This window comes from Ictidomys tridecemlineatus, chromosome 13 (assembly GCF_052094955.1).
Source record: "Ictidomys tridecemlineatus isolate mIctTri1 chromosome 13, mIctTri1.hap1, whole genome shotgun sequence".
NCBI lineage: Eukaryota > Metazoa > Chordata > Mammalia > Rodentia > Sciuridae > Ictidomys > Ictidomys tridecemlineatus.
The window spans coordinates 41,859,036-42,147,393 of NC_135489.1; the positions used below are offsets into that span (position 1 = coordinate 41,859,036).

Below are 288,358 nucleotides of genomic sequence, written 5' to 3' on the forward strand. Positions count from 1 at the left end.
AGGGAGATATGTTAGTCAGCTTTTCATTGCTGTGACCAAAATACCTGAAAATAACAGCTTAACGGAAGAGAAGTTTAGTTTAGGATCATAGTTTTAGAGGTTCAGTCCATGGTTGACCATCTATTGCTCATGAAGTTCATAAACTCAGAAAGGAAATGATTTAGGAAGAAAAAGATAAAGGGAGAGAGACAGATAGGAGCCAGGGACAAGAAACACTCCAAGTCACGCCCCCGGGGACTTACCTCCTTCCTCACACCCTAGCTGCCTACAGTTACCACACAGTAGTCCCTTAACATTATTAATCCATCAAATGGATTAATCCACTGATTGGGTCGCGACTCTCATAATTTAATCATTTCAACATTCTTGCATGTACACATGAGCTTTTCAGAGGACATTAAAGATCCAAATCGTATCAGAGGGATGCCTTTAAAATTGTAGCTAGGATCTTGGTTTAGCATTTCTACACTGTATGGATCAACCTGAAAGATTTCTTGTTCATTAGATCTGAGGAGGTTGCTTTTCTTCAGTGGAGGCGAAGAGAATTCATCATTTCTTCATCATTAGCTGCTGCCAAATACTTCAAGTTTAAAAATCTCACTGAAGCCCTCTAGCACTTGTGTTCTTGCTCACTAGGGTGCTCCCTCCACCTCCCTATGATTCCTTTCCCCATAATCCCTAGTCTTCAATAGCTGCTCTGAAGTCGGTTTGTCCTCCTTTTAGCTGAGGGTAAAAGAAAAAAATATGTGTCATTAGTCTCTTATTTCCTTCTCATTCTCAGATGAATTATCTAATTCCAATACCATCTTTTACAAGATTACCTCTTTATAAGAAAAAGTATTTTCAATATAAATATATAGACCTTTTACTCTTTTTAGTTACTAGTAAGTGGACAACCCATTCAATTTTACCATTATGTAAAACTGGAAATTCTAAGAAGTGAAGACACTTCTTGGGACAGATTGTTTAGAAATCTACTCTCTAGTAAAACAGTGACTAATTTCTACATATCTATTAAGTTGGTCCTGATATACGAATCTGTTGAATGAATCCTAGGACTTCAAATCTAAGTTTGAAATTATCCTGTGGATAAACTCTTTACAAATACCTGTAAGGTTCAGTAATGTTGTACTGCTGAATCAGATAACAAAATTCAACTTCATAAGACTTCAAATAAATAATAGAAGGTTTGTACTAAGTGAAAATGAAGAGAAATTAAATATTAAATTATGATTCTCAGGAGCAGGAGTGTTGGTGAGAAAAGCAGCAATAACCTTCCCTATTAAAGCATGTCAGAATATTTGGGGTAAAGTGTACAGTAAAAGCATCTATTGATCAACATCTATTAATAGAGTATACCCTCCCCAGTGAAAGATATTATTTCCAGGATAAATTAACATGTAAAGTAGGATAAGAACAATAATAACAAAAAACAACAAAGATAATTATATGAAATACTTTCCCATCTACTACAAGTGCCAGATTTATATTATTAATATTGTATATTTACATTTCTTGCTGCCTATTGGAAACGTGAATTTTGTCCATAAACAAGTATTTTATTCTGGATTTAGTTAATACAAGTTCTAGCCGAACATGGTAAGGAGAATATTCCCCCATGGATTGCTTCAACATGATATAAAATCTTGAAAATGGTCTAAATACTAACATTATGTAATGTTAAAAAAAAAAGCATTTAGAATCTTAAAAAGTTGAATCTTATAAGGGTTCAAATTACAATTTGGGACTAGGTAATTTGTACAGGTGACACAATTTCTCATAGAACATAAAATATGTAGGATCCTTAATCAACCTCTGGAGGGGCTGAGTCCAGTGAGATTCCTAAGCTAAAACCCCATCAAACTTCCAGTACTTAGAGGGCCTCTGTTGAGACTCATGTGCACATTTTTCTTGGGAAGGGGCGAATGATCAACTCAAACAGGGGAATCCAGAGAATTGAGGTAGGGCTTCTTCTTTCCTTTGTTAATGAATAAATCACAGATAATCTTGGCAGAGGTAAGCAAAGCCAGGCCAATCACAAACCGTGGTGTGGCTTCGGCTTGTCTCAGCTGAGAAAGTTCCTTAGACAATTTTGAGAGCAGGCACTAATCTTAGGTGCAGATGGATATGAGGCACCTAGTGTAAGTCAAAGAGTTGGTTCTATGACAAGGTAAGAAGGCAATCATTAGAAGAGGTTCCAAGTAAAAAGGCTCTTGAGAAGAAGAACCTATCTAGAGATAGGCTCTGAACTCAAATAAATTCAAATAAATTGAGGCTGATTGAAATGGAAATGCTAAATGAAATCCAGCATACTAAACACAATCTCCTCCCCAAGAAAACTCTGAACATACAAGAGACAAGAATACTGCAAGAAAAGCAAAAGAGGAAACTGAGATAAAGCAGTAAGCAGAAAAAAAAAATTCTGAACAATATACAGATGAGAGAATCTCTTACAATCATGAAACAAGAGCAAGAGTCTATAAGACAAACCTTTAGAAAGCCCCCAAAACTCTTGAAAATTAAAAAAAATGTATTAACAGAGTTTCAGAAAGTCTGGAAGATGAAACTAAAGAAATTTCCCTGAGAATTTACTTAAAAGAGAGAAAGAATGACACTGCGGTGTGTGTGTGTGTGGGGGGGGTAATTGTGGAATAAGAAAGAGAACAAAATTAAGATTCGATAATACTTTGTCAGGCGCAGTAATTCCAGAGGCTCAGGAGGCTGAGGCAGGAGGACTGCAAGTTCAAAGGTAGTCTCAGCAATTTAGTAAAGCCCTAAGCAACTTAGCAGGACCCTGTCTGTAAAACAAATATAAAAAGTGCTAGGAATGTGGCTCAATGGTTAGGAGGCCCTGCATACAATCCCCAGTACAAAAAGAAAGAAATCTGAGAATATGACTGTGCTTTTGGGCAAGAATTCTTAATATGATGTGAAATATTTTTAATAATAGTTGCTTCATCAAAACTGTCAGTATTAGATGTCTCTGGGAGAGTTTCACAGTCAATATTTTGACCTCTTAAGAATTGCTCTTTGGAAAGATGATGGAATAAAATATCAAAAAATGTTAAAAAAAATTCTCAATAAAACTGAATGTTCTGCTTCTAAAAAAGTCTGAGAATTCCAGAAAGTGACAGAAAACAAAAAAACCAAGGAATCCAATTTATATCATCTTCAGTTGAAGGTTATACTATCCCATTATCATATTGATTGTGCTTATTTTGACTGAAGGAAAAAAGAAGAGTACAAAATTAAAAAAAATCCTCTATATTTCCATCCTTACAAAAACAGCATATGAAAGGGATTTTTGAAGCTTTGGTATGTATGTAGTATTTGTTGGAGTAATAATTTGAGAGCTAGGAACAGTAGCATACGTCCCCAGCAAGCATCTTCTGAGAACCTTCTTACTGTCAATGATTTGCCCTTATTGAGCAATGTGTAAATTCTGGGAAAGAACAGGTGGAACCGCTTTGCATGAACTCTTACCTAGGAGTTGCCCCTGTCTTGTGGATCATCTTATCTATTCTGGATGATGAAAGACTGTTCTTAAGGTCTTGTCCAAATTCCACGTCCTGTTTTCCGGCTTGACTCATTCCAAAAAGCTGGGCCAATGATTTTTGAGCAATTACTAAGATCCTGACCTTACCTAAATCAAGTCGTTTGGCTGTAGTCCACATTCCAACTGCACCAGGAACCCCTCTGCTACTGTAGAGCACAAACCTCAAGTGCTTTTGTCCTTCTTGATCAGCAATTGTGACCATTTGTCCTGCCCTCTGCTCTCCTTTCCCTCACTGCACTGATGAGCTGCCTCTCAAAGACTTCTCCCCTCAAGCTGAGACCTCTCATGTCCCAGGGAGCTTGCAAGAATTTCATATTTCATCTAACTTGTACACATTATTTTTGCAATTCAAATACATGTTTATTATTGGCTGTGATAACAATTTTAGAAATGAGAATATTCCCATCTCTTGCAAAGGTAGCTTTGAAAAAAATTTTCTCTAGGATGACTCAAAAATAATAGACCTCCTGGAAAGAAAATGTTTATCTTTGACAATCACTCAGCTGGTTTGAGTTACTATGTAAAGAATGGATCACAGTGACATACATTACAAATTCTGTAACAAAGGGGAATAATGCTAATATTTTACATTTACTGTGTAAAAGGAAAGCTCAAGATCCTCTCTACTTAGCTAGTACTGAAATGTAAGGAAGAAGAAACATAATCTATGAATGATTATGGTGAATTTATTTTCTTAAATATCTGTGAATGTTGTCTTTGCCGTGTGGAAGATAAATATGTTATTTTAAAAATCTGTGGATAAGAGGGGGGAAATGAGATTTAATAAGTGCTTGGTGGCTTGATTGTGCCACATCATTAAAATGTGACTTAATTTTAGATGCCAGACCACCATACCATGTCTTTATCTGGAACTTCTCTCTAAAGAACTAAATAAATTTTACTGACACATTCTTAGTCCTGCCAGCCTTCCCACAAGAAAAGTGCCATCATTTCTGTCCTAAAAATAAGAAAACATGGAATAATTATGTGGCATGCTTAAAACTATTCAACCAGTCATGGATCTGCAAAGAGAATACTGGTCTCCTGAGTCCACATCAATACTTCATCAACCAATCTCAGAGTGTGTGTGTGTGTGTGTGTATGTATGTATGTATGTATATATGTATATGTGTGTGTGTGTATGTGTGTGTCGTAGATGGACACAATACCTTTATTTATTTTTATGTGGTGCTGAGGATCAAACCCAGTGCCTCACACGTCTTAGGCAAGTGCTCTACCAATGAGCTACAACCCCAGCCCCTCAACCTCAGTTTTCATTGAAGGATAGGGCACAGTCAGTGTAAGTTCAGATACTAAATATGTTTTACTATCCTCTAAACACTGACAGTTGTACTTCAGAACTTTCTGGAAGGCAGATCTTTGCTTTTAAAAGGACACAAGGGCAAAAGTTTGGCACATTACCAGTGATTTATTTCCTCAAGTTCCTTGAGAAACAGGCCTTCTGACTTGAAAGTTATCCAAAATGCCTGTGTTATCCCATAAATGCCCACTTTTCTTGTGCAGAAGGTATATTTCTTGGATATCATGCAAATTACGTTATCTCAAATATAGCTCATTTGGTAAGCAGGACTCCTGAGATTAAACTATGCAAACTAGACTCTGGGAGCACACAGACAGGAGGGAGTTAAAGGACTTTTTGTTTTTGTCAAACCTGGGGATCAAATTTGGGTATGAGGCACAGAAAGTTGTTCGAGAAACAATAAAAGTCAGGTTCACAAAAGACAGGTCCTAATAGTGCTAGTACTACTATGATTAATTGATGAGTAACTAAAAGTGAATGTTTTCCAATACATGTCAATAAACTGATCTTGAATATATTATTTTTTACAAATATTTTCACATGCCCAGACTTGTTTTTCTGCATGTCCCAAAGCCACCAAATTTTCATCTCTTCTGTCTGTAGATCATTTACTCAGCATTACTTTTTACATTAGAGATTTTGAGTTGTTCTATAAAGTTTGAACAACCCAAACAAAATTTTTTATTAAAAGCATTTTTAAAAAAAATTGCACACAGAACTGGGGTAAGTGGGAAAAAACCCTCACTGAGATTCCTGGGTAACCCCCCTTGAATCCTCTATGGAAATCAGTATATTTGATACATCAATTAAATGCTCAGGTTCAACTGGCTCCACTGTTTCCATGTCAGGCTTTTAAAAATACTGGTGTTAGTTGGGCATAGTGGCATAAGGCCTGGGATACCACTTGCTCAGGAGGCTGAGGCAGGAGGATCACAAATTTGCTAGGACAATCTGGGACAGAACTTGCCTAACATGCAAGAGACCCTGGGTTTAGTGGTCAATACAGAGGCAAAAGAAAAAAAAAGAAACAAACAAAGACAAAAACAAAACAAACAACAACAACAACAACAACAACAAAAAACCTCAAGCACCAAAATGAGTATTATTCGCATTTTGGAAATAAGGAAAAATATCCATGGAAATATTAAGAAACTTACTGAAGGCCATAAAGCTAGGTCTATTTTAATCCAAAGCCCTGTTTATCATATACTTCTGCCTTCCAGAAAGAAATTCCCGTTTTTTGTTTTTGTTTTTGTTTTCCTTTGTAGTCAGGTTCCTTGTAATGAATATAGGGGCTGCTTGTGAATTACCTCCCTCTGCTGACTTGCTCATCAGGCAAATTTATAACTTACTTAACCAAATGAACTTCAAGTTCCTTCCTTCCTTATTATCTTCCATGAAGACATGGAGTTTGATTTTCAAATAATGAGGAAAAAAAGGAAACTCAGAACAAGTGTGAATTAAAAAAAAAAATAGCCAGGTGTTTCTGGTAGTATTGGAATGAATCACTGCTGCTATGGTTGAGTATTAGATGAACTTGTGTTTTGCAGCCAGCCTATATCAAAAAGATGGATCTTCAAATACCAGAATCACACTAAATAAGGCGAGATGATCACACTAAGAAAGGCACATGAGAACTGAGACCAGGGGAAGGAAAAACATAGTTATGTCCCCAATTTCACACATACTTTGAACAAAATACTTGAGAAAATAGTGGATGATTCCTAACCTCTTTGCGATTTTCTTCTTCTTAACCTCCCTCTTGTCCTACATAATTGAATTCTTTTTAACATGAAAGGGGCTTCTTGGAATAGAGAAAGAATCTAGGTAAGACTGGGAGTAAGAGATCTTAGCTTCTATTCTACATTCCCTACCTGCCAGCCTGTAGCCTTCTGTGTGTTTTTAAGCCTTGGGTGCCCCTATCTGCCAAGTGAGGGGGTTGCATGGACCATCTTTAAAGCTTTACTTAGAACATTCAGTGACTCTATGAAAGAAATGTTACCCAAGGAAGGTCAGCTTTAAGGTACACTAAAATTAACTGGAGAGGAAAAAAAAAATAATTTCAGGGGACTTCCTAAGGAAGAACGGACAATCCTAGGTTTTCTTGGAGATTGAATGAAAAGAAGGAAGTCCTCATCAAGCATTTAGGAAGAACACTCTGCTAGGTGTCAGAAAAAAAAGGCAAATTTTGATCCTGACTTGGAGGTTTGTCTGCAGGGTGTGTGTAGAGGAAAGGAAGATACTGACTAGATTACTCCTGCTTGACCTTATTTTCCCCCAATGTGAAAAAGACCTCTTATACAAACACACATGAGGCCTTTGTACATTTAACATCTCCTGTCTGGAGCAAAAATTTATTAAGATTCTGTTTGGAAATGATGTTTTAAAGTGAATCCTGATGATATCTATATGAATATGAAGACTGGCCAGGTGTCCTGGAGCTACTCTTTTGGTTTGTCCACAATGCCTGATGTATATACACATCTGCAGACTTCTTATTGTAAATCAGTAGCAGCCTAGCGGACAGAAGTTAAGGATTAGATTAAATTTGCAGATCAGTCCAGCAAAATATATATATATTTTCTTGTCTTCCTGCACCCCACTCCCAAACTCAGCTGTTTTTTTTTTTTCTCTGAGTCACTAACAAATTCCTGCATCAGTGCAGTACTATGGGCTGATGGAAAACCAGTCTTCAGACAGGCAATACTTTGAGCAGATACTAACCTGCTCATGGCCCTGTCGAATGATGTTAAGCATGGTGTTGCAGAGGTAAAGCTGTGTTAGATGCTACTATCAACACTAGATCTACTTAATTTTTAGCATTAAATGGATGCACAAAATCTCCAACAACATGATTTTACATCAGACTATTCCTTCTTGCAATCAAAAGGTGATCAGCAAGATTTAGCTGACTAGGTGATCAGATTAAAAGCAGTCCTTATTCCAAAACAATTCATAACCATTGAAAAGTGACAGATATGCAAACTGAATTTTTAAAAAAATGCTCCAACTGCTCACCTGAATGATCAAAAACTGTTAGAATCAGAGAATTAGTTCAAGACAACTATTTCAAAGCAGATTTTGAACTCATAATTTAAAAGTTTAACTTATAGGGGACATGAAGTTTAAAGCTTCAAGCAAGTTCATTAGCAAGCAATAGATTTACTCAAGCTAAAATCTGTTCTACTTTAATCAGAATGGCAATAAACATCAGTGACTGCTGTTGGGAGAGTCAGGAGGTAAGTAAGCTCCCATGTCCAGGAACACAACTTAACTCTTAGGCATGGAGATGGGATGGATAAATCCCACTTCAGAATACAACAAACACATCCCCATATTCTACTGTTTTGTTATGCATGATTCTCTGAAATTGGAATTTAAAAGTATCCTGTCACAAGGGTAACTTTTAGGACTACTAGCAGTGGTGTGACAATAATATCTAACAAAAAAAGATAAAAGAATAAATAGAGATAACAAGTAATTCTGATTAGTATATCAGCAGAGCCCTTCATCTCATCTTTTAAATTTAATTAACATAACCTTTCTTATTTTTTTTTTGCTAAGAAAGAAAATCCAGGAAAAATTTTGAGTTTCATAAAATAAAGGCTTATAATATTATGTTTTAATTAAAGTTGAATAAGCCTCCCAATGAATATTAATTTTTTAAAAGCCTAACCAGCAATACTACATTATTAAAAGCTGCATCAGTTATGTCAAAGAAATTAGTACTTGATTTTTCAAGATTCATCACCATGTTCTTAAGTATCTTGAAACTCAAATTCAAATAACGTTAATGTAATGTTGCAGTAGCCCAAAGTCTAAGAGCAAGAACTAAAGGCAGATATGTTCATTAATTGCAAAGAAGTTCACCAACCTCCCAAGTGTTGAAATGCTGAGATAAGGTGTATTTACCTGTGAAAACCTAAAAAAATAGGGGGGAGTGTTCCTGAAAAAATTTATTATCTCACCAGAATCAACTGCTCTCCATCCCACTCTCCATTCTGTAAAGGTTTGTGACACAAACTCGTAAAGTCTCACTCTTTTGTGTTTTCTTTCAAGTTCATGTCTTAAAGGAAGGAAGCAAAAATCCTTTACTTGGTGCGAACTCCCTATCAGTCATTTTATCTTTTGGATAATCTCATTTTCACCGCGAGTTCTGGCTTTAGGTCTCTCTTAAATTGTTGTTGGGGGTGGTGCAGGGGGAGTCAAAGTCGTTAAAACTGTCCCCAAAATGCGAACAATACCACGAATTGATAAAAATATAAAACCAGAGATTTCAAATAAAACAGCACGCACTCGCACTCTCAAACTCCCAGAGGAAAACGAAACAAAACAAGAACACAAAAACTTGGACTGTTCCAGTACACCCGCAAGGGTGGGGGGACTGGAGAGGTGCGAGCGCCTGCGAAGAGCCTTGGCCTCCCCTTTCCCAGGCCAGCAGGTTGCTCTTGGCAAACGCCTCAGACAACAATGGCCAGGATGGGCTTTGCTTGCGTCGCTAGTTAGCTGCGTCTGCCCCTGCCCGGAAAAAATAACCTATCTCAAAAGAATGACAAAATAGAGAAGCATGCGTTAGGCTACCAAGGAAACATCCTTCCCTCCCCCCAATTCCAAACCTCCATCAGATTCCCCACCAGGGACCAAAGATGAACCCACCACCAATCAAGTTCCTGCGCAAGTTATTTTATTTCCCGCATCCCCTCCACCTGCCGGGGCGGTGCTCGGTGCACCCCAGGCATCCCTCCGGCGACCCCCCGCGGGCTGCAGCAAAAGCGGGGCGCTTCGACAGGGTGGGGGCGGGCGGCTGCCGCGGATCCGGCCGGCTACCGCCGCAGCTTGGTGGCCTCCCATTGGCCACGACGCGGGCGGGGAGACTCAACGGAGGAGGGAGGCGGGGGCGAGGGCGGGGGCGAGGGCGGCGGCGGCAGCAGCAGCAGCGGGAGGGGATAGGAGAGGGGAGCGGGCCGCGCAGCCAGGCAGCGCGTGCGGCGAGCGCGGGAGAGCGGTGGCGGCGGCGGCTCGCCCAGATCGCGCTGGCGGAGGCCGAGCGGGGTGCGCTGGCAGCGGCGGGGGGCGGCGCGCGCGAGTGAGCGGCGTTGGGAGTGGATCCGCGGGCGGGTGCCGGCGCACAGGCAGCAGGGGCGGCCGCAGCGACAGCTGCGCGGGACGGAGCCGCGGCGGTAGCAGCCGTGCCGGCTTTCGGCGTCACCCCTACGCGGCCGAGGCCGGAGAACAGTCTCCAACTCGCCAGGGGACGGGGAAGGGGAGCCAAAAAGCGGCCCTCGGTCTCCACGCAGAGGCAAGGGCAGCGGGATTGCTGCCCTTTGTGGGCAAAGAGCGCACGGCCCAGAGCGCCCTCCCCACGGCGCTCTCCCCCGCATCTTCGTCGCACTGAGCGGCCCTGGAGAGGAGACCCAGAGGAAGCAAAACCACGAGCCCGAAACCTCGCGTTGAGGAGCTCCTGGGGAGCGCCATCCGCTCCACTTCCACCTCCGCATCCAACACTGGCCAAGGTCCCCGCCGCTGCATCCCTAGCGGCTTCCGCTGTGCGCCGGGCCGAAGCAGAGCCGCCTGCGCTGCCACCGCGGCCGCCTACACACACACACACACACACACACACACACACACACACACTCATACACACTCACACGCACCCCCGCCCGCCCTTCTCCCCCGCCCCCTCCCCAGCTCCTTGATCTCTCGGTCTGTTTTATTACTCCTGGTGCGAGTCCCGCGGACTCCGCGGCCCGCTATTTGTCATCAGCTCGCTCTCCATTGGCGGGGAGAGGAGAGCAGCGGAGAAGGGGGTGGGGTGGGGAGGGGAAGGGAAGGGGGTGGAAACTGCCTGGAGCCGTCTCTCCGCGCCGCTGTTGGTGCTGCCGCTGCCTCCGCCGCCGCCTCCGGCTCCTCGCTCGGCCCCTCTCCGCCTCCATGTGCCGGATAGCGGGAGCGCCGCGGACCCTGCTGCCGCTGCTGGCGGCCCTGCTTCAGGTACACGGCGGTCCCCGCGGGTCGGGCTGCGGGCGGGGTGGGGAGGGCGGCGCCGGGTCCCTTTGTTCCCCGCGCCGCTGCGGGGCCGGGCTGCGCACCCGGGAAGGGAGGTGCCGCACCGCGCTGCCGGGAACTGCGCAGGCACGAGGCTCTGGCCGGGTGCAAGGGCAGAGCTGCTGCGGCCAGCTGTTCTTACGCGCTTTCTCAGGCAGGGCTGGCGGGGTTGATCGCGGGCCCCCTTTGCTTCTCCTTCGGGGCCCGGTGAGCTCGTGCGGGATGTCCCCAGGCAGCCCAAGCGAGAGGCAGGACAACTCCCAGGTTTTGCAGTCTTCTGTGCTTCTCGCCCCTCGCATTGCACTTTGCTACAAATCTTTCCCCTTAAGGGACGGGTTGCGAGTTTGCAATAGGAATTCTCACTCTGGTGTTTTAGTTACGGGACTTGCTTCCACCCCACCCCACCCTGGCACCCGTGCGCAGCCTGGTGCCCGAGGGCTCTGTTGTCCTATTGTCTTTACCCCAACCCAGAGTTGCCTCTTATTCTTTTTCTTCTTTTGCCCTCACAATTCCATGTGTTGGTCCACCTGGAAAGAAAGCCTCGCCCCCTACTCCCACGGAGTGTTTGCGGGCGGGTGCCTCAGCACCCACACTCTGAACCCCGCACACGGGTAGCGGGCGGAGCGGGGAGAAGTTCCGTTACTCGGGTACTATTTATCTATCTCTGTCCGGTTGCCTCTGCCTGGATAGTGTCCCCGGGGCGCAGAGCTTGGAGCTTTCCTCACTTTTCTTACTCTTGAGAGCGCCGGCGAGCATTTTCATTGACTCTGTATTAGGAGGCTTCATCGCGGCAGGAAACACCTGCTCCAGGCAGGTCTCAGGTTCCCTTGACTCTCCGCGCCGCTGGCCCCCAGCCCGGCCCTCTGCCCAACTTTCTTGAGGTGTCCGGCCGGATCGTGCCCCCCCAGCCCCTTCCAGCCGCCAGCCGGATCCCGGGAAGACATTCTTGCTTAGTCCTGGCCGCGACCACCGTGCATAGCAGGGGCTACGTTGGGGTCTCTTGTTTGCCCTCCTCTGCAGTGGACCCCAGAGGAGGCTGAAAGAAAGGGGTGTGTCCATCCTCGCCGCGGGGCAGGGAATGTGTCCTGGAGACCACTGCGCGCAGCTATCTGGGGGTGGGGTGGCCTAGCGGGTGGCAGCCCAGACAAGTGCGGGCGCGGCTCGGAAGTGCCACTGCTGGGGGGGGGGAGTGGGAGTGGAAGGTGGGGACAGATGGTGAGGATCGCCCCCTTCCATGGTCTTCTTCTTGGGTCAGGGGCTGGCGCGTCCCTGCCGCCAGGAGCTGTGGGCGTCGTGATGGGACTGGACCGGCGCCCGCGGTCTCTGGAGCTTTCTCCCGCCGCCCCCTAGAGGGGTGTGGGCCGCGGCCGCGCTGAGCCCTGTCCATGGTGCGCCATGGTGCGGCTCACCAGGCCCTGCCCCACTCTGCTCTCTGCTCTTGGAGTCTTGCTCTCTCACTTTGCAGCTCGGCTTTCCCTAGCGCCGCTCCTAGGCCGCAAGGTCCGGATCATTCCTTTCCCCAGTCTTGGGTTTCTCCTTTTGTTCTTTCGTCTCCTGCTGGTCTTTCTCTCTCCGCTTCCCCCACTCAAAGGTCTCCATTCCCCCTACCCCCCACTCTCCCTGACTCTGATATTTTAGAACTATTAGACTAGACATTTTTGGCCTCTGCAGTTTTGGGTAGTGGATGGAATTTTTTTTTTCTAACTTGGAGGAGGAGACCTGCCAGTCACTTGATAACAAAAGTACCTCCTGTTATAAAACCGCCCTTTATTCTTCCAGCGCACACTCCTCATTCTTTCACCTACTGTCACTTCATTTATTGTTTCTTCTTTAAAAAATGGGGGTTTTGAAAGAGGTTAAGCTGCAGGAGAAGAAAGAAAGAAGTGCTACTTCAGAATGTTTTAAGTTAAAGGGAAGGCAAGACAAAGTTAAGAATTCTATGTAGATCATATTTCTCTTTTAACAAAGGAGATGTCATAAATCAAGAAACGATTTTTCATACCTCGAGTGGTCTTACTTATTTACAAACGACAGACCTTGAGTGTGAATCCAGCAGTACATAGTTATTTTCCCAAAAGTTTCATCAAAAGTGTAGGTTCTAATTGAATACTGTGCGGTGAAGTTAGGGTAGGAGGAGGTATTTGTTGGTCGTTAATACCTAATACCGTGGAAAGTAAAAATGTAAAACAATCTCAATTCCTCTTTTATGTATCTGCCTTGATATCAGGAGTGAATTTTGGACATAATTTTTTAAGTATTTTAAAAATATTTTATATAAACATTAGAAAACAGTATATTCCCATGTATATTCTTTCTTGTTTTCTTCTGTACTGCTGTTGACTTTTATAAACCTTCACAAGGGAGGACATTGTAACTTGGTCATCAAGTCTCTTGTCAGTCTTCTATCATGAGTGCAGAGTGAGCAGTAACATTGAATGGCTTGAAAGGTCATTAAGAATGGAGGCAAGAGAGTTTATGTAAGGTGAGTTTGGGGGTTAAGTGCACCATGTGGTTTGTACAACTCAGATTAGAAATGACTTTAAGTGAACAGTCTGCTTTATAACGGAGCACTCTGCAGATCTATCTGCAAGGTGAAGGTGGCTCCTCTGCAGTCATCTGCTATTAAAGTCTACCTTTCTTCAGTCCAGACTAAGCAGCCAAATATTTTAGAAAAGAGAATGGGCAGGTTATTAATGTAGATAAAAAAAACAACCTTTTTTTTTTCTCAGACGAGTTAAACATACTTGAATGTTCAGAGACCTCTGTGCTTTTAATTCTAACGGAAGTGTCCATGATCTTTGATTCACTTTGAGAGATTCTTTATTAGTTTATTGTTAATCTAGATTTACATAATTCTAGTCAATTTTACATTTGATATTCAGCTTCAAGATTTCCTAGGCTTTTCCTCATTTTAACTTAAGATGTTACCATTGTCCTTTACATTAAAATTTTTTTGAACATTAAGCTTAACTGGTTACATGATAAAACTTTATCTGACAAAGTTATGCTTAGCTTTCTTTTAAAGTTATACAAGGGACTTTCAAATACTTACATAGGCTTATCATTAGAGAAAAAAATCAGTTTTATTTCTGCTACCAATTCAGTAATTAATATATTAGAAACTTGTTTTGTTTTTTTAGTTCACATCTTAGTTGCTTAGCCCATTGTTCTAGTCTAAACACACTTGAATGGGATGTGAGACAACTAGGACAATACAATGTTCATAGAAATTTTAGATTCTTAGTCTTATATAAACCTTGGTTTTGATTCTTGTGAGTACCCTAAAAAAGGAGATGCATAAATCATACCTATTTTTCACCTGTTATGTGCAGACTATAAAGTGATTGCTATATTAACACAGGGAACACATAAAAAAGAAAGAAGCTTTATTTTAGGATGTGAAAATATGGAATTCAGTAATCATTTGAAGTATAAAACATTTATTCATTCTCAGTGTTTATGTTTGTTGTTTGTTTTTCCATTTGTCTTTGTAACTTAAGAAGCATTAACTTAGTTTGTAGTCATAGTTTATTTTACTTATAGAATGTAGTTGTGTATATCTTGGTGCATGTCTTTATTCCTAATAGGTGGTCCAGTACAAATTCACTAGGTGTGATTTGAAAAATAATAATTAGCATACCCTAAAATGTATTATGGGCAGATGTTTAATAGATGAATATATACACACACAGTCTCCAAAAACAAGTTCAGAATATACAGAGTATACCTTTTCATTTTTGTACCTACATGGGAGTTTGCCCTGACCTTCTTCCAAAAACTCAAAATGAGACTTTATAAGAGGAAATTCTTTTTTAAATTTTCAATTTTTGCATATAGACAAGTCTTCCTGGAAGATTATTTTGGTGACAGTATATTGCACCAAACTATCTTTAATTTTCTTTTTCATTAAAAATTTTCAATTCTTAAATCTGTTGTGCCTCATTAAGCTTTAGGGTTATTAATCGGAAAATGTCAAGATTTAAAGCAACAGTTAATCTTGCTGTAAAATGCTGCTGCTTCTTTTTTCTTTCTAAATCCTAAGTGACTCAGATCTCCATCCTGTTTTCAAGGGGATATTTTCAAGTTAGAAGAGTGGATTTTTTTTCAGGGAAAATCAGAGCTGTTATTTGAGAAGTGTAGTGTTTGTGTATACATGCTACCATTTTTGCCCAAGTTAACATTATTCAAATTTGTTCTTTTGGCTCAAATACAGAAAGTAATCAAGTTTAAGCACTTCTTAGACTTGGCAGCGAATTTTATCAATCATTTAAAAGTATGATGAATTGGAAATTTGGATTTTGTTATTTGAATAAGTATTTTATATCTATCATCAGTCCACCTTTTAGAAATCAAATATACAAATATATTCAGGTTGGGTAAAAAACTACAAATTAAAACATAATTTGTAGCAACAAGTCACTATTTATGTGCCATGTATCTGTGTTTTTCCTAATAAAATTTTATTTTTAATATTTTTGAGAAATTGTATCTATTTAAGCAACTAATAATTTTATGTTTAGTGAGATATCAGGAAATGCTTTAATTAAACAACACTGTTTATGCTGGAAAAGAGGCATATGCCAATTAATATTTTATTAAGAGCCATATCTTCTATATATGTAAAGTGATAGAGCAGGCAAAATAAAGCAAATTCAGAAGATTAATGGGACCTTTTGAAAGATGGATTTAAAGATCATGACTTATGTTAAAGTTTGTTTTTCAAAAGAATTTAGTTTACACATAAGTAGTCTTGCTCAGTGTATTATTTTTTGTTACTCTTAAGTACTCATTCTACTTCCTTATGTGTGGTCCACTTCAGAATACACAGGCACCATGAGAATAGGTGAAATGACAGCATTCAGAGCCCTTGGTTTGCATGTGTATGTAGGTACGTTTCTCCCCCCCCCTTCTATATATATGTACACATATATTGAGGGATGGTAACTACAAATGTGTCTCCTGCAACATCCAGTACAGTTTGGCATGTGTCAATACTTGATTGATTATTTTGTGTGTGTAATGACAAATAGTTTGGACATCATGAATATAACTAGTGCAAATGAGCTGCTCTTATAGTATCAAGGGCAGGAGCTAGTGTTAAGGGTAGGAATCCTGGATTTCTAATCTGGTGCAGATGTGATCTCTTCTCTTAAACTCCTGTGACCTCATTTTCCTCAACAGTAAAATCTTGGTTCTGGTAAGATTAGTTGGTCCTTAATGGATTTTCCAGTTATGTGATTTTGGTGTTGTTTGAAAATATCTCAAATATCTCTTCAAAGATTTTGGAATGACTAATTTGCACCCAAAATATGTGAATTTTCAGAAACTTGGAGGAATAAAAAGTGATTTTTTTGAAGGCTTGGTAATAATTAACAGTGGTTTATCATACACAATGGGTTAAAAATCATCTGTATTTTTATTTTTTAATTAAAATTTTCTTTATTAACTAGGATGCTTTTATCAGTAAAAGTTAAACTATTTTGGGTAAGGGAGGTAGATTTAAAGAAAGTAGTGTTACTGAGAATAAAAATTACACATTTTATTGCTTTTAGGCTCTGTGTTTGGGAGAATATAGCCTCCATAGAGCCTAATGAATTGAGTGGTATGGCTCAGCAATAAAACTATCACCCTTTGTTCTAGTCCTTCTCAAGTTACTTTTCTACAGGTATTCCTGTAGGAAATATTTATTGAGGCATTATTTCTGATCACAAGATTGGATTAGTTGATTTCTGAATGTCCATCAGTTAGAAATGATTTGATAAAATATGGTGTAATGTCCATCCATATTTGAGAACTCCTACTGAATGGCACATTTAGACTTCCTACTTTGACTTCAAAAAGTTGCTCATTAAATCATCCCATGTTTGGAGAATAGCTGTGTACCTAGAAAAACAACACAGGAGGCCAGCCAAAATAATCAGGTTTCAGGCTTCTGAATGCCAACGAACTGGATGTAACTGAAGAATAGAAAATTGAAGAAGAATATAAATAAGCTCATGATGACCTAAACTATCATTAGAGCACTCTGAGGTTAAATTAGAAGAACTTGTAGTTGGCTGAACTCTAAGTAGGTCCAAAGGAAGATAGGCTACATAATGGATAAGTTTCCATGTTGGCCTCTTAGAAGGATCATATTGTACTCTCCATGCCTAGAGGGTTTTATTTTTTGGTTAAACCATTCCCCTGACTGATCATTTGGGAGAATATTAATTTTCCATCTATTCTCATGGTGGATGTGTAGTCTGAAATCGACCTTACTGGTATCTCTGGAAGTTGATGCATGAAAGAACGGTTAATATAGGAATTAGATATTCTAGTCTAGTGACTGCCTTGATTTTCAAGTTAACAATTCAACTTGGAATTTTCCAAGTAGAGAATTTGTTGTGTAAAATTTTTTAAAACAGCTTGAGTTACTTAAAAGGAAGTGCTATTATAAATATAATATGACATGCATAAAAAGTAACTTGGAGAGAGGCTTGATCCATGATCTGTTCTAGGGTTTTCATTCACAGAATATGCATGCACATGCTAAAAAGAAGGAAGGGAGGAAGGCAGACTGGCTGCTTAGTGCTGCACTTACATACTACTACATATTGTAATTATAATTTTAACATTAGAGTTGGTGCTAATTTTTAAAAAATATATGTGGCCTTCATAATTTAAGACATTTATACCCTGATTCCCTGCCCATTCCAATAAATTATTTAACATTTTGGTGAATGAAGGAATTAGTTAAAAAAAATTAAGAGGCATAACTTGGAATCTTTATTATTCCAAAAATTTGGGAACTGGAAATGCAAAATAACGATTTTTCCTCATTATTAAAATAAAATTTGAGTTTATTAAATTTTATTTTTCCTTTTTTGATGCCAGGGTCTTGCTGAGTTGTTTAGGACTTCATTAAGCTACCGAGACTGGCTTTGTACTTGTGATCCTCCTGCCTCAGCCTCTTGAGCCACTAGTATTACAGGCCTGTGCCACCAAGCTCAGCCTGACTATTCAACCTTCTTTTACATCAAATATTGGACTTTGATTTTATTACTTGTATGAAGGGTTGTAAGGATTGCCATTTTAATTTTTTCCCCACATCTGCAATTTTATGGCATTTCACAATATATTTTGTATTTAGTAGTTGACAGTAGGTCATTTGGGTAATTCAGAAGAACACATATATCAGAAAACTGTTAAAAGTTTAGATATTTGCTGCCACTTCAGAACTTTTTAAAAAAACTACTGTTAGTATTAAAGCTTAAAAATTAAATATATTTAATTTCATGTTATTTCAGTTCATCATTTCTATAACCCTCTGAGATAGATGGTTCTATTTCTGTCTTAGAGATGGTGAAACTGGAAATTAGACAGTTTAGAAATCCAAACTGTCATAGTAAAGTTGAACTCAACTCCAGAGCACAGAATTCTTCCCCTTCGTCATGCTACAACCTTTTTTATCTACTGCTTAGGGAATGGATATTACGTGAACAGTTTCAGTTCCTTTCTTCTGAGTTAGATGTTTTATTTTCTATAGGTAACTCTTGAGTTTCACTCTCTATTTAATCTTGACCTTAAATATTTTGCTTTCTTTTGGTGTTTGAAGCCAAAACGTAATGCTTAATGAAGATGTTTGTTCACCTTTTAAAAGTTCTCTTGGAGAAAAAAGAAGAAACTGAGCAAGACAACTCATAACCCATTTTTGAAAGTTTTCAAGTTGTGTTGATCAATAAATAACATGCTGAGAAATGCTCAGAAATTTATGTATTATATTTGTGCAGTACTGGGGATTGAACCCAGGGATACTCTTATCAATGAAGTACACCTCTAGCCCATTTATTATTTATAGACAAAGTCTCCCTAAGTTTCTGAGGCTGTCCTTGATCTTGAGATCCTCCTGCCTCAGCTTCCTGAGTAACTGGAATTACAGACACGTGCCAATGCACCCAGCTTCAAAAATAATATAAACATATATATTTTGGGGTGAATCCTCAAACTTAAGCTCCTAAACTCTTAGTCTATAGACTACACGTTTTTTTGAAAATCGTTTCACTGTGAAAATAAATTCAAGAGACTCCACCAATTTTTGAAGTGCGTTTATGTTGAATGGCACATTTTCCATGTTTGAATACTTTGAATTACCTTGTTTTCCCCCACAAATGAAGTTATTTGGTGTCTTTTAAAATACATATGTCTGCATCTCAACAGGATTTACTACAAATAATGAAAATTTCCTGTAAATATTCTGTGGAGTAACTAACAGATACTCATTTGTTTGCTGTTGAGAAAACCTAGAACTGTTTTATTTGTAACTTGACCTGTTGTGAGTGAATGGATATACTTGACGTGTCTGTAATTCTGTAATCTTGCACAAAATGTATATTAGTTGGTTGAGAAGCTATTAAGTGAAACTTAAATAAATTACTAAGAAACAATTCATTTATTAAGTTAAATAAGGATATAACCCATGCCTGCTTAACATAACTCTTTAAATAGAGATTGTGACCATTTAAAAATTTTTTTTTGGTCCTTTGTTGTCTTAATTGGTTAACACAAAGGTTCAAAGTCTGAAGTTCATTCTTTATAACTTCATGGTCCAGTAAATAAAGTTTGTTGTGTAAAGCCAGAATATGGCTTTTGTAGTTTTATGACATTCATCCCTGGTAGAAGCTATTTGGTATCAACTTCTCAAAGATTAGGTTCTAATATCTTGCAGCCTCATATTTAATGGAATTCAAAATTCAGATCATACACACACATACATGCATACATGCACACACACACATTTATTTTATGGAAACATCAAGTACATTTCAGGAAATTGCACATATAAATGAGCATTCTACTAAATGTTCCTAAACTGAACATAATGTTTTATCAGCATTGAATGAGAACAACTTTACCAGCCACCTAGAAGCACCCCCTTCCAACTTTAACCATCCCCCAATAGTAACTATTTACTTGATTTCTAACAACATAGATTATTGTTGTTTTATCTTGTAATTATGAAATCATACACCATATTGTTTTGTATTTGATATCTTCCAGGTAATGCATGAAATCATATATTTCTGTCATGTATACTTGTACAGTCTCGAAATTAAGAAAGATTCATGGGCACTCTAGAAATATCTGGGAGGTTAAGGAAGTTGAAAATTGATAATAAAAAAAGATTTGTTACATTGCAGCTAAAGGTCACTTGCACATTTGTGGTGTCAAGCCACTAACACCTTTTGTGTGTTTTCCTATTTCGGATGTCTTTTTCTGTAGTCTGGTAATTGGCCAATATTGCTGAAGCCGGGAACCAAAGACATTTGGAATTCTGTAAGTTGCAGCCTTTCTTGCTCTTCCTTTTATCAGAAAGAGACTAGAAGCAAAGAACTAAATATCTTTCTGACTGGAAGTTTCCATGCAGGAGACTTGGGTGTTAACAGATTCTAATCTATTTATGATGCTTCTTAATACCTTCTCTGAGCTTACTGGTGACCCAATTTTCAGCAAAGGCCTACACAGTGTTTTATTCATGTTTTTAATTTCATAAAGCTTCCACGAAGGGGCTTATAATGCCCGCACTGTTAGTTTTCTGGCTTTTCAGCATACATTTGGGTACAGTTGACCCTCTTTTGCATTTGTGTAGCATTTTTTTTTAAAAAAAGATCTGAGTTAGCAGAGCGAAATGGTGCACACCTATAATCCAGAGACATGGGAGGCTGAGGCAGGAGGATCACAAATTCCAGGCCATCCTCAGCAACAGAGTACCACCCTGTTTCAAAACAGAAAATTTAAAAAGACTGGTGATGTAGGTTATTGGTTAAACACTCCAAAGTTTAATCCCCAGTAGATCTGTGGGGTATGAGGGGGGTGGCAAAACAAGATTTGAGAAGCTGGGAGGATTGCAAAGTGCTCATCCTTGTCCAGAGATCTCTCTCTCTCTTTTTTTCTTTTCTTTTCTTTTTGTTTTGATATTGTGGATTGAACGCCGGGGGTACTTAACCACGGAGCCACACCCCCTTCCCTTTTTAGAGACAGGATCTTGCCAAATTGCTCAGGACCTGCATAAATTTCTGAGGCTGGCTTTGAACTTGCAATCCTCCTGCTTCAGCCTCCAGAGGTGCTGGGATTACAGGTGTGTACCACCATGCCTGGCAGAGATCCTTCTTTCTTGAGCCCTTTCTCTGTTTATAATGGGTCTATGTTAGGTCTACAGGGTAGATGGAGGAGTCTGTGCCCAGTGATGAAGAAATTAAATTCCATAGTTAGTTGCCCACCAGAGGTCTGTTTGCTTCAAGACAGCTCTAATTTATTTATCTTCTTACATGTGTGGACTTTATTTTACTATATTTAGGAAGATTGTACTCTTTTGTGGACTTAGCTTATTGATATATAGTTTTTATTTAAGCTTGCTTTAGCCTGTACACATTATTTATGATCTTTTAACTATAGAAGTAATTGTTTATATACAGCGTGTATATTTTCAGTATTAAATTTTATTTACAGTTTTATCTTCTCTGACAGGTAAATAAAAACCTTTGGGGACAAATGTCATAACCATTGATTTAATTTATAAATTGATTTCAGTACCTTGTAAATGAAACTGAGTTAAATGCATGGTTTGGTTTATGGTCTTTCCCTTTATTTGAGACCTTCTTGATGGGGCTTTGTTTTAAAGGGAAATTGTGGCATATTTAAATGTAGATAATAATGGATTACTCTGCACATTATTTACAATATTTTAGGATGAAATTAAAATAATTTTTGAAAATTGATTATGGTTTTTATTACTGTATTTGCATGTGTAATGGATATTGTCAAGATTTCAATTTCATATTTTACTTAATGTTGATTCTTCATCATTAAAATATAAATATATATATTATATATATATATAATGTTTTTCTGAAATACTATTCTAGTGGGAGAGCCAAGATATAAACTGACAACTTTCTGAAACTTCATGCTATATCAAATATTTATATTTTCACATTTAGATATTTTACTTCCCTGAAATTTATTTTTGTATGTGGTGTGAAGTAGGGGGTCTTGCTTTATTTTTTTCCCTAAGATTTTATATATCTATAAAATACATACACACAACAACACATTTTTCTCATTTATCAAATTAAATTTCTATTTTTTTAACTGAAAAGATTTCTTTATGAAGCATAAGATTTCTATGTGTTTTGGGATCACTGTCTTTGTTCTCTATTCAGTTAACCTGATCTGGGAGTCTAGAGAGGCAGTGTAGTATAGTGGTTAAGAAAGAGCACTCTGGAGCTAGAGGTCCGGCGTTGGTTCCCTGGCCCTGACATCTGTTTGTCTTGTGAATGTTGTCAACATATAAGACATTTCTGTCACTTAGTATGCCCATTTATGAAGTGGGGATAATCAGTATTACCATGGGGTTACAATGCAAGTAAATGGGTCTATGTGTGATAGAAAAGTACTTTAATGCAGTGAGTGACATGTTAGATCTTTGAAAATTTGGGGACCTGGTCAGTACCATTTGTTTTACACAAACACAGTCAAGGGAAATGTAATTATTTGGGTAAATTTAAGGACTTAATTGTGAAGGCTTTGTTCTATATTCAATATTATAGCTGGCTGACTTAAGCTTTGCATAGATGATCTATCACCAGTGTTCCTTGGACCACCCTTGGAAACCATAATTGAAAGGAACATATTTTAACAACCCTTCTTAAATTCTAACAGATGTTACCTAGGTTGATACAATGCCACCACCTATATAATTAGGGAAAAAGATTAATGTATATAGAGTGTTATTCTGCTAGTGATTTGATTTGGAAGTAGTAGGCAATTGGGCAGGAATTGTTCTGGTGTCTTCTCTAGCTCTCTTCCTTTTTTGATTTATTTCTTGAATATCCTGGCATGGACTCATGCATGCATGTACACATGTATATGTATGTTTGTATTGAGACTGGACTGGAACCGGAGTTATGCAATCTCTGAATACATTTAACATAACATTGAGGACCCCATAGAGGAGAGGGTTGAGTAGATGGTATCAGCACAGCATCTGCAAAAAGTGAAAGTGGAATCATTCTTCTCATAGATGCTGATTTGTTGGCAATTAAATACGGGAAATGTTGCTTTTAGCTTCATATAATTCCATCCTGATAATAGCTATTATTTTTGCCAAATTGCTATGTTCTAGGTACAGTTCTAAGCATGTAAACATGTATTAATTTATTTAATTTTCTAAAGCATTATACTCATTTTATATATGAGGACACCAAACATGGATTGGTTAGCTCATGTGTCCATGTTTCTTTTGCTCAGTGACAGTGCTGAAATTCACATGCAAGTAGACAGATGTCAGAGCTTGTCTTCCCAGGTTTAATATGTATTTGAATTCAAGTGAAAAAAAAATAAAGTAACTTGATTCCTATTTCTATTCTTTTTTGTATGTTCTAAGATAACCCTTTTTGAAAACTTTGATTTGAAATATATAAGGCACACATATACACTTGAGAATAAATTATATAAATATATTCATATTAACTACCAGCCAGGTTAAGAAATAGAATATTGCCCCTACCTTGGAAGTCCCCAGAATTCTGCTCCCATTTTCCTTCTTCCTCCCAGATATAACAATGATCCTGATTTTTCTAATATTAATTGCTTTCTTTTATAGCTTAGGCATCTATGTATATAATTCTTTAAATATGTATATATAGAGAAATGTTTTATATATGTATATATCTCATGCATAGATGTATAAATGTGTCAAGCTCATATGTGTGTGTGTGTATATATATGTACATAAAGTCATGTATTTTTCTGTGATTTGCTCTTTCTATTCAGCATTATGCCGGTAAGATTCATTCAGTTGAGTCCTGAAGCTATAATTTGTTCATTTCCTTAATGTAGAGCGAGCGTTGCTTGCTATAGATATGGTACAGCTTGCTTATTTGGTTTATTGTCGCTGGACCTAGGTGTGTAATTTCAGATTTTTGCTGCTATCAACATTCCTATACATGTCACCTGGGATACCAAGAATGCCCTGAATACTCTGGGGCTGTGTTTTTCAAACTTTAGCTTATGTTAGAATCATCAGGAAACTTACTAAAACAAACCTTTCCCCTTGAGCTTCTGATTCAGTAAGTCCACAGTATTCTGAGCATTCCTGTGTCTAGCCCCAGTGTGAGAGCACTGTTCTACTTTGTACCTGTACCTATGAGTAGAATTGCTGGATTGCAAGCCATGCACATATTCGTCTTTTTTTTTTGTATTTTTAGTTGTAGATGTATTTATTTATTTTTATTGGTGCAGAGGATCAAACCCAGTGCCTTACATATGCTAGGCAAATGCTCTACCACTGAGCCACAGTCCCAGCCCCATGTTTATCTTTACTAGCCAGAGCAAGAGTGTTTCCTGAATTGGTCCACCAGCACTTCATGCATACCTTTTACCCATAATTTTAGATACTCATTATAATCAAATTAATTTTTTATGGACTGTATAGTAGTAGCTCTTTTTGTTTGTTTGTTTGTTTGTATGTTTAATTTGAATTTTCCTGGTTATTGAGTTTGAAGATAGGTTTATGTTTGTTTTGGCTTTTTTTCCTTCAGTCAAGTGAACACTCGCCTCTTGGATAAAATTCATAGCTTCCCTGAAGCTTGGCCTTGCTGGCCATTCCCTTTGCCTAACATCTTCTTTCATGGCTTGTATGAAGGTGTTTTCAAGGATTAGGAGTCTTCTTGAAAGCTGATTGCATCTAGTATTTGCTCACTGTGTTTACTGTGTGCCAGAATAAGCCCTTCACCTGTATTGTTTCATGTAATCTAACCTCACCTATTTTTCCCTGCAGATAGGTAGGCATTGTTATAGATGGTCATTGTTGCCATTATCTGCTTCACAAACATCTGAACCAGAGCCAGGTTAGAACCACTCACCAAAACACACAGCTAGCAAAGAGGTGGCAGAGGGCTTGAACTGAGTTACACCTTTCTGGTAATTACTCAAGAAGTTTCACACACACACAAAAAAAAAAAAAGAAGAAGAAGGAGGAGGGGGAGGGGGAGGAGGAGGAGGAGGAAGAAGAAGAAGAAGATGAAGAAGAAGAAGAAGAAGAAGAAGAAGAAGTAGTAGTAGTAGTAGTAGTAGTAGTAGTAGTAGTAGTAGTAGTAGTTGTTCCTTGGAAATCTGCAAAACACTAAACCCAATGGAAGCAAAAGGATTTGGGCTTTTTTAGTTTTTGTGGTGCTGGGAATGGAAGCTAGGACCTCATGCATGCTAGATAAGTCCCCCACCACTCCCTCGCACTGGATTTGAACTTTACAATGAAGTCTTAAAGGATCTCAGTTTCTGGGAGAAAACTTTAACCTAATGAATGGGAAGATCTAACAGATTGAGTTCAGTGCAAGATAGATTACCACGGAAACAAGCGATTCCTGTGAATGGCCATATAGCTCTTTGGTGCTGACTTAAATAGACGCAAGTATCTAATTAATGGTTTGTGGTTCCTTCTATAAATTACTGTCCCTCCTGATCTTACAGTAGTTTGTCCCAGAACTGTATTCACTCAGTAATCCAGGAGTACATGTAACTTTCTGTTCTCAGCTCTTGGCTTCCCCAGGCTCTTATAAAGTCCTGGTTGTCTGCTCTCAGACCCTGAGCATCAAGCCAGCCTAAAGGGCTCATGGCCATGGCCTTGCTGGTGGCATAGCCATGCTATTTGGCATGATTTCCTTTAATCTTTTAGCCTGAGCCTTGGAGCACTAAGGAAGTTTGTGATTTTTTAGAATAATTTTGTTGTCTTTGAAAGCGTATAAAAATAGTACTTCTCATCCATCTAAATTCAAATGAAAACAAAAATATAACATTTTTTTTTTCTGATAAGGACAAGGCTGGGGAATGTGGGGTAGATGTTTCCAGTTACCCATTATCTTCCATTTTTGACAGTGCAGGATTTGGACCATTTCTACTGGGTTTGTTGCCCTTTAAGAACTGCAACTTAAACAATACTTGAACTGACTGGCTGTAGGCTGCTCCCGGCAGAAAAGAGCTGATGAAGAGACTTTATTCTGTATGCTGATTGTTTTATCCAAACTCACCAATGAGGTGATAGATAGAGCTCACAAGTATTGTTGCTAGTGTAATTTCTACTACATGTAGAGAATAAGGGTTCTATGCCATTGAACCAAGATTTTGAAATAGCCATTGAGCCCATGATTTTTAACCTGTGGGCTCATGCCAAAGCAAGATGACTGTTCCAAAGGTAGAGATGTCTGTCAAGATTGTCTTACTCTCAATTTCTTGCAATCGTCTTGCAACCTACAGAGTTAGAAGGCAAACCAGTACCTGCTCTTGGAAGAGTTAGAACACACAAAACTGGTTTCTGGAGCCTATGCTACATGTTTCAAAGATCTTAGTAGAAAGAGAGGCCATGCCTTCTGGGGGAAGGGCTGAGAATGGGCTGAGAAAATGTTCTCAGTTTCAGCCTTTCTTGGATGCTGGAAGGTCTAAGCATCAGAGAAGATGGGTACCATTGGTCATTTCTGAACCTTGAAATATGGTAGCAGTAACCCAAATGTCACCTTTCTGAAAGAGAATGGTGTGCACATGTGGATTCCCCCTTCCTCTCACCCAACCCAGGTGCTAAGCTTGACTTCCCACTGGATGTCTCTCCCAGTTGAGTTTCAGTTCACAACCAGCACATTCCGACCTCCTTTGCCTTCAAGCCGCTTGAGTCTGACAGCAGTGCTGGCACCAGTGTGGGCTCCATCTGTGGATGACTAGTGATAAGCTCTCTCTGGAGCAGGGTGTTTTCAATTTCTTGCCATACTGGCCCTTTCCATGCCGTTCATGGGCTTGTTTTGGCCAAAAGCAGGCCTTCTGCAAGACTAGACTTCTCTTTCATTTATAAAGGCCATCCAGACCACTTGGTGAGTGCTGGACCTTAAGCCTGTGGTCAAGCCGTGACAATTCAAGATGTGAGCTCCTTTTCCTGAATGCAGAGTGACATTTGAAGCTGAGGCAGGCCAATGCTTTGCAGCTCTCATAGACTTGTCAGAAATAATTTACATGAAAAAAATGGAGGAACTTTGATTGGGCAAAGGGGGCAGGAAAGATGGTGGAATGAGATGGACATCATTACCCTAGGTTCATGTGTGACTGCACGTATGATGCAACGCTACATCCTATACTACCAGAGAAATGAAATGTTGTGTTGCAATTGTGTACAGTGAATCAAAATGCATTCTGCTGTCATATATACCTAATTAGAATAAATAAATTAATTAATTAAAAAATTTCAAAAAAGAAATAATTTACAGTGAGATTATTGCTAGGGTTCTTGAGCTCATTATCATTTAAAATATTGTATATACTGTACTGCTCACTAGTCTTTAGGCAGTAGATATTGAAGTTACCTTGTTTTTCTGCCCCTGCTTAATGTGGTTGGGGGCAACTCCAGAAGTCTGAACTCCCTCAGATCCTTGTCAAGGCCAGGCTGCAGCAGCTCTTGCCCGGATGTGTATACCATTGGCTAAGGTTACTGTGCATCCTGACTCTTTTTTCGAGACCCTGTGGCCTATCCCAAAGTCCACTATTTTTGTTCTAGGTCCTACTTCTCTAACAGCCACTTTTCTGAAGAATAAACCACCCTAAGTTGTGGTCACACATAAAGATCAAAACACCCTGTGGTTTACGAATTAAAGTCTCTTGATGTTAAAAGCCACCTGCCCAACTGTAAAAACCAGCCGCAGTGCACAATCAAGGCTGCAAACCACCAAGTTGAAAAACATGCAGGGCCTGAGTCATGCACCCGTTTTCCTCTGCCAGAAGTCCCAGTCTTTCCTCCAATACTGGACTTCCTCTTCTCAATTCTATCCCCAGATAGTTCACCAAATGCTGGAGTCTTTTTGAAGGGGCCCATTGAATAGGACCTCTCCTCCCTGCCTGAGTTTTGGAGCAAGTGCAAAGAAGTCAGAAGAGTCAGGAGACAGGACAGGCAGATACCACCATGGTTTGGATAAGTGCAAGGCTGGAGGGAGTGGGCACTACCCTGTGGGCACATCTCCTTGCTGAAACTGAATCCCAGAATCCCAAATGCACCCTTCCCCCCAAACACTGTAGGGGATCTGCGAACTCCCAGCATGGAAAATGAGATCACCACACTTGTTTTCCTAGGGCCTGTGACTCCCAAGTGGGAGGTATAGGGGACAGGTTGGGCACCAGCTGTCCAGATTGTTCTTTCAGATGCAGCCTTCAGGCAAATTCAATCCATCCCTGTGTTCTCTAGCGCAGGAGTTCACAAACTGTTTAGTCTCCGGACTCTTACATTCTTAAAAATTATTGAATTCTCCAGTGAATTTTTATAATGTGGGTAATGTCTATCAATATCAATTTCTATAGAGAAATTATGATGCTTATTAATTCATTTAAAAATATTAAACCCGTTGCCTGTGTAATGTAAGTACTAATTTTTATGAAAAAAAAATGACTACACTGTCCAGAAATATAAAACTAGGAGGAAGAGGAGTAATGTTGTGCTTCTACATTTTTCAGTTTATTTATTGTCTGGCTAAATGTGAAGACAGAACTTATCTGCTTCTTCATTTATTGTGTTAAGGTAACACACGTCACATAGCCTCTGGAAAAGTCTACTTTACCCTTCTGAGAGAATGAGAGTGGAAAGTTAAAGTAACATTAGGATATTATGGAAGTAGTTTGGCCTTTGCAGATCCCCCGGAAGGATTTGGGGACTCCTGGAGGTACATACCTATATTTTGAGAACTGGCACTCAGAAATGTCAGACTTAAGTCATTCACGATATCCATGGATGGAAACTGCTAGTCCTTGGCCATTGGGTTGAAACTGGAGCTGAAGCCCTGAGCCCCACAGCCCCTCAGTTAGCATGCAGGGCTTGTGCATTTGCTTCTTATGGCTTGATCTATTAGAACTCCACTAGACAGGATGTTGCTTCTGGAGCAAGTTAAGGAATGATTTTGAACTCCAAGTTACTGACACTGCCCTCCTTTCACTGAAGTGCATTTTTGGAAGCTGTGCCATAAAAGATATTTTCTCATAAGAATAATGTTATAATTATGTTGTGTTTATCTTATCAAGGACCCAGAATTAAGTAAATCATCACTATGGCTAGCTATTCAAATTAAATCAGAGTTTTGGGGACTATAAACATCTGCAACTGTTTTTAAAAAAGTGAAACCATGCTCCAGGTTTTGTGAATCAGGCCTAATTACATGAATGTGAGGAACTCCAGAGTACAGAAAAGTATACAAGGAGTTTATCACAGACTGTAATTATTCCCTCATCCGAATTGCCACTGGAAATTAATACACTGGCCATGACAGATACTTGTAATTTTCCATGTGTACTTTTAGAGGAATCTCAGTGTAAGGAAACTTGGGCTTTGGGCTTTGATTTGGATCACTTAACAATGAAGCTGTTTTAGAAGTTTTGGTTCAGATCACCTTTTCACTTCAGTTCTTTCCATCATGAACATTGAAAGTATTTTGTTCTCATATATCCTGTGTTATGTGACATGACATATTGTATGTGATCATTGTATTCTGGGAACAGTTAATCATGGAAGAAGAAAGATTTTTCACTTGGTCTGATTTCACAAAGGATGATGACTAGCCCTCAGCCAATTAGGTATTAGGTGTCATTATTCATGGCTGCTTCCCTGGTGACATTTTTTGGTGGCTATGAAGGGTCAAAGGTGGTAGAGTTCTTTGGTGGTGGGTTGAATACCATCCCCAAGTTGACTAGCTAAAATGACTGAGGGCAATTTCCTCTGTTTGTTTCTTTGCCTGAAAAATGGCTCTACTAATTGTACCTACCTCATGGGGTTGTTAGAGGATTTGTTTAGGTTACCATGCATGGAAGGCATTGTAGATACCTTCATGCCATCACAAACACTCAATGAATATTGGCACTTATTGATATTCATTGTATTTAGTTGAAAGAATTCCCAAGTTGATCCTAAGTGCAGTCTAATGCCAAGTACTATTTGATGACATTTTGAATATTACATATAAGCATGTTGCAGTCTCTGGCGAGTGTAATGAGTTGATGGGACAGAATCAATCTAAGCGGGGTTTGACCATCTCTTCTGGAATTGCCATAGGCACTTCTAGAACTTTTAATGGAAGTTTAATAGCACAGCCGTCTGCACCACTATCTAATGATTGTGTCAAACTTTCATTGAAGCCAGCTGAATCTGTAGGTGCATTGTTGCTACCCGTTCCATTAATCGTCTGCTACTCTTCACGTTAAGCTTCTGTCTTTTAAGGCCCCTCCATGAAGCCTGGAAGCCTGGGAAGCCTTCCTTTACCTACACAGAGTAGGTATGGCATTGCACAGATCTCCCTGACCCGACCCACATTTAATGTAGGTTTACATATCGTTCTAAGCTTTAGTAAGCTCCACTGTAAACCACATTTTATATGTTGGACTCAGACTTCTGTCCATTGAGGTGTTGTAGTGCTGTCTACTGGCTGAGAGTTAATTTCTGCAGGGTTGTCATGTTCCTGTGCTAGCACCAATGCTGATTTGACTAGTCTCTTTGTTCCTACTTGAGTAAAAGAAATGGCAACCAGAAAAATAAAAAGTGGAATGCTTGAGATATCTGTGTACACATCTGAGTTATACAGTGGGAAGCAAAGTAAGAAATCTCTAGGTGGGTTTTTTATAGGTATTCTTTGCACCTGAACTTGTCTATAGAGTGCATCAGGAAGGCACAGTGTCAAAGAACCTGTGCAAAATGCTGTGCTCTCCCTCCAGAATCGTACATGACAAAACAAAAATATTGAAGTCGTTCAGGGTTAAGCTGTACATTTTAAGCGTGTTTTCAGGGATATGAAATTCAAAGTGTCATCAATGGCATTACTGACACAGAGGAAATCTTTAAAGAGTGACAGGAGCTCTTGAATAATCTTCTTAGCACAACCTCCAACATCATGGATGGAATCCTGTGAAATGTAGAGAATTCGGCAAGTGCAATTTTATGATGATAAATTGGATTAAAAAATAAAAAATTAGTCATGCGGAATTGGTCTTGAAAAGTTCCATTATTCTGTTGCCATGCACCCAACTAACCACTTTAACAGTGCCTTCCTTAATTGTTTACATTTGCCTACATCATCTGGAAGACATCCCTGCACAATAAAAGTACTGCCATGGTCATTTCCCCTCCCTTTGCCGCCCCCCAACTTTAACCCACAAATCACATATTATCAAAAGAATTTCACTTGTGCTTTTTTTTATTCAGGTTTGTGAACTGATTTTTTTACTTTCCCCCTTTGAACTTGATTTCTTTATAATCTTCCTGCTTTTCGTTTTGTTTTGTTTGGGCTACTAGGGATTGAACCCAGAGCTTTTTCATGCTAAGCATTGCTCTACCACTAAGCTACATACACTCCCAGTCCCCCTACCTTTTTTCTTTTAAAATATTTCTCAGGTACTTACAAAGCAAAGAGATAAGGACTCCACAACAAAAACAGTAGCAAAAACATGATAATAGTTATCCCTTGTTTTGCAGTGAATCAGGAATTATTTTTAAGCCCTTTATACTCTTTACAATAATCCTACAAAGCCTGCACCTTTTTTGTGTGTGTGTTTGTGTGGTGTTGGGGATTGAACTTAGGACTTTGTGCAAAGTTTGCACTTTTAACTATTATTTGTTATTATTCTTATTGTAGAGGAATAAGCCCAGGCATAGATAATGTTATATAGCTTGTCAAGGTCATACAGGTCATGGGCAGGGGCCTGAATTTAAACCTAAGCAGGTTTGCCGCACACCTCTCAGTCTTAACTCTGTGCCCATAGAACTGCCTTTCTTTTCATAAAGAGGAAGGGACAGCAAACACATTGAAATTGGCTTCAGCTTTGTTGCCTGCATTTGATCATCTGCTGCAGGATAATCTACTTGTTATTAGATTATGCCCATAGAATATCTGATAGGGAAAAAAGAAGAGAAGGATGCTTTTTGGAAAACCTGTGATGGATGAAGAGGTGTGATAACATAGTTTAGGCTTTAGTTAAGCAGTCATCCCGACTAGAAAGAAAAGATAATGATTCTCTTTGGGTGTGGGCTGACATTTTTTTTAGCCAATAGTCATAAACGATCTTGATCAAGAAGAAAGTGGAGAGGCAGGCGGACTGAAGAGCCAGTCCATTGTGGGCTTCACATGGAGTATTTAAGAGGTTGGATTTAGGAGTGACTTGGAGGAAACTGGGAAGCAAGATCCAGTGACCAAGGAGGAGTATAACAAAGAATAATCATAACAGGAACCTAAAAAAGTCATGGACTCAGGGCTTGAAAGCTCACAGGATCGAGGCAGTATGAAAAAAAAAAATTTAACAAGAACAAAAAAACCATGTCACTGCCAAGTTCAGAACTAGAGAGACTAATACCCACAGGCAAGCAGAACTCCTCAACTCCTATTACACTCCTGCCTTTTTAGACAAGGAGGTCGATCTTCAGCCCGGGAAGAGTAGAGCAAATACTTGTTAAGAGGAAATTGAAACTCAAGATAGGTGAGCTGATTGTGTAAGAGCAGGGAGCGGCACTAAATGAGTTCAGATCCTCTGACCAGCAGGAATTTCGCCCTGGTAGTCTGCGAGGACTTACCCACTGCTTGTCATTTTAAGGATGAATCACTTTAAGGATGGGCAATGATGGGGTGATGTCCCCGTTAAGAACAAAACCACACAATCAAAAGGCATCCTTTTCCAGTAACAGAATGGACAGAATGAGTAGTGGGGAGTGAATCCAGGGACACTTAACCACTGAATTGCATTCCCAGCCCTTTTTTGTTTTTGTTGTTTTTTTTAAAATCATGAGACAAGGTCTCACTAAATTGCTGAGACTGGACTTGAACTTGCAATCCTCCTGCCCCAGCCTCCCTAGTTGCTGGGATTACAAGTATGTGCCACTGTGCCCAGTAAGTCATTTTTTCTTTATTCCATTTTGTTGCCAAGTTATTAAGACTTGAAGACTGGATCTGAAATGTTGGAGCGCTGTCTCTGGAGTTTAGAAAGTTTTCTGGAGGTGGAGATGAGAGCTGGATGTGTGTTCCCGCACGCACAAGGACACTTGTTAAATGTTCAGGCTTATCTACCACATTCCTTGAGATTCTTTGGTAGTGAGTCTTGGGTTCCAAGAATCTGTATCTTAAACAAATGTCCCCAGTGGTGTGCTAGGGTACGTGACAGACATACCACAAGCCAGATCCTTGGTGTCCTAATGGTATTGGGACCACTGTGACTCATAGCTGATACTTTGAATGACCTGGCGCCAGGCACTCTTCTGAGAGCTTTACACGTGTTAACTCATGAATCCTCATAGCTGCCCTATGCCTAAGTGCTATCTTTCTTACACCTGTACAGTTGGGGGGAAGCATGGCTTTTCCAGGGTCTCATGGACAGTACTGATGGCTGGCATTCAGCATCAGGCAGTGGGAAATATTAGAAGTCCAAGCCTCAAACACTCCACTGTCCCTTCTCAGGCAGGCGCTCAGCATACAGCTCTGAGTCTGTCGGAAGTGTCACGTCTGGCACATGGTATACCCAGTCTTCAGTATCTGAGTTGCAGTTTTATGAAGACACTAGAGTGTCTCATTAGAGTTTCATGATGCAGAAAGCTGGGAGGAAGAACTTAAAAAAAAAAAAAGGCTAGAATTAGTAATTATTGAGGTCAAATTTCCAAGGGTTAAATGAAAATCATTGTTCCTAGAGACCCCAAATCAGCAGCGAATGAAGCGGCAACATGGGTGTTGTTCTGGTGAACAGCAAGCTCCACATAAATCAACAGGGGCTTTGTTCTGCTGTACCTTTTTGCCTGGGACACTCTTTTCAACTTCCTCTTCTTTCTCCTGGCAAATTTTTAATCATCTCTAAAGTCAGGGCCTAAATGTCACTTTAGCAATGGAGTCTCCTTTGACTTCCACGGGCAGATTTATCATCCCCTTCTTTCTGCTTCTTTAGCACTTTGTTCCTGGCATTATAATTTGGCGATTATCTTTTCTAGTTTGTTCACAGTCACTCAGCTGGAAATAGGGGGGAGGACATCATTTCCTCCCTCCCTCCCACTGCGACTCCCTGCTCTAAGCCCTATTGATTTTCATTGTCTGCATATTGATAAAAATCTGCCCCTTCTCCGTCCCTGCAGCCCCTGCCCTGATTTAAGTCTGTGTCCTAAGCTGTCTCCTGGCTGTCACTTGTCACCCACCCTGTTTCCCACAAAGCACTCAGAGGATTCTCTCTTGAATACAATCTGTCTGTACTCTCCTGGTTTCTTTTCCTCTCCCCATAACCAGGGGAATAACCCCAAGCCCCCAGCCATCTACCACCTAACCCCATCTAACTCTCCAGCTTCAACTCTTGACTTCCTGCCTTGCTTCTTGGACTCCAGCGACACTGAACTCATTATAATTCCCGGGCGCTATCCTGTTTCTTGCTGCCTCATTTTAACTTAAGCAGTGAGTGCCTGGTATGGCTTTCCTGCCCCCACCTCCTCCCCCACCTTGCTACACCAGGGCTCTGCTTGGGGTGCCCTGACCCTCTTCCCTGGGCCCTTCTTATAACCACCACCTCATTCAGCCTGATCTCCATAAGGACAGGGGCTGGGTCTTATTCGTTTTGCTGTGGCATGGACATTTAGTATGTTTCTGGAGAGAATCCTAATTATTTGTTGTACTTTGAAAGACTACAGAGTCCTTCCTCTTCCTCTTCTTGGATGTGAGGGTATCTGGCTGTGTGTGGGAACCTATTGGCTCATTTGTAAAATGCTGATGATTTTTCCCTCCTTAGGGGACTCTTGTGAGAATTAAGTGAGATTGCAACGTTGTATAAAATTTATACTATTCCAAGAATCTGTAACCTCTAGTCCTATGGCCTGTTTTGGTATGGTCAAGAATGATTTTCACATTTTTAAATGTTCAAATGGTATTTCAAAAAAAGGAGGAAAAAAAAAACAATTTTGACACTTCGCAATTAAGTGAAATTCAAGTTCCAGTGCTCTTAAATAAAATTTTATTGGAGCGAACATGGCCATGCGCACGTGTTTTCTGGTTGTCTAACGCTGCTTTTGCATTTCAGTAGTAAAGCTGGGCACTTTCAATAGGGATCCCCATGGCCTGCAAAGCCTAAAATATTTACTGCTTTATAGAAAATAGGAGATACTATTTATTATGTTTACAGCAAAAGCTAGGTGACCAGCTGCTCGGATATAGGGAAATGTGTGTTATTTACAACCTCTTCTTTATATCCACTGTGAACTTGCTGAGGGGAGAGATTTCCTCTTTTTTTCAATTTCTAGAGCTGCATCCTGGGCCTGGCAGAGTTGATCAGTTAATGTTGGAATAAACCACAGGGGCTGAGTTTTGGCTTTTGGGAAAGGAGGGTGTCCCAGCAAGAATTTTATGGGCTATTTGAAGAAATAGTGAGCTTCTCACCTATGCAGCTTGTTAAACGGTGAAATGAATGCTCCTTTTCCTTAAGTCACTGTATACAGTATTCCTTAACCTTGGCTGTATTGATATGTTAGGCTGGATTCTTCTTTGTTGTGGATCTTGTCTTGGGAATGGTATAAAGGTCGGCGGCATCCTTGATTTCCACCCAGCAGAAACCAGTTAGCACCCCATTCCAAAGCACATACCCAAGAATGTGTTTAGATACTGCCAGATGTTCCCTGGGGTCGACTCCCCTTCCCAGTTGAGAACTACTATTGTAGAGTATTTGAACTGTAGCTATTGGTTTGCCTCAAGAACCTTTCTGTATTGCAAAGCCAATTATCATCAGAAGCTTCGAGAGGGGATTTAACATTCCTGGATAGATTCTGCTTACCAGCTCTGTGATTCCTTGCCAATCTCAGACCTAGTACCAGTCCCAGCCTCAGGCTGGGAGAATTAAATGAGATATGGATTTACTAGCACAATGGTTGGCGTAAAGTGAGCTTTCCGTATCTCCAGTTTTTTTTTTTTTCAGTACCTCTACTCTTAAGAGTTTATTTATTTGAGTTCTTCCTGTTTGTTGAACATATTAGTTTTGTTACTTTGGACTGGGAAACTAAGAAGAGATACTATAAAAAAATAGTGGAGAGAAGTAAATATTTTAATGCTTCAGTGGAGACTGAATAATAGCATATTATCTTGTGGATCCATTTTTGTTTTGTTTTGAGGAAGAAGAATTAAGAAAAGTCTTTGGCTACATAAAATGATTATCAAAATCTCAAAGTAGTACAGAGCCTCCATGGGTCTTTATGGTGAGTAGATAAGATTTGTTAGAGATGTATTCTACAAATATTGTTTTGGTAGTTCTCATGGTCAACCTAGGCAGGTAGGTATCCTTTTGTATTGTGAGGAAAATGAGCGCAGAGAGGATAGGTAGCAGGTAACATGTTGATAGAAATTCCTTTTTATGAAAGTAGGGGGATATTGAGCATCAGAAGTGAACATCCACCTTATTCCTGATGCTCTTTCTGAGGCTGGAAATCCCCTTCCTGTGGGTTTGGACCAGAGTCCCCTTGCTGCTAATTCCTTCCTCGGGGCAGATCTGCTGGGAAGCTAGATAGATGCCAATCCTGTGGTTGAAGGGAAGCTTCAGGTCTTCCTTTTAGTCTTTACGTTTCATTGATCTCAATGCTTCCCTATAAAACAGCAGGCTGTCCCAATCTCATGCCCAGGTTGAAATGTGACCCCTCTTTGCAGTTTGCCTGCCGTTGTTTGCTTCGGGCAGTCTGCCCTGCCCAGCTCTGCTGTCACCTACTTCCTTGGGCTAGGCCTTGGCATATCTTTCCTCTTTGGGAGTACCCTGCTAGAGAAGAGGCAGACCCCTAATATGGCAGTAGAACACAGTTTTACAACCCATCTGTGAATGTAATGTGGCAAACTGGGGGCGTTCCCTTTATTGGATTTGTGTTGGTCAGCTAAGTGCAAAACTTTCCCTTATTGAGTGCCTGCTCTGTGCCAGGCTGGTGATCATGTCTGGTCATGTCCCCAACTTGATGGCACGGGAAGCCTCACCTGTTACTCCTCAATTGTTTCCTAATATTTTCTTTTTCGTGACGAAATATAGAGAACAAATAAGACATATACAGAGTAATATGATTTATAACCCTGTGCCTATGTAGACCTTCACACTTTACCTTGTTTGCTTCAGATTCTTTTTTGAAAAGAAATGAATTATTACAGGTAAATTTAAAGCTATCTGTAGAATCCTTCTGATGTTTTCTCTATTTTTCCCTTCCCAGGGGTAGCCATGATCACTGTCTTGTGTGTATTTATATTCTTTCTACATGTGTATGTGTCCATAACATTTTATTATCTTTTGTGTTTAAATTTTATATAAACAGAATCATTAATCATACTTTTTACTTTTTGGCAAGATTCCTACGCTGCATACTTGGTCTTCAGTTTGAATTTGGAATGTCACAGAAATAGGCTTTTGAACTTACTAAAAACAATAGGCATTCCTAGGTTGGTTTATAATTAAATTGCTCTTTCAGTTTTACCCAGAACTTTTAAAGGAACTTTTTTGTTTGTTTAGATTTGGTTTGTTTTTGAGAGGTAGCCCTGTGGATAAATGTAGCCCCAATTCTTCAATTTGAATGTTTTTGGATATTCCATGTTTTTGTCTTTGTGAAAATGTATTAGCACACTCTCCTGGTGATAGACATTTAGGTTCCTGGTGTTGAACATCCTGCACGTGTCTCCTGGAGTGCTCACCAGAGAGTTTCCCTAGGAGTTTGCCTACCATGTAGGATACACCCACGATCATGGTCACTGAAATTTGCCAAATTGTACTGAAGGGGCTATACCAGTTTCTGCTTACTCCTGTGTGTGGGGATTGGTTTCTCTGTATCCTTCACTTTTTATAATCTACGCTTGCACATTAACAGACTAAAATCTGCCCACGAATTTGATGGATCTGATCTAGTGCCTCATTTTCCACTATTGTATGATCTTTAATACAGTTGAAATTGATTGTCTTTATTTTTTCAGGTTGGAAAAGAACAATTTAACTATGAGAATAGTTTGGATTTTTTTTGTGACATATTTGCAAAACTTCACATGTATAATCCCAGTGTTCCTTTAATTATGAAGCTGTACTGTACGGCTTCATCCACACACCTGTTCTGAGTTATCTCTGTTTCTGAGGCTTCCCTTTCTTTTTGTCAATTTTCGATGCAGTGCACTGTTTGTAGTGCTGCCTATGAGGCCACTTCATGTGCTCTTCTCCTCCAGTGTTTGGAACTCCATCATTGCAGGGAAGTCCTTCCTGTAATTAATGTAAATGATTCTGGAGTTCTGCTGAAGCACATTGTCCTGTGCTCCAGTTAGTAGGGCCAGAAATAGTGACTTGGAGGGTTAGTACAATAGCACATGGTGAAATGCAGTTTTAAGTGCAGGGAGATTGCGTATGGTGGCAAGAGATTCTTGGTAACTTTCTAATTTCAAGTGTGAAAAGAGAAACACCAGTGCACTGATCTTTATTTATAATAGATATTGCTTGATAGGACCTTGTCCTTCAAACTAGAAGAACATAAACTTTTGATTGTTTGGTTTGACTTGGTATGTATCATAACCTATATCCTGCAGTAAGTCTAGTATAATTTTGTTTTTTAATGAAGGGGGCATGTTGAAACAGACTTCATTGAGAATTAGATGAGGATTTAAAAACCTGCATTCTTGAATGTACACATTTTTTTTTCATGAGAATTTCAGTTAGAAGTGGGGATATGTGGGGCCCCCAGGCTCTTTGGCCCTCCCCCAACTCCACTCCCACTTGCTAGTTCTTCAGTCACAATGGCCATTTTAATGGAAATGGTCAGTCCTTAGAAGAACCTGGAATGTGTATTATTTAGATTTGACTGGACTAGACAAGTGGGATTTGTTTCTTCTACTCCAGTTATCAAAAAGATTAACCCTTTGCCCTCTACATTCTAATTGTAACCCTTCAGAAACAAAGGGGCTGTTTGTACAAGATAGTTGAAAAAAATGAGGCTGGATGCCAAGTGGACTGTTTCTCAGTTGAAGGAGGTAGCAACATTTCTTTTTTTTCTTCTGTTGCAGGCATCTGTAGAGGCTTCTGGTGAAATCGCATTATGCAAGACTGGATTTCCTGAAGATGTTTACAGTGCCGTCTTATCGAAGGATGTGCATGAAGGACAACCTCTTCTCAATGGTACAATCTCAAAAGATATATTTGTACATACACTGTCCATGCTCTTGAAACAAATTAGCCATTAAAAAATGTCTGAATCATCTCCACTGTATAACAAGTATGAATTTTTTCACAATCACTATAATGAGACTGTAGGGACTTTATTTTAGGATTACAGAAGAGCTCATGTATCTCTTATGTACATAATTAGAAGGCTCCTGGTATCTTGAAAATTTCAGATTTCTTCCTTTTTCAGTTTACAGTAAGATCCATTATGCAACCTTCTTACAAATTTTCTGCATAGATTTTGCTTGTTTTGAAGAAAAATATTTAATCAGACATTTGGTTCCGATAGCTTTCAAAATTATTTGCAGCAAACATCTTCTTAGTATTTTGAATTAAAGAAAGGAAGTTATTATAATATTATCTTTAATAAAACATGTCAAACTTTATTATTCAGCTGAATTGTAATAAACAAATTTGAAAAGTAATGTCTCAGTGCAGGAGCATGAAATCTGTATTTTTGTTATGACATTGTTTATAGAAATTACTAGATAGCTAATTTAGTTGTAGCATATGTGAATTTCAAATATAGACTCATTTTCCGTGTAAATATGGATCCAGTTCATTATAGTTATCATATGAAAACTCTTGCCAACAAGTCTAGATAAAATCTGGAATAAAACTTGAGTATCAGAAGTAAAATTGAAAGTCCCTTCCTTTAGCTCCAATTGAAAGCAAATAAAATTTTGGTTAGTAGTATTTTCATGGACTTATTTATCATTGCACCAAATGTCATTGAAATGTGAAAGCAAGAAGAATTGATTAGTAAGTTGTATTTAAATTTTAATTCCTTGCAAATCTTGCATATCTCTGAGGCTGTTTTAGAGAGCCTCATTTAGAAAGTCTGTGTAACCTCAACTAATTAATTTACACAGAGCTCTACCACATAGCCTTAATTGAAGTGTCTCCATAGCACTGACAAATCTTAGTGGTACAATTCTTAAGAATGCAGTAGACAGAGGACTTTGCATTGCAAATGGCCTCTTAGCCACTGAAGTTCTTTGGAGGAACTTACATTTTATTTTAATTTCTGTTTACATCATGATGGGCTCACACCTATGTGATCTCTCTGAAGTTGGTTTTTAATTTTCTTAAAGGCCGCCTCCTGTCACTGCCTCATTACATGGTATTTTAATGAGTGAATGTTTGAGTTAGTCTGTCTAAACATGGAATTGCTATCTTATCTCTTGGGTAACGATCCACATGATGGTGGTTTAATTCAAATCACAGTGTGTAAAGTTTGTTTCATTTAATGTGAATCTTGAGGTTCTTCCTGCTTGTCATTTTCTTTAATTTTGTAAATTATAAGGAGGCCTCCTAGAACCTATAGGATGTGTAAATAGTGTTTGAATTGCAAAATATATTAATATGATTCTATGGAATAATTCAGGCAGATGAAAAATATTCAATGTAGTCTGTTGCATTTTGCAATACACATTTGGGATTCATTTTTGAGAGAGTAATTCCATTTTCTAAAAGCTTATAATTTGTTGATTACAAATAAACGTATGGTCTATCACTAGAAACCATTGACTTAGATTAATTTTGACTTTTGAATAGTTTTGAACGTGATAGCTTACATTCTAAGTTTTAGGCGTTGCTTGTGACAGTAGAAAGCAGGCATAGCTTCTTGCCAGTATCTATTTAGTATAACCTAGAAACTTAAGAGTTTTGCTGAAGTTGTAAATGTGATGGATTAAAAATACTTTTGACTTGAGCTCTAGCCATCACTGTAAGACGTGTGTATGATTGTATGGTAGCATTTCCAGATGACACACCATTACTTTTTTTAGTCATTCTCAGAAGATGTTAGAGGACACCAGTGTCTTAAAGCTTAAAACATTCTGTTTAAGAATATTGATTAGTAGGAGAAAAAAAAAAAACTTTGAAAGGAAGAAAATTTACTTCAGCTCTGGGGAACATCACTATTTCTCTTTCCAAGACTGTTGTCACCAGTTAAGGCTTCTTTTGGAGAACTGTGAGTTAAAAATGATTTTAGGTTTTATTAAAGTTTTATATATATTTTTTTGAAGTTTTCAGAGGGATGATAATCCAAAGCTGTCTCTGTACCCTAAAACTGAATACCATGCTATAATTATATCTATGAATTCTGTAAGTCATTTACCTATATACACTGTAGCAGAAAGATATATTGCCAAGTCAACCACAGTGATTACTTTTGTCCTTGGGTTAGTGACCTATAGTGTTTAAGGAAAGAATAAGAGGTACATGACAGTTTTCCAAGGCATTCACTTCATGGCATATTCAGCCCTATTAAGGTTGACTTTAGAGTCATTTTTTACCTTGAATTTTTCTTTTCTTTTTTCTCTTTTTGTAAATATGCCTCCTAACTCTTGCTGTTTCCTTTCATTCCCCCTTAATGACATTTGGGGAGAAGAGAACAAAGGCCCACCAATCCATATGGTATGGTTTCACAGGATACATCTGTGCGGAAGTTTATTATTTTGATGTGTATGCATGGATTCTGATCATTTTCCAAGCAAGTAGCAATCCTTTTGAAAGTACTTGGAAAAATGAAACTTCAGGTGAAGGTATAAGGTGATGTTAGTCATGTTAGGAAAATGACATAGAAGAAGCCTGAAAAGTGCATACAGAACACTAGTTCAGAGGGCATTTGTCCTCCTGGTGCCCTTTGAATTTTTTGCTGTTGTAATGAATTTTATAGAAATAACAAACCGGAAGAACTAGTTGTATCCCTCTAGGTTCTCCTCTGATTTTCACCTGTGTTTTTTGGGGGGAAATCACAAAGACAGTGAATGCATTTTGTGACCCACCTTTCCATCTCCTGTTATATCACATGAATACTTCTGCTGTTTGAAGATAGTCCAGCCTTTAAAAAAAAAAATGGCCATAGAGGCCCGTGTTCTATTTTGTTAGCAAAACCAGATTTCGCTTCACTGTGTCTCTATTTTTGAACATACAGGTTGTTTCCAATTTTCCCCTCATATGTATAGTGCTGCTATGGAGATTCTTTTTAGAGAACTTTGATTTTTCTTTAGGGATATTTTCATTGGCAATTTGTGTTCAGAAGTAGAGTTACTAGGTCAAAGGAAATATAGAGGTTGACAGTTGACAGTTGACAGTTTTAGTCCTATGTTCATAGGACTAAAATATGTCAGTTCTTTTGAGCATCTTCATCTCCATGTGATGTCATAATGTTTTTTTTTTTCACTTCTCTCTTTCTCTTTTGGAAAGATGCATTCCTGTTTTATCCTATGGCATCTCATCTGTTTACCTTTATAAGTTGGGATCAATTCTGTTGTGCTTAGGTAGTCATTTTTGCCTTGCCTTTTTCTATTCTGTTTTTAAAGCATTTATTGCCAACCCCCTCATTTTATAGACAAGCAAATTAGAGCTCAGAGAGATTATAGGCTTTCCCCATGATTATATAGCTCTTTAGATTGTTAGCTACAGACTGGAATTAGAACTCAGGTTTCCTGATACCTAATCTAGTTCTGATGATGGCGATGATAAAAACCATTATGATGTATAACACAGAGAAAGGTGAAGGCTGATGGGAGTTAGCCTAAAAGCCTAGGTGTCCCGTAGAAAGAGCTGGCCCTTCTTCCCCTTTTAACACCCTGACTCGCATGTTGCCACATATATTTGGGAGTTGGGGACTATCAAGTAAACAACAACCCCTATAATTAAATAAAACAAAACAAAAAACAACTTTAAGTTGTTTTCACTCATAGTATTTTGCACCTGCCTGCTAATAAATAGAAAAAAAATCTAGGGCTTTGGAAGTGATTGCTTAGTCCTTAATATTTAACTTAGACTCCACTAGGCTAGATATGGTAGCAGGTTATTTGGAAATAAAATAACTGCAATCATAAATTTCCATTCTGTCCCCAGCAGCGTATCTGACACTGAGAAATAACCACCACACTGTGACATTGCAGAGAAGATCTCAGGCTGCTTTGAGTGTGCTGGTTGAGTGATGCTCCTACATGTTTAGCATTGGTGGTCTGCATGCTCAGATACTAAGTAAACTCCTCCAAATCTGGTCAGCATAAATAGCAACTGGCAATTACCATGAATATTTTCAGTCATCCATTCATAGTCACCACCTCTGGGCAGCACATGATGATTATTTTCAACTAGAGGGAATTTGATTTAGATTAGTTTGCTTACTGATTGAGGCCTGACTGCATTAACGTAGGAGCTGCAGCCCAGCATCTTCAGAAAACAGTACTGAAACAGTTTTTATTACTTTAGTAGGATGATACGACTGTACAGCTGCACCATTTCTTAATAATATGAATATTTTTATATGGCAAATATTACTAAATCGGGAAAGAAGCTTGTATGAATCTTCATGAAGCCATGGGTTTTGGTTTATATTTTTTTGATAAGTGTTTGTTGCTATTGACTATGTAAATAGTTTACAATATTTGAAAGGTAGGTTTTATAAACATCTTGATCATAAAGCCAGGCAGGCCCCTGCACTTTACTGATTTCCAATTGATGGTGGGAAATGGTACTAAATAGGGAGATTGCTCTCTAGGATATTGATGACAAACTCCTAAGGAGGCACAAAGGAAATGCATCCAGGTATATATACTCTCAGCATTTGACATTTTAAAAACCTTATCATATGCAAAAGGTTTTTGTTGTTGTTGTTATTGCTTTAAGAAGAGTTAACTATATAATAAGATCAATAAAAGAACCAAGGACTTTCATCCTTATTTTTATTATGATCATTTGGACTTTATTTAATACGGGAAAGTTTTTCTATTTGTTTGGATGTGTTTTAGGTCCAGGTTTCTTAATGCACTGCTGCAAAGGCCAGTTTGAGTGGTCACTTCTTTTTAAGATCTTTTTGAAGTTGTTCCTACCTTTCAGGGACTGGGAGGAGCTGTGGTTTGCTCCTTTAAAAGCATGCAACCAGGAAACATGTGTTAAAAGAGAGCTATTCATGGTTCTACATCTACCATACTTAGAAACACTGGCAAGCAGGTACCCACGTGCTTTAAAGACTGTCCTTAAAAGATCCTTACTCTCTGTCCTTTTAGGTTCTCTGATCAACACCTAAGGGGAGTCAAAAATAAATATGAAAAATAAGTATAATGCATTGTGTGTTGGATGGTAATAAATAAAGCTAAGAAAGGAAATAAGGAAAATGTATTCTTCTACAATTTCAATAGGATGGTCGGATGAGACAATGTTGCATTAGGGATAATGATGTTGGTGTTGGTCCAAGAGCTGTAGCTATCTAGGGAGGAGCATTAAAAACAGAACAAACAGCAAGTGCAAGGGCCCTGAGGCAAAATAAAAAGGTATAGTATTCTTATACTTCAAGAATGTTGAAGAGTAGCCCAGAGCAGCAATGAGCCTGGTTGACCAGGGCAGAGAAAGGAAAAGGACAAGGTTGAGTTCAGAGCACCTGGTTCCTTCCTTTGGTTTCCAAGGACTTTGGCTTTGACAAGAAAGAGGTAAAGAGTTGTGGAGGGCTTTCAGCAGAGGAGGAACATGATCTTAGTTTCCAAACAGGATCTTTCTTGCTGTTGTGTTGAAAAAAGACTAATGAGACAAGAGAAGAAGGGAAGAACAATGAGGAGGCTGGTAGTAATCCAGGTGAGAGGAGGTGGTGATGTGGACCAAGGTGGTAGCAATGGAGGTAGGAGAAGGGGCTGGATGCTGAATTTTAACAAGTACTTTATCAAAGTGAAATTCACATGACATAAAATTCACCATTTTAAAGTGAGCAATATGGTGGCATTTAGTACATTGATAATGTTGCCCAACTACCAACTGTGTCCAAATCCATTGCCTTTATATCAAAGGAACGTCCTTTCTCCGTTAAGCTCTTTCTCCCTGGTCTCCCTTCCAGCTCCACAGTCCTTTGGTGCCCGGCTTCTTTCACTTAGCATAATGCTTCAGAGGTTCATCCATGGTCTACTTTGTATGGGTACCTCACTTCTTTTCATCGATGAATGATCATTCAGATACCATATAAATAAGTTTTATATATATATAATCCTTTCTCCATTCATCTGTTGATGGATATTTGCAATGTTTTCACCTTTTGCCTATTGAGAATAGTGTTGACATGAACATGCCCATACAATATATGTATTTAGGTATTTTTTTTGAGTATCTGTTTTTGAATTGAGAGGTTGTATAGTAATTCTGTATTTAACTTTTTGAGGACCTAGCAGATTGCTTTTCACAACACCTGAACCATTTAGTATTCTCCCTAGCAATGGTCAAGCATTCCAGTTTCTCCACATTTGCCAGCAGGTGCTATTTCACATTTATTTTGACTGTGACTATCCTAGTGGGTGTGAAGTGGTACCTCATTTATGGTTTTGGTTGGCATTTCCCTAGTGGCTGATGATGTTGAGTATTTTGTCCTAAGTATCCTTTGTGTATCTTTTTTTTTTTTTGAGAAATGTCTGTTCAAATCCATTTTCTGTTTTTAAGCTTAATTGCTTATCTTTTTATTTCTGAGTCCAAAGAAGCTTTTATCTATCTATCTATCTACCTATCTATCTATCTATCTATCTATCTATCTATCCTGAATACAAAGTCTTTATCAGCTATATGTTTTGAAAATACTTTCTTCTGTCTGTAAATTGTTGCCTTAGATTTTTAAGCTAATATAGCAAAATAAAATACCACAGATGGGGTTACAGAAATTCGTTTCCCACGGTTTTAAGGATTGGGAAGTTCAAGATCGAAGAGCTGACAGGTTTGGTGACTTGGGGTCTGATGAGGATCTGCTTCCTCTCTGAAGCCATCTTCTCCCTGCAGCTTCACATCACAGAAGGGGCAGGGAAGCTCTCTGGAGCCTCTGTTGTGAGGACACAAATTCCATGCCTAAGGATAAAGACCTCATGACCTTGATTTCCCAAAGGCTCCTCCTCCTAGTGTTATCACGTTGATGGTTAGGATTTCAGCATATTGTTTTCTTTAAATTTTTTATTGGTGGATTGTAATCATCCTAATAGTGGTATTCATCATGACCTATTCAAATGTGCATATAAGTAACAAAATTTGACCAATCTCATTCCCAGTGTCTTTCCTCTCACTTCTCTCCTCCGTCCCCCAATCTTCTTGGTCTACTCTACTTATCTCTCTTCTATTATTATTGTTTTAAGTGGTGCACCATGATTATATATAACATCGATTAATTGTGGTCTCTTCATATAGGGAAATAGCAGAATTTCATAGATTTAATTCCCTGGTACTTTCCCAGGCCCTCCCCTCCCCCCTCCCTCCCTTTGGATCTCCTTCCTCTACTCTGTTGGTCTCCCTTCTATTTTCATGAGATCCTCTTTTTAAAAATGTCCTTTCTTTTTTATCTCTAGCTTCCACATGTGATTAAAAAGAAAAACACTTGACTTTATGAATCTGGCTTATTTTACATAGCTTGGTGCTCTCCAGTTCCATTCGCGTGCCAGAAAATGTCATGATTTTGTTCTTCTTTGTGGCAGAATAAAATTCCACTCCATGAGTGTGTGTGTGTGTGTGTGTGTGTATCATTTTCTTATCCACTCATCTGTTCGTGGGCACCGAGGCTGGTTCTATAATTGAGGTATTGTGAATTATGCTGCTATGAACATTGGTATGCATGTATTTCTATAGTATATTGATTTTAGTTCTCTGGATAAATGGGATAGCTGGGTCATGTGGCAGTTCCATTCTTATAGTCTTTTGAGAAATTTCCATTCTTCTTTCCAGAGTGGTTGTACTAGTTTTCAGTCTGACCAACAATGTGTAAGTGTACCTTTTCCCCACATCCTCACCAGCAAGTTTTCTTATTTGTATTCTTGTTGTTGTTGCCATTCTCACTGGGGCACATGAATTTTGTTGGGGGCATGAACATCCAGAGGACAGTAGTTGACTTTTTACTCTCTCAATGATGCATTTTAATGCACTAAAATGTTTAGTTTTGGTGAAACATAAGCTTTTTTTTTTCTTTTGTTGATTTTATTGTTAATGTTATATCTAAGAATCCACTGAGGAATCAAAGGTCATGCAGATTTGCCCGTGTTTGCTTGTGAAAGTTTCTTGTTTTAAAACACTTTTATACTTAGTCATTGATCTGTTTTTAGTTTATTTTTGTGAATGATGTTAGATAGAGGCCTAACTTCTTTCTCTGAATATTGGAAGATAGAGCTGACTGGATGTGATAGGTTGGAGGCAGGGTGTGAGAGAAAGAAGAGTCAAGGAAGATCCTACGGTGTTTTGTTTCAGCACTGGGAAGGTTATCATTCACTGTGCCAGGGATGATCGGGAGCTCAGTTTGAATCTGTTGAGATGAAGGTCTGAGCCCTCAATGAGACATTCAGATGTGGGTCTGGGGTTCAGTGAAGAGGAGCAGGCTGCTGCAGAGTGGAGAATCCTGTGTGTACAAAGAGTAGGTAAACCATGGCAGAGAAATCGCTAAGGGTCTAGTGAAAGGAAAAGAAAAGAAAGAAAAGCAACTTAAATCTGGAGCTTTTGGGACCATTAAGAAATCAGAATGAAGAGCAGGAGGAGAACGAAAAAGACCCATGAGGTAGGAGAGACACCAGTAGGGGATGACGTCTTGGTGGGAGAGTGTTTCAGAGGGATGGAGTGCCCATCAGTGCCAGATGCTGCCCAGAGGTCAGCTCAGTTGCAGACTGAGAATGCATCCTTGCCTAAGGAGTCAGTATTGCGAAGTTGCTGGTGTCTTAGATAAGAACTCTCAGGAACAAGGATCAAAAGCTTGATTTGTGTGAGTTCAGCAGTCAGGTGGAGAAGGGAAGTTGGACACTGATTGAATTTTCCATTAAAAGGAAGAGAAATTGAGTGGTAGTTGGAGAGGGAAGGGAGGTCAACTGAGGATATTTTCTTTTTTTTTTCTTTTAAAGATGGGAGCTAATATGTTTGTGCCATGACGACAAAGAGCCCAATGAGGAGGGAAAAGGTGATGGTACAGAAGAGAGGAGGCAATTGCTTAGACAATACCGAGTAGGCTAGAGAAAGGAGATCAAGTGGGACTCAGAACTCGTGACATCGCCGCAGATGTTTTTATGTACCTACATTGGGGACCCACTGTAACACATGCTATTCAGTCTCTCCTCAAATGGTTAATAGTCCTTCATTTTGGCTTGCTGATTTTATGTCAGCAGAAGGTTTTTTTTTTTTCTATAGAAATGGCAGAGAGGATAAAAATGAAACCCTTGTGGTGTTCGATGATGTAAATAGTATTTTCATTGCTCTAGCATCCTTGACAGATGGTTATCCAGTTTCTGCAAGAATACTATTGCCACTCGCTTCCCCCAAAAGGAGAGGAGATCACTCCCTTACAGAGTCTGCTCCATCTCTGGAGAATTCTAACTGTTAAAAAGTGATTTCTTCAAAAGTTTAACCAAAGCATATGTTCTTAACATTTTTACCCACGGATGCCTTTGGCACCACACAAAGTGAGTCTAGTCTCTTCTGCTCTGAGACCATTCCTTTCATCCTTTGCTCATTCCAGCAAGCGTTGTCGTGGGACATTTGTCATGTGCCAGGCCCTTTTCAAGGAATTAGGTGGTGGTCCGCAGACAGGCAGGATCCCTGTAGTAGGAACCTACATGCTAGGCAGCCTTCAGATCTCTCAACTTCATCTCCTGGCCTCCTTAAATCTGCTTGGCCCCCACCCCGGCAGAACATCAAACAAGTTCTTTAGTGGTACTTGAGCATTCCAGTCCACTCTTCCAGACAGAGGAAACTGAGGTTCCCTCCACAAACGAACTTAATACCATGTGTGTCCTGATGCATGTGACAGAGGCCGTTCTTCTCGCCTTTGATGTGGATGTCGTGCTGCCAGGGCAGCCCAAGGTGGAATTGGCATTATTTACGGCCATATCATTCAGTTGGCTCCTGTAGCTAATGAAAACTCCTGGGTGTTTTTTTCAGACAAACTGCCTGCCGTCTTGCACTTGTGAAATTACTTTTTGTACCCAAACGTTAGACCTCTAGGTTGATTTTGTTAAAAAAAAAAAAAAAAAAAAACCAAACCAAAACAAAAAAACCCTCTTAACTCCAACACTATCTGGAGACCACACTGACAATCGAAAAGCATAGTAGTCCTAGGAAACAGCACCAGTACTTATTTTAATCCTCATTTGAACAGAGGGCTGTGCCATAAAATCTGCAAGTTTTAGGTGTCATAAGCTGTCAAACTGATGGAGTAAAACCTTCTCTCTGTCTCTGTGTCTTGTCTCTCTCACACACAAACTCACTCTTGAAATCCTCAAATGATCAAGAAGAGGTTGGTGAATTTCATCCTAGTGCAACTTCAAGAGCCGTGTTAAGACTACATTTCAATTCCTGGCCTGTGATTTTCTTAAAATAGAATTTCTTAATGTCAGGCAATGGAGGAAATGCCTATTGCAGATACATGAAGGCATAAATAACAGGGGATTTAGATCATCCTAGTTCTAACTATTTCAGATCCTGGAGGAAAAATGAACTTCATTTTTCTAACAAAAATTAAAAATTATTTTCAAGAATGTCTATATCTTATCAAAGCATATCCATAGAGACCAAAAGGTCTTCATTTCACCTTGCGGGGACTTTTTATGTCAATAGATAGTTATTCACTAAACTGACAGAACATGAGACAAAGATGACCTTACGGTGTTTGTTGATGTGAACACATTTTTTTTTTTTTTCTGTTTGGCCTTCAGTGTCACTTGGAGTGTTAACTATGTCTCTACTGGAGTCTAAAGTTTGCTTCTTGCACTGTTCATTGCTAAATCTTTTCTCTATCCCTCTTGTGAAAAGTGGACTTTGCTCACTTGTAAGGGGAGAGTCACTCTCACAGTGTGGAGAAGCTATCCCTGATGGCTGCTTCACTTTGTTGTTATTTCAAAACAAATGTCTTTCAGGCATCTTTCCAAATGGAGTCGTCTTTGATGCTGATATTCATTCTCTGTGTTGTATCCAGATTGATATCAAGAGTGCCAACCTCTTTTGAAGACAAGTGTGTTAACCCCTGGGCACACCTCTCCAGTCTTCCCTTTAGGGGCTAGTCATGCTTTCTGACAATGCCTAATTTTACCTCGGTTAACAATTTTCATTAGGATCAGGAAGTGTTCCTATAACAGATGTACTCATCAGCTTTTAATTGAAGTTCCTTTTAAAATTGAAACTTACATGATTCTGCCTTGTTCTAGTGATTTTGTTCTCTCCAGTTCAACTTTTGTTCTTGTTTTAACTTTTTTAAAATCCCCTAGCATTGCCTTTTGGATATCAGAGTGCTAGAGTTTCCTTGGGAGCTTGTGAAAGTGTAGCTTCCCTGATTCTGAGGTCGGGTACCCATATTGTGTATTGGAGTGACTTTCAAGTGATCCTGATAAAGGTGGTTACACCATTATCAGAATATATTTGGCCTGAGTGTGTGTTTCCATGACAGACCTCCAGATCACATTCATTTACATCTGCTCTTGTGTTTAGATAGACAGACTGTACCAGTCCAGATGGATTTTCGGAGGTGTTTTGGGAAGTTGCAGATGAACTCTTCTTTCCTGCCTTTTTATACACAAGCCTAATTTCTGTCTTTGTTTGGAAAGACATTATCAGCATCTCAACAGCTGTTGAAAACACCTTAGTTCATGTTAACCATGGATTGGAGCGTATCTTTTATTCATTATTATTACATTTTTGTTTGTTTTTAAGCATCTGAGCATTTATTTCAACAGATGCTCAAAGAAGGAGACTTGGATGTTCTAATATGAATGCTAAGTAAATTGAGGCTAAGGTTCTTCACTTACCTTATTAAAAAAAAAAAAAAAAGATTACAGCAAAGGAAATGGCCCTTCAGTTCTGTTTTTCTAATTCCAGGGCTGGAAACACCTCCTTCCTGGCCCCTCACTTACCTGCTGTTACTGTGGCTTGAGCCAGGATGTCCCTGGCAGAGGAGAAGCAGCTGAGAAGTTGCCTTTGTCTTTCTTGTGACATCAGCTGGCCTCTCTGCTGCTCTCCTCTCATACTTGACTTTACTTGATAGTTTGTTGGATCACATTTCCAAATCCTACTAATTTGGGGTGCCGGTTCATTATCTCTTTGTCTTTCACTGAAGTTACCTTTAAATTAAGTATTCTCAGATACAGCTTATATCATGAATTTAAGACAGCGTTGATAAGGAAGTTTCAGGGCCTAGGAACTCTGTATGTTCTGTACATTCCTTCAGCAAATATTTGTTTTCTGTTGTGTATAAGGGAGACAGTATACATTGTCCTGGAAAATGTCAGTGCCCAGCGAAGGCTAATTAGTTATGGTAGCAGGGGAAGAGAGTCATAATTTGTGGTATTCATTTAAATTACAAGTGTTTCTTTGTAGAATTTCTGCATGGTTTTAAAGGCCAAAAAATAATAGACCACCAGAATTAAATGATCAGAGAGAAGTCTCCACAGAGCTGAATATTTGTTCTCCTAATTTCTTTGTGAAATTAAATCCTGCCAATTTTCGCATTATGCATATATGTAATTATTCTTTCAGTTCAATCACTTAGATCTGCAGTGGCATCTTTTGTTGACTTGTCATCTATTCTAACGGTGCAAAAGACAGATTTATTAAAGCATCTCATTGCATTTATATTATAGGAAAAAGGTCTCTTCTGGGGTAATCGCACACTAACTATGCAAACTGATGAAGCCCCTGAATGGTTTCCTCAATCTGCTAATCATTAACCCATTAGCTCTCAGGTTTTCAATTCTGTGACTATTTCAATGAATTTGACCCAGGTACATTAAAATAGTTTAGAAATTATAACCTGGAGCTTACATATTATTGCATTAATTAATTAATAGTATAAATGATTGTGTTATAATTTTATTATTACTATGTACAGCTATCATATTATACATTGTATAATTATATTATATTATAATATAATATAATATAATATTTTATTATTTAAGTTTTTTTTCCTTGTGGTACTGGGGAGTGAACTCCGGGGTGCTCTATCACTGAGCTACGTCCTTAACCCTTTTTAATTTTGGGGACAGGATCTCACTAAGTTGCTGAGACTGGCCTTTTATCTCAGCATCCTCAATGACTGGGATTAAAGGTGTGCACCACTGTGCCTGATTTACATTTAATTTTTAAAAGTTTTCCACATCTGAGATGGTAGGGCAAAATAGATCAACAAATTAATAGACACCATGAATTCTCAATCTATATTAGTGTCTTCTCCAAGTTTTGGTAGTTTTATATTTAAATGTTCTCATTTTTAAGTCTTCTTAAATGATAATTATAATTTATCATTTTCCAAGCACCCATTTTTAAAAGCATTAAGGAATTAATAAGAACAGATGCATCCTTGGCTTAATTATTGATAGCTGATGTCTGCTGATCACACATGGACATTTCAGCAATTCAATCTTAAATTTTCTGAGAAATGCCTTCTGTCTGCATTCGGATTGATTATTTATAAACATACTATAGTTGCATGGCATTTTATACTTCATGAACAATTTCATACTTTTTATTTTAGCTGTCCCAGTCTCTGTGAGTCAGGTAGAACAGGGGGTATTTCTATTTTCACTTGATACTCAGTCCACAGATCTGCAGGGATTCAGTGGAATCATAAGATGAGTAAGTGGCTGAACATGGTCTGGCACTGTGTTCTGATTTCTGTTGGCTGTATGGAGTGCTTTCCCTCCAGCCAGTGACGTCAGTGTTTCTCAGGAAGGCTGGTAGAGAATTTTGAGGACCTTCCATTTTCTCCTGGCCCACTTGCCAGTACTCACTTGCTGGCCTGGGTTTTTAAACATCACGTTGCCACTCAAGGTGCACGTTCATTTTCCCATCCATGTTCCAAGAATGATCACAAAACCCTGTTCCATTTCCTTGAAATGTCAATGAGTGCACTCAAGGTTCTTCTCAGGATTTTGGTCCTGTTATTCTCTCTTTTTGAGCCCTGATGGGTTCTTAGCAACTCTTAGTTCTTTTGCAGGGAGAGTGAAGGAGAGAAGTAAGTAGTTTACATCATCTCCCCTCTACCCAGCATTGAAGCTATGAATGTTTTCTACTTAAATAGAAATTCATTTCTACAAAAGGTGATAAAAGACAGATGCACCCCTCATGAAATAGCATCTCAACTTTGTAGAATACACTGCAGTAAACTGGGCACAGATAAGGACATATATTCTTTTGTTTGCCCGAAAATACTTCTCAAGTGAAGATCTAGTATATGAGAGCACTAAAATATACAGAAATTGCATACCAACAAGCAAGAGATTGCACAGCACAGTGCAGTCATGAGTATAGATTTTACTTATTAAATTATTTATATGTGCTGAGTTCTTACTAGGAATTATCTTTACTCTTTAAAATGGTCTTGCAAAAGTGCTAATCCTGTGTTGCTGGTAAGGACACTCAGATATAAAGAGTTTGCAAGTTATTTACCAAAGGCATACCATTAGTAAGTAGTGGCAGTAGGATTTGGTCCCAGGCATGTGGGGCTTCCCCTCCTGTGGTCTTTCTGATGAGCATTACTGCCTCCATATAGGGTGGGCCTGAAAAGTCAGATAAGTGAGGGATCAGATCAGGCAGAGGTAACTTTTTGGTGAAGAACTTCAGTTTAAAGAAGGGCAATTTGGATAGATGAGAAGGAGAGATAAGAAATAAACTTCCTAAGGTCAGATTGACGTAGAAGAACCAATCTTATTGAAGACTTCTCCCCCAAACAAGGACCTAGTCCTGAAGGTGCTTGGGTGCCAGAATGAGGAACCCAAGTTGGCTGGTGTGGTGGGGTCATCTAGAGATGGGAAAGAGGATTATGGATTTTGGAGGTGGGCAGTATGGATGTAGCCAACATTAAAGAGTCCAAGTAGGTGAACAAGTTGTATGTGCAGTGCATTGCATAGGGGACATTTCCATGGTCTCCCCAGAGATCTACTCCTTGGGTTAGTGCTTGGGTGTTTCTCCCTGCTGTTTACATCCATGCATACCTTTAGAAGCCAGGTCTATGTCTGATATCTGGGGACGAGGTGAGGTACTGTAATCCTGTTCCTCTCACCAGGGTGGAACCATTTGGATCAGTGAGCTCAAGGTTAGGGAATATTGCTCCTTCTTTTACTGTCCACCTTTGTCTTTTGCCCCCTCACCTCCTTCCCTTTCCCTCTCTGTATTTCCCTCCTTTGATAGAGACAAGGAACAAATAATCTCAGGAATTCTTGTCAGCCATCCACTTCCAGACAGAGTGGAAAGAAATCTGTCCCTAAGTGAAATTACTGAACTGGCTGAATTAACATAATCCAGAAGCTTTTCCTGTCTCTGGGCCTCCAGTCATGTTAGCTGATAAGCTCCATCAATTGTGTAAGGCAGCGTGAGATGAGTTTTCTGTTACATGCAATGAGTTACATCCTGATGGACGTTGGGTGCCACTGAAGACCTCAATAAGGGTGTGGGCACAGGCTTCAGGGGAATGAGGGGCTGGGATATGTGGTAGAGCCAGAGAGGGGAGGCATCCTGTTGGATATATAAAAAGTGTTGCTGTTTTCTGGGGGTTTTGCATTACTATGCTTTTCTGCTCTGGGCCTGAGATAGTGGTCAGCTGTCTGCAATGGGGACTGTGTCACCTAATTACCCAGTACCCCTAGCACAGTGCCTGACAAATCCTGGCCTTTTGATATGATTTGATTGATTAAGGGGATCAAATGAAAGTTTGGAGATGGGCTGAAAAGCAGAAAAATGAGGTCAAGGAGAGTTATTTTTTTGCATGGAATGATATTGAAAAAAACTTTAAAGTGAGGTAGTTTAGTAATTTAGAAAGTTGGAAATGTGATGCTACTTTGTAAATTGGTGGCAAGTATTTGGGTAAAAGGAAATTTTAACTGAGCCGAAGGGGCACACTGTTTCAGGCCATAGAAAATGCTTTAGGTCCAATTTCTTCTCCACTTTATTCTTTAGTTTCTCACTCTCTCTAAATGGACCAATTTTTTTTTCTTAAATGTCTTCCAAAATACTTGGATTTTCTTATAAAATTATATTTTAAGATAGAGTGTACAGGAAAAAATCAAGGGCTTTTTCTAGGTCAAATCTTAATATAAAGCCAACATGGGAGTGATTGATGTGCTGTGTGAAGGTTCTATCAAGGGTTCCCTTGTAACTTGCCCAGATGGAGGGAAGGTAGTGTCATTAAGAGTCCACTGTGTGTTTATGCAGAGACTTTGCTGCCACTGCTTTTATTCCTGTGACTTCTTTTCTCACAAAATAGGGTGCAAAAGTGATTCAGAGTGCTAGATTCCTAAAAACAGACAGAAAATTTACTACCTGAGACTTTTTTTTTGATTCCTAGCAGAAAATGAAAGTATTCATATATTTTTTTAAAAATACATGATGTATTAAATGATCTTAAATTTGGGAAAAAGACAAAATAAAGAAAAATAGACAAAATAAAGTTGAAGTAACTCATCAAATAGACAAAATAAACTTTTAAGAAAATAATTTCAAACTCTGTAGAACTTAGGCTATCTTTTTTGAGCTTTTTCATGTAGGCTGTTTTATCAAGAAATTATGTGGTATTTATTGATCTTTCTCAGATTTTTGGAACTGTTTATTGGATGCGTGTCTGGCTAGCTGAGGAAATGGTATAAAAAGCTGTTCTGAAAAATTAAGATTCCAATTAATGGATGAGAGTGTGTTTGTCTATGTATCTGATTCTAAATTTTTAATGAACTTGATCTTTCAAAGGTGGCTCATCAAAACTCAGGATTACTTAAGGCTCAGCCTCCTATGTACACTTAATCCTTTTACTGTTCTGGACCACTTTAAAGGAAGGGTTATTCTTCTCACAATCCAGCTCCACTCGGAAAGTCTTGGCAACGTTACAGCTCACTGCGCCCCTGAGGAGGTAACACAATTTTCGACTTCAATCACTGGGGACAGAGCCCAAATCCTCTCCTGCAGGGCTCCCTGGAAGAGGCCTGCTCAGTGGCTATGTGCACATCTGGAAGGTCTCCATTTTCTCTGGACTTGAGCCAATTAATTCTGGCTTCTCTACCCTCACAAGGCTCTGTGTGGTTACTTTGCAGGTGTCTGATGTGGAATGCACATATACCTGTGCCTTTTAGAGCAGCATTGTTTTGTTGGAAATGCATTTGACATCATGACCCGGAACCTACATCTTTCTAGGGTGGAGGGAGTACTTGTCCTCAGAGTCGCTCAGAAGTGTTTCTGTCTGTCCAGCAGCAGTGTGGACCTCTGAGGACTTCCTTATGCCCATGGTCCTTGTTACTTCCCTATGCCCATGGTCCTTGTGTTAGTAACAATTCAATGACAAGATGATCATGATGATTGTTGAGTACTATGAACTGGATATGAAAATGTTTTGAGTGAATTTGTTCCTTTGTGCCTTATCATCACCTGTGAGATGTAGGCACTGTGACTATCTATTGTGCAAATGAAAACTGAGGCCAAAAGAGGTTCATTATTCTTCCAAGACAGTAGCAGAGCAGAGACACTATGCTTAATGTCACATCATTTCAGTGACTCTGCTTTGTTAGCCTAATATAACATTTTTATGCAGTTCTAGAGGTCCTAAAAATGAGTAATAAGAAAGACATAAATAATGATTGCTAAAAAACACATTCAGTTTTTATAATAATTTATATTTTCCAAGTTATAGCCAGGCCTAAAGTCTAACAGATAGTCATCAATTTTGCACATCATAAGCTAGACTCTCAAGAAAAATAAAGTTTTTTATATTTTATTTCTGTTTTATTTGACAAATATATCAAGGTAGACTTGTTTGAAATATTTTTTGACAACTATCACAATTAAAATATATTTAAGTTGCAAACAGATTTCTACATGTAAATGGTTGTGTTTATTTGCAAGTTTAAAATTTTTACAAGTGTGATTTAAATGTATTAAACTGAGGTAATAATATTTTCAGAGAAAAATAATTTAGTGCTGGCAATGCATCAACTTCTGACTCAGTGATATTTTGAAAGGCAAATGATAATTTTCAGTGGAATAACTATTAACCAGAAGATTATATGAAGGCATTTCTAAGATCTGTTTGCATATTGCAAGGGCAAGAATTACATACTACATGAACAACATACTGCATACTACATACTAGTTATTTTCAGTGGACTAAGACACATCTGATGTTATGGGTGTGGCTTGTCCATTGTTGTTTGTATCCAAAATTACTTTACAAATTGGGTTTGAAATGTAAGCAAAACAGCAATTCAAATAGGCTTTTGGTTTGTACCATTGGCATATCTGCCAGAACCAGATAATAGTGTAGCTGCTGGGTATGTGGCTGAGTTCATCCTACCTATGGTGTTTGTGTGTCCTTTTGTGTGACAGTAACCTCATTAATAATAGGCTTAATTTTGAATGCAGCCTTCACTTTTTAATTCATGGATTCCATGAAAGCATATTAAAACAAAACTTTAGATATTATAGCCAACCAGCCAAACTTCTTGGGTGGTAAGCACAGTGTGAGATAAAATACATCTGATATTTCATGTATACACTCATTATATTGTATCCATAGAGTTCTTGATGAATAATCTATGAGTTTATATAAGTGATAATATTATAAGGGTTACAATTAAAAAAGTTTTTCACAACCTAATTACATATCCTGGTGTAGCCTATTAATTTGCTCTTACTTTACATTTAATTGCAGAAAACAACATAACAATCAACTGTCATGTAATTTCAAGGCAAAAATTTAACAGGAACAGCAAAATTATGATAAAAATTTCTTAAAGAAAATCAGAAGAGTATCAAAAATTTTAATGACTTTGAAACTTTATCAAAAAACTTGTGCAGAATAGTGAAAGATGAAAATTTACAGAATAAATGAATGAAATGTCAATGTAAAAAAATTAAAGAATATCAAGGGGGTATCCATTTATCTGTTGGTGGTATACTGACGATCTAGTTAGTGGTCCTATAACTGTTTCCTTTAGGCACCTGTCCTGGCAAAGTGTGAGGTATCCTAGGATGGCAGCCAATTTTATATCAATTATTCATTTTATTCATTATCTAGACTATTTGTCATTAAACATTCTTTTAGGATTTCAAGTTAATATTTGATAGTTCAGTTTTGCAAAATATTTGCCCATGATCACCCTTGACCGGTATTATCTATACACTTTGATGCCTGTGCACATACAGTTTGACAGTATATGTGAAATTTAGTAGAATTTAGATGTATGTGTATTTAACATGAAAGAGGAGATGTCACATAATTTTATTCCCTTATGGGAGAATTATTTCTTATCGCATTTGTACTGAAATAGCCTTGTTGGACTTGTGTACATTGGAGCACCTCTACCTCCCACAAAAATAAACCCAACTTTTCCCCGATCTAGTTCTATTCATGTTTTTTTTTTTTTGCCTGATTCAAATTGCTATATTGTAGTCAGCCTTGGTGTTCTGTGAATAGGTTATTTGCCTTCTTAAAAAAGTGGAAAGGGCATTATTTTAATAATGTTAAATAAAATCTGAAGTGTATTTTTGAATAGGTAAATTGGTTTGACCATTGCTCACTAGGAAGAAGTCATTTTCCCGTTGCCCCAGGGCCTTTGGGCTGATGACTGCCTCTTAAATTTCAGATAGGGCTAGAATAACCTGTCACTATGGCTACCAGAATTTGAATTTGCTGTTATTAGAGGGAAGCTTATAAATTCCCAAACCACTCAGGCATTGAATCCATCAACTAAATCCGTAACTGCTCCTATGGGAACTAGAAGGAAAGCCCAGTAGATTTTAGTATTTCCCCCACTGTTTCAGGCTGGCAGATAAGATGACTTAACAGTTATTTTTTTTTTCCTACCAAAGAAGATAATTTCATGAGTAACATAATACTTACCTTTACAAACGTCATAATCCAATTCTTCATTGCATTATTGGAAGCTACTTTCCATCCTGCTGCTGGAATTCTTTATACAAAGCAGGTACCATGTCTATCTCCTACTTAAGCATCTACCTGTCTCCTCAGAGTGCCTTGCGAGTCCAGTTACCTGAGCTGAGAATGCAAGACCTTTGAATCTGGCCTTGAAACAACTGTGTAGCATATGGGTCCCACCTATAACACGTGGTCATATTGCCATATGGTTGCATGTGTTGATCTGTTCAGAGCCTGCTGGCTGTCTCTGTCTACCATTCAGTTCTTGGAAGTTGCCTTTTCTCCACCAGACTGGCAGTTCTGCTAGGATGGTTTGAGTTTCATTCACGTCTCTATCTCCTGTGCCTGCTGCATTCTCTCAATAAATGTTTGAAATAAAATGATGAATATCATTCACCCTCCTTTTTTAAGACATTAGAAAATAAGAACAATTTACCCCAAATTATGACTTTTCAAAAATAAGAGATCAAAAGCCTCCTGACTTTATTTGATATTTATATAACTTTACCAAATTTGCTTAAATCCACATATTGTGTTAGGGGCTTTTGATACATTAACTTAATAATTACTATAACCATTTGGGGTATATTTTATGCATGTTTTAAAGGAATCGAGTAAAGCTAATTCAGAAATACTAGGGATTTTACACATGCACCCAGCTAATAAATGGAAGGATCCATATCTTTCAAAGATCACACACCATCATTCTTAAGCTGGGGTATGCTATGTGCCATATTTAAAACAAATGATTTGGTTTGGATTTGGATTTGTAATGCAGCCATATTAACCTCCTCCCAATTATTACATTTAAATGTCATTTCATATATCCCCATAACTATATAGAGCAAACAGGAATGGGTATATAAGCTCCATTTGTCTCAGAATGATGGTAAACTTCAAAATAGTTTGTAGTTTTAATTATGCATTTGGTTATTCCTTATAGGATAAACCATACATGACCTTTCAACAATCTCATTTATTTTTTATTTGTTTTAATTAGTTGTACATGACAGTAGAATGCATTTATGCACTTTGATTTATCATGCATAGATAGGATATAATTTCTAATTTTTCTGAGTGTACATGTTGCAGAATCATATTGGTCATACAGTCATATATCTACATAAAGTAATAATGTCTGTTTCATTCTTTTCTGTTCCCGCATTCCCTTCCCTTCCCTCCCATCATTTCCCTCTATCTAATCTAAGGTAACACTATTCTTCTTTAGTGCCCCCCACATTATTGTGAATTTCAACAATCTCATTTTTAATTAAATATTTACTTTTTTTTTTAAGTGGGATCCATTGTCCTGTCAAGTTTGAGTATGTGAAAGTATTAGACAATGCACTGATCACAGCTTCTGTCTGTTTTCCTATGAAAATACCATACTCAAATTTTGTACTTCTCAATTTTCATTTCCAAATTTCGGAAAAATAAAAAAAAATATCGTGCATTTTTTATATTGTCAAATATTTCTTAAAGGCAAATATGTATTTTATAATCAGAAGTTGTGATCACTGGGTCATAAATGATATGAAATTTAACCCTTCAGGTTACGTTTTAAAAACTGAGAATACTAATACTTGAGGCAGAACTTAACATGACTAATATTCAATATTTACGAAATGCTTAGAGCCGCCATAGCATGTTGCTAATTTACATGTAATGTTTACAAATGTGCATGTTTACCTGAATATATTAGGATACGTCTTTTCCTTTACGTCTTACTCCTTTCCTTCTCCCATCTTCTTTGGAATCACTATGGAAGATACTAGTTCCCACTTTCAAAGTGTGAATGGAGCAGGAGTAGCTCCTTTATTTATTCTCAGCACTGTGTAAATATTGGTCAAGTGCATCAGGGATATACTGGGTTTTTGGCTTCTTGACCTTGAGAGGAAGGAACTTGAAGACTTTTCTCCTGCTTCAAACACTGGGACATAAATTGTGAAATAGAAGTCTGCTCCCTTTCCTGAAAAGTTCTAATATCTTTGTGATAGCTATAGTGTTTTCTGGTTAAATGGATGTAAAGATAGAATCTAAAGCCCAGACGATATTATGAATAACTCGTTTGAATCTAATGCTCTTTTTTAAAAATAATTCTCTTAAAATTTCATAGCTGACCCAGTGAGTGAGCAGGATATGCTCCATACTACTGAAACTGGGAGATAGAGCAATTTGCCAAAGGTGCTACGCTGTTCAACTATTTAGTGGCCAGACTAGTACTTGGATTGTGTTCAAGTTTGAATTTGGTTTCCAGACTGAAGTTTTCCTCCTCTGAACTAGCACCAATTCCTTTATATCTTTTCAACTGAAAATAATTAAGAGACAGCAATAAGATTAATGAAGTGATTCAATATAAAATCATTGCCTTCTTCTCTTTTAAATACCAGAATATTAGAGCAATCACATGAATAGTTATAGTAGATCAGAGTACTTAACCCCTTGAATTTGGAAAACAAGGAGGAAAGCCTTTGGGGGAAATGTTCTCTTGGCTGATGTTTGGAAAGACAAGTAGGCCTTCCTTTCTTTTTGTTTAAAATTCAAAACTCTTAGTGTAAAGATGAACACTAAAGAAATTCAGAAGCATGTGGTTGGCCTGAGTTCTGAAAACCAGGATATGGGGTGTGGTTTCCCATTTTTCCGAGATGAAAAACCCACTGTAAATTTTGGCAGCAATATTTTATTGTAATAAGATCAATTCACAGCTTATTCAGGCTTACTTTGAATGAGAATTGAGTTTGACTAAAGAAAATCATGTCCTTCCAAATGAAAATGAAAATCAGCAGATGTACAAAGTAAACCTCAGCATTAATCTTGGACTTGTCCCTCCCTGCATGCATCCTTCCAGTCACAGTGAGAGTGATGGGGGACGGAGGCGGGGGACAGAGGAGCACTGCATACAAATTTAAAAAAAAAAAACACTACAGACATATTTTGGGATTTGAAGGGATAACTGATGGAGAAAAACATTGCCCTTCTACTTAGAAATGTGCAAAGAAAATATTCGTCTTTTTAAAGTCATTTACCCTTAACTGAATATTGCATCATTTAAAAAACTGAGAAATCTTTGAATTTAACACGAGTTTTCTCTCCCTCCCTTGTTCTCTAACTGAATGCTGTCTATTATTTTAATCATGTTAATCTACTACTTAGTGTAAAATGCAGCTCTGTGGCTGCCTGGGAACAAAAGTGCTTTCTGTTCTTCCTTCCTCAGTGAACTGAGCTCCACATCATGCATGGTCTTGCAAACAGTTAGGGGTTTAGTCTGAGCTGATCAATACATTCAGAACCCTTTATTTAGTGAGATCGATACAGCGTAATGAAGTCTGTGCTCCAATTCCCTTCTAAGCATCACTGCTGGGGTAGGAAGGTGTCTGTTTTTCTGTTCTAAAGCAAAATCAAAATTATGTTTGAGGTTTTTTTCTTATTACCCTGGAGAGAGTAACACATTTGGTCCCCCTCCAAACAAATTCACTCTTGGGTTCATCCAAAGATATTTCCTTTATAATAATGAAGAACCAGTGAACCAAAATAATTTTAATTCAAGAAAGAAAAAATGAGTGTTAGCAAAATACTACTTCAGTTAATATCTATGACTTAATCCCTTAAGATGAATGCCACTAAATGGTTTTGAATAAAATTCTTCCTTTTATAAAAATATGCCCACAAGTTAGCACCATGCTTATGAAAAAAAGGGTATTGATAATCATACAAAGGTTTTTTGATATAAAACCTTTAATTAATTCCTGTGATGCCCATAACATCTGAGAGGTAATGTGTCAACTGTAATTTTAACATAGATGCATTTGTAATGCAGCATGAATAAAACAAATTGCAATACGTTATCTTTTCCTTCTGAGTTTATGTTTTGATCAGGGTTTTTTCTTGGACTTTTAAACAGTTCTTGGCTTTAAAAGTATTCATACGTTTGGTGTAGTAATTTAGAATATTTGATGTATCAGTTTTCTAACACTTCCATCAAGATAGGCCTAACTGAAGCCTGAAAATTGATCCCTTACATAAAGTGTTAAAACAATGTGTTACTTCTTGGCCACTGTATTTGAATGCATGTTTTACAAATTTTCATTATGACTTGAAGATGTCCTGAGGACTTTTTTTTGGGCAAAAATAATCTATCTTGATTATCTCTGTTCTAGTTATTAGTTATTTGGTTTGATATAAAACCTTTAATTAATTCCTGTGATGCCCATTGGAGAATTTCTATTCTCTAGTTTTTATTTTAGTAAGTGCTGTGAGGGAATAAATTAAAAGGTATTAAATGTTTATACTCTTAGTATTAAAAATGAAATGCATTCTAGTCTGCCATAAGAGTTGTGTTTATGAAAGTTTGGAGAAATTAACTTATAAGGTTATCAATCTAAGACAACTTATTTCTCTATTGTATAATCAGAAATCTCAGCCCTAATTTTTCTTCAACCATCTTTTATATGATTGAAAGCTGGTAGAGTTCTAGACTTGGAAAGAATTTTGCAGATTACCAAACCCCTCTTCCCTACCATAGAGTCCAAAAGCTAATAAAATAAGTAAAAAAAAAAAATGCAGCTTAGCTTAGTTTATGTTGACTTTGCTAATAGGTAAAATGAGATGGTTGTAATATTCTCCACATCAAGAGCTGGTGCAGTGGGGCTGGGGATGTGGCTCAAGCGGTAGCACGCTCACCTGGCATGCGTGCGGCCCGGGTTCGATCCTCAGCACCACATACCAACAAAGATGTTGTGTCCACCGAGAACTAAAAAATAAATATTAAAAATTCTCTCTCTGTCTCTCTCTCTCCTCTCTCACTCTCTCAAAAAAAAAAAAAAAGAGCTGGTGCAGTGATGAGTACCACAGCAAACAAGTACACAAGCAAACAAACAAAAAACCAAACTCTTCCTGGAGAAAAGATGGCACCTTTGAATACCTAGAGTGGAGTACAGATACTAAAGTGCAAATGTGAACAGAAATATTTTTTTCTATGCATTTTTTTCATCAAGTAATGGAGACATTTGATGCAAATGCAGTCACAGTATTAGGAGATCCTTGAAACAGGGACTGATTCCCCCAGAGGTGGAGGTTGGGAAGGGTTTCCAGGAGACATGACATAGGAATTAAGCCTTAAACATAAATTAAATGAAACTGGGATTTTTCTGCTTGGCATCTGTTGAGTGTGGGTCCCAGGAAGAAAAGGGGGTATAAGATCTTTAAGGCTGAACTATAAGTGATTTACAAGTTCTGGTACCACTATCTGACATAAGGAAGCATCAAGATCAAGCACAAAGAGTGAGACACAAATTTGGAGTTCGTTTTCCAGCACCTTCGCTACTTGCTCCCCATAATATGCCCTTGCCATTTCTACTCTCTCTGTACATCCTGGTTCCCATCTCTTAATTCTCATACTCTGGCCTTTCCATTCTGCCCTGCTAACTTCTCTGCTTGAGATTTTTACAAGACCTAGTCAGACTTTGTGCTCAGCTCATGTGGGGTAGTTGCTTACATGGCACCAGGTCAACTTTTGATTTAAAATATTACTGATGTGCCAGTGGTGGTGGTGCATGCCTGTAATCTCAGTGGCCTGGGAGGCTGAGGCAGGAGGATTGCGAATTGAAAGTGAGCTTCAGTAATTATTGAGGCCCTAAGCAACTCAAAGAGACCCTGTCTCAAAATAAAATATAAAAAAGGTCAGGTGCTGGGGATGTGGCTCAATGCTTAAGCACCCCTGAATTCAATCCCTGAAATCAGGATTGAAAAAAAAAAAAATCTCACTCATGTGAGTGTGGTTTTGTTTTATGGGACTAGAGTGACCTTATGTTTCTTGGCAACCCTGATCCCTAGCACTCAGTCAATACTCTGTAGATTTCTGTTGGATTAATGAAAGAGGATAATGAACATAAATTGTGGGAAAGAAAAGCAAGGGGACACTTACAACGATTAGGCTTGGGCCTAGAGATGGAGAAGTTTGAGAATCTATTGCAATAGAGATGGCGTAGTGAAGCCAGAATATAGAGACGTGGAAGGAATGCTGAGGACTGGATTGTGGGACACAAATGTGGAGCTGAGGAAGTTCAGGGAAGGAGTCTATAAACACAAACTAAGGACAAGGAAAATTTCAAGAATTAAAGGATGACCAAGGAATTAGAATGCTGCAATGAGGCCAAGGAAAATGAGACATAATGAAAAGGTTGCATCTGGTGAAGGGCAGCCTTCAAGGCCCTTGGTGAACAGTTGAAGGAAAGTGGTTAAGATGAAAATATGAGTTTCTTTATGAAAACATTCACATGTTTTCACATGCCATTGGTAATGATAAGTTGGACCATTTCGTTTATTTAGGTGTTTTCTGTTGACCCTTTGCCCCTGTGTAACCAGAAGGCTAAGGATTTCTTGTGGTTGTTTTTAGTTGATCGGAATACACTTTGTTGTTGGGTAAAGTGTATTCTAAGTACTGGGTTCTTATGTGAAACTTTACAGAATAACATTAGTGTTTTGCTGTGGTTTCCATGGATTTCTCTATTTGTTCTTGACTTGGAGCAAGCCTGTTAATGCTAAGCGATCACAGTTCCCGCGGGTAGAATCAGTTTACATAAGTAAAAGCTTATACCTGTAGCCAGTGGAGCTCTGTCTTCAAAAGGCTGAAACCTTTGCCAGAGAGTTTAATTTTCAAACCGGGAAATCGCTTTCAAAGGAAATTAAAACAATAGCAAAACAGTGACTTAATAGCAAGGGTAATATCTTTGTCTAGGGTGACCCCTATGTGTTTTGTCTGAGTATTTCTGCAAAACTGTTCTTTTGCTCTTCCGTGTACAATGTAAGATAGATGGAGTTGGTGAAGTACCATAGGCTTCTGACTTAGGCATTAATTGTACCTTCTTTGTATGTCTCTCTCTTTTATATTACTGCTCATATGTCGTCTTTATTATCACCATGTCATATTTCCTAAATACACAAGCTGTTCGGCCAAGTTGAATCAGTGGGTGAAATATTGATTTGGGTCATAGATAAGCATGTATTTGTTTTGTAACTCTGATATTGTTACAGCAAAATTTTGGAAGAAATCTAAGTACTTCTATTTCTCCGTAGATATTTATACATAGAATACATATGTACATGTGTTATCTACTTCTACTATTGAATAGTCTATACTTGCTTTTTCTTTTTCAAACTCTCAACTCATCAAAATTTTAAACAACCAATCCAGGGGAATGCCCTGGAGAGAGAGGATTTAAGAAATACTTTGGGGTTACTGTCATGACACATCATCTGAAAATGACCAGGTCCCAGGCACACATGTATATTTATGCAGCACATGTGTGATTCTTGCTCACGTCTATTTGTGTATAATTCTGATCATGATCTGGCCAGAGTACATGGGAATAATTTTTTTAAGTAGTCATTGTTCAGTTGGTTTATGATTAAAGTAGGATCTAGATTTGACTGTGTGAAACAAGAAATGGAAAAACCAAGTTCAACAAGGAAGTTTTATTCCTCTTACATGTAGCCATTAGGAGGTCAGCCTTCCAAAGATCAGATAATGAATTTGTTACATAAAATCACCCAGAGATCCAGGTTTCTTTGTTGTTTGTTTGCCTTCTAGAGCATTGCCCTCATTTGCACAATCCATCATGGCCAACAATGAAGTTCATAGTCAGTCCAAGCTACCAAAGAGAGTTCCTTCTTTTTAAAGCATAACCTGAAAGTTACACATATCACTTGTTCTTTTGTTCCATTGGCTATGCATGATGGAGGTAGAGAAATGCATTTTTTTTATTCTGAGTAACATTATGCCAAGCCAGAATTCCTCTTACTATATGGAATAAGGCAAGTATGAATATTGGGTTACACTTTTTGCCCTAGAGCACAATAGAGTTTGGTACATATATATAGCAGACATGTCATTGTCAGTATTTATGTTTTTATTGATCGTTTTGTAGAATGTGTACTCAATGTTACTGGATATTGTGGCATTATTGAGTGCTTTACAAATTATGCATACAAAATCTCCTTTATTTTGGAAAACCAATGATTTCAGATTCTAGAATTGAATAGTTGAGGAATCTGATGTGTGGTACAAGGCACTTGACTGCTAATGAAGATCCATTTGTTTTCTAGCAGGGTAGGATGGTCTGTTTCTGATTGTTTCTTGAATATTGTCGCTCTGCATGGAGTAAAACACAGACAGTAGCATTAAGGCTTTTATAGTTATATGTACTACATCCCTGTGCAGAACAGGCCTCGATGACAGTGTCTGTACCTGGTCAAAATCACAGGGAAAACTGATGAAAAGACTTGTCTACTCCTTCACTCAGATTCTGATTAGTGCCATAAAACCTGAACAAAACCAACTTAGGACTTGTTGCTATTGTGGGGAATTTTTTTTTTTTTTTTTTTAAGATTCAAGTTCTTTATGTTCCCTGAATTTTATTTTTTTAGTTTAGAATTTGCTAGTGGTTTATGACTTCACCACTAGTGTGGTCAGTTGAACATGTCAGAAAGTAAAGGGAAACAACTTGATTTATGTCTGTTTCCCCCCGCCCCCAGGATTTGGAAAGTTTTTTTAAACAGTAAAAAAAAAAAAAAATAGGTAGTAATTATATGTATGTTCTTTTTCATTAAACAATTCAGAATTAATATTTTCCCATTTAATCAGACTATAACATACGGATTTTTAGATTGTTATCTTAAGAAATAAATGCCTGGTTTTTATACAAAACTAACGGAATGCATCAGTAATCATTAAGGTATTCTGGCTAAGCTCCTTGCTACTCATCCTAAAGGGAACACACACACACACACACACACACACACACACACACACACACACTAAACTAGGGATAGAGAAGCAAACATTAATTAAACATTAAATGTGTTGTAAAACCACAGCAACAAAAAGCCCTTGGTTCACCTAGTTTGATCTTGCTTTTTTTTGGTCACTCTTCAATGAGAATTTCAGAATTTGTCTTTCTTTAACAGTTTTCTTTTGAAATCAGTTGATTATTTTCTTTGATTATCCAATTACATTAGAACAATGAAGATCGATATTGATGTCACTAAAAGCCATCCATAATAGAAGGTGGAGCACTTTGCCTGGCTGTGTCTGCACTGTACATTTGGGGCAGAATCAACATTTTTTCCTAATTCCATTTTTCCTGTAGCATTTCTATCCCTTCATTTCTTACTCTCCTTTTGGTCTCAATCTACTCTCTGTCCTTGAACCTAGATGTATGTGAAATTAAGTACCATATAGACACCTTTGGAAAAATTATATTTTATGTTATCGTTAGAATCATATGGTGTGGGGAACTCCAGAGGAAAACAGAACCAGAAAGTATATTTGTTGTCAACTGGGCTGGAAGGTAGAGAATATTTAAATAAAATGGATATTTCATATCATTGTTATTTGCTTTTATTTTTAATAAATTAAATCAGATGAAACTCTTAGATTCTGAGAGATGAAAGCTCTTAAGATTTCCCCCCAGGAGTGTGCATGTTGGACAATGGTAACCTAATGTACTAGGAAGAATAATAAGATAGGATTCAGGAAACTTGGGGTTTATGAGCTCTACTACTCTTTTTAGTGTAACCTTACCATGGCTTGTAGCATCTCTGGGTCTCTCTTTCCTCATCTGTAAAATGTAGGGCTTGCTCTACATGATGACTAAGATTCCTCTTAGGTCTGTTGATGCTCATTTACTTACTGGTCACTTTCATGAAATAAAACAAAAGCTTGGTATTTTAAAAAGTCCACGTTCTCAATGCAGGGTTTATACACACATCTGTGTAATTCATATGACATTAATCCTGCGTTACCTTCTTCATAGTTTAGCCTCTTCATGAATACGTTTTGTGACCTAGTGACTTTCAGCTCTGACTCTTAAATTGGGAACCTCTTTTTACCATATACTAGGAGAATTAAAAAAAAATTCAGAACTAGCTCACATGCAAAGCTTTCCTTGTGATCTCACTGTGGGCAGCCCCACTAGTTGAATATCCTCAACCAGTGCAGGGCCAGGTGGCCAGCCTAGGAGGGACGGCTGTGTCCTGCTGATTGTGAACATTTGTCACAGCCCTATATTTTTTCACTTAGCCATATTCTCCTTGGATCACATGTCTGCTCATATGGATTACTTTACTTAATTTGAGGTCGGTGTTTCTAGTCTCCAGTAATCCAATTTAGAGTAATTTGGTTTTTACCAGTAGGTGAATGGATTGCTCTTTGTGTGCCATTGCTTGCCATGTTGGAAGTTGCAATCAATTTTAATTTGAAGGGAATATGAAATATCAGGATAAAAAATGAGTATGATAAGCAAGCCTCTTCTCAACCTTCAAAAGTTAGAAGATTTATTTCAAATATGTTGTGATTTGTGAGGGAGGGAGAGTGCAAACCAGATTGCAGGCAGATTTGTGGGAGATGAGGCTGCTTAATGAACCCTACCCCGCCTACAAAATTTGAGTAATCTCGTTTTTAAAAAGATTAAATACTGATTCTTCTCCCTTCATTCCTAAGACAGGTACTTATTACATAAAACAAGCAGCTGTTACTTCAGAGTATACCAGTGTTAACTCCTTCAGGTAACCTAGTTGCCTTTAGCAATCCTAGTTCAGTTCACCAAGTCAAAAGTGCCTGCATTAAGACCTGGAGTGTTCAAACATCATTGTGTCACACTGATTCTGTGCTCAGGATCAAAGACAAACAAGGAAATGGCAGTTATTGATTGGTTTTATATAAAAACCTTGAATGTCAATGACCTCTGGTATCCTCTGGTTTATTCTGGCCTTCTGGGAGCTGTTTCAAAAATAGACACGTACATGGCCATTCAATCTCCACTTAAAAATCTTACAGTGATAAGTAACTGACTTCCTACTGAAAGAGTTATTTCCTTGAGAAGCGCTGCTCTGTGCTTAGCTATAATCCATGTAGCTTGACCCAAAGTGGTTCATAAAAGGGCATTCAAAATAATAAAGTTTGATCATAAATTGTGCTAAGGCATTCAGAAAAATTTAAAACACCATTGAAATATGGCATCTGTTATTATTCTTACTATTAATAGGTACTCTGGTTTCTAAGTTATCCAGTCCAAAATAATTTTTTTTGATTATTCAGTCCTGTCTTTATTACTTAGTGGTCTCCCTGCTAACAAATTGTCATTTTTAGCCTAGCCATGTCAAGCCAGGTGAATATTAAAAACAAGAAAAATTTTAAACAAATAGCTAATTAAGGCATAAATTGGTGTTTCTCAACTTCAGCACCACTGACATTTTTAAACAGGTAATTATTTAACATGTGAGGCTTGTCTTGTGCATTTTGGGTGTTTAGCAACACCCTTGACCTCTGTCCATTAGGTGCTCCAGTTTTGACAACCAAAAATATCTCCATTATTTACTAAATGTTACATAGAGGGCAAAATCACCCCTTGTTGAGAACCACTGCATTAAAAAACAAATAATGATTACCAATGTTTAACACCAAAAATGATAGATAGGATATCATCACAAAGTTAGGCTGACCTAATAAAAATGCATTATTAAAATTTTATGAGATTTATTGACTTGTTTTCTTGATACATGTTGGCAGATCTAGACCAGATAGTACAAGGTAAAGCAGAGTTCAGCTCCCTGCCTTGTTCTGTTAAAAAAGAAAAAGAAGAAGTAGTTGTAAAAACTCTAATTTATGTAGAATGTTTGTTTAAATGGAGGTGATAATTTTAGCATCAGTTCCTGACTCTGGAATATTCTGGGTGCATTTGAAAGCTGGTCTGTGATTGATCGGTTGTGGTGGTTCTGGTGTGGTTCTCTTGAGGTCTGCAGACATCTTCTTGCTTACCCTCAGGATTGTGCAGCTGAGGGCCCTCATATCAGGAATTTTTCTGAGAAAGATACCAGGAATCAGTGGGAACTTTGTCACCAGCCGGGAGACAACAGCTGCCCTGGCCTGTATTGAGCATCCCTTAGGAGGTGACTAGTTCGATTCTTCTTCCAAGTCACTGGTGGGGCATTGAAACGGTCAGTACTAGAAGGGCGGGGTGATTCATTCTGGGGACATTCCAGCATCTTCTTCCTGTTTGAAGGGTCTGATGAACCAGGCAAAAATTAAAAGGATATGACTCAGGGCCCCTTTCCACAGGCATTTCTCATGTAATAATTGCTGTGGCACCTTGTGGGTAGGGTAATATTTGTCAGAAATGTCTCCCATAAAATCCTTCAGCCATAACTTCCTCCCCAGGAGCCAACAGTGTGAGTGACTCTAGGTCTTTCCAGGGTCACTTAGATCACTGAGGTACCATTGAGCTGAATCCCCAGTCTTCCCCGTGGTTCTTGACTCAGAGAATTTCAGTAGACCAGCTATGATCTTCTTCCCATGGGAGGTCTCTGTCACTCTTAGGTATTTGCCATATCCCTTAGGTGGATTAGACAAGAAAATGGTTGAGAACCATTTGGTGTCTACAGAGCTAACCCTTGATACTATTCATCAGAAGGTATTTTTCTAAAATTTATTTTCCATTCTGAAACCAACCTACAATTAAGATCAAGTGTGGTACATTGTTTTTTTTGTTTTGTTTTGTTTTGTTTTTTTTAAGAAGATGAACAGGTCTAGCCAAGCGTTACAATGTGCCTAAGATCATGACATATTAATAACAGACCCAGAATTTGTAGACTGGATACCTAAAATCTCTCATGGCATAATAGCCTAAATATTCTACTGACACCAAATCCAGATAATGTTGACTCAGAGGTGTAGCTTGATATGTGAGTCGTTATGAAAAACCATCTTTGACAGCTCTATGGCATAGAATTTAAAGAATAACATAATGTAAATCAACCTAAAGCCCATCTTATTGTTCTTCAGTCTTCAGGTCATTTTGGGAATAAAGTCAAGTTAAAGTTTTAGTAACCCAGACATGAAATATCCAATTGAACATGTTCTTATTGAATATGTTTCTGTATCAATTATATGAGGACCAATGGAAAAAAATATTTGTAGTCTGTGTATAGAGGCTTGGAACAAACTGAAAATGTTTAAGGACCCAGTGCTTTTGCCTCCCCTAACATCTCACATGAAGAGGGTGCCATTACTGAACACTGTGACATTTAATTTCTTTACAAATAACTGTTCTTGTTGTAGTTTTCTTTCTTTCTCTTTTTCCAGGTACTGTCACTATTCCTTAGTATTTTTTAAAATATTTTTTTTAGTTGTTAATGGACTTTTAATATTTATTTATTTATATGTGGTGCTGAGAATCAAACCCAGGGCATCACATGTGCTAGGCCAGTGCTCTAAAACTGAGCCACAACCCCAGCCCGTCTTCAGTGTTTTTAAAAGTTAAAATGTATATCTTCATTCAGCTTTCTTGGAGTTTATATAAATTACTCATTCTTTTGTGGAGGAGTTGTCACTAAAAGCTTAAAGGAATATATAGCAGAGATATTACAATTCCCTGTTCTTTTTTCCAGAGGTAATTTTATGTTTTTTTTTTTTAATTCATGCTTATTTTATACAGTTTTTCAAAGAAAAGGACTCTGTACAGATCCCTACAGTAGAACTGTGTTAGTCTCATCAGCTCTGAAGTTCTATCTGTTGTCTAAGTCTAAATTATTTTATTTCATTTATATGTAATCCAACTTTCCCTTCTTAGGCCATGGGGAATTTTTGATCACCTTTGATGAACATAATCTTTTCTTTTTTTTTCATATTTTTTTCATTTCCTTGGCTAACCATAGTATTTCGATGCATCTGAATTCTGGATAATTAACTATGTAGATGTTTAAATGTTCTGTCCAATAGGGTATCCAGCAGCTACATGTGACTATGGATCATTTGCAGTGTGGCTAATTCCAGATTTTGAAGACCAAGTACCATGAAAGAAATTGTTTCCTTTTAGATTTTGATTACCTTGAAATGATACTATTTTGGATATGTTGAGTTAAATAAAATATGCCATTAAAATCAGTTTCACTTACATCTTTTACCTTTTTAGTCTGATTTCTTGAATATTTGAAATTACACATGCAGCTCACCTAATATTGCCACCGGGCAACTTTGCTCTGTTTCCCATATAGTTTCTTTGCACCTTAGCACCCACATTCAGTATTGAAGACCTGTTTCAGTTTAATTGAAAGAATACTTGCTATCATCATTTTCTGTGTATGCTTCTCACTACTGTACCTTTCTTAAATTTTAGCAAAAAAACAAACAAAACAAACAAACAAAAAACCCTTTTTATGTTTTTATTGTTTTTGTTCCACAAATTTCGTCTCTTGTTTGTTGTGATTGCCTTTCTTCCTTGAGAGAATTAGTGCATGCTCTTTCACTGGCCCTGGGCCTTGTTTGCTTGCCAGCCTATGCAGATAAGGGGCTTTGAATATGGGCTTTGATCTGTGTGTTTGAGTTTATAAATCATTTACTTTGTGGGCAGGGGTCCTCAGTAAATTTTTTTGCTTTTCCTTTTCTTTTGAAATAAAGCTTGAGTTACCAATTAAAGTGTATTTATAAGAGGCTACATATTTTTATTTCTTGGGAGTTAACAGTTATTGGATTTTCATAGATGACCAGAAGAATGCTATGATGTGGTTTCTAGAAACCATTTTTTTTTAAAACTAGCTTGTTAATTTTTTAAAACGTGATTGAAGTTTTAAGTGAAATTCACAGCCTTTTGTTGAATCCATCACCTTCATGCCTCCTTCAAAGGAATTTGGAATCCTGGCCTCTTGGCTAGCCATTTGGTACCATCTCAGCTGGAGCAGTCAGAATCCCTTTCTGCTTATTAAGATCACAATGTGGAATTCCACAGGCTGAGAGGCCACTCACCCATTTTGGGATGGTGAATGCAGAAAGTCAGAGGTTTTATTTTGGCTTAGGGAGTTTGTCTGTGACCGTGGAGCTGAAATATGAAACAAACCAGCTCTGGAGCCATAGAGTCTTGCATTTATAGTGGGAGTGATTAGATAAGTGGTCTGCTGGTGACATGGACATGATTCATTCTCTATCTACTGAGGACTGAACTTTCCAAATACTTTCAGTACACTGATAGTACATTTCTTAAATGCTAAATATATCTAACTGTTAACAGCTAATTGTCTGTCGGGCTCATTGTCTGTTACCCTTTAAGGCTAAGGTCAAACCGTCCTTCCAGTTTTGTAGATATAAGTATATAAATTAGTGGCAGAGGAAAGCAAAGAAAATCTATTTTTAAAACAGTGTACACTTTTAAATCTTGGGTACCTTAAAAAGTTGAAAGTAATCATCTCAACTACTGTTAAACTGCTTGCTATTCTTGTTGTTTAGTTTTTGGCTTTGGAATAGTAACATACAACTTTACATCTGGGGAGAAAATACCCTATAGATCATCTGCTCCATGCACTGGATCTTAACAGGTTGCGATTTTGTTTAAGGAAGTTGTGTGACTTTCAAGTCTCTGAAGCTAACACACTGATAGCATGAGTTAACCCGTGTTTGAATCTCTTATGGTTTTCCTTCTGTCAGAGTTTGTTTCTCCACTCAAAAAGATTCAGGATGAACAAAACATCCAAGAACTAACTACTTTTAATTTCAGAGAAACAACACCTGTCTCCCTGATCCCTAGTTGGTTTTCATTTATAAAATGATAGGTCTTAGATGATTTCTAAGATTCTTTTTTTGTTCACACAAATTATAGCATGAGGTCTTTCCTTTAAAAAAAGAAAAAACAACTGCAGGCAGTGTTATTACCTCAAATACATATGTTTTCAATCTTTTATAAAGGCACTTCAATTTTAAGGTTATGTTAAGGGACATTTAAAAAATCCAGATGAAATTCCCACTGCTTGGAGGTGGAGGTGGGGACACACGTGCGCGCGCGCGCGCACACACACACACACACACACACACACACCTGCAACATGGGCTCTGAGATCTTTCCATATAGGTCAACACACAGGCTCTAGGAGAGAGGCTGAGGTGGAGGCTAAGGCCAACTTGTCAAGGTTTTGAGCTTTGATAATAAAAGTCCTGCTCTGTTCTTTTCTTCCCTGGCAGCGTGTGTCTTGCCTGTTTCCAAGGCCTGTAAGTAGGCCAGAGAGCCACTGCAGGTCGGCCTTGGAAGATGATAAGAACTCTGTCCCTTGCAACAGTTAAGCAAGAAGGCTCCCCTTCTGTGACTTTGCACTGACCAGTCGCTGGGTGGGCGTGTTCCCTCTTTTTTTTTTGTCCTTTTTCATTTCTCTCCTGTGTTAACCTCATTCAGCTTGATTTACCCTAAGTCCTGCTTGGAAAGAGGGGGACATGGTGAAGAGAACCCACGATTTAGAGAATGGCAAATTGGGTTTCTAGAGCAGCTTTGTCCTGTTCTGCTGGAGACCCTTGGCCAAGTCTTGCCACCTCTTTCTGTCCTCAAATGCAGCCCTTGTAGGCCTGGGTACTTTTCTCCTTTGAACTTTCATTGCAGTAAATAACATATTTGCTCTAGAACAAAGTTATTCTTTCTTTCATGCTCTTTCCCTTCCTTCTCTTCATGGCAGAAAGGTGTGCTTACTGTACTTCCTCAAGAGCATGTATATTCCTTTGCCAACTCCTGATAAGGATAGTTGTTGCTTAGGTGCATCAGCCCACTAGTTTGCAGTACAAAATTTATTATTTTAGACTTGAGGGACAAAGGCCAAAGCTTTTGTGATGGGAAAATACCCTGGTGACTGTTGCTGTGAGCATTTGGCCTTGGTCAGCTGACTCTTTTCTTGGTTCTGTCCTTATTGTTCCCCTTTTCCTAAGTTTGATTCCGATTGACTTCCTGGCAGAAGTGGCTGCAGAAATTTCTCCCTGTTCCTGGCCCTAACTCAGCATCTCACAAAGGGGCCAGGTTAATTCTTAAGAAATAATTTATGCAGTCAGAGAGTCCCATGTAGGGAAACACTGTTTTGTGATGTTAGTTTTGGGCTTCAACTAAAACAAAGAAGAATTAATCCACAGGACAGTGCGCAACAGGGGAGGTAAGAGCAGAGGTCCCTGTGTGTGATTAGTACAGTGCCAGGGTATTTTCATTTCTGTTGCTAACATGGGCAGCACCAAGTTCTTCATTCAGAAAGGGAATAAACCCCTAAGTGTGTCAGGTTATTGCCTCTCATCTCAAGAAAGGACACCATATGGCCCTGTATTTGTATGCTCTTGCCATGACAATTCCTTCTGTCAAAAATGATTTTCTCCAGAAGTATGGTATGTAAATTCTTGGCTGATCATTCCAAAAAGGAAGGGAATAGCATTTGTTAACCAGCATTTTTGAAAATACTATTTTGGCATATGAAAGAGGAAGTAACAACCCTTAGAAGTGTTGACACTATTTATGTGCTTTTAGTTATAATAAGGATACATGATTTTATAAACAGTAAGAAAAGCTTTCTTCTTCATCTTCAGATTATCTGGATATGTCTCTTTTTTTGTTGTTTGTTTTTGTTTTTAAGTTTCATATTCTTGAGTAGCCTAGGAAAGCATCAAAGAGCTTTTGACATCAGTTATTTGTGAAATCACCTTGAAGCAAATAATTGGTTCTGGCTGGAACGATACTGAAATTTGCAAAAATAAATCATTCTTCAGTTCTTGAAAATAACAGTCCAAAGTGTTGTATAAAGTATGTTTGTCCCATATGTAGCTCCTCATATTGTCTGTTCATTTATTATTATAATACCTAAAAAGAGATTGGCCAAAGAATTCAGCTTTAAGTTTCCAATATGTTTAATGATGATCTTCCTCCTGAAATCGTTCCTGAACTGTGCAAGAAGGAGGAAATCATGAGTTTACTTCTAAATGTGTGGGGATATAGAAATCCACCAACTTACAGTAAGTAGGACCAACTTAAAGTAGGATGATGACATTTCTTTTTTGTTAATTGTATGTAAATTAGTAAAGTGCTTTTTCTTTCATAAGAGTATTGGATTCTTTTTTAAAAGAGAAAAGTTACCTAGGTCACCGGCTAGTCTACCTATTTATTTATTTTGTAGCAACAGGTATCTTGTTTCTATGGAAAATGTCATTAATTTGTATTGGAAAAATGAATATTTTTTTCTGCTCCTTATTAGCTTCAGTAGCATGAGTTTGTAGGTACAGTAGTTATATCATTAGCTGTCTAGTTATTCTGGCCATGGTTCAGAATCTGGTTTAATAAGATTAATCATAATGCTTTTAGTACTGGATAAGGTGCTATTGTTCTGTCAAAGTGTTATTTAACGGCTGATGTGAACAAAGCCCATTGAGGTATGACTGGACACAACTTTTCATTATTCTGCCTTTCTTGACTGGCCAGGTAAATGGAATTCTACAGAATAGGGGGATAGAAAAGGGAAGTGTATTTATTTGTTTAGATATTACTCCTTACAGGTCACGTTGAGAAAACTTGGGAAAAGCTGCTTTGTTCTGACTTGTTGTTTGTTTGCTTGTTAAAAAAGGACTTCAAGAGTTTTTGCAAAGCGAAGTTCACATGGACAGAGAATGGCTAGTTAAAACTCTCGGGTAGGTCATCTGATAAATGCAAAATATAGTGTCATAGGAAACAAAAACTAGAATTTTTAATTTTGTCATTAAAATTTGCATATATTATTGGGCAGGCACACATTGCACACATGTGCTTTGAAGACTCAGAATAAACTTGATTTTCTGAAATTCCTCTTTGGATGGCTTCTGTATTTGACTGTTAGAGGGACATGAATGTGTCTTTGAGCAGCTGTTTGATTAAAAACTGAGCCCCAGTCTGTCGGGGTGAGTTAGATTTGGCCAGGACCCAAGTGTATGTGATTGCATTTCATCTACTTCCTATCTTAACAGATGGATCTGTTTCTTTGACTATTCCTAGTCTGTCCTTTAGCAATACCTAGATATACCAATGTCTGTAGAGTGCATTGATCAAAAAGGAGTTAATGATGCTTTTCTGAGGAATGTTATGTTTCCCATAGCACTTTTTAAATTTATGGATCAAATAAGCAACTGAGAGTTTTCAGCACTTTTTCAGATCTTTGGAAGTTGTCTCCAAAGCCTGATCCAAAGAAAATGAGGCCATTTATCTTTCCAGGGGTTTCCATGCCCTCTCAACACCTATGTGTTAATGGGATAAGTAAGAGTGGTTTTCACTCCTTGAAACCTGCAGGCTATCAAATGGAGAGGAAAAAAAGTGGAAAGGTTACTTCTTCCTATGTCTACCAGGTTTTATTATGGAAACTGTTCAGCCAGATAATTGGGTTTAATTTGTTACAGAGGGGGAGATTTGTATTGTAAACAAGAAAGTTCTTTGAAGATAAATCTTGTCCATAGTTGTTAGAATAATGTTAGAGGAAGCTTGAACTTTTTTTTTTTTTTTTTAATTTTTTAATGGCCTGGAGTCAGAATCAGAAGGGCCTTTTCCTTTGCTTTCTTTCTTTTACAACCCTCTCCCTTTTTCTTTTTTCTTTTCTTTCTTTTTTTTTTTTTTTTTGCTAGAGCACAAGGTGTTAGTGAGGGCTAGATAGTGGTGCTAAGGTGTTAATTAATAGTTTTCACAGCTTCTTTCCTTCTTTCCTTTTTTTTTTTTTGCACACTAATTAAAATACACAAAAACCTTTAACTCCTTCCCCCAAAGGAAAACTTATTTCTTTTGACGTCTTCATTTTTTTGACTTTGGGCACCCTCTCCTGCTATCCTCTTTATCAAAGACTTCTTTATAAACTAAGAAGAGCCCTTAATATGTTTATTTGCAACTCTTAAACTATTTGGGAAATGAATTGTACTTGTAAAGTCAAGATTTGTTTTAATATGTATCAGTATGATAGCATGCATATTATGACACACCTATTAAGTCATTTATTCAGTTCTCCTCATGTGTTTCCCACATTGGACTCTTCATGGTTTAGTCCTTTGTCATTTTCAGTGACTAGGTAATATGTTTCTAGAGTCTTTTATATCATATCACCGATGGGACAGTTTCCAGTTTGAATATTCACATCATCTCATACTCTGCACCATCAGAGCAAAGATCCAGATTTTAAACACAATATCTATAGGTGTTAGATGTGAGATATTGTAAGTTTAGATTCGCTTTTTAACTTTAGGTGCTTTGCTTTAGAAAATGTGTTATTCTTTTATAAAGGAAATATTTCTTTACATTTATTTATTTATTTATTTACTTTTTCATTTACATTTCAAAAGTCCTTGAAATGATGAGCTTTTGATTTCGTGGTGTGGTGAGCTAGTATTTTTCTAAAACATTTCTATGATAAATGTACTAGAGTAGTACATTTTAGTTTGGCCTGCTTTTAATTGTCAAACTTGTAGAGTTTTTCTGCTTTGTTATTGTCAGTATTTATTTTCTCACAAAATATTTGTCATGGGACTGGTTAATAGATAACCAGTTTGGATGTGTACATGTGTTGAATGCTGGATTTAGTTTTCCCCTTGCATATAATTTTTACCTTTTTTTTTTTTTTGCTTATGTCCAGAGTAATGTTAACTCAACATTTGTGTAACTAGAAAAAGTATCTCACATTATCTTTGACATAAATTATACTGAATTAGAGATGCTTAACCAAAATTACAAATTATTTTAAAAGCTTTAATTGATTTTTAAGTGCTGATACATATTTATAATTATGTGATAAAAGAGTTTTCACTAATAGTTATAAAGTCAGAAGCAAGAGGCCACTAGAAGAGGCAGATGCCCTAAAACTTAGAAACAGACAAGTAGCTCATTTTGGGGGCTTCCTCACTGATGATCAATTACCTGTTACAGAACTTAATTTATTCTTTCATACCTAGAAGTTTGTGACTCTAGGAGGTGATTTTCCTTTTCTAATGAATACGTAAGGTCAAACCATCCCACTGGGAGGGAAACAAAACTAAGTAAGATGATGCTCAAAACATAAGATATTATACTTTCCTATCCCATATTTGCTAATGGTGATTGACTACTGGCAGGAAATTAAAATTTTTAATAATCTCATATTCACAATTTCAGGATAGAGAACTTATGAATAAACTATAGGAGTAAAGTCATATCATGAGAGGATATGAATGCATTCTATTCACTTCCCATTAATTATAATTTCTATTTTGGGGGTTTTATACTGAATTCTCAACTAACTAATCAACATGGTAGAGTGGTGTTTCCTGGCTAATTAAGTCATGTAGGGTTAACCAGAAACCTATTTTATTTTCTTATAAAGATTATTAAACATCTGTATGAAGCGTATTAGAATACTTTAGCTATTATGACAACTTAATGAATGGAATTATATTTTTAATTAAGGGACTGTGCATTAATTTGGGTGAATATTTTTCTAAATTTAAAATTTTCATTTTGAGGTTCTGTGATAGGCCGTAGCCTGGAAGTTAGGAGAGAATGAAAAATGACTGATAAAAATTTGTTTTGTTGTCATTTTGAGCATTTTCTCTGAATTTGGAATAAAAGAAATAATATTTAATTTGTATATAGTTAATGGATTCTGCTTAATTTAGGCTATATTTCTTTTCATGAAAAGCTTATTTTGAAAATGATAGCAGGAATTTGGAAGTATTCCAGAACTCTAACATTCATACTTAATAATTTGCTTCATTCAGATTTATTTTGATTGGCATGTGATGCCTATGTTGTGTTCTAAAAAATCTGAAATCACAACATCTTGATAGAGTCTGCTCTATTTTTGAATTGTTTTAAATAGTAACTTTAAAATTTGCATTAATTGAAAGGTATCTTGTCATAACATTTGCTTTGTGTCATGAAAGGTTATCTATATTTGGAAGTAACATTTTGGTAAAAGGAAGATTATGGAATATTTATGAACTTTCTCTCAGAGACTCACAGAACAGGATGGAACTTTAGAGCTTTTCAACCACAACCTTCTCAATTTGCAGCTGAAGAAAATGTATTGCAGAAAGATCAAATGACATGCCCAAGGACACATAGCTGAAAGTAGTGTAAGAGGAATTCTAACTCAAGACCCCTAGATATAGGTCAAGTCTTTTTAACCATGAAACCATTTATTCAACAAAACATGATATTTCTAAAAAATCCTGGTATAAAGCTAGAAGGTAGTGAATTTTATTTTAAATACACTTCATTAATATTTTATCACATGTATATACATATGTATAGGCTCAGATACATTTGCATCTCTGTATATGTTTAGCTTGTCAAATGCTTTTATCTTTTCACCTATTAAAATATGTTTGATTCTATTGGTAAATTAATCATGAGTGTGAATATAATTATATGAGGATAATTTTACTTATTCTTCTGATCCAATTTCAGGAGTATTGTACCTTAATAACAATTCCATAAGATAATGAATAGTGAAAAGAATTCTGTGTACAACAATTAAATTAAAAATTAAAATTAGAATGCTTAACGGTTTTTAAAATAATTAATTAAAGATTGTCTATGATTCTAATTTCAAGTAACGAATTTTTCTAATATAGAAAAAACACGTGCACTTTGAATTTATTTTGATTTAGTTAATTCTTTAGAAACAATGGCTCTGCAGAACCTCTTAATGAATATACGTGATAAAGGTTTTTATGGTTCCTATTTGGTAAGTGAAACAACAGAAACTTTTGATAACATTGTTTATGGTATTTCCTCATTATAAATCCATTTTTTATTAACAAAAATCAATATTATAACCAAGTAGAATTAATACTGATTGTGTTCCTGGACAAGCAGACAGGAAAAAGTCACAGCCAGTTGGCATCAAGAAGTGCTGCAAGAGCTTAATGCCCCTGTCCACAGCTGGTGGAAGTTGCCAGAAAAAGTGCTGCTCCAAATTTTCCTTGGCTTTTGGTGTTCATAGGGTGCAGCCTGATTTTGAATTTTAGAGCCTCTAATTTTTTAAACTACATTTAAAAAATCTTGTTGATTTCTTCTTCTTCTTCTTTTTTAACATATAAGTGTTTATTGTGCTTATCAGTTAGGTTTAAGACTCTTATATTATTTCATTTCTGACTGTTAACTGAATACCTGCCTACTGTGAAAATCTACTATTCAGTAACTAGTGGAAAATAGGGTGATTTTTCATAGGCAAATACCATTTTCTATTGTTAGTATCAGCTCTGATATATACATACATACATATGTGTGTGTGTGTGTGTGTGTGTGTGTGTGTATAGAGAGAGAGAGAGAGAGAGAGAGAGAACACTTTACCTGATTTCAGATTTATACCCTAAATTTTTTATGATCTGAGAACCAGGTTCAGTTGCAATGTTGAGGATTCTTGGATATGTACTATTGCTCACTCTGTATTAGAAGCTATTTTCATGCTTTGTTTCTTTTTAATTTCCATTTCATTTTCTCAGATAATTTTGAGCCATTCCCATACCCTTTGCCACCACTCCCACAAATAAGCCAAACAAATAAGGCTTACTCCAAAGCATAAGATAAGTTTGGGGATTTTCTATATTGAATTTACATTAAGTGCCTAAACCCTTGACTTTAAAACACAAGGGAATAATTTGCATATTCATTACAAAATAAATAATCTTCTTTGCAATTGCTCTTTCCAAAGGTACCAACTCCTGGTTTCTCACAGTTGGATACTCAGTATGGAAATGGGCCTTGTGTCCTGCATTCCAGTCAAAATCTTGACTTTTGGGCAGGATAGAAAGTACCAGAAAGTGAGGATATTGGTCTGTGTTACCACCCCTCTGTTTCCAGATGTTTTTAAAAAAGAAAGAAAAAAAAAACTTTAAGAAATAATTCTGCAAAAATGCATCATAATACTCTCCCCCCACAAACAGTGTTTGAAATTTTCATTTCTTAATTCTCTAGGTATTTTGCAGCAATCAATTCCAAACCCTTGGAATTTTTTTCTCCACTTAATTAAATTTTTTTTAGAAAGCCCCCCCCAACTAAAATTAATCCCTATTTTTCTGATTTATGACATATAGAGTCATTTTCTCCAAAGAGGGGAACTGCTCTCTTTTTTAATGGTAAAACCAGGACACAGGCAAATTCCATAATAGAAAAGTTTCCTACTTCTGATCAAGGTGAGTGGGTGTGAAATGTGCCCATTTCTTTATGGAAATCAGAACAGGTTTCCTTCCCTCTTGAGCAACTTGAGAAACAGGAAGAGACACAGGTAAAAATGGAGGGGGCAGAGAAAAACTGAAACAGGTGGACAAGTGGCTAATTTTGGCTCCAGAAGGATTTTCATTATGGCAAAAGTAGGACTTCTTGTAATGCAGAGTATTTTTTTTTCTTCCTTATATTAGAATCTTTAAGTAACATAATCAAGCAAATTAGAAACCCTTTTTTTTTCATGCTTAGGGGAGATTTTTGTAAATCTATTATGTGCTTCAAGCTATACAATTTCATTTTCTGAAAAAAAAGTTTATTTTGTACATCAATCAAATCTTCGTCTTTAAAAAACCCTGGATCCTCAAGAACCATTATTTCAGTCAAACATAGCATTTTACTCAGAGTAAATTGCACATGGGTATTAAATAAAGCTTGGTGAGATTAAATTCCCAAATGTGTTATGGTGTATTTGTTTATAAATCACAGGTGTGGTTACAGCCGAGTCTCCAGGTGGCTTTTGGAGAAATATAATTTAATAGGGTGCTGTTAAAGAAATGCATCCAGGTGCAGATGACTTTGAAAGGCAGGAAAATTCACCACTAACTTCATTATGGTACATGGAAATTAAGTTGTGTTTAGTCAGGAGAGTCATATAAATAGCAACAGGGGTCATAGGACACTGCTGGTAGGTGGGGGTGGGTGGGTAGAGGATATGTTTGTAGTTTAAAACTGGAACATCCGAAAGCTCTGGAATACCCTTGAACAATAGTTAGAATGTGTAAGCGGGAAGCAAACTGCTAAGTTATTGTAGACAAAAAGTAACTGGAAAGTTATTTAGACCATTGATATTAAGTTTGATCATTCCAAGTAGTTGTATGAGAGGATAACTCTTTGTTTTATGTTCACAAATCATCGTGTACTCTATGGTTGGTTTTAAACTGGAATGTTCTAGAATACATGTGTTGAGCAAATATGAAATATGACAAGAAATAAGATACTGATGCTTGTTGATAAGTTTTACAAAATTTCACTTTTTAAAAGCATATGTCTGAGTGGATTCTAGTCAATCCCTAACTTTATGGGGTTAGTCTTGCCTGCATTCAGACCTCACTCCGTGGGACAAAAAAAGTTTGAGCTGGCGAGTTAGTGCTCTTGTTTGGATATGGTTTGAGTGTGTCCCCCAAGGGTTCACAGGCTGGAAGCGTGGTCCCCAGTGTGGCAGTGTGAGAAGTGGTAGAATCTTGAAGAGGTGAGGCCTGGCTGGAACTGGTTAGGCTGTTAGGGGCACTGCTCTTGGAAGGGACTAATGCTAGTCTCACAAATTGAGTGAATTCTCCCAAGAGCAGATGGTTAAAGTGTGAATCCACTCCACGTGCTTGCCCCTTCTGTATGAAGCTAGTTCCCTTTCCACTTCACCACATTGTGACCCAGACAAGGAAACCCTCACTAAAGGCTGAAGAGATGAGGCTCTCTAATCTGTACCTTCAGCTTCTAAAACTGTGAAGTAGACTTCCTTTCTTCACAAATTCCTCAGGTATTTTCTGTTATAGAAACAGAAAATGAACTAATACACGTGTGCTCTATAAATATTATAGTGCTGTGTTCTGTAGTGTTCTCTAGTTCTGTGGTCTATCTTTTTAAATTTAGAGTAGTAACTGAAGATTCTAATAGTTGTAATTTTTAAAATTTCAAATAAAAACTTTTTAGATTTTTGCCAGAATTTTTAAAAACCGTGGGCCCAATATGTTTATGTGAACAACATTATATCATCTTGTGAAAACTCTGGTAGGGTACTGAAGACCACAGCTAAGTTGTTCTATATACCAGATTTAAGAAACTAGGCCCTTGTGACTTTTGTGTATACTGATAGGTTAGCATAGTATATTAATCCAGATCTTCCAGAAAAACAAAAGATTTTATATAAATATCAATATCCATCTATTATCTATCATCTATATATGTCTGTAAGGATTTATTGTAAGGAGTGGCTCATGTGATTATGGAATCTGCCAAGTATCAAGGCCTGAAGGTGAGTTGGCAAGCTGAAGACTCAAGAGATCTGATAGTGAAGTTCTAGTCCGAAGGCTAGCAGTCTCAAGACCGAGGAAGAACCTGTGTTCTTCAGGAGTTCAAGTCTGAAGGCGGGAAAAAGCTGATGTCCCTGGTCAAAGGCATCTAACAGGAGGACTCTCTATTGCTCAGAGAGGCTCAGCCTTTTGTACTTCTCAGACCTTCAACTGACTAGGGGAGGTTCGCCCACACTGGGAAGGCCAATCTGCTTTATTAAGTCTACTGACTTCAATGTGAGTCTCATCGGAATCCACTCTCATAGAAATACCTAGAATAAGGTTTGACCTAGTGCCTGGACATTACATGGCCCAGTCAAGTTGACACTTAAATTAACTACCACATGTAGCAGCCTCTGTCCAGTGCCCAGGACAGTGCATTACAAAGATCAGTGGTCAATAAATATTTAAATGGATGGATGGATGGATGGATGGATGAATAAATGAATAAATGTTCAACACAAAAGCTAAATGTAGATCTACAAATACATCTGATTTTGCTAATTAAAAATCCAAAATTTCACATGTATTTGAAATATAGTATTAGTTGATGTTTTTATTTATTTAACACCTGGGCCATGCTGAAGGTTATACCTGCCTTGAGATTTAAACATCTTTCTTCTGTTAAATTCAACATTTTTACTTGCTACTTTCTTCCATTATATATCACCCTGTCTCAATTTTTCTGTAACTTCCATGGCCTTGCTTTCATATGAACGTGTATTTAGTATTTATATTCAGTTTTTTATTTATCTTTATATATAATGTTTATCTTCTTTTCTCTAACTCATTTTAGTTTTGGTTATTGAACTTCTTTCTAGTAGCTTGTTGCCAATTATCTTTATTTACTGCATAGATAATAACTTTCACATTTTTATTGATATAAAAGTGTTCAGTGAAATCCTACAACTGGGAATGACTTTATTAATGTGACTACAAACAAAAAGTGAAGTACAACATCAATATTTTGAAAATGAATTATATATACTATATATATCTTGAATCTATTCTCTTCATGAGACCTTTTCACCATAGAATTATAAAGTCCTATTGATCTGCATTCTTTTAAGTTCTTACAGTGTAGATACTGCCAGTGTTAGGGGACATATTGATGTCCAATAACTTATAAACTAACAATGTAAGACACCAGAAAATATAATGGAAACACCATATTTTAAAGGATTTTCTTAGTAATAGTTTTCTTCCCATAACCAAAAAGTTAATACATGTTTTCTGTAGAAAATTAGAATAATCCTGTTATTTTTTAATTATAAAAGCATAATAAACTTACCTTTGAACAGCAGAGGTATACAATGAAGGTAATAAAGATCACCTGTAAACATAAACGTCACCCTGGATTTGTTAGGTTAGTTATAGCCATCCATTTCTTTACTACACCTGTAGTAGAGACCATCATTCAGCGTGGGCTCTGCGTTGGTGTATTCACTTACTCCCTAAGGTTTATTTGTAACCTCATTGAATACTAATGGTGCATTTTTCTTGGTTATTTGAGGACGTGTCATGTGCAGAGTGGCAGAACATTCCAGTTGTCCCACACATTTTCAAAGCTGAAGTTGAACGAGGTGACACTTGACCACCTTCTTTCAACTCTCAGCCTGTAAACAAGAGTCCTTTTTTTGCAATCTATCTAAAGCTGCATTTTAGTATTTTTATGCTTTTTGTTGGTGATTTTGATGTTTAAGATGGCCCCTGGACCTATGTAGTACTGAGGTGCTTTCTAGGATTTCTAAGTGCAGGAAGGCTATGTTGTACCTTGCTGAGAAAGTGTGTGTGCTGGATAAGTTTTACTCAGACAGAGTTATAATTATGTTGGCCATACACTTAGTGTCACAAATCCATGGTATGTATTAAATAAGATGTCTTTAAATAAAATGTACATGAAACACGGTATTCATTAGCTGACAAAATTATCATAATCAGAGGCTGGCAGGAACCTCTCCCTGTGTTTTCCCTGTTTGTAAATTCAGTGCTTTCACAATGTTACAGATTTCATAATGAGAATAACAAGAACACTTTAAATTTTTTTTCAAAAATTAAGTTCCACTGTAATTTATGCATTTTCCTTTTAATGGCATATTTGAATATTTTCTGGTGTCATTAAATATTTTAATATCATTTTAATGTCTGTGCAGCAATACAGCCTACAGAAGTGCTATTAGTTTATTTAATAAAAGTCCTTTTATAGATCATTTGCTAATCCCCCTGTCTAACTTTCTGCAATTCTGGAAGGAAAATTCTGTAGCTTAATCTTTACCACATCCATGATTTTTTTCCTTAGGATAATTTTTATGCAAATGAAATTTTTTAGACATAGCTTATGCAAATCAAAACTTGGCTGTTTGCAGTATTCCTTTGTGATCTTTCTAATATGCTCTATCCTGCATAGAAGAAAATTAACAAAGAGTCCCATTTTATCAAATTTTGAAAACTTATATAGGAATATGAAAAACATAAAAGTTATTTTTATCTCTTATTTCAGTGGCCATTTATAGTAAATTTGTTCTGATGTATGTAAGTTGCATTGTAGAGTCCTTTAGATATGGAGAGACTCATAGATTAGATATGAATGTGCCCGCAGAAACTGTTAGGATTTTTTAGTCCACCTCCTACTTTTTATTGAGAAGGTAGTAAACATTACCTGTAAACATAAACGTCAGACTGGTTGACTGCTTTATTTTGAATTGAATTTTTTAAAAGAACAAAACCACATAGCTTTATTTATTTTTTTAATATTATAACCAGGGATGTGCAGGAGGACTCAGACTGTCTATTGCCACACCCATACCCTCTTTGATTTGTTTTTTTTCTAGCTTTGTTTCAGACACCTACATTCAAGAAACACAAATGCACATCTATTCTTTGTAGGCGCAGGTGCAGAAATGAAGAAAGGGCACCCCTCCCTCTCATCCAGCAAGTCAGAGCAGGCACACCAATGCCCTCTTCTCTAAGGGAGATACTGATTAATGTCTCTGGGGGTACTCTGAAGTAGAATGCATTGGAAATACAGAGATTGGAGAAAATACTACTTTCTGCTCTGAGAATTGAGTAACTGAATAAAGTGGCATATGTTTTAGACATTGAATGATGACTTAGAAATTATCATTGGAAAAATTATCTAATGGTATAAATTTGCATACTTCTACTACATTGGCAGATTTTTAAATTTTGCATATGATCTTTCTCAAATAAGGCACTTGTTTAGCTTGTCATTATTTGAAGCACTGCTGCTGCAGAAAAGCAAATATTGATATTCCTGTATAACTCTTATTTTTTTTTATTGTTGGTCGTTCAAAACATTACATCTAATTTGATATATTTCACAGTTTGATTCAAAAGGGTTATGAACTCCCATTTTTACCCCGTATACAGATTGCTCTTATTTATGAAGGGTGTTTGGTATTTCACATTTTTTACATAGTCTCATAATAATTGTGTTAGGTTTTTTTGGTCACTGTGACCAAAATACCTGACAAACCAACTTAGAGGAGGGAAAGTTTATTGGGGGGCTCATGGTTTTAGAGGTTCAGTCCATGGATTTCCTACTGTCTTGCTCTGGGCTGGAAGAAGGTCAGAACATCATGGCGGAAAGGCATGGAGGAGGAAAGCTACTCAATTCAAGCAGAGAAATCCTGAGCAACAGTGACAGAATATAAACCCCAAGACATGTCTTCAGTGACCTACTTCCTCCAACTCTGTCCCAGTTACCACCCACGTTAGCCCATCCAAATTATTAATCTAGTAAATGGAGTAATCCATTGATCAGGTTGCAGTTCTCAGAATCTAATCATTTCACATCTGAAGATTCCTGCATTAACACAGGAGGTATGAGGGGACAACTCATATTCAGTCCTTAACAATAATTATTTTGGTTTGTTTATGTAGTCCTTTTGGATCATACATCATTTAGTATATAATTTTAGGTTGTATTGATATATTTTAAGTTTACACTCTTCTCTAATTTGATCAATTTGGATTTTGCTCCATGTTTTGATTATTATAGGTAATCACAAATGGATAATTAAATGCTTATATAGCTTGTGAAATATTTTTGAGCATACATTCCTCAGAGTGGAATTACATTAAACTACTTTATAGCTTTTGTCATGTATTTTCATAATGCTGTCCAAAAATGTTTGGCTGATTACTTGCATTCCTTTCCATGGTTATTCCATCATTGTATAATGTGTGCGTGTGTGTGTGTGTGTGTGTGTGTGTGTGTGTGTTTAAAAATCCTACTTTCTTAGCAACTGTAAAAATGGCATCTCATCTTTTTAAATGTTTATTTGTTTTACTACTAGCAAGTAGCAATCATTTTTCCTAACAATATTTGCTACCAAGATTATATCTTAGGTAAAATTGATTATAATTTTTGCCCAAAAACTTGCTTTGTAGAACCTTTCTTTGTCTCACTTAAGGTCATTCTGTTATTTATGGAGATATTCCAAATTAAATATTTTTGTGTATATAAAATTTGAAGTCCATAATGTGTACCTTTATATGTTGAGTGGTGTAGAGGGAATAGCACCTCATAGCACCTCGTATGATTGGGTTTCTCACTTAGCACAGATACTTTATGGAAGAAAAATATGTCTCAACAACCTTCATAATGACATGTAAAAGAAGCAGATGTTATACCAATAGTATAATTCTAAAATAGTTTATTTTCTATCATTGGAATGCATCTGTTCACCATAGTAATAATAGCCCATTCTGAGTCCTTCCTCTTTCTTTGTGCTGTTACTATACCTTGTGTATATTCTCCATTAGGGGAACTTAGTCACAGTACATTGTCATTAAGACTTTTTTATGTGTATATGTTCCCTCTTCTAGATGCTCCCTGAGGAGTAGAAACCCATAGTCAAACCCTTTCTTCCCTTAATTCCTGATGCTAACACATAGCCATGAAGTCACTCCTTAGTTTTTTCACTCATTTAGCAAGCATTTATTGGATGCCCAAGTGCTCTCCAGAGTTTTATTGGACATGGAGTCCATAAAGATGAAAAACCCTGGTCCCTGAAGTCTGGCCAGACTATTTCCACGGAGGAGAAACTTGAGTCCCTAGATAATTGACAGAGTGTGAAATCTGATTTTAGAGTTTAGTAAGGCCTTAAAGCACTAAAAAATATGAGTCAAGACACTTTATTAAAGCAGCAACTATCAGAACTTACTGGAAAAAGTATGTTATAACATGTTATAAATTCTTTACAGTTTGTTTTCCCAAACTTTATAGGTTTTTAGCTAAATTGGTCTGGACAACTCTGAGTCCCTACCCTCATTCATTAAAAATCCTAACTCATAGAGATGTACTATTTAGAACAGACTGGAACCTTAGCAATCTTCTATTTTAAATCCTTCTTTTTTACATTTGAGGAAATTAGACCCTAAAGCATTCATAACTTACCCCAGCCTGGTTGAGGCTTTTTTTCAGATCTTATTTCAATATTGTAGAAGACATATTTCTTATAAATATGATGAAGAACATTCTGTGCATCCTTGCACATTTGAGCCTAAGAGTTTTTAATCAGACACTAGAATCATTTAAATTCAGGCTCTTGTGGATGGTGGGCTGTCTGTTTCATGTAGACTCTACACACCACGTACCATCCCATTTCCCTTTGCTCTGTGTGTACCTCCAAAAACGCCACAGGAAACTGAGCTCTGTGATATTTCTTATATTTCTACAGTGTTTGCTGCTTAAAAAGAGATTGAAGTCTACTTTTAGAATTCAGTTGTGGTTCTTTGTGACAAAGATACGTACAAATTAGTACTTGGTTCTGAGCTTTAGTTTTTCAGTGTAATATATAATATGTAAAGGAAGGAGAGTACATCAAGGAGAATGTATAATGCAGTTGGCTCATGGCAGTAGAATTTTTCACAATGTTTTGTCTGTACCTTATAAAACAGCCAAGCACTTAGTTGTTTTTTGAGAACAATCCAATGTTTTGTTTTCTCTTTTACTTTGATTAGACTTTAGAAGATAAAGATGTGTCTATCTTAGTCACACCAGACCAAGCTCACATGGTAGCCTTCATATGAGATGAGTGTGGCAAAAAGGCAGAAAAAATCCTTTGGAACTGTATATTATTGATTAACAAAATTAAAGACGTTCACTTATCCCTTTATTACATGAAACAATCTTTCAGTTCAAATGAGAGCTCAGAAGCAAGAGACTTCACTTAACATCTTCTAACTTGGGGTTGGTTGGTTTGTTTGTTTTCAGATCTGAGTCAGAAGTTTTAATTTTAGAGTACTCTTTAGGACCATATTCCTGTTCCCTGAATTGCCAAATTGTGTGTGTGTTTTCCTAGAGAAGGATTCCTAGCATCATAACCGTATCCTCAAAGGAATTCTCAGATCAAAGATGAGGAAAACAATTGCTCCAAACTTTCACACAGTAACTGCTAGATTGTGGTAATTGGTGAAAAGAAAAGCAACTTCACTGTCGACATCCCTTTTCACAAGTTCTTCAGAGTGGCAGAGGTAATAGTCACTACTTGCATTTGTGATTTCTTTAATCACATGATAAAATTCCCAATTCATTGGTTGTGTTTGGAATGACCGTATACCTTCCATGTACAAGATGGCTTAGGCTGGAATATTGACTAATTCTATCTGGTTGTCAAAAAATACATATATATATATATATATATATATATATATATATATATATATATATATATATTATCTTCTTAATGGACTTCATCCTTCACTGTTAAAATGAGAGAGGTTAAGGTTTCTATAATTCCATCTTTCTCATGATCTTATTCATCTATGAAAGGTAAATGAACTTAGACATCACTATTAGAAATGTGATTTGATACCACCTCTGAATTAGGGACTTTTTCTTGCTGTGGTTTCTTCAAAGATTTTGTGTCTTACAATATATAATATTATATGTAAAAAGTTTTTCAACTACTATGCTTTAGTGGGGATTTTACTATTTTAAATTTTTTTCGTGCTCTTTCGTTTTCTCTTTTGATCAATATTTTGTTAATTCCTTGAAAGCTGTTGAAAGAATTATAAGAATTATATTGAGTACACTTTAATTACATTGGGCTTCTGAGGGGTGACGACTGAAATTTATATGTTCGACTATTCCTCTGACTTAGGTTTCATTTTATAAATAATCATTTCAGAGTTAAACATGATGGCAATCATTCCTTCTATAAAAGAGGCTCAGGTTAGACCACTACTCACACTAACTTGCTGATTTGGCATCATGATTAGTAATTACTCTGATTTTACCCCATGGTCTCCTTTCTTGGCCTTGAAACTAAGTAAGAAGAAATAAGACTGCTATTAAACATCAGGCTATGAAAATTAGACTTTATATAATCACTCACATATGAAAAGGCAGTTCTTGGTGAGTGAGGGTGTTATGGATTGAATTGTGCCTTCCTCCCCAATTCATGTTAAAATCCTTACCCATGTAGTTACCCCAGAAAGTAACTGCATTTGGAGACAGTGTCATCACAGAATCAAATGAAAATGAGTTCATGTGAGTGGACCCTAACTCCGGTGGACACCTGCCTGGTGTCCTTCTAAGAAGAAAGATTAGGACTTAGACATACTCAAGGGGAAGGCCACATGGAAAGTCAGGCCGAAGATGGCTATCCACAACTAAGAAACCAACCCCCTGAACACCTTCATCTCAGACTTCTGTCCTCTGGAGTTGTGAGAGAGACCACTCTGATGTTCAGCACCCTGGTAGTGGGACCTTGTTTTGGCAGCCTGAGAAAGCCAGTGCAGGGCTCTTGTTGCAGGGTTGCTTAAACCAGCTCTGTTAATCAAAGGAAAAGAGAAGCCCATCATTCTTCTTGGGAAGCAGAGGGTTTTATTCGAATTGCTTCCACATAACTCTATGACAGTGTCCTAAAGCCATTGGTATTTTGTTGATTAATTTCCCAGTGGTACCTCCTTCAAATAGATCAGTAGATCACCTCTAAAATACTTTTTTTTCCCTGTAAAGCTTCAGGAAACCTATATATTGAAAAATAATTTGTATTAATAAATAAGAATATCTGCTTCATTCCCATCAAAATGTTGTTTTATCCTCTTTAATGATAATAAAAATGAATATGGGTTTTTTTTAGAGGGGAGCGATGTGGGAGGAGTCTTGTCACTTTATAAAAACATATGAAAAGAATTGTAAAATATTTGCCAGACAGACTGAAGGACAAAGTTGACTTCGCTAAATGAACTAAAGGGAATTACGTTCAATTAGTTACAGACCAAGTAAAAGGTATTTATGTTTCAGAGGTTTTTTTTTTTTTCCCCCTATTCTCAGAGTAATTTAACATCAGGGAGGGAGTTGAAAATGGAGGAAACGGGAGGAAATACAATTTTATCCCCTCTGCTCTCAATTTGGTTGATAATCCCCAGTGTCTGTTTCTAGCAGGGGGACAAACCCACCTCTTTGCATTCATATAGATATTAGAGAAACCAGTACTCTTGAATTTACTTTCTTCTCAAGCTGCATATCAGAGTGTATCTCGATCCTTTCATTTTTACAACTTTGTCCTAGAAAATATGGTAAAGTCAGCCTTTGCAATTAAATGCAAAATCAATGTAAACTGCCCAGAGGACTAGGGTATTGGGTATTAGCTTGTAGAGACAAATGCTTTTCCATTCCTCTTGTGATTCAGCCACTATTGGATGTAGAAATTTAAGACTTAATCTCTATTATCTCAATGTTCCAGTTTTAGGCAGAGTGAGAAGGAATAAAAGGATTTTTTTTCCCCTTCCAAACCAGAGAGATACATATTATATTAGAAATACTGTACTGGTTTCTGGGTATTTTTAGGCCATGATAGATACAACATTCTGCACTACAATAAAAGAAAATTTGTCTTTTTCCCTGAAGTTATATTTTAGCTTTCATTAAGTTCTTATCTACTGTAAGTTTGGAAGAGGGTAAGCATTTATAGCACTGCCAAGAGTTTGCTAGAATACAGTAGAAAATACTCTAATAACGTAGGTGGATATTAATTTTGAATTTTGTAGCTGAAATTGTACTTTGTGGGGGGGATAGCACATAAGCAGATATTTGTAGCAACCCTAGTTGAAGCTTAGCCTTCCCTGTTTTGCTGACCGTATGACCTTGGGAAGATGGTTCATTCATTTCTGGCCTTCACGTGTACTTGAAGGGTGACATGATGGAGACAGATGAGATTTTAGGTTCTTGCCTTGAAGGGGCCTTACAATTATTGCTCAATACACAAATCCATATGTCAACCAGTACCGAACATTTGTTACTGTTCTTCAAATTAATTTCATTGTTATTGAGATTCATGTCATCCATGTGTATTTAAAAGCATATTGAATTCAGTGTACTTATTTCATTATGCAACATCTTAGATGACAGATGTGCAAAAGAACAAATTCCTAACATGTAGGGGATGCATATAGTTCTTTATTGTTACATGTTTCTGTCTGGTTTATACATTAAAAATTGGTTATTTCTATTCCAAAAAAAGAGGAGCGGGAAGATTCAGTGATCTTCAAGACTCTTCCAGCTAGGGCATCCAACAGTCTCTTGAAGTGTGCTAACTATACTATAGTTGCTCATTATTATAACCTTAAAGATTTACTAAGAGGATGTAATCAAAGAGTGCTTAACAGCACAATTTATGGTGAATATTGAATATTTTCAGTCTGTGGAGCTTGGATGTGAAGTGTAGAGAACTCCATTATGAGTCCCCACTTCAGTCCTCTTGGTTGGAGTTCAGGCTCTAGGGCTCTCCTCTGCTGGTCTGACTTGCTGGCAACTGCGCAGTTCTCGGGTCTCAGGAGTGGCCCTGCCTTCCTGGTTTCACTAGGCATTGATCTCATGGAGGTTCTCTGGTGGCTCCACTGTTGTGACCAGTCTTTTCCTGGGCCCAGCCATCTTGAACATCCTTTGAAATCTAGGTGGAGGAAGCCACCTCCCCATGGTTCTTGAATTCAGCACCAAGCAGACACTGCCAGTGGCTTGTGACTTGTGCTTCCAGAGTGGTGTGGACACACCAGGGTCTGCGTGAGCTGTGGCAGGGGTGACTGGGAAGTAGGGCAGGCATTGGAATTTGAGGAACCAGATCTAAAACCCTCTGGGCAGTGAGAACATGGAGGGTGTTCCAGACTCATCCCCCCCAACTCTTCTACCATCCTAGGGCTCTGGGCCTGTGATGGGAGGGGAAGCCTCCAAGATCTCTGAAATGTCTTTCTGTCATTCTCCGTTGTCTTCCTGATCCTCTCTATCCATCCTAATCCTCTGAGCCAAAGGTCACCCAGACACAACCTTGGTTTGGTCGCCAAAACTCGACTTTCATTCTTTAATGGCCAGGCTGATATTTTTTCCAAATCTTTCCCTTCTTGGTTCCCTTTTAATTACAAATGATTTGTCTTTAAATATCACCTCCCTTTTACTGTTTTACTGAAGTGTTTAAAATCAGCCACACAGTTTCTTCAATATTTTGTTTAGAAGTTTTTTACACCAGATATCTTAGTTCCAGGCTCTTAAATTCCATTTTCCATTAAAGCCTTCAGGCATGGACACAATTCACCAAAGTTCTTTGTAACTTTATAACAAGGTTGACCTTTACTCTGGTTTCCAATACCTTGTTCCTCATCTCCATTTGAGACCTCCACAGAATTGCCTTTGATTCCTACAGATATTCTAGTCATGACCACTTAAGTAATCTCCACTATTCAGACTTTGACTGCAGTTCTCCTCTTCATCTGAGTTCTTAACCAGGGTTGCCTAAGGCACCACGTTTATGGCAGTCTAGGCTTTCCCAACCTGCTCTTCCAGATTCTTCTGGCCTCTACCCATTACCCAGTTTCAAAGCTGCTTCCGTATTTTGAGGTACCTATTATAATAACAGCCTTACTTCTTGTTAGCATTTTGTGCTTCAATCCATCTGGTGCTACTATAACTGAATACTTGAGACTGGATGCTTTATAAACAATAGGGCTTTTTTGTCTCTTAGATCAGGAGACTGAGAATACCAAGAGCATGGTGCTAGCATCTGATGAAGGCCCTTGTGCTGTCATCCCATGGTGGAAAGCAGAAGGGTAAAAGAGCAAGAGTACAGAGAGGCCAAATTCACTTTAAAACCAGCAGGCTCGTGAGATAACTAATATACTCTCATGATAACAACATGAATCCATTCATGGGGCCATACTCTCATGACCCCAGCACCCATCTGGCCCCACCTCCAAACACTATTGACTTGCGGATTAAGTTTCCAACATATGAATTTAGGGAGAATATTCAGACCAGAGCACTAATTTTCAGTCAATCTATATACATCCTTTTTTGGAAATAAGATTATGAAAATTAGGATACCCCTGTATATAGACGGTACAATTACCTTTTTAAAATTCCCTTACATTTAGGAAATGCTACCAAAGATTATACAATTATAGTGTAAAAAAACTTATGTGTTTGGCTTTCCAAGTTGTAACTAAATATTTTTGGATGTTCTGGAGTTGTTATTCCCTGGAAGAATGTGGGTTGTGTTTCTGACTCCCCTATTTGGGTTTCTAAAATTTTTTTTTTTTTCCCAAAAAAAGGTGTCCCAGTGTGGCTTAGAGTCAGCAAGGTTGGTTTGGCATTGAGGTTTCCATGAAATATCTCTTGGAGCTGTTCTTCATCATGAAGCTGTCTCCTAAACATAGACAGGTTTAAATTGCTAGGGAAGAGGACACACTTCTGATGTGCTGTGCTGTGGACCTCTCTCTTTTCTGTTCCACTTATATTCAGTTATGAGAGAGAACAAATGATTAAAACTGGGTCTCACAAGTGTAAGTTTTAATTTCCTTGCCAATTAGAGTGGCTAATGCCTTTTAGAATGGCTATTTTGTATAAATTACATGTGAGTGTATTCATCTACCTATTCATTTTTTAAAGTCAAGTTTGATTTCCCTTTGAATTGCATTAGAGTCTTTACTTGACACCCAGTATAGAGTTTGCGTTTTTCTCTTGTTACAGGCAATGTCTGCTTCCTCTCCCTTTGCTCTTTTGTATCATGGCTCTCTTGTGTACAGACGGCCCCCAATTTGGAAACACTTGACTTGCTCTAAAAGTGGCTGCCATGTAATGTCCCCTGTCTGCACCTTGTGGGAGCTGTGGGTGCTGCAAGTCCTTAGGCCCCGTTCCCCAGATCCCTCTAGGTCAGACTTGCACCTAACACATGGAGAGTGTGAATGCCTTCAAGGATATGAGGCTGAACTGCAGGACTGTGAGCGGTTAATTCCCTGAGCTTCATTTTAGAAAGGGTATCTGACTAACTTGGAGGTGTCCAAATGATTTTCAAATTAGTCTGAATGAAAAGAATCTTGGTTCAAATGTCAGGTTTATAAATTAACATTCAGGCCATTTGCATGTTTGGGCTTCTTATGTATGTCTTGTTTTTCACATTAGATTTCCCTTCTCAAGATGCAGGGATAGTTGCTTTAAAGTGCCTGTTAGTGCTTTTTGTTTACATGCTCATCAACATAGTTGATTGTATGAGTGGTCAATATCTTCTTTCTCCTCTCCCCCCAAAAGAAAAAGAAATTATACTTTAATCTGATGTGAAACACTCTTTTTCTTTAACCTATTTTTGTCAACTTAATATAATAAATGATCTGCTTCTCACCCATTAAGCCTAATTAATCAAGGTAATATTTAATTTTCTCTGACTTACTGTCTGGTTTAATATTTTCATCCAGCAGCCTCATTACCGAAGGGTCATCTTTCCGTTTTGACAAACCAAGGGTATCTCTGGAGGAGCCAGTGTTTATAAATTTTCCATTCTACCTTCTTAAGCAGAGGAGGAGAGAAGAGAATGAGACAAACAATAAAAATCTGAGTTTGTGTAGCAGCGCCTGCCTGTCCCTCTGGGTAACAGAGCTGTAATTTCCCTGTCCCACGATTCCCATGATAGAAGTTTGGTCAGCCTTGTTTTTGTTTTGTTTTCTTTCTTGCTTTTTTTTTTTTTTCTTTATTTGACTGGCTGAGCCTGTAAAGATTGGAGCACAGGTGAATATGTAGTTTGGCACAGCAGGATTGATAGTCAAGTTGTCTGGCCACAGTCTTTTTTTGTAGTGTAACTATATTTGGGTTTTGAGGTATTGGATATGTAGAGGGGAGGATTGTTTTTTCTTCTTATCCCAATATAATGAAAAGCTTGGATGAAGACAGTCCCAGGAGCCTGTACCCCAGTGTGTCATAACTGGTGCTTGCAGGAGGGCAAGATGCCAGGGGAGCTCAGACGCTGCAGCTTGTTTGTGTTGGCATGTGGCATGTATAGAGGGCATTATAAATGCCCTGGCATGGGAGACAGCCAGAGGATGCATTTGGTCCTCTCACCCAGTTACTGTTTCTGTTGGAGCATTTGCCTTTGCTTTTCGTGAAGCAGGCTTGTTGTGTTGACATCATCACATCTTGGTCCTCCTCATGGTGCAGGGAGAAACCTTTTTGCTTTATCACACTGCTCTTCACACACGGGCACAGCCCCTTGTGCACTTGGCATCAAACTCCTCTTTTGTATCTTTTGCAAGGAAATTGATCTCATAAAGAATGCGATCAAATTCATCAACTGGCAAAAGATATCATTTCCAAGTCTAAGTAAGAGACATAAAAAAGGATGTATTCGTAAGCTTGACTATTTCAACAGTGCTACTTAGCAAAAAAAAAAAAAAAAAATTAAATAGGCCTGTCTGCCATTAAATCACTCCAGGCATAACCAGCCAAAGAATTTCACAATGTGGATAACCTCCAGCCCTCTGACTGTATGCAAAGCAGGAGGCCTGAATGAGAGCATTGTGTTTAAAACCTTAAGCTGGAGCAAGACTAAAAAGCCCAATCTTGCTGGTTATTTTGGACATTCAAATGCTGTCTAAGAGAAAAGAACTCATTATGACTCAGTTCCGTTAATTAGACGTAAATTACCATCTTTTGTCTGATACAAAAGAAGGTAAAGGGAACTCTGCAAGACCAGAGGATACAGAAATTCTAATGAGATGAGAGCATCGCTGGGAAACTGAGTGAATACAAGAAGCCATTCAGCGTGAGGCAACTCCTGGTGTGTCTTGTGCATGAGCAAAAGGCAAAAAACGTACACTTGGAACTGTCCAGATTCATAGACTGTGTAGAACCAGGGTCGATACTCCACAGAGCTCAGAGGCTCCTGATTTTGTCACAATGTGAGGCTGACCCAGGAAATATTCTCTCCTTTTCTCCCCCTGGTTTACACTGTGATTTTTGTTATGTACACAGTCTTTCTCAGTGGGAGACTAAAAGCCTCTAACTTGATTGAATGATAAGCAAGTGGACCTTTGACTCAAAAATCAAAGAAGGCTTAATAAGCAAAGGAAATTAGCACAGTTGGAGAAGGAAACTTAAGGAACTAAACAAGTTAGAGGAATTGTTTAATCATAGTGATAACCAAGGAGAGAGTTTCAAGATTGGGAAGGATCAACTCTATGTTAAGTCTAGAAATGAAAAGCTACTTAACTAGGGGGGGAAAAAAAAAGGGATGCTGTGAGCCCTTCTTTCAACTGTATAAATACATTTTCTTAATTCTGTCCATGTCTCAGGTGAAAACCAGATTGTTCTAGAGTAAATTTAATTGCACTGCTTCTGCCTGCTGGAAGGCCGAAGTTCTTCCTGATGTTCAGCAGAAATCAATGTGGGTCTCAGAGGTCCTATATTCTGGTCATTAAATGTCATTCGTTTTTTGAACAAGTTGGGCATTCTGTGGTGAACATGATTCGGGATGGATGATATTTCAATTCCTTTTTTAGGGAGATGGGTGCAGTGGGAGTTTATAACTTGGATCCTATGACATCTTTGTGTTTTTAGTTCACAGAACCCAAGCGCTAATTTTGTAGGGAGTCACAATAACCATACTACAAAGAATTAAAACAGCTCATTCACTCAACACATTCAGCTATTATGCACAGAGATTCGGGGATTACTATGGCCCAGTGATGGGAAAAAGGATTAGAGAGGCAGGAGAAAGCTGAAGATTCCCGTCAGAAGTTTGACATGGAGATGCCCACAGCCATGGCAACATCAGTCAGTGCAAAGCAGATATTTGGGCATGATTTTCTGGGATGAAGGTCTAGACCTAAGTGTCAGCAGCAGGGATTTGTTTTCTGTATACCATGTAGTATTAAATGAAATCATACAAGGAAGGTGACTAGAGTCCTGGCTATGATGTGCTAGGTAATTAGGATTTGAGGAACAGGTGGTAGATTAAGAGACCGAGGGTAGAAAATTAATCCCTTTCAGAGAAGCAAGAGCAGGTAGAATGAGGTATTGGTAGTTCTGTGGCTTCTAGGTTAGGCAGTGTCTGTTCTCAATGTTTTGAGCCGTAGGATATATGTGGGGTTGGGGGAAGAAGGGAGGAGAGACTGCCAATTGGAGAGCAAAATGACCCATTCTAAACAAGTTCATGACTTGTGTTCAAGAACAGTTTAAAAAGAGAAGTTGGGAAACAGAAGAGGCTGAGCATAGCCTATGCCTCCAGATGCAGGCAGGGTAAAGGATAAAACTGGAGAGGTTTGTCCCCAACAGAAGTAGGGCTTCCTCCAACCAACCAGAGTATTGGCATTAGGTTTGGGTGTGGAGGTTGATTCTTTGAACAGAAGAGAAGGGAGTTGAAGTTTGACCATGACTGATAGCCTTCATCTTCCCATGAGAGTAAGATATGATCACCTGTAAGTTGAGCCAGAACCTCATGAAAGACCAGAACAGTCCCAGAGGGTACTGGAGAAAACTGTAACAAGGACAGAAAAAAAAAAAATGTTTTCCATGGTTACAGGTTCCTCACCTAGGACTCAGGCAGCACTGGAAAAATGCACAGTAAAAAGATTTTTCTCCAGAAGTTTTCAGCATCCTACATCTGAATGAGAAATGGGACTTTCCTATATTGATCCCAGTTTGGGGTTTTGCTGAGTGGATGGATTGAAGGAATAAATAGAATAGGAGCGACAGTTGTTTAGCTGGCCTGTATACTTAGTAAGGGGGGCTGGGGACTCAGATATGTTACATATGTTGGTTGGCCAGGAACTAGGTGAGAGAGAGAGAGTGTGTGTGTGTGTGTGTGTGTGTGTGTGTGTGTGTGTGTGTGTGTTTTCTCTTCTGCCTTTTTAAATTTTTCACTGACATATTGTTCCTGACACTGTTCCTTTTCTACTCCTATATGCAATAGTGTTGAAACTGGCCTTTCTCATGTGCCTTAGAGAAACAGGGAAGGAACAGATTGTATAGCTGTATCTCAAATGCCTGATTACCGATGAAGACACAAAAAAACAACCCTGAAAATATTGGCTATTATTAATTATAATCATTATTATTATTATTTTGTGCTCTTGAGTCTTCTCATGAGAACAAAACAGCAAAGAGACAATAACAAATGACACGAGAATTTGCTTTCTCTGTTGTGTTAGAGATCACTGGCTTTTTTTTTTTTTTCCTGACAGCATTGGAGTTTTGTCTTCAAGATTGCTAGCTAGCTCTCAAGCAACATAAAAATGGTAGGTCCTGCATTTGAGTGATATTTGTGAAAGCTCAGAGGCTAATATACATACAGAGCATTAAATGTATCGGATTCATGTAGGCCAGCTCCTAGCACTGAGTCTTGCATTGCTGGTATTTGATCATTTGAATTTGTCAGACAAAAGTCTTCATGGCTGATTTGCTTACTGTCTACCCAGGACAGGCTTCAGATTCTGTGTGAGTGAAGCCGGACACAGCTCTTTAAACTCAGCGAAATTGCTCTCTGCTGAATTCAGCAAGGCAGAGAGGTAGGACTCACTAAACCAAAATACTTAGCCTCCCAATGCCCCCATGTGAAAATGTAAAAGTGAGGAGTTGCTCAGAGCCACTATAGTGTGGCACCAGATACCATATTTAGGACAGTGATTGCCAATCCTGACTTGTGCTTTTCTCTGCCTACGTCCATTTGTCTCAGCAAACCTGTTTTGGTTCATTTGACTACTATGTATTCATATTTTGCAGTCAGCCTTAAAATTCATTAGACCTTTTATGAATGAGAGAACATATTCAAATCAAATTTCATTGAAGAATAAGGACCTGGTACAGTAAATCTTGGCCTTCAGACAAGAAAACTCTTGAGTGCTAGTTTTCATTCAACTTTGCGACCTTGAGTGAGACCTCTTACCTCTGAGGTCTTCATTTCCTCGTACATAAAATAATCATTACGGTCTTTTCCAGCTCTTAATAAATCGTGATTTTTTTTTAAAACAATTTACTTTGATTGCTATATTCTACCCAATTCTGGATGCTCCTCCTTTTCTTGGTATAACAGTTCTATGATCAGATTTTATAGTAGATGCTCCATGTTTCTGTTGTATCAAAGCCCTGCTCTTCCTTCTTAGCCTTCTATTTACCAAGTCACTTTATTTGCCTATTCATTAGTACCTCCAGCATCGGGTAGACTGGGGACAATAAAATATGAAATTCCAGCAAGGTACTACTCTAATCTTGGTTCTGATGTTCAGAATGAGTTTCTTGGGGGGTGTTATCTTTAGTTACTTAATTAGGCTATCCCTGTCTCCAGGAGCTAATTGAGGAAATGGCTCTGCAAACAGATCAACAGCAACACACATGTTTTACCAGGCCTTCTCCCCTAGGAAGTCCAGAGGCAGAAAATTTAATATCAGCATTCTTTTCTGCTCAGTTGGCATAAATTGTTACTGGCTTTTAGGCAGCTCACAAGGTATTTTTAGACCATTAGATTAGTTCTCTGTGAAGAAGTTCAACTGACCCTAACCCTGTGGTCATAGATTAGGGAAGAAAAGAACATTCTGCTTGGCACAGTCCAGTCCTCAGCTGGTGCTGAAATATTCCCTGTCTGTAGATATTGACAGTATTTTTTCTTTTTTTTTCCCCCTTGTGTACTAAATAATGGTTTCTTGTTTGTTTATTTGTGCTAGGGATTGAGCCCAGAGCCGCACACATGCTAAGCATGGGTTCTACCACTGATTACACCCCCAGCCACTAAGTAAAATTTTTAAAAGTGTATTTCTCATTGTATGCAAGAAACTAAAGCTTAAGTACAATTAAAACAACAACCATTTAAGGAACAGCTGTGTGGTCATAAAACAACATGTGTAATGCACCATTTTATCATCTAATATAAAATAGAATTAATGAGATGATAAGAATTGCTTTGTGAATCTTTGAGCAATTTGTAGGAAAAAAATGTAAATTAATTTTTCGATGGGGGTGCCTATTAAAAATCTCTGATGTGACAAAAATACTTAAGAACTTAATCTACTTAGTCTGAATCAACCTTTGTTATGATGTCTTCAGTAAAGAAATCAACTATGCTTCTAAGTGTTATGTGGCCATTTATAAAACTTAAGAAATTCTAAATTGGTTATGATCCTTAAAATATGTAGAAAATAACTAGGTCAGTCATTTAGTCACAATAAGCTTGTCAGTAATATGTGGCAAGGTTTTCTAAGGCTATGAACTTAATCTTGGATTTGATTAGATAAAAAGTATACTGAAAAAGATGGTATTAGAGAAAAGACATGGAAGAAAGTAGCAAACTCTTACTTGCTTTTGTTTATACTGTGTATTTTGATCAAATGAAATACCTCAGGTTAAAATATTTTACCTTTGGCCAGCATTTATTCACTTTTATTTCATTTCCTAATGCTATGTTACATACAAGGTTCAGCAGCCTCTGAGCTAACCACATAACTGTTGTAGACTGTGCTAATGTTTGTAAAATAGAAAATAATCAAATTTATAAGTGTACTGTTATTGTTATTCAGCATAGTCTTATGAGCCATGTGAAGCCAGGGGATTATTTCCTCATGCATCATTATTACACATGATAAGTGAAATTGCACAATAATATTGTCCTTACATAATTCAGAAAATTTACTTTTGCCGAAAGATCTAAGAACTTAAAATTTATATTCTCACACCTTATAATACATTATCAGATAAAATATTATGAGTTTTTAAAAGACTTTCAAAATCACCTGTTTATGGGGGAGTTCTTATAATTTCAAAACATTTTTTAAGCATTGATATTAATATATAGCTTTGTTACTTGCCTCAAAAAAAAAAAAAAAGACTTTTCCCAATACAATTTCTACACCTGTAATTCTAGTTGGAGGCTAAGGCAACAGGATCATAAGTTCGATGCCAGCTTAGGCAATTCAGTGAGACTCTGTTTTTAAACAAAAAATAAATAGGGCTGGGGATGGAGCTCAGTGATACAGTGCCCCTGTGTTCAATCCCCTGTGTAGGAGTTGAGGGACAACAAAATGAAACAGTAAAGGAATCAGTGAATATTTGCTTTGGCTAGTATTTTCCATGTATAAAATGGAATCTGTCATCTGTCCTAAGGGTGTGAAGTATAGCTAGGGAGAATTACTATCATAACTAAACAATTAAAAAGTAATTAAATACTAAACTGGTAGACATAAAGGAATCCAGAAAAGGAGAGCATATCCTGACCCAGATGAACCAGTAGCATCTTGAACTAGGTCTAGAATTATGAGACTATGTAGAACTCATCTCTGGGGTGCACAGGAAATCATGCTCAACCCTTGGCCTCTGATTGACACTCAAGCAGCCATTTCTCAGATCAGGAAGGCCAGGCTTAGATTTAGGCCCTGACTCTTGATGGTATAGCTGCTCTGGGTCTGCTGCTTCTGGAGAGTTGTCTTTCACAGTGGAAGCAGTGTTTGAAGACAAGCATCAATGGCTGGGTGGGGGGCACCCTTAATCCCACCCGTGGAGGAAGATCAGTGCCAAGTGAGAGCCCCTTCTCAAAATAAAAAGGCTGAGGATGTAGCTCAGTGGCAGAGTGTCCTTGGGTTCAATCTCATCTCAGGAAGGGGATGGGGCACCCACATGGGCACACCTGTGCTTCCTAGAAGTTACTAGATGGAAAGTGCAGAGGAAGTCTGTACTTCACAGGAATTGTGCAGTAGATATGCCACATGGGCCTTTGGATGGAGCATTAGATGTCTTTCCTCACGATATCTTGCGTGGATTATCCCAGGTGTTGGGTGGTCATGAGCTGATTGAGCGAGGGAGAATTGCATCTTTCCTAATTTCCTGTATAATGCTAAATTTAGGATGGTCATCCATGAGCCTGATTTCACAAATAAACTGTAAACTTTATACAAACAAAATGCTTAAACTTGATTAAGATTTATGATAATCTGTTTCAGCGTTTTTTTGATAATCAAAGGTTTTAGGGGTTTTTTTTTTAAAAGCATCTCCTTTTCCTCTATTATCTCTTCTTTTGGTAATTTTTGAAAGACCTAATTATTGTATTTATGTGCTATCATCTCACAACTTCACAATTTAGAAGGTGAGGCATCTTTAGAGCAGAAACCAATTAGAACTGTTGAACTTGTGTTTCAGCATACTTTCTTTGGAATTTTAATTTCTTTTTTGATGAGGAATAGGAATATTTCAAGTTTTCTTATTGAGTGAGAAATGAAAACATAGATTTCTGTTTAATGGTATTGTTTTAGTTTTCATAAAGTCCCTGGGAGGCTTTGTGTTAGACTTAAGTGAACTTGCCTGTTTACTGCTAATTCTCTCTTTGGCCTTAGAATCAATGTTTTGTTTTGTTTTTTTCTTTTTCTTTTTTTTTTTTTTTTTTTTTTTTTTGTTGTTGTTGTTGTTTTGGCTTCCCCCTAAAGCTCTTGTCTTTCATCCACCTGCAGGTACATTAATACCAGTACATTTTTGTTTCTCTTGCATATCAGCCCTGCATCCTCATGCTGAGGAATCTGCCATTAATCACTGAAAGTTCCTCAGGTTCTCTGAATCATATTCTGGTAAAGCCATACCAGAGATTTTCAATTTATGTGTTAGATATAAAAAGACATTTTTCTCCCTTATATTTCCTCTTTGCTAAAATATATATATATTTTTTTGCTTTCTATTGCTTATGTAAGAACAAGCCAGTTTTTAAAGAATCAGTTACGTCCTTATGATCATATGACACATTTTCTCCGCTTAAAAAAAAAAATCACTTTTCAAAAAGATAAGAGTTTCCATCAGATGTATCACCATGGCAATGCAGGTCTGTAGTTTCAGGAGCATCCTCTTTGACAGAGTTCTCCCCATCTTAAGAACTTGTTATCTTGCCTCTGATATGATAGCAGGACTGGAATTGGGAATTTTTGCTACTTTGAACAGTTCCAAAATGTTCTTTCTTTGATTTGCTTTTTTTTTTTTAAGTAAGTTTATCCTACAAAGGGAAAAGCATTCAATAGATTTATGAAACAAACCTATGATCCCTTAAAAAGCAGATTGCATCAAGGGAAAGCAAACAGCTATAAAATAACAAATCGCTGGGCAGACCCAAATACATCTGATTGTCTTTTCTCATTCAAGACAGGATGGAAAGCATGCAGATTTTCCACAGTGCCTCCATTGTGAAATACTGCTTTTTCCATATATTATATGTTTTAAAAATCAATGAAAAATTAAAGAAATAATAGAAAAAAAGATCAAAGATGTTTATAATCAGGAAAGATGAATGTAAAACACTATTGATGAAGATAGGGTTACTGTTTAACTGCAACATTGAGAAATTCAGCTAAAGACAGGAAGGAATTGTAGGCAATTTGGATAGCTAAATATTAGGCTGTTTTACTTTTTTATTTAGCAAATATTTGTTGAGCACTTGCTAATTTGTAAGATGCAGAGATAAATAAGAAACATTCCTAAAGGCTTAGGGAACTAAAAGAATCCATTAGTAAAACAAGGTAAGCAAATAATTGCAGTTGAAGGTAGGTTCTCCTGATTAGTGTGCACAGAAATGACATTATTAGTGTGGAGGAAAAGTCCTTTTCTGAGTGATCAGGAATTTGATTGTTCAACCCGATGTGAAATAAGCTGCTCTCAATGCAAGTGTGAGCAATGTGGTTCAGATGCATAAAAGACTGGGATTAAGCTGCTGGGGGGAAGGGCATAGAAAGCTTTTGAGATGTGGAAATGCTTTCCTAGGGTCTTGAAACTTAGGTAGTTTCTTTTTTCTTTCTTTCTTTCTTTTTCTTTTTAGCTATAGAAGGGCATTTCAGGCAGAAAAATTCCATGTGTGAATGCCTGGGTGCTTGAAAGACAATGTATTGGAAAGGGGGATATAGTGGGGGAGACTGTGAAAGGTCAAGGAGAGGAAGGTGGGGGACTGGGGTGGGGAGGTAGGGGATGAGGCCTGCAGGTAAGGTCTGGAAGAGTTTGCCCTGCCATTCAAAGGAATCTGTGCCTTTATCCTGAAGTCACAGAATCATTTGCTTCCTTGCCCCAGTATCCCACTTAGTCATCAACTATGGCCTGTAGTTTCTAGATTTACCTTTAATTAAGGGCTAACCCAACACTCTTACCTTCGCCATCTCTAAAGATCAGATACCCCCTTTTTTTTTCTCAAGACATTGAGGTTAATGAATCTCCATTTTCATTTATATGAGTACTTTCCAAATTCAGTCTGTACAGTATAGTATTTGCCTAAAACATGATGCTCATCCTGCTGATCTGGAAAGATCTTTGCTTTGGAGAATGGCTTCAGTTAATGTGAAGAGTTCTGAGGTTTTGAAAAGCACATCATGAGATTTTTAACTTTGAACCTTTTTTTTTCATGTCAAACAGAAATGCAAAAGAAAGGTAATAACTCTTGCATGCAAGAAAATTTTGCAAGTAGTCAGAAATATGCTATGAGACAGATGTCTCCTTGTACAAAGTTTACATCCCACTTTGATGTTCTCCCAACAGAGAGTAATCAGCCTTGAACTTGATAACCACGGACTGGCTTTCTTGCTAGAGCCCCGGATTTGATTTCATGTCTAAAATTTTGCCAAGCTTCCACTTTATTAATGAAGGATAAATATTCGTGGCAAACACTGTTCATTTTCTTTTGGAACAAGATGAATATTTTGCAATTTCTTTGTATCTATTTTTTTCCTGTTGCATTTTGGATGATTTCTAGGATTAAAGAATAATGACATTTCCAGGTTTTCAGACAGCATTAAGACGATGTAGTAGTCTAATATAAGTAAGAAAGTTTGGTGATATCCTTTATTAAAATTTTTCTTTCAATATTGTTTGAATTTGTAATCTGATAGCAACTTCTTTTAAATGTTTTCAATTTGTAGATTCGTAAATCTTTATTATAATTCATTCATTCTACTCCAAAGATTATGACTTCAGCTATTGAATCAAACATAATAGTGTGCTGTTACTCACTTGTTGGATTTTTAGCAGTGAACCCTGTGACCAGTGTACCAGAAAAACAATAATTATTTAAAACGGTAAGTTAAAATTAACATGAGTTTGCCTATTTGATGCAAACTAGGTAGCACCCAGATTTTATTCCCATCTTCTACCCGTGATGATAACTGGTGATTAAGATAATGATGATAATGATAAAGGCAAACCTTTCTTGAAGGCAAGTGACAGACACCATATCAAGTACTCCCCATGTGTTATGTCACTTAGTTTTCACAGTTCTTTGCTTTTCCATCTATCCGTGATTGGCAAAGATGTTTGGGTATACTTTTGTAAGAGAGATCTGATAAATTAATCAACACATTTCCTGAATAACAGCATTTCTCAAGCTTGGGAAATTAAAGGTCCTCTTTCATTTAGGAGTTCAATTAGATCACATTAGTGATAAACATGCAAAATATAAAACTAATTAAACCTTCATTATAATATATGTTTCAGAAAGTAGTTTTAAACACACACCAAAACCTGAAGTAGACACTAAAATTGGGAATTGGAGTGTTAATGTAATGTCATGAGTAATAAAGATTTGTTAAGACTAACATTGTACTGCGATGTTAGTGGGTAACCAGTTTCATGTTTTCATGTGTCATATGAGGACTGAGTTTCCTTCTTGCTTTTCTTATTCATACTTGCTCAACACTTTGTTCATCATGGTATAGCATAATTTGACATTCATTTGACAAGAAGTGTCATTTGTTAAGGGTGGACCTGTGAATCCACCTTTACATTATTACTACTTTGCATTTCCTTCTCCATGTGAATACAAGGAGCCACTAAGTATTCTTGCAAACCTGAAAAATTATCCTATGGATATAAACAGAAAACTAATTTCAAAGGTTTTTTTTTTTGTAGAGAATTTGAAGTTTCAAAGTCCCTTGGTCACATCTCCCTATCTCCCATGTGCTCCTCCACCCCTGAGATGCTAATGGAATTGGTACAGTGAAATAACAAGATAATGAAGGGCTAGGCACTGTGTTAAGCTCTTCATGTGCATTATCTCATTGAATCTTGCAGCTACCTCACGAGCTAGATAGTCTTATTCTTCTTTTGCACATAAAGAACCTGGACCTTGGACATTTAAGTAAATCCCTCCTAAGGTCACGTGACTATAATGGAAACTCACACGGATTTTGAACCCCTGTGTTCTGACTCCAGTACCCTCCCCAGTAGCTTTGATTCCTTTGCCAATCCAATATATGTGAATAGTATCTGCTTCCTGTGCTCTGGGTACCAGACCAAATGCTTCTCATACATTATAATCCTCACAACTATCTCAGAAAACAGTGTATGCCTTTAGAAAACTAAGAAAAGCTCAAGGCTACCCTTAACCTAACACCACCTCCCCACTCCCCAAAGATGAAAAAAAAATATATAAAGCTTCATTACAAGGAACAGTCAGTCTTAAAAGCAGAATTGAAAATACTACCTTCATTTTCTAGAGTTTGATTTATAAATTTTCAAAGAAAAACAATCAACCAAGAGGTTGGGTGTTTACATTGATTTAAAAAATAAAATAAAATCTTTAAAAATGTCATTAGAAAATGTGCCTGTTACAGGCCTTCAGAGAATGTGAATCTTGACAAAAATATGACATAAAGGCCCGGTGAAATGAACTTCTCTACATTAAAAACATTTTTGGTCAGCAAATTTTGTGGCAATCTTATTGATGTAGTAAATATTTCATTTACTAATAGGGCTATTTGGGAGAAGATTTGTTTACACGAGAGAACTGAAGGAAATGTAATCCAAATTACAGGCATAATGATTCTCATTGATGTTCCTGGTGGACCCTCTGGCTTATGTGCATCTATAAAATTATGATTTTTTAAAATACTGTATGTCACCATATAAATAATTTACATGATGCTATTGACAATTTATATACCAATAGCTAAGGCAGTAATTGGAACTCGAGTAAGGAGTTTATGTGTGAGTACACATGAATGTGAATGTAGGTGTGCAGGGTAAATATTCCTTACCCAAAATGCTTGGGAACCAAAATGTTTCAGATTTTAGAGTTTTTCAAATTTGGAATATTTGCATATTTTTTACTGGTTTAGATCTCCCATCTGAAGATCCCAAATCCTAAATGCTCCAAAAAAAAAAAAAAAACAAAACATGAATATTATGCCAGTGTTAAAAAGTTTTAAGATGTGTTTAAGTGTTTCAGATTTTGGATTTTTAACTGAGGTATGTTCAACTGGTATAAATATGTACACATATGCATATGTATAATCCAGCTAGGGTTCATGTGCTTTTGAATATTGATGGATTTTTTTTTCATTTTGAATACATGGTACCACTCATTTTCAAATACTGACTTGCTTAAAGCAGAAAAGATTGCCTTGTAGGTGAACAACTATTTAAGGTCTTTTATCAATTAGTTTTATTTGAAGAATAATTCAGTTTACTAGAAGACATATCATAAAACTCAGAAAGCTGACCTGTGTTTCTCCCATAGAAAAGTTTTGTGAAACATTGTTGGTTCTGTTTTTAGTATCTACCGTTGGGATATGAGCTTCTAGACTGCTTTATTATTCAGAACTCTCGATTGGTTATTTGACAACTTCTAGATGAAAACAGTGGTTAACAAGAGGGACAGAGTCTCTGACCTGATGGAACTAGAACAACAATCAGCTGCTAATCAGTACGTGATCACAGGTTGTGGTAAAGATGGAGAAGATTCCAGTTGTTTCCTTCAAGGTTAAGAAAGACTTTATTGGGTGGAATGGGGGCATCAATGAGGAAAGAGAGTTACATGCTTGCAGCCACTCGGAAACAAGACAAGTGCAACGCTGCCTAGAAGTTGGAAGGCATGTGGTGTGGAGGTCACATAAGGCCAGTGTTGGGGACAGTAGATGATTAGCTTGGGCAGCAAAGGGCTCTTTATATCATTTAAAAGAGATTCAACAGGGAGCCTTGGCCCACACACCCATACTTCAGAGAGAGGAAAGAGACTGATCAAGAAAAGCCAGAAAGATAGTATTAGTGAGTGATAACCTGAGAGCTAGGGCTTGGAGAAGGGGCCGGCTTTCAAAGCAGAGAGAATAAGTGGGTCAGTGTCAAACATTGCTGTGTCTTTCAAGACAAGCATAGTACAGAATGATTGACTTTGGCAATTAAGGGGTCAGTAATGACCTGGTCAAGAACAATACCATTATCTTTATTATGTGTTGAATTTCATGAGGAATCCTATAATAAGAAAAATTTCTTAGTTTCCCCCCACTCCCTATTGAGTTTGGAACTATTGTAAGCATATTATTGTCACCTTTAGCATTACTCCAGCTACTTCAAGGAAACGGGCAATAGATATAGCCTCATCTAGAATATTTAAGTGACAGTATTTATCTCAAGTAGCTTACAACCAAAATTACTTGTGTTGCTGATTAAGAAGATGCATGCCAAGTCGTCAGAATGCCAGTAGATTGTTAATTATTTAGCGATAAAATAGGTTTAATTCTTTTCCTGCTTTCTGGCTAATGGGAAGATAAGAGACGGTGGGGGAAGGTCAGAGTCATACAGCCCCAGGAAGGCATATGTCTGCGTCCTGTCCTCAGTGCCGTGATGATGGGTGACAGTGATGGGCAGATTGTCCCTCCCACCTGCATTCTCTCTGCTTCTCGCAGTCACTCACTCTTTTCCTCCTTGACTTCCTGCTTCATCTCCAAGGAGCAGAAAGTGACCTTCCAGGATGTGCACACCTGCATTTTTGCTTAGTAGCATTTTTAGGCTGTCTCTTTTGGAACCAGCACATACATATATTCCCAACTTCTTCCTCTTACTTAAAGGAAGTGGGGAAAAGAGAGAGGGAGGAAGGGAGGGAGCAAAAATTGGCAGAAAACCCCTGGAAGAAAATGAGTTTGACAGATTTGTTCAGTTCTGGATTCCTGTCTTCCTATTTCCTAAATCTGTCAGAAAAAAGCTCAGACCCTGCCCCCACGATGAATAAAATCCCTAAGGCCACTGTCTGAAAAGAGGGGAGATACACATCATTTTCTTTCCAAATTATCAGAGGAAGATCCATCCATACAGGCAGAACCAAGACACAAATCATTATCTCCAAATTATTGGCGGGAAATCAAATTAATGCTTGGGGCTTTAAAACTGGGTGGGCTAATGTGGAGGAGGAAAAAAATAATAATTGAAAAACAGAATGTCTCCTGAATAATGAATAAGTCAAATCTAGTTGAAATTTAATCCAAATCCTACTACTAATGGATTGCGCTAGGTTCCTGATGTGCGTGTGTTTTCTACCATTTCCTGACATGCTCCCCCACGCAGCCTCCCCATCCCATCCACATTTGTCTTGTGATATTTTGCTGCTTCTTTGTACTTTGCTGTCTGGGATAAGCCATGATCTCTGCGAGGACTGGGACCATTACTGCATTCACAGTGCCCAACTCAGTAGGTATCCCAGAAGATTCCCACGTACGTTAGAGAAGTCAAGCTATTTTTCAATTGCAGAGGTTATCTGATCAAGAGAGGCTCCAGTCCTGGATTGGAGGCTAGACTAGTGATCTCTTCTTAGATGTTCTGACTGGGCATGGGGCTCTGCATTCTCCCCTTGGCTCTGTTTTGGGGCTGGTCAGTGAATAGTCTCAGGCTATAGGAGATGACATGGTGCTATGGAATGAGCTCCTGATTCGGAGTCAGGGACACCCCACTTTCACATTTTGCCAGTACTCTTAGCAAATTTCACTCATTTTCTCAAGCCTTAGCAGTTAAAATAGGGATAATTATACCTACCTCATGGGGTTGTAATTTGGCTCCAATGAGATAATAACTATAAAAGCACTTCATAAATTATAAAAGTGGTACTTGTATTTGTGCTTTTAAGATGATAGAACAATAGTTGAAAGGAGTACACTTTCTATGCAACTTTTACTCTTGACAAGGGGCCTCATAGAAAGAGAGGGTAGTTTACAAAGAAGTTTAGCATATGTTTTCCTGGCCTGCAGAATTCCAGTCTTTTTAAAAACAGGTTCTCAAACTACATCCTAAGTTTTACACCATCTGTGTTCTCCAAAGAAGGATTATCTGTATGATTGGTCTCCATAGTATCTGTTCTCTTCATTCACTTTTGCCTACAAGGCTTCTGGTGGGTATTGATACACTGGAGATCTTACGGTAGAGTTTCACTTTTTTTTTTTTTTTTTGACATTATTCTCTTTAGGGAGCTGCTTGAATTCATGGTGTTATATAAGCTAGGAAACAAGTTCCCAAATGCATCATCGAAATAAGTCGTAATGTTGGCACTTAATACAGCCCAGGGCCATTATGGAGGTAACTACACCTGACACATAAAATATGGCCAGTGCCTTCATATGCTTCACATTTGAGTGGGGCCACCCATTGTCCCTAATAACACAAGTATCACATTAGCCTCTGAAAGCCCAATGGCCAAGTCCTAAAAAAATCTAAGGTGAGATATCAAGTGCCACTTTTCATTTTCAAGATCTCAGTGTACAGTAAGGTACTCTGGAGAGTGGTGTAAAAGTGAGTTGGTTGTCACTGATACTTGGAATCTGGAAAATAGTTTTTTAAATGGAGCTAGTATTATAAAAAAAAAAAACAGTACACAATGAGGAGGGTAGTTCTTTTAGAAGACAGAAATCCATTTTCCATTGAGTGGGAGTGATATGGAGGTTCATAATAAAATATGTAATTTTTTCTCTACCCAAAGAATAATCATAAAGGCCTTTGGAGATTGTTGTCTCAAAGAAATTTTGAAGAAGCATGTCAAATTCTATATAAACAAGGCATGGAAAGGTTAGCATTACAGTACAATCAATTTTCCAAAATTTTTTTAAAAAATACTGTCACATAAAGAGATGTGTGAGACTGTGCAGGGATTTTGAAATAACATGCATCTCCCCAAGTTAAAAAAAAAATGTCAAGATTCTTATAATTTCACAGTGGTTCTAATGAATTAATTCTTGTGGTGGTTCTACTGCATATGCTAAACAGAGGTATTGTTAATCTTCTTTCAGTTTTAGTCTTGAATTAAGGGAGAGCTCCAGGATATGTTCCTTGTATAATATGTGACAATGTCATACCTTTCTATTCTCCAAGAATAAGGAGAGAGGAGAATAATGATGGTTTATTATATGGTAGGAATTGACTTGTCCTTTTTCTATTTAATCTAGATTTTCATGTTAATAAGTAGATTTGAGATTGAATAGCATAGCTTTCCACCAGCACTAGGCCTATGAGTTTGTGTCAAATTAGTCCCTAGTTAATGAAATAGCACGGGATCTGGTTCACCATGATGAGTTAGCTCCTGGCTCTGCAGCTCTTTAGCCAGAGGGCATTTCTTGTCAGCCTTATGAAGACCATGCTTACTCTTAAATCTGCTAGTACTGATTGATGGTAGCTAATGTTATTATCTTCATGTATGAACATCAGGTGTCACGATCTCGCCACAAGGCTTAATGGCTATTTTGGTCTTGCTGTTCACATTTCCACTTTTAATACCGAGTGTCTGCATTATCTGCTCTGTGAGTAAATTCAGTTTATTTTTAATTTGTTGATAAGTTTTATACTAGGTGGGAACATTTATCTGTGTGTTCCTGCTTAGAATGTTCAAAGCAGACTTGATAGTGGTGTTCTGAGTGTTTGTGTGTGTGTTTGTTGGTTTAAACTTGGGTGTGCTTTTGAAGTGCATACTGACTACTTAGGACTGGACTATCTAGAACACTCTTTGTACTTATAAATAACCATTGTGCTTGTTCATAAAGTTGAGACCTTATAACATTAGCAGCTCTGATACTTTTTATTTTCTCTCTTATTCTTCATTTTCAAAGTTTAAAATGTTTTTTCAAAATGGTTAGGGATCAGGGATCTGCTTCAGGAGGCTGACCTGTATGGAATCATCTGTGGGCTCCTTGGCCCTGTTTTTGGATGAATGTAGCCAACATGTTCTTTTACAGAAATTGTAGAGAGGAGAGGGGAATCAGGACATTCACTTTTCTGTTTCTCATCCTGTGGCATGATTTTAGACTACTGGTTACTATGCCAAATCTGGGGTTTTATTTCACTCTGTTTGGATAATTCTTCACATTACATTGTGAACATTAATTTCTAGATTTCTAAAATTTTTAAACCCCAGAAATCTTGCATTTCATCACAAATAGAGAACCTGTCATTTTATAAATGAGAAAATTGAGTCATAAAATGGTAGACCTTTCATATGAATATAGTCAGTTGACTCTTAGGGACAATTAATACTTTTGACCACAACTTTGGAATAGAAAGTAAATCACTTGATTCTGGGGAGAAAGAGTGCTTTACAGGACTTGATAGGACAAATATCTTTAGTGAAGAATGTAAAACTACATAAGAAATATTGTTTAAAAAAGGAAGTCAATTAGAAACAACCAAAGTGTCCATTCACTGATACATGGGTGCATAACATGTGGCATAGCCATTCAATGGAATATTATTTAACTGTAAAAATGAAGTACTGGTTTATCAGTGCTGATCATACTCCCCAGAGTTCTGAATGTTATAATCCTTAATGCTTAAGATCTGAAAGATTAAAATTCCTAAAGTGTAAAATCTCCATATCATAATCTCAAATTAAAAAAAAAGACTAAAATCTCTAAAAGCTCACATTCTGCAAATCATAATCCTAAAGATGCAAATTCCAAATGTTGAAAGACCAAGGGCCAAACACCATAATCTCCCCGCCTCCGGGGAGAGGCCACATAAGAGGGGTAGAAAGTCTAGGGAGGATTATCTACATGATCCAGTAACGGTGAAAACTTGAGTTTCAAACTGTGTCAGTTGTGTTCATTGGCATTCCTTCTAACCAACGAAATTCCAGGAGCTTTTCATGAATTGTGCACTGGAAAGTTTGGTGAGTGTCTTTCTACACCATTCTTCCCTTTTCCTGTCCCTCCTCCTTCCCCCTCAGTCTTCATCCTCTACTCCACTGATCTCTTTTCTGTTTTCATGGGATCTCACATAAAACTATAATACACTATTAAAAAAAAACCTAATCAATAATAAACAGAGAAAGATGGGTAAAGTAGAGGAAAGGGAACAGAGGAGGGAGGAAGAAGGAGTAAAAGGTAAAGTACTGGGGACTGAATTGGAGCAAATTATATTCCATGCTTGTATAATGATGTCAAAATGAGCCCCAATATTATGTATAACTAACAAAGAAAAAAAAAAAGACTACTACCCCCCCCTCCCCCAAGAGCTACATTTGCCTGCAGCGGCCAGTGAAATCATTAACTTGCTGGAAAATAATTATGTGCAAAGTGGGATGAGTAGACAGAACAGAGTTGCTGCTTGATCGCCACTATTATTTCTGCCAAATTTGTGGTCTGTGTATGAGCGCGTGCAGAATGGATTTTCCCATACCCAATACAATATAAAAGTATGGCAAAGAAGATGGGAAAATTGCATAGGCAATGCTCATGTCAAGTAGAATGTCAACACATTCTTCAAGAAGAGCCATGCCCTACAAAAACCTAAACACAGAGCAGCTATTCATCTTAATAAAAAGACTCCAAAGTGGACGTGACAGTTGGCCAGGTCTGAGGGACAATCACCATGCAATTGTCTATCTCTGCAATACACCTTCCACAAGTCAGTATTGCATTGTTGTTATTTTTTTAATGTTTTTGTAGTTGTTGAAGACCTTTATTTTACTTATTTATATGTGGTGCTGAGAATCAAACCAGTGCCTCAAACATGCTAGGCAAGTGCTCTACCACTGAGCCACAACTTCAGCCGTCAGCATTGCATTTTACAGTTCACTGTTATGCATTTCATTTTTGCATTATTTCTAATACTGGAAGTATGAATTGTGTAAAGACCTAGCTCTGATTTGTTTTATGCATTTGCTTGCAAATTTGACACCAAAAAATTACATTATCACAATATCAACTTTGTTTATAAGCTTTGTGCTTGTCCATGAAAACATTGAGACTTCCTCAATGAGGCAAGAGAGATCTTTTTTGTACTACTGTACTTTTAGAAGATAACATTGCTTCAGATCTTGGCTCTTTGGGCAACTGCATATGTGGTAGTGATCCATCACAATTTTTGTTTGTTCTTTGTAGTACTGAGGATTGAATGACTGGGCTACATCCCCAGCCGTTTTTTATTTTTTATTTTTCCAGGCCTTGAATTTACAGTCCTCTTGCCTCAGCCTCCCACGTTGATGGAAAGAGGGGTGGGCACCACTGTGCGGATTGATATCTCACTGTTTGAACCATCTCATTAAAAGACTTGTGTTGCCTGTGATGTATTTCAGGTGACTATGGTTATAAAGCTGGGTGCAGATAGTTACCAATCATGGTGACTACACATTTATGCATTTGGCTTTAGAATTTCTTTCTCTCTCTTTTTTTTTTTTTTTTTTTGTACTAAGGACTAAACATAGGGGTAATTAACCACCACATCACATTCCCAGCCCTTTTTATTTTTTTTATTTTGAGACAGGGTCTTGCTAAGGTGCATAGGACCTCGATAAGTTGTTGAGGCTGGCTTTGAATTTGTAATCTTCCACCCTCAGCCTCCAGAGCAGCTGGGATTATAGGCATGTTCCACCATGCCTGGCTATGAACTACTTTCTTACAAATATGGTTTGTTTTCTCTTAACCCATGTGAGTGTCTTTAGTATACCAGATTGTTTATGTTTGCAAAAATAGGTTTGTTATTGTAGCTTTTTTATTGTATAAGATGGTCTATGGCCTATTCTGTGATATGTTTACTTCTCGATTAAAAATCCTTTAAAAATGTACATAAACATATATTTAAAGAATTTTTAAATCATTTTCCCAGAATTATACTTTTGTGATTTTTTTTTCATCTTTCAGAATTTTAAATTCCAGAGACCTTGATTTTTTCTGATTCCAACATTTGGGATTGTGGTGTCTTTCAAGATTATAGTCCCAAATAACTAATAAATAATGTGCTAAATGGATGAACCTTGAAAATATTATGCTAAGTGAAACAAGCCAGTAGCAAAAGATCACATGTGGTATGATTTCATTTGTATGAAATATCTGGAGCAGTTAAATCTATAGATAGAAAATAGTTGATTAGTTGGCTAGAGTCTGTTGGTGGGGATTGGGGTAGAAGGGTACCAGGAGAAGGAGTGATGGCTATTAGGCCCTGTTTCTTTTAAAGTAAAGAAAATATTCTAAAATTGTGGCAATATGTGCACAACTGTGAAAGGCATTGGATTGTGTAATTGAAATGGCTGAATTTTATGATATGTGAATTATGTCTCAATGGTTAAATTAAAAATTAGTCAGTGACATTAGAAAATAGATTTAAAAAGCCACAAAATACCCATTCCACAATTAATATGAGTATACACATCTTTGCTTTAAGATTTTTGTGAAGATTTTATGAGTTGCTGATTTTTACCACTACCAGGAAGTATATAAATCCCAACAATCTGTTAGTATCTTTGTAGAGTTTGTTTCCCCCTCCATTTTATGAAGTTTTATTATTTTAGGTTCATTTGTTTATGAGGAGAAAGATCCAAGCAGAAAACTAAATTTCTAGCATGTTCTTTTTTTATGACTTTTATTTTGAGTTTTTACTTCAGATTTACTTTTGGTTTTTATGTTGTCTGAGTTTTGCCAGGTTTTTCCACATTGGAGGAGTATACCCGTAAATGCTGGAAGAGTGGAGACTTGTTCTGAATGCTAAATGTGTTCATATTGTGGATTTGAAATTCTGACAATAAACATTTTTGTAATTTACAGATTAAAATTTCTTTCTCTCCAATTCACTGGTAAAACTTATCCTTTCTACAATTCGGATTCTGCTTGACTATATAATAGAAATCATTATTCAAACAGTGGAGTACTACCAGCTTTTCAATGGCATCTAAACCAAAAAGAGAATTAGTAAAATGGTTTTAATTACATGCTTGTCTGTTTGATAGGCAGTAAGAAAGGAGAGTTTTGCCTTTGAAAAGTGAAAAGGGGTCTATTTGGAGAAGGGGGTTGTCAATACAATTCCATGCATTCCTATCAAGAATTATTCTCAAAATTCTTAATGCATTAAACATAAGAACCTTTGTTCGAACTCTTGCGCTAAAGGTGGCAACCTTAAAAATCTAAAAATACTCTATTAGAAACCCAAGTTGTGTTTTAATAATGTAAAATCAGTGTTTCTCCTTATAAAATATCTGAGTTTTGAAGTTCATCTGTAATTAATTTTGAAGGTAATGGTATGTTATATTTAATACTCGACTGGTTTGGCTAATCTTTTCTTTTTCTTGCAAATAATATGCCCTCCAGTTGGGTCCAGTTGAGTTAGTTTCTCAGTTTGACTTTCACAATAACTTTAAAAGCCTGTAGTGAGATACTTTTTAAATGGTTGTTATCAGAGAGATTTGTGCTATAAATTGACATTCATGTCCTAAAACATAGCAAACTCTTGACTATTTGCTAAACAAATAGAGAAAGCTAAGGAATGTAGGCTGTGCCTATCCTTAACTGGGAAGGCCCCAGGATGCTTTCTTTGTCCTGTTCCGTGCATGTCATTGTGGATAATCATCAAAGCCAGCAAGAATGCAATTTAATTTTGTGATCTCTGAACCTCTCTTATTTAAGCTTAGCATTACCTATATAAGAAAGAAGAGCAGAGATTGTCCTGTTTCCTGAATCAGTAATCACCTCCTAACCAAGGGGACTACTCAGATCTTTCTGTACCTCCCAGACATCCTCGGTTATGATCTTCTGCAGAATTTAATATTGAAGAATTAGACAGGATGATGGTAATGATGACAACCGAGCAGAACAGAATGATGTCATGTTATTCATAATGTCAGTACCCTAGGCAAACAAGAAGCCAATTCTACAGCTAGTGACCATGGATTTCCTTGCAAGTGGACAATGACTGGATTATCAGTGCAGCCGCATTCTTGGCACTTGAGCCAGTGTCTGAGAATGTCCAAAGAGAAATCCCTCTTCCATATTAGGAGATTCAGAATATATAGTTGAAAATAGCAGTGCTTTTGAAAGAACCCTCCACTACAATTGCTCTAGAATGCATTCTTTCTAGTGTATAATAACCCAAGTATCTTTTTTGATAAGATATCTCTAGTAATTAAATTTTTCTTGGATATTGGTTAAATTAGCCTACCATCCGCATCTGGAATTTGTAGTCAAGTTGTGAAGCGTGAGAGTGTTGGGACCCTGGTTTAGATCTTGGCTTAGATCTTGTCACCTCTGTGAATAAAGCAGTGTCAACAGGGAGATAAAACTCCTTGGTGATTGTGCTTCTGGCTCAGCTCCTAAGAGGGTTTTTTTTTTTTTTTTTTTAAATAAGAAAGACCAGAGTGTTGGTGTGAGCTACAAGTTGCAGTGGGCGCAGTGAATTCATAGTTTTTTAGTAGCCACTGAGCATAGCACCTGAGTTGTAGTACAGCTTCATTTGGGACATCCTTGGGTATGGGAAATCTTCCTTCTGGGGAAGGAAGTCAGCTGAAAATTCATGATTCTTGGAGAGGACAAGCTGAGAGAGTAGGAGAGAGCAGAGGCAAGTTTATAGTTAAGCTAAGGAAGATCAAGGTCCCAGGGCTCCTTGTTCCCAGGCCCTGAGTAGTGGAGTTTGCTGGGAGTTACTTTAGAGCATCTTCAGAGGAGAATAGAAGCCATCTTGTGATTCAGAGACTTTTCTGGCAAATGACCTAAAGAAATCTAGAAGAAAAGGACCCGAATCTCTCCAAGTTTTCAGTGACTTGCTCATTTAAGTAGAAACAATTTGCTTTATTTTATATTTGCTACTTCTGTGAAATAGGGCTCTAGGTTTGGTTTGTTTTTCTTTTCCTTCATATACTCCAGAACTGGAGATAGTAGCCAGCTCCACCAATCCCTTCCTCTCTGTTTTAGTCTGAGTATTTTCTTTCTTCACTTACTTTTTTTCTTTCTCCAGCCTCCTGTTTCCTTCTTAGGCATACCCTAGTGTATCTCCACATGCTCTGGCAGGAAAAAAAAATTAAGTTGAGGAAGCCAGTGAAAGAAAAGAGACAAGAAAACTCTCCTAATTTCCAGGGGTTGCTTTCATCCAGTGGCCATATTTGGAACAGCAAAGGAGAAAAACTCCCTTGGCCCTCATTCCACCATCCTTTGAGGAATTCGTAGTTTTCAGAGATCTCCAGATGTTTCTCATCCAGACATGTCTGGAGAAATAAATGAAGGACAGCATATATTTTAACATGTCTTGGTTGTTAGCGCCTCTCAGGCAGGCAGTAAATATTATATTACCTTTTCCTGTGCTTAAGTCCATCTTAATGATAGAATAAATTGGGCCTGGTTATGTGCAGTATACTGTGCTCCTGGTGATTTTTTTCCAATTGTAGAACAGAGAGGGTAACCAATAAGAATAGGAAGCTCCTTTAGGAAGAAAATGGGAGAAAAGCCCATTACTCCTTTCTGAAGCAGGAAAGAGGATACTTTAGTCTACAAATCCCAGGGCTGTGGAGCTTCAAGGGTGTGAAGTTTGGCATCCACAGTTCTGCTGTCAGTCTCATCCTAGCTAGTAAATGTGTCTCTGCAGACACCCTGCTGCTGATCATTACTGGGTTCAGTCTTTACTTTATGGCTTCCTGGAGCTGGAGGCCTCCTGCTGACATTTGGTTTTGCATGTAGATTAGAAAGGAGTCCCTGTGAAAAGTTTTTATGAGGATGTGTTAATGATGCTTTAGTGCTCTTTACAATGGGTTAGAGATCTGCTAAAGGAGTGACTGTGTGCCCCCATAAATAAATTGCCAGAATTCCCCATTTTTCCCTGCCCCAGATAAGAAAGATGGCCACAGTCTTCACTGAGCAGTAACTTCAAAGACCCTTCACTTCCCAGATCCCCCAACGAATGTGTTCTGTATCTTCCTTTAATCAACCTTCTTACACTATTGGTGGAAGTCAAATTGGTTGTTGATGTTCCTGCCCTCTTTGGCTTTTATTGATATTATTATTATTTATATATGACAGTGTAATGCAGTACAATTGTTATTTCACATCTAGAGCACAATTTTTCATATCTCTGGTTTTATACAAAGTATATTTATATCAATTTGTGTCTTTATACATGTACTTTGGATAATAATGTCCATCCCATTCCACCATCATTTCTAACCCCATACTCCCTCCCTTCCCCTCCAACCCCTCTACTCTCTAGTCCTCCCATGCTCCCTCTCCCTACCTCACTATGAATCAGCCTCCTTATATCAGAGAAAACATTCAGCATTTGGGTTTTTTTGGGGGGATTGGCTAACTTCACTTAGCCCACTTTGGCTTTTTTAAGACTCCAAATGGTAAATATTGTTTAGTAGTAATGAAATGTTCAGTAATATAGTTATGATTCAAGATGTGAAAAAAGGAATATAAACATTGTTGTCATCCTATAATAGTTTTGGGGTGTGTGATTTTTTTCCCCCAAATAGTTTTTAAGGAAACAAATAGGATTTTACAATGGTATATGCTTTCAAAAATTCACCATAACAATGACTTAAGAGGGTGTACACTGTTGCTTAAATCTTCTATTTAAATAGCAGCTTTTAATGCACTGATTATTTTTATGATATTATAATGTAGTCTTTATAATATAGTCTTAACAATTTGGACTCCTGTAAGGCTTTTATGAAATGTGACTTCCTCAATTGGTGATTTCCTCATTTTATTTTCTTTCTTTTTTAATACTTTTAGTTGTAGATGGACACAACACCTTTATTTATTTATTTATTTTTATGTGGTGCTGAGGCTCGAACCCACGGCCTCCCACTTGCCATGCAAGTGCTCTACCACTTTGCTACAGACCCAGCCCCTTATTTTATTTCCCTTGATGTTGTGTCCTTAAAATTTGGAAGGTTTTCATATATGCAACCCACGATTTCATGTTAATCTGATTAATATTTGAATCATGAGTTCAGTTGCACAATGTGGATTTCTTGATTTACAGTATTAGACTGTTGTAAACTTGATTTCATTATAAGAAAGCCTGGGAATAATAAGAGTCTTCATCTGTAGTACGCTATAACAAAAATGAAGACAGGAAAAACTGAGGCTCTGTTATTGACTCAAGTTGAATATTTTAGATTATCAGTTGTGGTTAATTAGTTTGAAAAGTTGTTTTTTTGTTTGTTTGTTTGTTTGTTTGTTTGTTTTTGTTTTTGTTTTTTTTTTCCTGATGGACAGATTGAGAGAGACTTTTATTTAGTGAACACATGGATGAATATTTTCCAGTAGTCTGTCTTATTGCATTATATCCTCTTCCTTTTGAAATACTTTTAGACACTTTTTAATTTTTAAAGGATAGTTGAATGGCTAGTAAAAATACTAGACATCTCAGAAGATTATTGTGAAAAAAAATCTGTTCACTGCTGCTGTTTATAAAATTCAGGGACCCAGAGAGGCCAAATGACTATGAAATATGGACTGGTTGAATACACTGTGGTCCATCTACCTAAGAAGGTGCTTTTTGAGTGACTGTCAAAGTATGTTATGCAGAGATCTCCAGCATGAAAGCACAGCAGAGGGTAATGCATTTAATATTCAGTTATTGCTTTATCTGACTTTGGAATTTTATATATTTGACTTTGGAAATAAGCATATTTTTACACAAGTATAAAATGGTCACTACAAATGAAATAAATAAACCTCTTTGTATATCTAGTTGCAGGTATGACCAATCACAGAGAAGAATCTTACCAAAAGCTGTTAAGACTCAAAATGTGATTATATATCCTTAGTGGGATGTATTCTGAGGTTAAAAGAAAAAAAGGAAAAAAAAAATCTTAAAGCTTTCTCATGGTCATGTTTGATGGTGGTGCTAGTCTTGGAAATTGTGAGTGTGTGTGTACGTGTGTGTGTGTGTGTGTGTGTGTATGCGCATAGTGGCACGAAGCAAGCAAATAAATGATTTTTTGCAGGAAGAAAGAAAGTAGAAATGTAAGACAAATGTGATGAAGTAAAAATGCTGAATTTCTGAACAAGAAATATCAAAATGACTCTATTTAAAGAAATAACAATTGAAAAGGTATAACATTTGAAAATAACTGAAAACAATGGCCATAGAAATAGCAGTGAATATTCTATACTGTTTCACAAGAAGGAGAAGAGGGCTTTTTGAAGATGTGATGAGTTCAGGTCTAGAGCAAAAAGTGCATAAGATCCCATTTTGCCAGGTAGCAAGGGACCGCCAACAACCATTATCTGTGTTGGAGGGGTCACAAGGCCAAGCCAAAGTCCCCATTAACAGAGTTAAAAACTGCAGTGTGGAAAGGCGGAGGTGCCCTACTTGATTTTGGTCACCGTTTTAAAAATTATCAAAGGGAAAGAACTCTGAGTATTTGCTTTTTTTTTTTTTTCTGTAAAGACTGTATTTCAAGGTAATCATACAGATAGGCAAATTCCTCAGAAGTATTGCAGCCAATGAGCCAAAAAGAATTACAGAAATTGATTGTCACCATTTTGCATCTCGTTGAAATAGTAGATCTGAGCAGTGATCACCAATGACTGAAAAACAGTCTGTTACCGTGTCCTTGTGAGGGAAAGGCACATGTCTGTCAACTTCTTTGCCAAAAAAGGAGGAAGAAGAAGGGGAGGGAGAAGGAATAATAATTATAATTTGAGACGGATCAAGCTTCTTGTTCTGTCAGCTTACAAGAATTCCAGTCAGCAAACTAGATTGCAGTTAAAGGCTAAAGAAAAAGGGGGTCCAGTTTCTTAAATAAACATTTGAAAGGAAGAGGAGACAGAGCATTCATAGATTAAAGGAGACCATGTTCATTGGCTTTTTGTTACTATGATACATACCTGAAAGAATGAACTTATAAAGAAAAAACTTATTTGGGCTCACGGTTTTGGAGTTTTGAGTTCAGTCCATTGTTGATTGGCCCTGTGGCTTGGGGGCCTGTAGTGAGAATGTACATGATGGTGGGAACCTATAAGTAGAAGAGAGAAAGAGTGAGAATGGGGTCCCATAATCCCTTTGAAGGCGACACCCCAAGTGACCTAAAGACCTCCCTCTAAGCTCCACCTCTTCAAGTTTCTGTTACCATCAACTACCAAGAAGAGGGAACCTTTAATACATGGGTGTTTGGGGGAACATTGAAGATCTAAACTATAGCAGAGACAAATCAACCAATCTCATTGGAATCTGATTCAAATAAATGTGTATGTGTATTTTTATGAAACGTATATATGCATTTATGTACATAGGTGATGGAAATAATGATATTTGATAATTTTAAAGAATTATAGTTTCTTGTTTGGGTATTATAGATATCATCTTTAAAAATATCTTTTAAAGTGTTTAAAACTTAGCTTTAAAATAAATAAGGTTGTACTAACTAACTAGTTATGGGTGAAGTCAGTGATGAGTTTTTAGATTGATGTTTTTCAGCATCCCATTGTTTCTTGGCTAGCTGGCCTACCATAACACAACACCTCAGGCTGGGAGGCTCACAGGACAGAAATGCCTTTCTTCACAGTTCTAGAGACTGGAAGTCACTCCAAGGTGTCGGGAGGCATCTTTCTTTACCATTCTTCTAGATGTGTTCTCACGTGGTCTTTCCTTTGTGCACAAGCCCGTCTGTGTCTTTCTTTAAAGGCAATATGTGAATATATTGTTACTCCTAATTATTATGTATCTATGACTTCAAGTGTGTATGAATTGTAGGGGGAAATAATTCAACCCACAATATGTGAAATATAATTTTTTGACAGACTGGAAGAGGAAAAATTAATGTTTTAAATTTCAAGAAGGAAGTCCGGGCATTTCAGTGAGTTCCTTCTTGACGTTGAGCAGTTGAATTGCACCCAGAGAATTTCTGGCCTCTTTGTCAGGACATATGTTTTCACTTTGAGGCCTTTGGCAGTTTCTGCTTTGTTCCCAGGCTGCTTGGCTTCTCTGTTCCTTAGCACCAATACTTTGATTGCATTTGCAACACTGAAGTTAAAGCATCATTTGATGACTTTGAAACATTTCTCTGCACTCTTTGAAATTTCTCTATCTTTCCAAACAAATATGAAAAAGACCTTGTAGAGGAACAAACTATTAGTTCATATTAGCTGTCCATTTAGCTCAAGTTCAAGAAAGGAAATACGTCAGAGCTTACTTCTGTGTACTTTATAATGACAAACTTTAAATTTAGTTTTGCATTTGTTCTTATTATAGCTCAAAAGTAAAATAAAATTCAATGCCTGGTGCAGTGGTGTACACCTGTAATCCTAACAGCTCAGGAAGTTGAGGTATGGAGGATTTTGAGTTCAAAGCCAGCATCAGCAACTTAGAGAGGCCTACTACCAAAAAATAAAATAAAATTCAAATAATGGTTTCTTTCCCTTTGTTTATTTAATTATAAGTTTGATATGCATAAGATCTCATGTCTTCTTTTTACAAATTCTACCTTCCTTACAAATTACATACCATCTACTTTTTTTTCATTTAAAAATTTTTTTTTCTTTTGGAAAAATATAGAGCTGGGAAACATGAATGATTTTCCTGATAAAACGTATTTTGGTGAGGGCTGGGGTTGTAGCTCCATGGTAGAGCACTTGCCTAGCATATGTGAGGCAATGGATTCGATCCTCAGCACCACATAAAAATATATAAATAAAATAAAGGTATATAACTAAAACAGTTTAAAAATTTTTTGGTAAGTGATTATTATTAATCCTGTTATGGCTTTATTGGCATTGTGTTTCTCGGAAGAAAGTGTTCACATTTTTAGAAATGCATGTCGATGGGATGGATTTGCTTTAAAATACGTAAGGAACTATAACGAGGGGCAGATGAAACATATGTGGCAAAATTCTGATAATTGTTCAACCTGGGTGATTGGTCTGAGGTACTGTTGTCTTTTAGTGTGTTTTGTAATCATTCCCACTAAAAAACTAATACAGTGACGTAACTGTCAGTACTACATAGTGATTTTGTGGGAAGAGATGTAATAGCAAACATTTACCACATTCAGGAGGTTGAGTCACATAGTTAGTTTCCCTACGGACATAGAGGTATTCCTAACAGTTCTGGGAAATTTATTTCAAAACAGTTTGTTTCTAGATGAGGGCAGTCTTACAACAGGCATTTATTGAGTATGATTCATTTGCATAAATGATCCAATTACTTAATTTTTATCAAAAATGTTGGTGCTTAGTTTTTACAAGCTAGTCATTCCTAATAGGGGTAAAAAATGATTCTGATATATTCTGTCATCTTACATTTTTATATATTTTTCATTATATATTGCACTTCTCAGGAGGAGCAGGCACTTTTAGTTGTGAGTCTAATATTACCGTAGAGATAACGTCATCCTATTAATTATGCAGGGGTTATTAGTGCCTTTGTTATTTTCCCAAGGTCATTGTTACTCCTAATTATTATATCTGGTTTGTGGTTTTGTCCCATCTTAAGTTTGGGAAGAACTTTTGCCTAATATCATTTTAGATTCCACTGTAGAATAGAGATAGCTCAACCATCCTAAGGTTTAGGAAATATGTCTGATAAAAACTTGTGTGAGCAACAGTTAGTTCTTAGTATGGATTCATTAGGCATAAGCCTGTCTAGGGAAATGTGTGTTTAAAAAAAAAAAAAAAGTTTTCCTTTGTGAAGTCCATATCAGGACTGAATCATCTTAATGATCACAGATGAAAAGAGAGAAATTCTTTTACAAGAATCTCTTGAGCCAAAACTTATGACTGTCCTAGGAATTTTCTAGACAGCACTTCTCCTTTGCAAGAAGAGAGCTTTCAGGTCTCCCCAGAGGCCTCTCCTTGTCAAGTGGACCATCTGGGGGTGGGAATGGGAGAGCTATTTCAGTACTAGATGAGTCCCCGCAGAGCAACAAAAGTGAAAAAGACATGATATCTCTTCTATGAAGCCCGCTTCTTCCATCTTTTTAAGCATTTTTAAATAGATTTAAAAAAAAAACTTACTGAAACAATGTAAGTATTAAGGAAGCACATTTCTGAAACTTAGAGTTGCAGCCTCTTTGCTCTGGGATTTGAGATAAGTTACTGAGAATCTCGATTTCCTCATATGGAAAGGAGGATGATATTTGCATTGCAGGAATTGTTTTTAACAATCTATTAAATAAAGTGACTGCTTTGCCTGAGACATATTATTGAATAAATTTAAGCTACTTATATAGATGTAGAAAAGTCAGGGGTACAACTGAGAAGGTCCAACTGAATTAAAACTTATAACTAAATTATATGCTGTCATCAATATGGAAACGTCTGTATTTTAGTCTTGCTTTACACCATATACTTAATGTGTAGGCAATATTTATGAGGCTCTAGTAATTTTATCACTATTTATATTGGTATCTTAGCTGTTGCCACAATGGTGCTCTATAACAAATCACTCCAAAACTTCATGGCTGTGAGTAATTATCACTGTACTTGTTTCTGCATGTGTGGGCTGAGTGGGGCCCAGCTGACCTCAGCTGAGCTTAGCTCAAGATGCAGATTCAGTCTAGATAGGCTCCACATGGCTTCTTCCTGTTAAACCTAGGGGTTGGCAGCCCATATGCCTTTGCATTGTGATACCATCCTTCAAGAAGACCAGCCCCACAGCAGAGCACATCTCAGGCCTTTCCTTATGTCATATCCACTCCCACCCCAGGAGCCAAATCAAGATATGTTGAAAGCCTGATAGCCTGAATTGAGAAAGTATGTTCTACTCATAGCAGGAGGAAGAGGGGAGTGAGTATTTATTTGCTGTACAATAATTCAACCTATTGAAATGATTCTCACCATTATAATTATTACTAATTGCATTCAGGCTACATTGTTTCAAATGTTTCTTTTTCACTTTTTTTCTTTTTTTTTTTTTTTAATTTGCCTTTCTTTCTTACTTCTTTCCTTTCCTGGATTAGGATTTGAACTCTGGGCATTTTATCACTGAGCTACATCGCTAGTCCTTTTTATTTTGAGACAGGGTTACACTAAAGTTGGGATGCTAGTCTTCAGCCCCCTGAGTTGCTGAGACTACAGGGTTCTAAGAGCAGTGACTGCAGGCTGTGGCTGATTGGCTTCTGTGGTGTTGGTGGTGCTTGGCTGATTTTTGGCCATGTGCACGTGGTCTTGTCATAGACCTTACTCAGTGATGAGTTAATCCTGTCAGTCTGCCCCCTCATGGTCAGTATGTCATCCCTGATAAACACATGCTCATGAAGAGCTTTAAAGCACATTGGTGCTTCTCTTGGAACCATTAATAATCTTGTCTAGCTGAGGGTGTTTTCCACCTGTTCTATCAATCTGCTTCATTAGGTCTAAATTCCCATCCGTCCCTTCACAGTGTATGTTTGTACTGCTCGCTTCATCTCTGCGTGAGAGTTTCATCTCTCACAGAAGGCAGAAAGTTCAGGAGCGTGTGCAGCATCGTGACAGGTGGATTGGAAATCCCTGCATCATACCTAGCGAATTGTTTTGATGAAAGTACTTTATGTCCAGGATACATTTTTGTGTAGTCATCAGAGGAAGCTCCTGAAATGCGTTCACCTCGCAGGTTGGACTTGCCACTCACCACCTTGAAGTGCTTATTTTTTTTGTCCGACTTTTCCTTTTTACCTCCATATGACCCCAAACAAATCAATCAGAAGCCCTCTGGTTGAAAAGTTTTCCAATGCATGATGTGACACAAACAGAATCTTTAAAAAAACAAACAAAAAAAATCTGTGTATTCCTCTGAATGTACAACAACTGGGAGTCTCACTGAGGTTCCAGCAAGGAAATCCAGTTTGAGCAGGCATGTGGGCTGCCCTGGCTTTTGTGCTAGAGGGCAGCAAGTGGACTGACAAGGTTTGCCCTCCTCCTTGCATGCAGACGGCATTGTCTATTTTATTTTATTTTTTTCATGCAGAAGTGGGAGGAGAGGTCCGTTTCAGCTGCCATTGATGAAAATCAAACTCCCAATGTCTGATGGCAGGCTGCTATTTCACGCTCTGCCGTTTCTGTTTCAACAGAAATTCAGTTTGTTGTTTTTGCTGGCAGGGCTTGCCTGTTGTGAAGTAGAGAGACGGCTGCATTTAGCGAGGGCCTCCGCATTCTTTGCTTACATTCAAATTCGTGTCATGGTTATGGTGCTTCAGATTTATTAAATAGAAACACCTTCACGTAGGCTGGGAAATAGAATCATGAATAACATCGGAGCCTTGAAGAAATGCCAGCCAACTTTAATGCCGGTCTCTAGGTACCCACTTTGTATGCTTTGGGAGCTCTTGACCCACATTACATATCAAATACAGTTATTCTTTATAACAGCCAGGATCATTGTTTATCAGCCCCATGTGAAGCATGCTTTTCTTCAGGTTTCTTTCTATGTATACATTTAAGAGAATGAAATCTCTCCCCATAATTTTAATTGAAAAGCAGATAGGTATAGGTGAAGCAAAAATGTCCTGGAAAAGTTTACTTCGGGCTCCCCTCCCTTTTATTTATTTATTTATTTATTTATGTTTTACCAGGAAACACTAAACAGTGTCATAATTCAAACTTTCACGGCCTTATTCTTCCCATGGGAGTGATCTTTTTAAAGTCAGTGTGCAAACGCCTAAGACCCAAACTTGAATAATGTGATGAAAACTTTCTTTTTTCCTTTCCTGATACTTAAGGAACTCAATGAAATCTAGCATGACTTTAGAAGGCAAATCGTTCCCTGTATTTTAAATGGGTAAAATCATAACGGCTGCAGTCATACCCTCTGGTATTAAAACATCTCGAGATGGAAAATGAAGAGGTTTTTGATATGTTTTCTTGCTCAGTCATGAATATAGAGGGGCCAAAACTTTGTGATAGATATCTGACTTTTATGAGTTTCTCATTTCTTCTTGGCTTCTAGCAAGCTTCGAGGTATTTAAATCACTTAGTGCTGTTTTGTAACTTAGACGCTTCTCCTACAGCTAAGAATGCGCTTCCTATGGAAGTGATGGCAATTTGTTTGTGAACTGCCTGGAGCCTGGCAGATCACAAGGCCATGGGAGATTTGAAGTGTAGAGGCAGCCCTCCAGGAATCAAATGAAATACAATCATTGGGTTTCTAGCACATCTCAGTAATGCCTGATTCTTGAAATTCATAGCCTTTCCTACTCTCCACTAGATTTCAAAGGTAATGTTGTGTACCTGCCTTAAGGCTGCTGCAAAAGGAGAAATTTACTTCTACTTAATCAGTCATGACCCCTGTCACTTTTTCCCATGACTCCAATTCAACACATGTGAAACCTTAAAACACAAAATTGTGATTTTTTTTCCCCCAATGAATTATGAAAGCTCATTGGAAAGTGTATCACTTTTTAAAAAGATGTATATAAGAGTTTGAAGGAGTAGCACACCTGTAAATATATCAAAATGCCCATTCATAAGCCTTTATTTTATTTTATTTTTTAATTGACTGGGCTGGGTCTTGGTAGACTGCATCAGTTTTGTTACCTAGGTGCATTGCGTGAATGTGCAGAGCACACTCAGTGCTGAGTCTTGTATTTATAATGTCTCAAGTCATCACTTAAGAAGCAGTAGCCGTCTTGTGAGAAGGAAGGCTTGCTTCAATCCCTTTTGAAACGGCGTGTCAGCTTTATTACATTCTTGGTCACCTGAAATAAGGCATCCTGTGCAGCTGTGATGGAGTATTTGCTTAATAAGTAAAACTCATGATGATGAACAGCTATCCTGTTTTGTTTCCTTGTGGGTCCTGTAGGAGACACTGAGCCAAATGTCTAGACTCCAGAACATACTCTCCACTTGGCTTCAAATTATTAAATTTCCTCAATTGCCCTTTTCTGTTTTTTATTTTCATTCATTCATTCAGCAGGCTTTTTTCTTTTCTTCTTCTCTTTTTGCTACTGGGGCTTGAACCCAGGAGTGCTTTACCACTGAGCGACAGCCCCGTACCCTTTTATTTTTTTGAGACAGGGTCTCACCAAGTTCAGCAGCATGTTTTAAGGACCTGTTCTGTACCAGGCCTGAGCTAAGATCCAGAGCCTCCACAGGAATAAGGCCCATTTCTGCCCTTCAGCTTGGAAACATAGGTAAAAGGCACGTGAGAGTCACGATTGAGTGTTGTGATAGGAGTATTTAAAGGGTGCTGGTGGGCCATTAACACAGGGAAGGGCCTTATCTGTGGGGGCTCAGTGAAGGAAGGGATCCTTGAAAGATGCGTGGCTACTTGCAGGACAAGTGTAAGTCAGGATGTTGTACTCAGACCAGCCTGGACAAGAGGTCCGAGGCAGTCAGATATGCTCCTGGTTGTGTAAGCAATTGAATATGATTGGAATAGAGCTCGCTAGCCAGGCAGGATGAGAAAAGCAACTGTAGGACAGGGTCACGTTGCTGCAGGACACGTGTAACTGTCCAAAGAGTAGATCTTCATTTTCTAATCAGTGGGGAGCTGTCGATAGATTTGAACCTGATGGGCTTTGGGTTTTACAAAAACTTAGTCATTAGCTATTGGGAGGGTGAAGTAGGTGAGTGTAACAAGGGCCAAGTGCTATCAGGTAGGAAGCTGTTACTGGAGATTTCCTGTGGTGTGGAACACCCATGTGCCTTGGAGAAGTGGAGGAGGTAGATCCAAGAGCTGTTCATAGAGGAAAGTCTACAGGGCCTGGAGAGCAGCTGGATCCAGACACTTGTGGCTGGGTGACTGGTGGAGCAGTGGTGTTTGTTATTCTTCAAGGTAAAGGACAGAGAATTGTAGATGTTAATTTTCCTTTTTGAATTTGAAATCTTGAGGTCTGTTCATATGAAAGAGTTATACAGGCATTGAGATCTGTGACTTTGAATCATATATATATATCTCCAGATATACACACATATACAAACACATATATATGATCTATATGATATAAATATATATAATGTGTGTGTATTTCCTCTCCCACACAGGGTCTTGCTATTTTGCCCAGTTGCTTTCAAATTCTTGGACTACAGTGATCCTCCTGCCTCAGCCTCCCTAGTGCTGAGATTATAGGCACACACCACTGGGCCCTTGCCCCTACCCTATGGCTCTGAATCTTAAAAAAGAGTTCTGTGTTAGAGATAGATTTAAGCCAAAATGAAATGATCATGGCTCTCATTTATTGAAAGCATTCTATGTACCAGGTCCTATTTATTTTGCGCGCGCGGACGCACACACACGAAGCTTGAGTATCCCCTTTCCAAAATGTTTGGGACCATAGGCGGTTTGAATTTCGGGTACTTTTTTAAGTTTGGAATATTAGCATATAGGGATCTCTTGGGGAATTAGACCCAAGTCTAAAACATGACATTCATTTATGTTTCATGTGCACCTTACACACATAGCCTGAAGGTAACTTCATGCAATATTTTCAGTGCGCCTGCATTTTGACTGCAATCTGTCGCATGAGATCAGGTGTGGGATTTTCCATTTGAGGTGCCATGTCAGTGCTCAAAAAGTTTCAGATTTTGGAGCATTTTGGATTTTCAGAGTAGGGATGCTCAATCTGTATAATATGGTATACATATAATCTTCTACTAATCTTCAGTATAATTCAAAGAACAAGATATTATCTTTCTTTTTTTAACATGTAACTAAAGTTTAGAGAGATTTAAAATCCTGTGCCCACTTCTACATCTCATAATAAGTCAAGCATTTGATTCCAATAATATTATTAAAATAATATATAATATATAAAAGCAAGGTTGGTATGCACTTTGTATGACAGCAACTCAGAAGTCAGACCTGAATTTGAAAGCTTATGGGGGTGTCATGACAAAATGTATGTTGGAAATTTGGTAATTTTGGTTTTATTTTATTGAAAGTAGGAAACATTGAAATTTTTTAAAGAGAATACTTAGAAAAGGGGAAATGAATTCAAATGAGCCATATACCATGCCAGCAGGAGGAAATGTGATTTTAATATTCTTTCAGTTGCAAGGAACAGAACCCAACTAAGCAAAGGGGATTGTTTATTGGTAGAATATCAGGACAATTTTCAGAAGAAGAAAGTAAAAAGTTAATAGTCAAGAACTGGAGCAGTTTGTACAATTTCCCCTCCAGGGTAAAACTGGCAAATTAACAGAGCTACCAACAGGTTGCTGTCTTTGATTATCTCTGTTCAAAAGTCCAAGAGGCTGAGAAAGATGAGGCTGAGATTCGAAGCCAGCCCAGAGAAGGAGTGCACCTGGAGGAGACCGTTCCTGGATGCACCAGGCAGTTGTGATTGTTCACTTGTGTCTGATGGTGCTGACTGCAAGCTCCTATCCAGCTGTGGACCTTAGGAAAACCCTTTCTTCTATCTTTACTTGTTAACTTGGGATGAAAATTATATTTTCGAAAGTGATGATGATAAGAATGGTGCTGGTGGTGTGCTTCTCTCGTGAGGAAAAGCCATTAAGTTTGGAGTGAATGAGAATGATGAATTCTCTGTCCTTAACCACTGAAGAGCCAAGGTGCCCCTCGTCCTCACGCATCCCATCTATCAGCTCTTTGGCACCCTGGAGCCAAGTTATCCACAACTTGTCTCCTTAGGAAGGAGCTCTGTTCTTCCTGTGTCAAGCCAAGTTTCCTTCTATAAGCAGTTACTCTTGGGTGTTATTATTTTTTTAATGGCTTACAATGAAGTCCCTTCATTTTATAAATTGAAGAAAGACTCACACTCTACTTCACAGAAGGACAACACTGTCCTTTCAAATCCTTGCTTACCTGTGACGATTTGTTTTGTCACTGCAAATACTGCTCCTACTTTTAAAAAACATTTTTATGCAGCTATTTATTTTTCTGCTTACTACTGCATCCCTGTTGATTGTAACAGTGCCTGGCATGTCGTAGATTCTGAATGTGTCATTGTTGAGTGAATCGATGATTTCATGTTTTCAAGTAGGGTGGCTTGTCTCCTTATTTTCAACATAAAAAAAAAATGGAACAGAAGTTAGCAAAGTTTACTCACTATAAATGATCTGGGAGTGTAATGGTAGATCCTCAGTATACATATGCTGGTTGTAATACCAGTACATAAAGAGTGGTTTTCAGTATCAAATAGAGCACCTTAAACGTCATCTCAGGCAGGTTAATCATGGAATTACCAAGGAACCTCTCTAACCCAGAATGATCTTATAGTAAATTAAGAAAGTACCCTTCTAGTAATTCCTATGCTCTATTATTGGTTATTATAAAAGCAGAAAACGCTCTCTGGGTTTAAATAGAAAAAAAATTGTTCTAACTATAATATCATCCAATTTTGTTCCAATATCCATAAAAAAATTTCAAAAATAAAATAATGTAATAGTAAAATATAAAAAATACATACACTAATGGAAAATACTTATTAGTGGTTTAGTATTTCAAATATTCTAATTACAACTCTCTTATTGCCGTTTTCAGGGTGTTGATTGTCCTCCTAGTATTTAGCAATTTCTCAGTTTAATGACAAAAAAAGGACACAATAAAAATTAGCAAAGCTATTCAGGAATAAACGTATTTCTTACTGTTAATTCGTTTCTTTCCTCAAGAAATTGTATTGAAATGAAATCAAAGTAAAAATCCTTCCTGTAATTAGAAACATTTCATTGGAATGGTTTGCTTCTGCATATTCATTCTTAGCATGCAAATTTATATTTTTACTCATTCGTGTGTTACTGGGAACTTTTTTATAAGTTGTTTCTGAAATTCAAAGAAGTGTTTAAAGTGTTGGATTGTTGAATAGCATCAGCACTGGGAACACAAGCCACCCATCAGTGCAGGAACAGGTATAAAAAGTGATGTGGAGGCAGTTCCATGCTTCCTGCAATGCCTCCTCATTCTGCTCAGAATGAGTCTGTAAGAAGGAAGGGAAAGAGGAGATTGATCGCTAGGCTAATTCTATTCCTAGTCTCTTTGAGTCTGCTAACAGTGTTGCTCGCACTGCTGTGGCATTCTTTTCCTGTTGTCATGGACACTTAACCATTGAAAACACATGGATGCCTGCTCCCTGTCCATCTTTTTGCCCCTTGCCTGGTGAGACTTGAGTCTCAGGCTTTGATGAAAGTAGAAATTTTTCAATAGAGATTCATCCTCCATATTTGAGAGGAAACTCTATGCGTGACTTCACCATGAAATTAAATGAATTCTGATTTTATTTTTTAAGAAAAGTCAAATACTGTTATGTAGCCCAAGTGCATCAAGCTATCTTATTTAAAGTAAAATGGACAGGTATTTTTTTTGCTTCAGAAAACCTCTTTTTACAAGAATGCCAATTAAAAGAGATTATTGCAAGAATGTGTCCAATGATCAAGATTTCATCATTTTGTAAACTTTTAATCTAGTGCTATTCCTAAAGAAAAAAATATTTTTATTCATAAAGATATTAATCCATGGCTCATCTTTTTTTTTTCTCCATTGGTACGTGTTCTGAACTTTTCTCGCAATAACTGAAAGGCAGCATAAATTTTTTAAAAAGAAGCATGTCAAGTTTTGGAATCACACCACTATATTTTAATATAAGTTCTACCACTGTGTAACTTTGGGCCAGGTACTTTATCTCCAGTGACTCTGGGGGTTTTCATGTCTAAATACTATCTATCTTTTAGAGTGGTTCTCAGGATTATATGAAATCATGTGTCTGATGCCTTTTACTGTGTGAATAATGAACTATAGAATCCTTGGCATATATTGTCCTGTCACTACCCTGAGTCTCTGGCAGGCTAAGACTGGAGTTACCCATTTTGGTATTGTGTTTTTAATATTATTGCACTCACTAGGGCAATATTTGCTGAGAAGGGTTTGCAGCATTTTACATCAAAGCTTAGCTGAACTTTGCTCAACTTCTATTTGATGTCGCTTTCCCTGCTCTCTGGTTGTTGCCACTTTTTAGTACCTGTGGATAATTTTGATCCCAGTTACTTCTGTTAACAGGAGGTAAACCTTAGAATTTTTGTGTCAAATCAGATTATGGGAGTTTAATTTTTATTCAAAACACTGACCTGAGAAAATGAACACTGTCTGCTCATCATGGAATTTTCGTGACTTGGACATGTGTTAGTCACTTTGCCAGTGTCGTGGACATCCCTGCGATGACATAGAGTTTTTGGAGTATTGCCATGTCAGGAATCATAGTTTGCCTCTGCTTTGTGAAGCAGTTTTCTGTGAAAGTGCTACATAGCTGTAAAATAGAGGTACTATTCCTATCTTGATTGGACAGTAAAGCTGGGATAATTTCCTCACTAAAGTGCAGTATCTTAGTTGTAAAGCATGCCACACACTGGCTTGCATGCTTAATCTCTGACCCTGTGCACAAATGTTGGGTCAGCCACACAGAACTCTGAATTTTGTGGAATTGCCTAACTCTACAACTGGGAAAATTGGAAAAAAAAATATTATCCTTATAAATTGGTGGTGAGGTAAACTTGACAACAAAGCACATGATGTAGACTATGAAATCCTGACGTGGCACTAGTAGAGCAGAAAATAAGTAATTATAATAAGCCATAAACTGAATGTAAGCTAGGAACCTATCATTATTTTTAGTTCATTTGGTCCCTAATAATGGCAGTTTGTTCTGTGTGACATTTGTGGGACCTAGGGCAAGTGGCTTAATCTCCCTGAGCCATAATTAATTCATTTCTGAAGTGGAAATCTGAGTTGCTGCCTACTCAGGCTGGAGTTGGAAGGATCAAATATGATCGCGCATGTGAAATCATTGTGATACAAATCCAGCCTCCTACATCCAGGAGCAGATTGGAAGACGTGCAGGAGGATGCATCCACACAAACTGTGCTGATGAGCCAGTGCTGGACCCCAACATCGGTTACCCATGCCTTGCATGTCTCAGTACTGCTTGATGTGCCAGGATCCTCAGGTGTCAGAAATGTGGATTCACATAAGAGACCAGGGAATTTAGGTTATAGGCTTTCTAGTAAACAGCTTTCCATGGCTGTGGAAAGGAAAGAAATGATTGGACACTGCATGACATTAGACCCAGTCTGGAAGCATTCAAGGTTGAAAGTCTAAAGGAAGACACACAGAGTCCACTGTTGTCTGTTCAACTCCAGATATGGAGTGTGGATCATTCAGTTATTATTGATACATCCAAAGATGTTTAAGCTCACAAGAAATTGCCATGTCTTCATAAGAGTCACAAATGTTGAAAAGTATTTTGCATTCTGTAGGTGCTCAAATGTTGGGATAGCAATAATATACACTAGCATTAAAATTTTTAGTCTTGTGGGAATTGCCTAACCCTACAACTAGTAAGTTGGGGAGAAAAAAACATTATCCTTACAAATTAGTGGTGAGATAAACTTGACCAAAAGGTCATAGCACATTAGAATACCAGGCAGAGGCATGGAACAAATCATCAAAGGCTTGGGAGGAAAGAAACTAATAAATTCAATAAAGACAAAAAGCAAATCAAAGGCTGACATAAGTATACTTTTGATACTTTTTGAAGCAAAGTCTGCATATAAGATGGCTATCAGATGTTTTCTGTCAGTAAAACAACTAAACAAGATAATTTCAGCAGGAAAATGTTACATTAGACATGACTTTCTCTCTCAGAGATTTCACCTCCTTCATGGGACTTCAACTACACAAATAATTTGTGCATCTGTTCTATATTCTGACTGCTAAAAGCTCCTGCAGAGAAAGGCCTATGATCATTAATGAGTCCTCTCTACCTAGCTTCATGTCAAGCATTCAGAATATACACATTTCACATGTATTTTAATACTAATTAAATCAGCAGTTTTGAAAAGCAGTCCTCCATACAACTATTCCCCCCCACACATCAAATTTAACCTAATTCTGTTTATCTTTCAACCAATCAACTAGACTCCAAATATCTGAATCCTTTTTGAATGCTTTACTTGCCTTTTATAACCATTCTCCATGCCCACAACTAGTTACGGATTCCTCTCCATTCTTTCTTCATTACCTCTTTGTGTATGTTTTCTTCTTTATAGAGATTCTGTTCCTATGATTCTGGCTCAGATATTTCATTCATGTTCAAACACTAACTAACCTCTTTGGTGTGTTATGAGTCTCCATATTTTCATTCACAATTTCAGACCATATTTTACCTTAGGTCATCATTCCAAGACACTATTTTCATTTTCTCTGTCCAAAAACATTTCGACACTTGTCTCCAAGTTTTTGCAAGTTGCCCTAAGATTCAGTATTGCCTGAAATATTTCTGAAACTTTCTCACCGCTTCCCGCAGTATTCCTAAGCTGTTCTAAACAACTTAACCTATGGTCTGAGCCAGAAAATTGATTGGTGACAGGGGGGATACAAGCTATCCTGCAGGCCATTGTTACAAGTAGTTCTACTTGCAGACGAACAGCCCATCCTATAACCTGGTAAAGTTTCAGTGTGTTAATGTCAGTAAAAGAAAAGGCACTCTTTAAAAATGTTGTATGTACCCATTTACAAAATTATGGGGGGGGTGAGATACAAGGCTTGCATTTGGAGTAGCTTCCATTTTACAAAGAGTACATTTTTTAACTATGAAATTTTGTATTTAACATGTAGCGAATACAACTTTTTTGACATTAATCTTGGATTCATTTCCCCATTTAAGGTATAAAACCAATGACTTCTTACCAATTTTAATTATCTCTTAAGCACTTGGAGCGCTGATAGATACACAAAACACATCTATTATTGACTTTTCACCCAAATTATTTCTTTAGAGAAATCTAAGAGAACTATAAATGTTCTTACTTCGATAACTCAATGACAAGTGACAGATAGTTACTAGCTAAAGAAACTAGATAGAACAGGCGGGTAAGATAACCAAAAGGGAGAGATTTGTCCAAACGTAAATGCTGTTTCACCCCCCCTAAAAGTTTATTCTTACATTGTGTTTTGTTTTGCAAACCGACAAAAGAACTGGCAGGGCTCAGGAAGGTTTTGTGTTGTGCCCAAGGTTGGGGGCAAGAATTTGAAAGGGATCAGTGAATCAGATGTAATATGGGCTCTGTTGGAGCCACCCAATCCGTTTTGCTGACGGTCAGTATTTCCACTTATAAAAAGCTGCATCGGCATTTCCGTCAGCTCAAAAGAACTTTATCCCTGTTTTCATTCTGACATACCTATTATGACTTTGTTCACTAAGCAGAAGGAATTATGGGAAATGGAAACTCGATGGCATGTTTTTATTAAGGAGCCATGAGTATATCTTCAGTGAGAAACTAAAGAAACAAGCAGAGTTGTATGTTTTCCTTTCAGGTGGGAAAGGAAAAAAATAAAAAAGGCCTCATTCATTCCATCTAATACTGAGATTTAGTTAACTTGGAAAACAAAGCGTAAAATGAGAAAGGCTTATGTCCAAAATAGATTTTTATATTTTAAACAAGGAATGCAATGATTTTATGAATTTAACAACAACAACAGGAAAAATCAAAAAAAAAAAAAAAAAAAAAAACCTCTGCAGATTTATTCTGTGAAGGCATGGGGAGAGGAAAGTCCTGTTAAGAAAGGAATGTTAAAAAGTTGGATTTTTTTTTTTTTTTTGCCTTCTTTAGAGTTGTAAGTTGAGAGAGTCGAATGTTTGTATTTCAAAACAAGGTACCTATCTTCAAGTGTAAGTGGCAATACCTAGTCATAAACTGTATTGTCCCTTTCTTTATAACAGACATTTTCTTGCAAACTGCTGGTAAATTAAACATTTTATAAACCAAATGTTTTCGTGGTAAATTTTATGCTGTTGGTGATACTCTATTTAATTATGTTGTGAAATGTCAACTTCAGCTTTTAAATTTCTTGGCCTAATATCTCCATTAAGCAGATCCTCATCTTCATTCACATAATTTGCTAGAGAAATGCTTAGATAATATCCTGAGGTCCTTGATGTGTAAGATGCTTGTTGAATGCACATTTATACCCAGTTCTCACAGCTCCTAGCATATATGTGCATGGGAGGAAGTAGAAAGCCAGGCTGCCCACAAATAAGAAGTACTGTTAATATCTCTTTACATTTTAGTTCAGAGGTCTTAATTTTTATAAATCTAATTTATTCTAAATGGGATTGACCTATATTTAGTTGGCTAATGTGTTTAAAATTAAGACAGTGTTATACATTTCTCTCCTTTTTGAGTCTCTACTTTGAGCTTAGTAAAATTTTCTTCAGAGGAAGTCAAAAACCCTTGAGTATGAGTGAGTCGTCATGAACTGAGAGGTCTGCCATAGCATGAAGTGACTTTGAAAGTGTGAAGAATGAAGGTTGACCTCATTATTTTTGTAAAAATTCACCAAACATCAAGGGAGTTGAAACCGCTTAGAAAAACAATAAGGTATTCTGCAAAGTTTCTTGTTTTAAAGTCTAAACTCTAGTCCATGAAAGAATTATCAAAAGGTAGTGGGTGCATATAAAACAAGCTGTTAAGAAAAATGGCTTTGAACCTGACAAAAAGAATGTCATTCATTAGAAACCAAAACTTGCGACAGAATGTCTACATATGGCTATTATGATAGGAAAATTAAATATAGAATGGCTCTTTTATAAAAAAAATATTGAGTTTATGACTACAATCTTAAAATAAGATGGTTATGTGACATAAATTCAAAGGAGCATCTTTTCCCTTGTAGCTTAAACTTAAAATAGTGTCATACTGGTTTTCTCACCAGGTATCTTCCCTATAGTGGATGTGTCCTCACAGGTCAATGTCTGGGAAATTATAAACTGTATTCTTAGGTGTCTAGAAGCATAATTTTATTTTCCAGAGCTATGTCTGCTTTTGTCTTCCTTTTAAAACAATTCTTAAGAACTCTTAGATAAGTGTGTTCCAAAGGAGTTTGAATTTTACCTTTTCTATTTGACATCTACTATGTTTAAAGGCTTTGAGACACAGAATTTGGAACTGGAAATATGGGTAGTATCATTTGATCTTCAGGGATGTGAATCTATCGTGGTACATTAGTGCTGACATGACTGAAATCTATTTCATGCAAAAAAAAATGTGATTGGTCTAAAGTGTGGTTCAAATAGAATAACTGGGGTTTCTTTTGCATTTTTTAATGGCATGCGTATTTTAGCAAAAGAAAAGCACCTGGATTATAAATTACAGTTCATTAATGCCTGTGTAATTTTTTAACCTATTGAAAGGAAGAGTGACGATTGAATAATTACTATGATTTCTATTGCTGCAGCTACTGTTGCCCTTTGGTCTATAATTACCTGGGATGTGAAATATACTTAAAACAACTTTATTCGTAAAGGTTTTCTCATGTGCTTTTTGTCCCAGAACAACCATTGTATTCTTTAGAAGGCCTGCTCTGCAACCACAGAGCAAACAAAAGTCCAGCTTTAAATGGAGCTATTTGCTCAGGGACTTGCTAGGATATGGAATTTTGGATTATGGGGTATGCAGATTTTCGGTGCTGCAAAAAGATATTAACAGAATAGGCCTCTTGCAAGGTTTCCTCCTACTACGGCTAAAGAAATGAAGATCCAAAGCAGTTCAGAGATTATTCAGTATCATTGAAACCAGAAACAGAACTAAGTATACTGGCTTGTACTTCACTTAGCTTGTTTACTTTTTTTCCCACTAAACAGGGATGAAATGATAAAAATCTCTTTCAATGCAAATTCTTCCTATTTATTAAAAAATACTAAAAGAGACTAGTTGAAGATGTGGTTCAACTGAGTATAAAATGAGAGTGGCTTATTGAAGATTATTTGTAAAATACATGAGATTAGAGTTGGCCTTTATATGGGTACTTTTTTATTATCTTTTAGCACTTATTAATAATTCATCTCATTAGATAGTGAGGTTACTTTTGTACTGTACTCCAAATTAAAGTGCATATTTAGTGCCCTTGGTGGCTGGACTCTAATTTACACAAGGCGTGACTGTTACATAATGAATCTGATTTTTCTGTGTGATTTGTGGAATCAGTCTCATTCCTCCATAATCACATTTTGCATATTATATTGTGTATTTTTAAATAATTCCTGTGTTTAAAAAGTGCCCCTAACGGTTTTCCGTATGTTAATAGGTCAAACCCATGGGATCAGGGAAAAGAGTAATGCTAAGCTACAAAAACTATAATGGAACTTAAATTTTTGCTCTTAATCCTGCTGTCAGATATGTGTTACACACACACACACACACACACACACACACACACACAGAGCCCTTAAATTCTGTGAACCAATTCTTGTGCATCTATTTTTAGATCTAAATTTTGTGCATATGTTGCCATTTTTTTATTTAGTCTAATGGATTTCAGTCTACCTGGAGATTCCCTTTGTCCATAAGATTCTGTAGTCCATAAAAATTCCCCCACAAAGATAATGTGTCCTAAAAACTCTGTGCCAAACAAATCTTCCTAGAACAAAATACTTCCTAGGTACTCACCATTAAGGAAAGCATGGAGTGAGGAACAGTTGTGCTGACCCAGCATCTCTTTTTCCCTAAGTTCTTATACCTCTGTAAATGGACTGTCACTGCCTGACTTATGTGCCCCTGTTCATGCTGAAGCTGCTATCTTTCACCTGTCCACTGCTGGGACGTGCCAAAAGCCATTTGTGTTGCATCTTGTTAGTCTCTTCTTTCCTTTAAGCTTAATTGTCAACTACTTTGGTTTTGCCCATTTGTTATATTTTGTTTACTTTACTCTTACCTGTGGAAGTTATTTCACCCTAAATATAAACCCTTCGGAGATTAGGCTACATCTCCACCTTCACCTTAAATAATAGTTTAGGAATCATTTGGGTAATTTTCATTGAGTGTGGGCAGTTCAACAAATATGGAATACATTCTTGGTCTTGAAATTTAGTGGGTGATCCCCCCAGAATGCCCCTCAAAATTTGGACAAAAGTTTCACCCACTACTTCCAGTGTGCCTGGGTAACTCACATTCCACACATTTTGTCTTCTTACATGGAAAAGTGGGGAAATATTATATGAACACACACAAAAGGTATGTGTACTTGGATCATTGCAGATGATGTCCAGATGAGAGACTTTATTCCTCACATTCTGAACTGTGAGCTCCTGACTTAGAAACAGTTGTCATGAGAGTGATTGTTAATTACTTATTCTGTTCAGGGTGTGGGGCTAATTACTTCACTTTTATGAGATGAACTCACATGTGTATACTGATGTTAATAGAATGCCATTCACAACTGCTGTTGGATCTAAGGAAGTAGGATAAATCTCTACCTTTGTCCTTTGTTTCCCCATGTTATGTGTTGGCATGTACACGTTCTCATTGAAGCAGGGCTGTGATTGATGCTCAAGTCTCTGAGCCCATGAGTTTCTTTTAAAGCCTGTTTTTATTAAACCCAATTTGTGGAATGTTTAGTGCATATATCAGTGAACAATGGCGCAACACTAGACCGTTGTTTTTTGCCTGTGTATTACTACTGAGGAGCTGGTTGGAATTTGTTCACATTCCAGTGTTGCATGAGAGGTAGTGTGGCACACAGTCATAGCCCAGATTCTGGGTGCTCTGTGGCAACTCAGCCGTGGCTAGATGTTATGGTTGCTGGCCCGATGACTAGATCACAGGCATAACAACACTTTTATTTGCTGCCTCTTACTTAGTTTTTAGAAAAGGACACACTATGCTACATACTCCCCTATGCATTTAGTGATTTGTATCACTCATTTCTAGTCAAACTAGCTGATAAATACAAAGAAGGCCCCGAGTTTCTTTTATTCATTCTCTGGGCTAAGAATGTCAACTCTGATCATCCATTGAATACCCCTTCATGTAAAGTACAGAAAGAAATAGGATGGGAGGAATTAAGGAAAGGTAACTTTAGCCACAAATTCTGTAAAAGATAATAAACCTAAAGATCCTTCTAACCCGGACAGCTGATTTCATCTCCTGCATAGTTTTCTTAGGTTTTCTTGAGTCCTCTCCTTTTCTCTTCCCTCTCATTTACTGTGTAATATTTCAGATACACAGACAAGGACCATATGGCTTGTTGGAAGAATCACTAGAAAACGAGCTAGAAGAGGAAAGGAGCATGAGGCTTTCAGGACCGGGGCTTAGATAAAGGTTTTGTTCTGTGTGTGATGGCAACAATTTGAGCAGGATCCATCTTATATTTTTTTAAAGGCTACCACACCTGTCCTGAAGAGTGGAAACAAGGGACTAGGTAGAGGCTCTCCCTGTGACTTGGCGGGATCATGACTGACAGTAAGATGAGATGGTAGCTGCACAGGTGATGAGAAGCGGCCTTGCTGTGGTTATATTTGAAACTAGAGCTGCAGAACTTGCAAATAGAATGAATATATTTGGAATAAGAAAAGTATCAAACCCCACCCCTAGATTCAGAGTCTGAGCATTTGTGCGAAGGGTGAAACTATCCACCATAGCTATGCAGTTGGTTTTGTTGGGGGGTGTGGAGGCTGAATCAAGAGTTGGCCTTACCATCTATTCAGTTTGCATTGCCTATTCTATACATCCAGGTGGAGATGTCAAGGAGGCAGTTGAATGTAGGAATCTGTATCTCAGTAGGAGGATCAAAGTTTAAACACACATGTTCAAGATTCTTATTGATAGCAGCTGATTAAAAAAAAAAAAAAGCAAGGTTGCAGTTACTCAGGGTGAGAATGTGAAGTGAGATCCAGGGTTAAATTCTTGAGGCACTGAAGGGGATTGGAGAAGGAACGCCATAGGAACAGGTGTTTAAGTCAGCTTTTTTGCTGCTGTGGCTAAAAGACCTGCCAAGAAAAATTTTAGAGAAAAAAAGGTTTATTTGTGGGCTCACAGTTTCAGATGTCTCAGTCCAGAGACAGCTGGCTCCATTTCATGGGGCTTGAGATGAGGCAGAACAACATGGCAGAAGAGTGTGGTGGAAGGAAGCAGCTCACAAGATAAACAGGAAGCAGAGAGAGAGAGTCCACTGGCCAGATACAAATATACCCCAAAGGTATACTCCCAGTGACCCACCTCTTCTAGCCACACCCTACCTGCCTTCATTTGCCAATCAGTTAATCTCATCAGGAGGCTAATTGATTGATTGTGTTAAGGATCTCATGACCCAAACATTTCTCCTCTGAACCTTCTTGCTTTGTCTCACCCATGAGATTGCAGAAGGGTACACTCAGGAATTAATTTCATTCAGATTGTAGCTGATTGTCGATTTTGTTGGCTGTCCTTAGTACTCGATTTTTTTAATGTATAATGATTTGGGAATTTCAAGCTCACTGTGAATGAGATTTTAGTTTCCAACTCTCCCTTTTTACCTTGCGCAAACCCCACCTCTTGCACAGCCCCAGCCTTATTCCTTGGAGTCCAGAGGCATCCTGGCTGCTGTATCCTCCTTCCTGTACCTTTCATGGTCTGCAGAGGCAGAACTTTCAGGTGCCCCTGATTGTTTCCTATCCAGTTGACAGTTTATACTGGTTCATCTCTGGTCTGCAGAGGTGTTTATTTTGCTCTCAAGTATGGCTAGTTAGTTCCTTTCTTTCTTTTTTATGCCCCTTATAATTTGTTATTATTGCTGTGCATTGGGACCCACTCTGCCATGCCTTACTATCAGAGAGTCTTAATACCTTGAATTTATAGACAATAAAAATCACACTTAATAATTCTTTCATCATTCCTGTTTAGGTGTGTGTATGTGTAGGGTTTTTTTTAGTCACTGTACCAATTATTCCCAGCAGTTGCTTTTCTTCACCTATATATTTCTGCAAGTTAAATGTCTTCTGTAAGTTAGTTTAATATTTAAACCAGAAAAGATTTTTAGTTTATTATCCTAAATTAATGTTGTGGGACTTTTAGGCAAAAAAGGTGCAATTCAGACTAGTCAGCTTATTTTATCTACTCATCAGGACAAGATAAGGATATTTTAGTTTTACTCAATTTATTGTAGCTAATACATACAGATTGGGTAATGGTAAATTGGAAGCAAATACCATGTGCCCAGAATACTTGTCTTAACGTCCTTTTAGTTAACACCATGAAAAATCCTTTAGTAAGTGCTTGTGTATTTACACAGGGTAAATTAAATGTGAGAAATCCTTATCTCTGTAAAGTGTAAAGATACCTTGACCCTTCCTAAGTACCCCTAAAAGCTGAGCTAAGTACCATAGGGGCATCTGGGGAGAGTTGGGAAAGGATTAATTCTCCCACGCAGAGCACTCATGCTCCTCAGATGTTTTCCAGATAAATCACATGGTGTGGAGCTGCAGCATACTTGAGATGGCTGTAATGTTAGTGTGTGACAATTAATCCCATTCACTTTGATATAATTAATGAGAATGGTGAAATAGAAGTGCAGTCTCATCTCCAGGAGGAAATGTCACCCCATTAATGAGGCTAAGGCTTATTATTATCAGTTGAAGCAGCAGATTTTTGAAACAGCAGCTATTGAAACTGCTGAGTTGGTGTATTCTCAAAGGTAGATGTTTCTTTCTGGCAGTGACAGAAGGAGGGAATACTTTTGAAGGGGAGTTTTTGGTGCTTGCTTCTTCCACACACACCTTTTTTTTTTTTTTTTTCTCCATAAGCCAGTGATAACATTTTGACATCTCTGCAATTATAGGATACCATAATAAAAATTTAGTAAGCATAAAGTATTACATCTAAATATAACTAACTGGCATTTACAAAGAGCATTACCCATGTGAAGCATTTATGTGTGTGTGTAAAATCCTTAAATTTTCCTTTATTGCTATTATGGTAATGCACTAAAAATATTATCCATTTCTTAAAATGTGCTGTGGGGATTACTGCCCTTGTTTTTAGACCCACTCTGTCATGCCATGCTATCAGAAAGTCTTTAGATATTTAGTTTTAGATTTTTTTTTTTAAAAAAAATCACTTTTAATAGTTCTTTTATCATTACTGCTTAGGTGTGTTTGTGTGTGGTTTTCTTTCACTCATTGTCCCATTGTTTATTAAACTGGAATGAGTTGAACTGGAGCTCAGAAATACTATCTCTTTAAGTTACTGGAACACTATCTTTTGCTACTAGAACTGCTTTCTTGGGTTCATGCAGTAATTGTTCAAAAAGTTGGAAAACATCTGGGAGCCGTGGCGCACACCTGTAATCCCAGCAGCTTGGAGGCTGAGGCAGGAGGGTCACAAGTTCAAAGCCAGCCTCAGCAAAAGCAAAGCGCCAAACAACTCAGTAAGACCCTGTCTCTGAATAAAACATAAAATAGGGCTGGAGATGTGGCTCAGTGGTTGAGTGCCTCTGAGTTCAATTCCCAAAACCAAAAAAAAAGTTGGAATATTGGTAAGGTACCCTGCATTCAATCACTAGTACCAAAAAAAAAAAAAAAAAAAAGAAAAAGAAAAAGAAAAAAGATTGGAAAATAGTGAATTTAGAGACAATCACAAAATGATATACTGAGTTTTTCAAGTTATATAATGCTATTTCCAAGTTATATGATGATGTTTCCTAAATACTAATCTATTATTAGTATTCTTGCATTAATAAATGTACATGAGAATGTATTGATTTTTATTTGTACTTTAGGGATTTTATGAAATTATTTCAAATAACTTCATTGCCTTTATAAAAGAATAGTAACATTGATGAATTTTTAATGGAATTCTTCATATATGAATACTTAATACACATCATGTTGCTAATGTTAGAAAGTGTAGTCAGCCTTTAGAAATAACAGAGTTTGTGTTGCTTTGGTTAAATGTTTATAGTTTGTTTTCTATTAAAAGTCCAACTTGGCTGCTTAGGAAGTACTTCCCAGCACTTAGTGATGCATCCATTTGGTAGACTGACAGAAAAAAAAAAAAAAGGAGATCAGCTTTGAAACTATGAGTTATATATTATTATGACAGTTTTTTAGCAATTATATATACATTGCTATTCATATTTGATCATGATCAAGTAAAGGAATAAACATTTCTTAAATTGTTGGGTTTAGAATAAAGTCTTATACTTTTAAAACTATTACCAGGAAATGACTTTGTATATAATAGTTTAATAATTCATTGGACTTTAATTTCAGTTAATGCAATATCATATCATCCCAGTAGGACCAATTTGCTTAATGAACAGTATGTTCTTTGTACCTCTTTCTTTTTTTCAAGAAACGGGTAACATCCTTTTGTACCCTTAAGGTATCTGTAGTGCATTTTGAGCATTTTGAGGCCACATTGTTGAACTCAGTTAAGACAGGTTTATTTTACTTGCCCCCTTCTCTTTCTTACTGGAATTTTGGGAAACTTATTTAAAATTTGTTTTCAGTAAAATGTATATTGAAAACTCTCTCTTCTTTAAAAGTCAAGGAAAACCCATAGTTAATTAGGATTCTGTATTGACGTAAGTGGACTGAAATATGGAGCTAGCTAAATTGCCTCAAATTTCAGTGACCGATAGCCATTCGGTTGGGGCAAGGGAAAGTCGGCCACCTGTATTCTGTGATCATAATTTAATTAGAGGTAGTGATATTCAGTGTAATTTGTTAATGGCACATTCTACCAAAATTAAAAAAAAAAAGGAGAAGAAGAAGTGAAGAAAGGGAGAGAAAATAATTCTGCCTGAACACTGATAATTTTATATATTTGTAGCTGGATTGTATCAAAAGATAGGGTTTTCATTGCATTGTATGGCATAAAAATGCCTAAAGGAAGAATATCAATGAAGTGAAGAACTGCTTAAATATTGAGTTATTAGGATACTAATAACTAATCCTGATCCTAATCCTAATTCTACTGCTTTTCCAATAGTTAAATATATAAAATTGTATAGATAGCATTATTAGGCTTTTGAAAATCTAAATTTCATATTTTTGAGGTCATAATCATTCTTCTCTATTGTCCCTACTGCTGTGTTGATTTTTTTTTCATTTTCATATCCAAGGAGAACATCATACAACTTCATTCCTTTCTTTTACTCGTGGCAGCTTGTACACAGATGTTAGTTTAATATTACATGACTTTCCCTAGAAAGGGAAAAAAAAAATACCTCCTCTACCAGATTTCATAACATTTTTACAATGTTACAATAAAATTTTTTTCCCCCCTTGGGAGAGAAGTGTCAAAACTTTTAGAAATAAAAATGTTTGTTCTTGTGAATTTCACCAACAATAAATTTGATTTAATCAACTTTTATAGACATTCCATTCTAATTTCCCTGCACTGACTACTTAAGGTGACTCAAGTGGAGGCCTTATCAGACATGATGGGCTAGCATGGGCTGCACTGAGTTACCATGTTTTCTGTGCCTAACTCATGCCTAAGTCATCCTTCATGCAGAGTTGCTGGTGAGTTGGTGGGTCATGTGGCTCTCAGGGGTGTTCTCCATGGGGTGGCTCACTCATCCCCAGGTTTGGTCTTGTGTAACCTCCATCTAGCATGTTCTACGATGACTACCACAGCAAGGGAAGAGGGCAGGAACTCTGAAATGATTCAACCGGGAAGAGATATACATCACTTCACCCCCCAGATTTTATTAGCCCCATTGTCTTGCCTAATTTTAAAGGCTGAGAGAAGTGTGATCTCTCTGAATGTCTAGGAGGAGGAGAAAAACCAAAGAAATTGCTGAGCATTACTGTTGTCTCAATAAGGCTTATTATTATTCCAGCAGTAGAGGAAAACAGATCAGCATATCCCACCAGGAATGCCAGGAATGATGTACAGGTGTGCTAATGATACTTGTTGACTGATACTTGTTGTTTTGTTTTTTGGTTTTAATTTTTTAAAAATGTTAGAATAAGATGAAAAACACAAAATGACTTACGTTCTGTGTGTATAGAGATTACTGCCTTTCGGGCTGTTAGTGGGTCAGTTCCCTGTGCTGAGAGAAAACAATTCGGAAGTAAAAAGAGTGATCTCTCGGGTGGTCCTGAAGGGTAGCAGTCTCAGGCTGTGGGTGTTCTAAAAAGGCCCTGGCATTCATACTCTTCCTGTTAATGCCGTCCATCTTGTGTCTTTGGAAGGCTCTCTGAATTGCACCTACTTTCCTCATCCACTTCCATTTTCAAAGGTCAATACCAAGATTTCTTAGCTGTTTCAGGTCACTGTTATATTTTGATCCAGATAGCCTCTACCCTGTTAGACTAGGAGAGTTAGGTAAATGAAGGTAGAAGGACAGTCGTGGAGAAAGATTTGGCTGCCACTTCTGTAGTCTCATTTTCTGAGCAAATTAGAGTCTTTGGTTTCTTTCTTGCCCCCAAATAGGAAGCAAAAGAATCAGAAGAACATGAAATTACTTTGTTGAACATGCTGCAAGAATCAAAAAAAAAAAAAGCATGTCTGGAGACTGTGGTTGAACCTACCTGCCTGTTACCACTTCTCTACAATTTAAAGTTGCACACAAAATAGTTTCTGATAAAGCTATTTATTTGATTGATCAGTGGAGTCTAGTGAGTTAAGAGTTGATAGAATCCAGCCTTCTAAAAGATTAAGAAACTAATTAGGTACTATAATATTGATTCCCCTAAAATCAAACTGTTTTTAAAATAAAAATATTTTAAAATATTGTTAAATAAAAATATTAAATATTTTGTAATGAAACAATTAAAATTATATTTGAATGCTCTTTATGTCTCTGTTTTGAAAACTTTTTGCAATTGGCTTTTTTTTTTCTTTTTTGTTATTTTCTGTTACTTTCTAGAGTAAGGCTAGTTTGTATCTGTTGTGGGAAATGGCTCCCAGGTGACATCTCCCTGGGCCATCTCTCTGGCCAAGAACTCACCCCCACCAAGAGCAAGATCCCAAATTTATCTGTTTCCACACCAAATCCCTAGAATCTGATTGCTACTTTAGTATCATTATGTTTAAATGTAAATGAAGATTTTTATACAAGTATTAATTTTATGAATCTTTCAATTTAATTTGCTTTCAATTTAATTTTCTCACATTTTCACTTTATATAATAGAAGACATTCATTAATTTTACCATTTAAAGTTTTTGTCAAATATCAGAATCATTAATTTTGTTCATTTCAATTGTTTATTCCTTATTCTACATATTTTTCGTCTTTCCTCTCTTCATTTGAATTTCTTTCTTCCTTCCTGCTGGATTCTAAGGTTAACAGTTGATCAGAAATCTTATCTTTAATGGAAATTAATAATCAATGCATCATAGAATTAAAATATTCATTTTATGTAAAATTTAGCTATAAATCCCTTAGAATGAAATTAGTGTGGACATAAAGTTGGTTAAATTGCTACAGAAAACTGAAAGTTCCAGAATTACTGGAACTTTAAAATATTTAAAATATTTTAAGTTATCAATTATTAAGTTAAAATTACTGTTTTTTCCCTAGTTTTACTGTAATGTTTAAATTTCAAACTTTTCATATGCTTGAAAGTATTTTAGAATGCAGATGCTCTTGAATACATTTACATCTTATATATCTTATGTTTATATAAATTATTCCTGCCTGCAATCTATTTTGTCCTTAGTTTTCACTTTTACATATGTTTACATTGTCAACACAATGGATACATCTAGAATGACTGCTGAAGTGACTTTAGAGTCCCTCGAACTCATCCCCCAAATGATGATACTAACTTGGTAATATTATAATAATTCTCTGAAACTGAAAACCATGTACTCTTATATTTACTCTCTTACATGGGATGAACATTTAATTTGTACGCTAAAATAAGCAAATGAAGCTACTTGCATGACAAATTTTGCAACCATCATACCTGCAAACAACTATCTTAGGTAGAAGTAATTCTGGACTCTCTTTAGCAGAAAGTAGGAAAGAACCTTTATGAGACCAAGTATGGCACTATATGATCAAGCTTTAAAAGTCATTTACACAGTTTCACACTTACGACTTGCCTCCAGCATTTGCAGAACTCCTTATTTTACCAGCCTAAGTATGCCTCATTGGTGGTACACTGGGAACCAGTGAAGCAGAAGAAATATTGAAAGAATCATTTGTGCAGAATACTTTCAAGACAGGCAGTGATGGCCTCATAGTGATCGCAATAATCAAAAGAATTATTAAATCAAAAATGTTGTCATTGCATATCAGGGACTTTAAGGCATTAGCAAATAAAATAACACTGGAGGGAATCTTTGAACATCATTATTTATTCTGAAAAATAAATGCAAGGAAGTAAATGAATACTTTGAAACAAGATATTGAGCAGATGTTACATGAGGCTAATGCTCTGGCCCTGGTGTAAACAGGTTATAAATGGCATGAAGGTGTAAACATCAAGAGTTTAATCTGAAAGTTTTATTCACATGCAATCTCCTGTATATGAAAGATTGCTCATAAATTTTAATTCCACAAAAATTGGTATGAGAATATGAATAAATAATTGGCTACAGCTTTGTGCAAAGATAAAGGATTAGCATGCCATATTTACTGTTATATACCAAGGTACACAAAAAAGTGTCCAAAAGATACTTTTTTCCCCAAATGTTTATCAGCTAATAGAAAAATGGATTTTGAGCATGTTTGACTGTTGCTTACTGCAGATTTGTTAAAGGTGAGTTACTCACTTGAAGAAATTGCTAACATACCTGACTTTTTTAGAGCACCTGAATGAATTTAATTGAAAACTGCAAAGCCCTGTCAAAAATATTACGTGCACAGAGCTTATGGATTTGAAGAAAAAAATTCTGCTTTTGAAAAAGGATAAAAATGACTCATTGTGATACTTGGGTGGTGTTATATCTCAAATCCTAAAGAAAAATAACATTAAGACTATTAGCAATACTGCAAAGACTTGAGGTAACATTTTACTCAATGTTCTGAAACACTTATTGGGAAAAGTTTTGAAAGTCATTTATATTTCCGTGAGGAATTTCAACATTACATTTGCCAATGCAGGAAAAAGAAGGAATATGAGACTTATACATTATCCCTCATGGAACATTTCTATCCTTTCAAGAAAAAGTGATAGATATTATATTGCCTTTTGCTGACACCAACTTTTGTGAATAAAGCTTTCATTAATGGCAATTATCAAGAATCTGATGTTGCAAAAAAAAAACTTGTTACAAAAATGATATTTCACAAATGCAAGCTCAAATGTCTTATTAAAGATTTTTAAATAGTTTAATTGGAAGTTTTATACATATTAAATAGTTCACATATGCCCTAAAACTCCATATTTCATTTTTCTTATAATTATATGTTATAAGGGAAATGTAATGACTTTTTTCATCAAGTTCCTTATAGGCATTTCCAAAATGTCTCCAGGTTTAACCCATTGTGCATGTGAAAAGGATGTAGGAGTCCCTGGAATAGCAACAATTTTTTTTTTTTTGTGGAGGGTGGGAGGATGTTTTTCAAATGGAAGCTTGGGAAAAGCTTAGATTGGCAAAAGAAAATCTAAAGCAGATTTTTAACATCACTTGATAGCCATTCTCCATTAGAATCAACATGTAAAAAAGCATTAAAAATACAGTGAAGACAGCTTCTTCCACACTTCTTCCCTCCTGTGTTTTCAACAGATATCTAGTTCATTAATAATTATTGCTCTGTGCCTATGGAAGGGGAAGTTCTGCTAACCTTGTGAATCTATTTTTATTTTCCCAATGCCTTCAAAAATAGCAATTAAGGTAAAAAAATTTTTTTAAAAAAGTCAATGGCATAGTTAGGGATGAAAATCCCTTACTATATTCTAATTGTTTCTAAATATGGTATGTTTTACTTGAGCAAAAATTAGAAACCATATGTGAGTATTTTCACATTTTCATTCGTATGGTTTATGTAGTGCTATTAACTGCTAATACATTTAATACATAAGATCTGTGGTTTCCTGTTAACACTTTATAAGGATATTATGGTTTTATGGTTAACATTAATTTGAGGTATTGCTTTAAGAGTAAAAAGGTACTTTAAAATAATTATTTCCCTGGTGTTTAATTTAGTGTTAATCATGTTAACAAAGTTTTATGCAGGCAAGAGCACAGTAACTGCATATTATGCATGTAAACTATGTAATAGTGTAATAAAAATTTCTTGCTTAATATTACAGTGTCCTTAGCTACAAACATTTAATTGTGTGTAGACTTATTTTAAATTTGATTAATTCTGTTAGCCAAGCTTGTTCTTTCAGTTGTCCCAGGAAATGCATTTCCTTTGCTCCCATGTTACAAAACTCTGGAGTTTTTCCTGTGCCGTATTTGAACACTTAAGCAAAATTAATGTTATAATGTAAGGAAGATGGTTCTGTCAGGGGAAAGATTTTAAGTCAAATTCCTTATTTCCATACATAGGATACCTACATAAATTGTTGATCAGATTGCATTGTCCAGCCAATACCAGCTTGAGGTAATTCGCTGGAATCAGATTGAGAGAGACTAAGGGTATTGACAACTATCCATTCCTTTCAAAAATCTAATAATAATAGCAAGTTAGGACATCCTTTGCAAGGAAAGCATTGTTTTAAATAATTTCAGTTTTTAGATCACTTCATGTTTACAGAAAAACTGATGTAAATTTATAGACTTTCATGTGTTTCCCTCCCTCCCCACAGGTTCCTTCCCATGTTATTAACATCTTGCACAATGTGGTGCATTTATTACAACTGATAAACCAATGATACATTATTGCACGTCCACAGTTGACAATAAAGTCCATTAAGTGTTGTACAGTTCAGTGGGTTTTGCTCAAAACATGATGTCATGGTTTCACCATGATTGGATCATACAGAATTGTGTCACTTCTAAGGCTGAATTTTAATTTAATTTCAATCTAAGATAAATTTGTCTGTGCCCCCATATTTTAAAAAAGTGATAAAACTTTTGTGTTTGGAAAAAAAGAAAGTGGAAAATATTGTTCACGTTTTTTCCGTCATATCTATGAAGAAGGTACTTTTAATAACAGAAACAAGTTGACTCCAGCAAATTATATATTTCTTTCTAGAAGAGCCAAAGACTCATGATGTTTGCCTTACTTTCTTCATCTTCAAATTTCAATTTTGAATTTCATTTTAATTATTAAACATGTCTCTTGCCTATCTCTCTCCTCCTTTCAAGATGGCTTTAGTCCATCTTCACTTAATATTTTTATCACAAAAACATCTTTGAAAGGCTATACACTAAATTTAATTTATCAATTATGAATATATATTACTAGTGTGATCAAGATTCTGTAATTTAGCAGTTTTCCCTCCTTTTTTTCCCTATTAACTTTTAAGTTTCTGTTAAAAAGAAAATCCTCTTGCCAGGTGCAGTGGTGCACCTACCAGCTTGGGAGGCTGAGGCAGGAGGATCACAAGTAGGTGCTAAGCAATTCAGTGAGACCCAGTCTCTGAACAAACTACAAAATAGGGCTCAGTGGTCGAGTGCCCCAGAATTCAATTCCCACCACCCCACCCCACCCCACCCCCAAAAAAAGAAGAAGAAAGAAAGGAAATCCTCTTGAGTATGTTTCAGACCATGGTCCTACAGCAGAGGTAAATCTTGGCAAATTTGAGAAAATATTCCTAGCTACATCTAGATCATAGATGGACATGACAACAGACAATAAATATTGGCCAGTAGATAATAATGGAATTTACATTTTCCCGTTGGAATTATCATTCTAATTTGCATAGCTTGAAAATAATAATACATCACTAACACTGATGAAGCAGGTAACTGAGCCAGGCACTGGAAATGGAATACTTCCCACCCTTGGGATGAAGTCAAGAGTAATATCTCACCTATGGGAACTTTCTCAATTGAAAGTTCACTAATTTTAATTTTAAGTATTAATTCTTTGTACTGGCTGAATGTGCAAAGGGAATTATATAATGCAATATTCTTCTTCAAGCTTGAATAGTACCCCAAAACTTTGCTTATTTTAATATTAGATCAAATGAAAATTAACATTTTTTTAGAACTCAGAAAAATTTAATAACAGATATATTAAACCAATACATACTTGGTATAGGTTAGATAGAGATAATGTGAAACAACTAATTAACTTTAATTAACTGACCTTTATACAATTTCCTCCAAAATGCTTCTCCAGTGTCAGACTCTCTAGGGTCAACCATTGCTCATTCATAGGATGTCTAGGGACCTTTGTTTAAAAAAAAAAAAAGTCATTTTTTTTTCCCCTGCTCTGAAAGTGCAATTTTCCCCCCCAAAGTCCTCCTCTTTCCCTTACTATTATTGTGTAGGTCTGGACTCTCTTCCCAAATTCATTATGTTGGAAGCATGATCTCCAATGTAGCAAGGATTAATCCAACAAGTGGATTAATCCATTGACAGATGAATGGACTACTGGGAGGTAGGACCTACTTGGAGTCACTTAGGGCATGACATTGGGCTTTATCTGTCCTTGACTGCTTCCTCTGTCTGTGGCCTGGCTGCCAGAAGCTAAGCAGCCTTCCCTACACCATGACCTTCCACCATATACTGAATCCTCCGAAACCATAAGCTTTGGCTTATGACAAGATATATGAGTTGCTCTTCTCATATATTTTGTTCACAGTGATGCAAAGACAACTACACATTCTCTGAAGCACTGACACCTGAATCCAAAGAGTTAACTAGTGCTGAATCAAAAGAACAGACACCCATAGTAACCAAGAGTTAGCTCTCCTTTTCTGTCTGCTCACATTCTCACTCCACCTGAAGGGGCTTCAGCTACTGCCCTCTATAGGACACTTAGGATATATTCCAATTTAATTACTTTTCATGCACTATTTACCATGGTGCTCCCTAAAGTCTAAATTTAGCATTATTTTTCTCACAAGCATTTATCAGGCCTCTGTCATTTCTTTAATTTTTATTTTTTAAAGCCTTAGATTTCAATACTCAAGAGTTATGATTTTAAATTCTTTGGCAGTTTCTTAAGGAAATGACTAGAAGTGGAAGAGTCATGGGCACAAATGGCTGCCCAAGTTTTCCTTCTTCATCTGTAGAACAAATAGTGATTTCCACTTCAGGAGGCTGTCATGGTAAAAGTGTAATAACCTGATTTTAAGTGTGCTGCGCACTACCTAGAATTCAGCAAATACTCGTTCCATTTCTTGCACTATCAGCAAATAAATACAAATTCGGATTATTTGAAGGACCTGTGTTGTTTTCATCACTAAATGTTGCTATCACACATTAAGTTTCCAATCTGATTCTAGTTTTTTGAAAAGTTGTACGATTTTAATGGATTATTGAAGGAGAATTAATGTCGTCCCTATCACCATTAGGTGTCCTAGGAAACAAAAGAACCACTGTCAAGAAACCAGAATGAGTCTACAGTCTGCCATTCTAGTCAAAAGAAACCTTTAATAAAGAAGCATTATTGTTAATAACTATTATAATATAAAAGTTAATGTGTTTGAATGGAGAAGAAGTGCAAAAAATAATTAAAATGGAGAATTCATGGCACTCCTAAATCAGGGAATATGCTGGCATCTTCTGAAGGACATCTTGGGGGACTCCTCCCCTGGAATGATGGCCTGGCTGTAGGACTGTGGTGTGGAAAAATGGGAAGTGTTACCCACAAGTTGATGAGTGTGGGATGTGGGTAGCAGTGAGGTAGGGGATGACTATGGAATCTGCTGTAGATTATGTGTTAGAAATTGATGTAAGTAAGATGAAGACAGAATGACCAGGAAGTGAAAGAGCATTCAAAAAGCATTGCCCAGTAGCCTAAAGACTTCATGTGCAATATTACGGATTCTAAGCCAGGAGGAGAAAATCACAGCAGAGGTTGAGTCTAGCAGTGGGTGCCAGGACTTGGATCTGGGAGACCACCAGAAGGCCAGGGCAGCAACCCAGGTGTGTATAGGTGAGGTTAATGCCAGAGCGGCAAAATTTAAAGTGAAAATGTGAAAGAGTATAAAATCGTTCAGATCTAGCCTAAGAATCATGAATTCCTTTGGTAATATTCGAAAGGTAGAGATTATACTAAAAGATGGTTAAAAGTCTTTCATTTCGACTTCTCAGCAAGGTTCAAAAAAAAAAAAACCAATTTCAGTTTTTATTTGGTTGTTTTTAATAAAAGATAAGCAGTAAATGTCCTTGTTTCCTAGAAAATATCCCTTCCTTTAAAAAAAAAATAAATAAATCACATGGCATGGAAAAATTGGGTAATTCGTTATCAATTAGGATACTTCCACTCTAAAGATAAACCTTTTGGTTTAACATAATTTAGTTTGAAATATTATTTTATTTTCATTTTGAAATGATCAGTGTGAAGAAGGATGATATGTGTGGCATTATGTGGAAAATAATATATTCAATAGTTAAAGTATTTTATTACTTCTATCAAGAATTTTATTGTTACGAAGGGAAATAAGCATCCATGTTATTTGGCTGTGATTTTATGTACATTGCAGTGAATTTATATTAATGAAAATAAAAGAACTGTTATCAGTTTGTATAGGGGTAGGGGCAGTTTGTAAAATTTTTTTCTTAGATCATGAGGAACATGAAATGCATGTGATTATGGTTTGTAATATGTACCTGTTGATTGCTTTCCAAAGCATATCCTATGTAATTGGGGTCAGAATACAGCATCAGTCATTTATAGAATCGAAAAATTGCTTTTTCTTTGATGCTTTTACCTGCTAATCCCATAGAATTTTTCTTCAAAAAGAACAATTAAGGACTGCAAGGGAAATAATCTTTCTTAGAGAATATTTTTGTTTTTATTATTTTATCTTGTCTTGAATATGTCCAATTCTTCATTCATAAAAACAATTTAACTTTTGTTATTTGTTGAGACATCAGTGGATTGACATTCCATTTTAAAAATCATTGATTTTCTTCAATCTTAAGTCATTACACTTGAGATTGAGATAATTAAGATCTTGAAATCTTTTTAATCCTTCTATTCTTAAGGCATACTTTTTTTTAGTTTTAAAATTTACTTTGAGGACATTTTTATTTTCATGTTTGGGGAAATTTTATAAAATTGCTGCTTAACTGAACTATTACAAGTACCAGGAAGGATAGAAATTGCTAATTATTCATTCACCTTTCAATAACCATGAAGTCTTGTACTTCTAGAGCACAGAGCACATTCAACATCAATAAAGAAAAAGAAACATAGCAGTATTATTTCTTTCTTTAAACATTTGTTCAGAAATTATGCATTAAAATGATCTGCAAGGAAATATACAGAATATCCAAGATAACTAAGGAAATTTGTCTTTATTGGCTCTATCAGTGAATGTCAGGCATGGTTGTGAAACTGGTAGTAGAGCCAAGATAGCTACATGAAGATGGAAAACATGGGGTTTGTTCTACCTTCAGTGACAATGAGATTAGGAGTGGAAGGCAACTTCCTTGAAATGCATCAGGGTGAACAGCAGGTGTAGCTGAAGGTGGGTACCCAGCGACTGTGGTGAGGAAGGGCAGGCTTTAAAATGAGAGATGCCCGGCCACAACCCCAAACTACTGTGAAACAGTCATCTCTTGGTATCTGTAGGGGATTCATCCCAGGACCACAACAGATGAAAATTCCAGGGATGCTCAAGTCCCAGGCATAAAATAGCCTAGAAACTTCATATAACCAATGAGCCTCCTCCCACATATTTTAAATCGTCTAGATTTCTTATAATACCTCATACAATGTACATGTCCTGTTAGTAGTTTATCATCTTCTATAGGGATCAATGACAAGAAAAAAGTTTGCATGTGTTCCGTATGTCAGCAAAGATATAATTTTTTTTTTTTTTTTTTGGAATACTTTCAACCTGCACTTGAGGTTGGTTGAATCTGGGATGCAGAACCTACAGATGTGGAGGGCCCAACTGCATTCTATGAAATTAAAATGCCGCTCATCATGTAAAACTAAAACTTGTGTTTCATGCTACTGCATTTTATCGTCTAAACTAAAATAGATTTAAGTATCAGTTGTCTTTGTATTTGTTGTGTAGTTAGACGTATATTTGCTGTCTTTTACAGTGAAGTTTAGCAACTGCAATGGAAAAAGAAAAGTCCAGTACGAAAGCAGCGAGCCTGCAGATTTCAAGGTGGATGAGCATGGCATGGTCTATGCCGTGAGAAGCTTTCCACTCTCTTCTGAGCACGCTAAATTCCTGATATATGCCCAAGACAAGGAGACCCAAGAGAAGTGGCAAGTGGCAGTAAAACTGAGTCTCAAGCCAACCTTAACCGAGGAGTCAGCAAAGGTATAATATGGGAGCTGATGTCTACAAAACAAAAATTAATACAGTAAAAAAAAAGTGTGTATGTCTGTACTCATTTTGCTTCATATCACATGAAATATCTATCTGGCCAATATTTGAATTTTTTTTATCAACTGCAGTTACTTTACCAGTATTTTTAATCTTTTAAAATACTTAGACAAGTATATTTTAAGTGACCAGAAATTATATTTGAAAGATTTGTTTATACTTTGAGATTATAATTTAATTAAAATTAGAAGTAGTTTGTTTTATATTTCTTAAAAGCTTTATAAGCTGTTAAATATAACCACAAAATAAACAATTCTTTGCACATCGTCATCAGTCAAATTTATTAGATGGGAAATACAGATTTACAGTAGTAACAGAAAAGCATTTCTGGCAATGAGTGTTAGGATCTGTTTTGTCCCTTAATAATCAAATTGGGAGTGTGAATTATTTATACTACTGATATGACTTTTAGGAATGATATACTCCCTCTGGTGGAAGCTGCTGTGAGCCCACATAAAATAAACGAGGTACATTTCCAAGAGAGTCCTGTTCAATTCAGTTCAGAAACATTTATTGAGCACTTACTTTGTATAAGTCACTATATTAAGTACTTGGAACAAGATAACAATAAATTCTTTAGTTATGATAATATTATTTTCAGACTATTCTAGTTCTTTGATTTAATTCAAAACAGTTACTGAGGGAGCACACCCATATATTCTAAAGTTCATGGTTTGATGAACTGTGACTATTACATTTTGCACATTTATTGTACTGTGAGAGACAAGAATACACACAGTCAGTTCTGGTATTTAATCATAAATGTGATATACACAACCATAATCAAATGAGAATGAATATATGTAAGAAAAATGTCATTTTTTTCTTGTGATATTTGTTGAGGTTTCATTATGTGAAATTTTAATTAATCAATTAACTATTTAAAGGGAATCATGTCATTTGTGTAATATAAAATAAGAACCTGGTAACTAATGGAGTAAAAAGACGCTTTTATTGTTTTTGATGCTCTGTGTCCTAACAAACTAACTTGGGTATTTGCACTGAAGCAGGAAGGGCTAATGGCTAAAATGTCTACAGATATTGGGAGAAACAGAAGAAAATGTTGACATCTAGCAGAGATTAATACCTAGTGTGCAAAGCAGGTCATTTGCAGCATCCATCATGGCTGACATAGGTTTAGAATAATTACAGCATTAATTCTGTGGGATTTAATAGGGTCATAAATATTTGAGACATTCCTTAGCAGTATGTATTAAACTTCCCTTGGAATTCAAATTCTATTTTAGCACATCAAGATCTAAATTTAATGTACAGTAGCACATTACCTGAACTGTGGTTTAAACTAATGAGAAATATATAAAAGGGTACTATTAAATTTTGCTCAGTACTAAGCTACTATCTAAGATGGTTCATAGAAACTGCAAATAGTTTACACACCTGAGCCCAATAATAAACTGTTCAGAATTCAACGTTTCAGTGAACAGTGCAATTCAGAATTTTTATGCTGTTTGTTTTCTATTATTTTAATAAGGGGATAAGGACAGGGCCTCCAGAGTTATCTTCTGTTCATAATAAACTGTGGTTCCGACACTTTCAGGTACCCATTAATATTGATGTTCTTTCAGAAAATGTTTTTCCTAGTACTCAGGAATGTCTTGTTATATTTTAATGCAAAGGAGTCCCATGAAATTGAAGAGATAGTATTCCCAAGACAATCCACCAAACACAGTGGATACCTACAAAGGCAGAAGAGAGACTGGGTCATCCCTCCCATCAACTTGCCAGAAAATTCCAGAGGACCTTTTCCTCAAGAGCTTGTCAGGGTAAGATGGTGCAATTTTAATTATTCCCATGGCAGGTGGTATTTACCTGTTAGAAAAGTTTTGTGTTTTTTTTTACAAAGTAAAGTTTATGACATGTATATGGAAAACATTTTTTTCTCTGTAGATAGGTTTTCTATAACACTGTAGAAACCCATTATTGTTTTCCTTGGTTATCTCTTGCACTGTTTGTAGGCAGCCCCCACTGTGGTCCTGGATGCTATGGATGTAATGCTTGTTCCATATGTGAATACTAAGGCTACGTGCATCCCCACCCACTCCTCACCCACTCTCAGTACAGACCCTGGAGCTGCCTTGCTGGGAGCTGGGCTCTCTGTGGAGATCTCTGCCCTCCACAGACAGCTTTGGGGCCAAAGAAGAAAAATAAAGGGCAATCACTGCTAAAAAATGCCAGCACCAAGTGCATTTGAAAGTTTTTTAAAAGGAAAAAATGACCTCTGATACCATTATCAGAATCCTGGGGCAGTGTAAAACCAAAAGCTTTCAAATCTGAAGTTAGTTTTTTTTTTTTTGGTTACTCCAGATGCATACCTTCAGATGAAGAAATTAAAAATACAGGATTTTTTTGCATGTTTAGTAAAATGATCAGCCCATGATTCATGACAAAAGGACAATAAGACAAAATCATTATATTTCCATTTGTTAAAATGTAAACGTTCTTATGGATGATTATTTGAGCATTCGGGCTCGTATTATTGAGAATTGTGGGATTTTTAATAAACCACTTATTTGTGTTGTATATTCTGTCCTTTGTACATTGTAATTCAATTTACCAATGAGCATAACCCCCAAACCAAGGTGTTATTTTTCTATTTCAGTGGAATATGAGAAAATAGAGAATGGTGCTTTAACTTTTAAAAAAAAAAAAAGAAACGCAATCAGATTTTACTAATGAATTTAGTTTATTTACCCAACACATAAAGATCTATTATTATTACCTCTAAATGGTATTGCCCAGTCAGCCCTTTTTATGCCTGCCTGCCTTCTTCTCTGTCTAGAGATTCTCTTCAACCTCCAATGGCTACTCATACATTGACTTAATTTTCCCAGGAACCATTGTATTTGGAGGAGAAGTAAATGTGCTTATAGTGGCTGTACAGTTTGGGAGTATAAAAATATCTCTTGAGATCTTTTCTCATATGCTCCTTATTAATAAAGAATTGTAGTATTAGTTGCCTTTTTAAAATGATATGGAAAGCTTTCTTGCAATGAAGAGTCTTTGTACAAGGCAAGTACCAAAATATGATGTCTAGGCTCCACCATGTTGGAGTTCTGTGTAAGCATATTTCACACTATGGGTAGATAATTATTTCTTACTGTAACTGATAAAAAAAGGTGAACAGCGTTTATTTCAATTAACTTGGACACCTGTTACTGGGTTAAACAGTCTAACCCAGAGTTTCTGTTTAAAAACTGACGCTCCTAAATTTTGACTTTTTGCACTACTCCTAGTGAACGTTCTTTTAAAGGTGAACATTGCCCCCAGTCTTTCTGGGAATAGGTGACATCTGTTTTTGAAGGCTGTTACCAAGAAGCAGAGAGGAAGGGGCAGGCACTGGGGAAGTTTCAGTGGCGTTCTGGAAAGAGATGGAGCAAGTTGGTAACAGAACAAGGGTAGGAAGTGTGGCATGTGCTATCTCTGATAATGAGCTCAGTTAGTCTCTCGTTTAATGTCATTGTTTTCTTGGTCCTCAGATCAGGTCTGATAGGGATAAAAACCTTTCACTGCGGTACAGTGTCACTGGGCCCGGAGCTGACCAACCTCCGACTGGCATCTTCATTATCAACCCCATCTCAGGTCAGCTGTCAGTGACAAAGCCTCTGGATCGTGAGCTGATAGCCCGGTTTCATGTAAGATTGCAACCAGCTGATAAATCTATGTGTTCGTACTCTTCTAAATGTGTGTGGAATTTGTCGTTGCCTCCTATGAGTCTGAAAGCCTGGATACTGAGAGTTTCAAAACCAGAAATGAAATTTATAGTTCTTTGTCTTATTTTGATGATTCTAATGTCTTTATAAAATTTATTAGTGCTCTTGGTTAAAACAAAACAATGCCAAAAAAAAAGGAAAATTGCTCCAAATCTCATTACTCTTTACATTTTATTACTTGTCTTCAGTTATATGGTTAAGAAAACCTATAAGAGCAAATTATGAATGGGGTCAAAACCATTGAACATAAAATACAGAGAGATCAAACCATTGTTCACGGATATAAGGAAGTATAATCAAAGTGAATCCCATCTTCTTATATTCTGTTAAATGTTCTTCTGGATGTTTTTTTCTCTTTTATTACTCAGAACATTTTATCAATGAAAGATGTTAATGCATGGTTTATTCTACATGTTCTTTTTTGTTTGTTTGTTTATTTGCTTCTGAACCCTTTATATTTATGCCATAATGTAACATAGCTTTTAATATTGTAAAATTGATTTTTGAAAATATTTTATCATACCTTCTGGTTTCCAGTGATATTGATAAAGGCCTTCCGTCCTCCAAGATGCTTATCTCCCAATTTTTATCTGTTGAATTAACTTTTTACATTTAAAATTTTAACCTCTATGGATTTATTTGAATAAAAGGAGAGAGCGCCACAGGCCCACTTTTCTTTTCCTTTGTGGCTAGCCTGTTTTCCCAATACCATGTATTGAATTAATTCCCACAGTGGTTTAAAACCTTCCTCCCACATAGGCATGTGCTTACAAAGTTTTTGTTTTGTTCACTTATGCAATTGTTGAACTCTTGGACTTGCTCAAAGCTTTAAAATTATAGGAATTTCTAAACCACAATAGATTCCCCTAGATCTAAATAGACAAATAAGCATATGAAAAATTAAAAATGTTTTAGGATCAATATTACTCTGTATTTTCTCTTCTCAAGACTTTGATTATTTTATCAGCCCATTCTTTTAAAACTCTTGAAGGAACAGTTTATTCTAATGTTGTTTATGTTATTCTCAAACACAGAGAAAGAAATACATCTTCAAACTTTTCACAAAGACTGCAGAGCATTCCCAGGGAATGTGGATTAAGATACCACATAATAGAGCTGGGCACTGTGGAGCATGCCTGTAATCCCAGGGGCTCAGGAGGATGAAGCAGGAGGATCCCAAGGTCAAAGCTAGCATCAGCAACTTAGCAAGACCCTAAGGAACTTGGCAAGATCCTGTCTCAAAATGAAAAATAAAAAGAGCTTGGGAAGTGGGGATGTGGGTCAGGGGTTAAGTGCCCCTGGATACAGCCCCAGTGCAAAAAAAAAAAGATCGCACATAATAAAAGACTGTGGACTAGTGCGATTTGTGATTATAAAGATTGATGTAAAAAAATTTCCAATCTTTTTCTCTATGAATTCTCACTTCCTGATCTTCTGTCATTAAAATTCAGAAAATATATACATCCAGGTCCATTTTATAGTAAATTATTGTTCTTCCAGTGCTCACTTCTTACATATTAAAATAGCAATATTCATAGCAAAATAGAGTTTATTATAGAATTATAAGTATTAGGAATGAGTAACTTAGTGAGGCCCTGTCTCAAAATTAAAAAGGATGGGACTCAGTGTTTAAGCACCCCTGATTTCAATCCCTGGTACCAAAAAAAAAAAAGGATCAGTAATAATATTTTCCATAAATGTAATTAAAGTTCAGTATTAAAAATCTATTAAGGGGAAAGTAAGTCAAGGGAAAATTATTACCTATATAATATTGAAATTCAGTAATAAAATATATGTTGTTTTCTGTGTTTAATAACCTCTAAATAAAGAGAGGCTGTGTTGACACTACTTTAACTTAAAGAACATATCTGATGGAAGCCAACAGCCAGTATCAGACCAGCATTCCAGTTAAAAAGAAACAGTTCCATGCCAGGAGGAGTAGTGCAAGCCTGTAATCCCAGCAGCTCGAGAGGCTGAAGCAGGAAGATTCCGAGTTCAAAGCCAGCCCCAGCAACAGTGGGGTACTAAGCAATTCAGTGAGACCCTGTCTCTAAATAAAATACAAATAAGGCTGGGGATGTGGCTCAGTACTCAAGTGCTCACCCACCCAAAAAAGGAATGGAAAGCCTCTCTTTGTACAGAATTGATGGAAAGATTTTGAAGATATTCTGCCAAGAGTAGCTGAGTGATTATCCTTGCTTTTAAGAAAAAGAAATTTTTGAAAAATACCTATAAAACTATGAGCTAACCCTAAGTACATATATTCACATATTTTAATATGTATGAGTTACTTTAAAACTGAAAAACAGTAAAAGCTTAGTATGAAAATTACCTATGTACACTCACTTTCTATACTCCTGTTCCCTTGATCTTTACGAGCACTCTTTGGTGGTACCATATCTATCCTTACCCTGATTCTTATCATATATACTGGTTCAACAGAAGGATTTTGGAGCTGGCAAACTGACTTTGGATCCAGATTCTGTCAACAGATAGAGGATTGTGACCGCCACAAGTTACCTAGCATTTCTGAAGCTCAGTTCCCCCAACTTCAAATGTTGACAGTTTCTGGCTCACTCTTTTACATATTGATTTAAATCATTTAAAATGGATTAGCACAATGTCTAACATAAGGTGAAGGATGGTTTTTTGCTGCTGTATCTACTGTAATTATATGGAGTCAGGTTGACTACAGTTTTTTTTTTTGAAGAGAGAGAGAGAATTTTTTAATATTTATTTTTTAGTTTTCGGTGGACACAACATCTTTATTTATTTATTTTTTTATGTGGTGCTGAGGATCAGACCCAGCGCCCCGCACATGCCAGGCAAGTGCACTACCGCTTGAGCCATATCCCCAGCCCCTGACTACAATTTTTTAAAGAAAGAATAGCTTCTGTTTTTCCATTAGCTGTTTTCCAATAGCTTCTGTCAGTCCATTCTTGCTATGTTAGTAGCATTGTGATTGTGTCATATGTGTTCTCACGGACAAATATGTTAAGTACATTTGTTTTCAATTACTTTTGCAGTTGAGGGCACATGCAGTAGATATTAATGGCAATCAAGTGGAGAACCCCATTGACATTGTCATCAATGTTATTGACATGAATGATAACAGACCTGAGTTCTTGCACCAGGTGTGGAATGGGACCGTTCCTGAGGGATCAAAGCCTGGTAAGTTTGAAGATAAAAATTTGAAGATGGTTTCAGGAAATGCTATCTAACCAGCACCGTCATATAAGCAAGAAAAGGAGAAATCACATGAGCCTTTTAGTGTCATTTTCTTTCATTCATATGCTTTTTAGGTAACACAGGAAAAAAAACTGTAGGATGAAAATGGAAAAAATATGCCTCTTACTGCCCACATGACAATTTTTTCCTCTTTGGAAACAATATATACTACAGTATTAGATTCTGCTACTACATATATAGAATCTCTGGGAGCCTTTCATTGTGCTGCAGTTGATGCAGTTAGAGCAACTTGAAAGTGAGCCCTGGAAGAGACTTTCTGCTTGTAAAGTGCAAATTCTACCCTAGGAAACAGTCACCAACATACCCAACCAGAAAGCCTCAGAACTGCTTGGTATGTTCTTGGGACCAGGTGGTGAAGTCACATCCCAAGCAGGGCAGGGACATAGTGACAGCTGTGACTACCCTCTAGCTACACTAGCTATTTATTTCCAGGGTGCCCTCATGTCCTCTGCAGACCTCTCTTTTCAACTAGCATAATAGAAAATGGCCTGGCCTAGAAACAGCCCTTGCTGGAAGCCCTTTCACCATTGGAAAGTGGTGTTTTGACCAAGGTTTTAGATTCTTGTACTGAAAACACTGAAGACTCAGTTACAGCAGAATAGCCAGGCCAGAAGGACCTATTCAGTCTGAAAAATGAGTGGACAAGATGGTCACCTGGTATTATGAAGGTTAAGTGTTGGGCCAGCCTTCCTGAGCCGTTTAGGTGTTTGAAGAGATTTAAATGGCTATATTTTTTATTTTGTAAAACTTCATTTAAAACTCTGTTTCATAATAAGTTGGTCATCCATACCAGTTTATAGCACTTTTTCATAGTCCAAATGCAATTCTCTGTGTCCTCAGAAAAGAAATGGGAGCAGGGGGGCACCTGGGGAAAGAAAGGGGCTGGACAGGAGAACCCATCACCTGTGGCTCCTTCTAAGTCACATAGCCTGAGTAACTTTCTTTGGTGTTTACAAATACAGAATAATTGAAGCATGTTAAACACATCCTTACTCAAACACGTCTTATATACATAAAATAGATAAACCTTGGGCTTTTTTGGGCTGCAGAAATTTTGTTCTTAAAAATCATTTATTTTCTTTTTTTCTTGTAATACTTCAAACTTGATAAAATATACTGCCTCACCTAGATTACTAAAAATAAGCCATTGGAACTGCATTTATTATGCGTTTGACCATGAATTTCCACTTAAGCCTTCCATAAATAAAAGACTAGGTAGTCACTGCAGGCAAAGACATTTCATGAGTGTGTTTCCTGTGGTTTCTCTGCCGTTTGAAAACATCCTACTAGGCCAGGTTTGATACTGTGATGACTCTTGAGTCAAACTGTGTTTTTAATCAGTATTTGGGCTCAAGGTTATGAAACATACTGTTGTAAATTTTCTTAACCATTCCTTCGCTTATTCATTCAACACATGTTTTTAAAGTAAGTGCCACGTGCCAGGCCCTGTTCTGGCTCTGTGGATACAGTGGTGATAAGCAAGTTCCTTCCCTGTAGGAGCTTAAAGCCCAATAAGGGAGCAAAATATAGAGAAGGCAACAGGCAAAAGTTTTGAGGGGAAAAAATTAAGTTTAAAGAGATGGTACATAATCAAAAGGGTATCTTGTTTAGAGAGACAAGCTCAGAAAAGAGATTGAAATACTGTGACTAAGGCATGGTTAATTCTGGGTGAATGTATACCAGATAGGAGAATAAGAGTAGAATTTTCTCTGTTTCTAAAGTAGAACCAAGCTTAGAAGAAGACAGGTTAGAGAGAAAGAGAAATATCATGATTCAGTTCTTCCAAAGATCCCACAGAATAAGCCATTCTAAAAATTAAGTACTTTTCCCTTGACTTCTAAATTATAATTTGTGTAGCTAGTTTGATCCTAATGCTTTATAGATGTATGTTTCAAAATATCCAATATATCAAAGTCCTCAAGTTGGTTACAGTGTTCTTTTAATCTACAAAGGAATAGTGAACCACAAGGCCAGATCTCTATTCAATGTACCAAAACAGTAATACATGAGATGACTCCTTATGAAGTGAGTAAATGGAGTGTGCCTCATTATGCATACAGCTTACTTTCAGAAAGTGACATAGGCATTGGGGGGAATCATACTCAGTGTGCCATTTGAAATGTTATTGCATAACAAGAAAATGCAACAGAGGGAAGGAATCAGCAGTCATAAAATAAATTTCTGATGCCATCTGTATTACTTATGGTTTATGTTTTATATCAATTAAGGCCTTCCAATAAATCATTTCAGAATCATAGGGTAAATTTATCTTCTAAGTTAGGGAAAAATTAGGTCTTTATTAATATGTGTATTTTTATACTTTTTTCCATCTACTAGAACATGTAGTTGTTTTAACCAACTAAATTATTAAAAATGATTATTTGAAAAAGGAAAAGATCAGATATATCAGCCTGATAAACTTATCCTTCTTTTCTGGGACCAAAATGAAGGATAACTCTTCATTTTTCTTGTCCACTGTCTCTAGGAACATATGTGATGACCGTAACTGCTATTGATGCTGATGATCCAAATGCTCTAAATGGGATGTTGAGGTACAGAATTCTGTCCCAGGCTCCCAGCACCCCTTCACCCAACATGTTCACAATCAACAATGAGACTGGCGATATCATCACTGTGGCAGCTGGACTTGATCGAGAAGTAAGCCAAACAAAATTTGATTTGTTTTTAAAGATGAACAGTGTCACATATAGTTTATCTCCAGGTAATAATATATTCACGGGCTAATTTTCATTAATAGATTTGCTGTGCAGATTTATAACTGAACTTCATATTGGTTAAATGACATGATAAATCGTTGCCAGCCTGCAAAATGTCTAATGTGATAATTAAGTTATGCCAATATTCTCTACTACCAATTTTTTAAAATTCTTGGGCATTTTATCAGGTTTTTTGTTTTGTTGTTTTTTTTTTGGGGGGGGAAGGGAGGTACTAGGGATTGAACCCAGGGGTGATTAACCCTTAGGCACATCTCTAGCCCTTTTTTATTTTGTATTTTGAGACAAGGTGTCTTCTTAAGTTACCTAGGCCTTCACTAAGTTTCTGACTCTGCCTCAGCCTCCCAAACTGCTGGGATTACAAGAACGGCACTTGTGCCATCTCTCTGGGCTCTTCAGTTATATTGTCAAAGGCTTTTGTGGGAAACTAAATTAAATATCATTGCCAAATAATGTATGCATAAATTTAAATAATTTTTAACATTGATATTTTTAAGAGGCCGCAAATATCATGTATGTGATTAGATTTTTGGTATCCCTACGGATAGCCTTATTTAGTACAAATTGATTCTGTCTTTTATTGGCACTTGCCCCTTAACCCTAAGGTTAATTTATTCACCAGATTTGAGTACTAGTAACTGCATTAATTCTACTAACATTTAAAGACATAAGTCCAGAGAAGCATACTTCTGGCATATTTTGTTGAAAAGACATACACTGATGAAGGTATTGAAATACCATCATGTATCACAATCTGAGGGCAAATAGTGATTGGGTAGGTTTCCACGTGAGCTGTCTCAGGGTGGCAGCCTGAGCCTACCGTGTTCTTATGCACCTCTGTGTTTTTCTTCGTGTAATTTCTTCTGCCAGGAAGTTTTTCTTTTTCCCCTATCTTGGACCTTCCGATTCCCCACATTCTGATTCCAGTTCTGCTTGTACACTTTCCTAAAATGTCTAGCTCTAATGAAACTTTTATGTCCTTTCTCTCTTCTGTCCTGAAATTTTCTTACTGATTCTCAAGGTCATTATTTCAACCATCCATAATCATCGTGTGAGTGAATTATCAAAGTACCAACTCATAGAGATTCGTGCTTCCTACATTTCTGACTGAGCCAGCTTTTATTGTAATGAGACATCTGATTATATATGTCAAAAGGAAACATTATACCCACCACAATAAATACTATTGACAGGGATTTTAGAAGTTGGGTTTTTTTTTTTTTTGATGCTTTATTTGCTATAGGAGCATTCACTTGAATTGGATCGAAGAAAACACTGCTATTGCAATTAATTATATACACAAGATAGTGCTAGAAGCACTATAATAAAGTAATATGAGCCAATCAAGATTACTTTATTCACAACTCAGCTGCAAGCTTTACTTAGGAGTTAGGGATATGCCTGTGACATTGTACCTTATTAACTTCTGGCTGCCAGTGGACCCTTTTTCTAGGAATGTTTTGCATCAGAGATGATTGAAATGAATTTGGATTTGCAGTAGTACTTTTAGTTCAGTGATATTCGGAACATGTATGTCTTTTCACCTCTTCCATTACTGTATGAAATACTATTCTTATATGCCAATAAACTCAGCATGGGTGCCATATTTTATATGAGATTACGGGGTATTTTTCAATATTCTCTCTTGAATGCCAGGTTGCTCACATAGCAAGTCGATTTAGCTCTGTTCACAATCCTAATATTTCTCTTTCATTCATGCTGTCATTATAAGATTCAGAAATGGGGCGTCATCGTGTTTTCATCTGTAATATTCCTATCACACTTAGCCTGGCTGTTTTATGGTAAGAGAGAGGCATGGAGAACTAAAGATAGTTTTTCTACAGTAGAGCAACCACGTTTAAAAAAATCAAAGAGACTGTATTTAGTTTAGAGGTTGGAAGCTTGAAGTTAGGCCATAATCTTGGGTAAGTCCATCTTCCAGTGGCCAGAGAGAGGCCATTCACTGTCCTTTGGAGACACTAATGCAGAAATGAATTCCAGACTACAGAATCGAGGATTAGATACAATATGCAGAATCGTCTCTTGACAGTGAAATTATTAAACACAACAGTGAGTTACCAGAGAAAATTATAGAAAGCCTTCCTTTTCGAAAAGTCACTTAACATAGAGAAAGCATCTATCTTGGATGGTTTATGGTAATTTCTGCCTGAGGCCGGGGATAAATTACTTTGACTTTTTGAGGCCTCGCACAGGCTTGAAATTCTTTTATTTCTATTAGAATTCACAGTTTCCTTTTTGTCGAAAATCATTTTAGCTGTCATTCTCCCGGGGTATATGACACCTTTAAGGGATGGAAGGCCCTAATCATTGAAATGCTTACTGAGATTCAGCCTTTGATTTTTCTTTAATCTGTTGAGTTTAAAAAAGAAAGAAAGAAATCATCTGTTCCTTGGCGTCTCCAAACCTAAAGCTGCACCACCACATTATCCAGTCTTTAGCTTTTTATCTCCATCGGACAGATTACTAGTGGTGGCTTTTCCTGGCATTTTCTTCCTTTCCCCAGCCTTGTGTCTTTATTCCTTGTCGCCTGCCCTTTTTGCACAGACGGCCCATGACTGACTGCTTCACCACGATTGAATGCTGGCTCAGCCTGTTCCAGCCTGTTTGACCTTCATTAGCCTCTAACCTCAGCTTCCGCATCTGTAAATGGAGATCACAACACGAGGTGTATCATGGGGTGGCTCTGAAGATTGTGTAACGTGATGCAGGAAGCATTCGGCAGTGCCCAGTAAATCTTAGTGACATCTTCCCCATTGCCATCCATGAGGACAGAATGTTTCTCATGGCAAAGAAGGAACGATACTTCCTGTTTTCCAAGCCTATTCATTTTTTAACTGTGCCCTCAACTCCTTGTTCTGCCCTGAAGGCACTGTTTTCTGTGGTATATCCAGTCCTCCTCCCTTCCCTACAGCTTCCTCTATAATGGACAACTATCCTAAATCTCCACATTACAGTGGGTCTCCACACCCTGTGAAATCAAATTGGAACCCTTTAGTGTGGTATTCTAAGCCCTCTAGAGCCCTAGCCTCTGTGCCTTCTTCAGCCGCGCCCCCCCCCCCAAGACTCTTTGACTCTTGCTTTTGAACAAATGATGCCCCAACACTCCTACAACCACATGCTTGTGCACAGTGAAGTTTTATATTCTATTGCTGTTTCTTCTGCCTCAGTTTTTCTTTCCCGTTTCCATGTGCCAAGCTGATCCTCGTCCTCGGAGAGCCAATCTTCAACTCCTTCTCTGGGCACCCACAGTGTCTCTGCCTACTCTCTGATGCAGAGACTGTATCATATAGAAAGTATATCTGCATTCTTGTTCTTAGTATTCAGCAGAGCAGGTGTTCTTCTTCCTTTTACCATGAACAGGAACCCTGAAGAAATCTTGAAGTTATGAGACATCCTTCAGTTCAATACCAGACTTCTCAAAAGGGCAGCACCTACTCACTGTTCGACTCCTACATCCTTCCTCATCTGCTTTGAATCTGGCCTTCTGCCTTCTTCCCCTACTCAAGATGTGCTTCTTGTTCTTCTTGTTCTTTTTCTTCTTCTTCTTTTTTTTTTTTTTTTTTTTTGAGATGGGTCTCACTCACTCTGTGTGCTCTGGCTGGTCTCAAACTCATGAGGTTGGGTGGTCCTCCTGCCTTAGCTTTCTGAATACAGTCTTAACAGGCACTGTGACATCCAGCTTGCAGATTATGTATTCTGACTTTCTTGGAGGGCACTTACATATTGGAGCAATTAATGGTATACTCTCAACTCAGAAAGGCCTGTTTTTAAGTCTTATTTTTGCCACTGAAGGCTGGAAATCTCTGGCAAGGTTTCTTCCCTTTCTAAGACTCAGTTGCTCATTTGCAAAATGAGGATGAAAACTCTACCTTGTAGGAATGTGGTGAGAACAAATGAAGTTATTTAGTGCTTAGCATTGCACCCGACATGAATGCTCCATCTCAACTAAAGTCCTTGTTTTCTATTATCAAGGTCCTTAGATCAGTGTCCACATACAGTAAGCATGAAAAAAAAAATTAGAGCACAAATTTTCAAAATAGATGGCCCCTTTTCTCAAAGGAGCTAACTGGGAGTTAACAGTTAATAATTTCTATGTGGGTCACAATCCTAAATTTTGGTGACATTATTATTTAACCTGGCCTCATCCATCCAAAAGCAAGTCTACCTTCTTAAGTGTCTGATTCATGGTAAACTCTTTATTTCATGTAACTAGTGTTTTCTCCTTGTCTTCTGAGGTTGTGGTCTAATTGCCTTTACCATATACAGCTACTAACTAATCCCAATCTGTTCAGTCATCACGCTCTTCTCAGTTTCACCCTACACATCTCTTGTATTCCTTCCTTCCTTCAAGCTTTGAAGACTGGTTGGGACACTCCAATTAAAAATTCTTAAGAAGGAGCTGGGGTTATGGCTGAGTGGCAGAATGCCTGCCTCCCATGTGTGAGGCACTGGCTTCAATCCTCAGCACCACATAAAAGATAAATAAATAAGTAAACAAACAAACAAATAAAATAAAGATGTTGTATCTATCTACAACTAAAAAAATATTTTTAAAAATTTTTAAGAAATTTACATCAATGGGGACCTGAAGAGCTAGGAAACTGAGGAGGTAAAGGTGCTTATTTTTCATTATATACCTGTTTGTTCTTTTTAAATATTATACCGTATGTATATGCCACCTGTTCTAAAAAATAAAGTGAGTTTTTTAAACTGAGCCATTAAAAAATAGTAAAAAATAAAGACTCCCCGCATCACTTCTTCCTACCCTGAGTACAATTGCATGGTGTATTTGGTGCTGTGATTCATTCCAATTGCTGTCACTTCATAACACCAAGACCATAATCTGATTTTATTTACTATTTTATCCAAGTAAATACAGCATTGCCTGCCATATAATAGAAGTTCAGCAAATGTTTGTCAAGGGAATAACTGAATGTCTTTAACCTCCTCTTCCGCTGATTTCAATCCAGATCAGTGTTTTTAAAATATACTCCACATGTATAATGATTTTGGTTGGTACAAGCAGAGGACCCTGTAGGAAGCAAAGCTCCCAAGCCTTTTAGATGCTACTCCATCAAGTACAGATACCAGAATCCAAACATCCAAAAATTTATTATGTTTATTCTTTACAGTTATATTTATGGCATGTGAAAGCAGTTTTTCATGCATGGTATTGCTATCATAAATACATTAAGCTTTGAAAAAAGAATGATAAATAGGAAATGACTCATGGTATAGAATTATGAGGATATGGGAGAATTGGGAAGATGGTGGATGCATCACTGTGGTTTGATAAATAGCTAGTTTGTGTTCTCAGTATGTTTTAATAAATAATTATAGCTGCCCATGTAAATAAGAAGATGGTTTTACCCTAACCCGGAGTGAGTTTTCTAAGGTAATTCAATACTGAAGATTTCTTCTCCATTCACTCATCCACCCATAAAGTCAAAAGCATCCATGGCTTGCTTGCTGTCTGTAAGACACTGTGCTACAGACTGATGAGACAAACAGAGCCCTGGGGATGGGAGGGTATGAGTGTGTGCTCACAACACACACAAGCATGGTGGGGCAAGAACAGCATGCAATATGATAACAGCCATATAAACTAGAAAGTGTGGTAGAGATGCATTGCAGGATCACAACTTTGAGGACTGGAGAGCTCCGCCTCAAAGATTTTCAGAAGTCACTAACAAGATGACTTTGAAGCTGCTTGTTTGGCAGGCTCAGAATGAGGGAAGGATATTCTGGCCAGAGTTTCTCAACCAGAGAACTGTTGACATTTTTTGGCTACATAATTCTTTGTTGTGGGGACATGTCCTGTTGCATGTTCTGCAGAATTTCTGGCCTTAATATATTAGATGTCAGAAATACTCCCTAGTTGTGACAACAAAAATGTCCCCTAGCAGAACACAATCACTGTGGTTGAGAACCACTGGTCTAGGCAGGAGAATTGCCAAGTGCAATAGCATGGGGTCATGACAGTGCATTTGAAGATAAATATAAAAAGCTTATAGTGTGAGATGAATGAATGACAGAGAATAGCTTTGGTAACATGGGTGAGTCACAGAGAGGGAAGGATTGATAACAACCTGATGAGTTGAGACTTTATCATATCTCAAAAAGGAACAGAGAAAAAGTTTTGAAGCAGAATTCTCTATGTCCATTGTAATACTGTGAGGGTGAGAAGTCACTTTGTGAGGGAATCTAAATGTTAGCCATTCAGAACCACATGCCCAATGACTGATTTAGGCAAGAAGCTCTGAATGGTTTTGTTGCTTAAAAAATAGGTTATCAAATCTTCCTTCCTAAGACCATTTTACAGTTAGGCATTTGAAAATGGAGATTACATTATTTACCAACTTAAGAGATGTATTTTAGAACTAACAATATTCTCTTAAAACTTAAAAGATTTCAAGATGAGCTTGAAGCAATAGGGAATTTCAAGAATTGGTTACTGATCCCAATTATTTCAGCCTGTGCAAAATTGTATATATTATGCCCATATAATTTTAAAGATATTCATGAAATAGACAGGAAAGAGTTCAATCTCCATATCTTATCTATGGGGAGGATTTTTTTTTAATCTTCTAAAAAAATAAACTCCATTTTTTTTCTTTTTAATTGTTTTTTGAAAATGTTCATCTGTTTCTACAAACTAACAGCTATCAAAAATTGGCATTTCAAAAGTCACAACAAATTTTTGTTTTCATAACTTTCAGTGGGGACACTGAACTGAATGCCCTGCAAAAAAAAATTTCTCTTTGTAACCATGAGAGCATTGAACTAAAGCAACACTCAGGACTGAGAAAGGAAACCATTGAGAGACACTGTACCCTACTTATGCATCCTCTCGAAGTGTTGTGGGTTCAGAAAAATTTAAATGGTTCAACCAGCACTATGCGTTTGTGGATTTTTTAATTAATTCAGTAAAATGTGGTATTTTGTCTTTTAAAAGAAAAAAAAAACAGCTAAAATAATAACTGGTAGAGGCTGGCATTTGGGTAGGCAGAGACTTAAAATCTAATGTGTGGCTGTCCCTCCTACTCCTTTCTTTTCCTTGCCCTTCCCTCGAACAACTAAATCAAAAGCTACAATTTGTGTCTGTTCCGTCCAAGCTCCAGAAATCCCTTAAGAATGGCCATTCATAACGGGAGCTATATTTAGAATCAGGGGAAACCGCACTTTGCAGAGACCAGTTGTTTTCTTTTGTTTTTGGTTTTGTTTCGTATGAAGAAGTGAGTCTGGTTTGGAATGTTTTTAACATTTATGAAAATGATCTATATATTTTTATCTGTGCCAACTTCTACAGAGATTCCAAATTATTTTAGATACTGTTTTTTTGGCTAGGTTTTCCTAATATAAAACTTTGTCAGCCAGTACTTGTAGGCTTCTCAGACAATCACAAGACTCGCTCTTAGATACATTACAGCTTGATTTGGCTCCTTTCTAAAATAGTCAGTCTGGAATTTGAAAGAACTGAATGCCTGTCAGATAATAGTCATCTTCATGGAAATGTGTCCATGTCTATACCCATTATAACTGCGTGCTCAAAACAGTGGACACAAGGAGTATCATGTCCAAATACCCATCCATTGAATATGCAATTATTAAATTCCTACTATGTTCCAGGGCTAACTTTGTAATTATAAGCCTTTTAACTAGTCTTATGTATATGTCTTTGTGTGTGTGTGTGTGTTTGTGTGTGTGTGTGGTACTGGGGAATCCAACCAAGCTCTATCCTTAGCCTTTTTTATTTTTTTATTTTGAGACCAGATCTTACTCAATTGTCCTGGCTGACCTTGAACTTGTGATCCTCCTGCCTCAACCTCCCTAGACAATGGGATTACAATCATGCATCACCACTGGGCCCAGTTTGAATTAGCTTTTGATTGTAAGAATGTATCTCCCCTGGGGCTGGGGTTGTAGCTCAGTGGTAGCATGTGTGAGGCACTGGGTTCGGTCTCAGCACCACATATAAATGCATAAATAAATTAATTAAATAAAGGTCTGCTGACAACTAGAAAAAAAGAATATATTTTTCCTATGTAGTTTTGAATAGTATGCATTAGTGAGGATTAGAGGGAAATATCCTAACAACCTTCTTATAACAGAAGTTGCATATATAAAAAATATGTAAAAGGAAAGCCTGCATATATTGTAAATTATGTATGCTTTCTTCCCCCTCTCTTGAGCTTCTGCAGTATCCTAAACTGGGTAGAAATTTAACACATGAGAAAGTAAATACAAACCAAAAGAGTGGAATGCTTGATTACAGACCAGTGAAGAAAAGGGAAAGGTTGAACCAGATGGAGGTTTTAGCTTAGCTGTGAATTTCACACATCTGCAGCGCATTCCTCACTGTGAGGAGAAGTGCATATACACAGTTAAATCTCTTAAGACAAAGACCAGACCTGTGCTTTGTAAGTTAAAGTAAACTGCACTTGGGAAATTTCAAGCAATGCTCATCAGAATGAACGATGCTGTGCTTTCCGTATGTAATAAAGAGCCATTCACAGAACAACTGTTATGTCTTCTTGAGGAATTAGTTTCATTTAGGTTGTTATCTTTATGTCTTTTTAGAAAGTGCAACAGTATACGTTAATAATTCAAGCTACAGACATGGAAGGCAATCCCACATACGGTCTTTCAAACACAGCCACGGCCGTCATCACAGTGACAGATGTCAATGACAATCCTCCAGAGTTTACTGCCATGACAGTAAGTATGGCCTGTCGCTCAAGGAACTTCAGGTCTGTGGTCCATTATGGAGAAGTTTTGTCATGAATAATAAATGTGTTAAATAGAAGTGGAACTTGCTTATCCTGAGAGTAGAATGGCCACTGGCTCAGGGGCTTCTGTCACTAGGGCTTTAACTCAGGCATCTCAGTAGTTTTCTTCCTTATCTTCAAGTTCATTGTTAAAAATGTTAAAATATGCTGCCTGGAACAAACATTCTTAAAAGACTGGGTGCTGTTATAACAAAATACTTACAAACATTTTCAGGTGTGTGAACTACATGACCGATTGATGCTTCTTCTTGAGCATGTAATTATCTATATCAAAGTAAAATTATTTCCATAGACAAATCCTTTCCCCTAACCCCACATTAATCACCCAGATACTCATAAGTGGTTGCTAATTTTAATAGTAATGGAACTGCAACATAATTTGCAAAATAAAAATGGGGGCTAAAATGTGTTATAGTATTTTTAAAGTCAAGCCTAAATTCTATGATTACCTGCATTACCAATCTCCCCATTTAGTGTAGATAATTAAGATTTAATGGAGCAGTTAAATCTGGGTGGTGTGTTTGTCAAGACAACTTGTCCTCCACTGGTCCACGTCACTCCTCTGACTGACATCTGTCTTTCTTGTAGTTCTATGGTGAAGTACCTGAAAACAGGGTGGATGTCATTGTAGCTAATTTAACGGTGACTGATAAAGATCAGCCCCATACGCCAGCCTGGAATGCAGTGTACAGAATCAGTGGTGGAGATCCTACAGGAAGGTTTGCCATTCAGACAGACCCTAACAGCAACGACGGGTTAGTCACCGTGGTAAAAGTAAGTGTTCTTCGGGGCCTTGATCTCTGACAGCCTCTTGGCAGTGAGCAGTAGATTTGCCCCCACTGTATCATTTTGCTATTAAATCGTAGGATCTTTTTTTCCCCCAAAACATCTCTAAATCTGAAATTCATATTTATTTGGTAGGTTAGGTGTTATGGTTTAATTTATGCTGCGGTTGAGGCCAGCAAAGGTATTCCCATTGTCATTGGACTTAGATTTTTTTTTTTTAAATCATACATAAAATCAGTTTGGACAGACTTACCAATCTGAAGACGAGACTGACCTCAACAACACTGATTATCAATGTAATTATATGTTAATGATATTTTACATCTGTAAGTTCTGATCCTCAGTTGTTACCTGTGAAAAATGATGCACCACACCTACGTTCCTTGTGGTTACAGCTGTTGAAAATATTGGGAGGTAGGGAGTGAACCAGAAAATATCACATAAGTAACATGGAATGATCAGGCAAGAAAAGAACCTATGTTTTAAAAAGATCTTGTGTTTACATTGCTATTTTAAATAATTTTTTTTTCAAAACTTCAAGAAACCGATTCTTCTATTTTTAATTGACAAAAGAGAGAAAAAGAGAGGACTCCAAACAAAACAATTTGGTGCCAAATGCAGAGGGAATGTTCTTCAGGTATAATGATGCATAGCTGTAATGTATGAGTTGGTTCCGCTGATCATCCCTACCCAGTGAAGAAATATATTACTCTGCCTCTTACCTAAACACTCTTAGTTTGTAAGTACACCCAGGTGTTGGCTTCACAGGGAAATGTGCATCACAGTGCCAGTTGCCCACAACCATGTACTACATGTGCCTGAGTCGACTGAGATGTGGTTTTGAAACTTCGTGATCAAGAGCACCACTCCCAGAACCCAGTTGTCTGTGTTCAAATTCCAGCTCTGCTCTTGACACTTGTGTGGCCATGGCTGGTTATTTAACCTCTGTTAACCTCAAATTCCTCATGCACAAAGTGGGGCGGTGATGACAGCACCTAAGTCATGGCACTTTTGTGAGGGATGAATGACTTTTGTATGCTTTGAAGAACTCAGAACTGTGCCGATGCCAGGAAGCACAGATAAATGTCACGACAGGACAGTGGAGTGGTTCATGCGATCCCTCAAGATACTGCAGGCTTCTTTTCTGGCTTCTTCTCTGTCTTGTTGGAAACACTTGAGGAAAGGAAAGTTGAGCTGGGGACTTGGGAGTGAGAGAAGAAAACCGTGTTTCAAAATGTGAGGAAGTGATCTAGGTTAAGAAACTGGTACAGTTGATGCTAATGATGTAGCTTTTTCGTGACCTGCAGCTCTTGATCATTCTTGGGCTACCATCAAGGTTCTAGATTCCCTGTGTCCTTTCTTTCCCTGTTATTACCATACAGTTCTGCCTGTTTGCATCTTCACTAAAAGCTGATCAAGGGAGATTAAGGGAAAGTTCCATTTGGTCACTTGATTCCCATAACATTCTTGTGACGGCAGGATTCAATGGGACTTTGTTTTTTGTATTTTTTTGTTTTTACTTATTAGTTATATATGACTGTAGAATGTATGTTGACACATTATACATATAAAGAGTATAACTCCCCATTCTTCTGGTTGTACCTGATATGGAATTCAATGGGACTTTGGAAGTAAATATTTATAAAAAGGGTTATTTGTGCATTGCATTAATCTTGATTGTTGTCCTTAGATTTGTGATTTTTACAGACCAGTAAAACACTCAAAATTATTTTAGTTTGCTAAATAAGGGGGGGGGGGGAAGCCTTCCACCAAAAAAATCACTTTTATTTTAAAAGGAAGTGTGTGTATGTACACATTTGTATTTCAAATTATACTTCAAATTATGGAATATACTTAAACTATTCATAAATTTCAGCTTTATGAAAAAAGACCAGATTTCCTGGGGTTTTTATTTGTTTGTTTTTCAATATATCATAGACTGGGGAAAGCTTCCTTGGATGAGGACTGATCTTATACCAGTGTCTGAGAGTGCAGACCCGATGCTCTTATCTGACTTCATATTAGTTGGTATTTTTGATCCACAATGCTATTTTTAAAAATAATCACGGTTTAGATATACCTAAATAAATAAATCCATGCAGCAGTAATGCACATTATTTGGTAAACGTAAATCTTTGAAGTACCCAAGATTTATAAGTAGCTTAAAGTTGCATAAGTATTTCAGTCATTGACCAGGCTAAGGCATATTTTCCAGAAAGTTGAGAGGAACTTCACTGTGCAGTGAATTAAAAAAAAAAAATTAAAGTTTGAGAAATGGAATTAATAGAATGAAGCACAGAATGTAAATATTCTTAGTTCTGAAAAGTATGATTTTCTTTTTATCTTTTCTTTTTCCAGCCAATCGACTTTGAAACAAATAGGATGTTTGTCCTTACTGTTGCTGCAGAAAATCAAGTGCCATTAGCCAAAGGAATCCAGCACCCACCTCAGTCCACCGCAACTGTGTCTGTCACAGTTATCGATGTAAATGAAAACCCTTATTTTGCCCCCAATCCCAAGATCATTCGCCAAGAAGAAGGTCTTCACGCAGGTACCATGTTGACAACGTTCACTGCTCAGGACCCAGATCGATATATGCAGCAGAATATTAGGTATGAAATGTTGCTTATGGTATTTTTATAATTTACATTCTATTCTGTGTCATGCATAAAATTTAATTTACCATTTGTGTATCAATTGAAGAAAAAAAAATTCCTTTGTTTATTTTTACCCTTTTCCTTTTTTAAGAGAAGGTAATTATTTAGCCTGTGCTTTTAAATTGAACACCTCAAAAAGTTGTACAGTCAGTAAATAGAGAACTTTCAGAAGCTTATGACATTTATCTCTCCTTCATGTCGGGAAGAAAATGAAACTTATGCCCAAACCAAAATCTAGGAGCTAATTATTTTTATTCCTTACCTGTGCAGTGAACTTATAAAATGTATCTGTGAAGATTTCCAACCTCAGCAAAATCTAATTTGTCCTTCCTGGTAAATGAATAGATGACGGGCAAAGCACACCCCATGAAACTGTTATCTGTAGCTCATGATGGTAATTCTTAAAATTAGCTGGCAATTTATTATTTAACTTTCTTTCAAACTGAAGTTAACAGATAACTGCATTTATACTCTATTTCTTCATACATTGACACCAAGATACTTAAATAGTTAATTAATAGTTGTATTGAAATTCTACAATTTTTACTTCTCAGAATATAGCACATTCTTCCAAACTGTGCATTGGTTATCTGACCTTGAAATGTTCACCTCCTACCTCCAGTAAAAATAGAATTTAAGCCGATCACTCTGCTCATACAAACTGGAGCTTGTGGGACTTGTTTGAAAGGCTATAGCTCAGAAGCTTGGCCCAGTGTGGGAGATCCTAGTAGGAATGGAATTATAAGAGATCTATTCAGTGAGATTCATCTCTGCCATGATAAGGTGGTGAAACCAATTAGGAGTGGTCTGAGTTATCAAATTCAATTTCTTTTATAATTTCTCCTAAGTCCTATATATTAGATCTACTGCTTATTTGGAAAGTATATTTGAGCCGTTTATCTGCACATTTTATATGTGTTGAAGTAGACAAGAACCTCCATTGAAATCTGTCCAAACTACCTTAATGCACACTAGGGAGATTATGCTCTTTGTCTTGTACCTCAAATATCTATGGAATGTTTCCTGCATGACTGACCAAACACAACCTTTATGTACCTCCCAAAATCACTGCCACAGAAATATTTTCCATGTTAAAGCTCTATTTCTAACCATCATCTACAAAAATGCAAGTTAATGAGCTGGTTGTATTTTTGCAATTAAACCTGTAAAATATGTGTTATCTTTTAAGCTTCACATCAAAAAAAATTAAACTTACTGCACTTTCATTTTGTAGATACACAAAATTATCTGATCCTGCCAATTGGCTAAAAATAGATCCTGTGAATGGCCAAATCACTACAATTGCTGTTTTGGACAGAGAATCGCCAAATGTGAAAAACAATATATATAATGCTACTTTCCTTGCTTCTGACAATGGTATGTAATTAAATATATTTGTGGTATTATCCTGTACATTGGTTAAAGAGAGTAGAGCCTCATCATACATGCATACAAACCAAGATTTTCTATAATACCATATTGACTAGAAAATGGACCTTTATTGCTCTTAGGCCCCAATTTTAAAAAAAAAATCATTTCCTTGTGGACCTTCTTGTGTCTAATGAATGTTCTCTAGCTGCATACCTTCCATGGTAGCCTGGTATACTGATTATGAACATTCCTGTTCTGCCCTGCCACACTTTGATACCTGATTTACTGCACCTCCAGTCAACCATCAGTGTCCCCAGACTCTGTGTTTTTGTGGTTGTTTTTGTTGTTGTTTCAAGTACTGGGGATAGAACTCTGGGGCACTTGACCACTGAGCCACATCCCCAGCCCTATTTATATTTTATTTAGAGACAAGTTCTCACTGAATTGCTTAGCACCTCACGTTTTTGCTGAGACTGGCTTTGAACTTGCTATCCTCCTGCTTCAGCCTCCCAAGCCACTGGGATTACAGGAGTGCACCACCACACCCGAGAGTCTCTGTGCTTTTTGATTTGGTCTTTTTATATTTCTTGGAGTCAATCTGTTTACTGCCATCAGTATGTGTGTCTGTAGCAATTGTCCTATTTCTGACTCTCCGCCATTGTGTGCCATGCATCAGGAAGCTCTTAATTTAGGGTGTAAATTGAGAGAAGTGAGAGTGTGAGCATTAGGGTGTTGGATTTTAGAATTGACACCTTTCGTATTTTCTTTTGCGGATCTCTGCTAGGTTTCAGTTGGTTGAGATATATAGGTAATCCACCTTTTTTAGATATCTAATATAAAAGGAACGTATGAAACTTGATGATGAACTTTCTGGTTTTGTTAGCATTCAGTTTAACATGTGCTTGAGAATGGAAGCTCTGGAATTCTGCCTGATCCCCAGGGCCTATCTCCACCTCTCCGACTGTCTTAGCACATGATTGGTGATGGGGTTTAATCTCTTTTTTTTTCCTGATGTTTTTGTTGGTAAATACACATAATGGTATTCACTCTGTAATGTTTTGAGGGAAATAGAATGACTTCTACATAGAAAATTGTACCTGGCACAAACTTACCACTTCAATAAACATTTCTTCTATTTTTGAGTGGTTTCAAAACTGAATCACAACCATGTTTTAAAATATTTTAGTGTTATTCTGTAATGGGAATGTTTAATAAAAATAACCTTTAAATTGGCGGGCAGGATGTGCCATTTGAAAAACATTGCCTGTCAACACTTTTGATAAGACCTATCTCTATGAACGTTTCCAAATCTTGTATAATAAGATTCAATGAGATTGAGGTCTGAAGGAAATCCATGTGGCGACAGAGCCAAAACACTATTTCTTATCTTTTCTAATGAGACATGACTGTTCAAATGTTGAGAGTTGGACCTCTGTAGAAATAGCCTCGGCCAGTGTACCTCAGAGCATTGCTTTGGAGGTCTTTTTCCTTTGGAGCATTATATTTATGCAATTGAGTTCATGTTGACAAAATCATACCCATGGAATTTATTCCATTTTTGTTCCCATCCTCTCCAACTTCCCTCTTTCCTTTCTTTCCCCCTATTCTCCTTCTTCCTTTCACTTGCTTATTTATTTACTTTTGGTGGGTGCTTTCTACATAAACGTGGAATTCTTCTGGTATATTTATATTTATGCACATGGTGTGATTTTTGTTAAATCATTCCACATCTCTTCCCTTTTCCCATTCCTCCTCCTTCTATCTCGATCTCCTTCTTCTACTCCACTGACCTTCCCTATGTCTTTATGATATCTGGTCCCCTACCACCGTTCCCCCTTATTTTGCTCTAGCTCCTGCATGCAAAACATTTGTCTCTTGATTTTTCTGAGCACTAGTGTGTCTTATGCTTCCTCGTTGCATGGAAATAGTAGCTGTCGTCTACATTAGAACTTAAAATAATGTATCTTGAACCATAATGTTGTGATATAAAGATTTACATGTAAAGTGACATGTATGTTGGTTGTAAGTGCCTGCCAGGTTTTTCATTCACCCAGGTGATTTTTTGTTCTAATTGGAAGGTTATTTGATATGAGAGAGAAGTGAGCTTTCAGTCTACATAGCCGGGACACTTTGCATGTGCATTTCAATTTAAATCACAAAGTTGGATATAGAGCCTCAGTTCTGCTCCATAATGATTGGGCGAGTTCTTATATTCTCTCTGTGCCGTGGTTTCATTATTATTAAATTGTGTGACTGTTGCTTATTCTATAAAGTTGTTGTAAGAGTTAAGTAATCTTACATGTGATAATGAATGTAAAAGTTCTTCAAACTGTCAAATATCATAGTGGTGGTGACAGTATTGGGAAATTGGAACAGACACCCTGCCTTCCACCCTAAGTTCTCTGTGTTCTCAGAACTGTGATATTCTTCACAGAGGGTGGTATAGATTTTTACTTATTCCCAGCTCAGAATGACATGTGCATGTGTACCTTCCTCATTGCATTACCCTGAGCAGGTCATCTAAATCTCTGGGCTTCAATATGTACTACTATTAATAAACTATTTTATATACATATTATTTATTATTTATGCATGAATATTTATAATATGGGCAGAAGACCGAATTATCATGTGAGATGGTAAAGACATTTTATAGTGGAATGAGAATGGATTTGGGGCCAGGCAGAGCAACCTTTAGTAACAATCCACTTATATATAATAGTATGAAGCCATGAGCAATTTATAGAGACCAAGGTTCCTCATCTGTTCAAACCTGCTTTGTTGGATTACAACAAAATAATACAAAGAAAGCCATCCGATCTTTCTAAGTAGTTGACTGATCAATAACTATCACTTCTCTCCCCTGAGATGTTCCTTCCCCAAATGAGACCTGTGGTTCTGTATTATTTGTCTGTAGTGTATCGTATTAGGTCAGAGCCATTTTTGAGCTTTCAAAGCACTCTTGTGTTCTTTCATGCACACATGTCTTAGTTCTCCATCCAAAGGCTAGGGTCCACAAACTCTTGAGCCTTTGTCCTGCTTACCTGACATTCCACACAGTGCCTGGAGGAGTGTGATGTGCACAGACCCTAAGTAATGGACAATAGGGCCAGGAAAAGTGTGGGATCCCATAGAGCCCTGTCGTCACCATGCTCACTCCCTACACAGTAGCATGGCAGTTCAAGGTCATGCCAAGAGGGAAGAAAGAAGTGGAGTTGTTCTGAAACAGTCCATTCAGATACTGTGACAACTAGATTTTTCCAGGGTAACACAGTGATTAGGGCAAGAAGGCTAGACGTTTGAGAATTTCACTGTAATTGAGACTTATTGGAGAGAACTGTTCAGCATCCATTGTAATTTTTCCTCCCTTTTTAGGAATTCCTCCTATGAGTGGAACAGGAACGCTGCAAATCTATTTACTTGATATTAATGACAATGCTCCTCAAGTGTTACCTCAAGAGGCAGAGACTTGTGAAACTCCAGACCCCAATTCAATTAACATCACAGCACTTGATTATGACATCGATCCAAATGCTGGACCATTTGCTTTTGATCTTCCTTTATCTCCTGTGACTATTAAGAGAAATTGGACCATCACTCGGCTTAATGGTAAGAACAGGTTAATTATTTGAATATATGTGCAGTTGAGAGGTTTTGAAACCTGGTATGAAAAGTTAATTTTTACGTGCTTCATAATCTTCTCATTAAATATATTCTAAAAGCTACTTAAAGTTTAAGTAAAATATTAAGAGCTCTTGAAGCCAAAAAAAAAAGTGTTTTCATAATGCAGCAGCATTGTGATTCTCTTTATGTAGACAGTCAGGTAGGAGACACATTCTGGAAAAGACTGTGTTTTTGTTGCATTAGGTATTGATTATCAAACTGTATTTTTTCTCTTTTTGTACAGGTGATTTTGCTCAGCTCAATTTAAAGATCAAATTTCTTGAAGCTGGGATCTATGAAGTTCCCATCATAATCACAGATTCTGGTAATCCTCCCAAGTCCAATATTTCCATCCTCCGAGTGAAGGTTTGCCAGTGTGACTCAAATGGAGACTGCACAGATGTGGACCGGATCGTGGGTGCAGGGCTTGGCACAGGGGCCATCATCGCCATCCTGCTGTGTATCATCATCCTCCTCAGTGAGTACTAGTGTCGTCTCTTAGATGTTAATTCCTTTGGCTTCTGGGATGTTCAGCAAAGGAACTTACCCTACAAAGTAACCTAAGTGGTCACCAACTGAATGAACCCAATGCTCAGTCCTGCCTTGACTTGGGAGTAAGCTCTCCTTGACCTCTGAGCATTGTCTTGGGAATAAGCTTTCCTTGACCTCTGAGCATTGCCTCTTCAGTCATAAACAGGACTGCCAAGTTCACCTGAGAATGGAAAGCCTTGGAGCATTCTTCCAAGCACTTACAGGTTTGCAACAAGCCTCCCCAGAATACTTCTTCCATGCCCTCTTGCCATTTTCTGATGCTGATTGCTTGGGGAGCTGTAAAACTCTTTTCATAGAAAAATGTTAAACAGTCCCAAGGTTGAGCACTTATCTTATGATTTGAGTATGAATTTATGGCATGTGGTTGATGATTTAGGAAAATAAGTATATTGCTTTCCTTCACTTTCCTCCTTACAAAGCACAGTCAGCAGCCTGCTCCAGTCATGCGAGGATCAAGGTATTTGTTTCTGAAGGGCTGCACCAAATAGTGAGAGATTGTACTTCACACACAGCACATTTGATAATAGAAATGATTACACAGCTCAATAAATTGTCTGTCTTTAGAGGAAGTATAGATTAAGGAATTGCTCCTTTTTAAGATACTTGGCAATCTTTGGTTCAGTGGAATGCAAGAAATTAACCACTGGAAAGTACTTTAGGAACCACTTCTAAGCATGCAGGTTAAAAGAAGAAATTTCCTGGGCCTTGTGTTTTATTGTGGAATAGCAGCAGGACTTAGTTTATTGTGCGATCATGCTTATGCACCAATCACTTTCTTGAAAATGTTGGCCATTTCTTTTATGTTTCCTCCATTTACAAGTGTTCTGGTAATTTAGAATTCTGTCCCTTTATTCTAAGCAATTACTATAGAAGCCTGAGCATTTTTTACTTCCTGTGTGGAGACTACTTTGGCTATAATTTGAAACCTGCATGCTATACTAATAATCCACTTGCTAGATTTAGCCCTGGAACAATGGCAAATGAGATCATGTATCTGGCTTTAAAAGGAGGATATTTACTTTTATGGCCAATAATAAAAATGTGCTCAAATAGGAGTCATTAAATCTTTTGTTTCAGGATGTAAACCGATACCCTCAGATTTTAGACAGAGCTCATTCCTAGATGTGCACTTAGGGACGAGTTTCACTTTCCACTGAAACGTGGCGTAGATGCCAGCCTTATCAAGAGAGACTTAGGTATGATGGATTGAGGCATGGAGAAGTGACTGTGGCATTTTGAAGGAAAATGAATTGGTGCTGATTTTAACATCAACTCTGGAAAATTTATGGTTCCAGTCCTGGCACATAAGTGTGAAGCATGAAAGCCTAATATTATTTCAGTGCTCAAACTGATCCCCTAGCCTTCTTAGCTGAAACATGCGTTTTGATAGAACAGAAAATGCAGAATAGTGTGGCAGGAAAACACAGCCCTTGGGAGTCAAGGAAAATCTCAAGATGCTATTCCTGATCTAGCTTCAATTTTTTACCCAAGTCATCTAAACAAGCACTTGTCACCTTGTCACACCAGAGAAGTACCTTTTTTTTTATACCAGGGATTGAACTCAGAGGCACTCAACCACTGAGCCACACCCCATCCCTATTTTGTATTTTATTTAGAGACAGGGTCTTACTGAGTTGCTAAGTGCCTTGCCATTGCTGAGGCTGGCTTTGAACTCACAATCCTCCCATCTCAGACTCCTGAGCCACTAGGATTACAGGTGTCCACCACCATGCCCTGCAGAAGTGCCATTTTCTGTGAATTTAGAATTATAATGATGAGAGACTAATCTGCATTAAGCAGTGTCATAATTTATCTTACTGCTATTTTGTGTCTTCAGAATTTATGAAGTATTATGTTAAAAGTATCTGAAGTATTAAGGCCAACATGAAGACCAAAAATGATACTGTCCCCATGCATGGATAATGAAACTGAGGAAAGAGATGTTTACCCAGAGGGTTTGCAGGACGCCAGATCATAGAGCCCAAGTGCACAAACTGAACCCAACGCTCAGTCCTGCCTTGACTTGTTTCTTTAAGTCTATGAGGCCAGAAATAAGTAATAGGGTAGGAAATGGATTACAAGCCTTTGACCCTTTTATATATAAATTATTAGTGTTGCAGACATGATTAGATAGCTCTGACTTCCAAATGATGCAATTACTGTGTTCCTATCTAGTCCTCGTTCTGATGTTTGTGGTATGGATGAAACGCCGGGATAAAGAACGCCAGGCCAAACAACTTTTAATTGATCCAGAGGATGACGTAAGAGATAATATTTTAAAATACGATGAAGAAGGTGGAGGAGAAGAAGACCAGGTGAGCAATATTTTGAATATTTTGTTTGTTTGTTTGTTTGTTTGTTATATCCATTCTACACTTGCTGTTAACTGAAGATGGAAGATATGGGAAAGGCGAGTTCAACTCTTTTCTTTTTTAATATTTAATTTTTAGTTGTAGTTGGACAAATACCTTTATTTTACTGACTTATTTTTATGTGGTGCTGAGGATTGAACGCAGGGCCTCGCACGTACTGTTGGGCAAGCACTCTACTGCTGAGCCACAACTCCAGCCCCAATATTTTGAATCTTTAAAAGGAAATTTTATGACCAGATGGATTAAATGGTGGGGAAAGGGTTCATACATGGGGAAAGAAAAAATGGCATCAGGTTTCTTTTCTGTTGTCCCAGAATCAGTCAGTTGATGAATTCTTTTCTGTGTGCCACACATTTATTGAATTTTTTGAAAGCCCCAAATGTCGTTGTATTTATTCTGTAAGAAAATCACTAGTGGTGATTCCAGGAACCTGGAATTTAAACCCAATTCCTGTAATAGATGTACGAATGAAAATATTTTTCTTCGCAGTTTTTATTTAGTCATTTGAAATATAACTGAAAGTAGTTTTTACCTTGAGATCTAGATATTTGTGTGTAAGGTAGAAAAAGCACTAAACCTATTCCTTCCAAACCATTTACTAAGCAAAGTTAGTATTCCAGGCATGATTTTAATCTCAGATGATACAGAGGTGGGAAGAACCAACAGATATTTGCCTTCAAGGGTCTTACACACGCAGAGAAATATTTGAAGTTAAGGACAACATAGGCCATCTTTGTGTCCATAGTGTCTATCACGGTGTCTAGCTCATGGTTGTTTCAATAGCAGTCAAAATTTCCTTCTTGCTATCAAATCACAAAAGCTTCAGAAATCACCGTGTACCTGTGGAACTGCAACCCATTTAAAGGATGAAAATTACCAATTCGTGGAAAACAAACACCTTTGTGTGTTCAGAAACAACATTTTAGACATTTTAATAGCTAACCATTATTAGTTCTATACTACATACCAGACATTCTGCTGAATACACTAAATGTCATTCTTTTAAATCTTTAAAACCTGTGTTGTTACTATGAATATTTTTAGTGATAGAAAACTAAGCCTAAGTTCGATTCTAAAAAACAGGAAGTAACACATGGAGGATTTTAGTTTAGGTTTCTCTGATGTCACTGACTAAACTATATACTATATGTTATAACTTGACTGCTCTGATATACTTGCTCTTGAAATTATCTGAAGATATTAATGTAAGCCAAGAGAAATCATTAGGACTAGTGTGCCCTAGATACATTTGATAGCTTGGTCATTTCTACTTACTAAAACAAAAGCCAGCAATAGCAATCTGAAAAGAACTCAGAATTCTTGGGTTTTGTATTGTTATCAGTAAATCAGATTGTACTTTGTCTTAAATATATGGGTAGACATCATCAGTAGGGCTGTAGACTTGAATAAAAGCAAATGTTCACAAACTTATTGTTTCTTTTGCTTTTTCATTCCTTTGAGGAAATAATACATCACTTTGTGTTTTTTTAGAGCATGCTCATACCCTCCCTTATGTTTAATCCTTGTTTTAACCCTTTTATATTTGCACAAAATTGTGTGATTTGTTCCCAGTTTGTAACTTTCATGGCCAGGACTGAAACTCACATTTTCTCATTTGCTTAGTTTACAATACCTCCACTCTCTCATTTAGAAGAGATGCCGGTTCAAAATATGTTGAAAACTTGACTCAAGCGTATAAAGTTGTTTTGAATGCTGACTAATTAAAATGGCTCTATAAATATACCCCAGGGTTTCTTCCTTATAAATGACTTTGAATTTTAAAATTCATGTTTGGCTTAATTCTTAATCTATCCTTTTTGCTTTCCTGGGCTGTATTCAAGATCGACAAATGTATATTGATCACATTCTCTCAGAAACCCTCTATTTTCATTATTTTATTTTTTCATGTCAAGGCATAAACCTAAAACCAACTCAATGAAGCTTCAGTAAAAATAGTAATTACTGCAAGGCCCCCAGTAATAACTAGATTCTGCAAAAAAAAAAAAAAAAAAAAAAAAATGGTCCAGAGGCAGGACCAAAATAGTTCCCAGCATCTTAGAGTGTGGACCAGGTTACCTGAGTCACCTGATCTGAATCCTTTTCTCCCTTCCACGTCAATTCTTTCAACAAATAGTTTAATAAGGGTTTCTTGTAATTATTTCAGGAAAGATGTATTTATTTTATTGACTTCACCCACTCAGAATGATGCTTGAGATCAGATGGTACAACTGAACCTGTGAGGGAAGGGGATACAGAATAATTCAGAAAAATAAAAGGCACGGGCCTCTAGGAGTCAGACTACTGGCTCAAGATCTAATTACCGATCCAGTTCCAATTTCCTTCCCAAGTCATCTGGGCAAGCACTTGTCCCTTGGAAAAGTGCCGTTCTCTGCATTTGGGAGTATAATGATGCCTGACCAACCTGAATAAAACCTCAACGAAACATTAACTTACTGCTGTTTTGTGTCTTTGGAATTTATGAAGCAGAATATGAAGATTTCTTAAAATTAACATCATAAATCTTCAACCTCTCCCTTTCCTGATCTTTCAAGTTTCGCAGGCTCCCACATAAACTCCTGGGCATGAATGTGTTGCTTCCTATCCACTCAACAAGCAGCTTGAAGGTTGTTCTGGAACTTTCTCTGCATTGTATTCCATGGCTAATTTATGTAGTACTGGTCTTCCTCGGGTGTCTTTGCAGCTTCTTGGTGCATTGATGGTATCTTAGTTTAGCTCGAGAGCCTCCACTTGTCTTTGGTCCTCTGTTTTGATTTCCCTAAGTAAGTCCTCACTGTAGACAATTGTAATAAAACAGTAGAATGCATTTGTTATCCATCTAATTTTTACCTCAGAATAACAGAATGAAACTTGTAGTTTAGGAATGTACACCCTGGGTTCTGCCTCCCCGGCTTCTAAGGTGGTTCACGAAATCCATTCACTTACCAATATCCCAGTGTTGCTGCCCTCACTGAGGGTGGGTTATCCCTGTCCTACCTCATCTTCCTGTCTCTGGCTGAACACCCTCATCCCGTCTGTGGCATTTATCAGATCCAGACTTCTTCCTGAACATGTCGCTTTTGGGGCCCTGCACCCAATCTTTGGTGAATGCCCTTGTGCACTATAGAGAGGTCCATGGGAAGGAGTTAATGGAGGGCACAAGTTCCCTTAGGACACAGATGCATCAAGCCTGTCCACTCATGACCACTGAAGTGTTCTTCAGACGTTCAGTGATTCATCCTTAAACCTTTTAACAGCAGTTTCTTTCTTTTTTTTTTTTTTCTTCCCTTCATTCCTTTCCAGGGATAAAAGCAGCTCTCAGTCCTCTCTCTCCTAGAAAGGGCTTGCCCAGTCCTATATTTTCGTCCAGAGAGGCCTCATTTTGTTCTGAGCTCTCTTAATGGTTTCACAAAACTGTGATTTGGTAACTTGTCTGCCTTGTTCTTGGCACTAGAATGTGAATAAGAGCCTCATGACCTTCTAGATAGCCCAGCCAGAAGCAAAAGGCTTCCTGCAGGTCTGAATGTACCCACCACTCATGTCAACCTTTGCAGGAGCCTACGGGGCTTCCTCTGTACCTCCAACCAGATCATAGGTCTGCTACCAAAAGCAACCAGTATTTTATTATTTCCATCGCTATAGATGAGCGCTCCCTATTTTTTACTTTTATATAAATAGATAGCATTGGCGCATTTGGGGCTGGCTTCCGTAACTCAACATCCTACCCACGAGATTCCTCTATATTGTCTGTAGAAGTAGTTCATTTTTTTGCCATTGAGGAATAATATTCTGTTGTAAAAATTAAGAATGATGATTACTTATCATTCTATTGCACCTGGATCTTTGAGTATATGCAGTTGGGTTATTATGAATAAAGCTCCTATGAACATTGCTGTGAATGTGTTTTTTGGTGCATTTCTCCTTTGTTCATGTGTGCAAAGTGAGCATGATCTGCCAGTTTCCCAGAGTAACTGTAAGTTTTGCATCTCTCCTTCCCACAGTGTATGGATTTTGTAATTGTCCCACATCTTCTTCCTTAGCACTTAGTTTTTTTTTTTTTTTTTTTTTTTTAGTCTTTTTAACTTAAGGTACTCTAATGCTATGGGTCTTACTGAGATTTAATTGGGATTGTCCTGGTATTTTGGTTGTCATATTTATTTATTCATTTGTTTTGGTGCTGGGGATTGAAACACTGTACCACTGAATTACATCCTATATCCCCAGACTTTTTAATCTTTTTACGTGAAGACGAGGTCTTGCTAAATTGCTGAGGCTTAGCCTCCAATCTGTGGTCCTCCTACCTCAGCCTCCTTATTTGCTGGGTTTAGAGGCATTCAGCACTGCACCAGGCCCCATGGTGATGATATCTTTCATGAAGTTTCTGTTCAGCTTGTCTACTCTTCTATAGGAATGTCCTTATTGATTTATAGGAGGTTCTTATAGAAATGAAATCTTTGTCAGATAAATGCATTGCAAGGAACTTTTCATTCAGTAGCTCACTCTTTTGTTCTCTTTATGATGGTGTCTTACGATGAGCAGAAAGTTTTAATTTTGATGAAGTCAAGTCCACTTTATTATTTTTCCCCGTCATGCTTAGTGTTTTTATATACTATTGAAGAAAACTGTCATCTATTTCAGTGTAATGAATATTCCCCCAAAATATCTTTATATTATCTTATTAAAGCTCTATAATTTTACCTATCGTAATTGTGATAGGTAGTTATAATTTTGCCTTTTGTAACTTCTATATATATTTGTAATTGATTTTCTATCTAGTATAAGATATGGATCAGGAATTTGGGGATTTGTTATGAATATCCAGATATATTTACTAAAAAAAAAGTAATCATGGTTCATTGTCACAAAGCAAATAATCATACATGTGTGGGTCTGTGGGTCAGCTTCTTGCTCAGTTTGTCTAATTTTGGTCTAATACCATATTGTTGTAATCATTGTCACTTTCTAAAGTCTTGATACCTGATAAAGTCAATTCTGTAAGAGTATTATTCAAGGTTTTTTCTAAGATTTTTGTTGGATTCTGTTATTTTTTTTTCCTTAAGAGAAAAATAAAATTAACAGTCTTACTTTCCTAAGTGTAAAGTGCTTCATTGTCTAAAGAGACATTCTTACTTTAAATCTTAAAATCATGGTTAATTCCTGAGAAATCTAGCTTTGCTGAAATAGACTTTACCTGTCTATATTCCATAATTCATTTGTGGCTTCCTGTTAGGAATCCTATTTCTTTGTGGTGTGCATTAAACCTTTTAGGCAATGTGTTGTAATTCATACTTTTCATTAGTATTTTGAAGATTTAGTCCTTGGAAATGGGACTGGTGCAATGCTATATTCTAGACAAGTCATAATGAATCTTTATCACACTTAACTATCATTTTACAGAGCACATGTGTCTTCAAGGTGTGGGTGAGAATTATTCCAGAGTATGTGGACAGGATTTGTAATAAGCAGACACAGGTCTGTCTTTTCTGTTTGGTGTCTGAGCTAGACAGTCTTTTAATGGATCATTTTTACTACCACTGAATAGTATTCTCTTATAAGAATTAACCACATTTTGCTTATCCAGCTTTGGAGAATTGGTGGGGCTCGGAGGTCAGTTCAGGAAGCTGGTAAATACCAAGGGATGACGTTAGGTATCACAAGGGCAAGTCTGTAGCCACCGTCTCAAGGTCAGACTGAAACTGGCTGAGCAGAAACTCCTATTCTTCCTTCTTATTGGCAGCCAACTGATTAGAAAGAAATCAGAGCAGAACAGTCCTTCACCAGGATAGTCCTTATCTTCCCTGCCTTTGATTAGTATCTCTATCTGCGTAAGTTCCATGCCAAGGTTGCTAATTTCCATTTTTTTAAATAACCCTTACTTTATTTCCATTTTTTTATCTTTCCACATTTTTATTGACTCATTATAGTTATACAAAATGACGGGATTTTTTGTTACATATTCGTATCACACAATCCACATATAACAATATAATTTGGCCAATTCACTCCTTAATACTTTCCTCTTCTCCCTCCCCTTCCCACCTCATCCTTTTCTTCTACTGGTCTCCCTTTGATTTTCATGAGATTCTCTGACCCCCAGACACACATCTTTCTTTTCCTTTTTCCTGTCTAGTGTTCACATATGAGAGAAAACATATGACCCTTGGCCTTCTGAGCTTGGCTTACTTCACCTAACATAACAAGGTTGCTTATTTCTTAGCAAAATAAGATGAGCCTAAGAAAAGAAAGAACAATTCCCCTGTGTCTTTTTTTCCTTTCTTGGGTGTTGTAGACATTCATCAGAACTTGTGGATATTCTGGTCAGGAGGCGGGGTTGGGCCCTTTTTGAATCTGGCCTTGGAGGAGCAGTTATCTGGCTGTTGTGAGACACTTTTAATATAATGTCCAGTCTCTTTTCAGAGGGCGAGGTTTCTTCTTTATCTTCTTTGCTATCACCAGCAGGCCTTTTGCTGGATTTGGAGTCATGTTTAATTACCCTCATTAGTAAATGTCCTTCAGTGCCCTTTTGGCCAGTGGGGCTGGTTGCAGATACAGTATCGCTCTCAGTGATCTCTGCATCTAGTTCCTTCCATAGGAGCAGCTCTAATAAAATCAGGGAGAATGTACAATACAGCTGATCACTCACTTCCCTGGGAGCCTCCTCTTTTAGCCCCAGGACATAAAACAGTTTCTCCTTACTCTTTGAAGCCTAGACTTTATTAGGATTGTTCTTATATTAAACAAGCACTTATCTGTTGTGTGATGTTTAGGACACTTAAGACTTACCTAAATCACTTGACCTCAGACAGCATCATTCTCATCAAGTTAGCAAGAGCTGCTATATGTCGTTCCCTGTGTGTTAGACACTGTACTAAGTGCATTACATCCATGATTTCACTAGACTTCCACTCGCAGCAGTAAGAAAAGTAGGCACACACTGTTATCAGGTAGCAGAGTGATGATTAAATCCTTCTGTGCTTGCATCCAAAGAAGCTGGTATGTTCACCCCATCTTAGAACAACCTGGGCAAAGCTCATGTTCAACAAAACAATTAAAACACAGCCTGTGGGCATGTCCCCTCCTTGGAGCAGGCTCTAGGACACCCAGCAGCTTCTTTTGCTCTCAGTCTTGGACTTGGAAAGGTTCCCAGAGCCATAGGCTGTTGTGGGTACTCTTAGTCTATGACAGAAGGTGCTGCGGTTCATGGTGGGGGAGCCCCAGTGGCCATGGGTGGATGCACGCCGAGGCCCTTTGGGCCATGGGTGGTGACTCATGGGAGCAGTGTGAGTGTTGGGGAAGCAGGGCTTGTCATCTCCCCAGGCAGAGTTAGCGAAGGAGATTAAAACTGACCCTGTCAGAGCTCAGGATGTGATGGAAGGGCCGAGTGGCCAACTAGAGGTCCCGTGTGAGTTTCCTCCTGACCACGCTGGGATTCTTGGCTCTCATCAGTGTATCACAGGTCAATCTTTTCATACCTTCTGCTGCCCCATTTCCCCCCACCTTTGGGCTAGTGAACACGGTGGGTTGCACATTCTAGAAGTGAGGACTCTGCCTGAATCCGCAAATTTGATTTCTTAAATTCTACCGATGTGCTCAGGGCTAGTGTTTAGGCATCTGAGGTGGTCTGAACACCCAGAAAAAGCACCTGATAGCCACCCTGATGGTTTGGATGCCAACATCTGAAGGATGGATTCTGTGTCACTTAAAAGTAACAGCTCACACCCTAAGGTCTGTTTATACACAGCCCACGGCTGTGTTTCATTTAGCCAGCGGAATTCAAAAATTGAAAAAAAAAATTCACATAAAGTTCTTGTTTCCCAATCCTTTACAAAAATGGAAAGATCTAGAAACGTGGTCTGCGTTCTGACAGGATGCAATTATCAGAAACTAAATAGAAGCTTTCTTCTTTAAGCAAGACAAGCATGTTCCAGCCAATTCTTTCTTTTTCTGCCGGACCAGCTTGACTGGTTTTTATTATCAGCCTGTACTTTATAGATGTTTGTTTTTCAGACCCTGATTAAATTATACACTACTTATTACTCTTTGAAATAATAAAAACAGATTCCTATGAGGAGTCCTGAAACCATAGGATAGTTTTCTGTATTATGGGTTTAAAAGAAAATAAAGTGGGTTAGCCACCCAAATATATTTAGCCAGGTGTACTAGTTAAAATAGCTTACCACTATTAACTAAGACTTCAATGATGAAACCTAATTGAAATGTGTTTCTTGCCTGCCTCATAGTAAATGAGTGGAAGGTCATGGGCATCTGGTGTGAAGGAGGGAGCTTTGTTCCACATGGTCATTCAAGGACACCATGTGCCCACAGCTCCACCTCCACACATGGTTTCCAAGGCCACCCCATCCATATGGATTTGTAATCACTGGCTGGCGACAGGATGTGGAGGAGGATTTAGGGGCCAGGCCCTGGAAGTGGTACCCATCACTTCTGTTCCCAAGTCCCTGGGAAATATATTTTTGCTGTGCGACTATTTGAAAGAGGAATAAATGGGTTTAGTGATCAGCATCAGGTCTGTCCCCAACCCAGGTGAGTTGTCAAGAGTGAGGAGAGTTTTTAGGGAGGTTCTACAAGAACAGTTTTTACCCCACCAGCAACAAGCTGCATCTTTCTGAGCCAGAGGAAGTGTGTTCTAGACACAGTCAGGACAGAACGTTCCACAGCTGATGAAAACAAGGCGGGCCTGAAATCAGGATGGAGGGCTCACCACAAACCACGAGGGGTAGCTTCCCTTTATCCGGAGAAAGCACCTGGTACTTTGTGTCACTCTGGACTTCCTGTCATTCTCTTTTTCAGCAGGGCCCCCAGCACATGCACATATCAGTAATCACAGGTAATTTCAGGAAAAAGGGAGACTTGATAGGAGTTCCTTTTAGTAGCCAGGGTTTCTAGAACTGAAAAGATCCAGATTTAATCTCTGTGTCAGTTGTCGTTTTTATTGTTGTTGTTGTTGTTTTGGGTTTTTTTGGGTTTTTTTTTTTTGGATGAAATTGATTTCTCATGTGATTTGTAGAAATTAGTCTCAAAACTTAAGTGAACAAGATCTCCAGAATCTCCCTGACACAGAAAGTATGTTCAGCAGAGTTCAGGGGCCTCATGGAACACATAATTCCATGATTTGGCTTTTAGGAATGCAGACTTTGAGAGCTGATGACTCAGTTTCTCCTGTCGTTACCCCTCCTACGTAACATTTTAAACTGCTGTAGCAATGAACTACCTCTACTTCTGTACTGTATTGCTATATTTTCTTGGTTTAATCCATGTCTGCACCTGCTTAGCCATCATGATTCATCTCAAGATACCTTGTTTGGGGGTCCCAGGATAAACCAAGGCTCTCTCTGCTCTGGGCTCCACAGTATCCATGCCTCTCTATTTTGAACTGTTCAGCCCAAGTCCTAACCTTAGGCTGGTGACAGTAAGACTTGTCTTAGTCATTTTTTATTCTATCATTTGGACAGGTGGCACCTAGCAGCACTCAGAGAATGTTAGTTGAACAGCACTGGATCTTCTTCCTGCAGAATTAACTGCACTCCTGATCACTTCACTTTAATCCTTCAATATCTCTGATTCCTGCAGGAAATGATGGCAGTGTTTTGAAATGCTAGGCTTTGTCGAGTACCTATGCTATATCATGTGATATACTATGTTTTTAGTTTGCATGCCTCTTATGACATTTTTCCCAAAGCCTCTATGAAGTGGCAATGCTACTAGTCCGGTTTCAAACTCAGGTGTATACATCTAAAGAGTTCAGACTCTTATGTACTGTGCTGGAGACCCTATGTGGAAATTTTATTTAGTCTTACTGACTTATAGTGGGCAGGTGATACTGGATAAGACCAGCAAGGCTGGGGGCTAGACCACAGCTTATTAAATGACCACTAGAAGTCTGGCTTTAGACTAGGCAAAAGGTAAGACCCAACTAATTGGCTAAGTGTGGCTTTCAAAATTGAGCACATTAACAAAGTTAAAATCTGGACAGTCAATCTGAGCAATCAAATTACCAAAACAACAACATATAAATTTGGACAACAGAAACTAAAATCGGAAATCCAGGCAAGATGACTAGACAAGGGAATGGAACGTGGATACAAGATAGTTCCTTGGGGCCAAACAGGTACTTCTCTTGAGTCAAGAGATCACAGCATGAGCCAGGAGGTCTCTATAGACACCATGCCCATCTCAAGAAGCAATCCCACGTTAGGCAAACAAGCTCAGCCATCTGACCCAAGTGGAGAGTGAATTTGCATAACTCAACCATGATATATTTAATTCCTTTAAATAATTGTTATATAAAATAATTTTGCTTTATAAGCAAACTCTCCAATCTGGACATAATTGGAGACCCCTTTCAATGTTTTCATTATTGACTAATAATGCTTTGTTAATAACATTGCCGTGTTATTCATACATTTATGCCCACCTGCAAGCAATAGTATATTTTATTTACTGAAATGATTTTACAGGAGCAGAGTTTCACCAGGAATTGGATTAATACATTATCATTCCCTTTTTGCATGCCATTCTCAACACACTTATTGGCAGGGGACGCATACTGCTAGGCTACAAACAACACATATTCTGGGCTGGTCAGTACCCATCCCTATTGCTTATTAAACCTGAGTCTTTGCTATTCCTGTCACTTCATGTGACTGAACATAATATTTTAAGTAACTGATTTTAATATTCATTTCTCCTGACTAATCATAAACTTATTATACTGATGTTTGGGATAATGATAATTTATCAATAGCCCCTTAATAACAAATGATAAGGATTTGAATACCAAGTAGGGGTCAGCACTGTGCAAAAGGGGGAAAAAAAGACTTAAGATGCCAAAATACTGTTGGTCAAAGTTTGACCGGCATCCATTACCACCAACTGCCTATTTTTATGAACACAGATTTACTGGAGCAGAGCCATGAGCCGTGCCCATTGTTGACATATTTTGTATGCCACAGTGGCAGTGGAGTTGAGATATTGCAAAAGAGATTGTGTGGCCCCAAAAGCTTAAAATATTTACTATGTGGACCTCCCAGAAGATGTTTGTTGAGTATTGCTATGGAGTCCTCATTAGCTTTTTGTGTGTGCAAAGGTTGAATACTAACTATTAAGGTTAACCCAGGCAATTTATGCAATCTACTGAAGGTCACACATTTAAGCTGTGAGGAAGCCGGGCTTTGAATCAAGGTACTCTGACTTTAGAATACATTTTCTTTAAGTCAATACCATGATCTGAAAACAAAACATATTCTTCTTTAGGAAATTCCCGAATGATCTGTCATAATCCCGGGAAGGATTTCCCTTCTCTCTTACCATATTCCCCACCAAATGTTGCTGTTTCTTTATTATCTGTTTTTATGTTTCCTCCAAGATCAAATAATAGGTCATGCTGAGATAGAATGACTTTGATCTTTTACTGAGCAGTGACTTTTTTTTTTTTTTTTGAGGAGAAGTTGGTTCTCAGGGTTAAATATGGAATGGAGGATACATTCAGTGGCTATACTTTTATCTTCCAACATAGAGAATGCTTGGGGGCATTAAGGAATATATCCCTTTTTGTGGGCCTGTGACTGAATTGCATAGAAAGCATGGCACATTACAGCCAGGCTCTGTGGGGCATGCCTGTAATCCCAGCGGCTCTGGAGGAGGAGACAGGAGGATTCTGAGTTCAAGGCCAGACTCGGTAAAATGTGAGGCCCTAAGCAACTCAGTGAGCCCCTGTCTCTAAATAAAATACAAAATAGGACTGGGGATGTGGCTCAGTGGTCAAGTGCCCTTGAGTTCAGTTCCCCGTACTCCACCCCCAAAAAGGGAGAAATTACAGACATTAGGCGAGAAAAGATATTTCAGATTCCCAGAAGCATGTTGTTTTTTGTGAATGGGGTCCCTGTACTGGACCCCGAAGGCTCAGCGCATCCACATCTTCCTTTTCTGTAGCAGCCCCTCCTCCACAGCTCCTGATATCTTCACTCCCCGTTTCTTGTGATAATTGAGATACTCTACTGCTTTAATTATTTGGAGGTCAGTAACCACGTCTGTGACCCAAGAGGCTCTTAGAAAGTATTTGTTGATTCAAAGTGAATTGTGCATTGGCTGCATTTTTCCCAAAAGAATATGCCAAAAATTCACAATGGGAAATGCATCGTGGTAAAATTTCAACAGTGCCAGTGTTCTGAAACAGAACCATAATTTTTGTACCAAAGAAAGAGCCTTCAGCTCATGCACAAATCTGAGAACAGATAGCAATTTGAAAGATGCTATGTGGAACCCCATTCACAGGAAGCCAGGGAAACAGGAACAATGAACCGGTCCTTCGTAGTGGGACCTCAGCTTTGTGGAAAGCTACATTGATTTTGCTGGAGAATTATATCCATTTTCTCTCATGTTAATAAAAAATGTCTATGAATATAGAGAATGGGAGTCTTCATCTGCTTAAGTTCTCTAGTTATTTTGATTAAGTTTACAATTCAATTCAGAAAGGCTTTTAGGAAATCTTTTATTTGGGGGGGCCTTTAATAATCCATAGGATTTATTTAGTTTTTCATAGCATTTCACCTGTGTAAGATGGCTACCATCATAATTATACTTTGCTAAGAAAAGTTAGGTTGTAATGTAACTTACATAAAGCTTGCAAGGGTGTTTGACTTACTTGTCAGGAGTTATATAGTTATATGTTGACACCTTATCATTATTTTACTATTTTATTCAATTATTTTAATAGAGAGTGAGATAACAATGTTCTTCTCCACTTTCCATTACTTTCTTGCACATGCCACAGTCAGCTTTTTTCCAGATACATTGTTTTTCCTTGAGAATTGTATGTCTGCTTTTATTTCTTATGGTCACTCTGTCTTCAGACATTAAAAGAGTTTGAAACTACATCTGCATGGGAATTCTAAGGTTATGAAACCTTTGCTGCTATGAAAGGAAAATACCTACTCATGCCAATCCTTGCCTAGGACAGAGCAATAGGTTTTCCTCACCGGTTCTCAAAAGAACCATGAACTTCAAGTGCCCACCCATCTCCTCCACATGCCAGACCCTTGCTGGGCCTAAGTGAGGATGCCCTGTTGCGTAGGCAGCTGGAGCCTGTTCTAACCAACTGTGTAGGGCCCTCAGGACTCAGGTCTCTCCTATCTCACTTACCACAGCCCAGAGCCTCCTTAGCATCAGCATCTCAAATTTTCCTTTCATGCACTGAACCCCCTGACGGCTTCCTCAGTTAATAAACTAAATGGAGCATTTCTTTGCTCAGCCAACTATTTGTTGGTTTTCCTGGGCACTGCTTAATGAGTCTGTGACCTTGGTTGAATCCTTGGTCTCGCTGAACTGCTTTGATCAACAGGTGGGAGCAATGACCTTTGATTGAGGGGTTTCATTTGTATGACATGAGACACCACATGAAGTACCTAATGTCATTCCTCACAGGTGATGGGACCAAGGTTGGCTTCCTTCTTCACCCTCTCAGAGCTGAAAATGGCATTCGCCGTACAGTAGGCACTCCCTGAAAGGAAGAAAGATAAATGAATAATTTTGTTTTTCCCTGAAATAGTCAAAATCACATCCTGTAGATTCTGTCTGCAAGATTAGTTTCCCAAAATATTTGCCTGGGATTCCAGAATTGCAATTTATTCTGATGCTCTTTTATTTTATTTACTTTATTTTTATTTTATTTTATCAAGCAAACCCTAATGTTCTAACCTACATTTTGCAGTTATTTTCTGAACTAATTATAAATCATTGCAAGTAGTGGAATATTTTCAGGAAAAGCCAGAAGCAGAGCTTTAGCTATTTATTAACTTCTTACTAACTTTCCCATAATTAAATCACTCTTAAGACATTGAAATTGTAGAGAAAATAAAATACTGTTACTTGCAATGTTAGTATTCTAAATACCCTAAATCCATGTCTACTTTTAATGTCCATTGCTAGTTAACACGTATTCCACACATTAGTTTAAACAAGATTTTCCTTGGCTTTCACTGGAAAATTAAATTTCTTTGGGAAGCTAACACTGTCAAAGTTGACAGTCGTAAGAGAATTTTCAGATGAGTTCTTTCTCTAGAGTTTTAGGAACTAAGTAAAGATTTCTCGTTGTTTATAATCCTCAGAAGTAAGACCATGAACCCAGGGATCTTGAGAACATTTTCAGTCTCTGTAATTCTCATTATAATTCTCATTCTACACATTGTAATTTGTGTGTTTAAGTAGAGCATTATGGGATTGTAAAGATGTATAATTTAGGAAATTCACATAGGGCGACCTTTTATCCAAAGGTCTAAAATTGGACCTTCAGACCAGACTGTAGCTGTATAACACAGATAGACGTCAGCAGAAAAGCCCTTCCCTGTGAGTTGAGGGCACTTCCACGTGCTCCTTACCACCATCAGATTTTTATATCTTACACTGCAGCAGACAAAGAGGAGCCATCACGGAGATGTATGTTTTAACCATTTCTATTTTCCTGCACATGGATGGCTTTATGACTCTTCTTTTGATCTCATTGTAATTGAGGAACTTCATAGGATTCTATAAATTATGGGAGAACACACCATGGACCTTGGCAATGATTCTTGGCAGTGATTTTTCAGAACTGAAGTGTGAAATGTAGCAGAACACGTGAGATCAGGGTTCGTTCTCTCTCCCCCCACCCCTTTGTGAATTACTGCTAATGTGTAATGTGATCTGAGCACATTTCTTGCATTGGCTGCTCTTTTGATATCTGGGAGGAAAATCGTTAATGAAGTTTTATTCAACTCTTATTTTGTATGAATGCTTTCTGTAGGTCTGGAACATTGTGAATTAAAAGGACTGAGCCGAACCAAAGAAGTTTAAGACAGTTCCTGTTCTATGGTTCTTATGGTAGTAGGAAATAACTATGGATAAAGAAAGATCAAAACCTGAGAATTAACATGCTCTTATTTAATAATAAGTAAGCTAGATACGCAGTAGTAAGTGAAGCAGGAGGGGAGGAAAGAGCTGCTATCAGTGGCAAAGCATTGTTATGTAAAATGTGAGCTCTCTTTAGCAGAACTTCCTACTTTCAAATGAGATATGCCTATGTTTAAATGTTGGTGACTTATTTGAACATTTATGAAACACTGGTGGCCAATCAAAAAGCATTTTTAGCATGCCTGTGATCCCAGCCACTCAGGAGGCTAAGTCAGGAGGATGGCAAGTTCCAAAGCATCATAGTGAGATCCTGTCTCTAAATAAAATGCAAAATAGAGCTGGGCATGAGTTCAGTGGTTGAGTGCCCACAAGCTCAATCCCCAGTACTTTAAAAAAAAAAAAAAAAAAAAGGTATTTTTATTTGCAACCTTAGGATATAGTGAATTTTATGAGAAGTTCAAATAAAGATTCTTTCCAGGTACAGAATAGCACAGGCAAAGACCACATGAGTGTTTTGTTTTTTATTTTTTGTTTTTGGTTGTATAAAAGAGATGCCTCCATATTCTTACCATTGTTAAACAGAACTATCATATAATAAATCCCGGACTGTCAAGGGATATGTCACCAGATAAAAGACAGTCCTTAAACACCAGATTCAATTACCTGTTTTTGTGTAATTCAGACTTCTAATAAAGCTTTTTCTACCCTTGGGGTAACACATTTACTAACTGTCATCAATACACTTATCAGTATTTTCCCCTCTAGGAAAAGCTTTTGGTAATTGTTAGAATACACACTTATTCACGATTTACCCCACTCTCCTGTGCTTGGTGGTTATCCAATTAAACATGGCCTGGGAAACCAGGCTTCGTAGTGTGAAAGCATTCTAAATTCTCTAAATAAATCTCTTTTTATCTGGTATAGCATGTGAACATTCCAAAGGCTTTCCCATATTGTCTCATGTAGGCCTTTAAGTCATTCTAGGACTCACAATGATAAGTTCTGTAAAATTGAAAACAGAGCACATTTGTGTAAGGTCAGGCTGTTTTCATTCATTTTCTGTGAATGACTTGAACTCTGTCCTGACAGCATTCCCATGCCTTTGCTCATGTTACTGATTCAGCAGTGCTTTCTCCTTAGCCCAGTTACAGTTCAGGGTTCAAATCCAAAGCCAGTTTTCCCTCAGAGTTCTTTATATCTCATGAGAGACCAAGTTTGTGTGTCTTCTGCTCTGTGTGCATCTACCACCTCACCTTCCACATCATGTTGCACTCAGGAGAGGCAGAGCTTTTTCATCATGGTACCTGTCAGGCTGGATGCAGCTCTCGGCAAGGGATGACTCTTGAGGAGTGTTGTCATGATCAGAGCATCTCCAAGAGCAAGGGGTTAAGTCAGATACATCAAAGACAGACGCACCTCGATTCGATTCCCATCCAAATCACATACTAGCTGCGTGATGGTGGCAATGTCTTCATCTTTCTTCTAAAGAGTTGATAATAAAACTTGCTTCGTGGGTCTGTTAGGAAGCATGAGTGGTGAGAAAACCCTTGTCTGGAGTCTGATACAGTGTCTGGCACATAGTGGGTCTGAAATTGAGTGACCCTCATCTCCTTGGTCTCCTTCTTAACCATTCCTCACAGCATTCTTTTTTGTTCCTGCTCATCTATCTAGTTCTTTCCTCCCTAAATCCAATCTTGTAACTCAGTCTGGATTCACAGTCACAGGTAACCACTAGAAGAGCCAGGCTGTGGAGTCCAATGCTTTTGAAGTCAGAGTGTGTTCCTATACCTTCATAGATCTAGGGCCATAGGCAACATATTGAGTTCCTTGAAACTCGGTACCCTGGTCTCTTAAAAGGGGATGATAAAATGTGTTAAGAAGATTAAATGAGCAGACATGTGTAAAACACCCAGAACACTGCCAAACATGGTAAATGTTTGAGTGTTGAATAAATCAAAACCACTATAGAGATGTTGTGAGAGGTTTTAAGCTGAGCCCAGACAGAGAGGTCACTAAAGACTAAAACCAAGAAAGTACCCGAAAATCAGTACTCTCATAAAATGTCAGTGTGGAATTGGAGCATCTTGGTTAAGCTGGAGATATGACATTTTATAGCTCCAAAATTTAGAGGTTTCAAAAGGACAAAGAAAATGCCCAAACCTAAAATTTCAATTCAGTTCCACCTCTGGTCAGTGTCTTTATACATCCCCGTACAGCTGGCTGATGCAGTAGCTGAACATAGTTCTGAGGGATCAGCCTGTGCCCAGAGCATCCTTCTTCACGGGTTCTACTCTACCTCTTTGCAAGTGGACAGGCTGCTTTTCCAGGACATTCCAGAGGGCTGCATTGGAAGGAACTCCACACTTCCTGGCCCAGCCCCCCTAGAGCAGAGGTTGGCAAACTCTATCAAGGGCCAGATAGGAAAGGGTTCAAATTTGGGAGACTGCATATAGTCCTGGTAGCATATTCTTTGTTGATATTTTAAGTAATCCTTTGAAAATGTAAAAGCCATTCTTAAGGAAAAATAGGCCACAGATGAGAGGACTCACAGACTGTAATTTGTGGACTCTGCTCTAGACCAAGAGAGGGAAAGGGGGACCTAGGATGCCTTCAAAACCCTGATGCACCGATGCCTTCCCTTAGGGAACAGGAGAAAGCCCCCTCATCACTTTTATCTATTTATTTTTTTAATCTTAAAGACATTAGGTTAGTTCTTTCCTTCTGTGGTACAACTATATGTTCTCATCGGGTTTTTTTTTTAGTCATTTTATGGAGAGACCTCATCACACTGCTGTTTCCCATTGGGAAATGATGAGGCACGGTTTAAAGCAGATGGAGCACAGACTGTAGAAATGAAAAACACAGAAGAAAGAGCTGTGTGAAAGAAATATTTAATCATAACATGAAAAACTCCTAGTGGCAACTTTTCCATTATGTTAAATTCCACTCATTTCTATGCATTCTGAGTATGTGTTTAAAAACAAAGGTTGGAATTTTCCATCTCTGTGCCCATCTACCATGGAGTTTTGATTTTGTCTTTTGCAGGACTATGACTTGAGCCAACTCCAGCAGCCTGACACAGTGGAGCCTGATGCCATCAAGCCCGTGGGAATCCGGCGGCTGGATGAGAGACCCATCCACGCTGAGCCACAGTATCCAGTCCGATCCGCAGCCCCACACCCTGGGGACATCGGGGACTTCATTAACGAGGTGCAGAGAAAGACCCTCTTTTTATTTTATGCCCATGGTTATATCTGTGTAGGTCACAGGTTGCTTGGAATATACTTGTGTAGTTCATTAAAACATATTTAAATTCATTTTTAGGTGGAAGCTAGTATGGCTTCAGTAACTAACAGAGAACGAATTTAATTGCTTTGATCAACCCAAAAGAGATCTGTCAATTAATATTTTGTGTGTGCAAAATGATACTCGTATAATTTATTGGTATTAGTCACACTATCTCCAAGAAGTACTTTTTCCTTTGACTGCCAAGTAATAGGCTAACAATATTATAGTGTATTATAATTTTATTTATTAGCACTGATAAATGTAGCAGGAGTTCCCTTTAAATGTATCCCTTACTGTATGTACCTTTGAATTCCACATATGGTGAGAATTCAGTGCCTACCCAATGGCTCCATTAAAGGAGATTAGTGGAAGAACAGCTAAATTAAATATTATGTAAGTGATTTAAATACTTGCCTAGTTGAGGAGTTTTAAGAGCTTCTGTAAGAGGAAGCTAATTCTCTGTTGAATATAACAGATATGATTTTCATTGTCAAAATTATTATGACACACTTATGTTACTGACCAAGAGTTCTGCTACATTTTATACTTAAGTTTGGAAGTAAAATGATTTGTATTGCTTCTTTGAGTTAGAGCTAATCCTCTCTTTAAATTTTTAATCAAGCATAAATGGCAGTGGTACATATTGATGCTGACTGTGAATGTATGGCAGGAGTCATGTTCTCTGGCCATATCCTCCAGATCTCCAAAATCTCAATTGATCTTGTTGCATTATAAAATGGAATGCATCGGTTATATGTGGCCTTCTGTCTTGTGCTGATAAACCTTTTATTTCCTGGACCTCCTTGAAGTAATTGTATAAGGTGTAAACGTCTACATGAGGTATTTAGATGCACTTACAGATTGTAGAAAAAGTTTGGAAACATAGCTGGGATATTTAGCTGCCTGCTCATCTACCCATTACTTTCTATTTCTAAAAGTCAGACCGCTTTCTGAACGTATGCATTCACTTCTGTTAAGCAAGCAATAGGTTAATTTGTAGTAGACATGATTAAAAGCAAATGGGAGGCAAAAACAACAGAATACCAGTGACTCCCTTTTTTCTAGAAAAATCTGCCCTGACTCTTTTAACTCTTATTTACATACAGACATGCTTAAATAATTCACTTGAATTTAGTACATTTATGAATACCTGAGGATTTTATATCTGATTGAACATTCATCATTATGAAAAATTGTTGTTGGGTTTTCTGTGGTTATGGGGTTTTTGAGATACAGTGAATCTTTTGACTGTAAGTGCAGGAACTGGGCTTTTTGAAAACAAGAATTCTGGCTTGAGTGTAATTCAACAAATACTTACTGAATGTTTCTGCCTGTCTCTGGGGTATCAGTATTCTCTGCATCTCAGGCCTGTTCTTGATACTCTTCTCTTCTTGGTAATAAAAATCAAACACTAAGCAATTTATAAAGCAGTTCATAATCCCATTCCTGCCCACTCTTTCCCTCCTTGAATCCCCTTCTGTTCTGCAGCTCCAAAGTGCTGTTTTCATTTCTCCCAAAGCTTCACACTTTTGGACAGACAATAACTTCTGCAAACCCCATACCTTCTTGACCATCTGCAAGACTCCCCTTAGCTGAAAGGAATTAATACAAATGCCCCCTTCTCTGTGAAGCCTTCCTTGATCCCTCCAGGCAAGGCTAAGTTAGCAAGAAGCTTCCTCTGCCTTAACCCACACCAACTGGAATATAACTGTCCCTGTTTCTTTCTCCCACTTTAGTATGTGAGTGCTTTGCAGGACAAGTACTATTTCTTGTTCATGTTTTTATAACCTAAGCATCTAATACACTGCCAAGCTCTTTGGTTGTTTTCAGGAATTTAAGTACTATAAGCAGGTGTATAAAAGCTGTGGGCACCATCGAATTTGCATTTGATTGATATTCAGCAGAGACCCAGTCTGGAGCTTTTCACTCTACTGGTGCTGATTACATTCAGGAAACAAGGATATCGTTGATTCTAAGTTTGTGTTTTCGTGTGTATGTTCTGTGTGTGTGTGCACACGCGTGTGCGTGAGCGTTGTTTTTTGTTTTGTTTTGTTTTTTGCACTGACTGCATTTTCCTTAGTAGATAGAAAAGAACATTTAGTTAATAAGATTCCGTGACCCAGCCCTTCTACTGCCACAGCAGATAGAGATACAGTAGGAATTTCTACTTGGAATTTCCTTTCTCTAAAACAATGCTTAGGTTAGGAATCAGTCTAAAATGTGGTTTGCGATCATAACAAATATTTGTGATTTCTCATATGGAAAAACTTGATTCCAAACAATTGGCTCTAAGTGAACTTCAGAGTTCAATCAGTCATCATTTGAGCATATGTTAAAAAGAGCTCATTTTGAAATTATCTTGAACTCTGTTTAGGATCATCTATTCAGCAAATCACTAACGAATGCCTGCTATGTATAACATAACTGCCTGCAAAGTGTAGCTGAAAGGTAAATGGGACACAGTTTCTCTTGTGCATCTTCCCTACTTTGCTATGATCACAGTCTTCATACAGACTGTCCCTGACTTGAGATGATTCCACTTAACAGTGTTTTGACTGACAGTGGTGAAAAAAGAATGGCAATATTCAATAGAAACCATACTTTTAAGTTTTGAGTGTGGCTCTTTTCCCAAGCTAGTTATATGCAGTTATACTCTCTTGCATGCTGCAGCAATACAACCGAGTCCCTATGTTGTACTGTGTTGCTAAGCTACGATGTTTGTAGGTTGGGTTATAAATACATTTTCAACTTAGATCTTTTCAACCTATAGCAAGTTTATTGGAATAAAACCCCCAAAGTCCTCTATATAATGCAAACATTCCTGTGTGGAGCCTTACTCTGCCAGGAGAAGGAAGCCTGTTGTGTCTGATTCTTACCTGGCTTTCCAACTTCATCTTGGGCCCCTCCCTGACCTGCATCTTGGAGGCCTGAATCAAGAGCTCTACTTATCCTTCAGTCTTGTCTTATAATTCTGTGCTGTTCTTCCTGCCTCAAATCTGCCTGCCTGCTTCTTCAGAAGTTAGTTCCTTTATGAAGTCTTTACCAAGACAGGAAGAGTCAGGAACACAGGATATGGGCGAGACATTATGCAGTGGTAGCCCACCCCACCTCCATTCAGAGCACCTGGTTTCCTTTGACCCTTCTTTGAGCCCTTCCTTGCTCCAGAAAGAGGTCCTTATCCTGAGGGAGAGTGTGAGGCACCTTAGTTTGATGAATAAATAAATGAAACAAGGCAATTTGGGAATCATTCCCCAAAAGGCAACTAAATCTATGAAACTAAAAGTGATGACAAGACAGAGACAGGTTAAGGAGTAAGGGAATAAAATTCTGTTCCTAGAAATGTCCCTACAATTGGAGACAGGGAGAGGTTAAGATATCACAGAAAACAACCAAAAAGAAAATTCCAGGCATGTGATGGCTATTTCTGTGGGTCAGTTCAGAGAGATGAAAATTGTTAGAACTCTGAAAGCACTAGGTAGAGTCTTCAATCCAAGACGCCCATTAGGACTTGATCCATATCTTCCATTGACTTAACAGACAAAAATAAATACATGTAAACTTTTAAAACAATGGAAGGCACCTCGAAAGAACTCAAGCGCATTTTGTAAAAACATTGAAAATGCACACAAATTTATTTATCTCCAGGTCTTATTTGATTTAGCAGAGTACCGAATGTTCCAAAGGAAGAATAATGTAGTGGTGATTATAATTGGAGTGCTTTTATAGATGTAAGGAGCAGGAAAGCTCATGAGAACATTTTCTAATTTGTTTATTTAAATAATGAATGAATGTTGACTTGAATCTCAAAAAGGATAACACATTTTCAGTCTGATAGGTAGAGTAAAACAGGTCACATGTTTTTTTGGATTTCAGTTGCAGAATTTCATTCTGTTTTGACTTTTCAGACATGACCTTCAGAGGGTAAAAAGTTGAAACACATTCCTTTAATCTCATCCTGACAGTAGATATTAGCATACCTCCAACAACTTTACTAATCCCATATTTTTTTCTTATCTCAGAAGAATAAAAACTGAGTGTATCCTTCTATTAAAAGGACATGAAAGTTTCTTCTAGAATAGTTTGCTTGAAACTACTAAAGTTTAAAAAGGTTGGTTTTTTCCCTCTTATTCATTACATTTAATTTGTCCTCTTTGAAGTATCTAACTCCTATTTTACAGGAATTGCATTTTTGTGTGAATTCAAATCCAACTGCTTCACCAACAGCTCTGTTACCTAGTACAAGGTCAAGATCCTTAATTCTAACCTCTTACATTTCCAATTCTCTTATTTGTAAGATGGTTGATAATAGTAGACCCTTCTTTTCAGATTGAAAAGAAGGGTCTACTATTCTGAGCCACATTCCCAGCCCTATTTTGTATTTTATTTAGAAACAGGGTCTCACCGAGTTGCTTAGTACCTTGCTTTTGCTGAGACTATCTTTAAACTCTCGATCCTCCTGCCTCAGCCTCCTGAGACACTGGGATTATAGGTATGCACCATTGTGCCTGGCTAAAAGTGACATTTTTATTGAGCTTTTGGGTAGGTGGTTGGATAGATAATGAATGTTCATCAGAAGAAAAAAAAAATGAAAGGAAGCATTTCAAACAAACTCAACCACATTTCAGTTGGGAGACAATTAATATGCAAATAACACAGTATTACACAAGAACATGACACTGGGATTTGAGGAATGGTGCATAATTCATTTGTGGTTGCTGGGGTTGACGATGACTGAAACAAGTAGATGAACCCTCTAGAGTTCCTGGATGCTCTTCTTAAAGGATTTTGCTTTTTTTAATCTTTCAGGTCTCCCCAAAAGGCAGGCATTTGAAAAACACCTTCTAGTTTTTTTTTTTCTAACTCTGTATCTTTTCTCCTATTTACTTAAACTTATAATAAAATGTAATATTCTTTATTATAGGGAATTGCTCTATAGCATTCAGGCACAATTAAAAGAACATCTCCACCTAGCCCTGGGGGAAATACTTGGGTCATGTGGGAAACTCTGCTATAGGTCATAGAAAGCACTGGGAGGGTTTTGCCTGGGGAAGTGACATCAATAGTTGAGAGAGAAACCAAAGCTAGCTTTTAGGAAAGAAGCAGAAATAGCACTGGAGATAGCAAGTCCGGTTGGAAGGCTCTGGTCCAGGCAGGATATAATGAGAACCTAAGCCAAAGCAATGGCACTAAGACTGTAGAAGACAGAATGTTAGGGTATCAATAGGCCTCTTTCTTCTTGTATCCCTTGTGTGTTCTTCACTGAAGAATGTGGGTTTTTATAGTACCCATAAAAGCATGTCCCCACCCAGAAAGCATAGGATCAGAAGTCTATAAATATAAGCTCAGCAAGAATTCAACTGTAGCTCTTTCACTTTGCAGAGGAGCTCAAACTACAGAAAATTTATTCAGATAAATTTATCTAGAGTTTTAGATCTGCCTCTCCAAGAAAGGTGAAGTGAGCATACTTTGCTAAATTTAGTCAAACCTAGAGAAGCACATGCTGTTAGTTTATAAATTTGGTAACAGTACTTATACATCATGTGAAAAGTACTTTGTACATCATTCTTGAAGGTGTCCACATCAAAAATAAAGCAGTCACATAAGGGAGAACCAGAAGGTTCTGTTGTCCCCAGATTTATTCTGCACATTCTGTCTGATTGCATGCCTGTGACTGTCAGTTTCTGAGGGCCTGACTGTGATCTTTTTAGAATTACCAAAATATTACCAAGAATTTATGCAGTACCTCATTCAGAAGGGTCACATTAAATTCTCAGATAAAAATCAGTGCCATCCAAGTGGAAGGAACTTAAAGTACTTAACCTCTCCTGCCTAGAAAGATGGTTTGCTGAAGAATTCTTGAAAAGTTCAGTGGCTTTGCCCTTCTATCATCATTAAGCCCTAAGACAATGTACCATGCACTCACATGGCACAGTGATATCTCACTAATGGATTTTTATGGCCTTAACCTTAACCTCTTCTTTGGTTTTTTTTTTTCTTTTTTCCTAAAAGAAAACAAATGCAAAAACTACCAGGATGATCCAGAAACTAATGCAGGAATAGAAAAAAGAAATGATCAAATAAAAAGAATATTTTTAAGAATCCCGACAGATTCTTATAGGAGATTATCTCCAGCATTAGAACCTATTTTAAGGACTCGAATGAGGTGGCTTAGATAGTTGATGAAGAGTCCAGTAAAGATCACACAGCTTCTAGTGTCTCTTCCCTGGACACAGTGAACAATGGTCATTACTTCCCCATCTCTGAATCCAGACACGCTTGAGGCCCTGCCATTGACTATTTAGTGCTAATTTTCATCTTAACCTTTCCATTTTTCCAGTTTGGTGCTGACACTATAAGGTTTGGGCAGTGCTCTGTGAGTATTTTCACTTAAAAATCAAATTGTGATGAAGTCAATAACCTAAACACAGGGACCTTTGCCAGTGTCTCACTGTGTTATAAAGCAGTTGTCATGATAGATTTTAGTGTTTGTTTTCAGGGATCCATTCTCCTTATCAGGAATTTCCCTGATTTTTCTTGATTTTCTGTCAGATTCTTCTCAGTTCCAGTTCTTGTGTGGTAGGACCATGTTAGACAGTGCTAAACTAAAGGAATCACTTCTTGCTTATATTTGTAATTACTAGATTTTTTTTGGAAAAATGGGAAATGGGTACATACTAATGTGTGACTGTAAATTCTAAGAGGTCAGGCAATGGATCTAGCTTATTAAAGGCTGTGTTTCCACACATTATAGAGTCATAGACACTCAACCAGTATGCCATGAATTGAATTGATAAACTAATAAAATGAATGAAGGTGCATTCCTTGGTTTTTTGTCAGCTATGTCTACAGTAACTAATAATGCCAAGTTTCACTGGCTTACAGAAACAAAGGTTGACTTCTTCCTCAGGTGGTAAGTCAACTGCAGTCTATCAGTATCATGTGTCTTCTTCATTGCAAAGTCCATGGGGAAGTATAACCCCCATCTGAGGCAGGGCATTCTCCTTGGGGAAGGGAAACAGAGAAGTGGAAAGATATTAGAGCTCCAAATGTGCTCCTACTCCTCACTGCTATTCACATTTCTTTGGCCAAAGCCACTCCCATAGCCAGCTGAGCCTGATGGAGGGGTGGAGTTAAGTAAATTCTGACTCCAGAGAGGAACTTGTGGCAGTGTGGGCTTGTGCTCTCCACAGAAACAAGGGTGGTGAATCACCAAGGACAGTAACACCATCAACCACAGAAAGGAGTTATATGAATTCTGGGAAATTGTAGGCTGTGGTGGTTCTTGGTCTTAGCAGAATTGCTTTGTAGCTTATTCTAAAAATAAGATAAGGAAAATCCTATCTAAACTTATTGGTTTTCTGTGTGGAAGTCATTTGCTGAAGACTTGCTTTATTTTATTTAATACAGCTTTTTCTGAGTTATAAATGAGGGAGAGCGGTGCCTAATGTAATGGTTAGGATTGATGGTAAGAGATCCTTGGAGATGGGAAAGCTGATACTGGGTACTTTGCACTCACATTTTTGATTGAAGTCTAGCAGCATTTTATTTCTTAAAATATTATGTCTTCACGTTTTTTTTTATTTTTTCAAATTCCAAAGCAAAAACGTTTTCTTTAAACTTAAAACATTAATAATAATAATAATAATAATAATAATAATAATAACAGCAGCCAGTACTCCTTGAACGTTACAAGTGCCAGATAACTAGGATGAGCCATTGAGTCTCTTTATCTCATTTAGTCTCATATAATCTGATTATTGTTATTACAGTTGCAGATGAGGAAATGCTGAATTCCCACAGCTAATACTGTGGAGAGCTGGGGTGTCATCTAAGAACTGATCTCTTCAATGCTAGATGGCACTGACTCTGACCTTAATTTTTGTGCTCTTTTTCCTTATTCCTCCTCTGTGAACTTGAAAGACGAAATGAACAAATGTTCATAGAAAAACCACATATGTATGCTCACAAAATACATGTGGATTGGAAGGCTTGATCCCTCAAGGAGACAGCCTGTACATCTTGGATGATAAGTAAGGTCGCCATAAGCCCACCGCATTTGAAAAGCAGCATTATAAAAAGAGAACAATTGCTTGAAGACCAATATTGGTATATCTTGGCATACTAAAATGCAGTTGAGAAAATATTACAGAAAATTCCAAATGGACCTAGTATTAAGTCCCTAAAGGTTTTGTAGTACAGAATTACAAATTAGCTGCAGATATTTAAATTACATATTTAAAAGAATCTGCAAGAGTTAAGAATATAGATGATAATTATTTATTATTTTTTATTACTTAAATTCTTTTTAAGATTTAGAATAGGCATGTTATTTAGATTTACAAGATTCTGCACTCCCCAATATTTATATCATGTACAGGTATTGTATCATGATTTTTCTAGGGCCTTTGGAAAAGTAGAAGTTACTCTATTTTAAAAAAAAAAATACCTGTTCATAATTTATCAATTAATTCCACATTTTATTTTTCATTAATAACACAACTGAGTTAATGAGTCACTTTCCTTTTTTCTTTGATATCTTTTCAAACTTGGGTCAAATAAGTGCAAAGCTACCTCCACTTTGAATGCCTAGCTCCTCAAGGTAGACAGAGTAATTTTTCAGGATCCTGATGATTTTTGTTTAGAATTCACAGTTTTGTTATTTATTTATCATTCCCTTCATATTATAGAAATGCCTGTTGCTTAGATTGCAAGCTGCTAGAGGCTTGGGGACCACTTGGCACTAACACATCTATCTTTCTCCTTGCCCTACATATGCTTCTTGTTCAAACGGTTAATTCTCAAAATCCCCTAACCCTCATTCTGATTAGGGTCCATGGTTCACATGGTTTCAAAACCTTTCTGTTTTATTTCATATAACTTCAACATAACCTGTCCTACCACTAAATTACTCATTCAAAACTGGTCTTGCCAAGTAGTCTATTACACAGTCACACCAGTTATCCTAGCTAGCAAGGGTAATTTTTCTATGTTTATTGAATGAGAGAATTCCGTTTATAGTAATTACCATGATATAGTTTACTTTATATTTCAATGAGATTGTTTTACAGTCTATCAGTCCTGTTCCATATATTGTGTTATTTAAGATCCTCTAATCTGCTTCAAGCAGTTGGCCCTCATTTCTGCTGTCTGTCAAACATGTTCTCCAATTAACTCCCTCCCACTTTATGTCTTGCATGCTAGCCTACACTCCTTAGGATTGTTTTCTTGCAAAGGAAAGAAGCAAGTTACTTTTCGTATGACTTCCAAAACAGTGAGAACACCAGTTTCTATGTGTTGAAAATGTAATCTGACAAATGGAAATTTACCAAGTGTTCAATACCGTGAAGTCCTTAGCATCTGCTTATGGTTTTGCAAATTGTAACCCTCTCTTAACTCTTTCTTCCTTTCTCTTTCCACATTGTAGGGCCTTAAAGCTGCTGACAATGATCCCACAGCTCCGCCATATGACTCCCTCTTAGTCTTTGACTACGAAGGTAGTGGCTCCACTGCTGGGTCCTTGAGCTCCCTGAATTCCTCAAGTAGTGGTGGAGAGCAGGACTATGATTACCTGAACGACTGGGGACCACGATTCAAGAAACTCGCTGACATGTATGGTGGAGGTGATGACTGAACTTCAGGGTGAACTTGGTTTTTGGACAAGTACAAACAATTTCAACTGATATTCCCAAAAAGCATACAGAAGCTAGGCTTTAACTTTGTAGTCTACTAGCACAGTGCTTGCTGGAGGCTTTTGGCATAGGCTGCAAACCAATTTGGGCTCAGAGGGAATATCAGTGATCCAATACTGTTTGGAAAAACACTGAGCTCAGTTACACTTGAATTTTACAGTACAGAAGCACTGGGATTTTATGTGCCTTTTTGTACCTTTTTCAGATTGGAATTAGTTTTATGTTTAAGGCTTTAATGGTACTGATTTCTGAAACGATAAGTAAAAGACAAAATATTTTGTGGTGGGAGCAGGAAGTTCAACCATGATATGCTTCAACACGCTTTTGTTACATTGCATTTGCTTTTGTTAAAATACAGAATTAAACAAACAAAAAAAAAACGAACTCATGGAGCGATCGATTTTATTATCTTGGGGGATGAGACCATGAGATTGGAAAATGTACATTACTTCTAGTTTTAGACTTTAGAATTTTTTTTTCACTAAAAATCTTAAAAACTTACGCAGCTGGTTGCAAATAAAGGGAGTTTTCATATCACCAATTTGTAGCAAAATTGAATTTTTTCATAAACTAGAATGTTAGACACATTTTGGTCTTAATCCATGTACACTTTTTTATTTACTGTATTTTTTCCACTTCACTGTAAAAAATGGTATGTGTACATAATGTTTTATCGGCATAGTCTATGGAGAAGTGCAGAAACTTCAGAACATGTGTATGTATTATTTGGACAATGAATTCAGGTTTTTTGCATGTTTATATCTTTCGTTATGGATAAAGTATTTACAAACAAAGTGACATTTGATTCAATTGTTGAGCTGTAGTTAGAATACTCAATTTTTAATTTTTTAATTTTTTTTTATTTTTTATTTTCTTTTTCTTGTTTTGGGGAGGGAGCAAAGTTCTTAGCACAAATGTTTTACATAATTTGTACCAAAAAAAAAAAAAAAAAAAGGAAGGAAAAAGTAAAGAAAGGGGTGGCCTGACACTGGTAGCACTACTAAGTGTGTGTTTTTAAAAAAAAAAAAAAATGAAAAAACAAAAAAAGCTTTTAAAACTGGAGAGACTTCTGACAACAGCTTTGCCTCTGTATTGTGTACCAGAATATAAATGATACACCTCTGACCCCCAGCGTTCTGAATAAAATGCTAATTTTGGATCTGGTGACTGGTTTGAACTTTTTCTTTTCTACTTGAGCTACTTTGAGTGTTGTAAAAATCCCAAGTACTGGCGTTCCGCTGAGAACCACAGTACAAAAGTATGCATTGGCTCTTGCACCACTCACCACCAAAATGAGTGGCACGGGCTAGCCACCGTGCGCATGTGCCACAGAGAGCATCATTTTGGAGCTCCTCATCCGTCATAGAAGAAAAACATCAAGTGACTCAGAAACAGAGCCTACTAAAAGTCACATCCTTTTACGTCAGTGAACTTTGGTAAAATTCTTGTTTTCTTTTTGCTCCTGCTCATGGTTATGCTGATTCTAACAGGCCTTTGTCCCCTAGGGAACTGTCATATGATTCATCAAAGCCACTGTTTCATGTACTTAGGAAACCACACTTAGGTTTGACTGACGTGTCCGTTGACTTATCCTTTAGCTTTAGTTTGATATACCTGATATGTCCTAATGGGACCAAGAAAGAGGAAACATGCTTTCATAAACTTCACAAAGTTTTATATAAAAAAAGTTATGTATCTTACTATGATTCACAAGTCAATTTTAAGAGACCTAAAGAAATTGTCACTGTATTTTTCTATTTGCTTCAAAGTCATTAACTCAGCATATATTCTTATACTGCACACTTTGAAAAACAAGATACCTCCACTAATGAACTCCATTTTTTTTTTTTTGCTTAACATAAAGGTCACTGTATATTAGATAGTGAATTTTACTTTTCTATTGATTCATTTTGTGGGTAATACTTCTTGTTAACTTTCCTAATCATTAAATGCCAGAGCTTGCCGGTGGGAATTTTCATAATGAAAACTTACTAAATTTGATAATTGGAATAGTCTTTTTCAAATTGGTTCTTAGACTGTGCCCCTCTCTGGTAGTATACATCTAAAAGAAAACTGAAAATTCAAACATTTAATATTTACATCATTTAGATAAAACAACATTGTTAAAAAGACCATATCTAGGACACAAATATAAATTTTAAACATTATGGGTAAACATTTATATATACATACTCAGTAAATGTAAACCTTAATTTTCAAAACTTCCCATTTTTGTAGATGTTGTACTCGACTATTTTTCCTTCATTAAAACATTTTAAAGGAAAAAAAAGAAGAAGAAATCAATAAAAAGTGGAAGCCTACCCTGCTCCAGGGAGAACTTCTGTCTAGCTGGTTATAATTTCTGATTCTTGTTAAGAAAGAATTTTTATACTATTATTTCCATAAGAATTTTATTTTGCTTTGTTTCATGAAGATGGGATTGTATATTCTGTATTTTTATGTAACTTGCTTATTTCACTAAGTGTATTTGGAAATTTTCCCATATTTGTATAAATGTACCTCTACTCATCCTTTTAACCGTCACATAGTATTCCATAATATGGACATAATGGTGTTATTGAATCATTTCCTAGTTAATTTATTGTTTCCAGCTTTCTCGATATTAAAAACAATGCCACCGTCAACATTCTTGTGCAAGTTTCTGCATGGGAGTACTTCTCTAAATTAGATGCTTGGAGACGGAATTGTAGGATTAAAGTAGAGAGAAGTTAATTAAATCTGGCTGAAATTATAAATGTTTTAACATTACTTCAAAGTGCCTTTTAGCTAAAAGATGAGGCTTTCTAAAAAGTCAGCAACTTCCTCCTCTGGCAAAAGGATTTTACACAGCCCAAAATAGTAACCACAAAGTGTAAGACAATCTAGCCCAGGCCTTACTCTTTTTTTTCTTTGGAAGTTAGCCTTTGAGTCAGGCCACAGTACTAGTTTCAAATACTCTGTATAATGACTGTAACTGTGTAATGTAATAAAACTTTGAAAACTATATTTATGAGTGGTTTATGGAGCCCATCCAGAAACATGTATTCATAGGCCATTCTTGTTGACTTGAATAGTTTTTGCAGTATGACCAAGAAAAAACATGCATATAGAGACAGCTAGAATCCCTTTGAAATGGGTCATTTTCCAGTAAAGTATGTGCACTTTAAGTTTTAACAAGACTGCCAAATTTCTCTCATTAAAAGCCTACACCAACTTAAACTACCAGCACTATCTACAAAATTCTGTTGACCTCATCCTCAGTCCTGGGCATTACACATGTTTGATATTATGAACAAAAAAGATTAACCAAAGTTAATATTAGACTTTTTTCCTAACTAGTGTTTTTTTTTGTATATTTATTAGCCATTGTGTTTCTTTAAATTTGTTTTGATTTTCCTAGTGAGCTGTTTGCCTTTTTCTTATTAATTAGTAAGAGCTCTTTATACATATTATTTTCCTGGTCTTTTACTCATCTTGTAATTCTTATAATTTTATCTATGGCGTTTTGTCTTACAGAAATTTTTATTTACTTTTATTTGTTTATTTATTTATTTGTCATTTACTCGTACTCTTCAACTGTAATTTTTTTTTTTTCCTGGTACTGGGGATTGTATCCAGGGATGCTTTACCACTGAGCTACATCTCCAGCTCTTTTCTATTTTTTATTTTGAGACAGGATGTTGGTAAGTCGCTTAGGGTCCTGCTCAGTTGCTTAGGCTGGCCTCAAACTTTCAATTCTCCTGTCTCAGCCTCCCAGCTTGCTGAGATCACAGGCGTGTGCCTTTGTATGCATGCCCCTCCAACTCAACATTCTTGAGATGGCTTTTCTACCTCCAGACTACATCTAGCAGTTTAATTCACATAGAAATTATTTAGTATAATGTCAAAATTGAACTTCTAAAAACAAATTCTACATAGAAGTCCTATTTTCCCAAAACAGCTTTTTAATCTTCAACCTTAACCTTATCATCTGACGTGCAAACTTGAGCATGTACAAAATGGCCATATAAACACATACTTGTTTCTGGATCTTTTCTTCTGTTCCATTGATATTTTAATTCTTTTTTTTTTCAATATTTTTTTTAGTTGTAGATGGACACAATATCTTTATGTGGTGCTGAGGATTGGACCCAGTGCCTCACACGTGCAAGGCAAGCGCTCAACAGCCCCAGTCCAATATTTTTAACTCTTGCACAACTCTAGTTTGATGACACTGGAATATCAGTCTGATAAACTACTCCCAAAATGTTGTTCTCTTCAGTCAAAATTTTATCTTTCTCCATATTTTCTCTTGTGTATAAATTTTAAAAACATGTAGTGAAGTGCGATGACAAACTGTATTTGACATTTTATGGAGTTGTGAGGAGTTAACAACGCCATTTATTATCCCATCCAATACTCTCATCTTTCACTTTTCAGATCACAGAGTTTGACTAAACATCTCATTTTATTGTACTATTGTTTGATAATTTTCATTGCTTTTATGAGCAGCTCTACTTTTTCATAGCCGTTTTTCTAATGATTCTTTTATTGCTCTCTTGGAGATTTATCAACTTTTATTCTTGTTTCTGTCTTACTTTTCTCTCGTATTAGTTCTAATAGTTTTTTGATGATTCTCTTGGATATTCCTGACAGATAATTATGACTGCAATTAATGACAGTTTTTTTTTCGTGTTTCTAAGATTAATACTTGTTTTTTCCCCTTGTGCAGTAGCAGTGATGATTATAAACATTTTATTATTTCTGACTATAGTCAGTACATTTTGCACATCTTACCATTATACATAACATTTACTATAGATAGGGCTTATACCTAGCTTATCCTAAGGTTTTCAGTGTGCATGTTGAATTTTATAAAATGTTACTTCCTCCATCTACATAGATGATGATATATTAGCTCATTAATATGGTAAATTATGCCATTAATGTTATCAGATTTTTGAATATTGAATCACTTTACTGGAATAAACTCTACTTGTCATAATGTTATTCCTTCAATGGACTGGTATATTTGCTTTGCTGCTATTGAACTTGGGAATTTAAAAGTACATGTGATCTTTTATATTTCTGTTTTATCACTATTTTTGCTAAATTTTAATCTTAGATTTATGGTGGCCTAAAATAAGTAATTTGGAAGATTACCTTTTTTCTCTTTCTTTTTTATGGTTTATATAAATCCCAATTATATGTCCATCAAAAATTTTGTTCAAAGTCTCCTATACTTTTTGCATTGTAGGGACAGGTTGTCCTCAATTAGAGTATTTAGCTGTTGTGCTGAATTTCACAATTCACAATTTTTTTTCTGAAAAGTCTATGCCATGTAGATAAAGAAAAAAATCATTGTTGGAAAATTACGCACAGTATTATCTTCTTAAACTTTGCTGCATGCCTTAAGTTACATTTCCTGTTCTCCTGGTTTTGTTTTTGTTTTTTTGCTTTTACTCTTTTTACTACTATGAGTAGTCTATAGTGTCCACTTCTTATCCTATTTAAAGCTTCTAATGAATTAACAGAATATTTGTTCACTTGATTATTGGGTGCACATTTCTCCAAGCCTACTAATTGGTTTTTCACATATCTAGTATTTTACTTATTTTTGGTTTATCAGTTTCTGAAAGTTTATTAACATTTCCCATTTGGGTTTTGGATTTATGTATTTCCAGGGCATTGTGATAGATGCTTAAACCTTTTGGATTGTAACTTTTACCAATGGGAAGCATCTTGTTTGGTAACTTTTAGTGATTTTAGCTTTTAATTTTGTCTTCTATTAATACAGCCATGTCTATTTTGTTTCTTTTTCTTTCTTTTTTATTTTATTTTATTTTATTTATTTATTTATGTATTTTTTGCAGGGGGGCAGGTGGTTGGATTGCTTTGGTTTCATTTGGTTTCTTTTGCTTTTAGCCAAATAGATATTTGATATTAGCCTGACAGAGCTTTGTTCGTCTCTTTATTATTAACTTCTAAACGATTCTGTTTTTGACAACATTGTAAACAATGTATACATTTTAAAATTTTATTCCAGTGCCATTTTCAGATAGGCAGTTTAATAGTAGATTGGCCAAAACATCAGTCTTGGCAATGATTTGATCTTTTGTTGTTGTTTTTGCAGTACTGGGGATTAAACCCAGCGCCTCATGCATCCTAGGCAAGTGCTCTACCACTGAACTACATTCCCAGCCCTTTTGAAAATTTTGTTTTAAGACAGAGTCCCACTAAATTGCCCAGGCTGGCCTCAAACTTGCCATCCTCTCAAGACTCCCAAGTAGCTGGGATTGTCAGCATGTGCCATTGTGCCCAGCAATGAGTTGGTTTTTGCAGTTCGCCTCCTTTATAACCTATTGAAATCCATTTCTAAATGTGATTTTAGTGAACCCAGCATAAAGGGATGTTCTCACTGATTGTCCTCACAGCTCGACAGGGTTATCACCACCATCCTATGAACTAACTTCCACAGTGTAAAAACTGGAAGAAACATTATAACACCAGGTCTCTTCCATCTCATTCTTACCTCACTGAAGCTTTCTAGTTGGAAAATATATGGAATCCACCATAGATTTTCCTCATGGAGGGAAAAAATGTATCATTTTCAAATTAAAATTAAAGTTGAAAAACCAACTCATGAAGAAAACTGGAAGACCTAAGAGATGCTCACTATCTTAGGCTGTTGCCTTTTTAACTGAGATTATTTTGAAGTAATGAAAATTATATATATATATATATATATATTTTTTTTTTTTTTTAATATTTATATATATCTGACAGTGGTATCACTACATGTCCTCACAATGCCTGATTGCTAAACAAACAACAAATTCTTCCTGGAAAAGAAGCCGTTGATTGATGCCCTTAACAGATGGAAATGAAGGGTGGAATGTATTAAGACCTTTCTCTATCTTGATAGAACAAATTCAAACTTGTAGATTTTACTTTTTCATCAATCATTAATGCTTCAGCAAGGTTGGTAGTGAAAGCTCAAGGATCACCATTTCTTCTGTTCCTCAGCCAGACTCAATGTCCAGTGGGTAGAAGAAGAGATAATGTGATAGCAGTAAAGATATGACTCAGGAGATTATTTTTAGATTAAAAGTTATTTTGTTTCCCTTAAATATTTTTATTTGGTGGGGGTGGATACCAGGGATTGAACTGAGGGGCACTTGACCATTGAGCCACAGCCCCAGTCCTATTTTGTATTTTATTTAGAGACAGGGACTCACTGAGTTGTTTAGTGGCTTGCCATTGCTGAGGCTGGCTTTGAATCAAGGATCTTGATCCTCCTTTAGCCTCTCGAGTCGCTGGTCTTACAGGCATGCACAATTGAGCCTAGAAGTTTCCCTTAATTTTTACCACAAATAAATGATTGTGGGGCTGGGGATATAGCTCAGTCAGTAGAGTGCTTGCCTTGCATGCATAAGGCCCTGGGTTCAATCCCCAACACCACACACACACATATACACACACACACATGATTGTGACAACCATAACTTCCAGTTTGAGAATATAACTTGTGTATAACTTGTTTTAACAACTTCAGTCCTTTTGAGAATTCTGACATTGTAGTTTAGATGAATGTCACGTGGTATGGAATATGTGGTACACTGCCCTTGAAACATTTGTGTGAATTAGGAACGTGATCGACAGAGGAGGTATTCTGCTACTCTAAACCAGTATATGCCTAATATATTGGACTCATTTATTTGAATTGTTAAAACTTGAACATGTTGACCTCAAGAATAATTCTTAAAGGTATTTAAAGGTTCAGGAATACATAGTGAACTGAACTTGATACTTAAAAGGAGATCAGCATGCATAGTAATTTACTTCTGATCTTTTTCTGCTAATAATGAACTCTGAATAAGAAACTTTGTTGACCTTTGTCTTAGAGGTTAATTGGTTAGAGTTAACCAATGGCAGTTTATTTTTTTCAGTTCAACTTTGTAGGAACCATAGTTTGTAGAGTACAATTTTAGAGTCCACTACAGGTTTGTGATCAAGATATTTATTGGCTTAATATCTGGAATCAGAGAAGAAATAGGAGTATTGGATAAGATTATTATCAATTTGATTTATTTTCATTTTCAATGATTTCTATGTTTCCTAATAAAACCCTTGTTTTATTAGTTATTTTTCTTATCTTCCTGTCTTAACTCTGACTTTTAAGTATCAATAAAAACATCAACATATGCAGGCTGAAGGTAAACTTCTCCCCTAGGCCACAGGTTTTTCATGTGGAATGCTTAGCTTATTCCACTGCACAAGGATCTCCACAGTCTTTGGCATAGATGAGACTAGATCAATGCCTATCTTTCCTGGCCCCATAGGAACAATACAAATTGAACTTGATTTCTTTGGTGATTGAAGAACACTCATCATTGTTTCCCACGTTTTAACAAATCTAAGATCCAGATGCTTCAGACAGTAATTGAATGCACCCTTGCAAGATGGCAAGGTGCAATAATTGTGTGAAAACAATACATTGATGCCTTTTGGTAACATCAATAAAGCACTAGCATCAGTCTCTTTGAGTCTATGAGGTACATATCAAGGTATATACGGCCAGTTTATACAGCCAGTTTTATTTCCTTTGGTTTCTTTAGATGGAGAAGCTTCAGCAGGAGTCATGTGGCTTGTCCAAAGACATAGAACTTGGTAAGTAGCAGAGTCAGGAGGATAGAAACCACCCATCATGCTCTACAGGTCGCGCTGATCTCTATCAGTGCAGTAGGCACTGAAAAAGAACCATGAGTGAACAAAAGAAAAGGTAGCTCCACATCACAGTATTATCTTGGGGTTAGGGTGAACCATATGGGACCGCCATTTTTAAATGTCAAGGTAGCCAAACATCTTTAATTTATAGTCCTCTATTAAATCTTTGATTTAGCTCACTCTAACTTTTAAAAACTAATCACCTGTTTTACACCAAATTATATGTACCCTATGAAACACCAAACACATTAGGGTAGGTGTATGAAGAGGGAAGGGAGAGAGAGCCCAGGATGAGAGGAAACATCTTTTTTAATTTAATTGTTTCTTATACTCACTATATAAGTGTGCTTGGGTGGAAATAGGTGTTAGGGTCTGTAAACAAGTCAGGATGGCGCCTGGCATTTTGCCAGAGGGAATGGTTTGTGAAGTAATGCCAGTGAGCCATTAAGTGTGGAGATTCCTTATTGGTTGACTGCTGTATCTAGTTTATGTTAATTAAGATAAGCTGTGTGGAATGTATATATACCCCTCCGGTCCTACAATAAACGGCTCCCACTGCTGCTGTTTAAATGTGTACAAGTTGCTCGTCACCCCCCAGTTATTTTGCTGCAGCCAGACTGCAGCAGATAGGCACATCGCCAGCATTCTTATCCTTCACTCTCTACATGGTCTGGGAGATTGCTCAACACAGCTCTGCTTCTCAAGCATCTCATCCATACACCAACATGACCTGCCCGCCATAACTGGCCTGGGCATTTCGTTTTCCAGTATTAAGGGGAAGAGGTTGAGAAATCCAAGTAATATTTCTAGGCTCTGGGGAAACATTTAGTCAACTAGTAGAAACTCATTTTCTTTTCCACTAAGAGAGATAAATCTTCTGTTTCTTTATCCAGCATAACTGGTTTATTTTTTTCCAATACACTAACTTTCAGCCTTTTGAACGTTGCAACATCCTCAGGTGTCTTCAAGAGAAATTAAACATTACCAGAAGACACAGACTAGCATGAGTCTCCTTGGGTTTGGATTCCTACTTCTGCCCTTTGTTTATTTTTAAGAGATGGGTCACCATATTACACAGGTTGGCCCTGAACATGAGAACCAAAGAAATCCTCTGCCTCAGCCTCCAGAGTAGCTGGAGCCACAAGCATGCCCTATATACCCAGCTCCACCTCCACTCTTTGTTAGCTCCATGACCTCTATTAGATAATTCTCTTTGTCCTTACCTGTAGAATAGGGGCACATCACAGGACTATGGTGAGGACAAAACCTGTAATATCTAGGACATAGTAAACACACCACAAGAATTAGCTAGGGTTATCTAATTATTAAGATGACGTGGTCACGTTTATCAACATACTTATAACTGTTATTTTACATCCCTTTTCGATTTAAAAAGATTAAATTATTTTCACACTCAAAAAGCGTTTTACTGTAAGTCTCAGTTAACCTCCTGTTTTTATAAATAGTATTGGAAAAGCTCCAGACAGAACTTCCATATAAACTTTAAATTCTATAATACAAATTCTTTTTACCTTTCAGCATACACTTCCATTGCTATAGTACTTTATTTTACCTCTTAAAATTGAAAAAAATAAATCTTAGTTTTCTACAGTCTGCATTTCAAACTTTTTCCATTATTAAATGGAGCATTAACATGTTTTATATAATTTATTTGGCTCTCATAGTCAAGTTTATTAAAATCATGCATGATTCCAGGCCACTACGGCAGGAAAGCTTCAACACCTGTCAACTCAGTTTCCTTAATTGCCACCTTGGCAAGAATAGCCAAGTATATCTAGGAAACTTAGAACCATGGAAATTCTAAACATTGATTAAATCACCTGGAAGTGATAGATCCTAAAAAGATCAAAAGTTATTACTTTGGAGATGTTCCTTGTGGACTTGTGCATAAAAAAGTGCAGATTTAATAACTCAGCTATGTTAGCAGAATCATCCATTTTAGCAAGGCTCACCTAATTCTATATACACTTTCTAATATTTCCTTTCTTAATAGTACAATTCCTCTTAAACCCTTCGACTTCGTGTATAGGAATCTTTAAAAATTCAGGTCATCATGGAACATTAAACTTTAATAACTGGATATGCAGGGCATGGAAGCAAATATATCAGATTGTTCTTGTTAATCATGATCACATTCTTTTTAAGAACTTAACACCAGGGCTGGGGTGGTGGCTTGGGCTGGGATGGTGGCTCAGTGGTAGAGCGCTTGCTCGCCTAGCATACATGAGGCACTGAGTTCGATTCTCAGCACCACATAAAAACAAACTAATGTATCCACCTAAGACTAAAGATACATAAATAAACAAATATTTAAAAAAAGAACTTAACACCAGTATCACCCAGTTTATTAAGTCATTCAGCACAGTTGAAAAATATGAAATGAAATAACTGATAGAAAGGTATTTTATAAACTTGAAGGTTCTATATAAGTGTTAGGTTTTAAGTATTAAATCAATAACTTGGAAAAATGAACAGCATGGGTATCTTTAAGAAAGTGATAAATATGGGGCTGGGGTTGTAGCTCAGTGGTAGAGCACTTGCCTAGCATGTGTGAGGCACTGGGTTCAATCCTCAGCACCACATAAAGATAAATAAGTTGTGTCCATCTACAACTAAAAAAAAAAAAAGTAAAAAAAAAAAGGTACTGACTAGATTGAAGACTCAAATATGTCTCTTTTATGTACTAAAAGCTAATTCTTATGTCAGAATGTATGGATACAACAACCCCAATAAACAGAAAAAAAGACAGAAGTATTATTCTATCCATTTATTCTGGGATTTGTTTGCTTGTAGACTTTGTTTTCCCAAATTATTTATCGTAGCTATGACTTCTTAGTAGTCAGATAAAATGATTCAATGGTATGACAAACTGATTCTTTGTCTTTTGAAGGATACTATCTTATACTGTCTCTACATGTTAAATTGATTCTTCCATTGCCACACTGTAATTCTAACATAACTAGTCCTAGAAGAAAGGTGCAGTATTGAATAAATCAAATGATAGCACTATTGAACAATGAATGAATGGTAACCTCAGCCAAGGAGACACAGTCACTCATTAGTCTTAAGATGGAAAAGGCATGGCTCCTTAGGAGAGCATTAAATTTCCCAAATCAAGTACAAGAAGGAGTCAAGGAGAAAGTTTCCCTTTTAACAGGGAAAGACATCCAGAAGAGGAGAGGAACTTGATGAAGTGTATAGCGTTTATGGACCAGTGGTCCCTGAAACTTATTGTACATTAGAATTTCTGGGGAAATTTTAAAACTACTGACAACTGGCTTCCATGCCAATATACCCATCACTTATGTCTGAGCCACAGTACCTGCCAAACAGAATCATTCAAAAAAAAAAAAAAAAAAAGAACCCATCTGGATTTTCCTAAAAGTGTTGTGAGGGTCTCTTGTGACTTAGACACAGCTGGCGACCATATGGAGGAACCCTAATTAAGAACATACCCAGGCTGGGTTCCAAAGGGAGGAGACTGAGATGGCGATTCCTTTGTGGAAAGTTGATCATAGAGTACTTTCAGGGTCCACAATTGTGAAAAGGAAGGGAAAAGAAGCCAGATTAGGCAGAAGGAGAAGTTGGATTGTCATGAAGTTTCAATAAAGGCTCTCAACTGAGACCTCAGGGAAGCTATGAAGCTACAGTGGTCCTTCAGGGTTTTTCCAAGATGAGGCCAAGGGGCCATGCAGATATAGGCCTGGGTAGACCAGGCATTGGATATGTGCAGCCCTGGGATAGTTTTAGCCTTTGGAGGCAATTCTGGAACATGATTGACAAGTGAAAGCCATCTGGCAGCAATTCTCAGAACTAGGGAAGTGCCTTTTGCAGAAGGTTCTGAGAGGCACACCACAGTGAATGCCTATTAGTTTGATTTTAATATAGTTAACTTTGCCATTTTATCAGGTGGAAGGGTAAGAACAAAATTAAGCCACCCGGCCTAAGAATTCCTCTTTCAGAAGGGAGTTTTGTTTAGGAAGATAGCTCCTAAACAGTGGGAATGAGACAGTGTGGAAAAGAGATGGCTACGGTGCCACGTGGAAATGCCCAAGAAAAGCATGGAGGCACATGTGAGAGAAGACACGTGACCAAGCAGCACAGGGGAAGTGTAACTTCGGGGACATTTGACACTCAACTTTGATTTGTTCTTAGTGTTGTATATAAACCACTTTCACCATCAAGAGCATGAAAGGGCTTGGGGGATTTTGTTTTGCTTTTTGGTCATTTCCCATGCTTCTAGTGCTGTGTGGAAATCAAGTAAAGAATCAGCAGAAAATATTAGTGTCGTGGGGGGTGGCAGATTGAAGTAGAAGTAATGTAGCTCTTAAGGACACCAGACGCCAGGAGGTGCCTACAATTGCAGTTATTTTAGACTCCCAGGGATCTCTCACAGTGATTAACTCGTGCATGGAAGGACTTGCATGCTTCCTTTGTTGGTTGCAAGGAAGAAAATGTAGAGAAACTCACTAGGCCCTCCTGTACAGCCAAACTGGGAAGAAGGGATGCTCAAGAAATGAAGGAGGCTGGAAATGCAAAACATATTCCCCAAAAAGCATGGAAAGAAAAGTCCAGTTCAGAGGGCCCACAAATGTTCTCCTGACAAATGGAGGTCAGTTCTTTGTGTAAACATCTAGAGATATATTTCTAGAATTTAATAGAATTCCTTCCATCTAGATTGTAAATGTTATGCCATTGAACATTTGAATTCCTTGTTAAAAATATTTTTCCATCCTTCAAATACCCTAATTTAGCAGATATAATTTGCATAATGCCTGCATGTTACTTAGACCAATTAATTACTGTGTTGTGCCTTAAATTCTCCTAGATTATACAGGCAGTACTTTAGATATGGTATTCTACAATGCTTCTCAGGGAGAAAATAATATTTTTTAAAATCCAAGAAGTTTTGGTTCTCAAAGACAAAAGCAGTATTTAGCATATTATGAAGTATAATTTGTTAGGGCAAAAGGGTGTTGCATAAAATTAATTTATATTTAACATATATAAAGATCATGTTTTAAAACAAACTAAAGCCTACTTTAATCTTAGCTCCTTTTAAAAAAAATACTGATTGCAAAAAGGTAACCCAAAGGTTGATTCATCTTCTTCTGTTCTTATATCTTTTTAAATTTTTTTTTTAATATTTGTTTTTTAGTTTTGGGTGGACACAATATCTTTATTTGTTTATTTGGTGCTGAGGATCAAACCCAGTGCCTCACGCATGCTAGGTGAGTGCTCTGCCTCTGAGCCAAAACCCCAGCCCCAATTCTTATATCTTTTTATCACATGAGATTGTTGATGTTGAAGATAGGAATTATCCCTTATAAAATTCATTAAGATATTAATATGTGAGGACAAATGTGTTCTATAAATATTGACTATGTCAAAGTACTTACGAATTTATGAAAAACCATGTAAAATGCATGTATACATTTTAAATGAAAGTAAAAATATTTATTGATGTTTTCCTAATTAAATGCAAGGTCATCATTTTATAGCAGATGATTTTCAGACACTCTGGATCTACATAAAATCTTCCAGGAGGAAACAAAAAATTATATATTCTCTGATCTTCTGAAGTAATGGGCTATATAGTTCAGTTCCTTTCAATTAAGTGTATGTAGTTTCTTTATCTTTGGCTCCCTTCTAATCTATATTGTGTTGTGTATCTCATAGGTCATTTCAACAAGTAATAAAGACAATTTTGAACACTAGATCAGAAGGCTTAGTGCATAGATTATTTTCATATTATCTTAAAGTTTGTAGAAATGATTATTAACTAAGATATTTTAAAAGATATATTAAAATAACAGATATTAGCCTAATGTCATAAGTGACAAGTCATTTATTTTGCATATTTTATGATTAGTGATATGCTTAAAATAAATTGGTTCAAACATCAACTCATCTTATAGTTGAGTAAAATAAGATTCAAAAAGAATAAGTCACCCAAAAATATGGTGAGTTAGACTTTGGAGGAAAACCCAGGTATGTCTAATTTTAAAATCCATTTTTGCAACCTATTTCACATAGTCTTTTAAATTAAATTTTCATTTTAACTAAAACAAAATATTTTTAAAAACTGATTTTACATCCAAACTTAGCAAAATTTCAGATTTCAGTTGTATTTTATATATTTTAGTAAATTCTCAACTTTTTAATATGTTTAAAGCTGACCTTAATTTTCCCAGTAGGAGCAATAAAATATGAGATTTCAGGATGTTGGCTATCTTAAAATAGTGAGTATTTGGAATCTAAATGCATATAACTATTGTGTGTACACTTTTTATTTATACCAGCACATTAAATGGGGAATTAAGAAAAGTTTCTATTTGAACTAGAAATAGTTAAGTATTACTGAGCAAAGTAATATATCAGTCTCCTACCCTATCATTTTTTTAAACCAAGCAGAAATATCTGGAGTAATTTGAAAGGGAAAAGAGGGCATAAGGAGAAAAAATATATAAACTATGAAAGGATGAGAGAGAAATACACTTATTTAAGGAGTTGAAAGGTATCTGGATTCTTGGAATCAGAGATCCTGTGTAGATGACTGGAAACAGAAGGATTTTAGAACCAGGAGCCCAAAACCAGAATTGCTAGTTGGTAAGAAAGTTGCCACACATGTACCAATCAAACCCTTGTCATCCTCCACAGCCTTACCTCTACTATGGATATATAATAATGCCTGCTGCATGTTTAATTTAAAAAGTTGTTATGACAGGCAAAAAAAGAAAAAAGAAAGAAAGAAAAAGTATATGAAAGACCTTTCTAGAATGTAAATACAAATGAATATTAATTTTGATTATTCATTATGTATAAGCCTACAAACTGAATCTATAAGTTCAGCTGTTTTCCATGGTCAAGAAGAATTAAAATTAAGATAGTAAAACTTGAAGTATCTGTGAACTGCCCTAGATGACCTATTTTCTGCCAACATTATAGTTGTATTTATAGTACATAACAGTATAATAAAACAGCCATTCACATAAATCAGAGTGAAATTTCAGTGAAGCTTCCTTAAAAAGCTTTTGTTAAATTTCATACTTTATATGTGAAATGAAAAATATATTTTTATTTCCTAAGAGGTAAATATTCTGGTGCAGAAAACTACAAAGGATAAAGTAAATGCATTTCATTCTGTTCATTAGCCCAGAAAGATAGAGAGTCAAAAACAATAGACATTGGTTGACCCTCTGAACTGTGAGACTCAAGGTCTTTCTTCAAAGACTTTCTGGCCCCATGGAGAGATAAGGTAGGTGACCAGCTACTACATGCTACTACATGGTAAGTGTCATAGTCAAATGGGCTCAATTCCATCAAAGCTATTAAATCCTTTCAATATCTGACTTCTTTTAGCCTACCTCTTCATCATGGCAGTACTTAATATGAGTAATTAAGGATAAATTTCTCAAATCCAGCAAATAGAAAAAGAAAATTCTAGAAAGGAACATTTGAAAAAACAAAGCAAGATTTGATTTCAAGGCACATATTGGGAATAGTCAAATAAGACTAAAGGATACAGCTTCAAGGAATAAGGCTCAGTTGAGGTGGAGACAGATTCAGATCATGCTCTGCCCTGTACAATATGCTAAATAATTTACATTTTCATGCCTTATGTTATGGAGAGCTGAGAAAAAAATTTAGAATGAAGGAAAGCTATCTCAGCTTAATTTTCTTGCATAGTCATATTTGTAGCTCTTTGGAATCTGCAGAGTCTGACTAAAATCTTTGGAGGTGTTGGAAACTAAGAAAATTATAGCAATTCTATCATATGGGAAGAAAAATCATATTAAATTTAAACAAATAAATATAAAGAAAGCTGACCATGGTCTCATTTTTGTTATAGTGATCATTTCAATGCTGTTGTGAAACATTAACTATGAAATCATTTCAATTATTTCCTTACTTTCCCATGTGCTAACATCTAGTCAAGAACAGAAAGAATGAACAGCACTGGGTTGAGCCTAGAGATCAGAGGTAGGAATTAGAGGTAGAAATTAGAGCCTGGAGGTAGGAATGCCCTGCAGTAGCCCCAACCAAGGCTGATGTGGTCATGGTTGTGAGATTGGAAAAAAAAATGGCAAAATTAAGCACATATAGAAGATGCTCTGAAAGAGTTTGAATAAATGAATGCATGGGTAAAGTAGAAAAAATAGAACCAAGGAAACCATACAAGACGGGGGTTTATGATGGTTGATAGAAAGGGAGAGTATAACTAATTAGCATTGAACTTACTCGGATTCTCAGAATGGCAGTTCCTCTTAGGCTAGATGATAGAACAAAAGTGTATTTCAAAAAGGCTCCATGTCAAAATGGTGTTGCTGCAAACCAATCAAATAGAAATATCCAATAGCTGGTTAGTCTCTTTTTTCCTCTTTCACGAAGAAAAGGAAAAGGGAGAAATACACACACCACACACACACACACACACACACACACACACACACACTGCGAGAACCCTCACTAGCAATTGAAAAACAACAAAATCCTAAAGCCTAGTACAACATCGTAATCTGCCTCTGAGTGGGGATTTGAAGACACAAATCCAACTGATCATTAGGAATTCCCAGGACTCTTGTCAGACAACATGGGTCACAGAAAAAAAAAAAAAAAAAATCTGCTTCCAGTGCAGATACAACCCTGTTTAAGAATCTTGTACCAAATAAATAAATAAATGGTTTCCATAAAGTGCAGGGTGTTGCTGTTACACGACTTTTACATTTTGTTTTAATATTAATAGGATGATTCAGCATTTAATGTGGTCACATTTTATTTAATAAATGTTAAAATGAATGAATTGAAGATTGTTGTGTGGTTTTTTAAGGGCGATATTGGTTTAGACCTTAAGGGCAGGAAAAGGACATCATGCTAAAATTGGAAAGGGTTCCTGAAAGAAAAATCCAACAGTATCAAAGGGACAATACACCACTCTGATTCCAGTAGAAAAAGAAATCTATTCCTCCTAGTTGCAGTAATGGAACTTTCCCTGGCTTAAAAGGAAACCTGCACATCAAAGCATAAATGGCACTCGGAGTGCTCGCAGAATCATGTCAGAAGGCGATGTGGAGTTAACTGACACAAACTACTGATTTCTTTGATAGACGGCGATGCAGGCAGCAAGGTAAGCCAAAGCCAAAATGGAAATAGAACCCGAAAGGAAGACCTGAGAAGGAACAGATGTGTGTCTGAGCGCAAGCTGAAGGGAGTAGAAGAAAATGGTATAAATAGAGGAATCACAATATTATTTGGTACATTGTACCCAGCTCTGGGTTTCTTCACTCATTAGAATGAAAAGTGCATCAGTAGGTCACAATTGTATGAGGAATGTTTTGTATTTATTCACTGATAACAACCCATTCTTTTTATGATTTCATAAAAAGAGTGTTCAATGGATTGCAAATAAGTTATGATCACCACTTGCTAATATGCCATGGTGTCAAAGTCAATAAATTCTTGCTGGATTTGGGATAGTATCCTATAGTGTGGATCTTAAATATCCCCAGAAGTATTAAAAGTTTAGTCCCTAACTTGGCACTACAAGGAGATGGTGGAGATCTTCAGGTCATTGGAGGTGTGACCTTGAAAGGGATAGGGAGACCCAACCTCTATCTTTTCCTCTGTCTTTCACTTTCTGACCAGGATGCAAAGAGTTTTTCTCGTCCATGCACTCCCATCATGATATGCCATTTTGTTTATATCTCAAATACTTCTGGTTTGCTTTTCCTAGAACATTCATTCACTCATCCATTTGTTTCAAAACCTAGTGGCTTTGAGCATCCAAAAAAGAAAAAAAAAAAAATAGAGTTCTATCGTACTTTTTGTCGGGTTGGTTTTATTTTGGTTTTGAGACAGAGTCTTGTTATGTTGTCCATGCTGGGTCCTTAATGCGTAGGCTGAAGTGATCCTAGGACCTCAGTTTCCAAAGTAGCATGCACCAGTATGTGAGGCTAGTTACAAGATGTTTCACTTCTCAGAGTGAAGGTCACTGTGATGGGCCTCGAGATACAGGTTTTTTGTTCTAAGGTAATCAATCTTCCTCCCTCTTTTCCTCTTCCTTCTCACTCCTTCAACTTAAGGATAGAACTAAGCAAATTTAACAGATTATTATTGCCAAATTAATATTCACAAAATGCTATAGAGCTTCAGGAATGTTTTAGTAAACTCTTTTTTGCTGCTGTAACTAAAGGATCTGACCAGAACAACTATAAGGAGGAAAGTTTACTTGATGGCTAGCGATTTCAGAGGTCTTAGTCCATAGAAGGCTTGCTCCATTCCTCAGAGCTCAAGGGGAGGCTGAACATCATGGTGGAAGAGGGTGGCAGAGGGAAGCAGCTCACATCATGATGATCAGAAAGTAGAGAGAGAGAGAGTTCACTCTCCAGATACAAATACATAGATACCAAAGCTACACCCTAATTCCCACTTCCTCCAGCCATGCCCTATCACTTTAGTTACCACTCAGTTAATTCTTATCAGGAGATAAATTCACTGATTGGGTTAAGAATCTCATAATCCAATCATTTTTTCTCTGAACCATCTTGCATTTTCTTACATGTGAGCTTTTGAGGGGACGCTTCACATGCAAACCATAACAAGGGATAATAAACACTATGATTTACTTTAGTTATGTGGCTAACTTAACAATTAGTTCACAGCACACCAGTAAGTTTCATAGGCAAATAGTTGACAGCAAAGAGGATCTATTTCTATAAAGGCCAGAGTGAATGAACTTACTGAACTTTCTCTTAAACTAAGATTTCTCTTGTTAAATAATAATTTAAAAAATTGCCTTTTTATATAAAGGTGACTGTTCAGTAAAAGGACACACATTTTGGTTTAGTTTCCATAACATCAGCAGCAATGGTTTCCCTCAGAAGAACAGATGAGTTTGAGGATGCTGGCTTTTCAATTTCTCTCTGCAGAAGTCTTGGCTCACACAGAGGTTACATCTACGACCTTGGCTTCGTCAGCATCATGATCTCAGCAATGCATCTATCATTCCCACCTTTTGACCTAATGAATACAAACCATATTTCATCAGAGAAAAGGGCCAGGGTCAACAATTAAGATTTTAGACTTATAAATATATATGGATCTATGTGCTTGCATTTTCTGCAATACTACAGTATAGTATTATTTCTTTCTAAAACCCCAAAAGAGCAAATAACTATGAGATTTGCTACCAAATATGATTCCAAATGAGCAAATATTGTTAATATCGCTAGACAATAAATTGTAGGATTCAATAAACATTGTTATAAACCAAAGTCAATTGTATTGTTAACTGAAATAAAGCTCTAGATGCATTTGAATCATACCTGATTAAATGCTAACAAACACTAAAAATCAATTAATAGAGTGGATTAACCTATTATTCCATTCCACTCTCTCTTTGGTAAGTCCAAACCTCATGTAAGTAATCTGAGAGTTAAAAGGAAGCTGACTTGTGTTGCCTTCAAAGCTCCCTTTCACCGTTCACACATTTTACAAGAGCACTATGTGTGATATAATTCGGTCCTCAGGCCAAAATAGATAGGGCTAATCCTAGTTTATTTCTGAAAACATGGCATTGCAAAAATCAAAATAAGCAAACTTGCACTCCATCTTACTCATCTCTCAGTGAGATTCATATAAACATGGAATTGTTTAATTTTCCATTTTCCATCATATGAATTGAACACAGAACTATCCTGCAGCTAGGGACCGTCAGCAAATGCTTAGACACAGAAATGAGAGGAGAGGGCACCAATTCCTGAAGCAGGCACCCCAGTGCCTTCTCTTCTGACATCCTTACACCAGCCCCATTGCTACATGTGGGTTCCAGAGATCCCTGATCCCTTGTACTAAATTTGGCTTTCTGATTAAAACAATTCAGGTGACTGTTTTTTACCTAACACCAAAGGAATCCCAAGGAAGATGACAGGAACCAGGAAACCTCAAAGAGAAATCAAGGAAGGTTAATGAGTTCAGAATTTCCAGAGTCCAACTGAAGACTACCTTGCTTGCCAAAGGAAAAGTAAACTTCACTCAAATGTTTTATTTATGTAAGTAATGTCAATCAATTGTCATAAAGAGATGGTAGAAAGTTTTCTTGTAAACTTAGTTTTTTCCTCATGCAATAAAGCCAGAACATAAATATGTTGTTTGGAAAGGCTAAAGCCAGACATGTTAACAATTTGCCCAACAAAGGCATGCCATTCTGCATGTGGGGCAGGTGGCATTAATTTCTTAGGATAAACAGATTAAAATGAAATATGAATCTGATTCTGGTTCATTTGAGGAAGACAAGACAGAGCCTAGCTTGAGACAGAGGCGCCATATGGAGATAAGCATAGACAGAAAATGACTAGAAGAAGGCACATTGCCAAATATTATGACTTTAATCTGTTTACCAGTAGCATCCTAGATACCTCTAAAGGCCTCTACTTTTTACCTCTGAGTTTTCAGGCTACAGCAAGAGTATGAATATGTATAAAAGGGGATAAATGATTCAGCTAAGATTTATTCTGTTAGCTAAGAGAGCTAGAGGCAATTTCATATTTGCATTTTTATCATCACTTCTTTAAATAAGATTACATAAATTCTAAGTTATCTAGTTGTTTTCCAAAACTTTTTTTTGCATTACAATTTTTGAATTAAAATTTACATTTGAAATTTTCAAAAATCCCTTTTACTGGGAGAAGATTACTCTCTTACACCTATGGGATTTGGTAGAACCATTACATTCCAGTTTCTATACTAGTTTTTCAAAGAATATTGACCAAGCACTGAATGATGTGATTTCTTATTTGAAGCCTGGAGACTGGTTATTAATGTCTATAGTTTTAAAAATGCAAAGTAATTCAATAAGACAAGATAAATGAAGTGGTTCATACATCGAGTACAAATAAGTCAAACCATAAATAACCAGAAAATTCTTTATATTATTCTTATTCCTTAGATCTTTTTCCTGAGTAATTGATGTGCTCTTACGTTTTGATATTTTTACCTATTTATTAAATGTTATTCCTTAAGTGTATGCATGATTTTAAATCTTTGCTAATTCCCTTACTTTATGGGGCAATGTTGGTTAGAAATCATTAATAAACAGAAATCTTGACCTTCTGACCTGGAGTTTGAAAATGATAGATGGAGTATAACAAGGGTGTTATCAATTCTTAGAATCTTTGCTCCAGCAAACTACATTATATATACTCACCCAGTGACATTTTTATAACAAAAAGAAATGGTTATTGTTGGCATAATTATGAGATACACTTCAGAGATCAATATTTTTACACACTGAATAAGGTGCAACAAAGTCAGAACTTTAAAAACGGGGGCAAATTTGACAGTTGCTCAAGAGTACTGTGGGCATAGTGCCCTCTTCACATGAACCACTGTCCTGTTATTATCAATAATATTTTCTCTTATAGGTTTCTAACAGAAGGAAACCATTTCCTTTTATTGGTTGCTATTTCTATGTTTCTGGGTAAGTGCCAACTCCTTGCAGATTGAAATAAAAATACTGGTTTAAATATAACTAAAATACTGATTTAAATGTCTACTAAATCTCCCTATAACAAAATGATGAGCTACTTAAGACTATTACCAGTTTCCTAACATCAGAACAACCATGATGCTCAATGGTGAAATGTTGGTGAATTTTCATTATTTAATTGTTTTTCATGGTCTCAGAGGTAGTCCTCCTTTGCTTTTGATAAAGGTATCTTATAAGGATGCAAAAATTTTTACAGTATCTTTCATTAAAAAGTAAACTGCAAAATTTAACCACCTGGTGATATGATAAACCGTAAGAGAAAAGACCTATTATCCCCACTTGAAAGGTCTTATCACCTAAGGACCTAGAAGAAATGAGGTCATTGGGTCAAATCAATTCTCCTGGATACTAAGTTGCATCAATATACCATACACGTAATTCAACATGGAGGACAGCCAAACATAAACAGGCTATTGAGTGTTGTTGCCATATGCACATAAATTACTTATTGGCCGCTTATAATTGAAAAGGAATAATTCTTCGAGTCAATATTGGGATTAGTGACAAGCATCTATAACAAACAGTTAAAAGGACAAAATAGAAGCTTGCTGCATTGGGAGAGATTTAGGACTATGGGCCAAGATAGGAGAGTATTTTAAAAAAATTGTTTTAGTTGTTGATGGACCTTTTTAAAATTTATTTGCATGTGGTGCTAAGAATCGAACAAGTGCCTCACACATGCTAGGCAAGCACTCCACCACTGAGCTACAACTCCAGCCCATGGAGAGTATTTTTAAGCATAAAGACAAATTAGATTTTAGGTAAACTGTTACTAGCTAAATAATGTTATGAGAAATACATGAAAGACAAACATAGGATATTGAATAAGCAAAGAATCATTAAAATTAAGGAATCCCAAATAAATATACATAAATATAAATTGTACCCTGTGCCCACAGATTGGGTCTTTGGTTATAACAACTAAAACTTTAAAACATCTTTAGCTTAAGACTTAATTTTCTCAGCTAAGCATATGAGAAAATAATGTACATATTTTATAGCATTATTCTATTAGGATAATTTATATATGTAGTGTACTTTGAACAGTACCTTGAACATACAGCAAGTATTCAACAAATATTAACACTTGCTACTTCTATCATTATTATACTACATCTTTGTGATAAAGGGAGAACTTGAAAAATTATCACTTTCAAAGTAATAAGTCCCTTCTGATTTTATCAGAATGATTTTACATGTTACATAACTCTTCCTAAAGTATACATGACTCAGCACTTGAACTTATGAGTTGCCTTTTATTTTTAAAAAATAAGAGTTCACTTCCTCTTTACTAAGAGGTAGAGTTCAATATCTTATTAAATCAAATATTTGTCCTTAAAAGTATCTCACCCAGTAGTGGGTCATTATGTCACTTTACTCATATTGCTCCAAACCTTCTGTAGAGGTTTACTAAAACAATAAGCATTTTCACTTTGTAAGAAGCAAAGGACTTTCTTGAGACAATTTCACCTTTTTATTAGATGAGAAAATTATATCAGCATTTTTTTTCTCTTTAGCCATGTTGCTTTGACAAATATGCCTTAGCAAAACAAATAAACTAGCCACTAACGATATGGAGATAAGTTAGGACCTCTGGCAGCAAGGAGTTAACAGTGTATTTATGGAAACAAATGCAAATATCTCATACAGAAATTATATGGTGATAAGTGATGATATAAAAACAGAAATATAATGCTTCAGACACCCACAATCGGGGTTGTCAATTATTATTGGTTATGGTTGTGCAAACTTCTACGAAGACAATAGCATTTTATGAATATGGATGGGGTAGAAATGGAAATCTAAACTTAGAGCTCAAGAAAATGGTAAGGTTGAAAGGTGCATATCTGAGGAGGGATCAGTAAAGCAGATAATAAAGGCCATGTTTACAGATAATATTCGCCAGAGAGATATTATACACCAAAAAATAAATCAAGACATAATTTTTAATATCTGGTATAAATGGAATGCTGAGTCATTTTCTTATTTTGTGGAGAAGACCAGAACTTAGAAAGAATGGTGTCCATTTTGGCAGATTCTACTTTTGGTGATGGCAGGGTGGTTTATAGAGTATACTAATTCTCCCTTCTCTAGTGTTTATAAACTTAAGTCAGGAAGCACTAGGCAGAAATCAAAAGTAGGCCAAACCTGGAGAAGAGTTGGCTCTTGAAAGAGGAGAACACTGGGTGAGATTTGGTTTATATAGCATTTTGCCTGAGGATACTTTTAGTCCCAATGGCATGGAGCAGCCTAAATATAAGCAGCATGCTTTGGTAGAGTTCCGGACTGCAAAATGGTATGAAACTGAGAAGGAAAATCCCCAATTAAAGGAACATGTCTAGAGGTTTACTCCTGAAATCTATGAATATAAACTGTGTCTAAATATTACATTATCTTGGAAATCTCTAAAGGGCTCATCAGAATAACAGAAAAGTGAGAGAAATTTTGTTTCAGATATTACTCTTCACAAGAGAAAGTGAATTCAGAATTAGAGTAGAAATTAACAGACTGCTAGAACAAAAATAAACATTTTCAGATGATTATGCCAAAATCCATATCTCTGCACATATTATCCACAATATTTGATATATAATAAAAATTACTAGACATGTGCCCCTTATTAATGAAAACATGTTACACAGTCTAGAGAAAAGCAATTAAGACTGCTGGACATAAAGATAAAATTTTTAAAATAAGACACTAGAATTATTGAAGAAGGACTTTAAAGTAGGTATTATATATGTGTTAATGATTTAAAAGAAAATGTGATGAAGATACATTAAAGATGGAAACAAACAAAAGGAACTAAGTGAAATTTTTCAAATTAAAAGTACAGTATCTGAAATGAAAAATATCCTCATTGGATTACTAGAAGATTAGTATGTTAGAAGAGCCAGTGAGCTTAAGTATAAATTAATACAAAGTATACATCTGAAGAACAGAGAGAAATATGGTATTTAAAAAGAAGATCATCAGTAATAGAAGGGACAATAACAAGTGAATCTAATGTAAGTATCATTAAAGTCCTAGAAGGAGAGAAGAGAGGGAAAGGGGCAGAGTATTTTTCAAATTTGGTGAAAAATATAACTTCCAGATCAGAGAAGCTCAGGGAATCTTAAGTTAATGCACAGTAGACTACAACTAGACATGTTCAAAAAAACTGCTTAAAAACAACAAAAAGAAAAATTTGAAAATGGCTAGATAAGAATGACATATTAAAACTATAAATTATATTCAAGTTTTCTTAAGAAACAATGAAAACCAAAGACAATGGAACAACATCTGTTGATAAAAAATAAAATCTGACAACCAAGAATTCTGTCTCAGTTAAAATATTCTTCAGAAATAGAGGTTTTCATTGTAACACTAATAATAACAGTAATAATAATAATAACAGCAACAGCAACATTCTTCATCAGACCTATACTAAAATATATGCCAGAAGAAATTCTTCAGACAGAAGCAAATGACATTATATGGCAACTCAGATTTGAACATAAAGAGAACTGTAAATGATTCATTTAAGGTAAACCTAAAAGATTATTCATTTTTCCTTCATTTATTTCTTTTAAAAATTGAAAAACACTTGATTGGCCCAAAGGAAACAAAGAGATTAATTAAAATAAAGGGGACAATAAAAAAACAAAAATCACAAGGTTAGATAAATAAAATTGGGTCCTTATTACCACTATTACTGGACAAAGCACTGTGTGTATAAGGCAGAGATTGTCAGAAAATCAAACAGCAAGGCCCATTTTTTGCTATAAAGACATTTTAAATAGAAATACAAAGACAAGTCAGAAGTAAGCGTATAAAAAAAGCTATGCCATAAAACAGTAGACAGGAGAAAACCAGTGTGACTGTATTAGTATCAGAAAAAAATAGACTCAAGAAGTGTTGCTTGTGAAAAGGAGGAAGATTGCATTATGATAAAATAATTAATGGATCAAGGAAGCATAAACTCTCTATATACACATATGCTTACTTACAGAACTACAAGAGCAAAAATTGATGAAAATAAAAACAGAAATAGACATATCAGCACTCAGAGTTGGAGATTTCAACATTCCTCTCTGTCATTGGTAGGACAAGCACCACCGTATTTCACAGCAAAATTGTCACAGATTTTATGCCAAATCTTTCTGCAAAGAAGTAGAGTGCAACTATTATGTGAAGCTATAATTTTTAAAAACTATGCTGGTGTTACTTTAAAATCATTGATTATTAAATGATTATTAAATTATCTTTGATGGCAGATTAGGGTGCTTGAAATATTCATTGAGAATCTGTTAATATGGAACAATAATCCAAATTGATGTGCTACCATTTCATGACAATTTAGTGAACGATTTTGTGGTCTGAAGGAAAAGTTAACACATTAGTTGTTACAGATCTGTGAGTTAGTTGAAATATTACACTGGAGAAAATTCACTACAGTGTTGTGAAGTATGGACTTAAAAAATTTAATCTTCAGTGTACAAAGATTCTGTGCTGTCATTGGTTTTGTTCTCTGATATACCATCTCAGTGCCACTCCCATACCATATGTTCAGCATTAGTACTGCAGCCTCTAGACAAACCAAGAACGTCTGTTTTCAGAAATATAATGACAATGCCCCATCTATGCTCATGGGTGGCAGTACTGCTAGAAGACAAATACACATCCATAGGCCACTGGTGAATACATTGCTGTTCTGTTTTTCATTTAAGTGATATCCCAAACAGAATTTTACCCATGCGAAAATTGTGCCCTGAGAAAGTATAAACCAGTTTTTGAATTGAAAAACAGGATGTGATGATCACACACTACACAGTACACAAAATATCAATGGTTATATAGACAAATTGCACAACACCTTCGAACAACTTAACTGGCATTTATAGAATAGTCAGTAATTGCCTGATACATATCTAAATGTGCATGAGACATTCAACAAGGGATAGCAGACGATGGATCATAAAATAAGTCTAAGTAAATTTCAAAAGATCAAAATATTACAGAGATGTGGTCTCTGACCACAATAAAGTAGAGATAATCACCATGAAATATTTTAAGAGCTCTAAAGGTTTGGAAATTAAATAGCAAACTTTCAAATAACCCATGTGTCAAAGAAATAAGAGAAAGGTGAGATATGAGGGTGCAGACCTGTAATCCCAGAAATTTGGGAGATTGAGGAAGGGGGATCATAAACTGTCGGCCACTTCAACAAATTATGGAGCCCCTCAGCAATTTAACAATACTCTGTCTCTAAATTAAAAATTAAAAAAGGTAGAGGGGTGTTGCTCAGCGGTAAAGCACCCCTGGGTACAAACCCCATATCTGCCCCCTACCCCCCCCCCAAAAAAAAGGAAAAAAGAAATCACAAGAGAAATTAGACATCACACATTAGAAAATAGAAATAACACAAATTTAAATGATACTGAAACATGTCAACATTTGTGGGATGTAGCTAAAACTGCTTGCGACTGTATAGATTTAAACATTTCTAAAACAAAAGAAGGTTGAAAATTAATTGTCTAAGCTTTCATCTCATTAAAAAAAAAAACTGGGCAAATTAAACCCAAAGTGGGAGGATGAAACATATTAAAGTAAAATAAGAAATTAATGGAATAGAAATAAAATATATAGATAGTCAATAAAGCTAAAAGTGTTTTTTTTTTAAAAGGGGTCAGCAGATTGAAAACCATCTAGCATTGATGTCAATAGGAAAATTGGAACCAATATTAGAAAGAAAAGTCATTGTATTAGGGTTCTTCAAGAAGCAGAACCAATAGGAAACACACATGTATTTGTGTGTGTGTGTGTGTGTGTGTGTGTGATGTTTTCTATGAAGACACTTTTGAATGAATTTAATTTTCTTAATAGAGGGATATTTATATTCTTCTCTCCCATCTTGTGTTAGTTTCAGTGAGCAATGTTTTGAAATAGTTTCTAAGTCCCTGTCTGTTAAATCTGCCTGCCTACCTACATCTACCTGTCTCTCTGACTACATAAATACACACATATGTGCATAATTACTTTTTAACTAGAAAGCAAAAAATAGGACTTTGCTGTAGAGAAAACTGGAGACATCACCTTTACCTTGAGATCAGTTAACATCCCCAATATAGAGACAAGCTAAAATCTGCTCTTGCTGTGTCGTACCAAGAAAGATATAACTTTGTGTTTGCAGCATTCTGGCCAACAAATTAATAACCTGAATCTAATTGTGAAGATGCATTAGACTAACCCAAAATATTGCACCCATTTTTCAAAATATCAAGATCAAGAAGGACAAAAACGACTGGGAAACAGTCCAGATTAAAGAACACTGGGAAAGACATGATACAACCAGATACAATATTGAATACTAGATTGGGCAAAAATAACTATAAAGGACATTATTGATACAATTGATGAAATTTAAATATAAATTGCTGATTAGATATTAAATTACATCAATATTAAATTTCCAGATTTTGATGATGTATTGTGATTGTAGAAAAAGCATATTCTTTCTGGTGGGAAATTCACACTGAAGTATTTCAAAGTAAATGTGCATGTTGTTCTCAATTTACTCTGAAATGGTTCATTAAAAAAAATGCATATATGTACACTCACATATGTAGTAGGCCTTCTATGTCTGAGGGTTCCACATCTGTGGACCAATCAACAGCAGACTGAAAATATTTGAAAAAAATAAACTATGCCTGTATTGAAAATGCAGTTGTTTTTTCTTTAATTATTCCCTAAACAATACAACATAACAACTACTTGCATGGTATTTACATTGTAAGTAATGTAAATACTTATAAGTATTTAGATATCATAAGTAATCTAGAAATGATTTAAAGTATACTATAGGATATTTGTAGGTTATCTACAAAACTACATACTTTTTTAAAAAAAAAGTCTTGAGGATTCTTGAATTTTTGTATCCATGGGTATCCTGGAACTAATTTCCAAACTATACAGACAAAAATCTGTATATTTACAGAGAAAGAAATGTGGCAAGATGTAAACCATTGTTAAAATCTGGGTAAACATTTGATGATGTTGCTTATACTAATTTTGAAACTTTTTGGCAAGTTTGAAATTATTTCAAAATAAAAGCACCCAAAATAAAATAAATTGAGACGTTTATTTCTCATCTAGTTTAGCCACCCATTTATTGCAGGAAAACTATCACTAATCCAAGAAAACAACGTTGTGGGAAAGGTAGTTGTTTTCATTGTTGTATGGTTTTAACAGTTTCTCCTGAGTCTTTTATACATCTATTTAGTAGTATTAAGTTGGGGTCTGGGAATATACAAGCAAGCAACAACCAATGCCTCACACTAAAGGGAATAAATGAATTAAATGAATCAGATCAGGAAACAGGCTATGACTAAACATTTGTACCAATATATTGCAGTAGTAAACAGGATATGCATTAGAACACGCTCTGCCAATCACCAAAGGTTACCCCAGGATAGGGACATCAAAGTGAGACCTGAAGACAAAACTTAGTAATAGGAAGCAGGAGGAATAATGGAGGTGTGGAAGAGACATGGTGTAGAGGGAGATTTCAGGAAGGTAGAACAAGAAGGAGGGGAGTAAATGCAAGTAAACAAGATGGCGCATTTGTCAAAATGAAATGAGTTTAGCATGGGAATTCCCTGGCCTGAGAACCCCTGGGTTGTGGGATTATGTCAAAGGAGAGATTAGGCCTGCCTTGGTTTGGCAGAAGGACAAAAGAAGTTCCAATTCTGGAGAGATACCACACAGTAGCCTCAGCAGGATCTCAATGAGGCAGTCTCCTCTCTCCAGCTCACCAGCTGCTCACCCTTAAAACAGTTCAGAACTCATCTCTGTGATGATGCTTCTCGACTCATTTCCTTTTTGTGGCTGTCTTTATACCGAAGCATCACTCTGTATTATAATGATTTGTTTCCAAATGGAAAGTGCCCAAGGCGAGTGTGATGGTTCATTAATTTATGTTAGCAGCTCATAGTAGGGAGTCTGGTACACAGTAGGCATTCAATCATCAAAATCAGTCTGTACATTATTAGTGTACCCACATTTCCTTGATCATTAGCTGGACGATTTAAAAATTTTTTTTTTTTGTCTTGTTCCCTCTGGAGAGCTAATCAGAATATTCCAGACACTCCAAACTGCATCCTTCGCAATGCTTTCTGCAGTGTGAGTGAGCACCACAATTACTCTTTGTCCAACCACGGATATCAATTTTTTTTCATTCACAGAATGAGTTCACCAAAGTATATGCCATGTTGCCTTCAGGCATTAGTGTCTAAGAGGCAGAAATTAATTGTGAGAATGTTCCGCTCAATTGATGGCATGCTGTGGTTGCTCAATACTTATTTAAAATATCAACAAAACCTGTTTCTTTGCTTTGACATTTGAACCAGCTATATAATGTTGGGCAAGTATTTTGATTCCCATACATCTACATGCCAAAGTTGAAAAATAAGGGATCTATTTTTCCCTCAGAATTGTTTCGTGCCTGTATCAAAATACCAAGTTACCATGGTGATAGCTACTCTTGTAAATAGGGCAACTCTACCCCCCTATAGAAGCAACTGCAACACAAAAGGGAGGCAAAATAAGCTCTGAAAGAGGGAACAAAAGAGCCTGGGGGAAATCCCCACAGTGAGAGAGATAAAGCCTGTTCCAGATAAAAGTCTTGGAAGGTGACAGGCATTCCCTCTTTGCCCCTCCTGGCAGGACTGAGTACAAGCAGAAAAGGGTAGGACCTTGAATTATGCTCGGTGGAGGGGGATCATGCACGGGTGGCACCGGGAAATTGTGTTTGCCTGGCACAGTGAAAATAAAGTATTAATAACAATAATAATAGCATACATCCAGGGGCTGTTTTGGGCCAACCACCAGGCTCATGCTTTATGTGCCTGCACTCATTCGGTCCCCATCCCGCCTCTGAGAGGAAATCTGAAGGCTGTTAAGGATTCAGGTTGGAATCCCAACTTGTACACTTAACCTCCTGGCTGTATTGCCTGAAGAGTAATGAAAAAGAAATTTGAACTGCTAAAGGAGAGAAAGTGGACCTATCTTTAGCTTTAGAATCGCAGTGGCAGGGAGGGGAAACAGACCCTTCCAAAAGCAGCCTTGACTGATCAGAGCTATCCGTTGCCCCAGGCACTGCAGCATCCCAGATGTACCAGCCAGGCTGGAGAGGAGATGCAGGTGCGGGAGTTGAGCAGCTAGTGATGGAGAGAAGCTGCAGTCGGGCAGGAGAGGAAAAGTTTCTGACGATTTGATTCTGAACAGACAGTGAAGTGTATATGCATTTAATTAGCTCATCTGTGAGTGAAAATAGCTATTGTGTTGTTCTCTCCGTTTAAGTCTTCCTTCAGTGAATTTGTTTTATACCCTGCCTTTGTCAAATGTTAACAAATTGGTAGGTTGGGGGAAATGGGCCATCTCTTGGCTTTCATTATCTTCTATTTCACCTCTTTGAAAGTCTTGATTTGTGTCTGCCCCAGGGCTTCTGGCAGAGCTAAGAAAAGGGAAACTGACTTTAATGTTCCCCCCAGGCTAGAAAAAAGGGGTGGGAACTCGGGGCACTTCTCTAGTGAGACCTTAGCTTTCTGAGGCTTAGCACTGCCCTGTGGCTAAGAGGACTCCCAAGAAAAGCCCTGGCCTGCAGCAATAGAATGGCCTCACCAGACTCTCCTCCAACATTTAGGACAGCCCCTAATGGAGTATTGCATGGAATTATAGTGACGTTGTTTAAAGGTCAGTGCCGTAACTAATGCAAACAAATGAACACCGTCCTTCCAAATGAGTTTCAATGTTCATTTAAATAAAGGTGCCATTGGTGTGAAGTTCATTAGAAATGTCATGTGGAGCAATTGGAATCATTTGGAATCTTGACTAATTTTTAACCTAGAACTCTATTAACCAGATACATCAGCCATTGTCTCCACCATACTGAACTCCATGTAACTTTCTTTTCAAATAATCAAATCCACTGTCAAAAGATTAAGATTCCCCTCCACTGAGGATTGTGTTCCTGAATGTGTTGTGAGCCATGAATGCAATTCCAGAATAGAAATTTCAAAATATTTTGATTGAGTATCTCAGCACCAATGTTAAAAGTGACCTCCAAAGGAAACTGCTGTGATGTGGTCTACACTTACACAGAAATGAATGATTTGGAAGATGTGAGAGAAATCAACTCCTGCCTTTAGCAAAGACACATTTTAGTTTATGTCTAACAACTTGGAGTAATGAATTACACAACAAAGACAACATTAAGCAAATTTATGACTAATTGTTTTGGAGCTTTCTTGTTGAACTATTTTTATGAGTTTGCTTTGATGCAAACTTTTTCAGGAATAATTTTGGCATTGGAAAGTATATCCTTAAAGATACAACATATTACTAAAAACGTTCACATGTGCATTCATTCAAATACATTTGTGAAATTACATTTTCCTACATAAATTGGGATAAAGTTCCCCACAGAATGACTTCAATCAGTGAAGAAAGTACAGTCAATTGCTGTGATCCATGAAATCAAGAGTAGTCATTCTGTAGGGACATTCAGAGTCCACATGCCATTGTGGGTGCTCAGAGATATTCTGTAGTCCATTTTCTGTTTAGTTCTGTGCAAATTGCCTAAAATTGTGTGCATATTATTTCAACAAAATGTTAACTCCTTGAGGGAAGAGCATTATCTATTATAGTGTTAAATACCAGAGATAGCCTGATATTTTAAATATAATTAATCATAATAAGCAAAACTGCAAGTTAATGATAAATCCAAATAATAAAGGTGAAGTGAAAGGGTTTTTTCTCTATTATTATTGTCCTTCTAATTATATATATATACATATATATATATATAGTATATGTATACAATATATATATACATACACACACATAGTTGTATTATATATGTATATATAATTTTTTCCTATAGTTCCATGCTATTTGATATAAAATTTTTGGCTTATAATAAGACTTACCCCTGGCAAATTTAACCGAATCAATATTTGCATGATTTAATTTTATCTTAATTGGGTATCTTGAGACTCACTGCAGGGTTTTTTCCCCCCATCTCAGTATGTGCCAATAAGTACTCTTTTCCATTTGCTCTTCTTAAAATTGTATCCACAGGCAAATATTCCAACTGCTCCCCTCTCTCCATTGATACCACACTCAGAGCTAAACTGCGCTATTGCCAGGATTTTACTATCCTCCTACGCAAGCCAACTCACATTAGGGACCTCCAGATGGAGAAATAAGCAAACCTAACACTTTAAATTTTAACACTGAAAGGCCTTTTTAAGAGCATTATGTTTAATGCAATAGAACTTCAAATTGCTACAAAGAAGCCTGTTTCTAATGTAAACCCATTTCTTCTAGAATCTTATATATTTGTATTTGTTAAATGTATTTCATTGATTCAAAAAGTTCTGAACACGTGCAAGATGTATAATTTCATTGTGTGCTATTTTGTTTATTGAGGCCCGTGTCTACAATAGATCCTCTATTATTAATTACTGAATCGTGGTCAGATTAGTAATTCTTTGGAATTAATTGAGATTTGATTTATGATGCATTGTGTGTTCAAGTTTCTGAATATCTCATACAATCTTTAAAAGGGACACATGCTATTTTTATTATTGGGTATAGTGTTGTGTATGAGAACATAAGATCAAAGTTTTAAATTGCGTGTTTTTAGTTTTTTGCTGGTTGTTTTCACTATTGCTGCTATTGAAGGATTAGTGAGGTTCAGGATCTAAAAGATGATAGAAAAAGAAGAAAGAATCTGATGAGATTTCTGCCACATTCTTTATATCCTTACAGATATTCAGCCTGTTTAATATGCTAATTACTAGGGGAAAATTAAAACTACCTTCAACTTTTTTGAGATTGTTGATTTGTCTATTTCTCTTTGCAGTGATATTAATTTTACAGTCTCTCTCTCTCTCTGTGTGTCTCTCTCTCTGTCTCTCTCTCTCTCTCTCTCCTCCACTCATATATTTTATTTCAAGGTTATGTTATTTAACATATATGTATCCAATTCTTTAGAAGTGAAATTGTATAGTTACCTTTTTAATTGCTATTAATTTGTATGTGTGTGTATGTGTGTGTGTGTGTGTGTGTGTGTGTGTGTGTGTGTGTGTTTAGAACCAAAATCTGGAAGTGAACACTGTGAAGACAGCCAGGCAAAACCTTATAACTCTGAATTTCAGGAGTAGAAAGTAGAGCTTTCAAAGCTGAGAATGTGGCAGAAATCTCATTAGATTCTTTCTTCTTTTTCTAATGTCTTTCAGATCCTGAACCTCACTAATCCTTCAATAGCAGCAGCAGTGAAAACAGCCAGCAAGAGGAGATTAGAGGAACCCTAAGTCTGATAGAAAAGTAACTTTCACCCCACCAATAGAACTACACTTCCAAGATGGTACATCCAAACTCAGGATTTCTTCTTCATCTCTCTGGCTTCTCACTGTTGTGCTGAAATGGTAAAAGTTTCAGGATTTGGTCAGAAGACCAATAAAAGGAAGTAATAGGAAATTACAAAGTGCCAGAGAAATGGTGAGGATAGAGAAGTTAGAAAAAGGAAGTCCATTCATGAAGTTCTGGACTCATTTCAAAATGTAAATAAATGTATTTGGTGCCAATCGGCATTCAATGACGTTGAGAACTAGTCTAGAGGAAAACCTCCAACCATGACCCAAAGTGACCTTTTGGTCAGATGGATCTGAATAGCAATGCAAATATTCAAAAACCAACCTGGCCTTGGAGCCAAATCCTTTAGAAGGCAATTGAAATTTGCCTAGTGAACCTAATAAGGTCTAGTGACTACTAAATAAGAATATCAATATTCTCCTGTGGATTGAAACTAAACCCAGAGTCTCATAACATAATATTCAGAATGTCCAGGAGGCAACCCTAAATTACTTGGTATACAAAGAATTATGAAACTGCAACTTGCATAAGAAAAGATAATCAAGCGATTGCAAGGATGAATTAACACAATTGTTATAATCATCTGACAAGATTTTAAAGCAGCCATCTAAAAATACTCCAATGAGTATGCATTTTGAAGGTGAATCAGTAGAAATTATCTAATTGGCAAAACAGAGAAAAATAACATAAGACTGTAGGCACCAATAAGAAGTCTAACATTTTTGCCATTAGAATCGTGGGAGAATGGAGATCTCATTTATATATGTCTCAAAAAACTGGAAGAAAGGGTTTTGAATATTTTCACCACAAAGAAATGATTCATGTTGAGAAGATAGATATGTTTTATCTGATTTAAACATTAAACAATGTATACATATATCAAAACATCACATGGTATTCTGTTAATCTACAGTTTTTATTTTCCCGTATGTGTTAAGTTAATTGAAATTTTAAAATATTTCAAGAACTCCAAGTATATAAACTTTGAAGGAACAACAATAACAACAGAAACCTTTACTCTAAAGTAAAAGCAATGTACAAAAAATAAACAAATGTAGACATAATATTAAAATATTTATAACATGAAGGGGAGAAGGTAAGAAGATCTATATCATGGCAATATTTTTACATTCGAGTTAAAATAATAACATTTGATTCTAAATAGACTTTGAAAATCTGTATCTCCATATTTGATATTATATTGGGCATTGAGTCAGGGTGTTTTATTATTTATGAGCTAATCTTCTGGGTTTTGCTAAGTTGCTGAGGCTGGTCTCAAACTTGCGATCATCCTACCTCAATCTCCCAAGTCATTGGGTTTGGGTTTACAAATGTACATCACTGTACCTGTAAAAAGTATAGTGTGTGGGGTGTGTGTGTGTGTGTGTGTGTGTGTGTGTGTGTGTGTTTTATTTTTATTTTTTATTATTTTGGTGTTGGGGATTAAACCCAAGGGTGCTTAACCACTGAGCCACTCCCAGCCCTTTTCATTTTTTATTCTGGGACATGGTCTCACTAAGTTGTTGAGGCTGGCTTTGGACATGCAATCCTCCTGCCTCATTTTCCTGAGCCACTGGGATTACAGGCATGAGCCACAGTGTCTGCTGAGAAAGTGTATAATTTGTTTTCCGTAGAACAACCACTAAAAAATTATACAGAGATGTATTCATTACAGATAAGGTAAAAGTAGAATTATAAACATTTCAAATAACCCAAATAAATTTGGGGAGGGGAAAAATGGGTATAATCAGATATAAAATTAAAAAATGGTATTTGTAAATCCAAATATATCAATAATTATTTGATATGTAAATTGTATAAAGACTCAATTAAAAGACATCTAAATGGTAATCTAGACTAATTTCTGAGGCTATATTATTCAGGGTTCTCTAGGGAAACATGTGTATAAATGAAACAGAATCATATATGCTATGGAAGAGAAGAGTCTTATTTCAGTTGAGTAAAGGTCATTCCCTCTACTCTGGCCCCCTCTAGTCTTCCTCTCCTACTTCAGGACAAAACCATAGTCGGCAGTGCTCAGGGATTCAAAGATATAGAGTGGGGATGCTGTAGCCAAAATAGGGAGTCATAGATGGGGAAGAGAATCTTCCCCACCAGAGGCACTCATGAAGCCCACAGCCCTCAGATAGACCCACTATGAAATGTTACAGTGAGATTGCAATAAATCAGAAAGTCAATCGTGAAGCAGGTGCTGGAACAATCTTTCTTTACCAGCTGGCTGGCCAAGGGGCAGGCTGCAACTTTATACCTGTGGACTGTCCCCCCAGGGGTTAGAGCAAATGTTTTATACCACAGGTAAAGCATGCCAGTCCATTCATCATAAGTGGCTGTTGCTAGGATGCAAAACCATAAACAGAAATCATGAGATCTAAAATCACATGTGGAAGGAGAAGTGGGTCAAAACGACCCTAGTTGAGTTCAGTTTAAAGAATGGTTACTAACATTTAGACAAACATTAACCTTCTATGCATTTAGGGTTCATTGCACAAGTACAATGTTTAAGAATAGAAGGAACAATATCGCCGTTTTGCATTGCCAATATGCTATGCTAAGCAACTGTTGGTACAGAGGCAGGGTTTTCCCGTGGGAGAAGCATTATCTTACACTGACATGGAGTCTCAGGGTAAAATGAAGTCTGTTTGGTCATTGCCCAGATAGCCTGGGCCATAACACTATATTTAAACACAAGATTACAGAATGCTTTCCTTCCCCACACCTATCATCTCAACAATAAGATTCTAGAGGAGTAGCTGTGGATGACTGCTAAAAGAGCTATAGGACACACACTCTTTGGAGGAGTAATTTAGGAATGTCCTAAGTCAGGGGACACTAGAAAATTTGGAAAACAAAAACAAGGGCATTACAAAACATTGAAGACTAGCACCTTCAGCTACAGCAAAAATTTACAAATATTTAATATTGCCTGCATCATAGCCTGTTATCATTAATCCTCCCTCTAAGGGCCTGTTGACTTAATCTCCTACTATCCAATACAACATACTGTTTTTAACCAAAAAATTATAAGAAGTCCCATAAGAAAAAAACAGCAACAACAACAGTCTAAGGAAATAAAGCAGTCATCTGGATAAGAATGAGGTATGACAGAGAGGTTGGGATCATCAGACAAAGAATTTAAAATAGTGTAAAGGTAAAATTTCTAAGCTGATTCTAAGCTGCAAAAGCTTGAGTTAAAGTGTAAAAGATTGGGCATTGTAAAGCTTCTAAATGGCAAGGCCTGGGCTAAAAAGTAAAGACTAGGTATTGTTAAAATTCTTCTGCTACCCCCAGAACCTGTAATCTCTGTAGCTGTTAGGACAATGCTGGAACTGCCCAGTAAATATCTCCATTGATTCCCTGGTTGTTTAATAGCTAAGGGCTCTAGGTAGCTTGGCACGTAAGCATCTAGGCTCCAAAACCAATCAGTTTAAATGTGTACCCCGCTTAGAAATGACCAATCACCCCTGCCCAGATTGTTCCCGCCAATGAATGTGCTAATCATGTCTCAGAGTTGTTGTTCAATTTTCCCAAATTAATGCATCTCATGATGATTTGTTCTGATGTATGCAAAGCCCACCGCCCTCTCCAGAAAGTGTACTTAAGCTCTGCTTGACCTCTGCTCTGGGCTCTGGGCTGCTCTCCCTTCTTGAGTGAGCATGGAGCCCCAGCGCGCTGGAATGGATCCCCAATAAATCCCCTTTTGCCAATTGCATGGAGCCAGTCTCTTGTGTGGTCTCTTTCTCCGACGCTCTGCCGGACCCTTACAATAGTAACATGTTCAAGTCTCTAATAGGAAAAGAAAAAAAAAAACATGCAAGAAATGGATAATATAAGCAATGAAAAGTCTAAGAAAGAACCAAAAGGAAAGTTTAGAAATGAAAATACAATGACATAAATGAAAAATGCTTTTAATGGATTCATCATAGACTTGACACAGCAAAGAGAAGAAGCAGTGAACTCAAAGGGAGATACAGACTTAAATGCAAAGAAAAACAAACAAACAAAAACCAAAAACCAAAGCAGAAAACCGAAGAACTGTGAGACACTTGCAAAAGGATCACTATATGCATAACTAGAATGTCAGAAGAAGAAAGAGAATGGAGTGGAAAAAATATGTGCAGTAATAATGGCCGTGAGATTTCCAAAATTAATGGCAGACAGGAAACAACAAATCCAGTAACCTCAGTGAACATCAGACAGGATAAATACCAAATAAAACACACCTGGGCATATTTATATTCAAATTGCAGAAAGCCAAAGACAAAAGAAAATATTACAGTGATGGTTATACAACTCTATTATCTTTGAATTGTCCAATTAAAATGGGTGAATTTTATGATACACAAGTTATACCTCAATAAAGCTGTTTAGAGAAATGAGTCAGTGATTCGGAGAAGTATTAAAAGCAAGTGTTGGTGTCAAGGTAGTAAAACAACATTTATCTACATCAAGGGATCATTTGATATTTTTCCTAAGCAATCAAGACTCCTAGGAGTTGAATTAAAAATAGAAGCCAAGTCCCCGTGGGGCTCTGCGATAGGTGGCTTCCTGAGCTGAAACCCTTGGCATTGCTTTTCTTTGAAGGTTTGGCAACCTCTTTGACCTGGATGAGGCAATGTAATCAATCAGCGTGCTATCTGTTGGTGTCGGACAGCCCAACTTTGAATCTGATTGTGTTCCCACTCTATGTTTTCCCTCATTTAAAATTTACTCATGCATTTAACATTTTTCTACCTGCCTTTTTTTTTTTTTGTTATAACTTTTTAAAAAGATAAGAGCAAGCTTTCCTATGATAGCACAGGTTAGATGCAAAGAAAGCTACATACCACCAGAAAGATAGGCCTTGATGGGAATCATCTTTCTGTTTAAAATGCGTATGCATTTCCCCCCTGTTTTTAATCAGTGTTTTCTCCTCTCTTCAAGAGGAAAAGAAAGAAAGAAAGAAAGAAAGAGAGAGAGAGAAAGAAAGAAAGAAAACAAAAACACAGGCTTCAGAGAGGAATAGCTTCACTGACATTTTAACTCAGATGCAATGCTTATCTGCTTTTCTCCAAAGGTTTCTCATTGGGTTTATCTGTCTTATCCTTTTAACAGTTTCTGATCTGATTATTGTTATTTGTATAGCCCTCAAGCTTTTTAGTCTCCAAGGGTGGGGATCTATTATAAGGGCTTATTGCTAGAAAAGAACGTGATTTTCAAACAGACTTTTGTCCTCCACGGGTAATCAGCACACAAATGCATCCTGCCTCTTCCCCTTTTAACCTTTGTTGCCACTGGGGAAGTTTCATATAGTCATATGCTCTCTCATTCAGTAATTAGCTAGAACAATTTCATTAGGAAAAAGATAGTGAGAGAGGATAGAATACTGCTTTAGGAAGGAGAAAAATCTATTCCAAGGCTTAGGCTCCAAAACATTCCAAACATTTTCTTTTTTTTTTTTTTTTACATTTAAACTGATGTTTATTTCCTTTATTTTTTTTATTTAAATTTTTAATTTTTTTTTATTATTAGTTGTTCAAAACATTACAAAGCTCTTGAAATATCATATTTCATACATTTGATTCAAGGGGATTATGAACTCCCATTTTTACCCCATATACACATTGCAGATTCACATTGGTTACACATCCACTTTTCATTCCAAACATTTTCACATGGCAAAAGTACTCTGAAGCTCCTGGGGGTTTGTTGGCTTGGAAAGACTCATATCCATGCAACAAGGTAAGTTATGCAGAACAGATGAACTAAAATGACTTCATTGAAACTGATTCACTCCATCCAGACAAAAGGGGCAAAGGGCAAAATGAATCCTATAAAACTGGTTTGGTAAATTCTTCTTTAGGGATTGGAGAATCTTGCTCCTATTGGTTGATCCATAAGCTCACTAGCCCTGTGTCTAATGGCCTGCTCAGAATAAACCCAATTTCACTGCTGTGATCAAAAAAGGAATGTGGATGTAAGATTTTCTCTTTTTTCATATTTATTTTTCAATTGTAGTTAGACACAATACCTTTCTTTCCTTCTTCTCTCTCTCTCTCTCTCTTTCTTTCTTTCTCTCTTTCTTTATTTATTTTTATGTGGTGCTGACGATTGAACCCAGGGCCTCTAACATGCTTGGTGAGTGCTTTACTGCTGAGCCACAGCCCCAGTCCAAGATTTTCTTCTTCCTTGTTGGAACAAAGAAGGAAAAAGAAATGAGATGGACAGTGTAGTGGGTTCAATAAAAAAAACTTGCACTTACCAAGAGAAAAGTTTCTTCAAGGAGAAAAGCAAGAGCTATAAATTTCCTTAGTGAATTCAGTAGCATTGACGTGTGACAAAACAAACTGTCCCCAAGCTGTGAGGAGCTTGATGGACTGATGTATCTCCCTCTTTGGAATCACTGTGTGTCTCTTTCCAATGGTATAGGCATTAACTAAGATGAAAGATTTTAGGAATTCCCTGGGCCTACAGCTGTGAGGCCAAAATTTTGGACTTTTTCTCTAGAAAATACAATTTTATTGTACTTTTAAAAAGCAAATTGGTTCATTATATAATCCTTAGATTTGCTTTTCTAAGGTTTTGCTGTTAGACAATTTTGGCGAAGCAGATTTAAAAAGTGTAATATAGGCAAATACCCTAGCATCAAGTACACAGGGTGGGGGGACATTAACAGAACACAAAACAAAACAGTGTCTGGCTTAGACATAATTTCAGAGAGGATTACATAGAACAATTTTATTTGGGCTATAATTGTTAATAATTTCAAAGTGCAATTTCTAACTGTGTTACTTGGGGCAAATTACATATCTCCTTTGGGACTGAGTTTCTTTTTTAGAGTAGATGTAATAATTTCTAACTTTCTTTTTTTTTTTTTTTTGGTAGGGATACAGAGCATGATGCTTGGCATAAATTATAGTCTGTAACTTAGTTTATTGGAAACATGGAAATATTTTTTTCTACTGCTTTAAAATTATTATAAGATAAAGGCATGATACACAAAGACAAAATATTGATAAAATCATTACAGGACACTTTGAGAGTTAATAGATAGCTTGCATACATTAAATTTAGCAGTGCTTGAGCCTGGGCAGAGCCCAAGAGTTCTGCCACATGATGATGGGTAATTAGATAAGAAAACATTTGGCCAGGTTATTTCACTACCTGTTGGTAGAAAATCTACAACAGCTTAATCTGTGTGATCCAAACCATATTGACAAGCTCTTACTTTTCAAGATGACCATATTTTATAACCTGTTTAGTTTGTTCCAATCAAAGACACAAGTCTCTTGAAGAACATGTCTCCTAAAAAAACCAAAAACCACACAGGCCATACCAACCACAGGTGACTGTGTTTATGACTATCACTAGTAGGGCCCATACAGCATTCTCAGCTCATCAAATGGTAAAGAGTGAAGGATGTCAGACAATGAAGGCTTAGGACCGATTGTGCAAGTTTTGAGGATAGCAACAGAGGATAGCAATAGTTCTGTGTCCTTGAGTAGTTCTTCCTTTTCCTTATGAAATGAGTACAGATTGTCCAAATCCTCAAATGGCTTGTGTAGCAGACCTAGAAACCAGCCTGCAGACACTTTCAGCTTATCTACCCCCAAATTTTTCATCATGTTGTGCTTCTGTGTACCAAACACTGAAGAGCGGATTCTTGTAATATACTCATATTGTCCATTCAGTACGTATTGCTCTTTTCCAACATTCCAGGCACAGGATATCAGGCTAGCTAGTTCCGTCTGACTTTCTCACTATGGGATGTCATAATTTTTCCTCCCATATTGCAGAATATTACCACATATGTTTTTGTTGCTTCAGAGAATCTTTTAGATATCCTTTTAATGCCAAAAACAAAAAACAAGACAAAAAAACCAATCATTGAATATTTTTATTCTTTCTCCAGAGACATCTCAGACAATCAAATTGGTGTTCAATATCTATAGAATGACATTACGTTATGCGTTCCATAAACTAGGCACACTTAATGCTTCTTGGGAAAATAATTAGTGTGTTATATATACTGTTGTTTTTCTCTTTTATACCTTTGTAACAATGGATTCTAGATTTTGCTTTTAGCAGTAAGTTGTTAACGAAACTATTTCTTACAAAGCATGACTGTTCTTTCTCTGACATTTTCACATCACCAACTCTCTTTCTTAAGGTCATCAGTCTGTCCTATGATGACCAAACATTAAAGTATGATAAAGTGTGATACTCAGCGATCTCTGATGACAGTGAGAAGTCAAGAGTCTTATAAAACCCCACTATGACTCAGTTCTGTCAAGATGCAGTAATAATTAGGACAAGCTTACTTTTTTTAAATTAGAACCAAACTCCCATAGCAGGCAGCAGTCAATAGTCCAGAGATATGATGGGTTTCGCAGAGACCAAGGAGAAAATTAATTACAAGTTCTCCTGAACAAACTGCTACAGCACATTTATTTCAGAGAACCAAAAAAAATTTCTGTTAAAGGATGCGGAAGATAAATAAGATAAGAGGATTGGAAAACATCCACTAGATTAGCTAATTTCTTCTGTTTTCTGGATTTCATTGAACTGTGAGATTCTTTTTGTATCCCCAGTGCTTCATAAAGCCTGGGATACAGAGGCTCCATAAGACTGTTGAGCAAATGAGAGATTCCCTTAAACTTAAAAGAGTATAGTGTTGAGGTTTTAAAATAATGTTATACTTATGTGTCTATCTTTAATCATCAGGTAGGCACGTCGATGTGTGTGTTTCTGAAGACTATGAATACAGCAATTCCTTTAGTTAAAAAATATCTGTGTACTATCAATGCTAAATGTATGGGCTAAAATGGTAGAATATACAGACTTCAAAAAGTAGGTAACTGATCTCTTCCTTTTTTTAAAAAAAAATTACAATGCACTAAATTTTAGAGGTGGATTACCAGATAAAATACAAAACTCTTGGTTCAGTTTGAATGCTACACCAACTATGAATAATATGGTTTCTGAAATTCAAACTGAACCAAGCATTCTGTATTACATGAGAGAGAGAGAGAGAGAGAGAGAGAGAGAGAGAGAGAGAGAGAGAGAGAGAGAGAGACTATGCACATGCACTAAATCCGCAAGTCCACTCTTCAGAACACTTTTTACATAGAAGAATTGTCCAGATTGGTTTCCCCTTTTGCATCTTGCATTGCAACGTGAAGATGGAACATGTTGTGAAATGCTTTTGCATTGGACATTAAGTAGGGGCTCAGAATAGCATCAGAGAGGAGAGAAAGGCCTTTGGATCATAATAATACTTAACTACAAAAACTATTTGTTCAAAACGTGGGAACAGAAGTATTTATTTATTTATTTATTTTTAAAGAGAGAGTGAGAGAGGAGAGAGTGAGAATTTTTTTAATATTTATTTTTTAGTTCTCGGCGGACACAACATCTTTGTTTGTATGTGGTGCTGAGGATTGAACCCGGGCCACACGCCATGCCAGGCGAGCACGCTACCGCTTGAGCCACATCCCCAGCCCGGGAACACAAGCATTTATTCGTTGGTCATTGGTTGGAGCAGGACACTTTGTTTTCAAACTTTAAGTTCATGCAAGAAAGCTCTGCATTCTAGGAGTGCTAAGGCTCTCCATAAGTTCTCCATGAACCAGTTTCTTCCTGACAAATGAGGACAAGTAGAGTGCTACCTCACAAAGTAGTTTGGAAGATTAAAGGGAATCATGCTTGTAACTAGTATGTAATAGGTGCAGTCTTTGTATTAGATTTCCTCTTATAAACTATTATTTTAAGGTGAAACAAATGAATTCTTCTTATACATATGCCTTGATCCCAAGAGCTGGACAAGCAGTCCCTTGCAAATAGGAGCTAAGTTGGCCCTTGCAGCTCTGTCTTCTCCTATTGAGAGAGACAACCTCACAGCACACTAAGATCAGACCAAGGCTTTCTGTCATTAGGATGATCAAGAAAAAAACAAGCTTACCCCATAACCATTTCTTAATGTAGAAGAAAAACATTACTATTAACCAGACATCAGAAATGGCCCAATAATTTGAATGACTGTTTATTTCCTGTTTACAAATTGCAGCTTCAGCCTCTCTCCAGTTTTCTCCCAGAAAAACCCTCATGAGTGGTCAATTGTGATATTAAGCCCACAATGCAGAGGAAAGAGCTCAGTCCTTGGAGTCTCCCTCAAATCACATACACGAGCCCCAATCCTTTTTTAAAAAAATCATTGTTTGGGTACTTAATAGGTATATAAACAATGAGCTTCATTGTGGCATGTCCACATGAGCACATAATGTTTATTTGATCAATTTCATTCCCCAGTACCTTTCCTTCTTCTCCTTCTACCCTCTGATTCCTTTCCTCAATCATAATGATGTCCCTCTTATTTTCATGAGATACTTTCCCCCCTTTTCTCTTTCTAGCTTCTACCTATGACAAATACATACAACCCTAGACTTTCTGAGTCTGGCTTATTTTGCTTAACATGATGCTTTCCTGTTCCATCCATTTTCCTGCAAAGGCCATTGCTTTATTCTTCTTATGAGCCCCAATCTTACCATCTTACTGAGGTATCATTTGCTACTTGCCCCACCTCTCATGTCTTTGTCTCAGTGAGTTAGAAACAGAGCTTTGTGACTACAGGTGTGTTCCTGGTGGTCTTTGGCTGGAGAATGTCAGTAGTACCTCTCATTAGCACCTTTTCTCTCCATTCCTTCATGTCTTCAGAATTCAGTGTTTTCCTGTGTTTTGTCCACTTTTCATAGCTAAACTGTGTGTATGTATGTAGGTAGGTAGGTATAATAAAAATATCAGTGAAAAAATCATTGTCAAATATTTAAGTAAATAAACTAAAATACCAGATTCTGGTTCCTACAGGGAAGTTAGTTCAGGACCTGGTCAATTTCCAAGTTTTCTCTATTTTGATAAACAGTCTTTTAAGTCTTTGGTAAAAAAATATTTTTATTCACTTTTTTTTCACATTTTTTTTCTGTTTTCTGCAGAAAAGAACCGAATCTCATGCTATTGTGAGCTACACATTGACATTTCAGTTAATGACAGACCACATATATGACAGAGGTCTCTAAGATTACACTGGAGCTAAAAAAATTTCTGTTGCCTATAAATGTCATAGTTGTCCTTATGTCCTAGTGCAATATCTTACTCATGTGTTTATGGTGTAAACAGACCGACTGTGCTGTCACTCAAATACAAGTACAGCACATATAATTATGTACAGTACATAATAATAACAATGATAAACTATGATGTTTCTGGTTTGTCTACTTACTTTTATTGTAATTTTAGAGTATATTTCTTCTACTTATAAAAAATAAATTTACAGTGCAACAATATGTCCTTTTTCTTCAGCATCAGCTGCGTATATCTCTGTTTACCACATCTCTTGATTGCCTCAAGAGGCTATGTCAGGTGATTGACCTTCATCATTCAGATCTGTGTGGATTTACTCTACGGTGTTTGCACAATGACCAAACCAACCAACAATGCATTTCTCAAAATATTTCCCCATCATCAAGTGACACATGACTGTAATGCTGAAGAGAAAAGATTGTAGATAACCATATTTCTTGTTCTAGTTTTTCTGGAATGTAATTTCAGAGAACAGTCCTGATTGGAATCTACCCTAGAGAGCACATTCATTTCCGGGCTAACCTTAGTGGTATGGATTCTGTCTGCTATGGACAGAAACTCTGGAACATAAACAAACCTGGATTCTTGGTGTCCCACATCATCCTTCTGATTACCTCTTCTGTAGCTGAGAACCAAAATATTTCCCTTTCTTGTGTTTTTATTAGTTTATTTATTTATTTATTTTGGAGTAATGAACCTTTATTATTTCAGCTCCAAGTTTGGCAGCATCAAACTCAGCCTGACAATCCCTGTAATTCGTAGCTTTAGAAGGTGTTGGGTATAGGAAATAACCAGATCCTTTTTTTTTCCTTCAAATTACACACATGCAAGTATATAGAGAGAATTAGAATGGAGGACTGAAAAGAGTGTATGAATATTTATATGCTTTAAACTCCCAGGTGGTTCATATTTGACCCAATTCCCAATTCCCTGGGAACCATTCCTGAGATATGATGTTGCCTCCTGATTAAAATGGAATAGAGTGCCTTAAAGAAACCAAATTTAGGATGAACTTATGATCTGCTATTTAACATTATTTGTTGCCCAAACCCTTACTTAACAAATTTACAACAGAACTGTGCACCAACCTGAGCTGATCTAATTGTTTGTTCTGCTGTCTGCAGTTCTGGGGCACGTGCAGTACCAAGGCTTAGCCCTGAATAGTAGTAACAGATCTCACTGAAAATCTAATTTAAGGAACAGCAATAGTGATACTCCAGTTAAGGTTGCTGAGGCCAGGGAAAGCTAACCTCTATTTTTTCATTCCCTAATAATTTTCTCAGAAAAAATACCTCTGGCTATATAATTTATCTTGCTTAGTTTGGGCTCAAAAGTGAATTTGAGAGAAAAAGACTTCAGTGAAATTCTGTAAGTTTTAAGTTATGATACAACCATCCAGTGGAGTGTCCTGTATTTTAGAATATAACAGCAGAATGTGTATCCGAACATACCACTGAATGTACATGACTTGGTGTCAGTCCTGAAAAATGACATCAAGTCACCTTGTGAGTGTCAAGTTTAGGTGGGCGTTCTAATGTGGATCATGATGAATGATTAATGAAGCTGTACCCATCTATTTCTTGGCTACTGGATTTCTGAAAACATGAAATAGACATGACCTAATGAATCTTTCCCTCTGCACTGAAAAATAGATGAATAGAATATATTTTCTCCTTATTTTAATCATGATGTCTTCAATACTGAGGCCACAGTAATTTATTGAAGAGGACAGTATGATCATTGTAAAGTCCAGCAGTTCAGCCTGATATTTTCCCAAATTAGAAAGAAGGCCAACTTTCTCTCTCTATATATATATTTTGGTCACAGAATCACAATTTGGGCTTTCAGGTTGGTTAGCCTATGAGCTACTCAGAGGAAAGATGCTAGTTCTTGAGCTCAGGTACCTCTTTCCATCCTTTCAGACACTACATAGAACCATACATACAAATAAAACCAAACAAATAAACAACAACAACAAAAAGACACACCCTTGACTTGCCATTATCTACTCTGATTCAGAGAGGTAGACCTAGAGATTCTTTGCATTTCTTAGGTTACACTAAAATGAATTTGCAAATCACTGGAGTGAAGCTCTGAGACTAAACTGTGGAAGGATCAGTTCTGAAGTGCTCACCAGTAAAGTTTCAAGTATTTTATGCCACTTAACTGGTGGATTAAAATTATCCTTCAATTACAAAAAGAACAGTTAATTATATTTCTCCTGTGTGTTTTATTTTTTGTGTGTATGTGTATCAGTTAAGACTTATGGTTGTTCTTTTAAGCATCTGCTTTTCAAAAAGACAATAATACTTACTGAAAGGAAAGTGATCACAACACTCGGAGCAACCAAAAGATCTTTATTGCAGCAGTGCAACAAAGAGAAAAGAAAGAAGGAAAGAGAGAGAAAAGAGAAGAGGTAAAGAGGGAGAGAGCAAGAGCAAGAGACAGACAGAGAGGGCACGCAAGAAAGATAAAGAGAGCAAGAGAGAGAGAGAGAGACAGAGACAGAGAGAGAGAGAGTGCGCAAGAGAGAGAGAGAGTGAGCAAGAGAGAAAGAGCAAGAGAGGGGGGGCCTGGCAGGAGGGAGTTTTTATAGCCCAAATCTAATGGGGCCTCTGGGTCTGCAAGCTGCCTTGTTGGCCCAAGGGGGGTTGAGTGCTCAGCCCTGAGCAGCACTTGACACAAACATGTGATAAAGGACCAGATAGAGGGGGTTTTGAGTGTGTGGGCTATCTTGCAGCCAACATCTGTTCAGCCTGCCCTGCCGACAACACAGTTCAGCCTGCTCTGCACCCAACACTTACCATGTAGTAGATTTTACACTTACCATGTAGTAATCTTCACCAGTCTTTATTTTTTCTGTGTACATATAAGGTATATAACATGATTTTGGGGGGTTGTCTTTCTGTTCATTTTTTAGTATTGGGGTTTGAACTCAGGAAGGCTTCCCATATGCCAGGCAAGTGATCCAACAGTGAGTTAAATCTCCAGCCTGTTTTCATTTTGAGACAGGGTCTTGATAAGTTGCTGAGGCTGGCCTGATCTTGCCACCCTCCCGACTCAGCCTCCTGAGTAGCTGGGATTACACTGGTATACCACCATGCCTGGCTTAATATAATGTTTTAATATACTTACACACCGTGAAATGGTTATCACAGCTAAGCAAAATTAATATGTCCATCATTTCATGCAGTTACTCTTGTGTGTGTGCAAGAACACCTAAAATTCTTTTTCTCAGCCAATTTCAGTATAAAATATTATAACTACAGCCTTATGTTGTACATTAAGTTTGTACATGGATTTATCTCAGGTATCTGTAATTTTTTGTGCCTTTTTACTGACTACTCACTATTTCCTCTCCACACCTCCATACACAGTAACCATTATCTAAATGTTTCTATGTATTTGACTTAAAAATTTTTGTTTTTTGACTGCTTCAAGTAAGATTATGTAAAAAATTTCTTTCTGTGTCAGCTTATCCTCCAGTTCTATCCCTTTTGTCAAAAGTTCAAGAGCTCAAAGACTTCATATGTGCATATCTGCATATGTGTACATACATGCAACAACTTCTTTATCCACCATTTATCGACAAAGTCTTAGGTTGTAGATTTTGGCTACTGTAATAAAACCACAAAGATCATGGAAATGCAGATATTTCTGCCGTCCTACAAGATGCTAATTTCCTTTCCTTTGGGCATATACTCAACCGAGGGATTGCTCAATCATATAATGAATTTGTTTTTAATTTTTTGAGGAACCTCTGCACTGATTTAAAAAATGGCTACAAAAATTTACATTTCTGCCAACAGAACCCAAGGGTTCCCTTTTTTCCACATCCTCAACAACACAGTATCTCATCTTTTTTATACTAGCCATTCTGACAGGTGTGAGGTAATAACTCACTGTGGTTTCAATTTGTATTCCCCCGACTATACGTGATATTGTATACCTGTTGGCAATTTTTATCTCTGCTTTAGAAAATGTCTGTTCAGAAGTTCACCCATTTTAAAATTGGATTGTTTGTTTGCCTGAGCTTTTGGTATGGTACATTGTCTAAACCAATGTCCTTGAGTTTTTTCCATGTGTTTTTTTCCTAACTTTACTATCCAGGTGTTATGTTTTGGCCTTTAATCTATTTTAAGTTGATAGCTGATTTTTTGCATATGCTATCAGGTTCCAATTTCTTTTCTTTTCTTTCTTTCTTTCTTTTTTTTTTTTTTGGTACTGGGAATTGAACTCAGGGGCACTCAATCACTGAGCCAAAACCCCAGCCCTATTTTATATTTTATTTACAGACGGGGTCTCTCTGAGTTACTTAGCACTTTGCTTTTGCTGAGGCTGGCTTTGAACTCATGATTCTCCTGTCTCAGCCTCCTGACTTGGATTACAGGCATGCTTCACTGGGTGCGCTCCAATTTCATTCTTTTTGCATGTGGATATTCAGTTTTTGTAGCAGCACTTATTGAAGAAAATATCTTTTCCTGATTGTGTCCTCTTGGATATTTTCACAATATTAATTCTTCTACTGCAAGAACATAGGATATCTTCTTCATTTCCTTTTATTAATGTTTCATAGCTTTCAGTGAAATAGTAATTAAAAGTCTCCAACAAAGAAAAGCCTGGGGCAAGATGGCTTCATGGTGAATTCTAGCAGACATCCAAAGAATTAATGCCATTCTGTTGTAAACTTTTCCAATGAATAGAAGTAGAGGGAATAATTTCAAATTTATTTTATGATCTTACCTGATATCAAAGCCAAAGACAATACAAGAAGGTAAGCCAATGTGTCTGATGAACATCGCTGCAAAAATCCTGAATAAATGACTTGAAAACTGAACACAAGAATATATCAGAATATTATAAATCATAACCAATTGGAATTTATCCCTGGGATGAAAAGTTGATTTAAAACACACAAATCAATTAATATGGTACATCACATGAACAACATGAAAATCAAAATTAAAAGGACATGATTTTGAGAAAGAGATAGGTATGACATTCACATAAATTTTAGACTTACAAAAATTTTTTTATAACTTAGATCGAACCCAGTGCCTCACACATGCTAGATAAGTGCTTTACCATGGAGCCACAATCCTAATCCAACTTTTATTCTTAATGGTATATTCTTATCACTTTTTAACTGTTATTTTTGTTCATCTCTTATTGTCATTTGTTTATAAATTAAACTTTATCCTAGGTATGTATGTATAAGTAAACATAGTAGCTGGGTGCAGTGGTGTGCACCAGTAACCCCAGCTACTTGGAAGGTTAAGGCAGGAGGATCCTGGGTTCAAGGTCAGCCTGGCAACATAGTGAGAGCTTGTTTCAAACCAAATTCAACCAACCAAACAATGAAATCAAACCCAACAAAACCCCCTGTATATTTAGGATTTGGTAATTTCTGAGGTGTTAGGCATCCTTATACCTAATGAATAAGGGAGCTACTATATGTTAGAATTCGACTAGAGGGATCATAATGAAATTGGTCATGTTTGAATTTTTTTCTTCTAATTTCACTTCATAAAACTCTAGAAAATTATGTTTATTCCTAGCACAAATTATATGCTAATTTCTCAGATGCAAAAGATGACCCTAGAATTGAGTGATTTGGTGAAATTACTGAAGAAATGCTAGCTCATTTTGTGGAATAGAGACCCTTCAAGATTAGCTGGGAGTAAGAGACAGCAGGGGTATTGTCACCTGCTATTGCTGCTGGTGGACAGACTTAAAAGGAAGCTCTCTCTCTCTCTCTCTCTCTTTCTCTCTCTCTCTCTCTCTCTCTCTCTCTCTCTCTCTCTCTCTCTCTCTCTGTGACAAGGCAGGAGAGAAAGGCTACACAGCTCAAGATGACAGAGAGCTGGACTCTCAGGAGGAATCTGGTGATGGCACTTATTCTTCACTCTTCCTTATGTCTGCAATTGTCTTCGTACAAGTGAGTTCTACGAAAAAAAAAAATCCCAACAGTTGTTATTTCTGAGAAAATCATTTGGTTAAAAAATGCTTTTTTTTTCTTGCACACTTATTATATATTATTATTATGGGACCCTTTTGATATTTGGTTACTTAGGGTTATTTTTTGTTTGTTTGTTTCTATCACTAGACTAGCTCCTAATAATTCTAAACATAAGACTTGACTTTGTCTTGATATCCAATATAGTGTCTGAAATCTTGGGAACCCTAAAAGATGCTAATTTAGAAAAATGAATTAAATGTCATCCCTTAACATTACTAGGTGTTGGCTCTGCTCCTACTTAAAATGAATTCAGTTAATGTATTTGAGAAAAGTATGTAGTGAATACTGTGGGAAGAGACAGTGAAAGGAGAAAAAAAGCCAGACTCAGTGCTGAACATTTGTAATCCCAGCAACTCGGGAGGCTGAGGCAGGAGAACGGCAAGTTTGAGGCCAGGTTCAGCAACTTAGCAGGACCGTGTCTCAAAATAAGAAAGCAAAAAGGACAGGGATGTAGCTCAGATGTAGATGCCCTGATGCTATAAATATAAAAAATTTTAAAAAGAACATTAGCCTTATATTCCAGTTATATGATAAAGAAAAGGAAAAATAAAATTTTCTGATTTTTGCTTGGAATATTTCATGGAGAATAAGCCACTTCCTCAGTCTAATTTCATAAATCTTTACAGAAGCCAATAACATGCCAGGCCCTGTGCCTGCTCAGGGACAGAGATGGTTAATCAAGCTTCCTACAAGGATCTCATAGTCTAATTAGGAAACAGATAAATAAGTAAACAAGCCAGCAGTCATGAATGGAGGCAGAGAAGAACAGGACTCACTGTCAGGAACCACATGTAGATTAATATTCTTGGACTGTAAACTGACACAAGAGGAAATTATTGGAAGCTTATGTATAGGCAGAGGAAAAGGACCTTACATGTCATATATAAAGAACAAGGATTTTAGCAGTAGAGTGCTAGGCTTTACCATTAGGATGGGCCATTTCTAGCTTTAGAATTGACCTCAAAATAGTTAATTCATACACCTATCATAAGACATATGTTACGTAAGATATGTTTTAACTGTTTCTCTTGCTATAAATTTCCAAAGGTAATCAGTGTATCTTGTTTACCCCACTTTGTCCACAGGAGGCATCCTGTAAATGCTGTTTGAACTTGTTTATCAACTTGATTATTTGGGAGTAAAAATAATGTTTAAGGCAGGACAACTACTTCCTAAAGAGTGGTTTTAAAACAAGCAGATATTTGTCGTATTCAAACACACTTTCTCCTTGAAACCAGTTTTTGCTGCAGATACAACCTTAATTGCAAACATAATTGCTTCCTATAATCCCAGAACTAGTCCTGAATAAAAATTAGTATGAGCAATAAAGAATGAATAATTTCCTATTTTTATGGGAGATTTGTTGGCATCTTTATACGTCATCCAGGAAAAAAAAAACACTCCAATCCCTTTAACCATTGTAGGGTTTTTTTTTTTTAATTGGGAATTCTAATATCTGAACAGTATCAGGAAACCTGAACAATACAGCTTCCTTTCTTGTGGTTGAAAAACTCTTACTTTAAACAGTCATGATTCAGGCTGTTAAAGATCAGAACAAGGCTGATACTCCATTTGAAATTGCGTTTCCCAGGTTATCTGGAATGCTCAAACCGTAATCCAGCCATGGATTTTGCTGTTGGTTTGCTCCTTAGTTTCCCAGGAAATGAGTGCAGCAGAGGCACACCAGATGGACACAAAAATCTTTATATTTTCCCGAGTTCATCCTGAGAATCCAAAGCTGGTCCCCTACCCTGCTGAGCTGTTACCACAAAGGAACAGTACAAAAGACTATTTTATTATAAGCAGACAAGAGAAACACAGTTTGTGCCTTCATTTTTCTAGACTGTTCCCTGCGTCCCACTCTTCTTTCTGAGCAAGACAGGGCTCCTACTCTCTTAGCTACATGGAAGAGAAGAAACGAGAGAACAGAAGGCCATATGAGGAGAGCAGTTTTGCAGGGGTTATCCCAGCCTTGTGCTATTTATAGTTTATTATCAAACATCGATGGTAAAACAAGTCTATATCCTTGGCACACAGCCTTCTGGTGGACTGCAAAGAACCCTTGATTTACCCATAGACAGGAAGGAATGTGCACGCTGAAATCAGCTGAGAATCTTTGTCAGAGCTGGAAGGGACTTTTGAAACAGTTTAGAACAGTGTTTTCCAGGATTGGTTTTGTCCTGAGCTCCCTGAAAAAAATAGCACTCCACTCCCTTGGTATCATCCAGGGAGAGTAGTGAGGGATTCTTTGCAGGAGAGCCCAGGGGTGGGAAGCTTGTGGTATCTTGACAGGGCCTTGGGGCGCATGCAATTTGAAAGAACCATCCACTACCAATGCTAAGCAGGGAACTCTTCACACTGCCTGGCACAGAAGTGACTGGGGTGGGAGGATATGAGTGAATTACTGTTTTCAGTCCTCTCCATTTAGAGATGAGGAACCTGAGGCTCAGAAAACTAAAGACCCTTGTTCCCTTCCTCCAGCTACTCAGTGACTGAATCAGACCTAAAACTGTAAATCTTACCTTCTTTTCCAATGTTTTTATTGCAATACACTGCCTCTTCTTTAAATCTAAACTTTGTGTAGAGTTTTTCTATACATAGTTCAAAAGAGAAAGAAAGTAAGAAGGAAGGAGGAAAAAACAGGAGGGAGGGAAGAAAAGAAGGAAAACCATGACCAAATACAAGGGAACAAACACAGATGGCATGATCCAGAGTAGCTTGAAAGCAGAATTCAAATTGAATATTGTTTGAATGCAGTGATGGGACTCTCAAGAGAAAGACTGGAGGGTTGGTAGACCAACACTCAAAATAGAATTACTTGGGAAAATCTCAATCTCACACTGACTTTGCTGCAAGAATGGCTTGTACTGGAGCAGGTTCTCATTTTTGTCAACGTGTTTGCCCCCTAGGAATTCTTTCTCCAAAATGGCGACAGTTCAGCAGCGCACCAAGACCCAGCACCCATCAAATCCTCAGAACTTTGGAATTCCAAGGCCAGAGCTTCGTCCCCACCAACCCCATCCCCTTAGAGTCTTATTCCTGTCAAAATATGATCAAACTCCAGGGGAAGCATGCCAGAGGGGTTTGGATGGGACCTAATGATGGGCTGTGGGTGGGGAAGCTCCCTCAGAAGGTGGGAAGACTGTGTCGTTCGGTAGGGTGTATGCACTGAAGCCAAATGTCACATCAAGGGCATTTCTGCTTAACTTTGAGCCTGCTCAAAAGAAGTCCCGACTTCTCATTTCCTTTTTCAAAAACTATAGAGGGACTGAAAAACAATTGAGATGAAAATGCTCAAAACACTGTTTGAGGGCACAAATAATGCATGCCTCCTAGATTAAACATGTTCTTGAGTTAATTCAGTTGGTTCTAAGCCTGTCCGAACAACCCATTACGGTGACTGTTTTTCAGTACTATGTTCTTTGGGTGCCTGTGGAGACCACGTCCATCTGGCATCTCCTTGGCCCTGCTGGTGAAAGCTTTCCCCTCTCATTTAAAGAACTGCTCTCCCTCCATCCAGGTGATCTGGTGGGACTCCCATAGAGTCCAGACTCAACAATACTCCTTTCCTCTGCCCTGTCCCCAATGCTCTTCCCCAACTCTCCAAATTTACCCCAGGAATGTACTCATGTCCCAAGCTGGGACTGATGGATTCTCTCCCAATTGCATGAATTTTGTACAGGAGGGCATAAGGCAATGGAAACCAAACAGTTCTCATGGTGGAAGTCTAGAGGGTGGTCTGTATTCCTGCTGATGAAGTCTCCAGTACCACCCTGGAACTTGGCCCTCCAAAGCCAATTGCTCCTCTTCTTCTTCTTCTTCTTCTTCTTCTTCTTTTTAAATATATTTTATTTGGATACAATACCTATTTTTTATTAATTTATTCTTGTGTGGTGCTGAGGATCGGACCCAGGGCCTCACACGTGCTAGGCAAGCACTCTGCCGCTGAGCCACAGCCCCAGTCCCTGTTCTTCTTCTTTTGATGCTTTGTGTCCCTATGAATTATGATAAAATTCTCTCCTGGTTTAAGAATGTTGCTGGCTAATTCTTTCATCTCTGATACAGTGAATTGGCAAATGTATTTCCAATTAGGACACTTAAATCCAAAGTTGCTGGAAAAAAAGTTAAATATTATTAATAAATCAATAAGTAGGAAATATAATTTTATCCTTCATGGAACAGCATGCTGACCTGGCTGTGTTGGGCAAGACCCATTTAAACAGATAAGATTGCAGAAAGTCTGAATTTAAGCAGTTGTGATGACTTCTGTTTGCACTCAGAAAAGATACACTGGATGGATATTTCTGATAATGGAAATGGCCATGATCCTGATAGAGATAAAAGACCACAACACCTAACTGAAGTGATTTTATTCTTTTCACCCTCCTTCACCTTTCTCTTAAAACACTAAAGATGTGTTCTGGCAAAACTCTACTTAAGGATGAGCACTGCTGAGAACTCATAGAAAATGTGTTGGATAGCCATCCTAATTCCTCTAATTTTTTCTTCTTTTTTTCTTTTTGTAAAAGGAATTGTATATTTAGCTGAATAAATAAAATATGATTATTCAATGTCTCCTGCCCAATTTTTCTTTCATAACAATTATTTTCATTCATTTCCCAAAGTCTCTATCATTAAAAAGAAGAATAAACTGCAGATTGAATCTTGTAAAGAGGCATCTTCAGCACACACAAGAAAATGGAATAATTTCACTTTTCTGAGAACTATTGTGCTGGCTCCGGAGTGAGTTTTACTTTATTATAAATATCATTTCAGTTCAATGGATGTTAGGTAAAAAAGCAAGTGACACTATTGTGTTTAGAAATCTAGCGACAAATAAAATATCCAAAATATATATTTAGATGCTATTCTTTCCATTTTGACGACAGATAATAATAGTAGTAGCTTTCTTTATAACAGAGAAGAAGAATTTTTTTCCCTTTGGTCCTTTTATAAAATGAATAAAAAGTGATTCTACAATGCATTTTTAGTGGATTTTATATTTTAGAGTCATTTTAATTTCTCAGTAAAATAAATCAGAAGGTACAGATTTATCTCATATACTTCCTCCCTCTCCCGTACTCAGATTCCCTGACAGTCAACATCTCAGGTAAAGAGGTACATTTGTGACTCCTGGCGAGCCACTTTCACACAGCATTATCACCCAGGCTCCACAGTTTGCATTAGAATTAACTTTTGGTGTTTTATGTTCAGTGGATTTTAAATATATAATGACATTTGTCCATCATTATAGTATTAGAGAATAGTTTTACTGCTTTAAATATCCTCTGTCTATTCATCCATCTCTCCCTACCAATATCGGCAACAATTGATCCTTTTAATGTTTCCATAGTTTTGATTTTCACAGGATGTTACATAGCTGGAATAATACAATATGTATCTATGGTATGTAGCCACTTGAGATTGGCTTCTTCTATTTAATAATATTCCTTAAAATTTCCTCAATGTCTTTTCATGGCTTTATATTTTATTTTCCAGAGCTGAATAGTATTCCATTGTATGGACTTACCACAGTTAATTTATTCACTCTTTCATTGAAAGATACCTTGTTTCAAAGTTTCAGCAATTATGAGTAAAGCTGATATGAACATCCATGGGCAAGTTTGTGTGTAGACTTAAGTTTTCAACCTTTATAGGTAAATCTGAAGAAGTGTGATCATGTGGTACGAGTTTAGTTTTGTGAGAAACTGTCAAACTATTTTCCAAAGAGACTGAATTATTTGACATTCCATCAGCAATAATTATGGTTCCTATTTTCCAAAAATCCTTGCCAGTATTTGTCATCAGTGGTTTTTATTTTAGCCATTATCATAGGCATGTAGTGATAGTTCAACACTCTTTGAACTTGCAAATCCTGAATAGCATATAATTTATGAGAGTAATAATAGAAAATTTCCTATGTTTATTTGCTATCAGCATGTTTTCTTTGGAGAATTATATGTTAAAGTCTTTTGATTTAAAAATTCAATTGTTAATTTTTTTGTTGGGTTTTAGCAGTTTTGATATTAATTCAGGGACATTCTTAGTCATCATTGCTTTAAATATTACTCTATTTCTTTCTCCCTTGCTTTTTCTTCTCGTATTCCCATTATATGTAAGTTCTAACTTTTATAGTTGTCCCCAGATCTTAAATATTCTGTTCCCTTTTCCTTTTGAAGTTCTCTCTCTCTCTCTCTCTCTCTCTCTCTCTCTCTCTCTCTCTCTCTCTCTCTCTTCTCTCTCTCTCTGATATTTCAATTTGGAAATTTCCTTTGAATAGTCTTTAGAGAATCTTTCCCCAGCCACATCTAGTCTATTAAAGGCATTTGTTAATCTTGTTATAATTTCTTTTTTTTTTTATTTCTAACTTTTTTCTCCCTATGGAATGTCCATACACTAGCCATCTATTCTTGCATGTTGCCTATTATTTTTCCTATTAGTTTTTAATTGTAGTTTAAAACAATGCCCCGATAAAGCCAACATCCCTGTTATATCCGAGTTTTGTTCAAATAGTACTTTCTCTCTTTTTTTAAGATTACTTTTTGCCTTTTAGTATGCCTTCTAAATTGCTTTTGTTTTTATTTTTTGTTGCTGCTGTTGAAAGCAGGAATGAAGTGTAGGATTGAATGAGATTGCATTGTGCAGAACTGAAGGAGCTCAGTAAGTAGAACTTCGTGTTGTGAAGGTAAGACATGGAGGGAGAGAAGGCACTTTAAAGCCTATGACTATGTCTCTGTCCTCAGGAACCTGTTTCTGAACTGTGAACTTTATAAGAGTTTCTCAATTCCCCCCTGCCCTCACTTAGATGAGCCAAATGGCCAGAGGAGGCTGGAACTGACCGTCCCCTTCTTCAGGTCAGCTAGGCTTGATAAAACCCTAGTAGGTAAGGTTCTGGTAAGACAAGTTTCTCTTGAGGGCCAGTCTCTTAAGAAGAACAGAATGTTCTAGGGTATTTTAAAATGGTTACTTTTCTCCTCCCTGGGTACAAAAGCAGAGAGGATTTTTTTTTCCCAAATCTTTAGTATGAGACCTTGGTGGAGCTCCTAGAGATACAATTCCCCAAAGTTTAGGGTCACCCCAAGTCTAGTCTCCCTGGAGTTTTAAATCTCAGCATTTGTTCACACTGATCCTTTAGTAGTTTGTCAGTTACAAGCTCAGATTTTCCTACCCTGGTGCTGGTTCCTCTGGGCAGATTCTGAGTAAATTATGAGTCTCCAAATTGATCTTTCTATCTCTCCAATTCTGGGGTCAGCAGTTTGCCCTGTGACCTCTCTTTTCTAAAGGATCTAAGAAGAGTTGTAGATTTTTTTAGTGTGTTTTAAAATAAAATTCTATATAAATAATCATGTGTATTCCTCAATAGATAACATTTCAAAAACAAAATAATTTGGTTATTTCAATAAAGTTGTCTACTATCTAATGCATGAAGTTAGTGGAAATACTTCCTAGGAACAAACTTATTATTTTGTGAGCAAATCTTGGCCAGGTGATTTGTTTATGGAATAACTTCCTGGATTCTCTGAAATTGTGTGTAACCTAATAAATAGCATAAAACTATGGACTGGGCCTTAAGCCAAAGAACTCTTTATAAGCTGTATGTTTACATAGTTATCATTTCCTTTTCCTAAGTAAAAGGAGGTATTTCTTTGGTTAATCATTTTTAATGAAAATAAAGTCGTATTTGGTTTAATATGTATTCACATTTATTTCTTTGGGCAAAAAATAAACCCTAAGCATGTTGGAGTTGGACATAAGACTCTTCAGCTTCCTGGAGGTGATTAATAGAGGTAATAGCTACTGCTTGTCTGGAACAACAGGGAGCCAACCAGTCCCATGGTGCTAGCTTGCTTTATCTCTTCCAATGCTCACAGCAACCTTATAAGGAATAGGGACTTACAAAGAACATAAAACTTAAAGCAGTTTGTGATGTTTTATGGATTGGAATCTATAACCTGTTCTAAGCACTGTACTAGAGACTAGTCTTGATGAGCAATCTTTATTTCCTCCAGCTGATTTTCCACCCTTGATGATTATGTTAGATTCTTCATTTCACACATCCAGAGTATAATAATAGATGTCTATGATAATACCAGCTGACCTCTGTTGCGCCTTTCTTGTTCTCCCTGTGTTTTTTCAAATGATTTATTATTCCTATTTTATAAGTGAAGAACAATGAGCTTATATAATGTGGCTAAGGAGGAAGATGAAGAAGAATATTGTCATGTTGCATGTTGTGTCCTCCTAAAAATCATATGCTGAAGTCCTAGTTCTCAGTACTTCAGAAAGTAGCCCTATGTAAAGAACTTAAAAGAGAAAATTAAAATGAAGTCATGAGAGTGAGCCCTTGTCCAATCTGATTGGTGTCCTTGTAAAAAAAAACTGGGACACAGACAAGTATGGGGTTGCAGTGGGAGAAGGCCATGTGAAGACTCGGGAGCCCATCTGCAAGCCAAGGAGAGGCACCTCAGAAGAAACTAACCTTGCCAAAAGATTGGTCTTAGACTTTGAGGCTCCAGAATTATTAGAAAAGAAATTTCTGTGTTGAAGTCACCTAGTGTATGTGGGGCACATAACTTATCAGGGCAGTCCTAGCCAAGTAATACAGAAACCAATAAAAAAAGATATTTGCTAAAATAAGGTTTAGGATAACCTGAGGAGTACACTTATTCCACAATCCCTATGACTAGCATCAATGAGAGATTAGCTCTAAACAGGCTGAATTATTAATCATACAGTGATGTAAAATCTGTATTCTAAGCCCTCACAACTTAGGCAGGGAAAAAGACGCAGACAGCAAAATAGAGGGCATTTTTTATTCTGTTGACAGTAAGAACTGCCAAGTGTTTTAGGTCTTAGATCAAATAAGGAAATGATTTTAAGGTGAAAATTAATGGATTTATTGCAGTTGATTACCATGTAAAAAGGCAGCACCAAAAAAAAACCCCACAAAAACCAAATAATAGATGAGAATCCAATGCCAGAAAGGGAGAATGTAATGAATGAGAAATGTTTCATGGGAAGATATGAGATGAAAGCTGTGTTTGTGATTCATTTCAGGAAAGATCAGTGTTTTTAATAAATGAAGTTGAACTCAGAAAGTCTCTTCCCTTCTACCCTTGCCTTCTGAGGACCCTGGTTGCAATGTAAGACCCCAGCATCCATCCCACCTGGGTCTTCCAGGGACTTCTAGAATTCCTTTGTTTCTTGGTTCTTTATTTCATGGGTGGAAAGTAGGATAATTAACTTTCATCTGCTTTTCACTTGTGAGATCTTTAAGAGAGCAGAGAAGATTTCACCTGTGACAGTTCCATTTAGCCGTCAGCACCTCAAAGGAATGAATCCCAGAGTCTCACAAAACTCCAGCTCTATAGGGTACGTAGAGAAATCGCATTTATGCTCTTACAACTTATTTTGAGGAATGTGTTTTGTGTAACTATTAACTCATGCCATACCAATAAATGTTCAGTTTTTCTGAACATCCAAAATTACAAAGTCAAACTTTGTAGTGACTTTAACAAATTATTATTGTTATTTTTATTTGTTGATGCACCTTTATTTTATTCATATATTTATATGTGGTGCTGAGATTCAAACCTGGTGCCTTGTATGCTAGGCAAGCACTCTACCACTGAGCCACAACACAGCCCCCCAAAGTTTTATTATTATTTTTTAAATATTTATTTTTTAGGTGTAGATGGACACAACACAATGCCTTTTATTTTTATGTGGTGCTGAGGATCGAACCCGTGCTAGGCGAGCACTCTACTGCTGAGCCCCCACCCAACCCCCCAAGTATTATTTTTAATTTTAATATCTACTAAGAAATAAAACCAGTTGACTAGAAAAAAATCTGAGAAATGGATCAATATTTATAAAGCTTCAAATTTCTGAGTTGACATATTTAATTTATAAGCAGTAAAATAATAAGAATGACAATGAAGACAATAAAAATGATGAAGATGTTTAGCACCTGAGCATTTGTTGAGTATTTACTATGTTTCAGGTATGAACTAACAATCTCTTAGAGGTTTTATGTGCTAAGGTACATGGTGAAGTTCCCATAACAGAATATAATATAAACACTTTAAAAAATTTATTTCAACATAGAGATTCTTCTTTTCATGAACATCTAGTAAGATTAGTGCTTAGCAGAGAAATTTTGGGGAAATGGTGTTTTAAGCTCATATTTGCCCTTGTGATAAGCATCTGCTTTAAACAAGACATTGTTTATCCTATAGCATTACTCTTTCTGGGGGCAAGTGGGGATGCTGTGTTAGTCTCCTCTGTCTTTTTACCAACATACAGAACTGATCATAACAAGTATATGAATTTGCTATGTTTGCATAATAAGCCTGCCAAACCTTAGCTGGTTTAAAAAGCAACGATCATTTGGCTCATGAATCCAGGTTGATGACTTGTACTGGGCTCAACTGGGAGGTTTTTCTGGTCTTTGCTGGGCTGACTGTGAGAGGCTGCAGTGCACTGTGGTGATGTAGGAGGGTGGCTGGCTCACAGGTCTGGAGCCCTTGCAAGGACACTGAGTGTTCCTCCATGTGGTCTCTGATTCTCCAGGGGTCTAACCTTGGCTTGTTTACATGGCACCTGCAGGGGTCCTGGAGGTAGCAGAGAGGCACACAAGGACCCTTGAGCCCTAGGGATAGAATTGGCCCATTGTCACAATCTGCTAGCCAAAGCAAGCTACAAGTGCAGCCCGCAGACCTATATTTAGTTGAAAGTCTTTCTACTTTGTTTTTCATAAATATTTACCATACTTAGATATTTAAATAGTAAAGTGGATCAATTACTCATTTACTTGAATATTATTTCCTTAAAATTAAAAGCAAAAAAAAAATCCAGCATTTATATCTGAAGGTCTTTTTCCAACCCAATGCATTGAGATGAATCTTTTACTTTAAATTTTTCCCCTTTACAGTTTTCTCATCAGGACACAAACATGTTGTGTTACTCCTATAGAAAATAGATCCCTTGGGAGGAAACCTGGTATTGGGACCCCTCTCTAGTTGCTGGAGTTCTGTTCCTGTTTCTATTCTTCAATAAATCCTACAGTTACACTCACAAAAAGAAAACAAAAAGAAAAGAAATAGACCCCTTTCTTCTCCAGCCTCCCCTTTAGATAACACTAGTCCCCTCTGAAGCCAAGCTCTTCCCTAAGATTTGCCTTTGCTTGCTCTCTCCAAATCCTTTTCTCTTATTTTTTTTATCAAACATTTTCTAAAACACTCTGTAAGGTTATAGAGAAAACAGACACAGTCTCTCCTAATCTACTCTGTCAACACAGTGCCATTTTAAATAGTCAAATCTATCAATTGTTCATTTATTTGATTATTCACATAAAATTTGATGATTATTCCCTTAAAATACAACACCTTTTTATACTGGCCAGAATATGAGACAGGACTCCATTGTTGAAAAGCAATAAAATAGATTGCAACAATCTACTCTATTTGGCAGATGATTCTCTGGCAAAGTCCAGCAGGTGTCCTTTAACTCAAATCTGATTGTGACACTATCTGCAAGAAGATAGCTTTGGATTCCACAGGTAGAGGGCTCAGTTCCACAAGACGATGCCTTACTCCAGATGCCAATCACAAGTAGCAGGTTGTCAACTGTTCTTCTAACTGGCTGTAAATTTGGGGTTCGCATAACCATCTCATTAAGTTTGATTAACTTTCAAAAGTGGCTGCCAGAACTCAGGGAGACACTTATCATCGCTGACTTATTGTAATGAATATTACAAAAGATACAGGTGAACAGCCAGGTGGAAGAAATTTGTAGGGTGAGATACGGTGGAAAAGGTGTGGCATTTCCATGTTCTTTCCAGTCATGCCACCCTCCAGGCACCGATACATATTCTGCTCTCTGGAAACTCCCCTAACCTTGTTCTTTTGGATTTTTATGGAGGCTACACTATGTAGACTTGATTGATCATCTGATCATCCAATGATGATCAATTCAAACTTCAGCCCTTCTGGCCCTACTGGAGGGTCATGGAGAAAATGGAAGTTCCAACTCATTCATCACATCATTAGTTTCTTTGGCAACCAACCCCATCCTGAGGTTATCTAGGGACCCCAAGATGCCAGCCCTCTCACTAGCATATAAGAGTTACTCATCACTCCTGAGGTTCCAAGGACTTTATAAACTGCATGCCGTTGCTTCTCAAAGTCACTGAGGGCCTCCATTATTACATTTATCATACATCTAATCTCAGTGTTCCTCTTATGCATTCTATCCCCAGCATTTGACCCCACTGATTATTCCATTGTCTTAGACATATGATTTCCCTGTATTTTAGGAATCCTCTAGATTTTCTCCTCCAAATGGCCATTCGCAAAGTCTTCTGCTGGTTGGAATTCCCCAGAGCTCCTCCTTTGTTCCCCTTTGTTTCATCTATAATCACTCATTTACTGATCCCATCCCATCCTACCCCATCCCATCTCATTTCGTCCCATGACTTTAAACATTACTCTATGCTGATAATTCCCACATGAGTATCTTTTTCACCCTGAATGTTCTCTTAATGTAATTTTTATCCCAATAGACAACTGGTCATCTTCACAAGTGTCTGATAAGACACAAGCTCAACAGAGCTCTTCAAAATATCCTCCCTTTAAATCTTTTTCCCCTAAAGTCATTATTCCATCGAAATCTGTGACAACTTCGTCCTTCCAGTTGTTCAAAAATCATCATTTATTTATGTTTTAATTTCTAAACCTTGTCAGTAGTTATTTTCATCTCTTTCTTTATATAGGGAGCCTGATCATTCTATATTACTGTCCTCTGTTTTTTTGTTTTTTTTTGTTTTTTTGTTTTTTTTTAGCTACTAAAGTGGCTTCTACCTATTCCCAATTCAGCACCCAGAATGAGCCTTTAATTCTAATCACAGCACTTATTCATGTAAAATTCTCCAGTGGTCCTATTTCTTTCTCAAAGTGAAGGCAAAAGTCTAACAACCATGCATTAAGGCTCTTCATAATCTGAGCCTTTCAAACTTCTCTGTTGGAATCCCAACTTCAATTGACTTCAACTGCACTACGTTTCCCCCATCTCATCCTTAAACACAGCTGAAATATCTCACCTACAAACTTGTGTACTTGCTATTTCTTCTGCCTGACTAGCTCTCACACCTCCTTCTTGTTTTTGCCCAAATGTCCTCCCTCCAGACCTCCCTACTGAGAATTACAACCTGCATTACTGGGATTTTTTGACTTTCTTTAGCATTTATCAGCTTCTAATATAATATGAATTAATTTTCTATTTACTATCTTTTCCTTCAATCAGAATATAAGCATCATGAAGGCCAGAATCTTTGACTGTTTGCCCAAGTTTCACAAAGGCCAGATTTTGGGGGTGAGACGGTTTGTTCATTTCTGCATTGCCAGAATTCAGCATAGTGTACAGTCCAGAGGAAACTTTCAGTAACTATTTCATGAATAAATGTTAAAATACATTCTGAACAAAATTTAGATAGAAATAAGAGTTGAAGCAGTATTTTCAAGGTTATTTGTTGATATATTTGGTATCTTGTATATTTAGAGGTCAATAAAAACCACCAATGTTTCTACTGAAAATCATATATGAAATGATAGCTCACAAAATAAAAGTACAAAACTATACCAGCTCATTAGTAATAAAAATGTACATTACAATGATGGCATTTGCAGTTTTTCATGAATTGCTCAGAGAGATAAAATTTTAATTATTAAATTTCATGAAGTCTGGGATGATACACTATTGATGGGAGTACTAATATCCTAAATAATACATTTTAATATACATAAAAGCCTTTATGATGTTTAAACACTTTGATCTCAAAAGCTGCATTTAGAGATTTAACTTAATAATTACGAAGACCTAGCAATGTATACATGAAAAAAAACACCAAAACCAAAAACTCAAATCTAAAACGATCTCAATATCTACCATAAGAGATTGATTAAAACATCACAGCATGACTGTATAGTTAAATATTACACAACTATTGGAAATACATTTCATAAAATATTTAATGAAACGATTTTAGACATGACCATGACCTTGAGTCTATCTATGAAACTGAGACTAAATTTAACCCTTACCCAGACTGCATATCTAATATAATCACAATTTTTGAGAGGATTTAAATGCATATGTAAATATCCACGCATATATAAAACTGGTAGAAAATTCAACAGCATTTTCACAGTGGCTTTTTGGCTCTCTTTTAGCTCTGGGAACCAATTCATCTATTACCTATGTTTTCTTTACTGTTCTTAATATAAAAATGTGCACATTTTTGATAGTAAGTAAAAACTAACAATTCAAATGCTTTAAGAAATAATTTTGCTAAAAGTAATTGAAGTTCTTTGTTTGTCTTCCTGGTCAGCTGTTGAAGGTCTCCCTCCCTGCAGAGTGTCTGCTTACAACACGCTCTGCGTATTGATGTACTGATTGTACTAAGTGGAATTGAAATTCCCCTCGGTGGGGAGGACAGGTATCTTGTGAAACTCAAGCTGCCAGTATCTACATCTGATTTTTAATTAAGTACACTAATTCCTAGCCAGTACCAGCTGTTATCATGTTTCTTCAATTCTGTGACTTGATAAATAGCTCAAGGAATGTTCTATAATAAACATCATCATGCAAACCTCTTCTCACTTTTTTTTCATAAGCTTTGAAAATAACAACCCTTTGAATTGCCGCTTTCTTAAAAGCCCTGACTGGATGCTTGTCAAAAATAACACACACCCATGCCCACACCCACTCACAGCCCATTACAGGTTTCTTCTAAAACATCTTCTAAATATCAGATTAAAGCACCTTTTCAATAATAATGAAAGCCCTTAAGAAAGCACAGTTATTATTATCCCATTTCACAGCTAAAGCAGTATTTTCAGTAAAGGCTCTCATTTTTGGACTGCTGGAATCTTCAATATGTTTCTTACCTGATTCACTGGTTTGGACTCTTGCTACAATCTGTGTCCAGTGTGAAGTTCCCAGTCTCTTTGCTAGTATTTCAAAATATCTAGAGTTTGTGTGGAAGGCTCTATAGTGATGAGAGAGGGGATCTTCAACTAAGAAATTTTGATCACTGCTTTGTTTCTCATAATTATTAAGTACAATGGAGTATAAGTAGTTGAGAGAGATCAGTTATCCACTACAGATGTGTGCTGCTATTAAGGCTTTGTAGATAGCTGATGAGGATGAAAGAAAGTGGTAGTAAAATTTTGTTTTAAAGTTACCATTTATCTGGTGCAGTGGCTCATGTCTGTAATCTCAGTGATTTGGGGGAGGCTGAGGCAGGAAGATGGCAAACTGGAGGTCAGCCTCAGCAACTTAGTAAGATCCTGACTGAAAATAAAAAATAAAAAGTCCTGGGGATGTAGCTCAGTGGTAAAGCACGCTTGGGCTCTATTCCCAGTACCAAAAATAATTAAATTCATTAATTAAATAAAAAATAAAATTACCATAGAACATAAATCAATGAATAATTCAATCTATTTAACACAGTTATCAAGCAGTTACAGATATTTTTAAAAAGGTCTTCCTATTACAGAAACAATGATCAGGTCAATTTGTAAAACAGAGTTTTGGATAGCCTTTTAGATAGAATGCATTAGAAGAGAAAGAACATCATGTGCAAAAGTTTTTGTGTGAGACAATAAATTCTGAAAGTTTTTTCAATTGTGGAGGTGGAATTATCCTTATTTTATTTATGTATCCTAGCTTTGTGGTTTAGATGTGATGTGTCCCCCAAAAGCTCATGTGTGAGACAGTGCAAGAAGATTCAAAAGAGAAATGATTAGTCATGAGAGCCTTAACTCAGTGAATCAATTCCCTGATGGGATTACCTGATGGTAACTGAAGGCAGGTAGGTGTGACTGAAGAAGGTGGATCATTGGGTATATATTTTGTATCTTCACGTGGAGTCCCTCTCTGCTTTCTGATTATTGTGTGAATCCACTTCCCTCTGCCACACTCTTTCACCATCATGTTCAGCCTCACTCAAGCCCAAGGAATGGATCTAGGTGTCTATGGACTGAGACCTCTGAAGCCAAGAGCCCCAAATAAACTTTTCCTCCTCTACAATTTTTCTTGTCAGGTCTTTAAGTCACAGCATCAAACAAAGCTGACTAAAACACTAGCCATGCAGTGTCTGGAATAAACTAGATTTCAAAGAATACTTAGAAGAAAAGACAAGAATGTGTTTTCTTTCTTTCTTTCTTTCTTTCTTTCTTTCTTTTCTTCCTTCTCTCTCCTTTCTTTCTCTTTCTTTCTTTCTTTCTTTTTTTTTTTTTAAAATTGCATCCCCCATATACCTGAGATATAGTGAATTGAGGTATTAGGTTTTACCCCAGAATACATCTGGTTTGATAGCCATATAGAGAGAAGCACTTCTGTTACTCACCACAGGTGATTTATTCTTTTTTGAGTGCCCACTATCAAGCAAGCATTTCATGTTAACCAAAACTGGACGTCAGTATCCACCAGTTTAAGTATGATCAGGATGATCCTTTAACTCTGTGTTGAAAAAAATAGCAGGCACATCATTATTACTTTTAGGGGAAAAGAAACCAGGAAGGTAAATGAAGAGAAAGAAAATAAAATCTTATCCTGGCTTTGATTCATTCATTCTTCCAAGGAATGCCTCATCCATGACCAAAACTCCTCTGAGGGCTGAAGATAAAGTGATGACCAAGCTGTGTTCTGTCAGCTTGGAGTTGAGAAACTAGTGGGAAGAAAGGCATCAATCAAGTGTGTACACAAGTGTATAAACTGACCATAAGCATGAAGGTAAAGTAGAGGTCCAGTGATGGAGTGGATGTATCTTGGAGAGTCGAGAAGGCTTTCTTGAGCTGAGATCAGGAGGGTGAGCGGTGAACACAGTGAAGGGTGGCAGAAGAGAGAATATTCAGGCAAAGTCTGAGTAGCAGGAGTAACAGCCGCGATGCTGCAGGAATTGGCAGGGATGGAGGGGAACGTCAAGATCGCTGTGGAAAAGGAACAGCATAAAATCAGCCGGAAAGTTATACAAGTTGAAGCTGGAGAGACAGGTGCAGGTGAGCTAAGGAAAGAACTGGGAAGCCATAGTCACAGCAGGCCACTGAGACAGCCTTGGGAAGGGCAGAAAGTGGAGATGGTAGCAATGCTGACACAATCCAATCGTGTTTGGAAACACCACTCGGGTTTCAATGAGAACAGACTGAATTGGGCAATCGTTTATGTGAGGCGATCAGTTAGGAGGCTGTTTAATATTCAAGATGGGAGGTGATGGAATTGGGTGTTGGTAAAGCTAGGGTGGCTCTATCCTGAAGATCAGTAGGGAGTTAAACACTGGATCTACAGAATAAAAATTCTAGAAATTCATGTAAGGGAGGAAGTTCTGGGAGAAAGAATGTCATGTTGAAGTAACCAAGTGTCAGGATTTGCTTATACA

General features: G+C 37.1%; 1 protein-coding gene across 1 annotated transcript; it reads left to right on the plus strand.

The window, feature by feature from the left end:
* Window positions 1–10,734: 10,734 nt before the first annotated feature.
* Window positions 10,735–220,238, plus strand: Cdh2 (cadherin 2). Its single transcript, XM_078030212.1, has 16 exons — window positions 10,735–10,868; window positions 38,972–39,083; window positions 160,980–161,206; window positions 162,910–163,056; window positions 164,770–164,925; window positions 168,030–168,174; window positions 170,738–170,910; window positions 179,589–179,726; window positions 180,386–180,571; window positions 182,942–183,195; window positions 184,475–184,617; window positions 187,987–188,220; window positions 188,519–188,752; window positions 191,002–191,141; window positions 209,148–209,312; window positions 218,815–220,238. Exons 1-16 carry the CDS (start codon window positions 10,809–10,811, stop codon window positions 219,019–219,021), a joined length of 2,721 nt encoding a protein of 906 aa, XP_077886338.1. The 5' UTR covers window positions 10,735–10,808; the 3' UTR covers window positions 219,022–220,238.
* The last annotated feature ends 68,120 nt before the right edge of the window (window positions 220,239–288,358 follow it).

What these genes read in the sequence shown, in the direction of transcription:
- Cdh2 (XM_078030212.1), top strand. Translation starts at nt 10,809, where the DNA reads ATGTGCCGGATAGCGGGAGCGCCGCGGACCCTGCTGCCGCTGCTGGCG. An exon ending in GGTTAGTCACCGTGGTAAAA is followed by an intron (nt 180,572 to 182,941) that starts GTAAGTGTTCTT and finishes TTCTTTTTCCAG; the next exon opens with CCAATCGACTTTGAAACAAA. An exon ending in TATATGCAGCAGAATATTAG is followed by an intron (nt 183,196 to 184,474) that starts GTATGAAATGTT and finishes TTCATTTTGTAG; the next exon opens with ATACACAAAATTATCTGATC.